The 280585-nt window shown below is 53.3% G+C and overlaps 7 protein-coding genes and 2 non-coding genes across 12 annotated transcripts; 5 read left to right on the forward strand and 4 right to left on the reverse strand.

The window, feature by feature from the left end:
* Positions 1 to 4690: 4690 nt before the first annotated feature.
* On the reverse strand, positions 4691 to 5639 carry ZFP36L2 (ZFP36 ring finger protein like 2). Its single transcript, XM_049784708.1, has 2 exons — positions 5586 to 5639; positions 4691 to 5449 (listed from the first exon to the last, which is right to left on the reverse strand). Exons 1-2 carry the CDS (start codon positions 5637 to 5639, stop codon positions 4691 to 4693), a joined length of 813 nt encoding a protein of 270 aa, XP_049640665.1.
* Positions 5640 to 7396: 1757 nt separating this feature from the next.
* On the reverse strand, positions 7397 to 52454 carry THADA (THADA armadillo repeat containing). The gene is made up of 37 exons (XM_049784292.1): positions 52204 to 52454; positions 50723 to 50817; positions 49234 to 49364; positions 46285 to 46433; positions 46174 to 46206; positions 46040 to 46088; positions 45107 to 45294; positions 44447 to 44541; positions 43849 to 44069; positions 40444 to 41135; positions 39237 to 39388; positions 38829 to 38984; positions 38126 to 38239; positions 36810 to 36927; positions 34301 to 34452; positions 33256 to 33451; positions 32800 to 32935; positions 32556 to 32692; positions 32243 to 32401; positions 30930 to 31117; positions 28912 to 29021; positions 23715 to 23847; positions 22296 to 22409; positions 20029 to 20151; positions 19557 to 19648; positions 17130 to 17219; positions 16575 to 16706; positions 15960 to 16128; positions 13106 to 13221; positions 12636 to 12739; positions 10609 to 10940; positions 10395 to 10513; positions 10195 to 10264; positions 9198 to 9345; positions 8614 to 8745; positions 7992 to 8158; positions 7397 to 7895 (listed from the first exon to the last, which is right to left on the reverse strand). Exons 1-37 carry the CDS (start codon positions 52277 to 52279, stop codon positions 7536 to 7538), a joined length of 5748 nt encoding a protein of 1915 aa, XP_049640249.1. The 5' UTR covers positions 52280 to 52454; the 3' UTR covers positions 7397 to 7535.
* A 12113-nt stretch (positions 52455 to 64567) lies between these two features.
* Positions 64568 to 133605, forward strand: PLEKHH2 (pleckstrin homology, MyTH4 and FERM domain containing H2). The gene is made up of 30 exons (XM_049784709.1): positions 64568 to 64636; positions 65038 to 65160; positions 72803 to 72865; positions 80573 to 80722; positions 82182 to 82265; positions 82887 to 82968; positions 84609 to 84794; positions 85935 to 86857; positions 88415 to 88490; positions 89150 to 89244; positions 89839 to 89983; positions 92634 to 92770; positions 92870 to 92980; positions 93068 to 93154; positions 96380 to 96538; positions 101589 to 101669; positions 106407 to 106586; positions 114247 to 114355; positions 115402 to 115514; positions 116728 to 116907; positions 117530 to 117627; positions 119905 to 120082; positions 120721 to 120876; positions 123186 to 123283; positions 124511 to 124652; positions 126355 to 126500; positions 128479 to 128608; positions 130014 to 130100; positions 132278 to 132415; positions 133027 to 133605. Exons 1-30 carry the CDS (start codon positions 64568 to 64570, stop codon positions 133210 to 133212), a joined length of 4512 nt encoding a protein of 1503 aa, XP_049640666.1. The 3' UTR covers positions 133213 to 133605.
* Positions 69064 to 69170, forward strand: LOC126025053 (U6 spliceosomal RNA). The gene has a single exon (XR_007501102.1). It is a non-coding gene; the product is annotated as a U6 spliceosomal RNA (small nuclear RNA).
* Positions 133606 to 135221: 1616 nt separating the features above from the next.
* On the forward strand, positions 135222 to 148656 carry DYNC2LI1 (dynein cytoplasmic 2 light intermediate chain 1). Of its 4 annotated transcripts, none has more exons than XM_049784266.1 (13): positions 135222 to 135254; positions 137178 to 137289; positions 139011 to 139045; positions 140960 to 141029; positions 141456 to 141544; positions 142169 to 142355; positions 143829 to 143897; positions 144611 to 144688; positions 145700 to 145776; positions 146065 to 146135; positions 147802 to 147899; positions 147995 to 148087; positions 148503 to 148656. In XM_049784266.1, the coding sequence occupies exons 1-13, from the start codon at positions 135226 to 135228 to the stop codon at positions 148563 to 148565; spliced, it is 1071 nt and encodes a 356-aa protein (XP_049640223.1). In that variant the 5' UTR covers positions 135222 to 135225; the 3' UTR covers positions 148566 to 148656. The 4 variants fall into 4 exon arrangements, 2 of the variants coding, with proteins under 2 accessions (XP_049640223.1, XP_049640224.1); XR_007500857.1 differs by having other exon boundaries at positions 135223 to 135254; positions 146065 to 146139; positions 148503 to 148550; XR_007500858.1 differs by lacking the exon at positions 145700 to 145776 and having other exon boundaries at positions 135223 to 135254; positions 146065 to 146139.
* A 2427-nt stretch (positions 148657 to 151083) lies between these two features.
* ABCG5 (ATP binding cassette subfamily G member 5) lies at positions 151084 to 159407 on the reverse strand. The gene is made up of 13 exons (XM_049784710.1): positions 159328 to 159407; positions 159049 to 159158; positions 157083 to 157219; positions 156815 to 156913; positions 156046 to 156178; positions 155740 to 155879; positions 154219 to 154348; positions 153833 to 154046; positions 153550 to 153755; positions 152796 to 152934; positions 151994 to 152179; positions 151535 to 151647; positions 151084 to 151280 (listed from the first exon to the last, which is right to left on the reverse strand). The coding sequence occupies exons 1-13, from the start codon at positions 159405 to 159407 to the stop codon at positions 151084 to 151086; spliced, it is 1884 nt and encodes a 627-aa protein (XP_049640667.1).
* Positions 159408 to 159548: 141 nt separating this feature from the next.
* On the forward strand, positions 159549 to 166272 carry ABCG8 (ATP binding cassette subfamily G member 8). Its single transcript, XM_049784711.1, has 13 exons — positions 159549 to 159611; positions 160599 to 160691; positions 161337 to 161487; positions 163026 to 163264; positions 163458 to 163590; positions 163665 to 163934; positions 164534 to 164681; positions 164753 to 164836; positions 164974 to 165173; positions 165283 to 165359; positions 165563 to 165830; positions 165911 to 166038; positions 166135 to 166272. The coding sequence occupies exons 1-13, from the start codon at positions 159549 to 159551 to the stop codon at positions 166270 to 166272; spliced, it is 1992 nt and encodes a 663-aa protein (XP_049640668.1).
* A 2709-nt stretch (positions 166273 to 168981) lies between these two features.
* On the reverse strand, positions 168982 to 226281 carry LRPPRC (leucine rich pentatricopeptide repeat containing). Its single transcript, XM_049784712.1, is given in 40 exon segments — positions 168982 to 169077; positions 169285 to 169427; positions 169736 to 169820; positions 170765 to 170839; positions 172270 to 172385; positions 172478 to 172617; positions 173884 to 174088; positions 176525 to 176555; positions 176557 to 176607; positions 178273 to 178279; positions 179162 to 179291; positions 181596 to 181698; positions 181899 to 182041; positions 184417 to 184507; positions 184835 to 184903; positions 188899 to 189005; positions 189441 to 189565; positions 197434 to 197641; positions 199295 to 199380; positions 200468 to 200598; positions 201567 to 201683; positions 201979 to 202023; positions 202290 to 202367; positions 202588 to 202694; positions 203575 to 203632; positions 206605 to 206632; positions 210155 to 210221; positions 211554 to 211647; positions 214747 to 214865; positions 217160 to 217267; positions 217358 to 217463; positions 217791 to 217936; positions 218457 to 218601; positions 220619 to 220745; positions 221592 to 221678; positions 222893 to 222951; positions 223085 to 223206; positions 224782 to 224904; positions 225947 to 226143; positions 226202 to 226281. Coding segments are annotated over 40 exon segments (4113 nt in total). The 3' UTR covers positions 168982 to 169023.
* LOC126025383 (small nucleolar RNA SNORA20) lies at positions 219222 to 219353 on the forward strand. Its single transcript, XR_007501390.1, has one exon. It is a non-coding gene; the product is annotated as a small nucleolar RNA SNORA20 (small nucleolar RNA).
* Positions 226282 to 280585: the final 54304 nt, after the last annotated feature.

A 280585-nucleotide genomic window follows, 5' to 3' on the forward strand; every position in this document is an offset into this window, starting at 1 on the left:
CTGGGGTCCGAGAGGACAGGCCTTCCTCTCCTGAAGTCAGCAGGGCAGGGACCAGTTGGGCCACCTGGTGCGAGAGGGACATCGGGCCCCAGCCTGACATCCAGAGATCGCGGATGTCAAGGCTGAGGGGGCGCAGGCCTCCCTGGGGGCCCACCCTGTGCCCCCTCCCCGTGGACATCGCCCGCTGCAGTTACTCATTTGCCAGCAGGGCTGCAGCGCGCAGTTACTGATTAAGACAAGGCCAGATCAAACATTAGCTAGGAGATGGGCACTGGGGCACTGTCTGCACTGCGCCCCTCAACACGGGCCACCGCCCCGCCTGGGCCCAGCCTCAGTATCCTCCGACCCCTTCACTCCTCACAGCACAGACCCCACATTTCTGAGTCAGGCTGTGGCAAGCACTCCTGGAGAACTTTCTGGAGGCGCTGTTCCGGGTCTGTGGGTCACCTTTCCAGGTGAGAGGGCTCTAGCAGGCCCTCATCTCCTCCCCAAGGCCGTCCTGCCCCAGAGACCTAGTGAAGGACCCGACTAAAGAGCCTGACTGAGGCCCCCCAGCCCCTCAGCCATGTAGCCCCGGGTCGGGGCGAGGGCAGGGCGGGGCAGTGCCTGTCTGGGTCTGCTTGACAAGAAGCCAGACTGCCCGCTGAGCACTGAACATCCGTCACGGAGCACTTGGCACTAAGCACCACTAAGCACTGGGGCCTGAATACTGAGCACAGGACATGGAGCATTTGATACTGATTACCAAGCCCCAGGCAACACATGCCGAGAGCACTGGGTACTAAATACTCAGTACTGACAACCAAACACTGAGCACTTGACAGTGAGCAGTGAGCACTGGATACGGGATGGGAAGGGAAGGCAGGTGTGGCCAACACAGGCAGGGGCCTCAGCTCCCAGGGCCGGGTCTGCACCCCTGCACTGGAGCACCCCAGTCTCTGCTCTGGGGTCTCAGGACAGGTTGGGGCCTTGCTCGGGACGGGGCATCAGGCTATGCCCCCCAAAAGGTGCTCGGGCCAGACCTGGCATCCTGGACTTGCTGGGGGACCCCACCCACACCCCCGATACCTTGTACTCCCCAAACCCCTGACCCTCAACCCCCAACAGCCCAGCACTCCCTGTACTTTGCACCCCCCACCCTGGCCCTGGTTCAGCTGCAGCAACGGTGGCAACGGCTGTGGAGCAAACAGGAAGGGGAGCAGCCCAGGCCTTCGGAAGGGGGCCCCCTCTGAAGCCTCGAGCCTCGGTGCCCCTCTGCTCCTTCTCCAGGGCTGTGCCCGTGCCTTCCTCGTGACCTTGAGGTCCCACGGGCTCAAACCCACACCATGGCCTCGGGGCCTTGCTCCAGGCAGGTGTCCTGGCGCCTTGGGGCTCACTTCCAGCAGCAGCCCTGATCTGTGACTCTGGTGCCGGGCCACTCCCCACCAAGAGGGGTTCGAGGATGTCCAGGATGAGCACGTGGCCGGGGGGGGGGGGGGGGGCTCAGTGGACAGAGTTGGAACCCAAACCTCAAGAGACAAGGCGGGTCTGTGGGCTGGGCCCAGCTGCTGTTGGGGTTATGACAGCAGCACCTGGTCCCCTCGGCTGGCTCCTCCTGCTTCAGCCAGGCCCAGCCCAAGGGTTGGGCCCTCCTCAGGGTGCAGACAAGTGTGTGCCCTGTAGGGTCTGTCACCCAAACCCTGCAGTGGGTCATGGGTGCAGAATTGTCACCTCAGATGTCCTCTGAGACAGCACGTAGGCCCTGTGGTGGTCCTGGGGGCCCCAGGCAGAACCTGACAGCTTGTCAGAGGAAAGCACCTGATGAAGTGCAGGGATATGGACATGTGGGGGTACAGGGTTGTGTGTGTGTGAGGAGTGCAGGTGTGTGGTACAGACATGCGACGTTCAAACGTGGGTACCTGCATATGGGGTACAGGGACTGTGTGCAGGGCTGGGAGAGGGTAAGTCTGCCCAGCCCCGTGGGGTACAGCGGTGAGTTTTCCCATCAGGCCCTGCCCGCTGCGTCTGCCCAGGTGGCCCATCTAGTTACTGCCAGCCTGGTAGCCCCCAGCACCCCGAGACCCAGCCAGGCTCTGCGGGGTGCCCTAGACTGGGGACCCAAGAGTGAGGGGGGACCCTGGCCCAGGGCTGGTCTAAGCAAGTCAAGGTTTGGGAAGGGCAGGTCTGGGGGCACCCTGAGATCTGAGAGCCAGAACAATCTCAGGGGTCATGAACGTGGGGCCAGCAGGGTCCCCTGGCTTCCTGCAGGGTGAACCCTGGAAGTTCTCAGGCAAGAGGGCGGCTGTGGGACTCTGTGGGAGCAGGCCTGGAAGGGCCCTTCCATCCCCTTGTAGCCTGTGCTGGGCATCTCCAGCTGCACCCCAGCTGGGGGTTTCTGCTACTCCAGAAACTGTTGGTGGTTCGTTCTTTTGGGGCCTCCCAGGAAAGAAAAACTGTCCCTGTGACCCCTCTGCCAAGGGCAGGGACATGGGGGAGGGGCTTTGTGGGGCCTCACCTGTGGGGCATCCTGGGGTTCCTACAGGGGTGCAGCATCCTAGCAGGATGCCCTGCAGGATGTGAGTGTGGGAAAACAAGCCAGGGCACTACCAGGTCAGCCGCATCAGGCAGAGGGGTGCCAGGAGCTCAGGACTGGGGACCCATCTGTGGGAGCTGACTGACTGGGGTCAGCGGACAGAAGGTCAAGGCCTGGCCCGGGCAATGCCACTTCTGGGTGTTGGAGGCTATGTGCCCACCTTTCCCCAGTCAAGCCCAGACTCGCCCTCATGGGCCTGCGGCCACCCACACCTGTTCAAATCGGGGGGACCAGAGAGGAGAGGAACACCGTAGGGTGCAGGCCTGGACTGGGCCTTCCAGAGTGTCCCCCACTCCACCCCATCAGCCCTGGCAGATGGCAGAAGCGGAACTGCCCTGGGTGGTCCTGTGGCCATGAGAGCAGCACTTCCACTTTCACCCTCAACTCTGCTCTGCAGGCAGAGGGGGGAGCCCTGCAGTGGGGCCGGGACTGGAACCTCGAGACTGGGCCCTCCGCAGAAATCCTCCTCCTTGTAGGGTCTGGCCTAGCCTTTCAGAGTGAAGGCAGGTGGGGCTGCAGAGGCTGGAGGGTGCCAGGTCCTGCTGGGCGCCCCATTTGCAACTGGCACTCCCACTTCCCCCCTGGGGCCCTGCAGGGCTGTGTGTGACCCCCACCCCCAGCTTCCTTGGGCTTGCAGTCAGGCCCCAAGCAAGGAGTGAAGAGGAAGGCTGCCTGGCCTGCAGCAGGCATGCCTTGAAGACCACAGCCTTGGGTTCCTCGTGTCTGGCCCAGCTGCAGGCACTAAGGGAAGAGTAATTGGCACATCTGAGCCGAGTGAGTTCCTGCGGACGCTGCGCTAGGCTGCAGGCTGCCTTCCTGTCCTTCCTTCCTTCCTTCCTCCAAGGCCCAGGTGGACAGGCTCAGCCGGCTCTTAACACTTAGCCCAAAGGCTCCGACAGCCGTCCTCCCCGCTCTGGTGAGGCAGGGACCCAGTGGGCCCGCCGCAGAGCAGAGTCCATCTAGCTGGCCTCTGCACGACCCTCCTCTTGTCTCCAGCGTCCTGCGAATGGGCTTTCAGCTGCCACCCAGTGGCCATGTGACCCGTTGTGACTCACTGGGGAAACGCAACCCTACACGCTGCTTCCCAGCCAAGCAGCAGGAACATAGCCCGCGGCCCTGCACAGGGTGTTGGGGGAAGCTCCTGCGCTGATTCAGAAGAAAGGCGCCTCCCGCTCGGAGTCTTTCCCCCCACTTTATTTCCTGGGATACACACACCACGTACATTCAGGCGGCCCGGCCGCGGTGGCGGGCTCGTTTGTGGTACATTCAAAGCCTCCTTCCGGCGAGGCAGGCGAGTCCACACACGTGGGGCTCCAGGTGTTCCTTGTGAAGCCCCCAATGCTCGGGCAAAACACATTCCGGCTCCTGCCCGGGGAAATGGGGCGTGCGTGTTTTCTGAAAAATCCACAAGTTGCCTTGGGGTATAACATACATTTAGATCAGCACGGAGATGGCCCGCCCTTTCTCTTTCTTTCTCCGCATAAAAAAGTGGTAAAATAACAACACCGGAACGACAACAACCTGTGCGGTGAAAGCCACCTGCATTCAAGTTCTCCAAGGTCGAGCAGACAGAAACACTGGGTGGCGGGCGGGTGGAGGGTTAAGGCAAGTGGCTTGGGCCTGAGGCCTGGCCGAGGCACCGAGTCTGTCTCTTATTGCTCCATGTTCTCTATCGATTAGGTCACAGTGGACGGCGGGGCTAACAAACATTCCGTGGAAACGCGAAGGCGGAAGGTGGGCATGGTTGAGACGTCCAGTCTCCCGAAGCCCCTGCAGGAACCCCACCCCAAATCCATCTCTCAATAAGGACACAAACAAGAAAGTCACCGAAATAAATAGGACATACCGTGTCTTAAATTAAGATTCTTCCTCATTTACAATAAAAAAAACCCGCCAGGTGAGATCTGGAAAGGCAACTGACCCCGAGGAGGAGGTGTGCCCGGCCTGCCCTGAGCATCCTCCAAGGCCTGGGGTGGTGGCGTGGGTGCGCTCGGGCCTCGGGGAGAGGGACAGAACCCACTCCCGCGTCGGCCGGCGCTTGGCACGAAGGCAATAAATAAGTGAGAGTTTCTCCGAGTGGGCAAGGCAGGCAGGCAGGCAGGGAGCGGAGCCGCTCCGTCAGTCGTCGGACACCGAGAGGCGGCTGAAGATGGGCAGGCGGCGCGCCGGGTCCGGGCCGGGCGAGTCGGAACCGCTGAGGCTGCTGCTGCCGGGACTCAGGGAGCCGCTCCGGGGGCGGCTGTGGCGGTCCGACCGCGAGTCCGGGGGGCTGGGGGGCGCGGCCAGGGCCCGGAGGTCTCGGCGCTCGGGCCCGGGGGCGAAGACGGCGCCGGGCGGCTCGGGCGAGCGGCAGGACGGGGCGCACGGAGGCGAGCGGGAAGGGAAGCCCGCGAAGCTCAGGCTGTGCTGCAGGCGCGGCCGGGCGGGGGGCGCGGGCCGGCGCTCGTCGGCGTTGTGCACGAAGTGGCAGCGCGGCCCGTAGGGGCAGAAGCCGCTCGAGTGGAAGGTGCGGCACAGCTCGGTCTTGTACTTGGGGTGGCGCGCCAGGCTGCGCAGCTCGTGGCCGCCGTGCGCGAACTGGCACTTGTCGCCGTACTTGCAGGCGCCGCTCTCGGCGAAGGGCCGGCACAGCTCCGTCTTGTAGCGCGCCGAGGGGCCCCGGGGCAGGGGCAGGGGCTGGGGCTGGGGCTGCAGCGGCTGGAGATGGAGCTGCAGCTGGGGCCGGAGCTCGGCTAGGCTGCCGCTGCCGTCGCCGTCGCTGCGCGCGCGGTCCCGGCCCCGCACCTCGGGCTCGAGTCGTCGGGCCAAGGGCGCACCCACCGCCTTGGCGTCCGGCGCGCCCGTGCCCAGGCTCAGGCTGGCCAGCGACTTCTCCGTCTGCAGGAGGGAAGGAAGGAAGAAGGAAGGAGAGAGGGTGAGCGGGGAGAAAGAGGAGGCGGCACGCACGCACGCACGCACCCGACCCGACCCGACCCGACCCAGGCCCGGCCCGGCCCGGCCCCGCGCCACTCACCCGGCGCCGCAAGAAGTCCAGGTCGTAGAAGGCGGACAGCAGCGCGGCGGACATGGCTCCGGCCGGCCGCACAGGCAGGCAGGCAGGCGGACAGACGGACGGACGGACGGACGGACGGACGGAGAGACGCCCCTCCGCCCGCCGCCCCGCGCGCACCGACCGTCGGGCCGCCCGCGCGCCGGCAGCTGCCCCTCGAGTGGGCCGGGCGGGCCCGCCAGCCGCGCGCGCCTCGGCCTATGAGCGGGCCGGCCCGCCCGGCGTCTCCCGGCAACGCGCCCGGCCCGACGTCAGCGCCGCCCGCCCGCCCGCCCGGCCCGGACTCCCGTTGGCCGCGCCGATGCCGATGCCGAGGGCGGGGCGCGGCGCGGGGCGGGGCGGGGGCTGGGGCGCGGGAAACCCCCGCGCGCGCTCGCGGGCCGCCCGGGCCGCAGCCGCCGGGACCTGCTGGGCCACCCGGGGAGGGCGCGCGCGGGCGGGCGGACGGCCGGTCGGTCGGTCGGTCGGAGCAAAGCCGGCCCGGGCTCCCCGCTTGCCCGCCCGCCCGCCAGGCGCCCCGAGGGCCGGAGCCTCCCGGGGAACTGGGGGCTGCCGGGCGGGTCGACCCGGCTGGGGGCGGCCTGCACGTGGCCCCGAGCGCGGGGTCCCCGCCCAGCGTCGCAGTCAACAGCGCGCGCGAGCCCGCGGGGATGGGCAGGGCCGGGCCGGGCCGAGCCGAGCCGAGCCGAGCCGAGCCAAGCGCATCACAAGACCTTGAGCCGCGGCCAGAGGCGCTGGCCCGGAGGCCGCTTCCCGCCAACCGCGGCCTGCACCCGCGACCTCTAGCCCAGGCACCGGGGCACTTGAGCGGCTCCCGCACTGAGCCAACGTGAAGCCCCCCCGGCCTCGCCCCAGAGGGCCCGGTGACCGCCCCGTTTGCAAAAGGGAACGAACGCGACACGGAGGGTTAGGGGCAGCGGGCCGGGGTCAAGGCTGGATGGTGCGTCGGATTGGGGCTCACTTTGGAGTCCCTCCCGGCAGCCAGGCAGCGACCCCCCCAGCCCGCTGACCCTCCCATGCAGGTCCGAAGCTGAGCTCCAGGGCCTGAGACTGGCCTTAAGAGCCTTTCCCAGTGTCCACGTCTGGAAGGGGGGACGCCAGACTTCCCCCGCTGTGGCCGGACCAAGTGACTCTCGAGACACACGTGTGCTGCTGCAGTTTATTGGCAGGACAGAGCCAGAGCTGGGTCTCACCTGCTGACCCCTCGACGATTGGCACCCTCCCCAGGGGACCCCCTCAGTCCTGGTGCTAGCTACCCCTCTGAGCTGTCTGGGCCGTCGTGGACCACAAGTCACAGGGGGAATCTGGGCACTTGAACCGTCTTCACCTGCCTCCCAGGGGGAGCCAAGTGTCCACAGACCAGAGGGTGGGCGGGACACGGTGGTCCCAGCAAGGCCTGTCCACCCTCAGTCCTGGGGCCACACCCAGGCCCCAGTAGGGCCTTGCCTGCTGCTACAGCAGCACCTGCTGGGTGTCTGAGGGAAGGGCCCCAGGACTCCCAGGGTGGCAGCAGCACCCATTCCTCATCCGACCAGGATAGCACCCTTCTCGCCTTTGGGCCACACCCAGTGGTATTTAGGGGTTACCCTGGCTCTGCACTCAGAATCAATCCTGGCAGTGCTCAGGGGGCCTTTAAGATGCCGGGGATGGAACCTAGGTCAGTCAGATGCGAGGCCAGTGCCCTCCACGCAGTGCTCTGACTGGCCTAGGGCAGCATCTTCGGAGGAGGAGGGTCCAGAGCTGCCCAGCAGCTCCACTCGGACCCCATTCACCTTCAACTGAGTCCGGTTGCTCAGAAATGAGGACATAGTGGTATGGTGGGAACAAGGGTCTCACTGTCCCCTGTAACAGCTGCAGCCTCTTCCTCCAGGAAGGCAGAACAGAGTGGGGCCGCCCAGAGACTTGCCTTCTTTCTCAGGCTTCTGCTTCTGATGGGAAGCTGGGGCCCAAGGCCCAGGGCGTGCTGGGCACCTTCCCCTGTGGAGGGCCCAGCAGCTGCAGACAGGCCTGGGCACTCTCCTCCTGCACGCGCAGCTGAATCCACTGGGCTGTGTGCAGGAAGGCGGCAGCGGGCGGGAGTGCGCATAGCTGCTGGGACACACGGCTGAGCTGCTCGGTGGCCATCCTGTGCAGGTGGCTGAGCTGCGTGGTGTCACGGGGGATGCCGGGCTGTGCCAGGAGCTGAGAGACGGGCCCGCAGAGGTGCCGCACAAAACGCAGTGGCTCGGCCCACAGGCTCACGGCATCCTTGTCGAACAGGCCATCCCCCTCCTCCTGTGGCCAAGGTGGGGGAGTGTGTCAGACAGGCAACCCACCCTGGCAACCCCAAGTCCTGGGACACCCCACCGGCCAGCGCCCCAGCCTAGTCACCTGCGTGCCCTCCAGCAGGTGTGATATGTCAGGGCTGTCCTCCAGCAGCCAGCCCAGCACCACAGGCAGGCCGGGGTCCAGCTGGTCCCACTGTCGCAGCAGGTGGCAGAGCACAGTTACAGCCAGGGGCAGGGCCACAGCGGCGTCCACAGGGCAGAAGGCAAAGTCTAGAAAGGCAGGAGGGCAGGGTCAACTGTACTGGTACTGTGGGGGTGGCCTGGACAGCCCCCATCCTGGCGTTGCCCGCCCAGCGCAATGTGGGGAGCAGTCAGGAAAGTGGGACCGCCCTCCCCCACACCCTGCTCCTGTCTTGGCTCTGATCCTTGAGTCCCCATAGCCACGGACACCCCTCATATCGGCCCCCGGAACCCACCCCATCTCTCTCCTCTTCACAGAGTCCTTCTAACTTCAGACACTCTCCCTCCCCCTCGCCAGCCCCAGAGCAGCCCTGCGGTGCCCAGTCTCCTTACGGTAGGCCCCCGATGCAGCCCAATTGTGGGAGCAGATCATGGGCGCAGAGGCCAATGCTGCCCAAACGGTCTGCCTGCCCCACCCATCATCTATATCCTGCAGAGACCCGCCTCCTCGGCCCACGGGCCAGCTGGGGCGGGCATGGGGGCACCTGTCGCCTGGTGGGTGTTCTCCTGCGACAGGGCAGCCATCACTGTCTCGGAGGCCATGTCCCGCACGGCCTGGTCCTCGCTCTGCAGCAGTGTGAGGACGCCCCTCCAGAGGGCCAGGATGTGTGGAAGCCCTGCAAGGGACACAGGTGTGAGGGGGGTTCATGGTGTACGTAAGACTGGAGGCTGGATGTTCCCCTCAAGGCTCTGCCTGCCTGTCTGCCCAGTTCCCTCCCTACAGAGCCTGGAGGGCAGAACAAGCAGGGGGTGGGGTGGGGTAGGGTTTGAAGACATGTCCTCCCCAATGGAGGGACCAACATGATGGGCCTGAAAGGAAGGAAAAGGGGATGGGGCAGCAGGCGGCCTCCTCACCCCTGCTCCTCCCTCACATCTACACCCCTCCTCACCTAGTCCTTTCCTAGCTCCCGCCCTCTTCTTCTCCCTGCCAGGCTCCACAATGGCCTCTGCCCATCCTGGAAGTGAGGCCATGCCTGGTAGTGTGTGCAGGGGAGGCTGTGGAGGTGGCCCAGGGTTGAAAGAGCTGAGTGAGGGTAGAGGCGCTGGAAAAGGAGGCTCCCTCACTCACCTAGCACGGGCTGGGGGCTGGCGAGCACTGTGGCTGCAGTGCTAGAGAGGGCTGTGGCAGCGGACAGCTGGGCCTCTGGGGGCTGGTGCTCCGCACAAGCCGCTGTGACCAGCTCGGCCCAGCGTTCTAGCTCCGTGGCCCCCAGCTCCTGTACCTGGAAGCAAGGATGGAGGCTGTAAATCAGGGGCTTCCAAAATGGTCTGCCACACTCCCCTGCAGGGAGGCAAGTGGGCCCCAGGGAGGGGGGAGCACAGGGGAGAGCCCATAGGCATCTGTTGATCTGGCCCTCTGAGTGTGACTGGGTCCCAGACCAGCCAAGAGGCTCAGCACGGCAGAAGATCCAGCAGGGAGGCCCAGAGCAAACTTGGAGTTGGTGGTCCTGACCCGCCAGCTCAACAGTCAGGCTGGGCTGAGCTCCAGAAGACACTATGTGCCCCTCTGGCCCACCCAAAGCCCAGGAGCCCATGGCGCCACCACATGGCCACACCCAGAAGCAATCGCTCCCTGGGACTAGCATCTGCCCGGCAGGAAGGGTCTGCTGACCTGTGGGTGCTCTGGGAACGCTTGCACCCCACAGATGTACACGCAGGAACACTGGCTTGTCTCTAGGGAGCAGAATGTGTGAGTGTGAGAATGTGAACGCGTGTCTGAGCATGTGTGAAGACAGGAGAATGTGTGGACGTGTGTGTGAGCAGAGATGAACGTAAGCATGTGTCTGCTTGTCTGGGTGTGAGCAGGTGTGAGTGTATGGGGCTCGCACGACAATCAGCGCCTCTTCAGAGGGTCCCCCAGCCCGAGCTGCCACGATGGGCTCTGGAGCAAGTGGTACAGCTCCCGCAGCAGAGCCGAATCCAAGTGTCCTCAGGGAATCATCGGGCCCCTCACAACTCTGCCTTCCCCGGAGAATGGACCTCACTCTGGCCAGCAGTGAAGCTGCTGGCCAGTCCCCAGGATACATGTCCTGCCGAATGGCCAGGGGCAGCTGACCCAGCCTCACCTTGCTGGTTCGCAGGTGGCCGGCAATCACCTTGGAGGCGAGTCTCAGCGCGACGCTCGGTGTCTCCGGCCTGGGAAGCAGACAGCTCATGAGAGGCGGCTGGCGGTGGTGGGAGCCAGGGCTTAGCCTAGCCACCTTCACTGCAGATGTGGAGACCCAGAGGACAGGCAGGTGGTCCCAGTGCCTTGCAAGGGCCGTACCTATCACGGGAAGCGAGGTCGAGGGTCCAGCTCAGGAACGCCTTCGGGCTCAGCCGGGCACGAGCATCTACCTGGGGAAGCCACTCAGCAGGGTCCACGTGGTCGAGGATCCGCAGCATCTGCCATAGGACGCAGAAGGGAGAAAACTCAGCCTGGAAGCTCTCGGGAGATGCAGCTCATCCTGGCCTGGCCTGCCCCAGGGCTTTTGCCTTACCTTGCAGAGACACCCAGCATGGCTCTCCGTCACAGCCAGCCCCAGGACGGTGGTCCCCAGGTCAGAGGGCAGGGCTGGCCTGCCCGGAGCCGACAGCCTTTCCCACAGAGCATCCAGTGCCAGCAGGCGCAGCTCCGGGAGAGATGTGCCCAGGAGGGTGGAGAGAGGGATTGGGAAGTCCTGGCCCCACGCTGCAGCCAGGGCCAGCCGGGTGAGGCTCCCCAGGTACTGCGGCAGGCCCGGGGCTGAGGAGCCTGGGTGTAAGCTGGTCCTCAGCTCCGAGGCCACAAGGATCCTTCTGACGTTGGCCCAGAAGCCAGGAGGCTGCAGTGCTGAAAGCAGAAGTAAAGGGGCTGCTGGAAGGGCTGCACTGTGTGGATTGTGACAGAGTCACCCCAAGTCCCAACCAGGCGTGTGAAACACAACCAGAGTGTGACAGACACTCGGGCGTGAGATGCTTCACACCAAGTATGTGGCACCAAGTTACCCCAGCCAAACTAGGGCCGTACCCCAACAGTGGTTTCTCGGCCTCGGGAGCCCTCGTGAGGCAAGAGGCACAGGGATGGTTGGGTTGCACAGGTGGATGAAGGCCACCAGGGTCCCAGGTCCCCAGGTGTCTCTGCCAGCTCCCAATCAGAAAAAGCACCACATAAGAGACCCTAGTCTGCCTTCCCTGTCCTATATGTAACCCCCAAAAATTTTCCCTCAAACTAGCCACAAACCAGAAAGGGGGACCCTATATGGAGGATATTGGGGACAAACCAAGACCCAGGTCCAGGTTTGCTTCACTTGGAAATACAAAACAGAATCTCAGGTAAGGACCTGGACCAATAGCACAGTAGTAGGGCATTTGCCTTGCACATGGCCCACCTGGGTGGACCCACGTTCAATCCCTGGCATCCCATGTGGTCCCCCGAGCCTGCCAGGAACGATTTCTTTCTTTTTTCTTTTTTTTGGTTTTGGTTTTTGGGTCCCACCCGGCAGCACGCGGGCTACTCCTGGCTCTACGCTCAGAAATTGCCCCTGGCAGGCTCGGGGGATCATATGGGATGCCGGGATTTGAACCACTGCCCTTCTGCATGAAAGGCAAACGCCTTACCTCCCTGCTATCTCTCTGGCCCCCAGGAACGATTTCTAAGCATAGAGCCAGGAGTAACCCCTGAGCACCTCTGGGTATGGCCCAAAAACCAAAATCCCCCCCCCCCAAAAAGAACCTAAGGTGAAAATCCAAATCCAACGACAACAGAGTAGATACCTAATCTACAACAAGCTAGACACAGAGGGGACCACTTATACTAGCAGCCCAGGGGGTACAGGAGGGAGATATGAAATGCATGCCGGGAGCAGGGGTAGAGGGAGGACAACATTGGTGGTGGGAATGCCCCTGTTTCAATATCACTATGTGCCTAAAATATTACTGTGAAAGATTTGTAATCCACTTTGGTCAAAATAAAAATTATTATTTAAAAAAAGAGAAATAAAAAACTTAAAAAAATAAAAAGAACCTCAGGTGAGTATTGTGGGCAGACCAGTCACTGTAGAGAGAAGGCAGACCTGGGACAAAGGGCTCGTGGCTGATACCAGCACCATGTCAACACTCCAGTGTATGGAGGACGCAGGCCCACTGGGCCCAATCTGAACCAGTCAGTACCAGCCAGACTCAGTCAAGGACCTCCACTGTGGCAAACGCCGCCTCCTTTCAGCTTCTTCAGATGCCCCATAACCAGGCGCTGGGCCATTTCCTGAGGCAGGGGTCCTCAAACTTTTTAAACAGGGGGTCAGTTCACTGTCCTTCAGACTGCTGGAGGGCCAGATTATAGTAAAAACAAAAATTATGAACAAATTTCTATGCACACTGCATATATCTTATTTAGAAGTGAAGAAACAAAATGGGAATAAATACAATATGTGGCCCGCGGGCCGTAGTTTGAAGACCCCTGTCTGAGGGCTAGGGGGTGGGAACAGGCCTAGCTGGAGCTGAGGGTCCCCAAATAGTCTGCATGGGGGCTCGTGGCTGGGCAGCGCACCTGGACTTTCTGCAGAGGGACATCCCGTGGACCCATCGAGGCAGCGTGTGAGCAAGAAGAGCAGGTCCAGGTACACAGCTCGGGTCACCAGACATGGGTTCTGCCTGCACAGGGAGGGAGTGGAGGTGAAATCAGATGGACATTGGATGGACATGCCCGCTCAGGCCCCAGGACAAGAGCCTGCAATGTGTGTGGAGGAGCACAGGGGGCAACTGCCTGCAACCTGGCACTGAGGAGGAAGGACAGGCACCGGGAGAGGAGGGTACGGGGAGGATGGCACTCAGGCACTCAGGCAGTACATTCAGCTGTGCACCCATCAGGTAAGATCAAGCACCAAGTCCCTTCCTCAGCACAGCTCAGCTCAGGAGCTGGCGAGGCCCATGCTGGGAAGACCGGGAAAGGGGTGACACTGAATCTGTCCCCAGCTCCTCCTGAGCAACAGCACCTGGGCACATCTCAGGCGCACGCACCTCCCAGCCAGCCAGTCTTTAGCACAGGCCTGTGCAACCACGGCGCTCAGGTCCTGCTGCCAGTGTGGGTGTGTCCTGTGTGTGGTGTCCACGAAGGCCCTGAGCAGGTGGGAGGCCTAGGGAGAGGGGAGAGAGAGCACATGGCGGGGATGTGGCTCCAGCCCTTGGCATCCCCCCCACAGGGTTCATGGCAGGCGTCCACTCGGCACAGACATGCTGGTACCCAGGACCACAGGCCAAGCTCAGCGCTGGCTCTAAAGGTTCTGTAGAGTTAAATAATTAATTATGGGGCTGGATAGTGAAGGATGGAGGCCTTTGTCCTTAGGCCCCGGCCACGTGGCTTCATCCCCCATCAACCGGCGGGTCTGGGGTCCAGGAAAGCGAGGGGTATTAAACTCACTCACAGGCAGGCATCAGGAAGCACCAACTTTATTCATGCCCTATTTACCACATGTGTGTGGTCTATATCATAACCTTTCAAGCATTCAGCCATTCTTAGCTAGCCCTGCCTCTTAACTCCTTTCAGCTATCTTCCCTTTGGGCTCCATGCTGACCAAAGACCAAAAGGGCAGAGACTCAAAAAGCCACGAAACCCCTGGGTCAAAGGCTTTATCTACCTTTTCCAAGACCCCTCCCAGGAATGGGGGGGGGGTCTTGCAGGTAAGGTCAAGTTACCTAAGGGAGAAAGGGTGGAGGATGAGGCTTCAGTAGATAAGGTATGGACCAGAGGGGATTAGGGCCTTTGGGCTGGCTCTCACAGGCTTCTGGTCTTTGGCCAGCATGGAGCCCTAAGGGAAGATGGCTGAAAGGAGTTAAGAGGCAGGGCTAGCTAATGTTGCAAGTCAGCAAACAACTCTTTTCGGATGCACTGAACCCAAAACCCTGGGCCACGTGCCACAATTTTCAAAGATGGCCGACACCCCATCTGGGGGCTCAAAGGCCATTGAAACAAAGGTGATGGAAGCTTGTATCACCTCCATCCCAGGCCCAGGCCCAGGCCCAGGACAGAAACTTTGTTACAAGAAAAAAAAACCTAGGCCTCCTCAAAGACTGATTAAAAGCCTAGATTGGAAATGGAGGAGAAAAAAGACTGTATTTAAAGTGGACTGATTTTCTGAGAACAACCTTCAGCTTGAATTTGCATTTCGACTTTGGAAATTTCGGACTGGACTTTTAGTTTGAACTCAACATCCAGACATGCCCTGTGGGGGAAAAAAAAAGCTGCAAATAAGTTGTGTAGCGGCAGCTTGCAAAGTGCCGCCTGGAGGGGAAAAGCGGTGAAAAGTGCCTAATCCGCTTCGGACCTGGAACCACATGGTCAACAACAGCGCGAGCAAACCATCTGCTGGGCCTGGAACTATGGAAGTAAACCACGTGGTGAGATCAGCGTGGGACAAACCAGCATCTGGACTTATGGTTTTAGGTGTAGGGACTAAGCGGGTAGTCATATATTTTACTCATAGTTGGTGATGGGATAAGTTTTAGTTAGCTAGTGGTTAAAAAATAAAAATAAAAAAGGAGCTATAACAGTTTAGCCCATTTAAAGATCTGATTTCTAACCGCCTGCATCTTTGTCTTTTTTTTTTTTTTTTTGTGGTTTTTGGGTCACACCGGCAGTGCTCAGGGGTTACTCCTGGCTTCATGCTCAGAAATTGCTCCTGGCAGGCAAGGGGGACCATATGGGACGCCGGGATTCAAACCGATGACCTTCTGCATAAAAGGCAAATGTCTTACCTCCATGCTATCTCTCCGGCCCCACATCTTTGTCTTAATTAAGTCATTTTCTTTATAATTTAACTGTGTTTTGTTTTCCATAGCTAGTATTTTCAGTTGCAAAATGTTTTACTGTGTGTATTTTAATGTACTTAGCCTGTTTTTAAAATGTATGTTATGCATTTATGCTGTACTACTTGTGTGTAGGGAAGGTTAATAGGAACAGAAAGTTCCCCCAATATAGTTTAAAAGTATAGGAACATGAAAGTTCCGGAATAGTACGTGGTAGAAAAGCATTAAGAGAATTTTAGTTACAGGCATATGGTATATTTTGCAGAAATGTTATGTTTTTGAAAAGGGCTGGTATGTTAATTTTCACTTTATTACATTGCTGCATGAAAATATTAACCCACCTTTGGCTAAAGGTGGAGTTAGGATTACAAAAGGTTCATTTATATTTCAGAGAAGGGGGAGATGAAGCCTCATCCCCCACCCTTTCTCCCTAGGTAACTTGACCTTACCTGCAAGACCCCACCCATTCCTGGGAGGGGTCTTGGAAAAGGTAGATAAGCCTTTGACCCAGGGGATTCAGGGCTTTTGACTTTTGGCTGGCTCTCTCAGGCTTCTGGTCTTGGGCTAGCATGGAGCCCAAAGGGAAGATGGCTGAAAGGAGTTAAGAGGCAGGGCTAGCTAAGAATGGCTGAATGCTTGAAAGGTTATGATATAGGCCACACATGTGGTGGATAGGGCATGAATAAAGCGGATGCTTCCTGAAGCCTGCCTGTGAGTGAGTTCAATACCCGTCGCTTTCCTGGACCCCAGACCCGCCTGTTGATGGGGGATGAAGCCACGTGGCCGGGGCCTAAGGACAAAGGCCTCCATCCTTCTCCATCCAGATCCATCGTTAATTATCTAACGCAACAAGGTTCTACTGAGACAGGCAGGCAGGTGCTTCTGACTGTCTAAAAGGAATACTGGGCCAAAAGCAAGACTTTGGGGTTTTCTTCAGCACAGATAAAATGGGGGCAGAGCGTAGAAGGGAAGAGAGAGCAAAGAGCGAGTGAGAGAGACAGACAGACCAGGACACAGGCCTGATGGTCCCTGTGTACAGTGGTGAGCGTCCCCTGCCTCGACTGTGCACCTGGAGCAGTGTCCCATGGATGTGGTTCTGCCGCCAGCTGCGGTCCTTGGGGCCGGGGAGTTTGGCCAGCAGAGCCTGGACAGTGCAGGGCACCTCGTCAGCGGGGACCAATGGGACCAGGGCCCGAGCTGCCATCTCCCGGCAGCGGTAGACAGGGGAGCGGCCGCATCTGGGGAGAGAAAACGCGCCTTCCCTGAGCTTCGGCACGGCCGCTGCGAGGCTGTGGCCAGAGTGGTCATGCCTGGTGGTCACCCTGCTGAGATGTGACGCCACAGCTGCGTGTGTGGTTGCCTCTGCCATCAGACATGATGCTGTGGCCACTGTGGTGACCTCGTCCAGCCAGTGGGGTCTGTTGGGCAATGCGCAGGGCCTGACTCCACCCCTGCCCTCAGTCATGGGCACAGGGGGCAGCAGTGGAAGCAGTGGGCAGTCACTGTGTCTGAGCATCAGGCTGGGTATGGGGAAGAGGCAGTGCGAGACGGGGAGCCCCGGATTCATCTGGCATGATCTGACTTACAACCCCCTTCCCTAATGCTCTCAGCAATACAATGGCCAGGGTTCACACACACATATACACACACACTCCACTCTCTCACAACCAAACACCCCCATTACCTGGTGATTAGGGGTAGGAAGGGCGCCAGACTGAGTGCGGAGTGGGCGCCGTCCATTGGGGAGGGGTACAGCCTCTCCAGCACCAGCAGCAGCAGGAACAGGTTGGGCCGCTCAGCCAGTGCTCCAGGCTCACTGCAAAGCAACACGCAGGTCACCGTGGGGTCCTTAGACCTCCTTCCTGTGAGGAAGCACCTCTGCACCTTTGGGCTCTGTGCCCGCATTGCTCCCCTGCTGCAGCTGCCAGAGCCTGGCCAAGGTGGGTGGGTGCTGGGCACCTCCACCAGCACTGCTGGGCAAGGGCTGATATGAGCGGGTGTGGGAGGAGGTCTGGGGATCTAATTGGATGAGCCGCTGTTATAAACTCGGCCTGTCAGCAGAGCAGGTGGAAGTGGGGTTAAACCGGTCAGGACGATCTTGGAATTATGAGACATCAGGAACGAACGGACCTTCCCGGGTACCACCCTACAGCACAGGCTGTGGGGACAGAGCGGAGACTGGGGAACCGTGTGTGGGGAGGAGAGGGTTTGGACGGCCCATGGAAGGGTCTCAGCTCACCTGTCTACATGGTCAGCGACAGCCTCCAGCTGCTGGAGGAGGAAGGGATAGAGTTCGGGGAAGCGGGAGAAGAACTCGCTCCCTGTCATCCTGTGGGGAGAGACGCCCGTCAGCTTCTGGGTCTGGAAAGGTATCTCGGAACGTGGACCTCATTTTGATTTTGATTTCTTTGCTTCTCTTCACTTTTGTTTGTTTGTTTGTTTTTGGACTACACCTGGCGGCTCTCGGGGGATTACTCCTGGCTCTGCACTCAGAAGTTGCTCCTGGCTTGGGGGACCATATGGGATGCTGGGGATCAAACCTGCGTCTGTCTTGGGTCAGCTGTGTTTAAGGCAAATGCCCTACTGCTGTACTACCATACCGTTCTGGCCTCTTCATTTTGTTTTGGGATCACATCCGGCAACCCTCAGGAGCTACTACTGGTTATGCTTTGTGTTCAAGAGTCACTCCTGGCAGCACAGGGGACCATACAGGATGCTATGGCTGGCAAGGCAAATGCCCTACCCACTATGCTATTGCTCTGCCCCTGTTCATTTTTTTTTTTTTTTTCGGTTTTTGGGCCACACCCGGCGATGCTCAGAGGTTACTTCCTGGCTGTCTGCCCAGAAATAGCTCCTGGCAGGCACAGGGGGGACCATATGGGACACCGAGATTCGAACCAACCACCTTTGGTCCTGGATCGGCTGCTTGCAAGGCTAACGCCGCTGTGCTATCTCCCCGGGTCCCTCATTTTATTCTTTTAAAAAGAAGGAACATAGCTTTTCTGTTGAAATACTTTTTGGGTCTTTTTTTGTTTTTTTTTTTGTTTTTGGGCCACACCCGGCAACGCTCAGGTGTTACTCCTGGCTCTACACTCAGAAATCGCTCCTGGCAGGCTCGCTTGGGGGACCTTATGGGGTGCCGGGATTCGAACTACCGTCCTTCTGCATGCAAGGCAAACACCCTGCCTCCATGCTATCTCTCCCGCCCCTCTGTTGAAATACTTAAATGGAGAACCAAGCCTGCATTTGAAGAACTGGCCTGGCAGCAGAAACAACATGCTTTACACTGACTCGGGAAATGCTCTCAGCCCCTGGCTCCATCACATGTTTGTGCAAATGCCTGGTTTGGGTCTATGTGAGGGAAATTCTGCCACAGAGAAATGCTGCCCAAGGGTAGGCAGGCTCTGGGCTGCCCAAGGGTAGGCAGGCTCTGGGCCTTCATGGAACCAACCAACGTCACGTCCTGGCTCTGAGTGACGTCTCCACCAGAGACCCTGTAAGGGGCGGGAGACTGATAAAACAGCTCCTTCTTCTCAAGACAGATTTCAAACTACTGACATGAGACACTTTTCAAAAATAAGCTAAACTGGGGCCAGAGCATTTGCCTTGCACACGCTGACCTAGGATGGACCAGGATGGACTGTGGTTCGATCCCCAGCATCTCATTTCTGATTTCTGAACACAGAGCCAGGAGTAACCCACGAGTGTCACTGGGTATGGCCCAAAAACAAACAAAAAGGCTAAACTGTGGAGATTCAAGGGCTTCCGAGGGAACCAAGTTACCACTTAAAACTAGAAATGGGCAAGGCCGCCTCTAGCCATCCTGCATCTCTGGAGCGGCTCTTTGAAGGGTGTAGAAAACCTTTTTCAGGGCCCCCAGAGATAGCACAGTGGTAGGGCATTTGCGTTGCAAGCAGCCAATCCAGGATGGACAGTGGTTTGAATTCCGGCATCCCATATGATCCCCTTGAGCCTGCCAGGGGCTATTTCTGAGTGCAGAGACAGGTGAGCACCTGAGCACTGGCAGGTGTGGCCCAAAAAACAAACAAAAAACAAAAAAACAAAAATCTTTTTTTTTTTTTTTTGGGTTTTTGGGTCACACTGGGGACCATATGGGATGCTAGGATTTGAACCACCGTCCTTCTGCATGGAAGGCAAATGCCTTACCTCCATGCTATCTCACTGGCCCTAACAAAAACCTTTTCATGCCTCCCGTGACCAGTCGCACCACAGCGCACTCCCTTCTGCCCTACCCTGAGTCTGGTGCCAGAAAACACACTTTAGCAAACACCAGATATTGAGAGGGACTGGTAGCCCTGCCAATCAGCCCAGAAAGGACCCCCAGATGTGACCTCAAGCCCCGTTATAGCTTGTGAGGGTCTGCTGGACATGGGCTGGGGGCAGAAAGTGAGGGAAGGAGATATGGGAGTGATACAGGCCCCTGCAGCTGGGGCAGAGGACGGGGTTCCCCTGGCCAGGGCTGCTGTTCTGAGAGAGCATTAACAGCAAACACTCTGCCAAATGCTCACAGTGCACAGTGCAGGCCAGTACCACGGGGTCCCTACAGGGTCGGGCTCCCAGCAGGGCTACAGGAGGAAACTTCCAGATTATCTTTGGCCAGGACATTGTTTCATGAAAGATAAGGTGAGCATTAGATGGAACTCACCTGTTTTTCTTGGAAAGTTCATCCCTGTCTCTTTTAACTCCAAAGATTCTCGTGATCAATGTGCTGAAGAGAAGTGTGGATGAATTGCGAACCTTGGAGTAAAGGTGGTTGGGGTCATGGGCAGTCGGACCACTCATGCTCCCACCCCATTCTCAGTCTGTCCGTTCTTTCTCTCTGGCCTGCCCACTCTCCTGTCTCTATCTGTCTGTCCTCTCAGGCTGGCCCAGTCTCCTGTCCCTGTCTCCGTCCATCCGTCCCCTCTGGCTGACCCACTTTCTCGTCTCTATCCATCCCAGAGTGCGGCTCCCAGCCGAAGGACAGCAGCACAGACCAGGGGGAGAGGAGACCCCGCTTGGGTGGTGACCTTGTGATCAGACCCGAGTCAAAACCAGAGCAGCAGTCAAACAAGTCGGGGGCATAGAGGCCGCTGGGAGCAGAAGCAGGTCAGCGAGAGCAAGGCGGCAGCACTCACTGCCCAGACTGGGGAGGTGAAGCCCAGGACAGCAGCCTTCATGCCATCGGCGACGTAGGGGATGATGTTCTCTCCCAGACGCGTGTCTCTGAACAAGGCTCGGAGAATGTTTAAGGCATGAACCTGCAACAGAAGGTCAAAGCCATGTGCAGCTGTAGCCTCAGAGCACAGTAAGAAACCTTTCAGCAGGAAGGACTTGAATGACCCAATGAAAATGTCAATCCAGCACCACGCGGTGGCTTCAGGGGCAGAGGTGAGACCCCCCCAATACTCTGTTGCCCACCTAAGCACCGACGCACCGGCCTCCACAACTAAAGCCAACAAGACAGATCGACAGTATCAGAATAAACGAAGTACCCACAGGACTGTCCACAGAAGTGAATGTCTATGTTGGGCACAATAGGGTAAGACGGAGAGGAACTGAGAACAACGTAAGAAACAGACAGTCTGGTGCCGGAGTGACAGCACTGCGGGGTGGGCATCTGCCTTGCACGGCTGATCCGGGTTTGATCCCTAGCACCCCATTGGGTCTCAGAGCCTGCCAGGAGAAATTCCTGAACACAGAGCCAGGAGTAACCCCTGAGCATGTCCACTAGATGTGGCCCCAAACAAAAGAAAGAGGCACTCATGTACACGGAGCAGCAACAAGATCATTCACCTCAACAATCACAACACGGGGCCGGAGAGATAGCATGGAGGTAAGGCGTTTGCCTTGCATGCAGAAGGATGGTGGTTCAAATCCCGGCATCCCTTATGGTCCCCTGTGCCTGCCAGGGGCGATTTCTGAGCGTAGAGCCAGGAGGAACCCTGAGTGCTGCCGGGTGTGACCCAAAAACAGAAAAAAAAAAAAACAAAAAAAAAACCCAATCGCAACAGGTTCAACCCAATCCCCACCCCACCAATACACTTTAAAGAAACCGCTCAAAGAAACCTACAACTTGTGTGGAACCCTCGACCTCACATAGCCAAACTGATACTCAGGGTAAGAACAAGAGTCCACTATCCCCCGACCCCAGTCACCCCACACAGCCACAGTAACCCCGTGTGGCTGGAATGGAGCAGACGCTGGAGGGCAAAGGGCCCAGAACACACACTGCCTCTGAGCAGGCTGGACGGGCCATGGGAGTGCGTTGAAGTGGCCCCTTCTCACAGCACACATGGAAATTCCTTCCAAACCCTTTGAATAAGCAAGCGCAAGACAGGGGGCCAGGAAATGGCGCTCAGGGAGGGCACAGGCTCTGACGCAGGAGTCCCAGGTGTGACCCAGAAACCCCTGGTGCCCGAGCACTGCTAGATGTGGCACTGCGACCCCCGAAGTCCCTCCCAGTAAAGCCTCAATAAAGTCAAGCAATAAAGGGCTGCTGAGGGCAGAGAAAAGGAACCAGCTCCCTGCTGGCAGGAAGGGGGTCTGGTGCCTCAGAAACAAGCTGGCATCTCCTTGGGGGAAAAAAAGGGGCGTGTGCGCCAGGGTGCTCTTCTGGGCACTCCCTGAAGGGTGTGGGAACACCGACCTGGAAAGACACCAAATCTACCATGCAACTGTCTCGCCAGATTTGATGCCAAATGTTTTCCAAGGAAAAAAAAAAGTGGGTATGTGAGCCCTGCCAGGAGTGATCCCTGGGCACAGAGCCAGGAGTAAGGCCTGAGCACCACCAGGTGTGGCCAAAAACAGATTTAAAAATGGGGTGTGACCAATCTGTGGAGCCTGTTTAAAAACTGTGCCCATGAAAATGTGTGCAGGACGATACTGTGGTGGACTGCAGACCCTGTACCTCTGCGGGCTAGTGCGGACAGTAGGGAGGCGGGCAGGAGGTGCAGCATAGGCACTTCGTGGCTCTGCATCCTCTGCAGCAACAAGATAAGCCTAGGCCGCAGTGGTCGGCAACAGGTGGCTCTTTACACTTTTAATTTGGCTCTTCTGTGTGCCAGGCAGCTGCTCCAGGAGTCAGGACTCTGCTCCTAGCCTCTGTCAGTGCGCGCCCTGTGTGGCTCCCCAAATAAATTTCAATCGTGGTTTTGGCGAGATTTGGCTCAGTTGAAAAAAAAGGTTGCTGACCACTGGCCTAGGGCGAACTCACTCCATCGTTACAGAGTGAGGGGAGGAGAAGGGAGAGCAGAAGCGCACCAAAGTACCCGCTGTCGTCCAGGGAGGAGCCCACGTCTCCTGCTGCCAAGACTGCTCGGCCTGGCTGGTTCGCCCCGTGCCCAGTGTTGTGAGTGGGGTGCAGTCTGGTCTGGCCCACTGTGGCGTCACTCGGGGCTCTCACCTGGGGAATGGTGCTCTGTGAGCTGCCTGCAGACCCGGCCAAGGACAGTAACTCTTTCATCGTCACCCTCAACAACTTCATTTTGCCTTTCTTAGGTTCCGATGCCAACAGCGCCTTTGGAGAGATGAGTGGGAACAGACTGTTGGGACTGAATGGGCTGAGCACCCTACTGGGACTCCCCCCATGCTATGTTTTTAGGACCCTCATTAAAGGGGAGAGACAATGAACAAGGCAGTTCAACAACAAACGTAGCCAACAGGAAGATTCTCTTTTCTTGGAAACCAAATCCCTGGCTTTGGCAATCCCTGCTGAGGGTTTTGAAACTCCCTGGGGCTGATCTCTGCAGAGCAGAGCAATCTCCTTGGACTCTACGGGGCAGTAAACACAGAGCTCTCGCCAGCGTGAGGGCCTGCCTGAACTGGGCACTGCCCCTGGGCCCTGGGTGGCCTCATTCCTCGGCAGGGGCTCTCTTTCAGCCCTCTCCAGGCAGAAAAAATGGCTAGTGCGAACATGTCCCCCACGATCAGGATACCCCTGTGGTTCACAGCCCCGGAGGTGAGGCATCCTAAACAGGTGGAAGGGCCAGCCCTGGTGGTCTAGGCAGTTACTGGGTCCTGAGAGTGAGGAGGTCAAGCTTGGTGGCATCTGTAGAAAAGTGCTCACCGGCCAGCAGAGGAGCACACGCCAGCTGTTGGTAGGGAAACAAGAGCTCTAACGCCTGCTCAGGCGTGTGTGTGGCCTGTTCCCTCGTGTTGACACATGCCCGCAGGCCCGGCTGCCCACTGCAGAAATGACTGAAAGGCTAAGCCAGGTGACTGCGCTAGTGTCGAGCTGTCAATGAAACTGGTCGTCCAGGGCCCAACAGTCCTGAGGGTATGGACGGGAAATACAGACCAGACCAGTTACTTCAAATTGGGAAACAACAAGAGGGTCACCATATGCACCTCCTGTGTGGGCTCATGTACATTTTGAGTGGGGGCACATGTGCATTTCTAGGGGAGAGGGACATGTGTACTTCCTGTGCGAGCCTACATCCACTTCCTGTGATAGCTCGTGTCCACTTCCTGTGGGGGCACTGGGGAGGAGGAATATGTGCACTTCCTATGGGGCTCATGTGCACTGCAGGGGGAGGCGCACGTGCATTTCCTTCCTGGGGAAAGCACAGGTACTTTCTGTAGGGACGCCATGTGCCCATCCTTGCAGGGACTTGTGGGAGATGAAATGTGCCACAGTGGGGTCTGCTACTTCGTTTCAGATGGAACCTGACCCCCACACGCACACTCCTAGTGGGCCTCCCCCCACGTCTGTTCCAAGAACACGCTTTGGACATGCCTCACAGGCTGACAGGTGGTCACACCTCCCACCGCATGTCACCCTTCCGTTGTGGGGATGAGGGAGCACAGAGCGATGCAGGCATACCTGAATGTAGAACGGGATGCCTGCGCTGCGCCTGGTAGCACAGAGTTTAGACGAGGGGTCACTGCTCTTGATTTCCTCCAAGACATTCCATAGCCACTGTTCCGGGAGCTTCTGAAGATTCACGTTAGGACATCTGAAAGGCATCAGGGGCAAACACTTGGGGTCATCAGCACTGGCACATGCCCGGGCATCAGGAGGGAGAGCAGGGAACAGCATTTTATTTATTTTGCATGTGGAGTCGAAGAGTTTGAAGTTCTTAGAAAATGCCCTTTTCCCAGAAGCCAGTGTCTTTTTTGCAGAAAACAAACCCTGAAGATTTTTTTCTTTGTGGTTTTTGGGTCACACCCGGCTGTGCTCGGGGTTATTCCTGGCTCCAGGCTCAGAAATTGCTCCTGGCAGGCACGGGGGACCATATGGGACCCCAGGATTCGAACCAATGACCTCCTGCATGAAAGGCAAACGCCTTACCTCCATGCTATCTCTCCGGCCCCTCAAACCCTGAAGATTAATCAAGCTCTAAACAACATCATTTCCTGATGCATGGTTGCTATTTGGAGACATTTTTGGGTCACACCCGGCGGCGCTCAGGAGTTACTCCTGGCAGGCTCGGGGGACCATATGAAATGCCAGGAATTGGATTGGGGTCCATCCTAGGTTGGCTATGTGCAAGGCAAACGTCCTACTACTGTATTACTGGTCCTTCCCCCCCCATTTTTTTTGTTTTTTTTTGTTTGGGGGGGCCACATCCGGTGGTGTTCATGAATTACTCTATGCTCAGAAATCATCCTGGCAGGCTTTGGGGACCACATGGATGCCGGGGATTGAATCCGGGTCAGCCGCGTGCAAGACAAATGCCTTCCCCATTATGCTATTTCTCCAGCCAATCTGTGTACTTATTGATTGATTGATTGATTGTGGTTTTTGGGTCACACCCAGCAGTGCTCAGGGGTTATTCCTGGCTCTACACTCAGAAATCGCCCCTGGCAGGCACAGGGGACCATATGGGATGCCGGGATTTGAACCACCATCCTTCTGCATGCAAGGCAAACGCCTTACCTCCATGCTATCTCTCTGCCCCCTTGTGTACTTATTTTTGACAAAGCCATTCTCAAGTTAGTTTTCTTATGTGGGTAGATGATTATTACAGTTATATAGTTTGAAATTACATATAATTTATTGTTTTTTTTTTTTTTTTTTTTTGGGCCACACCCGGTAATGCTCAGGGGTTACTCCTGGCTATGTGCTCAGAAGTTGCTCCTGGCTTGGGGGACCATATGGGACACCGGGGGATAGAACCGCGGTCCGTCCAAGGCTAGCGCAGGCAAGGCAGGCACCTTACCTTTAGCGCCACCGCCCGGCCCCAATTTATTGTTGCTAGTCAACTGCATACTAAAATAACAATGAAAATTGTGTTTTAAGGTCAGAGAGATCAAACAAGTAGGGCGCTTGTCTTGCATGCAGCTGACCCGGGTTCAATCCCTGGCATTCCATATGGTCCCCCAAACACTGCTAGGTGTGGTTTCTGAGTGTAGGTAAAGCCAGGTAAATCCTAAATATCGCTGGGTGTGAAGAAAAAAATTTTTTTTTTTTTTTTGGTTTTTGGGTCTCACCCGGCAGTGCTCAGGGGTTACTCCTGGCTCCAGGCTCAGAAGTCGCTCCTGGCAAGCATGGGGGACCATATGGGACGCCGGGATTCGAACCGATGACCTTCTGCATGAGAGGCAAACGCCTTACCTCCATGCTATCTCTCCGGCCCAGAAAAAAATTTTTTAAAGAGAAAGAAAACTAGGGGCTGGAGTAATAACACAGCAGATAGAGTATTTTCCTTGCATGCTATTGACCTAGGCTCAATCCCCAGCATCCCATATGATCCCCTGAGCCTGCCAGGAATAATTTCTGAGCATTGCTGGGTGTGGCCCAGAAGCCAAAAAAGAAAAAGAAAGAAAATTGCTTTAAAATATAGGTCTGGGGGCCGGGCGGTGGCGCTAAAGGTAAGGTGCCTGCCTTGCCTGCGCTAGCCTTGGATGGACCTCGGTTCGATCCCCGGTGTCCCATATGGTCCCCCAAGCCAGGAGCAACTTCTGAGCACATAGCCAGGAGTAACCCCTGAGCATTACCGGGTGTGGCCCAAAAATCAAAAAAAAAAACAAAAACAAAAAAAAAAAAACAAAGGGCCGAACTGGTTGGATCTGCAGCATCCCACTGTCAGGAGTGAATTCCTGAATCCCTGAATAACCCAGGAATAACTCCGGAGCATCACAGGATGTGGTTCCCAAACCCCCCCCCCCCAAAAAAAATAAATAAAATAAAATAAAATAAATAAATAAATAAAATATAGGTCTATGGGCCGGGAGAGATAGCACAGCGGCGTTTGCCTTGCAAGCAGCCGATCCAGGACCAAAGGTGGTTGGTTCGAATCCCGGTGTCCCATATGGTCACCCGTGCCTGCCAGGAGCTATTTCTGAGCAGACAGCCAGGAGTAACCCCTGAGCATCGCCGGGTGTGACCCCCCCCCAAAAAAAAAAAAACAACCAGAAGGGGATGTACAAAGGCACCAGATTCCGAGATCCCACGGAATGTTTCACAGATGGTGCCAATGGCACTGGCTTTAAGACAGAGGATGATTTTCTGGGACCAACAAACTGTGCGAAGCGACAGGGACCGGACAGTGTGTCCTGGAGCTTTCTGCATGGGGTAAGAGAAAAGTGCAGGAACAAAAACGATGTCATCAGGCACGGAGGCTCCATATTTTTTCTGCCCTACTGCTTGGCAAGTGGGTGGGAATTCCCACGTGTTCATGTGGACTCGCACACTTTCATGTGTCAGACACTGGTGTGTCATGTTGTCATAGTGAGACACAGAGTTGTTGAATTTGTTCATAATAAAAATGACCCACATGGGGGTTGGAGAGATGGCATGGAGGTAGGGCCTTTGCCTTTCATGCAGAAGGACGGTGGTTCAAGTCCTGGCATCCCATATAGTCCCCCGAGCCTGCCAGGAACGATTTCTGAGTGCAGAGCCAGGAGTAACCCGAGTGACGCTGGGTGTGACCACCCCCTCAAAAAAAAAAAAAAAAAAAAAAAAAAGACCCTACATGTCTACACTGAAAAGGCTGGTTCTGCCCCTTGCTTATACAGTCCTGCCAGCTATTCTGTGCTATTCTGGAGCAGAGACCCGAATTCCACAGAGCAGCTTGGAGCTCGTGACTTGGGGATTGGCCTTTGCTCAGGGGTTCATCGATTCCACTGAGGGAGCAGGAAAGTCACTCAGCTGATTCTGGAACAGTGCTCCACAGAAGAAAGGAAATGCATCGGTGGAGTGTTTTGAGGTGTGGCCCCTACGGGGCTGTGCCAGCAGAGAACACAATTAGGGGACAGTCCCTGGCTCCTTCTGGCCCTGTGAAGCCCATCAGGCCTGCCCACTCTCCTCGGTGGTCAGTGATGGGGTCCTGGTGCTGCTGCCCACCCTCTGTTCTAAACAGGAACATGCTTGACTGAGAAACGAAATCTCTGAGTATCTCATTTAGACCCAACTGGAATCATCCTGCAGGTCAGACCCACCACAGCACCGGGTGCTCAAAGGCGACAGCCAAGTTCCCGGGGTCATCTCCTCACAATCACATGGAAGGGCCTCCACTGCTGGCATTGAGAGCCTCTTCTTTAGAGGGACAGTCTGGGGAAATGCTCCAGGGAAGTGCTCAATCATGTCTTAGTAAGTTAATAGATAACATGTCCCCAAAGTGAGAATATTCACTCAAACACACGAGCTGGCACCTCATACGAAGACTTTATATTCTTTTTTTTTTTTTTTTGTTTTTGGGTCACACCCACCAGCTCTCAGGTTACTCCTGGCAGGCTTGAGGGACCATATGGGATGCCGGGATTTGAACCAACCACCTTAGGTCCTGGATCGGCTGCTTGCAAGGCAAATACCGCTGTGCTATCTCTATGGCCCAAGTTCTCTAGATTCTTAAATCTAAACAGTAAGTTCTATTTGCCCGTTAAAATTCAAAGATAAAAAGATGGGGCTGAGGAGGTGAATTAAGCCAGAGTACATGCCTGGTACAAGCAAGACCCTGGGTTTGACTCCACACCACGTGGTGGCCCAACAGCACTGAGTGTGGTCCTGGCAGAACAGAATAAGGCTGGGCATAGTCCTGAACAACAAAAGACATTTTGAAAATTTTTTATGTCTTATGGGAAAACCAAGCATAAGGGTTTCAATCCTGCTAGAGATTAATAGTCTATTTGACACCCCTTATAATAACATATATTATTAAGATCCAAACTACATCCTGAAACCTCAAAGCCAGCTGAACTCCAAAGGAGCTCAAGGCACAGGATGGGTCCTCTGCCAAGTGCTGGAAACTGCAGATTTACCAGGAGTCCATTCCAACAGGGCCCTCTTCACACCCAAAGCCGTTCCTGAGACCCTCTACCCAAGCAGTCTTCCAGGAATGGGGAAAACATCTGAGACTTTCCTTTCTTTCCTTTTTTTTTTTGGGGGGGGGGGGGAGGAGGTCACACCTGGCAGTGCTCAGACTCCATGCTTTTATTCCTGGCTCTGTGTTCAGAAATCACTCTTAGCAGGCTCAGGGGACCAAATGGGATGCCAAGGATTGAACCCAAGTTGGCTGTGTGCAAGGCAAGAGCCCTGCCTGCTGTGCCCCAACAAGTTATTCTTCTTTATTGGCTTTTTGGGCCACACTGGGCAGCACTCAGGTGTTACTCCTGGCTCTGCGCTCAGAAATCGCTTCTGGCAGGTTCGGGAAACGGTATGGAATACAAGAAATCAAACCCAGGTCTGTCCCAGGTTCGGCCCAAAAACCCAAAAAAAAAGAGAGAGAGAGAAATACATTCAATGGGCCACTTGCATTTACTACAGTGCACATCTGCTAATGACAGGTCCAAAGCAAAGGAGAAGATTCCCGTCAACGATGTCAAGTCCAAATGTCCTGTTTGGCCTTCCCTTTTTTTTTTTTTTTTGGTTTTCGGATCACACCCGACAGCGCCAGGGTTACTCCTGGATCTATGCTCAGAAATCGCTTCTGGCAGGTTTGGGGGGACCATGTGGGATGCCGGGATTTGAACCACAGTCCTTCTGCATGCAAGGCAAACACCCTACCTCCATGCTATCTCTCCTGCCCCCCATTTGGCCTTCTTGCCGACCACCCTCTGCACCAGTATTCCAGCTTTACCTGCCCAGGATCTCCGTGAGTTTGACGAAGCCAGTGTAAGCCAGTTCAAAGGCTCCTCTGTGTCTGGACTGCAGAAGACGCTGCTTAAAGTACTCCCCAATTTCCTTGACCTGGAAACACAAAGAGAAGAAATGCTCAAGGGAGGCTCCTTCCCTTCGAACCTGAGACCACACGTTCATCCACATAGAATCCACATGGAACAGGGCAAGTCTTCCTACTACTATAAAAGCATTCAGGAGCCAAACAATAGTTCAGCCTTGCACACGGCCGACCCTGGCTCCCTCACTGGCACCCAACAAGGGGCCAAGCACACCTCAGGAGACGCTCTAGGAAAATGCCTGGTATTTGGTGAGGACAGCTGTGTGACAGTGGGGTTGGACAGAGACGGGGAAAGTTGGCCACACCCAGTGGTGCTCAGGGCTGGCCTTGGCTTAGGGATCACTCCTGGCCCAGATGACCCTGTCTCTGGGGTGCCGTTTGCAAGATGCCTCCCAACCAACATTCTTTTTTTTTTTTTTTTTTTTGGTTTTTGGTTTTTGGGCTACACCCGGCGGTGCTCAGGGGTCACTCCTGGCTGTCTGCTCAGAAATAGCTCCTGGCAGGCACGGGGGACCATATGGGACACCGGGATTTGAACCAACCACCTTAGGTCCTGGATTAGCTGCTTGCAAGGCAAACGCCGCTGTGCTATCTCTCCGGGCCCCCAACCAACATTCTTTTTCTTTCTTTCTTTTTTTTTTTTTTTTTAGTGTTTGGGTCACACCTGGTGGCAATTAGGGGTTACTCCTGGTTCTGTGCTAAGAAATCGCTCCTGGCAGGCTCAAAGGACCATATGAGATGCCGGGGATGGAATCCGCATGTCCTGGGTCAACTGCATGCAAGCCGAACACCCTACTGCTGTGCTATCACTCCAGTCTTCCCACCAACATTCTAACACTTTGGGGTTGTGGCGGTGTTGTCAGAGTCAAAGGGGTTTCCAGAGGAAGCTTCCAGCTCTCTTTCAGCAATAGTCACACAGAACAGGTTCAGTGAATGTCTTAAAACACCGTCGAACATGCTACAAACACAAGGCGTCTGAACTTGTCCTTGAGAGAAACAGTCAGGTTCGGGGACTGGGCATGTTTACTGGGAGCACGGTGGGGAAGCTGCTGGCCACAAGGAGGTGACAGGATGGATCTGGGGACATGAGGACATGAGGCCAGGCAACACTCCCTCAGGTAGGCCAGGCCTGAATGGGAGAGAAAGAGCAACATCTTGTGGCCATGGCCTTGTCACTCACACCCCAGATCCAGTCAGCATGAACAGGGCTAGGATGTGCGGTTCCGACATGCAAGGACACTAGGGGCGATTGACCTTTGTCGGCAAAAGGCGGAAGATAAAAGTAGAGGGGCCAGAGGCATAGTACAACAGGGAGGACCTTCGCCTTGCATGAACCGGCCCAGGTTCAGTCTCTGGCATCTCATATGGTACCAGAACACTCCAGAGTAACCCCTGAATGCAGAGCCAGGAGTGACTCCTGAAACTGCCGGGTATGGCCCAAACCAAACCAAACCAAACCAAATCGACCAGAAAGTAGAAGGCTTGGAGCCACAGTCCAGCAGAGAGTGCCTTTCCCTTGAACGTGGTCGACCCGGGGTTTATCCCCAAGCACTGTCAGGAATGATTTCTGAACAGAGCCACAAGTAACCTCTGAGGCCTACCAGGTGTGTTACCAAAAACAAACAAATAAACAAACAATAAAAATGGAAGTTTTCCATGTTCTGTAAAATCTGGGGAGTGGTCTCACGGGAGCATGGAAAGGAAAAGGAGCTGGAGGGATCCCCGGTGAAATGCTCGGGACAAACCAACGCCTGCTGTACCCTGAGTCTCCAAGTCCCTGCGGCTGTGATGGTGGCCCCGGTGTTAAGAGTCACCGACCTAATCACAGCCCTGACTAGGTCCTGTGCGTGCCAGGCTGACATCCATCAAGTGACCACAACGAGCAAGCCAGATGGGGGTCCCTGGCCTGGGCATCCTACCTGCTCCTCTGTCAGCAGCCCGTCAGGAGCCTCTGGCCGAGGTGGCGCTGTCAGGAGCTGGCACAGGGTGCCCAGCAGCAGGGCCACCTCCTTCATACTCCTCCAGCAGCAGACCAGCACCATCTGCGCCGTCACATCGCACGCGCGCCCGGCCCTGTCCTCATCCTCACCCCCGTTTTCACCCTCGCCTGCAAAGAGACAGCTTTGTGGCTGGGCTGCCTCGGCCTGCGCCCTCCAGGACTTCCCTTCCCAGGAACCTGCGTCAGTTCTCAGCTACCAACACTGGGCCTGCTCAAAGCAAGGCACTGGGAGCAGCCTCGAACACAGCACCGACTCCTACTCAGGCCTGGCCCTTTAGACAGGTGGTGCAGCTGTCAGGCTGCCCCACCAAGCCTCCACCGTGCCGTCCACTGTCCCTTGGAAAAGGCCAGGAAAAGGGCCCCAAGGGCTGAGAAAGGCCAAGAAAATGCGTGCTCCTGCACATGAATAGACCCCCACAGCTGACAAGCCGGGGCATTTGGACTTTCAGGAGTTTTTTGGGGGGTATTTTCAGGCCTCACCTGGCAGTGCTCAGGACTCACTCTGGCTCTGTGCTAAGAGATCACTCCTTATGGGGCTCAGGGGACCATGTGGGGGTGGGTACCAAGGATTGAACCTAGGTTGGCCAAGTACAAAGGCCAGCACTCTGATGTATTAGCCTTCCAGCCCCACTAGTTTTAGGGCCATTCTAGCACTTTTTTTTTTATCTCCATGCAGGACAAGCTGTTGAGTTCATTAGGAAAACAGTTATCACAGTCATCCTGTTTACGTTTCCAGACCTTCGATCAGTGCTTCTACACATAAACCCAGAACAGGTCGAACTGGGAGGGTGGGGGACTGCGGGAACTGGCTGTAGGAGTTGTCTGTTTGTAGTTCGTATTATCTCTGGACCCTCTGAAAGTAACACCAGTAAGTACATTTTTAAAATCCGGAATTTTCAGTGACTCAAAATCGCCACCTAGTGTATGATGTCACCAACTGCTTCTGAGGTCTGAGCAGAGGTAAGAGGAAGAAGCTCAACTCACTGAATAGAGTGAGTGGGTGGTTCCTTCCTGGGCTGACCAGGGAGGAGACAAGAGCCCAGGCGGGGGAGAGGCAACGGGGAATAGATCCAGACCTCAGGCCCAGTGTGGCTGGCAGCCCTCTGCTGAGTGTTTCAAACTAGCTCCACTTTGTTCTTTCTAGAATGTGCCACTCCCCTCCGCAGCCCAGAATCACAGCAAAGTTTGGTAGCTCTGACCACGAGCTGCCTGAGGGTTCCTCGACGCTGCTACCTTTGCCTCCCGCAGGAACCTCGGGGCTCGGCAGGTTGGTGCCCAGGGACCCCAGATCCAAGGCACTGGGGCCCTGCAGGATTCTGGCTTCCTTGAAGTACAAGTTAGTGTCTCGGGGCTGAATCTCATCCAGAATCACCTGCAAGCGGCTGGCGGACTCTGTGGAGAGACCGGTGCACCCAGGTCAGGTGACAGCTCAGAGGCAGTGGGACAGACCTGCTTGGGGAGGGCGGAGGCAAGCAGGGGTGCCTCCCCAGATGGGTCAAGGGTCATGGGGGTTGGGTTGAGGAGGTAAAGACTGGAGGGCACTGACCTGGGTCCGTATCCATGGGGATAAGGCCTTCTGGGGAGGAGCTCTGCACCACGGGGGCCACCACAGCGGACAGCCTGTAGGCAGTGGCAAGGAGCCTGCGCACCATAGTTCTCCACTTGCTCACGAGCTGCAGCTCCCTGCACCGGACATGGGAGGGGAGTCAGGATGGAGCCCAGCTAGATGCTCGTGGGTAGCCCTCGGGGGGCTGCCGGGACTGAGGGGGCAAGACGGACACGGTACTCACCGCAGCGGCAGTGCTCTGAGGATGGCGGTGAGGCAGTGCACACGGCCGTACAGCGGGCTCGAAGCGGCTGCCTGCAGCAGGGAGTGCTCGGCTGGGCCTAGGTCCTCCTCCAGGAGTTGCAGCAGGCACTGGAGCACTAGGGAGCAGAGCAGCGAGGCAGCATGAACTCCAGGGAGGGCCCAGCTCCCACAGCCCTGCGCACTCCTGCCTTTGTTCCTTGGGGGTCCCAGAGCTCAGGGAGCCACAGGCCGGTCCTGGCAACACTCCATTGGCTGGGCCAACTGTTACGTGCACACACAGCTGTGGGCCTGGCAGGATCGGGATCCACACGGAGTCTTCCAGGACACAGCCCCGGGGGCCCATGTGGACCCTCTGCTGGAGACAAGGTCTCCTGAGCACACCTCCTGCCCCTCCCCACCTGGACTGTCCCGGCTATCTGGGGGAGCAGATACAAACCCCGCAGGGAGTTCCACTCCAGCAGAGCTTCGGGGGCAGCTGGTGGGGTATCAGTGCAGGAAGGCAGATGGGGTGGTAGAAGGTCACGTCCGATGAGGAAGTGCAGCATGTAGGCGGCCGTGACGCAGTCGTAGGGTTTGGTGCTGGTGCTGAGTTCCATGGCTGCCTGGAACAAGACTGGCGGCTGCTCTGGGCCCTAGAAGAGACAAATGCAGAGCTGGGCGGGGGCACCGCCATCGGAGCACCACCGTGACAAGGGGATGACACGGAATACACGATCTTCTGTCCTTCCTCCCTGGAGCCTGGGAAATCGAGAGCTGTCAGAGGCCCTTGTGTTCTACAGCCAGCTCCTCTGAGCACCAAAGACCAGGAACCCCTCCCCCAGGCCCGACACCTCCTCTGTCCTGCCCTGATGCAGGGAACAAGGATGGTCATCCCACAGAAGTCCCGACCCGGGGCCATTCTCAAGCAGCTGTGCATGCGCACCCTCGTGAGGGAAGATCAAGCACAGCACCTGTACAACACGTGTAATGTGTGTCTGCTGTCTCCATCTGAGTCCGGGTGACCCCTGGTGGTCCTCAGGTACTATTACCAACTTGGGCCTCAGGTCGCTCCCTGCGGGCACTGCAGGTGCCAGGGATGAGCCCAAGCCTGCACTCCGCTGGGTTCAAAGCTTCGGGGTTCCCTGACATGTCCACAGCTCTGAACATGGGGACTCAGTGACAGAATTCGAGTAGGGTTGAGGCAGCGATGCGTCCAAGGAGAACCCAACATTCCTGCACACACATGCCGACAGGTATGCACACACATGCATATGCGTGCTCACATACACACAGGCCCATGTTCTGCAGCTGACACCCCAGCAGATCCAGATCTCAGGAGACCGAGGCTCTGGCCAGGACAGTGAATGACACTGATATCTGTCAACTGAGCACCCTGCATCTAGGCCACTGTGAGGACACTGCAGAGCAGAGAGAGGGGGCCGTGGGCACGGGGGCTGCTGAGACAACTCCTGCACACATGGGGGGGGACGAGCAGGAGATACCTGGAATCGCAGGACGGAGCTCGGCAGCAGCATCAGCAGGTCACAGGCCGCCGCTTTCACCTCCTCAAAGGTGCTGCTGAGGCAGTGCAGCAGGGTCTGGACACGGGCGCCGTCCATGCTGTCACTCAGCCGGTACACGGTCTGGGCTGCCCCTGAGACAAGCAAGACTGCGGGTGAACCCAGCGTCGAGGAAAAGGAAGCAACAGCTTGAGGCTCTTTGCTCACATTCACCTTCCAGAACAAGGCCCACTCACACTTCGTTCTGGGCTGCAGGAGCTTGAAACAAACCACCTCCAGGGGCTCGCTTCCTGGCCTCACAGAGAAGGCCTCTGTGAAAAGAACCTTTCTCACAGGCTTAAGACCCTTCATACTCTTGGGCTGGAGAGACAGCACCGAGGGGAGAGCATTTGCCTTGCATGTAGATAACCTGGGCTCGATCCCCCGAATTCCATGGGACCCTCCCACAAGCCTGCCAGGAGTGACTTCTGAGCGCAGTGCTGGGAGTAGGCCCTGAGCACTGCAGGATGTGGTCCAAAACCCAAACCCAAAACCTTTCATACTCTTTCAATGGTTACATATTATACAAACCCAAAACCTTTCATACTCTTTCAATGGTTACATATTATACAAGATGACTAAGTTGTTGAAAAAATAAACACGGGCCCGGAGAGATAGCACAGTGGCGTTTGCCTTGTAAGCAGCCGATCCAGAACCAAAGGTGGTTGGTTGGAATCCCGGTGTTCCATATGGTCCCCCGTGCCTGCCAGGAGCTATTTCTGAGCAGACAGCCAGGAGTAACCCCTGAGCATCACCGGGTGTGGCCCAAAAACCAAAAAAAAAGAAAAGAAAAGAAAATAAACACAGGGACCAAAGCAGTGGCATGAGTGGTAAAGGCGTCTGCCTTGCCCGCGCTAGCCTAGGACGGACCGTTGTTTGATCCTCTGACATCCCATATGGTCCCCAAGCCAAGAGCGATTTCTGAGCGCATAGCCAGTAGTAACCCCCAAGCGTCACTGAGTGTGACCCAAAAACCAATAAATAAATAAGTAAATGAATAAATAAATAAATAAACACAGTGGTAGGGCATTTGCCTTGTACGTGATCAACCCAGATGGATCCAAGTTTGATTCCTGGCATCCCATAAGGTCCCCCAACCTGCCAGAAGCAATTTCTGAGCACATCAGAACGCTACCCCACCAGGTGTGGCCCAAAACCCAAAAAGAATACCCAACAACAACAAACCTTTATGTGGCATCTGACTACAGGGTGTGTGTGGGGGGTCACATGCCCACCACCCCTACAGGAGCAAGCTGTTCAGATGTGGCTCACAGCCTGAGGCTCAGGCCGGATGCCTGGAGACAGCACTGTATCCCCATGCACCACAAGGACCCAGCACACAAAGACAGGCTCTCACCCCAGGGCCTCTGTCCAGGAACACAAGCCCGGTCCGGCAGGGAAACACTTAAAGGCCACTCACTGGGACAAATGGTCACTCCTGTGTGAGGGGTGTTTATCGGATTCTACCATTTCCCTGACAGGGCTGCCCGAGGCTGACACTGTGTCAGCCATGAATGATGGAACAAGGCAAAGCAAAGACAGCCATGGACCGAGAGAGGCCAAGGGAGCAAACACTGGCCCCTTGACTCTTCCTGGCACATGGCTACTGGTTTCCTTTCTCTAAGGCTGGAGATGCAAATCCTAAACCCCAAAGGCTCTCAACTCCCTTCCAAACATTGTAGCCTTTGCTGAAAAACAAAACAGGAAACAAGGGAAAGTCTAGTCTCAGGGGGTCCCTGGGCATGAGGCTTGAGGAGCAGCTCCAGGGAGCAAAAGCTCTTCCTGTTCAGCTCAGGAGAGTGGGCAGGACGCAGGTTCCACCAGGGGCGCTGCTATTCCCACACCCTCAATCCAAACACCATCCATCTCTGCTGGGGGAAGGGCTTCCCTTCGACAAGTGTGCAGCTTCGAAAGAGAGCACTTGGAGCAGGAGGAAGAAAGGGGACACCCGCCAAGTCAACCAGGCCAGCCAAGTTAACCCTGCAATTCGTGGGTGACACACTGCAGCCAGACACCCCACACACACCCACACAGCCATGAGTGGGACTCGGAAGGAAACAATCCATCGTCCTCTGGGGCTTCGTTCAGGGGACCACAAAGGTCCTATCCATTCCGGACAGAACAGTGTTACACTGGACACACGGTCTCTTTCACAGAGGGCACACAGCCCCGCCAGGGATGGACAAAGGCCTCACCCAGGACGGAGAGAAGGCCTTGCCCAAAAGGTCCCTCCCAGTGTAGATATAGCCCGCCCTGGGCAGACATGCTGGCCTCACGCAAGAGGATGTGGCCAGAGGCAGGTCCATGCAAATCCTCTGGTCACAGACCCACACATTTTTCTGTACCCCATGTCTGACCAAGCCCCCTACGGCCCCACTCAGCACCGCAGAGCCAGGAAAATGCTTTGGGACAATTCAGGAGCTGCTTTCCCCGCAGGCCACACCTCACTCACCTTCGGGGAACACTTCGGCGATGGAGCCCAGAAGGGTCAAGGCTGAGAACTTCGAGGCGTAGGACGAGCCCGGGCCCAGCGCCTGGAAGAGCGTGTCGCACACGGCTGCCAGGAAGCACTGTAGGGACATGTGGGCCCTCAGCGGGGAACAGCCCCCACACAGACCCCAGCCCCAGTGACCCATCCCCACACCCTGCGGGGCTGGGAACCACAAGGTCCAGGAGAAGCTTCTCGTATGGCAAAGCCCCTCCCTTGAATGCAGCCGAGCTGTTGCCTTGACCACAGGAGGTCCTGGTGGCACTGCCATCTTGGCCCAGTGCCCCTTGCCACTTACTGGTGCTCAGTGATTCAAGTGGCTCGAGGCTGAGGCCTAGACTTGTCCTGCAGCATCCAGGTGGTAAGTTCCTGCCCTGGGTCACTGACTCTCCCTCCCCCGGCCAGTGTCGGCCACAAGCTCAGCCTGGGCACAAGTACTAGGTAACAGGGTGCTGCACACCCAGAGCTGGTCAGGCCCCACCCAGCCTACCGAGTGGAGACGGGCTGGCCTAGGACAGGCGCTCGAATACTACACATCCCCTTCAGAGCTCGGGGACAGCCTCCTGTTGCTTCTCCTCGAAGGAAGAAGTGGGTGGGAGTGTGGGGCCCCTCGCCATGCCCTGTACCCGCTGCCACCTGCACCTTTGCACCCAAGAAGGGCTCAGCCCACAAGGCATCTCGATCCAGAGCAGGGCCCCGATGCCCAACACACACACCCCAATAACCATGCTGGACACATCCACCTGTGGCAGCTTCTGTTCCTCAGGTCCAGTTGCCTCCCCCTGGCAGGCAGCACTGAGCCCTGGCCCTGCCCAGGAGGCCTGACACTCGCTGCTCCCACACAGTGCTCACTGATACTGCTCTGAGCGAAGACATCAGCCACCCTTCCCCAAAGTCCTCAGTGGGGTCACACAGAGGGACTGTCTTTCGGGCCTCATGAGCCCCTCCCACCACAGGAAGCCAGGCGTGGGGTGAGGGTCGCGGTGGTGTGTGTGGTATGTGGCGGGCACAGGACACGGTGGTGGTGGACATGGGGCCCAGTGTGTAGGTGTTGGCCATACTATGGCCCCAGGACCTGTAGCCCTGCATGCTCGCTCCTGAGGCAGTGAAGGGCCACCCATCCACTCCCTGGGCCTAGGAGGAAACAAGGGTGTTTGGAGAGGCTTGGTCTGACCTGAGGGAGTGCCCAGAGCCAGTAGCACAGGGCAGGCAGGGACAGGCAGGCAGCCCCCTGGAAAGCTCCGCCCAGTAGCCCCATTCCTGCTCCCGACATCGCCCACCTGGTACTGCTGTACAGAGACAGGGGGTCTCTGTGTGCCGAGAGCCCCCTCGAGCTCTGCCTTCTGCTCCAGTTTATAAAGAGCCTGCGAGCTCTCCCGGATCCTAAAGAACAGCTTGAGAGAGAGAGAGAGAGAGAGAGAGAGAGAGAGAGAGAGAGAGAGAGAGAGAGAGAGAGAGAGAGAGAGAGAGAGAGAGAGAGAGAGGGAAATAGGCATGAGCCAAGGGACTGACGAGCCTTCAACGCTGGCCCGACCTGGGCTCCTGTCTGGGGTCACCCCTGGCAACTCCTGTGTTCAAGTTCAGAGTTCGAGGGTTGCCCCCGGCCTGCAGTGCCTGAGGGACTGTCTGGTGCTGGGGGTGACCTGGGGCTCCCACACACAGGGCCTGCGACCTCTCAGCCGCCCACGGACCCAGTCCAGCTTCCTCAGAGATGGCAGGTAAGCCTCTACTCTCCCAACGCTTCTTTTCTGGAAGGAAATATGATGGCTCGCAAAAGGCTATTCCTGGGGGTTCTCAAGGGGGTCATGGCCACCCCCACACACGTGCCTGCTTCCTGCAGCACTGTGGGACTATGGGACCAGGAGTCCTCCCCATACTTGGGTCTCCCTGTAACTTATGGGCTGTGGCTTCTGCTCTGGGGTCTGATGTGGGGCGGGAGACCTTGAACCCGCTCCTAGCCCAGATTCAGGGTGCAAGCGGTACCTTCCGGAGGAGTGCACAGCTGAGCTGCCGCACGCCGGGGGCCGGGCTGTTGAGGTTATAGGCGAGGAAGAAGAGCGCCCCACGGATCTCCTCGGCTGAGGCGGGTGCTGAGGTGCGCTGGCTTTCACACAGCAGCCCCAGGGAATCCATGCGTACCTGGAGAGGGCGACAAAGACTCAGCATCAGCCTGATGCCCGCATGGCGCCAACCAGGGCCGCAAGCATCGGGAGCTGGTACTGACCAGATTCCTACTGTAAGGCCCTCGCTCCTCCGTATTCACCCCGTGATGCCTTCTCACCCCTCACCCAACCATCTATACTGTCCCTCACCTGGCCATCTATACTGTCCCTTCACCTGACCGTAGACACTGTGCCCCTCCCTCACCCCAAGTCTGCACTCTGCCCTCACCTGGCTGTGCCGGTGGACCAGGCCCTGCTGCATCCTGGCACCGCTCACCAGGACCCGCCAGGCGTCGGAGGCTGAGTGCAGGTAACCGTGGGCGCGGGCCACGCGCAGACACGCCATCAGTGCCCCCAGCGTCCCTGCATGCTTTCCTGCCCCTGTGGACAGAGACGGTAGTGATGACTATGGCCGCACACAAGTGGGCACTCGAGGACCAGCCACGACCTCGGCGAGACGAATCCAATTGGGAAAGGGGATCTCAGGATCCTGAGTGGAGGGGCGGATGCGGGAAAGACAGCTTGTCACCACAGAAACTTAAGAACGTCCGTCTGAGCTCAGAACTAATTTAAAGCATGGACATTGCAGGGAATGCAGAAAAGAGTTGGCTCGAGGCTGCCAAGTCTCCAGAGATGCCACCCAAGCGATGTGCTCAAGGCAAGCTTCCCTGATCCAGGCTGAGCAAAGGCGGGTTTGGGGAAGCTCCCTGAGCCATACTGGTAAGATGTCATGATGAGCACGTGCCCCTGCGATGCTCAAGAGGAAAACAAAGTCACAATAAGTTGACAGGACTGTCCTATAAAAATGTACTCTCGGTGGGCCCGGAGAGATAGCACAGCGGCGTTTGCCTTACAAGCAGCCGATCCAGGACCAAAGGTGGTTGGTTCCAATTCCGGTGTCCCATATGGTCCCCCGTGCCTGCCAGGAGCTATTTCTGAGCAGCCAGCCAGGAGTAATCCCTGAGCACCGCCGGGTGTGGCCCCAAAACCGAAAAAAAAAACAAAAACAAAAACAAAAACAAAATGTGCTCTCGGAGGGCCAGAGTGATAGCACAGTGTAGGGAGTGTTTGCTTTTATTGAGGCTGACCTGGGATCGATCCCCACATCCCAAAGGGTCCCCCAAGCCTGCCAGGAGTGATTCCTGAGCACCATTGGGTGCAGCATCCCTCCAAAAAAGGGGGGACTCCTTTTGGACCCCTAAATCTAAGATCTCCGGTGTCACCTCGTCTAGACTCCCGGTGTGACCCAGGACTCCGTGCTCTCTCGCTGTTGACTGTCTTTTGTGTTGTGCTCGGTTAAGCCAACACCATTACAACCAGCTCAACGCTCCTCTGCTTTTATCATTGTTCATCCGGACCTTCACGCTGAAATAAATACACCGACTCCCGAGTGCCTCGCGGCTCCATAACGGAGGATAACAGGCGCCGTTTCTTACCCGTGTCGGCCTCAGCGGTAGCCTGCAAACTCTCCACCATGTAGGCCAGGCTGTCGGGGCTACAGCAGAGCAGCCTGGGCAGGCAGTACTCGATCACGTGGCCTTTCTGCGCCTGGCTCCCCGAGCACAGGACGGCAAGCAGCGGCGCGACCCAGGTCTCATGCCACCTGTCGATCCACGGGCCACTCCCGGCCTGGGCCTGCAGGTGGCGCTTGTGGCTGGTGAACATGGTTTCCAAGAGGTCGCTGGCGTGTGGCACCAGAGTCTGGTCCCCCATCACCTCTAAGACCTGGGACGGGAGTGTGGGGGCCGCCGCCAGCACCCGCTCCACCCCGACGCTGTCCACCAGGCAGGCCAGGCAGGCGTACTTCCCGCGGACGTGCCAGTCCAGCCGCAGCAGGCGCTCGCTCAACTTGGAGACAAAGCTGCCGCAGGCCTGGGCAGCCGGCCCCACCGTGAGCTGGTGCATCCGTAGCAGGTTGCGGAAGATGACCTGGGTCTGGTGGCGCAGGGCGTCCAAGGGGTGCTCCCAGTGCGTGGAGATGTAGTCCAGGAGCTGCCCCACAATGGGCGAGTCCCCTTGCAGACTGTCCCCCAGGCCCAGGGAGCCACCCTCGAGGACCAGGATGGCAGCATGAGTCCAAGAAGCCAGAATTCGGGACAGAAACGTTTCCAGTGCAGCCTCCTTAATCCTGAGCAGAAAAGAGCCTTGTTACTGCGACAGTGAATAGTGAAAGGCGATTTGTTCCACGACTCTTTTAAAGACATAAAACACAAAGAATGATCCTAAATCTAATCATTAGTTGACCAAAAAAAGAACAAATTGGGGCCGGAGAGATAGCATAGAGGTAAGGCATTTGCCTTTCATGCAGAAGGTCATTGGTTCAAATCCCGGCATCCCATATGGTCTTCCGGGCCTGCCAGGAGCAATTTCTGAGCGTGGAGCCAGGAGTAACCCCTGAGCACTGCCAGGTGTGACCCACCCCCCCAAAAAAAAGAACAAATTTGACAGACCTCAAACTTGCAGCCAACCTCGAAGCTTGTCAGAGGGAGCCAGGACTGAGAGAGAAAAGGTTCTGATGTGGGCAGGGAGGCTGGGAAGGGAATGGTTTCTTCTTTTGGGTGATGAGAACATTCTGTGACTGACTCAAGTACTCAATTGTACTGCTTTGTGAATTTTGAACTGCACCTTTAGGGGGGTGGGTTGGGGGTGTGAAGGCGGTTTTGGGTCCATGGCAGGTCCTGGCTATTCCCAGCCAGTGGGCTGGACAGCTATGAGGGCCAGAGGGTGCAGTGGGGCTCAGGTCCTTCAGTCACCCCAGCAGTGTTCAGGTGTCACCAGGGCCACACTGGGGAAGTGACATACAGACCACAGCCAACAAGCACCCTTACCTTGTGTGACCTCTCAGGCCCTAAAGTACATGAGGGACTTGGTACATGGGTCATTTGTATGGCCTGTGAGCCTTATCTCAATAAAGCAGCTATAAAACAGCATAAGTAATGTTTCAATTCTTTTTTTTTCTTTTTATTCTTTTTATTCTTAATGGGTGCAAGAGAGAAAGAGGGAGAGGGGGGAGAGAGAGAAGAGAGAGAGGAGAGGAGAGAGAGAGGAGAGAGAGGAGAGAGAGGAGAAGAGAGAGAGGAGAGGAGAGAGAAGAGAGAGAGGGGGGAGAGAGAGGAGAGAGGAAAGAGAGGGGAGAGAGAAGAGAGAGAAGAGAGAGGAGAGACAGGAGAGAGGACATAGAGGAGAGAGGAGAGAGAGGAGAGAGGAGAGAGAGAGAGAGAAGATGATGTTTCAATTCTTTTCAAACAGATGTGAAGGAACAGAAACCATGTGCCATGATTCCAGTACAGGCCCAGTTGTGCCCTAAGCTACGTGTCTATCTGTCATACTGTCTCTGGCTTGTGAGCAGAGCAGAGCTTGTGACCTTACGAGCAGGCAATGGCACTCCATCAGGCCAATGATACATAGACTGGCTGTCACACTGTCTTGAGTTGTCGCACTATCACAAATTACCACACTGTCTCAGGCTGCCATGTTGCTCAGGCTTTTGGATTGTATCCGGCAGTTACACAACATGAAGCTGTTGCACGGTAATAGGCCAACACATTCTATCGAACTGTTGCATATTAGGTAGTCCCACTGTATCGAGCTGTTGCACTGTACTGCAGTTATGCTGTGTCTGACTATCATCAGTCACATGTGCTGTATCAGGTTGCTACACTTTAGAGGGCTGTAGCACCAGGTCAGGCCATGACATTGTATCGGGCTGTGGCAGTGTTTCAGGCTATCACACTGTATCATCAGGCTGTCATGGTGTGTCAGGTTGTCATGTATGGGGTTGTCACATGGACACAAGCTCTCACACTGTATGTGTTGGTCACTGTAGCAGGCTCCAGTGCTGTGCCAAACTGCTGGACTGTATCTGGCTCTCCCGCTGTATCAGTCTGTTTCACTGTATCAGACTGCAGAGCTGTGTTGGACTGTTGCATTGTATCTAGCTGTTGCACTGTATGTCACATTATTATTAGGCTGTAGCTGTGCTGGACTGGTTTTTCTTTTTGGTTTTTGGGCCACACCCGGTGACGCTCAGGGGTTACTCCTGGCTACGCGCTCAGAAATCGGGGACCATATGGGATGCCAGGGGATCGAACCGTGGTCCATCCTAGGCTAGTGAGTGCAAGGCTGACATCTTACACCCTGCACTACTGCTCAGGCCCCTGGACTATTGATTGTATTTGGCTGTTATGTTACACTCTGAGGCTGTACCACTATATGGAAATGTCTCACTCTATCAGGCTGTCTCAACAGTTTGTATTTTTGATACATGATCATTTCTGGGCATTAGAAACCCTAAAAACACACCAGTTCCCGCTGGTCAAGGCTAGCAGCGTGCTAATCACATCTGTCCTTAGTAGACAGGATCTCGGGGCTGGCGAGGTGGCGCTAGAGGTAAGGTGTTTGCCTTGTAAGCGCTAGCCAAGGAAAGGACCATGGTTTGATCCCCCGGCGTCCCAAACGGTCCCCCAAGCCAGGGGCAATTTCTGAGCGCGTAGCCAGGAATAACCCCTGAGCATCAAACAGGTGTGGTCCAAAAAACCAAAAAAAAAAAAAAAAAAAAGAAGGCAGGATCTCTGCCAGTCCCATTGCCCGTCACAAAGACCCAGGCCCTGCAGAGGACAGAAGGGACTGGCACCACCATCCACTGATCATCGCAGCTGCCTGAAACGTCTGACCTAGGGAGTGCTACTGAGAGAAGAGCTATGGCAGCCCCCACTAGCCTTGCTGTGTGTCCTCAGCACCCTGTTCACTCCCCACAAAGGTGCCCGCAACCCAGGATGTTTTCATCGGGGTTCCGCAGTGAGGACACTGGTAGCCAAGCCCAGGTAGAGAGCGGGACTCACTGTGGGTCCAGGGCGAAGAGCTCACGCGCCGTGTCCAGGAGCAGGGCCTCGCCTCTCGCACCCATGTGCCCAGCCCTCCAGTCCAGCATGCTGAGTGCCCCCTGGCACAGGAACAGGCGGGCCGCCGGGGATACACAGGCCCCACAGAGCCTCCCACAGCAACTCTGTAGCCACTCGGGGGCTGAGGCGTCAAACTCAGAGCCCAGAAGAAGCACTCGGATCTGAAAGACAGCCGCCTCTAGAAAGCCTCTGAGGATCTCCCCATCGCTCCCCTCCCACCCCCCCAATCACGGAGAAAAGGGACAGACCCTGAGGAGAGCTCTGCCAAGGAGCAGAGCTAGAGAACAACCGAGGAGGCGCAGTCACTCTGCACTAAGTGCAGGAAAGTGTGACATCGCCCGGCTGCAGTCAGGCTCGCCTGCACATGCAGTCTCACACATACGTGTGCATTCGTGTGGACTCACACACACTCAATCCCACACATACTCTTACACATGTGCACTTCCACGCACTCTTATTCTCACATGTACATGCACTCTCACACGCGTACACTCTCTCTACACACACTTGATGTTTCAAGGGAATGAATGGTCTGTACCACGTTGGGCATCTCCTCAGGAGACTGGAGCATCGTCTTGACAAAGAGGACAACAGCGAGACCGCACGTGCTCTGGATTGTCCGCAGCAGGTCATCTGTGGGCAGAGGCAACGCGATGTCCACAACGGCCCGGGTTCGAGAGGCTGCACTGTGCCACGTGGTAGCCCTTCAGACACTCCCCACCCACTCTGCAACCTCAGGGCAGCACAGTCCTGGGACCGTATCCCTGGGACCCTCCATCTGAGCCTCAAACCCAGGCTTGAGAGTTGGATAAAGAGGCTTTTCTGGATGCTCTTGCATCTGCTCCGTGGCCAGACTTGACCATCTCATGAAAAAGATCATACTCGTGGCATTGCTTATTTACAAATCTACCGGTGACCTACAGTTAAAAGCATTTCTTGGACTCCACTGAAAACATCAGAAATTTCCCAACCTTGGCAAACCCCCTTGGTCTGCCCTAGCTCAAGTGCTTGTTTCTGAACTAAAATGTACAAGAAATTAAAACACGACTCCTGTGGGTGAGAATTTGTCTAGCCTGGGAGAGTTGTTGGGACGCCAGAGATGGCCCAGGACCACCCTCCTGCTGCTCACGAGACGTGACGGGCTACACTGGCCTTTACACACCTGCGGCACCCAAGTGTCGGGCCTGGCTCTACTCACCATCGACGAGAAACATGGAGAAGAGGTCCAGCAGCCCACACAAACTCTGCCAAGTGGGGGAATGGCAAGCCTCTGGGCTGATGTCCCGGAGCTCCTGAACTTTCTGCACTAACAGCATGGAAACTCGAACACCTGCCAACAGGTCACTCATCAGCTTCGTCTGCACAATCTGATTCCCGGCACATCTTCTACAGGCGAGAAAAGAGCGTCACGGAGGAAAGCTGATAAAAAGCCATGGTTTCTGCCCCCCTCCTAGACACAGCCTTCAGAGGCCAAACGGATCTTAGCTTCCCAGAGAACAGACCTGCCATCCCTTCCCCAAACACCTGAAGACACAGTCTACCAACTTCAACACAGCCAATCACTAAACTACCTTCTCCTTCCTGAGGAAAATCACCCAGTCAAGGACACAGCATATAAGGACACACCTTCAGCCTTGGCCCTTTCCTCCCTCAGAGGCCTAAGAGTGGCGTTGTAGCCTTTCCGAGAGGGTCGCCTGCTCCCATCTCCTGTCAGCCCGTTCCACCCCGAGAGCAGATACAGTCACCGAAACCAGAGGGAGCAGAGCAAAGAAAAGCAAAACAGGGGCCCGGAGAGATAGCAAAAACAGTGTTTGCCTTGCAAGCAGCCGATCCAGGACCAAAGGTGGTTGGTTCGAATCCCGGTGTCCCATATGGTCTCCCGTGCCTGCCAGGAGCTATTTCTGAGCAGACAGCCAGGAGTAACCCCTGAGCACCGCCGGGTGTGGCCCAAAAACCAAAACAAAAAAAAAAACAGAGCTGGCCTGGCCACAGGGCAGGTAGTGTGTGTCCCACCATCTGTGTGGGCATACAGCGTTCCCCCAGCCTCCCGTCACCAGCTAGTGGATCCTTTGGCAAGGCTGGCATATCTAGGCACAGCCCCAGTGTGGCATCGCCCCACAAGCAAACGTGCCTGTTTTCTTCTGAGATATCCCGGAGATTCCGCAGCAGGAAGTTCAGCACTGGAACAGAAGGACAGGGCAGGGAGTCAGACAAGAGGTTTGGAGGCCCCAGGAAGCCCACTGGGCCAGCAGGGGTGTCCCTTACCCTCGTCAAGCAGGCTCTGAATGCTGGCACCACCTGTGGGGGTACATGGAGCAGGTCAGGCCCTGCTTGGGGCAGCAGAGTCAGGAAAGAGGAGATAGGAGAGCAGCTTACCTAGGCAGAAGTTGTCCAGGCAGGAGGCGAGGTTGTCCAGGACCCCTCGGGGGGATCCCACGGCTGGCACTCTCAGCTCCTCCTGCAGACGAGAGCAGAGGCCCTGCTCTGCGGCCGTCACAAGAGCCCCAGGAAGACTGTCCAGGACGCTGGGGTAAGAGATCGGGGTGAGGCCCGAAGCCTAAGTTGCCCCCAAGCTGCCCCGACCCTCCCACCCAGGTTCCTTGGTATTAATCAGCCACCATGGACCTCCCAGGACTGTTCTGCCCAAAGCAGCCAGTGTCCCTTTCAGTCCCACGTACCCCAGGGCAGGCGGCATCAGACTCTCCATGTCTGCCCCATCTCCCTCATCAGAGCCACCAGGGCCAGCCTCCTCTTCCCTTCTGTGTTTGTGGGGGAGATTGGGTATACCCTGTGACTTGGCCTCCCCCAACAGACCCATCTTCCCCAGAGCCTGTGAGCCACAGCTCTCCTCCTTCTGAGCACTCTCCAATGAGTTCTGCTTATTGTGCCTACAGAATTTCTTTCTCTTATTCTTGGGTGCTGATGACAGAGGGGACTTGCAAACTTGCAAGACATGGGCTCTACCTCTGGGCACCTCTGCTCCCATGTCTCCTGTATGTTAGACCATAGTGTCCATGCACCCCAGGGCCCCACGAACACTGCACAGTATGTGTGGCCCAAAACAGTGACTGAAAGGGCAAACTAAATATCACTGTAGGCTACAATGAACCCAGCGGAAGTTTTTTAAGTTACCGAATAGCTCAAAGGCTTTTCTTAAAGAAAAAAAAAAAACCTTTAAAACTAGACACATTATGCTCTGCAGTTGCAGGAACAATGGCATCACACCATTTGCTTCCAGTGGAACTGGAAGATTTCATGTTGAGTCTAGTGAGGCAGAAGAAAGACATGGGACCGGAGCAATAGCACATCAGTAAGGCATTTGCCTTGCACGCAGCCAACACAGGACAGACGGTGGTTCGAATCGCGGCAGCCCTCAGGAGCCTGCCAGGAGTAACACCCTGAGCACCACTGGGTGTGACCCCCCCAAAAAAAAACAAAAAACAAAACAAAGGAGCCGGAGAGATAGCATGGAGGTAAGGCATTTGCCTTTCATGCAGAAGGTCATTGGTTCGAATCCCGGCATCCCATATGGTCCCCCGTGCCTGCCAGGAGTGATTTCTGAGCGTGGAGCCAGGAGTAACCCTTGAGCGCTGTCGGGTGTGACCCAAAAACCAAAAACCAAAAAAAAAAAAGACAGGACCCAGCATGATAGTGCAGCAGTAGTAGGGCATTTGCCCTGCATGCAGCTGAGCCAGGATGGACTGTGGTTCGATCCCCATGTCCCAAATGGTCTCCCAAGACAGGAGCGACTTCTGAGTGCAGATTCTAGAGCAACCCCTGAGATGTAATGTAGTAAAGGGGACGACTAGACCACACTTGACCCCAGAGTTTAGGGAAGAGCAGGATAGAGCAGGAAAGAAATCACAGCAGAAAGGAAGGTGAGAAAGGGAAGTACCTGAGAACAGGGGTCCAGGCTCCAGCACACTGGCAATGAGGGAGGGTGGCCAGGCTCTACACCCAAAACACTCAACTGCATAGAAATATGGATCTAGGGGCTGGAGCGATAGCACAGCGATAAGGTGTTTGCCTCGCACACAACCAACACAGGACGGATGGCAGTTCAAATCCCGGCATCCCATATGGTCCCGCGAGCTTGCCAGGAGCGATTTCTGAGCACAGAGCCAGGAGTAACCCCTGAGCTGAGCACCGCCAGGTGTGACCCAAAAACAAAAACAACAACAACAAAAAAAAATGAATCTAAGCTGCAACCACAGACAGCTCCGCCCAAATGACAGCATCACACAGCATTGTGGGAATATGGAAATCGGGACAGAGAGCGAGTAGGAAGGGTCAGGAGCGAATGGTGGGTGCCCTGAGGTCTGGGGACAACCTAGAAGATTCCAGCCTCCCTGTGGCTCTTAAGAAGCAGCAGGATGTTGGAGGGAATGTAGAACGGCACAGCCATGATGAGGAGTAGGAAGAGGTGGCCTCTGATGACCCCGTGGCCCCACTTCCAGGCACTGATGGTGAAGACCTGAGAGCAGAGCAGCCTGGGGCTGTCAGCACTGAACAAAGTGGCCTGGGCAGCGGGACCCCTGCAGGGCAGCTGAGGGCAGGGCGGCCTCCACCTCAGGCCAGCAGGGAGGCAGCCAGACATGCGAAACAAACATACAGAAGTCCTGGAGACCTTGACACAGCCCAGGGCAAGAAAGAGGTTCAGTGGGGGGCTACAGGGTGGGGCGGGGCCCCAGGAGCGGGGTGGGGTTTCAAAGGTGAGGCGCTTTGAGAAGCTGAGTGCTGGCAGTACCCACACGGGCTAGGCCCCTGGAGTCTCACTGACAAAGATAACTAGAGAAGCCACAGATTCCGTGGCTGGGCATGATTCTACTTCCGTGTCACAACGAGTGCCAACCCCGACTGAAAGCAGTGCACAGGCAGAACCAGCTGGTATGTGACAATTCCCAGGGCAGTGCCGCAGGCAGCATCAGTGCCCAGGCTGAACTCACTCGGGTACAACAACAATGCTCACGTTCTCACTACAAGCATTTACTCCTGTGTAAGCTGTGCTTGAGAAGACGTTTACAACAAAACCAGCTGGATGGACAGAAAAACAAGTGCAAGATGAGCGATTTACGGGTGATGGGTAGAATACTTAGCCGTGCCCCAGCCCCGTTGTTCAAAGTCTGAGAGCCAGGAAGGTGTCCGTCATGCAGAAAGGGGTGGTCGTGAAGAAACAAAGCAAAGAGAACCCTGAAGAAACCCTGAGTAAAATCCCTAACCAAGTTTCAGTCCATTTTGAATGAGCCAAGAAAGCAGTTTTACGAGGGTTGGGCATAGTCCTGGGTGGAGTTGGTGTCCATAGACCCACCTTTCATGCTTCCTTACCTAGCCACGACTTTCTTCAAAGGATTCTTTAGGCCCAGAGAAAAATAAATGCCGGCCAAAATGTCCAAACAGCTTCGAACGGTGGGGTCGCATGTGCCATTTTGACCAGCCTTCTCCAGGAAGGGGACAATCTACAACCCAAACATTCAGAGCACAGTGATTCACAGTCTCAAGTATTTTCAATGTCTCGACCACGGAGTCCGCCCCACAGCCCACCAGCAGGGAAGCGAGTTCAAACCAGTCCGGTGCCCGATTTGCCCTCGGGCACACCTTGACAGACAAGCACAGATCCGGAACTGATGTCATAAACAGAAAAGATACACATGACTCTTCCCCAAAACACCGAAAGCTCTGGGTTGGGACGATGGTCCAGTGGGAGGACGCAGGCCTTGAATGTGGCTGACTCAGGCTCAATTCCTAACACAACACATCTCGTCCCCCAGGATGTGCCACGAGTGATCCCTGAACACAGAACTAGGCGCACAGCAGGTGTGGCCCAAAACCAAAAAGCAGAAGTTCAAATGGTAAAACCTTACAATCAAAACTAAGATACAATTTAGACCTCAAACCAACATAAAAGCTTTTCTGAGGGCCTGTTAACGAGCTCTAGGACTTTGATGCACAGAAATGACAGGTTCTGGGTTGGAGCTCCCAGGCCACGAGCAGGCGTGTTCACTGTAGACCATGCTGTGCTGACACCAGGGATTCCAAGTGGCGGTGGGCAGAAAGTGAGGTCAGCAGGGACCAAACTTTTGGCCTCGATCCCAAACAAAAACTATTCGTTCTTGGAGCTGGAGCGGTGGCACGGGGAGTGGTAAAGGTGTCTGCCTTGCTGGGCTCTAGCCTAGGATGAACCGCGGTTCGATCCCCCAGTGTCCCATATGGTCCCCCAAGTCAGGAGCAACTTCTGAGCGCATAGCCAGTAGTAACCCCTAAGCGTCACTGGGTGTGGCCCAAAAATCCCCCCCCCCAAAAAAAAACCAACTATCTGTTCTCCAGTTCCTTGGGCAGTGAGGGCAGCATAGTGCCCTTCCCTGCAGGAGGCAGGCGGCCTGGGTTCAGTCCTTGAGGACCTCCAAGAGTGATCCCTGACACGGCCAAGTTTTGGCCCCCAAATAACAAAACAACAGTAATAATAAGAACATAAAATCATAGCTTTTTTTTTTTTTTTTTTTGGTTTTTTGGGCAACACCCGTTTGATGCTCAGGGGTTACTCCTGGCTATGCGCTCAGAAAATCGCCCCTGGCTTGGGGGACCATGTGGGACGCCGGGGGATCGAACCTCGGTCCTGTCCTATGCTAGCGCTTGCAAGGCAGACACCTACCTCTAGCGCCACCTTCCGGCCCCCCAAATCATAGCTCTTAGCGATCATGTTAAGATCAGACTGGCCGGGCCAGACTGACCATGACATCTATATTCTCTCCTGGACAAGTAGCCATGAGACTCCAGAGTCATACCAGGAACTCAGCCTGCACTGGGCCCAGCTCACCTGCTTGATCCGCTGGATCTGAGAGACGCCGTCGGTGAGCTCCACGCAGTGCAGCAGCACAGATGCAAACGAGTCTGGGGTCCCCTCAGCCAGAGCTGCAGGAAAGAAAAACAAGCCCTCAGAGATACAATAATATCCCAGGAGCCTTTGCTACATGTTTTACACAAATCACACATAAACTAAAGATAAAAAAGATCAAGTCAGCCGGAGAGATAGCACAGCGGCGTTTGCCTTGCAAGCAGCCAATCCAGGACCTAAGGTGGTTGATTCAAATCCCGGTGTCCCATATGGTCCGCCGTGCCTGCCAGGAGCTATTTCTGAGCGGATAGCCAGGAGTAACCCCTGAGCGCCGCTGGGTGTGGCCCAACCCCCCCCCCCCCCAAAAAAAAAGATCGAGCCAAATTGAATCTCCACGACAGAATTTAAAAAAAATCTTATTTTAGGGCCTGGAGAGATAAGCACAGCGGCGTTTTGCCTTGCAAGCAGCCGATCCAGGACCCAAGGTGGTTGGTTCGAATCCCGGTGTCCCATATGGTCCCCCCGTGCCTGCCAGGAGCTAATTTCTGAGCAGGACAGCCAGGAGTAGTCCCTGAGCAACCGCCGGGTGTGACCCAAAAACCAAAAAAAAAAAAAAAAAGAGATCTTATTTTAGGCAAAACTGAATGTAGGGCAAGAGAGAACACAGGGTCGGGGATAGCACAGCAGGGAGGGTGCTTGCCTTGCACATGGCTGTCCCGGGTTCAATCCCCAGCATCCCATATGGTCTCCAAGCACCACCACGAGCGATCCCTGCAGCACAGAGCCAGGAGTAAGCTCTGAGCAATACCAGGTGTGGTCCCAAAATAAAGAAAGTAAGGAGAAATCAGGCAAAGAAAGGGCTGAGAAAAAGCTTTTCAAACAACAGGCCTAGGTTCAGTCCATGGTTTTAACCTGGTTTCCTGGACACCTTCTAAAAAGCTTTTCAAACAACAGGCCTAGGTTCAATCCATGGTTTTAACCTGGTTTCTTGGACACCTTCTGGACTGAAGCCCTGAACCCAGAGCCAGGAGCAGTCCCCAGCACCACTGGCCATAAACACCAGAACCTTAAGGATTTGGGACCAAGGATGTGGCCCAATAGTAAAGCCCAGCCCCGCATCCTGACACCCAGTTTCCATCCCAAAGAAAACTGGAGTGAGAGTTTAAGAGGCTGATACTCTGGGGTGTGGTCCTTGAAACCCGACACGGAAATAGGGGGGGGGGGGGCAGGGAGCTGGCTCACCTTTCTTTTTTTTTTTTTTTTTTTTTTTTTTTTTTTTTTTTGGTTTTTGGGCCACACCCGGTAACGCTCAGGGGTTACTCCTGGCTATGCGCTCAGAAGTCGCTCCTGGCTTGGGGGACCATATGGGACGCCGGGGGATCGAACCGCGGTCCGTCTCCTTAGGCTAGCGCAGGTAAGGCAGGCACCTTACCTCCAGCGCCACCGCCCGGCCCCTGGCTCACCTTTCAAGGTGCTGAGGTCTTGGTGACACACAGACAGTGCGATGACCTGACTCTCTTTCTTCTTCTTCACCCCCATCTGTGTGGGTGACAGACAGCAGCTGCCAGAAGCGTGGAGGCCGGTTTCAAAGACTCCGTGGAGAACGTTTTCTGAGACTCAGCAGAGCTCTGGGTCCAGCCCTAGGGCTGCAGTGCCGTGTGGGGTCTTACGGGCTGTTAACGCAGTACTGGTCACAATGCTCGGCCGAGCTAGAGTCCTGAAAGATGCCTCTTTTCAGACAGGCCCTGGCAGCAAGGCTGCCCTGGCTGAGAGCCTCTGGTTGTAGTTCTGCTTTGAAAAATGCCAATGGTAGTTATTGCCTGCTGTTACTTTTACATACACAATGCAGCCTTTGACACAGCCTTGTATTTCAAAGTACAAGCAAGCACTCATCAGAGGAATGCAAAAAACAAGCACTTATTTCCACATTCATTCAAGTGGGGCCATACTTAACACAAAGTGGTTTCTTAGCCTTGACAGATGAGAACCCTAACATGCAGGATCTTGGTTTCCACAGCATTTGCAAAAGGAAGCGTTCAGATTATTCAGGGGGACTGTGCTGCTGTCACAGAGTCCAAGGGTCTGAGTGGACTACACAAATACCCAGATGCCGGCAGGGTTCTCTGCTTAGTGGCCATAGGCATTTCCAGAGTGTTCAGAAAGTGGATGGCTGGGAGAGCTGGGGAATGACACATGGCAGCAAGGAATGAGCTAGTTGGTGAGCAAGGCTGAAAACCATCCCCCAAACCAGAATAAGCTTATCAAGGGGGTAGCAGAAAATAATAGTAAATAATAGTAAAATGGGGGACAGAAGAATATGGGGAGAAGATGATGGAGAGCAGGAGATGAATGAAAATGTCATTTAAGATAGAGCTTGGGCACGTGAGATAACAAACCACAGTGCAGACAAGCACATGTGAGCACCAAGTCCCTCTCAGAAATGACAGGAGACAGAGAGCACAGAGAGCCAGGGCTGGTGACAGGGGTGACAGGATCAGAGAAGCAGATTCCTGATGGGCAGGCAACGGCCCCTGCAGAGGGAAGCTTGCCAGCCTAGGTGGGTCTGGTCTGGCAGAAGGAGACAACAGGAACTGTAAAATAGTGTTGTGGGGCCAAGAGCTCAGTACCACCGCTGAACGGGGCCAGCTCAGGGCAGATCCTGGCTATAAAGGAGGGCCAGCACCACAAGGTCTCCTGAGCACTGCTTGGAGATCCCCAAAGCCCCATGCCAGGCAGTCACCCTGAGCAGCTGTCGGACACGGCGGCTACATGGCCACAGTTAAAAATCTTGTTGACTGCTTTGGAGAGAAGAGGAGGCATCTTTTGTTTTTATGCAGCTTTTGGAAAGTTAGAATGAGCTCATGAAAGGGCCGATTCCAGCTCAGTTACAAGGAAAAAAACAAAAGAAACAAAAGCTCAGTGGTGCAATGGGCCCACTGTGGACAGGAAGATTTTCCAATAGGGGGACTGTCCCAGCTGAAACTGGACCGAACCCCTTCTACACACACCCTTGAAAACTACAGCCCAAGGGCCTCCTCACCCTAACACACAACCAGGCTTCTGGAGACTCCATCCTCTATGTGATCAATCATCAAAGTCATCTTTCAATAACAGGAAACCTTGAGCCAGAGCAATAGCACAGCAGTAGGGCACTTGCTTTGCATGCAGTCAACCCTGGACGGACCCGGGTTCGATCCCTGGCATCCCATATGGTCCCCTAAGCCTGCCAGGAGCAATTTCTGAGTGCAGAGCCAGGAGTAACTCCTGAATACCACCAGGTTTGACAAAAAAACAATCAATCAAACAAACAAAACACAAGAAACCTCATGATTCTCTTGCCAGAGCTTCTACGCATACTCACAATAAAAGCCAGTTTTGAGGCCAAGAGATATCACAGCTCGTCGGGTGCCTGCTTTGCACCCAGTCAACCAGGATTCCATCCCAGCACCTGATATGGTCCTCTGAGCCTGCCAAGAAGTGATTCCTGAGTGCAGGAGTCAGCCCTGACCACCACCAGGTATGGTCTCCAAACCCCCCAAATAAGTCTTTAAAATAAAAGCTAATCTTTAAAATGTTTGGGTCTTCAAGACGAAATAATATGCTGCTACTTGCTCTGCATTTCCTCCAATCAGTCTTCTCTTGGTTTCTCTGGGGGATTTGCAATTCCAAATGTTCTACTTCCAAGGCAGGCATTTCTCTACTTTCCTCTACCCTGCCTGCTGGTGCATGGGTTCCACCAGATCTCTGAGACAGCCTCCTAACCTGCAAGTTTCTGGAGTGGCCTTTCCTGACCATTTCATGGCTGCTGCATGCAAGACATATGCCCACTCACCCATGACTCTCTCTTCTCAGCACTCACTGCTGCCCACAAAGGTACTGGCCTCAGGGCTCGCCTGTTCACACACTGTCTCTAGGGCCTTAAGATAGCGAACTCCACCACAGTGGCAGTGTTCATCTCTCTGTCCCATAGTTTTTAAATCGCCAGTAAGCAATTGGCACTTAACAGAGGAATCAGCCAACAAACTGCAGTTAGGGATGAACAGCAGACAGGGACATCTAAGCGAGGAGTCCTGGGCTCTGAAAACACTTTGGATCCACTTGCCAAAAACCTCAATCCGTAATGGGCGAGGAAAACACCCACTGAATAGGAGTGGGGGAGCTGAAGCAGACTGCTGCTGGAAGGGCAAGGGCTAAGGAGGGAATAGAAACAGGTCTCAGTGGGATGACCAATGAGCCCACCTTGGGAAGCTGAAGGAGTGACAGTGGCATGTTTGGAGCCGGTAAACATCTTGCACATCACCCAGTGTGGTGCTGAGCCCTGAGACTACGGCAGGGAATCTGTCCCTGCTGCCCTTCTCCCCAGCAACCCCTTTTTCTCATGCACTCCACTCCTGCACCCCCTCTCCTCTGCACCCCTGAACTCCTGCACCCCCTTCTCCCCTGCACCCCTTTAACTCCTGTCCCTCCTTCTCCTGACATCCCTTCACCTGCTCTCCTTGTCTCCTGCGCCCCATCTCCTGACACCCATTACTACTCCGGCACTCCCTTCTCCAGGCACCCTGTAAGTCCAGCCTCACCCCATCTCCCAGCACCCCTTAGCTCCTGCACCCCTTCTCCGGGCCACAGCGCGGCCACGGCGGTGTCCGGGGCGGGGGGACCCGATGACAGCGTCTCCATAGAGACGGGCGCAGGGAGCTCGGGTTTCCCGCCGGGCGCTAGCTCGATTACCCTGCGCCCTTCCCCTTCCCGTTCCCCTTCCCCGCCGAGCGAGCCGAGCGACGTCGCGATGCGCAGTCACAGACCTGCCGGCGGGACCCGGGACTCACACTCGACCCGGAGCCACGGGGACGGACGAAACCCGGAAGCGGCAGGGACCCGCGCGTCGCAGGCGCGTGAGCGGCTCGCGATCGGATTGGCTGGAGCGGCGGGGCTGAAATCTCGCGAGAGCGGGGGCGGCGCTCGTCCAATCGCGAGACGGCGCGGCCGTGACGTATTTCTCGCGCGCCGCCGCCGAGCCGGCGTGTCGCTGTCATGGCTCCCGGCTGGCTGGCTGTCCGGCGAGGTGTCCGGCGGCCGGGAGGTGCCGGGCCGGACGACCAGCCTGCGTCCGCGTGCAGCGCACCCCGCTCCCGACTGCACTGCTTTGGGGTTGTTCGGGGCCACACCCAGCGCTGCGCAGGGTCGCTCCTGGCAGGACCCGCGCTCCGGCCCAACCGCGCTGCTGTCTAAGTCGTTGTTTTGAACGACCATCCGCTGTCCTCCGTCCCCGGCGCTCGGGGCCGGGCTCGTGTGCGCTTCTTCCCAGCACGGGGAGGGCCGGGCGCGGGGCAGGCGGGCAGTGGCGAGGTGGTGGCCTCGAGAATAAGCCAGGGCTGGACCCGGAGAGATAGCACAGCGGCGTTTGCCCTGCAAGCAGCCGATCCTGGACCAAAGGTGGTTGGTTCGAATCCCTGTGTCCCATAGGGTCCCCCCGTGCCTGCCAGGAGCTATTTCTGAGCAGACAGCCAGGAGTAACCCTGAGCACCGCTGGGTGTGGCCCAAAAACTGGAAAAAAAAGAAAGAAGAAAGAAAGGAAGGAAGGAAGAAAAAAGAAAGAAAGAAGAAAGAAAGAAAGAAAGAAAGAAAGAAAGAAAGAAAGAAGAAAAAAAAGAAAGAAAGAAAGAAAGAAAAAAAGAAAAGAAAGAAAGAAAGAAAAGAAAAGAAAAGAAAAGAAAGAAAGAGAATAAGCCAGGGCAACGGACTTGGTGCTCATTAGACGCAAGTGGCGGGGCCAGAGCGATGGCGCAGCAGCAGGGCGCTTGCCGTCCACGCAGCGGCCCAGGACACGACGCGGTTTGACCCCCGAAGTCCCAGAGGGGCCCCGGAGCCAGCCAGGAGCAATTTCGGAGCGACTGGCCCTCGGGAGTACAGGGCGGAGGCTGTGGGCATAGGGACGGAGCCCACACATGGTTGAGAGCTCAGGTTGTGCCTGTGTGGAGCACTGGGCTTCATCTGCACTTCAGGAAAAAAAAAGTGGAGGGACCGGAGAGATAGCTGGATTGTAAAGCGATTGCCTTTCATGCAGAAGGACGGTGGTCGAATCCCGGCATCCCTTAGGGTCCCCTGAGCGCGGCCGGGTGTGACCCTCCAAAAATAATAATAATAATAAAGTGGAAAGGTGACATGGGGGTTGTAGGATTAAGGCAGGGGATTCACATTCACTCAATGAAATGGGATCCGTTTTGTCTTATTTTAGTTTTTAAGTCACCACAGGGTGACTCAGGGGTCAGTTACTCCAGGAGGTGCTCAGAGACCATATGGGAGTGGTGGGGACCCAGCCTAGGTTCAGCTCATACCTGGAAGTGAAAGGGTGCTGCCATCAGTGATCTGTCCCCTTTCCTGGCCAGACTCCCCCCTGGTGTGTGGGATATTCCACTCAGGCATGGCCTCCTGTTTGAAACTTGGGCTGGGCCTGGGGAAGGGTTCCTTGAGCCCTACCAACTGCCCCAGCTGTGGGAAAATCAGATACTCTGGAGCACCCCTAGGGGGGGCCCCTATGCAGATCTTTGTTCCAGCCCACAGAGCCTTCTGGTACAAAGGAAGTATCCTCCAAACTTGAATTTTCTTTTCCTTTTTTATTCCTTTCTTTTTTTCGTTTTTTTTTTTTTTTCAGCCACACCCAGTGGTGCTCAGAAATCGCTCCTGACTTGGGAGACCATATGGGACGCCGGGGGATCAAACTGCAGTCCATCCTAGGTTAGCACGTGCAAGGCAAACACCCTACCATTTGTGCCACCTCTCCAGTCCCGCAAACTTGAATTTTCAAATGCTCCTTGGTTTCCAGCCCCTTTCCTGGCATCTGGCCAGCAGGACACCCCTGAGGGGGCCTTGGAACCCACAGCTGTTCACTGTTGGGATGGTGCTGTCCTGCTAGGTGGCACTAGTGATCCTCAGTGGGGACAGTAGACTAGATGGCCAGGCTTGCAGGGTAGACAGTGCTGCTCTCATGCCCTGGCAGTGCTGGATGAGGAAGAAGGGAAGAGAGACTGGCAGAAGCCAACCTGGACCCCTGCAGTTTCTCCACAACAAACATCAAGGCCCACCTGGTGTCAGATTCCTCTACACGCCTAGCCACGAGTGGGACCTGTGTGAGGCCGTTCTGATGTGAGACCACATTTGCCGGTCTGATCTGAGTCCCAGAGCCCAACTCCCACCTCTTACATGCCTACTTGCAGCTCCAGTTCTGCCAGTTATTTGATAGATCATGGTCTCTCAGCAGTGCTCAGGACGTGACCACTGAGGAAAGTGGTCCCAAGGCCTGTTAAAATGTGATCACACACAAATGCACAGCCCAATTCCATTTTATGTGATTACAAAAAACATAATCACATGTAAACAGGGCCTAATCCCCAGGCCTTCTAGAATGTAGCCACATTTTCGAAGCCCAGTGCCCCAGTATCACGGATTAAAGGGTTGAAATGCCCACCAGAAGGGTTTGGTGCATGGGACCACTCTAGGAATTTAGGAAAGGAAAAGACTTGTTCAAAATAGGCAGGCGTCACTCCATTTCATTCAATATTGCCAATTCCACCATGTACCCCAGGGCCTCCTCCAGGATCCAGGTCATTCTGCACACCCATGAGGCCTTTCACTCAGGAAGAGATTCAGTACCTATTGGGAAGAGAGCCCCACTCTCTCCTGCACTCCTGCTCCAGAAGGACAAGTGACCCTCCCTGCTTGCTTATAGACCCTCAGGACTCTATGACTACTCTGGGGCCCAGACAGATCACCAACACCACGCAGCCTTGTACTCCCCAGCAAACCTTGCCCCAGGGAACCCACAGTCAGGCTCAAACCCCAGGAGCATCCTAGAGGCTGGGGCAGAGGTGCCACTCAGATATGCCCAAAGCTGCTGCTGAGAAAGGCTCCCCTCAGCCCCTCCTTGGCATCATTGAACTCATGTCAGGATATGGGACATTGTTGTATATGTAAACATTTTAATGGGATTATTATGTTACTGACCCTACCCTGAGGTGATTGTGCCCTACCCTAGGGTGTGACCTGGCATTCTGCTCCCACCCTAGGATGGTACCTGATTCTGCTCCCACCATTGAGTGGTACCTGATCCCACCATTGGGTGGTGCCTGATTCTGGGAGATAAAAGCAAGGGTCTGTGGAAGGCTAGGGGCTTTTTAGGCTGGAAAGGATGCTGAGGCTTTGGGCTTCAGTCTTGTCCTCCGAATAAAGCTAATATTTTAACAAGCCTGACTGCCTGTTGGCTTTCTTCCCACTGCTTCACCTCAGAAACACTGGCTGAACAGGGTGGCAGATGCGTGCTCCGAGCTGGAGGGGAAAGACCTCATCCTCCATCCCTCCATCAGTCAATCCCATCTAGGCCTGACTTGCAACAGGACATGTGTAGCTGGCCCCACACTCGTGCAGTGTTCTAAGCTCCAGCAACCACATTCTCCTGCACCCTGCACTCCCATAGCCGCCTCTGTGCCCTTAGATTAGCTCCTTTGGACCTTTGGTGCCATGGGAAGGTGTGTGGGCAGGCCTGATTGATGCTTGTTGGGCCGGGGCTGGGTTAGAGGGAGAGTGGCTCCAAACTCCGAGGTTACTCAGCCTGTGCTGGGGGTGTTAACCCTGGTCGGGGGTTATTTCTGCCTTGCTCAAGCCACAGGGCTGTCCACCCACCCTGCACTTTTTTCCTCACAGCCAGTGCCAAGGTGGCCGCTCCAGGGCTCTTCCACAGCCCGCACAGACTGAGCCCTGAGCCCTGTGTTTGCAGAGGCGAGGCGGGTCTGTAAGTCAGTGTTGACCGGGCCCCTGTGGGCTTAGAAAGCGCTTTTTTCATGAGTGACTCGATTGATTCACCATTTAGGGCCGACGAAGGGACGGGGATTCGCTGCGGGCCTTTCCCCCCCTCTCCAGCCCTTTTGGCTCTGGGGTCTGTGCTGACTCGCGGGGCCGGTTGTGCAAAAACTCCAACTGTTTATTTAAACTCCAGCCTGGGCTGGAAAAGGAGCCCTGTCCGGCCTGGCCTGGCCTGCCCGCCCAGGCTGTTTGCAGACGCTTCTTCCTGGGCAGCGGCTGGCTCAGCCCCGCAGAAGGCGGAGGAATTCGGTGTGGGGGAGTCTGGGCCCGGGCCCAAGTCGGGCTCATCTGGAAGAAATATGGGAGGCGGAGACTCGGGCGGCCTCTGCCTGTGCCTCTGCCTCTGCCTCTGCACACGGACAGGAGTCCCGGCTCGGACCGGCGGGCGCCCCGGCTCCGGCTCCTGCTCCTGCTCCAGGTGAGATGGGGGGGCCCTGCTAGAGGCCTGGGGGCCCGCGGGGGAACGCCCACGGGGGGCTCGGTCTCCCTGGGACCTCGGCTCCACCCGACCCTCCAGACGCCCACCCCCGCCGGGGCAGCAGCACCCCGAGATTCGGGCCGGGCCTGCAGGAGGCAGGGCAGGCGCCAGGGCAGGGCAGCGGCCCCAGGGCGGTAGGCCGGGAGGGCCAAGGGGCGCCCCTGAGCGGCGTGGGGGGGACCCCAGCGGGGCGACCCCAGCACTGTCCCAGCTCGCGGGAGGAGCACGCAGAGCACAACTCGAGGAAGGCGCCCCCGAACAGACAGGCCAGGCCAGGCCAGGGCGCCGGGACTGGACGCCAGGCCAGGCCGGGGATGGGGATGGGATGGGGATAGGGATGGGGATGGGGATGCGGAGCGAGGCGGGGATGGGACCTGGGTACCAGTAAGACACCTGGATGGGATGCAGGCGCGATGGGGAGGGGCGTGGCTATAGGAGGTGGGGCCAGGAACGGGGCGTGGCCGGTGTTGGAATGAGGCGTGGTCGGGGCGTGATGGCGAATGGGCTGGCCGGAGGGCGTGGTCAGGAAAGGGGCGTGACCGTGGTTGGAATGAGGCGTGGTCATGGCGCGAAAGAGGGCGGGGCGTGGACGAGGGGCGTGGCCAACAACGGGGCGTGGTCGTTGCTGGAATGGGGCGTGGCTAGGGTGAGGCGGAGAGCGGGGTGGCTGTGGGTGGAATGGGGGCGTGGTCACGGCGCGACATAGAACTGGGCTGAGCGGCGGGCGGGGTCAGGAAAGGGGCGTGGTTATGGTTGGAATGGGGCGTGGCCACGGCGGGGTGAAGCGGGGCGCCCTGGGCGTGTTCGGCAGGGGCGGGGCCAGGCTGGAAGGGGGCGGGAAACGAGAGCCCGAGCAGAGCTGAGCCAAGACACGAACGGGGGCGTGGCCTAGGAAGGGCGTGGCCAGGAGGCGGCAAGAGGGCGGTGGACCTGTGAACCCAAACGGGGCGCGACCTAGTGGTGACTGCGATTGGGGGCGTGTCCGGGGCGGGGGATAAGGGCGGGGCAGGAGAGGTCTGGGAGAGAGGGGCGTGGCTATGGAATCGAGAGATGGGTGTGACCGGGATGTAAATCAGACCGGGGCGTGGCTAAGGGAGGGACGAGACGGGGCTGAGGAAGAGGGGCGTGGCCAGGGACCCAGGAGTGGGCGTGGTCGGGGTGTAAACGAGACGGGAGGGGCCTGGCTGAGGGGAAGAGGGCGTGGCCTGGGAAACCAAGGGTGGGCGTGGCCGGAATATAAATGAGTCCGGGGGTAAGGACGGGGCAGGGCCAGTCTGGTAACAGAGTGGGCGTGTCCTGTATGTAAATGAGGCCGGGCTGTCGCGGGCGGGGCAGAGGGCTGGGGAGTGGGCGTGGTCAGGACATGAATGGACGGCCATCACCGGAATGTGAACGAGGTTGGGCGTGTCGTGGGCGGGGCTTGGGCGGGCGGGGCGGGGCCGGGCAGGACCCGGCGGCGCGGGGAGCGGAAGCCCCGGAGCCGGTGGCCTGACTGTTGGCTCGGGTCCGTCAACTCGGCGAGACTCCGGCCCGGCGCGCGTCGCCTCCCGGATTGCAAAGGATTTGCAAACTTTAGAGCTTTGCAAACGACTTGCAACCAAAGCATTTGCAAAGGACCCGGACCGTCCCTCCCGGGGTGAGCTGCACCCCAGAACCTCTGGGAATGTATTGGACCGGGCGGAGGGAGCTCCGAGGGAGACCCCAGAACTTTCCTTGTTGGTCTGTTCGTGTGGGGGGCCACACCCGGCGGTGCTCAGGGTCCCGCCTGGCTCTGTGCTCCAGGACTCCCTGCTTTCCATCTTGGGGTGCCTGATGAGGCTTGGGGGGGCCGCACGCAAGGCGAGAAGCCCACCCCGCTGCTGCCCATCGCTCTGGCCCCTGCAGGCCGTCAGGGAACTCCCAGCCTGCTTCTTTTCTTTTTTCCCTAGCCTGGGCTCCAGCTAAGCCCTTTGGGGGTGGGCATTGCTGCCCAGTTATTTGGCTTGGGGAGTTCCGGGCAGGGCTGTCACCAACATTAGAGCAAGACTCTTGGAAGTGTTGGCCCGCTGAAGTCACTGCCTTTGTCTTGGCTGTTGGGCGCCCAGAACGACTGACCTTGGGTCATGGTCACTCTCGCTGCTGCTGGGGGGACCAGGGGAGCAGGGTTGGAGCCACTAGGCTCTGGGCCATGAGCCTTTAAGTCCTCTGAGCTCTCCCCCCCCCCCCAACCCATTCCCTGCTTCCCTTTCCTTACTTACTTGTGAATGCAAGCTCTTTAAGCGGAGTTGTGATTCGCAAACTGTCACAGTTTGCCCCGTAAAAGCACAGTTCAGTGGTTATCTGTAGGGTGACTATCACAACCTAATTGTAGAATATTTACCCAGATCCCATGGACCTCTCCTTGTTTGTTTATTTGGTTTTTGAGCCATACCTGGCTGTGTTCAGGGGTTACTTCTGGCTCTGTGCCCAGAAATCACCCCTTTCGAGTTCAGAGGACCATATGGGATGCCAGGGATTGAACCCGGGTCATCTGTGTGCAAGGCAAACGCTGTGCTCTCGCTCTGGCCCCGGTTGCCCTCTCCAGAGTCCTCAGTGATCTAGGTCCTGTTTTCCATCTGCTGATTGTTTCCCACGGTATGACTGTGTAACCCTGTCCGTTTGCATATCTCTCCCCCTCACCCCGTCCTTCTGTGTGTGTGTGTGTGTGTGTGTGTGTGTGTGTGTGTGTGTGTGTATGTCTCTCACAGAAGGAATGGTCCCAGATCTGCACACTCCCTGGGAGGCCATACTTTCTTTCTTTTTTCTTTCTTTCTTTTTTTTTTTTTTTTTTGTTTTTTGGGCCACACTCGGGGATACTCAGGGGTTTCTCCTGACTCTGGGGTCAGAAATTGCTCCTGGCAGGCTCAGGGGACCATCTGAAATGCCTGGGATCAAACCCAGGTCAACTGTGAGCAAGGCAAATGCCCTCCCCACTCACCATTTCTTCGTATCTGTTCCTTTGACCCTGTGCTGCTTCACGGTTTTTGGCTACTTGCACTCCCAAACAAGTTTCACTGTGAATTCGTCTCCAGTTCTCTTGGCTATGTTCCAGGCATCAGGGTTGCTGGGGCCAACTCTTCCTTTGTTTGTTTTGGGGCCACACCCAACTGTGCTTAGGAATTTCTCTTGGCTCTGTGTTCAAGGGTTACTCCTAGTGGGGCTCTGGGCACCATATGGGGTGCCAGGGTAGAACTTGGGACAGCTCCAGCAAGGCCAGTGCTCCCTCTGCTGCACTCTCCAGACTGACCATAGCACCATTTGTTAGTAACACTCTTCATAACCCACTGTATGGTTTGGTCGATCATTAGTGTGAGGACTTAACTGGATTCCTCTTTTGATTCATTGCTCTCCTGTTATTTTTTATTTTACTTTATTTTGGGTGGGCACACCCAGCAGTGCTCAGGGGTTACTCCTGGCTCTGCACTCAGAAATTGCTCTTGGCAGGCTTGGGGGACCATATGGGATGCTAGGGAATCGAACCCACGTCCTTCCTTCCTGGGTTGGCCGTATGCAAGGCAAATGCCCTACCTATGTGCTATTGCTCTGGCCTAAGATTTTGACCTAGCTAGCATCAGTAGTTCCAATAAAGCGAGAGATATAGCACTTGCTCTGCATGCAGCCAGCCTGGATTTTATCCCTAGCATCAGGAGCGCTCCCTGAGCTGAACCAGAAGTAAAATCTTAATCTAAAAAAATTAAAACAGGCCAGAGAGATAGTACAATGGGTAGGGCACTTGCCTTGCATGTAGCCAACCCAGTTTTAATCCTTGGCATCCCATCTGGTCCCCAGCAGGAGTGATCCCTGAATACAGAGTCAGGAGTAACCTTAGAACATTTTTGGTTGTGACCCAAACAATAAATAACAAAACAAAACAAAAACAAACAAATATCAAAGCCTTTCTATTTCTTGGGGATGGAGAACAGTACAGAGGTTGGACATTTGTCTTGCTTGTGGCCAATCCCTGTTTGATTCCTGGCCCCCTTGCACTGCCAAAAATGATCTCTGTGCACAGAGCCAGGAGTAAGCCCTGTATGCCGATGGGTATGTGGCTCTCCAGCACAGTAGATGTGGCTTTGAAGCCCCAGTCAGCTCTGGGATGGCTTGGGTGGTCCCCAGCACCGCGTGCTCAGGCTGTTATACTCAGGAGTCCATCTGGCTGAGAATTTCAGAAGTGACCCCTGGACTCCTGAGCACTGGTCGAGAGGAATGCCCCAAATTTTTTTTTTTTTTTGGGCCACACCCGGCAGTGCTCAGGGGTTACTCCTGGCTGTCTGCTCAGAAATAGCTCCTGGCAGGCACGGGGGACCATATGGGACACCGGGATTCGAACCAACCACCTTTGGTCCTGGATCGGCTGCTTGCAAGGCAAACGCCGCTGTGCTATCTCTCCGGGCCCGGAATGCCCCAAATTTATTCAAAATGAACCTTATGATTGTGAGGTACGTGTGGCAGGGTGCAGCTGGCATGGAGTTGGCATGCCTGAGTGGCTCATGTTTGCTACTGTGGAGCAGGATTGTGTGGTTCTGCAGGTCGGGGAGCTCCAGGTTGGCAGAGCTCAAACACCCGTGACACAGGGGCTGGAGAGATAGCATGGAGGCAAGGTGTTTGCTTTGCATGCAGAAGGACAGTGGTTCGAATCCCGGCATCCCATATGGTCCCCCATGCCTGCTGGGAGCGATTTCTGAGCGTAGAGCCAGGAGGAAGCTCTGAGCGCTGCCGGGTGTGACCCAAAAACCAAACCAAAACAAAACAAAACAAAAAAGACAAAAAAACACCCGTGACACAGGAAGGAGAGTGGCCCGCAGCTGGCACTGCCCCCTTCTTCTAGATAGAGTAAACTGAGTCACCAACTCTAACGAACCCCAGTGGCTGGCCGCCACACCCATACCTGTGCCCTGCCCTCCGCTCTGGAATTCCTTCACGGAGACCCTGATTCTGGCCGGTTCTTCTGTTCCAGGAGGAGATGGAGCCGCCTGTGGACTGGCGGCAGCGCTGCCTGGACCTGGAGATGCAGCTCCTGCACTTCCGCGCGCAAGCAGGCAAGATCCGCCAGCTCCTGGCCGACAAGGTGAGCAGCAGACCCCAGGCCCCAGGCCCGAGGTGCCCAGGTGCAGCCCATGCTTCAGTGTCTTCAGTGTTGGGGCAGTGAGAGTGGTTTGCAGGAACAAAGGAGCCTAAGGCTTGCCAGCCGTAGGTGTCAGGGTGTAGTGCGTGAAGCTAAAACAGATTTTTGGAGACAGTAGTGGTAGCATAGTGGTAGGGCGTTTGCCTTGCACTGGCTGACCCAGGATGGACCCAAGTTCAATCCCTGGCATCCCTCAATCCCTGGCATCCCATATGGTCCCCCGAGCCTGGAGTGATTTCTGAGCACAGAGCCAGGAGTAACCTCTGAGCATCACTGGGTGTGGCCAAAACAAAACAAAACAAAAACAAACAAACAAACCAAAAAACAACCCCAAAACAAAAAATAGACTTTTGCTTATCCTGGTATTCACCCAGAGAAAGGCATCAGTTGTGGGTCTTACCTGGAGGGGGCACACAGGATTCTCACCTCCTGAATGTTTACCTAAAAATCACATTAAAATGGTCATGTTGGGGTCCGAGCAATAGCACAGCTGGGTAGGCGCTTGCCTTGCACGTGGCTGACCCAGATATTTTTTTTGTTTTTGTTTTTTTTGTTTTTGGGTCACACCCGGCAGCGCTCAGAGGCTACTCCTGGCTCTGTGTTCAGAAATCACCCCGGCAGGCTCGAGGGACCATATGAGATGATGGGATTCAAACCACCGTCCTTCTGCATACAATGCAAACGCCTTACTGCTGTGCTATCTCTCCGGCCAGGCTGACCGAGATTTGAACACTGAATCCCATATGGTTCCCCAAGCACCACCAGGGTTGACCCCTGAGCCCTGAATGTAGAGCCCAGGAGTGACCCATGAGATGACCAGGTATGACCCATAAAAACTAAAAAAAGAAAAAAAAGAAAAAAGAGAGATCATGTTAGACCAGTTCTATAACACAGCAGGGCATGTGCTTGCTCTGCATACAGATGACCCGGGTTCAATCACTGCATTTCACAGGGTCCTCTGAGTACTGCCAGGAGTAGTTTCTGAGTGCAGAGCCAAGAGGAACCCCTGAACACCGCTAGGTGTGGCACAAACAAACTCCCAAAATAAATAGGGGCAGAATGATAGCACAGCAGTAGGGCACTTGCCTTGCACGTTGTGGACCTGGGACAGACCTGGGTTTGATCCCTGGCATCTCATATGGTCCTCCAAGCCTGCCAGGAGCTATTTCTGAGTGCAGAGCCAGGAGTAACCCCTAAGCACTGCCAGGCGTGGCCCCAAAACCAAAATTAAATAAAATGCTTTATTTAATAATAAATAACAAATAAGTAATATGTTATATATAATAAACATTATATATTAAGTATATAATGGATCTGTTATAAGTGACATTAATAAATGAGTAATAACAATTATATGACTAACTAAATAAAGTGATGTTCCGGGGGTAGAAAACACCTATTTTTTTTGGTGCTCAGGGGTTACTTTTGGCTCTATGCTCAGAGATTGCTCCTGGCAGGCTCGGGGGCCATGTGGCATGCCAGAGATTGAACCAGGTTTCATCCTGGGTCAGCCACACTCGAGGCAAACGCCCTACTGCTACGCTATCGCTCCGGCCCTGGAAAACACCCTTGCAGGCCTGTGATGCTCTTTGTCACTGAACTCTCACCGAGGCCTGAGGAGTTCAAGATCCTTCTTTTTTTTTTTTTTTTGGTTTTTGGGCCACACCCGTTTGACGCTCAGGGGTTACTCCTGGCTATGTGCTCAGAAATCGCCCCTGGCTTGGGGGGACCATATGGGACGCCGGGGGATCGAACCGCGGTCCTTCCTTGGCTAGCGCTTGCAAGGCAGACACCTTACCTCCAGCGCCACCTACCCGGCCCCTCAAGATCCTTCTTGACTCCTAATAGTCCTCATCATGCAAGAAGAGCTCATTTATGTCACAAGGATTGTGCATATGTAATAAATATGGAATTACGTATTTGCCCATTCGTTCACTCAGCCAAATAGTTACTGAAGACTGGTTTGTGCAAGATCCTATAATGTGGCTGAGGTAATGTCTGAGGTGAATATCAAGGGAAGTTTGAGTTTCACCTCCCAGAGTTGAGCTCCTGGGGGGGGGGAGGGAGAGAGAGAGAAAGAGAGAGAGAGAGAGAGAGAGAGAGAGAGAGAGAGAGAGAGAGAGAGAGAGAGAGAGAGAGAGAGAGGAGGGCCTTGAAAGACAGAAGAGAGAGAGACGAGAGAGAGAGAGAGAGAGAGAGAGAGAGAGAGAGAGAGAGAGAGGAGGGCCTTGAAAGACAGAAGAGAGAGAGAAGTGAGAAGTTCCTGGGGGTGATAGAGAGAGAGAAGTGAGGAGGGTCTTGAGAAAGAGAGGGAAGAGAGAGAGAGAAGTAAAGAGTTCCTGGGGTGAGAAAGAGAGAAAAGGGAGAGAGAGAGAGAGAGAGAGAGAGAGAGAGAGAGAGAGAGAGAGAGAGAGAGAGAGAGAGAGAAGTGAGGAGTTCCTGGGGTGAAAGAGAGAGAAGTGAGGAGTTCCTGGGGTGAAAGAGAGAGAAGTGAGGAGTTCCTGGGGTGAAAGAGAGAGAAGTGAGGAGTTCCTGGGGTGAAAGAGAGAAGTGAGGAGGGCCTTGAGAGAGAAGAGAGAGAAGTGAGGAGTTTTCCTGGGGTGAGAGAGAGAGGAAGAGAGAGAGAAGAGGGCCTTGCCTCATACCCTGACACCCCAGAATGGTCCCCAAAGTTCCCTCAGGAATGGCCCTGAGTGCAGAACCAGGAGTAACCCCTGAGCATGGTTAGGAGAGAAGCAACTGGGCCAGCAGTTCTGTGTAAAGACCCCAGAATGAGGAGCTTCTTGGGGCCTCCAGGGCTGCAGCAGCGATGCTCCAGAAACCGTGAGGAGCCGGGAATGGACCGTGGGCTGGACGCATGCTGAGCATGTGCCCTCCTGGTGCCATTTTCCAGGCTCTTGAGCACCTTTTAAGTGTCTGAGGACATGCAGCTGGCGAAGAGAAGCCCGGCTGGCTCGGGGAAGGCTCAGGAATGCGAGGAATGTGCTGGAAAAATCTCCAGTATGCCAAGAGCAACTCTTCAGGGGGTGCAGTGGAGTCTCCCCATCCTGGCCATCCGGGGGAGGTAGAAGGAGCCTGACGTCAGCTGGCAGGGCTGTATCCTGGGGCTCCACCGGAAAGGATGGGGGGCAGGGAAGGTTCCCCTCCGAGGGTTAGAGCTCCTGCCGGGCCCTCAGGTTGGCTGGACTGGCCTCATGTGGCCGCTCCCCACTCCTGCTCTGGGAGTGTAGCTCAGTGGGGCTCCTGGTCACAGGGCAGGACTGGGCAGAGCCCAGTAGGCACAGAACCGGGACTTCCTGCACTGAATGGCTTTGCAGGGGGCATGCAGGATACCCTGAAAGAGAACAGCTGTGAGGCGAGGACCAGGGGGCCCTTCCCAGGGCCAGGGGAGTCAGAGAGAAGCCCAGCATTTTGCTGTCCACACCAGGAGGAAGGTTCCAGAGCCTTTTGCTCGGGCAGATGTGCAAACTCATTGGGACATGCCCTCCTCCTATTCAGAGAGAGAACCATGGGCTCAGTGAGTGCCTATCCAGGAAATCCACCTTTTTTTTTTGGGGGGGGGCCACACCCAGCGGTGCTCAGGGGTTACTCCTGGCTGTCTGCTCAGAAATAGCTCCTGGCAGGCACGGGGGACCATATGGGACACTGGAATTCGAACCAACCACCTTTGGTCCTGGATTGGCTGCTTGCAAGGCAAACACTGCTGTGCTATCTCTCCGGGCCCACCTTTTTTTTTTTAAGTCCCCGCCCACCCCCCCTTTTTTTTTTTTAATAATATCTTTATTTAAGCACCATGATTACAAACATGTTTGTAGTTGGGTTTCAGTCATAAAAAGAACACCCCTTGTGCTCGCTTCGGCAGCACATATACTAAAATTGGAACGATACAGAGAAGATTAGCATGGCCCCTGCGCAAGGATGACGCGCAAATTCGTGAAGCGTTCCATATTTAAAAAAAAAAAAAAAAAAGAACACCCCTCTTCACCACTGCAACCTTCCCAACACCAGTGCCATCTTCCTCCTCCTCCACCCCTGCCTGTCTTCGAGACAGACATTCTCTTTCTCTCACTCACTTCCATTGTCATGATAGTTGCATTTCAGCACTATTTACAATAGCTAGAATTCTGTAAACAACCCAGATGCCCGACAACAGATGAATGGCTAAAGAAACTGTGGTACATTTACACACTGGAATACTATAAAGCCATCAGGAAAAAATGAAGTCATGAAATTTCCCTAGACATGGATGAACATGGAAACTATTATGCTGAGTGAATGAGACAAAGGGAGATAGGCACAGGGTAGCCACACTCATCTGTGGGATGTAAGAAAAATAAAAGACAGCATTGGGGCTAGAGCGATAGCACAGTGGTAACGCGTTTGCCTTGCACAAGGCTGACCCAGAATGGACCTTGGTTCGATCCCCGATGCCCCATATGGTCCCCTGAACCTGCCAGGAGCAATTTCTGAGCACAGAGCCAGGAGTAACCCCTGAGCACTGCCAGGTGTGACCTACCCCCTCCACCAAAAAAGAAGAGGCGTCTTTAGGGGACCTGTGAGATGGATGGAGGGAAGCCAGGTGGCTCCAAGTGAGGCCCAGTTGGGTCAGTAGTACCGGTGGAGGGGACCAAGGTGATGCCTGCAGGAGCAGCCCGGAGCAGCGCCCTGATGAAGTTGGGAAAAACCAGAGGTGGATGGACAACACAGGACATGGCTGAGTGGATGGATTATTCCAGCCCCTTGACAATCTTTTGAGTTGGCTTGTTTTGTTTTTATATTTAGGGAAGCCACACCCAGTAGTGATTAGGGCTGACTCCTGGCTCTGCTCTCAGGGATCACTCATGGCAGATTTGGGGACCAGGTGTAGTGTTAAGGGTGGTATCCAGCTGACCAATTACAAGAGCCCCCCTACTATCTCTCTAGCCCCCCCCAGATTGATCTTTTTTTTTAGTTTTTTTTGGGGGGGGGCCCACACCCAGCGGTGCTCAGGGGTTACTCCTGGCTGTCTGCTCAGAAATAGCTCCTGGCAGGCACGGGGGACCATATGGGACACCGGGATTCGAACCAACCACCTTAGGTCCTGGATCGGCTGCTTGCAAGGCAAAGGCCGCTGTGCTATCTCTCCGGGCCCAGATTGATCTTTTTTTATGAAGAAAATGGTTCAGCATTGTCAGCTGGAATCTGTTCAAATGGCACCAATTTGTTGGCATCGTCCATAAAAGGAACCGGAGGAACAGAACTCCTGTCTGTCCATCAGGATGTTGCCTTGCCTATGATGTCAGTGTCATCCAGCTCCTGCACCTTTAAATTGATGATATGATGGTAGCCTGATCTCCAAGGTGGTGCACCTTGAGGTAGTGTCCAAGTTGGACAATGGCACCATTATCAGGTTCATTCTAGAGGGTGTCAGCTGCCCTCCAACTGGCTTGGTCATGGGAAGGGCTAGGTGATGGGATGGTCTGAGGGGATAAGCAGGGCTGAGTGAAACGTTGGACTGTGGTGATGGGAGGGACCGAGGTGATGGGGTAGGGCTGTAGTGATGGTGGGTCTGGAGTGATGGGCAGGTGTGAGGTGATGAAAGGGTCTGATGTGATGGGTGGGTATCACCACCTAGTTTAAGGGAAGCTAAAATTGGTAGGCCCCCTGTGGAGTGGCCCCAGCTCAGATACCTGAGACCAGATCTCAAAGAGAGATCGCTACCTGATAAGTGAGGGTGGTATTTCTTAATCTTAGCTTATTGATAGTTGCAAACATTTATTTGGCCTAACTATGAATCTCCCTTCTGCCGCACTACGTATGTATATATTTGAGCATTTACTTCCGGATGAAAGAGTTAGTACAGGCAATCACAACTGCCTGGATTAAATAGCCCTTTACCTGGAAAAATCAATATTAAGAGAAACATAAAAATAACTTTGTAATATTCAAAGTGAAATTAGTCTTCGAAAAGATGCCTGTATCTTTAAGCTGTCTGCTGGCTCAGATGAAAGGAGCCCTTCATTGGAGCATCTTGCTAATCTTTTAATTTGCATAAATTGGACCAACCCAGGGTCTGGCCTGAGAGGAAAACTTTGAGATGTTAAAATTTGCCCTCTTTGATCCCAGGGAAGCCTCTGGGCTCTTTTATTAAAGTCCTATCTTTTTAGATGCCAGTAACCCACCTTAGAGACATGTGAATTATCTTAAAGATCAAACGGTGCTACTGATAAAGCTTTTCGTTAACAAGAAGGATATGTTTGATTCTGCAAAGAAATACATGTGAGCTTTATTTCCCACAAAAGGTTATGACTTGCAAAAAATTTGCTTTAATAGCCCTTGCTTTCAATCAAGCAGGATGCAGGCTCTCCCACACAGCTGAGTGTGGCTGTTATTTTCCACCGACCCTGTCACCTACCGAGAATTCCCTGAAGTGTCTGGACCAAGATGCCCCTGGCAGGGGGTCTGAGGCCCTGGGGCGGGTCTGAGGTGATGGGCCGGGCTATAGTGCTGGCTGGTGGGAGACGGAGGGTGGGTCTGAGGAGATGAGCAGGTCTGAGGTGATGGGTGGTGTTGGCGGAGGCCTTTGGATCGGTCCTCATATTGCCTTCTAATTAGATGTCTCCGTTGGTTCCTTTGGTTTTCCCGTTAAAAAGATGTTTCCCTGTTGCCTCCTTCTCTGGCTTTTCCTCTCCCCTTGGAGGGTGGACTTTGTTTATCCCAATAAAGGGTGCTCAGGCAGCCTGGAGGAGCGGCTGCCATCTTGGCTCGTCGTTCCACATGTGGAGTGATTGGCTTGGTAGTGAACAGCTTGCGGTGTTGGTTTCTTCCTGCTATAGCTTCCCAACTGTGTGTGGATTATTTCCTGCATCGGAGTTGCTGTTGGACCTGTGTCTCTTGTCGTGCCCAGACAAGGGGTATGGGACTTCCTCTCCCTTTCTGGGAATTGAGGAATGCACAATCCAACATTCAACAGGGTGGGTGTGAGGAGGTGGGCAGGTCTGAAGCTCTGGGGCAGATGTGAGGTGCTGGGTGGGGCTGTGGTGCTGGTGTTGTGAGGTGATGAGTGGATGTGAGGTGATGGGCAGGTGTGAGGTGATGGGTGGGTCTCAGGCCAGGCGATGGGGCTGTGTGCCAGGGGTCAGCTGTGATGAAGGCACTGTAGTTGAAGTTGTAGCTGTAGATGAAGGTGCAGTGCTCAATGCGCTCCAGGTGCCCCCTGTGGGACCTCACAACTGGGCCTTCGGGGCTTTTTCTGGGAGCAGACTGAATGGAGCCTGGTGGGGTTCCTCCAGGCTGTATGGAGCCTGCCTGGGCTGCTGTCCTCTGCACTGCCTTCAGGCCACCTGCTCCCTTGTGAAGCTCTAGGAGTTGCTGACGACTCTATTCTTTTTTTTTTTTTTTTTTTTTTTGGTTTTTGGGTCACACCCGGTGATGCTCAGGAGTTACTCCTGGCTATGCACTCAGAAGTCACTCCTGGCTTGGGGGACCATATGGGACGCCGGGGATCGAACCATGGTCCATCATAGGCTAGCATTGGCAAGGCAGACACCTTACCTCTAGCGCCACCACCCGGCCCCTGACGACTCTATTCTACTTCTCTCCACAGATGCAGCAGCTCGAGAGGCAGGTGGTGGACGCGGAGCGGCGGGCAGAGAAGGCATGTCAGCAGGTCAGGCCCTTTTCTTCCCTGGCTTCTAGGAACCTCGCCTAAGCAGGCTTAGTCCTCACACCCGCCGGGAGAAGGTGGAGCATCTGTCTCGTCCCTGGGATCCAAAGGGACAATGAGGAGGACGGTGGATGGTGGAGCACTATGACCGCATCCAAGCACCTGCTGCACACACATGCACTAACTCACGCGTGCATATGGGCACACATGAGCAGGTGCATGTGGTGATCAAAGCACAGCAGAGGTGGAGAAACAGGTGCCCTGTGGGCCTCAAGCAGCCCCTGTAGGGGCATCATTTGCCAGGGCCTGTGCCCTGTGGCTTTTGTTGGTTTGGCTTGGGGCTACACCCGCCAACGTGCCGGGGTCTTTCTTGGTGGGCTCAGGGGAGCATATGAGGTCCTGGGGATCAAACTCGAATCAGTCATGCGAGGCAAACATGCTCTGCATTGTACTGTTGCCCACTCGAGCTGTGTGGTTTGAGGAAACATTTGCACGAATGCATGGTCAGGACTGTTCTCTGAGAAGGTGCAGGTGTTAGGTTGGGGTTCTCTGGGGTGGCTCTTTATGTAAAGTTGGCACCTTGTTTGAGGTTGGGGTTTCACCGTGGGTGAGTTTGGGGTTCTCTGAGAAGACTCTTTGGGTGAGGTTGGGGTTCTCTGAGGAGGCACTTTGTGTGAGGTTGGGATTTCCTTTTCTTTTTTTTTTTTGGGAGAGGAGTCACACCTGGCAGTGCTCAGGGGTCACTTCTGGCTTCTATGCCCAGAAATCGCTCCTGGCAGGCTCGGGGGACCTTATGGGATGCTGGGATTCAAACCACCGTCCTTCTGCGTGCAAGGCAAATGTCCTACCTCCATGCTATCTCTCCAGCTCCAAGGTTGGGGTTCTCTGAGGAGGCTTCATGTGTGAGGTTGGGCTTCTGTGAGGAGGCACCTCATGTGCCAGCTATCCTCTGGGTGTGTAGTGGCTCCACTGACTGTGAGCAAAGACCCTCCCTGCTGTACTATGACTCTGGCCCCATGTTCAGTACTGTTTTTTGTTTTGTTTGGGGGCCACACCCAGCAGTGCTCAGGCCTTACTCTTGTCTTTGCACTCAGGGATCACTCCTGGCAGGCTCAGGGGACTGTGGGGTGCCGGAAACCAACCCCGGGTCAATCATGTGCAAGGTAAACGCCCTCTCCACTGTATGATCAATCCGGCCCCATGCTCAGTTCTAAGTCAGAAGAGACTTTTCCCCGAACTGTGTCATAATATTCATTGACGCTAACAGGCAATGACACAGGCATGTGGGTTCTCGCACACCGATGACGTCACCTTTCTTTGGCCTTTGCCGACAAGCCGGTGTCGCTGGTGGTGGCCCAGCTGCTGTTTCTGTTGCTGAAACTCAGCTTCCCCCTTGTTATCGGGCCATATCCTGAGACTTAAAGTGGCGTTAGATCAGCCAAAAAGGAATGCTTTTCCTCTCGAGCAGCAGTCAGCTGACAGCCTGCACTGGTGATTTCCACATTTTCCCTTGTTTATATTAACGAGCGGCAGGATGATTAAACAGGGCATCTGAGGGAAAAAAGCCACACGTTTCCCAGAGAAAGTTTGGCAGTCCCTACGTATACTGCCGCAGCACATTTTTACAATGGTCGATCACAGCTTTGCTCATTCTGTGTGCACACGGCCCGGAGCCTGCACGCAGCCTGGTGCCATCAGGAGATCTTTCAGGTGCGGAGCACGCAGTGGGAGTCTTGTGACAGGCCTCGTTTGGCTCACTCTGGCCAGCCACTGTGCTCTATGCCAGCCCTGGAGGGGAAGTTTCTGGCATTTCCCCCTGCCCTGGGCTCTGTCTCACCTCCCCTTGATGCAGCATCCTCTGGCTGACCTGCCTTTCTGAGAAGGGCCTTTCTCCATTCTGGTTCACAAAAGATCCGGATCTCAAAGGTGGTTTCTTCTTTGTCCGTCAGAGGTGGAGGACCCTGTAGTCACTGGCGTCGCTGCCCAGGGACTGGATGGGTCCTGCTGTGCCTCCTCTCAGCAGGGACGGCACTGGCTTCTCTGCAGAGCTGCCGTGGCTCTGTGCCATGTGCCTGGCAAGTCTCTCACAGGAAGGATTAATTGTTGATAATTGGGAAAGAGGCTGCGGCTCAGAATACCCCTCGCCATGGCTTTCCTCTTTCTGCTTCAGAACTGTCAGGACTGGGACCGGAGCGATTGCACAGCAGTAGGGCGCTTGCCTTGCAAGCAGCCAATCTGGGACAGACCCTAGTTTGGTTCCCGGCATCCCATATGGTCCCCCAGCTTGCCAGGAGCGAATTCTGAGTGCAGAGCCAGGGGTAATCACTGAGCACCACCGGGAATGAGCCAACACCCCCTCCCCCCAAAAAAACCTGTCAGGACTCAGTCAGTCAATGTGGCAAACACATGTGAAACAGAAACTCTCCTCCTGCTCAAAATGCAGCCTCCAGCGGTGGGATAGGGCGAGGGGTTGAGGCTGGAGACCAGGAGGAGGAAGTGCCACGTGGGCAGGGAAATGGAAGTAGGCCCCGAGAGTCTGCACCACACAATTCTCTCCACATGCATGTCTGCAACATGTGGGCTCAAGCTGCTGGGATAAAGATCAGAATTTTGGGTGCCATTGGGGGGTTGCCGGGAGAAGACGGAAGGGAAATTTCTATAGTGTAATTATCTCTGTTTTGTCTGACGTATAGACACATGTAGAATGTCATTGAAATACGCACATATTACTTGCGCACTTTTTTTTTTTTTTTGGTTTTTGGGCCACACCCGGTGGTGCTCAGGGGTTACTCCTGGCTGTCTGCTCAGAAATAGCTCCTGGCAGGCACGGGGGACCATATGGGACATCGGGATTCGAACCAACCACCTTAGGTCCTGGATCAGCTGCTTGCAAGGCAAATGCCGCTGTGCTATCTCTCCAGGCCCACTTGTGCACTTTTTTACTACTGTAACATCTACCTTGATTTAAAACTCAAAAAGAGGGGCTGGAGCGATAGCACAGCTGTAGGGCATTTACCTTGCATGCATCTGACCCAGGATGGACTCCTGGCATTCCATATGGTCCCTCCCCAGCCTGCCAGGAGCGATTTCTGAACGCAGAGCTAGAAGTAACCCCTGAGCACTACCGGGCGTGGCCCAAAAACCAATAAAAATAAATAAAACTCAAGAAGATGGGGCTGGAGAGATAGCCTGGAGGTAAGGCATTTGCCGTGCATGCAGAAGGTCAGTGGTTCGAATCCCGGCATACCCGAGCCTTCCAGGAGCGATTTCTGAGCACAGAGCCAGGAGGAACCCTTGAGTGCTGCCGGATGTGACCCTCCCCCCAAAAAAAGAAACTCAGAAAGAGGGGCTGCAGTGATAGCTCAGGGGGAGTTGACCAGACTCCAATCTCCAGCATCTCATAGGGTCTGCCAGGAGTAATTTCCGAGCACAGGGCCAGGAGTAACACTTAAACACTGGTGGGCCTGAGCACCACCATGTGTGCCCCCCCCAAAAAAAAAACTCTCAAAAATATATCCCACGGAATATTTCCATAGGAAAGAACTAGACTGGGGCACGGTGAGCTTTCCAAATGTTTCTGGAAGGGGTCACAGCCCCAGGGTGTTGCTGTCGCTGGCTAAGAGTGGGCTGATGGTTTAGGGCTAGGATGTGGAGCTTTGGGCTAGGTGGGCACCAGTCACAGCCAAGTACAGGGAAACTTTTTTGTCTTTTGTTTGTTTGGTTTTGGGCCGTACCCAGCTATATACAGGGCAACTCTTGGCTCTGCACTCAGGAATCACTCCTGGCATGTTCAGGGCACTATATGGGATGCTGGGGATTGAACTCAGGTTGGTTGCGTGCAAAGCAAATTCCCTTTCTTGCTGTGCTGTCACTCTGGCCCCAAATCAGGAAAACTTCAAACTCCCACCTGCATAGTAGCATGTATGTTTTCCTCCTGCTTCTGAGAATCTCTGAGGATTTTTGTTTGTTCATTTGTTTTTGGGCCACAGGAGTTACTCAGGGCTCTGAGCTCAGAAATTGCTTCTGACAAGCTCAGGGGACTATATGGGATGCTGGGAATTGAACCCAGGTCTGTCCAGGGTCTGCTGTTTGCAAGGCAAATGCCCTACTGCTGTACTATTTCTCCAGCCCAGAACCTCTGAGTTTTGCTGTTCCAGCCTGGTGGTCGGAGTGAAGCAGGCCTCATGACACAGCAAGCCATGGCTGTGACCTTATTCCTAGCTGGTAAACAAACCAAACTCATGGGACACCCCCCTTCTGCAAACCCTCACTTGTTCCGTATGTTTGAACTTGAACCAACAGTGTGCTGTGATTGTTCCAAGGCATTCTTTTTTGTTTGTTTGTTTTGTTTTTGGGCCACACCCGATGTTGCTCAGGGGTTACTCCTGGCTGTCTGCTCAGAAATAGCTCCTGGCAGGCATGGGGGACCACATGGGACACCGGGATTCGAACCAACCACCTTTGGTCCTGGATCGGCTGCTTGCAAGGCAAACACCGCTGTGCTATCTCTCTGGCCCTGTTCCAAAGCATTCCTTTTTTTTGGGGGGCCACATCCGTTTGATGCTCAATGGTTACTCCTGGCTAAGCGCTCAGAAATTGCCCCTGGCTTGTGGGGATTGAACCGCAGTCCTTTCCTTGGCTAGTGCTTGCTAGGCGCCACCTTGCCGGCCCCTCCAAGGCATTCTTTGTTGTTGGTTTTTTTTTTGGTTTTTGGGCCACACCCGGTAATGCTCAGGGGCTACTCCTGGCTATGCGCTCAGAAGTTGCTCCTGGCTTGGGGGACCATATGGGTCACCAGGGGATCGAACCGCGGTCCGTCCAAGGCTAGGGCAGGCAAGGCAGGCACCTTACCTCTTGCGCCACCGCCCGGCCCCCCAAGGCATTCTTAATAGTTCAAGGGTTTCAGTCACAACTGTCTTCTTTTTTTGTTGATTTTTTAAAAAATGAGCCTAATCGGGCCGGGAAGGTGGCGCTAGAGGTAAGGTGTCTGCCTTACAAGCACTAGCCAAGGAACGGACCTCGGTTCGATCCCCCGGCATCCCATATGGTCCCCCCAAGCCAGGGGCGATTTCTGAGCACATAGCCAGGAGTAATCCCTGAGCGTCAAACGGGTGTGGCCCAAAAAAACAAAACAAAAAAAAAAAATGAGCCTAATCGATTCTTATTAGGTCACTCAAATTTCAATAATTTCTTGAGCATTTGGCTAAGATCAAATGTGATAGACTCTGCTGATAGTCACTGGTGGTATTTACAGGTTTTAAGTAAAAAAAGTATGTGTGTGTGTGTGTGTGGCAAAAGCTCTCATACACTTAAGATTATACATTATTAAGTGGTAGCAGCTAGTCAGTTCCTTTCTCTTTGAGAGAGAATGTTAGGATCTTCTGGGGAGCTGCCTGACAACTGCAGACAGTTTCCATGACCCCGTGACATTCTACCCTGCTCTGTTCTGTGGAGTCACTGTCAGTTTACTAAACAGTGTTCCTGTCATTCACTGCAGGGACACTGGGATAACTCTCTGCTGTGGGAACCGTGCTCTGTGGCGGGCTGTGTGGCACACCCATCTTCCACTCCCTTGGTGCCAAGGGCCAATGGCACACTGTCCCCAATTGTGGTATCCAGAAAACACCTGAATTTACCAGCTGTCCTGGGGGTAGACAGGGGGCAGAGACAAGCCAGGATCTTGCTTCTTTTGCTCCATCTGTCCCTGAGCCCTACAGAATCTTCAGATAGTGCTCAGTAATGATCGTTCAGTCCTTTTCTCGGCACCCAACAACACCTAGAACATAGCTAGAACCCAGGTTCACACTGAATGGATTGTGCACCCGCCCTCCCCACCGTGATACGCCATCTTGCATTTCCCATCTTCTTGGCTTGGGCACAGACCTGGTACCAGCTGCTGTCAATGGCTGTGGGACCAGCATCTGTGACATACACCCAAGCCCAGCTAGTGCCATCCCTCTCGTCTTCCTCTTTCCTCCCACACTTCTCACCCCTAAGACGTGTCCTGTTGTATTTTCTCTCTTTCTTAGGTTTGTGCTTTTCTTCCCCTACTCGAGCCTAATTCCTCAATGGGCAGAAGTGGAATGAACCTTACAGGGCCTCCCCAGCTGCTGGCTCTATCCTAGACCATGACAGAAATCCTGGAATGTGCGTTGACATGAAGGAGCCTTGACGTGCTCTTGAGTGCTTCCTGTGAAACTTGGCTCTGGCTCTTTTTCTTTTTCTTTTCTTTTTTTTTTTTTTTTTTTTGCTTTTTGGGCCACACCCGGTGTTGCTCAGGGGTTACTCCTAGCTGTCGGCTCAGAAATAGCTCCTGGCAGGCACGGGGGACCATATGGGACACCGGAATTCAAACCAACCACCTTTGGTCCTGGATCGGCTGCTTGCAAGGCAAACGCCGCTGTGCTATCTCTCCCGGCCCGGCTCTGGCTCTTGTGTTTCTCTTGTGGTACTTCCATCATGTGTGGATCCAAGGCTGTCTTTGGCCGTCCGTGTTCACCCACCGCTGTTGTCTGTGAATCCCCCTCTGAGCTTACATTCTATTTTTCTCAAGTGTGTTCTCGTACCAGGTCATGTCATCGAGGTCTCATTCACCACTGACCTTTTGCTTTTTTGTTTTTGTTTTTGTGCCCCATCTGGCCGTGCTCAGGGGTTACTCCTGGCTCTGTGCTCAGAAATTGATCCTGGCAGGCTCAGGGGACCATATGGGGTGCTGGGGATCAAACTTGGGTTCATTCCCAGTTGGTCACGTGCAAGGCAAATGCCCCACTGCTGTACTCCGGCCCAACCACTAACCTTTTCTCTCTCCCTCCTTTGTTTAAACTGTGGGAACAGGAGACTGGACCATGGAGTGTGTCTCCTGGACCACTGTTGTCAGTCCCCACATGTGTTTCTTCCCAGGGTAATGCTGTCCTGAGTCTGTTAGGCACCCGTGTGCCGCCAGTGTCTTGAAATCTGACAGAGATTAGGCACATTAGAACTTGCCAACCAGGGGGCCAGAGAGATACACAATGGTGGGCTGTTTGCCTTGCATTCAGCCAATCCAGGACAGACTGTGGTTCGAATCCTGGCATCCCATATGGTCCCCCGAGCCTACCAGGAGCAATTTCTTTTTTTTTTTTTTTTTTTTTTTGGTTTTTGGGCCACACCCGGCGGTGCTCAGGGGTTACTCCTGGCTGTCTGCTCAGAAATAGCTCCTGGCAGGCATGGGGGACCCTATGGGACACCGGAATTCGAACCAACCACCTTTGGTCCTGGATCGGCTGCTTGCAAGGCAAACGCCGCTATGCTATCTCTCCGGGCCCTGGGAGCAATTTCTGATGCAGAGCTAGGATTAACTTCTGAGCGCCAACTGGTGTGACAAAAAAGAACTTGCCGGCCAATATTGTCCTCTGATAAAACTGACTTTTAGAAAGTTTTTTTCAATTTTCTAAGATATATTATTATTTTTTATTTATCATTTTTTAATTTTTAATTGCTTTATTTGAGTGCTGTGGTTACAAAATTGTTCATTGCAGTACAGTCATACAATGTACACCATTCTTCACCAGTGCAGCCTTCTTCTCACCCATGTCTCCCGTTTCCCTCCCACCCCTGCCTTGCTCTAGAGCAGGCAAATGTCTTAGGAACTGATTTCATATTAAAGTCAACTTGACTTCTCTGATCCATTCGAGCATGCGTCATTTTGAAGAGTTTCTCCATTGCCTGCAGGTACAAGCTATGGAAGAGAAGTTAAAGGCAGCTAATATTCAAACCAGTGAGTCAGAGATGAAGCTATGCAAAAAGTGTCAAGATCTGGAGGCCCTGATACAGGAGAAGGATGATGCCATCCAGAGCTTGGAGCTGCAGCTGGAGGAGCAGGTCAGGAAGGAGGCAGCTCTGCTGAGTGGCTTTCAGTCTGGGCAGGACTGGGGTGGTGGGGAGGGATACACATGTAAAAGTTCTCCCATGGTGATGTGAATTCTGCTAAACCACTTCATTGAGATCAACTATAATCAAATTTACTATAGGAGCTCATTGGGGAAGCGCTTGCCTTGCACATACCCAACCCACATATGATCCCCAGCTTCCCATATGGTCCCTGAGCACCACCAGGAGTGATTCCTGAGTGAGTGCAGAGGCAGGAGTAAGCCTTAACCACTGCTGGGTGCACTCTCCCTCCCCCCAAAAAGTGGAGCCGTTTACTTAAGTGCCTATTTAGCATTGTTTAGATATGACAGCTTTGGGGACCCAGGAGAAAGTTTAAGGCCTCACACATCCTGAGCACTCTGGGGCCTGTGCCTGGCATTGGGCCGACACCATCCAGCCCTGTTGAACCTGGGAGCCCCCCTCAAAAGACCACCATGAAATTGTTCGTGTTTATTTTCAGCATGTTTTTGTTTTTGTTTTGTTTTGTGTGTGTGTGTGTGTGTGTGTGTGTGTGTGCGTGTGTGTGCGCGCGCGTGTGCGCGGGTGCGCGCGTACCAGTAGTTTTGGGATTTTTACCACCCTCTGTCTTCCTATTTTCTGATTTATATGATAGTCACATTCTTAATAGCTTTGTGACCATAACCATATTTTAAGGTCTGGAAATACAAGCTAGAGTTTCTTAGTTCTGTTTTTCCTGGATTTTTAACTGGTGTTTGAGGGGAAACATGCCATTGTGGGGGGAGTCTGGCTGTTACCTCATTCACCACCTCTCTCTTACTGTGGCTCCGAAGCCCTGATCATTTTCAGAGATGGTTTGTTTTGTGGATAAACTCAGTGGATTCATGTCTGAGAGGGAAAATGAAGCTCAGTTTTCACTCTCTTTGCATGTGTGCCTATGTCATTTGTGGTGACTTCTGCCAGATCATCGTTCTCATTTTGCGGGGCGGAGAGATAGTCCAGTGGTTGGGGATAGGAGGGCCATGTGTCAGCCCTGAGCACTGCCAGGTGTGGCCCAAACATCAAAATTAAAAAAAGTTATTTTCAAATAAAAAGTCATTTTCATATTTCAGTTTGATCATTCAAAGATGGGGGATTAACCCAGGACAGGTTTTAAGCGCACCTTGTAAAATGGGATGTAGCATTTCTAAAGCATTGAGCTTATCTTTGTTGGTTTTATTTATTTTTTTTAACTTGATTGATTGGTTTTTGGGCCATCCAACGACGCTCAGGGGTTACTTGTGGCTCTACACTCAGAAATCTCCCCTGGCAGGCTCGGGGGACCATATGGGATGCCGGGAATTGAACGACCATCCATCGCCGCATGCAAGGCAAAGGCTCCACCACTGTTCTATGTCCCCGCCCCCCCAGCTTATCTTTGAACTCAACAAAGTGCTAATGTGATTTATTTCAGAAGCAAATAAGGATACAAGAAGCTAAAATAATAGAAGAGAAAGCAGCTAAGATCAAAGAATGGGTAACAGTGAAGTTAAGTGAGGTATTCACCGCTTTTTTTCTTTTGCCTTTCACTTCTTTCTGAGAGATACTATTCATTGGGAGTGAAGCAAGATTCTGGTCAGTTGGTGGAGCTGCTGCCTCGCGGGAGACATGCGAGCGAGCGAGCAAGACAGCTTCTCCAGCCCTGCCTGATGTTTTTCCCAGATTAGAAAGATTGATGGAAGCTTGGCCCCCAGCGGACGTAGCATCCCTCTAGCTGAATTTGGCTCAAACCAATTTATTTAAAGTAACTGTAGAATCTAGGTGTGTGTCATCCACTCAGTGTGCTCGACAGCTGGGAAGTTTAAGTTCTTTAGCTTACACGGGGATTTGACGCTGAGATCATTGACATTAAAATAAATTTTAGTAACTGAAAAAAGGGTGGAGAGATTTTAAAATCTTAACCCCCACCAAAAAAAACCCCATCAACGTAAATATATGAATTTTGAGAAAACTATCAATATTGAGAATACAATTAACTAGGTTGATAATTTGATACTTGTGATTTATTTTTACTTAATTTGTGAATAATTAGGGATTAGCATTTTCTAAATATTGTAATTTGCTTGTACATTTTAGAAATGTGATTCTCATTGCAAAAATTTTTTTTTGATTCTTTCAGCTGGAATTAGAGAACCAGAATCTTCGCCTGATCAACCAGAACCAAGCTGAAGAGATCAGAACAATCCAGTCCAAACTACAAGGTATGAGCACAGCCTGGCGGGCAAAACTTGCTTGGATTCATTTAGCCACATAGAATTTTTTGGGCCACACCCGGAGGTGCTCAGGGGTTACTCCTGGCTGTCTGCTCAGAAATAGCTCCTGGCAGGCACGGGGGACCATATGGGACACCGGGATTCGAACCAACCACCTTAGGTCCTGGATTGGCTGCTTGCAAGGCAAACGCCGCTGTGCTATCTCTCTGGCCCCAGACACATAGAATTTTAGGGGCCGGAGAGAATAGCACAGTGATAGGGCATTTACCTTGCACATGACTGACCTGATGGACCCAGGTTCAATTCCCAGCATCCCATATGGTCCCCCGAGCCTGCCAGAGGAGATTTCTGAGCACAGAGCCAGGAGTAACCCGTGAGCATTGCTGAGTGTGACCCAAAAATCAAAACAAAAAAAATAGAATTTTACCACTGCCCTGGGAAAATGATTCGCACGACTATAGAGCTGAACTTTATCCTTTATTTAATTGAATTTATTTGAAGTTAAATAGCCTGGACAGTAGCATAGGCCAGAGTGGGCAGACCGTCCTGACACTGGATTTTGGATTTTTTGCCTCGTGTTTTAGGCCTGCTCGCTTCTGTTTCCACTCGGTCTGTCTGTGGTAACTGCACAGAGGGATTCGGTGCTCTCTAAGTCATGCACTCCATTTCTTTGGAAACATTCTCCGGGGGTTTGATCTTCCTAGCAGCCATGTTAGATTTCTCAGGGGTGTTGGGCCAGAGAGATAGCTTAGCGGGAGGGTGTTTGCATTGCACGTGGTGACCCGGGACAGACCCAGGTTCAATCTTCGACATCCCATATGATCCCCCGAGCTTTCCAGGAGTGATTTCTGAGCACAGAACCAGGAGTCACCTCTGAGCGCCGACGGATGTGGCCCAAAAACCAAAATAAAGATGTCTCAGGGGTGGCTGAAATGAAGGCGTGAAGGAACATGTTAGTATGTGTGAGGTCTGGCATCCCACCCCCAAGGAGCCCCCAATAGTCCTGCACCCCAGCACCTCTGGGCATGGCCCTCAGGACCATGCAGAGTTGCTCACCCCGTTTCAGTTCTTTCTATAATCACTGTACCAGCTCCAAGGGCTTCTCCCCCCTTTCCCCTCAGCGGCACGGGCCCGGAGACAGCTCCGCCATCTGTTTTCTCAGGAGAAGATACTGAAAACTTAAGATAAGCGAGACTTATTACAGTGATAATGTGATCTGGGCCCCACTGACCCTAGAAATTGCCTTTGGTTGTCTTGGCAACCGGGACCTCGGGCCACGCATCAGCAGTATTCCCGCCAGTCGACTTCTAGCCGCGCTTGACTGGCATTTACCTATCCTTGACTTGACAAGAACAGAGCTTCCCGGCTCTCAGAGTCTCGTGTTTCGCTTGAGACATTTTTATAGAGGTTCAGTATTTTTCTCTCTGCTGTCTAAAGAGATTTTGAACATTTGAAATCTGTAAACAGATAGTCCCCCTGGCATGTAAGGTCCCCAATTGAGTCACCAGCAGAGGGCAGCTCAGGCCTCTCGCAGGAACCAGGCCTGGGGTGTCCTGTGCTCTGTGCTTGATGCCCTGTAAAATGAATTGGGAAACTCCCGGTCTGGATTTTCACCAACGGTCTTGCAGAGGCAGAAGGGAAGAAGCCCCCTACGGCTTGCATGCAGGTGGTCTCAGAAGGCCGGCGCCTCAGCGGTCTGACCTTCGGGTGCTTCCCGGCCCGGGCAAGGAGCCCCCCTCCAGCAGAGACAGCTGAGCATGGGAGCAGAATGTCCTCCACAGAATTCGAGTCCTCGGAAGCAAGAGACATGGAAGGTACGAACACACCGACAGACCGAATTGAGGGCTTCTAAGGGAAGCCACTTGCGGTTTCCCTCTCCTTTGTTTTCTGGATGTCTTCACGTCTCTGGGACTCTTTGCTTGGTGGCCCAGTGGGCTCCATGCTCATGGTCTCCCAAGCCCTACCAGCATTGATCCCTGAGTGCAGAGCCAGGAGTAAGCCCTGAGCACCACTAGTGTGGTCTGCCCCAGAAAATAGTGGTTTTGCCTGAATCCTAGTCTATGCGAGTGTCAGTGGCTCATATAGATCCTAGTCTATGTGTCTTGGATTCCTATGGATCCTAGTCTATGGGGTGTCAGTAGGTTCCTGTGGATCCTAGACTACGTCTCAGTAGGTTTCTGCGAGTCCCAGTCTATGTGTCTGTGGGTCTTTGTTTATGGAGTGTCAACGGACGCCTGTGGATCTGTATCTATGGGGTGTCAGTGGATTTCTGTGGATCCAGGCCTATGGGAATGTGTGTGCTTCATGTTTTTATGAAACATCAACTTCTCAGACACCACTTGCTCAAATTTGAAAACCACTTATCTTAAATGTGGGGCTCAGTCCTGGGTTCAATCCCTACCACCACCAGAATAGAACAACAATGTGGTTTTCAAATACGGGTCTAAACCAATAACTGTAGGGTTGGGGGCATCCTTCAAAAAGCTGGAGTGCGGTTTTATATGCAGGAGGCGAGGCCTGTGGTTGGTCCTCGGCACCTCATGGTCAGTTCACTGGGCACTGAACTGGGAGCAGTCCCAGAGCGCCACCAGGTGTGACCCCAGACAAACAAGGACAAGAAATGCCTGTTTTTAAAGATTCATAATTCAATTTTGAGCGTAAGAACCTCAGTTGGGGCCAGAGAGATAGCATGGAGGTAAAGCGTTTGCCTTTCATGCAGAAGGTCATTGGTTTGAATCCCAGCATCCCATATGGTCCCCTGTGCCTGCCAGGAGCAATTTCTGAGCATGGAGCCAGGAGTAGCCCTTGAGCGCTGCCGGGTGTGACCCCAAAACCACACACACACACACACACACACACACACACACACACACACACACACACACACACACAAGAATCTCAGTTGTTCTACCATTTCCATCACACCAAGTGTTTTGAGGTTACCTTGTTTTCAGAGATGGAAATTCCAGAAAAGCCTGCTGGTAACCATGGGCATGGAGATGGGCGGAGCCCCAAAGTGTTGTCTGCAGCCTCCCCAGCATCTGAGGAGAGTCAGAGTCCAAGCATAGCCTCCCTGGGCCGTGGCACCGCGCTCGCACCTGACTCCGGGGCTGCCAACAGCGAGTGGAGTTCAGATGAGGACGAAGAGACCGGGGTGCAGTGCCAGTCCAGGTACATGCCCACGGAGGGCCCCCGGGGTGGCCGGCTGGGCAGTGAGCCCTACTGGACGGCGTCGGATGACAGCAGCTCCGTGTTTGAGGAGGAGACTGTGGGACCTCCCAGGCCTGGGCACCGGAAGCTGTTCTCCTGGCAGCAAGAGGCCCAGTGGCATGCCCAGAACAGCGCCACGGGCAGGGGCCCTGCAGCAGCGGCCAGGAAGGAGCGCGGCAGCTCCTCCGAGGAGCTGGACAAAAGGTTCCGGTCTCACAGGCTGGACTTCTCCTCCTCATCCAGCGAGGCCAACACGCCTAGCCCCATCCTCACCCCGGCCCTGAACCCCAGGCACCCTGCCAGGGCCCCTGGGAAGGGAGCCGCAGCTGTGCCCTGCTCCAGCCTGCCGCCCCCGAAGCTGCGGCCCCCCGCCCTGGCCAGTTTGAGTGTGGCGCTGGCCAGGAGGCACCTGAGTCAGCCGCAGCTAAGCTCCGACAGAGTGTTCGGCACCAACAGAAACGCCATCAGCATGGTCCGGCCGCCCAGACCACAGGAGACGGACCTGGACCTCCTTGATGGCCCCGCGACGGACGTCTCAGACTCCAGGGACTCGAGCTGTGACCAGACCTCCTTCTGTGGCTCCCGGGAGTCCCCGGGCTCGGAGGAGCAGGAAACCTGGGATATGGGGCCACCCCCCACCCCTCCACTCCACCGCTTCCCCTCCTGGGTGAGTGCTCGCATGTTGGCTGTCATACACCTGGCACAGAGACACACACATGGGCAGACACGCATTCAAAGCATGCACACACACGAACAACACAAGACATTCATAGGGTGTGCGCACATATGTGAGATAACATGTGTACATGCATGCGCACATGTATGCACACCTGCAGCTATGCAGGCACATGCACACAGACATACCAATATATGGACACACAGACATGCCCACATATATAGGCACGCGTGTGTGCGCGCGCACACACACACACACACACACACACACACACACACACACACACACACACACACACCTTTCGCACTCTCTTCTCCAGGCTGGGCTGTGCCGACCTCGCACGTACCCAGGCACAGTTCCTCTCCCCTTCTCCTTCCTTCTGCATCAGTCGAGAGCGAGGCCAGGGCAGCAGCAGAAGGTGGAAAACCTCCTTTATTGCTGATCACCCTGATTGGAAAAACCAGTGGGCGGTGGTGTCGCCCCAGTCACGGAGGATTCGGTGGGCCCGTGGGCTGCACAGGCTCGGCGCAAGCCCCTGGGTGCCGCTCTCCCTGATGCCCCCCAGGCCCCAGCAGAGAGAGGAGAGGACCCTATAGGCTTCCTCTACTGAGCTGAACCATCACAGCAGAGAAGAGATGAGGGGGCGGGAGATCAGGTATAGGTCTGGGAACTCCCACGAAGCAGGGCCTCCGCACAGGGACTGGGTGTCTTCCTCCTAACATGACATCTCACAGGGTGACTTGGATCAGGACAGCCATAGACCATCAGAGATGTGGAAGTTTTGTATTTGGGGTTTTGTGTTTTTTTCCCAGGAGAACCTCCTAAACAGTGCTTGGGAGGTCCCACACTTCCTCCTGCCACCCACCCAGCCCACATAATACTCAGGCCCTGCAGATTGGGGATGCCAAACTCATGGTGCTGGGGCCTTACCTGGAGGGGTGCAGGGGTTGGGTACGCATCCAGACTGGCTGTCCCAGAGCTCATGGCTGGGAGATCTCTGCCTCACGAGCCTTCCTCAGTGGGTGAGGCTGGCGGCCTTATGGAGGGAAGCAAACCTGGATGACTTATGGCTGACCTACAATTCCACTGTAGGTCTCAGGTTCATTATTGTTTAAGTGAAATGGATTTTGATGGGCCCCGACTTCAGGGTCTTCCTTGCCCTTAGCCGTATTCCTGAACATGGGGTGTCTCAGGAACAGCCACACAACTTGAGCAGATGCCATGATATCTGCCTGTGTGTATTCCTGACGTACCGAGTTTCTCTGTTTTTCCAGAACCGTGCTGTGCATCCGTCTGGGCTGGGTCTGTCTGGAGAGTTGACGGGGAGCAATGGCTTCCCCGTGACTGTTTCCTCCTTTCTCTTCCAAAAATGCTGAAAACCAAGCAGAACTCGGGAAGCTAGAGACGAATACCAGTCTGAGCCAGCTTCATAGCACTAGCATGGTGCTCTGGAGTGGTGCGGACAGAGAACAGCCACCAGGTGTCTGCCTTGGGAGGCCGTTCCCTGTACCTTCAAGCACTAGAGTTGGCATTTCTCTTTTCCATTAGGAAAGCAGGATCTATGCTGTGGCCAAGTCCGGCATTCGGATGTCTGAGGCCTTCAGTCCGGAGACCGTTTGTCAAAGTGAGTGAGTCTGGGAGCCCGAGTGATAACAACGGTAGGATGTTTGCCTTGCATGCTGCCAACCCAAGTCGGACCCAGGTTCAATCCCTGGCATCCCATAGAGTCCCCCGAGCCTGCCAGGAGGGATTTCTGAGTGCAAAGCCAGGAGTAACCCTGAGCACTACCAGGTGTGGCCCTAAAACAAAAACAACAGAAATAAAACAAAGGAAGTTCCAGAAGTGACTCTATGGTGGTGGGTAGTGCTGCTTGTGATGGTTTTTAGCCAAGAGCTCCCTGCATGGCTCTGGAATCCATGGTGCTTAGTGAGTTCACAGGAGACGAAGTTTTTACTATAAGCTCAGAAAGGGAGCATGCCCTGCTCCCCGTTCTAAGGCAGAGAGCCCTGTTAAAGCAGGTATGGGGTGCAGCTGAGGTCACCCAGCCATAACCGGTACTCATTCAGGATGGGTCAGTCATTCCCTGGGGTCATATGTCCATATTGTGTCCGGCCACTCTGCAGGGCAGGGAATGACGAGGGTCAGAGGAGGCCTCTGCTCTGGGCTTCCAGTCAGCCTGGCTGGGCTGTCCTGCCCCACTGTAGTGCATGTGGGAGCCTTGTTTTTGGTTCACTCATCAGAAATAGGCCCAAGGTACCTGAGAAAACCCTTTCTCTGTTTCAGATGGCACCGTGCCTCCGTCCTGCAGCCCCTCCGGTCTTTACATGGGTCTGATCTACAAGAACATGACGACGCCCGTGTACACCACCTTGAAAGGGGTAACACATCTGCTCCCTGGGACTGTGGGGTCCCTTTAGGCTCTTTATCAGGAGGGTCAGCTTCGCCAATGGGTCCCCAGAGGACTGGAAAGTTCTGGAGGAGAGACCGGCTTCTGTCCAAGTCGCAAGAAGTCATATCTGCTCTGGCTACAGGCCATGTGGTTCAGGGCCAGACAGATATGACAGCAGAGAGGGCCTTTGCCTTGCAGATGGCTGACCCTGGGCTTATCCCCAACACCAAGTACAGTCAGTCCCCCAAGCCTGTGAGGAGTGATCCTGGGTGCGGCAGTAAGGCCTGAGCACTGTCGGTGTGTTCCCCAAAGCAATACAAAACATCTGGGTCATTGTCAGGCCTGCTGGTTGTCCACAGAGCATGAATGTGCTGCAAAGGAGCTTCCTGGCCGCCATGGTCTCTCCCGGCCTTGTACTTCCTTAGCTGAGGAAACTTTCCCTGCCAAGGCTTTACAGAGGATTAGGGTTCTGGCTCCATGTGACCCATTTCCCTGCACCCTCAGAACTCTGACTCCCTGGTCCTGGTGAGGAGAGGAGCCAGGGCCCTGGGTGGCACTGAGGGGGCTTTGTGCTTCTCCCCAGAAGGCAACTCAAATTAGCAGCGGCCCGTTCCGGGAAGACTCCTCGGGGTCTGAGGAGGACGACAGCTCGCAGTGCAGCTCCCGCACCTCGGAGTCGGCCATGCAGGGCTGCGCTGGGCCTGGCAGTCCCAGGGCCATGAAGAGAGGTGAGGTGCTGCACACCACCAGAATGTTCCCCAGAGGGGTTAGAGAGATAGCACAGCAGTAGGGCTTTTGCTTTGCACACGGCCATCTTGGGACCTGGGTTCGATTCCCGGCATCCCATATGGTCCCCCGAGCCTGCCAGGAGCAATTTCTGAGCACAGAGTCAAGAGTAACCCCTGCTGTTGGCTTTGGCCCCAAAATAAAACAAATAAAAAAAAGTGCTCTGAGGGACAAATCTCCCTCACAGGGCTCAGCCTGGTCTCGAATATGTCTTTGTGGCTGTCATGGCACAGCCCAGCCCTCCCAGGCCATTCCTAAGCAGGGACAGGACTCGCTGAGCACTGTCGGGCAAGGCCCTAAACCCACCACCGTCCTCCCCGCATCTAAGTTTTTGCTTCTGAGGGCAAAGACATTTATATTCTAGGACAAGTTCCCTTTTGAAGTCTTGTTTTTATTTATTTGTTTGTTGTTTTGATTTTTGGGGCTACACTTGGTGATGTTCAGGCTTTACTCCTGGCTATGTACTCAGGAGTCACTCCTGGTGGGATCGGAAACCACGTGGGATGCCTTGAATTGAATCCAGGTCATTCGCCTGCAAGGCAAGTGCAATTTCTCCAGGCCCTCCTCTGAATTCTTTACCTGATTCCAGACAAGTCAGAGCAGCTTTTCAACAAACTTTACCTTGTCTAGGACAGACAACTAACACTTTATTGGGCATCCATGGTTCAATGATGCTCCTCTCTTCTTTTTTTTTTTTTTTTTTTTTTTGGTTTTTGGGCCACACCCTGTGACGCTCAGGGGTTACTCAGAAGTTGCTCCTGGCTTCTTGGGGGACCATATGGGACGCCGGAGGATCGAACCGCGGTCCGTCCTAGGCTAGCGCAGGCAAGGCAGGCACCTTACCTCCAGCGCCACCACCCGGCCCCGCTCCTCTCTTCTTATTACTGTGAGCCATGGGATCATTTGCAGGTTGAACTCATCTCAGCGAAACAGAAGCTCTGCTAAGCAGGAGAAAGTGCACATTCATGTGGCAGTTGCCATGCTCTTGGCCTGGACATTGGCTGTATCTTGTGTGGTGGGAGCGAGTGGATTTGGGAGACTTCTTGGGCCTAACCGGGGAGGCACCGAGAAGCTGGGCATGAAACAACATCTGTGCATGACAGGAGTCTTTGCCGAGGCTGATGGTGGATTTTTTCATTGTTTACCTGAGCTCCGAGAGCATTATCTGAGGGTCAGTATTTGACCCTCCATGACGGCTCTGTCTCAGCCCCATGACTGACAGACCACAGTGCACCCTGCCCTCTGGCGGGTTCCAAGGCCTTTGGTGCTGTCCAGTCCTTTGGTCTCATTCCTCTCCCAGTACCCCCTGGACAGATGTGTCCTGCACAGTGCCAGCGACTAGAATGGTCTGTTCACATCATTGAGTCTCCCTGATGCCTCTTGGAGAACACTTTTTCTTGGTTTTGTTTTGGGCCCACATCCGATGATGCTCAAGGGTTCCTCCTAGCTCTGTGCTTAGAAATTACTCCTGGGGGCCTGGAGAGATAGCACAGCGGCGTTTGCCTTGCAAGCAGCCGATCCAGGACCAAAGGTGGTTGGTTCGAATCCCGGTGTCCCATATGGGCCCCCGTGCCTGCCAGGAGCTATTTCTGAGCAGACAGCCAGGAGTAACCTCTGAGCAACGCTGGGTGTGGCCCAAAAACAAAAACAAAAACAAAACAAAAAAAAGAAATCACTCCTGGCATGCTTGGGGGATCACATGGGATGCTGGGGATCAAATCTGGGTTGCCTGCATGCAAGGCGAATGCCCTCCTCACTGTGCTCTCGCACAAGTGTTTGGGGAACACTTCTAACACATGTGAACCAGTAGTATGGGGTTTATGTGCAAAATACGGCTCAAATGATGCATCTTTGGAACATTTCTACCAAATCACTATTAATGTGAGGCCCAAAACTCGGTCATTCCTTTTTTTTTTTCTTCTAAAATTCAGTGATTCCAATGCAACAGTGCATTGAGTAAGTAAGCACAAAGTAAGCATAAAGAAGACATTGGCCTGGAAAAGTGTCAACATGCCTGTATTGAAAATTCTCAGTTGGGTCGGAGCAATAGCACAGCGGCAGGGTGTTTGCCTTGCATACAGCCAACCCGGGAAGGACCTGGGTTCAATCCCTGACATCACATATGTTTCACCGAGCCTGCCAGGAGCAATTTTTTGTTTGTTTGTTGTTTTGGATCACACCTGGCAGTGCTCAGGGGTTCCTCCTGGCTCTATGCTCAGAAATCGCTCCAGGCAGGCTCAGGGGACCATATGGGATGCCGGGATTCGAACCACCGTCCTTCTGCATGCATGCCCTACCTCCATGCTATCTCTCTGGCCCCCAGGAGCAATTTTTGAGCACAGAGCAACCCCTGAGTGCTGCTGGGTGTGGCCCAAAACATCATACACACACACACACAAAATCCTCAGTGAATGAGATATGAGCAGCCTTCTACTGTATTTCCCGAGCTTCCCGTCACAGCAGCCGCCGGTCAGGTGTCTTTCCACCCTTCCCAGCCTTGCCCCATCATTCTGACTCTGGCTGAGTTCTCAGGGCCCAAATCGAGAACGTGGTGCAGAAGACACAGCCCCTCATGAGGCCTCTCTCTTCTAGGCGTGTCCCTGTCATCCGTGGCTTCTGACAGCGACTACGCCATCCCCCCAGATGCCTATTCCACGGAGCCTGAGTGCTCCCAGCCTGAGCACAAGCTCCTGAGGACCTGCTTATCTGCCGGTGATGCTGGAAAAAATGTAAACTCAGATATGATTTCCCCCGCTGAGAACCCTTCAGTGGTGCGCTGGGGCCCTCGACAGGAAACTCATCTCTCCCTTGACCCCCTTTCCACGCAGGAGCCACTGGAGAAGTCTGGTTACCTGCTCAAGCTCAGCGGCCGGCTGAAGGCTTGGCGGCGCCGCTGGTTTGTGCTCAGGGGCGGAGAGCTGCTGTACTACAAGTCTCCGGTGAGGGGTGCCCCTGCTTGCCTGCTCCTCCTTCACCCTGTGAGGCTCTTCCTTTATGTGGCCTTCCTCCTCCTCCTCCTCTGACAGAGCGATGTCATCCGGAGACCCCAGGGCCACATCGAGCTGGGCGCCTCGTGCAGCATTGTGAGAGGAGATAACAAGCAAACCGTCCAGGTAGGGCTTCACCCCAACTTTGTATCCCTGAAACCCGCCCGATCAATGTCCAAGTGCCCGGGAGGAGATGGGCACGCTTCCTGTCTCTTCGTTCCCTTGAGGGCCTGTGCTGTTGCCTCCTAAGTGTTCGGAACCCCAGGACTTTCAGGCTCCACGGCTTACTCAGCTGAGCTCTGGCTGGCTAATTCTGTAGTTCATGACCCACAGTCCTTTGTATCTCCCCAAGTCTTTTTTTTTTTTTTTGAGGGGGGGCACACTGGGTTCTGGCATTACTCCTGGCTCTGCACTCAGAAGTTATTTCGTAGCAACTATTGAAGAGAAAAATTGTAAAATGGAAAGTATAAAGCAATCTTGTGATACACTGGATGAAAACAGTTCTTAGGTGTGGTGAATGCTTATATTCGGTGTATAGAAATGATAAATGATAATAAGAAAAAAAGAAATTACTCCTGGCAGGCTTGGGAACTTTCTGAGTTGCTGGGGATTGAAAGCGGGTTGACTGCATGCTGTGCTATTGCTCCGGATCCCATCTCCAGGCCTTTTTGTTTTTGTGGCTTTTTGTTTTTGTTTTGGCTTGGTTTTTGGGACACACCCGGAGATGCTCAGGAGTTAATCCTGGCTCTGCATTCAGAAATCAGGCCTGGCAGGCTCAGGGGACCATATAGGATGCCGGGAATCGAACCGGGGTCCATCAGGTGTTGGCCACATGCAAGGCAAACGTCCTACCACTGTGCTATTGCTCCGGCCCCACCCCCAGGCCTTTTAAGGTGGGTTTCCTGATCAGTTTATCCCCAAGATGTCAGAAATCAGATGCATATTAAATCCAGAAGTGTTTGCCTTTCCACAGAGTCTCCCGTACACATCCTGCTGGCCCCTGAGGGGGTTCTGTGGGTGAGCGAGGGGCAAACTGCTTACCTGCCCCCCTCCCCTGACCCTGGCTGCCCATTTTAGTTCAGATAAAGCTGCTCTGCCAGAAACCTGCTCAGTTTACCACAGCCTGTTGAGATAGTGTGGCAGATAAAATTCAGCCACTTTATTTCTGAAATGCCTTCCACAGTCATTACTTTCTTATCTTGCTCCCTTGGAGGGTGGAATACAACATTTATCAGAAAGTCCATCTCCAATGCTTTCAGCAGCCAATGCCCAGGGAATGCCCCTCAATGCAGAGAGGGGAGCTGGGCCAGCTTTGTCTTGAGCAGATAAGAGTTACTTGGTGGAGGCTTCTGGAATATTGGGAACACTGGACTGTAATTAATTGGAGATTGAAATACGGTACGTTCGTAATTCCTAAGTACATCTTGGTGGCCAGGGTTTCTCGTCTCAGGTTGAGTGCTCATGCCTGCAAGCCTCATTGTGCTTTCTCAGAGTATTTTTCCTTTTTCTTTTGTTGTGAAAACAAAAAAAGTGTTTTGGTGAGCGTGGAGGCAAGCTACGATGCATCAGACGGCACAGATGGATAATGAGCACTGCCCTGTTGGGTGTGGCCAACATGCCCTGATCGCCATGGCTGTTGTTTCATAGCACAGTGGTAAAGCGTTTGCCTTGCATGAGGCAGGCTGACCCGGGAGGGACCTGGTTTGATTCTCTGCATCCCATATGGTGCCCCAGCCTGCCAGGGGTGATTTCTGAGTGCAGAGCTAGGAGTAATCCCTGAGTGCTGCTGGATGTGGCCCAGAAATCAACCAATCAATAAAATTAAAAACAAAAACAAAAACAAAAACCAAACAGGAGGTAGGGGCTGGGCCCACAGCACAATTGGGAAGTGTAGCATCAAAGCCCTTTGGATGGGCTTGGATGGTGCTGGATGGAGCTGGATGGATGGAGGTCTTTCTCCTTCAGCCCAAGACCACGTGGCTCTGCAACCTCCTTCAGCTGTCGAGGTGGCAGCAAGGAGAAAATCCACTCACAAACAGGCTTCAGGAAATATCAGCTTTATTCATCCTTGGCCACCAGTGTAGCCTATAATCTTAAACCTATTTAAGCATGGTCTTGTGAACTTGCCCTAGGTCTAGCTTCTTTCAACCATCTTTTCTCCTCCTACTTCTCCATCCAGGTAAATCCCCCTTTTGCCCCTCAGGCAAAACCTTTTATAACCTCCCCAAGACCCCTCCCAGAAATGGGAGGGTCTTTCTTGTAGGTAAGGTTACACAAAGAATAGGTGTAGGGTTACAGGGAGGGTGTTTGCTTTGCATGAGGCTGACCCCAGTTCAATCTCTGGCACCACCAGAAATGGCCCCTGAGTGCACAGCCAGGGGTAGTCCAGATCAATGCCAGGTGTGTCCCAAAAACAAACAAGCAAACGAAAAAGAGGAGGCAGTAGCTTGGATATAGTTTTATTTAACATAATGAATCATAGGCGGAGAGATGGCATGGAGGTAAGGTGTTTTTGCCTTGCATGCAGAAGGACGGTGGCTCGAATCCCGGCATCCCATAAGGTCCCCTGAGCCTGCCAGGAGCAATTTTTTTTTCAGGAGCAATTTCTGAGCATAGTGCCAGGAGCAACTCCTGAGTGCTGCCAGGTGTGACCCAAAAACCAAAAAAAAAAAACCCCAAAAACCCCAAAAAACAACCCACCATAATGCATCAGTACGCAGTTTTCTTCAGAAGACTTTTCTTTTTTTTTGTTTTGTTTTGTTTTGCTTTGTTTTTGGGCCACACCCGGCGATGCTCAGGGGTTACTCCTGGCTGTCTGCTCAGAAATAGCTCCTGGCAGGCACGGGGGACCATATGGGACACGGGGATTCGAACCAACCACCTTTGGTCCTGGATTGGCTGCTTGCAAGGCAAACGCCGCTGTGCTATCTCTCCGGGCCCCAGAAGACTTATTTTCTTATCATACAGATCTTTCTTATTTTGTTGCCTCCTTCACTTCCATAACAAATGGCTTTTTTTCCTCTGTTGGATGTGGGTTGCTTCCTGGGTCTCTCTTGCTCCTCCTTTCAACAGTCAGCTCATTTAGGGGAGAAATGAGGCCCCTTGAGGGGGAAGAAGTGCAAGTAGAGCCTGAGTGTGTCCAACCAGACGGTTCTGAGGAGCCCAAGGGAAAATCTTTCCGTCTCACAGCTGATCACGGTGTTTCTTCCTCGGGCATGTCTGAAGTACCAGGTGCTGCTCACAATGAGTTTGGGGTTGGGGGGGGCTCTTGGCAGTGTAGGAGGCGCACAGGGGCTTCCTCATGCAGTCGTCCTTCTCTTCCCTTCCCTCACCTCTGTCCGTTTTCCACAGCTGGTCACAGAAAAGCACACGTACTACCTGACAGCAGACTCGCCCAATCTCCTGGAGGAGTGGCTCAAGGTGCTGCAGGCCGCTGTGCGTGTGCAGGCCGCCAACCCGATCCTGATGCAGCCCGATGGCAAGCCCACGCTCAGGGGTCTGCTTACCAAGGTAGGGAGGTAGGGGGCAGGGAGGGGTACTCACCAAGGTGGGGAGGGTGTTCACCAAGAGAGGGGGAAGGAGGAGGGTGCTCAACAAGTAGGCCACAGGGTAGGCAGGGGGTACCCAGGGTAGGCAGGGGGTACCCAAGGTAGGCCTGTGTATTAAATATTAATTACTAAGGTCCTTGGTGTTGCATGATGTCGGCCTGGCGCCTGATGCCTCTTTAGGCAAGCGGGTCTGAGGGTATCAGGGTGATGGCGAGGAAATGATCCACAGCAGTCAGATTCCAGGAGACATGAAGCTTTATTAATAAGGCCCTATGGCTTCTAAGCAGCCTCTTTCCTGCTCCTGCATCTATCCTGTCTCCCATCTCTCTATGCGCATCTTTCTTGCTGAGCCTCTCCCTCTCCCTCAAGCAACTCCCCCCCCCTTTTTTTTTTCCAACCGTAGACCCCTCCCAGATGTGGGCTGGTCTGACCACCAGGTAAGATTAGCATTTGGGGTAGGGGGTGGAGAGATAGCATAGAGGTAAGGCATTTGCCTTGCATGCAGAAGGATAGTGGTTCGAATCCGGCATCCCATATGGTCCCTAAGCTTGCCAGGAGCGATTTCTGAGCAAAGAGCCAGGAATAACCCCTGAGCGCTGCTGGGTGTGACCCAAAAACCCAATAGAGGGCCCGGAGAGATAGCACAGCGGCATTTGCCTTGCAAGCAGCCGATCCAGGACCAAAGGTGGTTGGTTCGAATCCCGGTGTCCCATATGGTCCCCTGTGCCTGCCAGGAGCTATTTCTGAGCAGACAGCCAGGAGTAACCCCTGAGCAATGCCGGGTGTGGCCCAAAAACCAAAAAAAAAAAAAAAAAAAAAAAAAAAAAAAAAAAAAACCAATAGAAAAAAAACCCAAAAGATTAGCATTTGGCTTTGTAAGGGGTAACAGGCCTGAGGGGGAAGGTTCAGCCAGAGAGAAACTGCCTGTTCTGGGGGCATCTTCTCTTCATCAAGGGGCATGTTGGCATCAGCTGTGAGAGTTTAACTCCAGAAAGCAGCAGGCAATGGCTTGGCCAAATTTTAACTCGATAAATCACTTTTACATGAAGGAGGGAATGTTCAAGAACACAGATACACCTTTGATTCAATTATTTCTGTAGGGCGTTTTTGCCTTAAACTCAGCTGACTTGGCTTCGATCCCTGGCATCCTATATGGTCCCCTGAGCCTGCCAGGGGTGAATTCCTGAGCGTAGAATGTGGAGTAGGCTCTGAACATCACCAAGTGTGACACTAAAACTACACTATACTAAAGGAAAATAGCAAGGAGATAGGACACAGTCAGGCCATGAACCACCAAGGTGGATCCGGTTCATCTTCATGGCAGGCAAGTGTCTCATCTTCCCTCACGGACCCAGAACTGTCCTCCTGAAAGTGGGAGCTCAGCCTTCCCCAGCAGACTGAGTAGCAGGAGCCGCCATCCCTGCTGGATCCTTCACAGAGGTCCTCAAGGAGACATAATAGGGGACTGTGCAGAGATGAAGGCTCTGGCCTTGTGTCCAAATGTGGCTGCAACAATGGGCCCTAAGCACAGAGCCAGGAGTGGGTCCTGAGCACAGAAGCAGGAATGGCCCCTGAGCACTGCCAGTGTGTTCCCCTCCCAAAATAAGACCAATCTCTACATCAAAACACAGAACTCAGCAGAACATTTGATGGGCCTTGAGAGTCAGTCTTGTCTTCCCAGACAGGGAACAGTGACACAGGCCCCGAAAGATGGCCTGCCAGGTCTGCAGGATTTGATGGAGAAGAATTGGTTCTGCTTAGCTGTGGAGTAGGGGGTCGCTTAAATAAATATTTCTGTGACCAGATAATACTTTGCCGTGCAGCCATTTCAAGTATTATAAAAGAATAATGTTATGGAAATGTGTTCGCATGTGTTGTTAGTATTATCTCGCCTTTGTCATACATAGTCGCAGAAAGTGCATTATACATATTTATGGAGGGATGCCTGAATAGGAGCTACACCAAGGCACAGCAGTTATCTCTATGTGATTTTAGCTTAATTCTACTTAATTCTGTTTTCGAGCATTTTTAGGATAGGTTTTGATGTGTGCTAAGATACATTATTTTAAGGTTTTCGAAGCCCTATTTGACACTTTTGGAAAAGCACAGAAAATACTTGCATACAAAAAAAATTGCCACAAAAATAATGCGTGTGTTTTCACGCCGGAAGTACAGCGTTAGATGTAGGTTTAGGATGCTGCTGGGTACCTCGTTCCAGTGGCGGGTGTCAGTGGTGGCCCTCGGAAGTATCTGTGGAGAGTGACCAGCGCTGCTGAAGGGCAGAGCAGGCCAGAGCACTAGCAGAGGATCCATCCAGTGCCCCCATGCTGCCTGGCGGGGGAGGAGGGCTTTCCAGTGCTGAGGGGCTGGCTTGGGCTCTCTGCTGTCCCTCCTTCCCCTGGTCATTCAACCTGGCCCAGGATGTGTGTGTGCGTCACGCTCTGGAGTTGGGTGTGACCCTCTCTCTGGCCAGCTCTGTCTCCAACTTCGTGTTCATCAGCTGCTGCTGGTGCTCCGTCCCTCGTGCTCAGAGCCGCCTTCCCGAGGGAGCGTTTTCTATGATGACTAACCAGAAGGCTTGCAGAAAGGGTTCTAATTAGGCTTTCTTCCTGCCGTTCCTGAAGGCTTGTCCACCCCCGTAGTTCCACCCTTGGAGCCTCATTAGAGGAAAAACTTCCTTCAGTTACTCTGAGTTCTGAGCACCCATCCGGCTGTCCCCCCCTCCCGAGACGCTCTGAGGAACATTTGAATCCTGGGGGGCTCCGGTGGGGGGAAGCTCTTCATGTTGTCACCTTGTTATTATGAAGTACAGAAATATGTGGGTAGGTATTAAGAACTTGGCTAATTTGATTCTGGATAGTCACTCTCGACTTTGATTTGAATGCTTAGGAAGGACGTTTTCTCGATAGGCTTGTTTATTAAAAAAAATCTTTATTGAGAAGCACCTGGCAGGACTGGGGCATCAGCCACTGCCCTGGACTTGCACAGTGTGTTGGGCAGAGGGGATGAGTGACATGTGAAGGCCATTGGCCGGCTGGTTAGGGATGAAGCCCGCCTCAGTTCCTCGTTTCGGGTGTTTCCAAAATAGCTGCCACGAAATAGGAGCAGAGACACTCGAGCCATACAACAACAGTGATATTTTCCCAACTTTTCTCATGGAAATTAATTTTGGGGCCACACTTGGCAGTGTTCAGGGGTTACTCCTGGCTCTGTGCTCAGGCGTCATTCCTAGCAGGGCTCGGTGACCCTATAGAATGCTGAAGATTGAGCCTGGGTCAGCTAGCTGTGTGCAAGGTAAATATCCTACCTGCTGTTCTATTGCTCTGAGCCCTCTCACGAACATTTTTACATATGCAGACAAGTTAGGAGATTTTATAGACAATGACGTGTTTCTGCCAGGGGAAACATGAGATGTTGGGGATGGAACCAGGTTTGACAACGTGCAAGGCAAACACCCTCCCCACTGTGCTATCGCTCTGGCCCACTAACTAAATTCTTATTAGGGTCATTTTTAAATACCGTGAAAGTTAAGGGAAGATTAGAAGGAACCCTCAGATCAGTATCGTCTGGTTTTGACTGTTACTGGCTCTGCTTACTATTCTGTCATGGGACAGTGAGAATAAACCAGGGCAGCATTTGAACCTGAATTACGGCTGGTCCTGGCTCTGCCCCTGGTGTGACCTGCTGAGCCGGGGTTGGCAGTGGCAGCTGGGCAGGCTGATAGCAATCTCAGGGGCTGTGACTGTGCCCTTGAGCAGGCCTGGCATGTCACTGACCCCCAAACAGTGCAGCCTGCCTGGGGAAGTGGGTCAGGAGGTGCGGTGGCAGCCTGGAGACCAGTTCTGGCCAGTTCTGGCTGGAAGAAGGTGGAGCCCAGCAGAGACACAAAAGGCTCTTTCCAGAGTCTTGGGGTTACAGCTTCACATGGGGTATGGGGGCTGCTCTCAGTGGGATTCTGGACCCCAGGAGCCCCTCGAACCAAGACTGAAAGCCACATTCAGACTGTCCCCAAACACGACTGCTCCGGCGGACAGGAAGGCTGAATGTGGCACTAAAGTCCTCTTGACTTCCTGCCCACGTCCTCCTGGGACAGTGCTCTGAACCCACTAACTGACCATCACCTTTGGACAATGACTCGGATTTGAAGGCTTGCCCTGCTTTTCCTTTTTTTATTATTTTATTTTAGTTTAGTTTAGTTTAGTTTAGTTTAGTTTTTGGGTCACACTCGACAGTGCTCAGGGGTTATTCCTGGCTCTATGCTCAGAAATCACCCCTGGCAGGCACAGGGGACCATATGGGATGCCAGGATTCGAACTACTGACCTTCTGCATGAAAGGCAAATGCCTTACCTCCATGCTATCACTCCGGCCCCCTTTTTTATTTTTTTATTTTATTTATTTATTTTTTTTTTTTTGTGGTTTTTGGGTTACACCCGGCAGTGCTCAGGGGTTACTCCTGGCTCCATGCTCAGAAATTGCTCCTGGCAGGCACGGGGGACCATATGGGACGCTGGGATTCGAACCGATGACCTCTTGCATGAAAGGCAAACACTTTACCTCCATGCTATCTCTCCAGCCCCCCCCTTTTTTATTTTTTATTATTTATGTACTTTTTGGTTTCATTTTGGTTTTGGGGTCACACCGGTGGGGTCGCTCAGGAGTTCCTCCTGGCTCTTTGCTCAGAAATTGCTCCTGGTAGGCACAGGGGACCATATGGGATGCCAGGGATCAAACCACCGTCTGTCCTGGGTCAGCCGTGAGCAAGGCAAACGCCCCACCACTGTGCTATCTCTCCGGCCCCTTTCCCTGCCTTTCTAAAGGAGATCCTCCCAGAGTACATGGTGCTGGCACCGTAGACAGATGGAGCACGGGAACCAGAGAAGATCCTGCCTCAGGCTGGCACCCTCTCCTCTCTGCCTGCCCTCCCGCCCGGCACAGGACGCCCACATAGGCCGGGACCATGCTGGAAGCAGGAGCATTTTCCATCTGAGACTCTTTGCGTTGTGATTGCAGGTCAAACACGGATACTCCAAGAGAGTGTGGTGCACGCTTGTGGGGAAGACGCTCTATTATTTCCGCAGCCAGGAAGAGAAGGTACATGTGTGTCTGGCGTGTCCCTCTGGGGTGGGAGGAGCAGGGGCCCACATTCATTAATCTTTGCCAGAGCTCCCCTTGGACTCCCCCGGGCACACCCGGGCTGAGACTGGGAGATTGGGTCTAGGGGCCCCCTTGGGCAGTGCTGCCAGCTGGGCTGTGTGTCTTTCCTGCAGGCAGGAGGGCCCAGGGGAGTGACAGGGGCAGGAGGTTCTGGTGTGGAGGTGTGAGGGCTGGCTATTTGTATCCTATTGGGGACAAACGGGGACACCACAGGATAACAGAATAGGGACCTCCAGAGGAAGCTCATGGCCTTCCCACCAACCTTCCTGACAGAGCTCCAGAGGAACTCTGTAGGGAGGGGGTTCTGTCAAATGGAGGTGGTCTGGGCAGCTGGGACTTGTGGGGGGGGGCAGGACCTGCTGGGGTCTCAAAGAAGTGCAGGAATCCAGTCCTGAGAAGTGCTGAGGTGGGGGAGAGAGGGAGGAAGGGAGGGGGAGAGAGAGGGGGAGAGAGAGGGAGGAAGAGAGAGAGAAAGAGAGAGGGAGGGAGAGAGAGAAAGAGAGAGAGGGAGGGAGAGGGAGAGGAGAGAGAGGGAGGGAGAGAAAGGGAGGGAGAGAGAAAGAGAGAGGGAGAGAGAGAAAGATAGAGAAGGAGAGAGGGAGGGAGAGAGAGAAAGAGAGAGGGAGAGAAGGAGAGAGGGAGATATATATATATAATATATATATATATACACACAGAGAGAGAGAGAGAGAGAGAGAGAGAGAGAGAGAGAGAGAGAGAGAGAGAGAGATTGCCTGTAAGGGCGCTCGAGACTCAGCTGAGACCGGGTTTGTGGGGAAGGGGAGAGCAGAGATGGAGCTGGCTGGAGGAATGAGCCAGGGGTGGGTAGGGCTGAGGAGCAGGCTGGCTGCAATTGTGAGAGGGGACATAAGGAAACAGTCACTCGCACATTCTGGGTGCAGAGGCCTCAGGAACTGAGGTTCAGTCAGGACCAGAGTCTTCCCGGCCAGCAGAGCATTTACCAGAACAAGCACCATTTGTTTTGTGGGGCGGGAGCTCTGGTTAACTGCCTGGCTGGGGCTGGGCAAGGGGAGTCCTGCTTAACTGTGTGGCCGTGGGGAGCGTGGGGAGCCTGGCATGAACCCTGTCAGCCCCACCTCGGGTTTTCTTGATCCTTTGGTGAAACCTGCTCTTTGTTTTCCATTGTGACGTTTGGGCCTCATTGCTCTGTTTTCCGCATTTTCAGAAATAACAATTATCTACACATAACATTTTCCTTCCAAAGTACGTTTTTCTCTGTTCTGTGACAAGGATGGTGCTTTGCACACAGTAACGGTGCAGGAAAGACTCACCACTGATTTCATGGGTAACTCTGTGTTTCTCTGAGCGGTGACTCGGCTGGTGACGTGTGTTAATTGTTGCTGCTAATCAGCTATTAGGCACATGGCGCTGTGTCTTTGAGAAACCCGTCCTGGGGAGCTCAATCGGAAACCGGGCACTTTGAGTGGCTCATTAGACAGTCGAGGAGCAGCAGGTGGATAGTCACAGTGAGTCTTGCAGGCAGGAAATGGTGGGCTGGGGCCAGGGGAGGAGCAGACGCACACAGAAATTGGGAGGGGACAGAGCAGAAAGGAGGCTGTGGGGGGAGGTGTGCAGGGAGGGGTTGACGGGGCAGATGTGCTGGATGGGGAGACAGGCAGATGTGCAAGGAGGAGGAAATGGGCCAAATGTGTAGGGAGGAATGGCAGCTGCCAGATGTTAGAACTGGCACTCAACCTTGTCCTGGAGCAAGTACGAGGCATTGGGGGAGGGGGAACAGGACCTAGTCACGTGCCTTCTCCTGAGCAGAGCCCACTGCGTCCAGGGCCACCTGTGGTTGCCTTGAGCATCGTGGTTGTGAGGCCGGAGGCCCCGCCCACTGAGTGTGCCACCTGGGACTGCACTGAGGCAGAAGTAAAGTCCCTGTTTCTGCATCAGCTGAGGGTCAGTGGCACCTCTGAGTTCATCACCTGAGGATGCCTGTGCTGTTGGGGTGACTCAGGAATAGGGTGCAGAGGAAGGCAAGTCTGTGCAGTGAGATCAAAATGCCCTGGGTCTGGGAGCACTAGCAGGGGGTGACAGTTGTCCTGAGAATCAGAACATGGGATCATGTCCTGGGAGTTGGGGCCAAAGTGATAGCACAGCAGTAGGGTATTTGCCATGCACACGGCCAACCCTGAACAGACAGACTCTGGTGCAAATCCCCAGCATCCCATATGGTCCCCCAAGCCTGCCAGGAGTGATTTCTGAGCCTAGAGCCAGTAGGAACCCCTGAGCACTGCCGGGTATGACCCAAAAAACAACAACAAAAAAATGTCTTGGAAATTACAACAGGCAAAGGAGCATTGGATGGAATCTTGGGTCTACACCAACAGCAGCAGGAGGGCACTTGCCTTGCACACAGCTGTCCTGGGTTCCATATCTGGCACTCCATAGGATCCCCTAATCCCTGACAGGAATGCTCCCTGAGCATGGAGATAGGACTATGCCCTGAGTTCCATTGGGTGTGGTCCAATAAAACGGAACCAAAAAGGGAAAGATGAAACCTGGTAGTTTGCTGCAAGTTGGAATGGAAGAAATGAACAGAAAAGGAAATGTACCAGCAGATAATCTCACTCATGTGCAGAGTGAAAGGAAAAGGGATCAGCCAATCCCTTTACAAATAACCCGAGGCCCCTTGACCTGAGGGGCCAGGGGCCTGGAGGCCTAGGAAGGGTGCAGGCAGTCTGGAGGCACCAAGGGGCTGGGCAGCAGGTCCAGGAGGATAAGGCGATGATGCTATTTTACTTTACTGTTGTAAAGAATTAAAGTTAAGGGCTGCCAGGTGTGGCCAAAAAAACAACAAAAAGTCTCCTCAAGATACATCATCAGGGCCTGGAGAGAGCACAGCGCAGTGGTGTTTGCCTTGCAAGCAGCCGATCCAAGACCAAAGGTGGTTGGTTCAAATCCCAGCGTCTCATATGGTCCCCCGTGCCTGCCAGAAGCTATTTCTGAGCAGACAGCCAGGAGTAACCCCTGATTACCGCCGGGTGTGACCCAAAAACAACAAAAAAAAAAAAGAATTAAAGTTAAGATAAGGAGAATCAGAGAAAGTGTTCTGAGATACTGACCCTGAGCTTGGGGCCCACTCAACTGCAAATGGCTTAGAGTCCAGCTGCCTAAGGGGAAGGAGCTGGGTTGTGGAGAAAAGTTCTTGGTCCATGCTAGAAGACAAAGAGCCAGGAGGGCAGCTTTCCTATGTCAGTGAGGAACCGAGTTCCTTGGCGAGAGTGTTGTTGGGACGTTTTCTCAGCCTTCGGGCGGGGAGGAGGAAGAGCCTGGCAGGAGGGCCCAGATGGCATGTACGGTCAGTCTCCCAGTGAAGTTCATGGGTGGGGCTGTCACGCTTCTCTCCAGCTGCTTCACTTTGTCCTACATCTCATAGTACTGGCTTGGCAGCCGCCCCCGTCCTCTGGACCCAAAAGCTAAACTGAGACAGTTTTGAGCCTTTTTGATGTGCTGCCTTGCTTTTTGGCCTGGTCAGTTCATACAGAGGGAATGAACATCAGAACCAGCTGGCAGGTTGCCCCGTTTCAACACAGGTGGGAGGGATGTGGGTGACTTGTCTCTGGCCACAATGTCCCTGTGGCTGTGGCCATGTCATGGGGGAAGATGTAGATGCAATTGTTTTTTGGGTTCCTGTTGGAAACTGGGTACAAATGAAGTGACTGAAATGGGGCTGGTGGGAAAGTGGGGACGTTGGTGGAGGGAAGTGGACACTGGTAAATGGACAGGTATTGGTAGGTAGGGCTGACACGCTGTAACTGTGAGTCTCACAGTGAATCAGTTTTCAATAAATGAAGCAACTTAGGGGGCCGGAGAGATAGCATGGAGGTAGGGCGTTTGCCTTGCATGCAGAAGGACGGTGGTTCTAATCCTGGCATCCCATATGGTCCCCCGAGCCTACCAGGAGTGATTTCTGAGCATAGAGCCAGGAGTAACCCCTGAGCGTTGCCGGTGTGACCCAAAAACAAAAAAAAAAGTTAATTTGGGGGTCTGGAGGGATATCACAACAGGGAGGGCATTTGCCTTGCATGCAGCCAACCGGGGTTCCATCCCTGGCATCCCATATGGTCCCTGAGCACTACCAGGAGTAATTCCTGAATGCAGAGCTGGAAATAGCCCCTGAACATCGCCAGTTGTGGCTCCCAAACAAAAAAAGACTAGTTGATTTTTTTTTGGGGGGGGGGTGTTTGGGCCACATCCGACATTGCTCAGGGGTTACTCCTGGCTATCTGCTCGAAAATGGCTCCTGGCAGGCAAAGTAGACCATATGGGATGCTGGGATTCGAACCACCTTTGGTCCAGGGTCGGCTGCTTGCAAGGCAAACACCCTACTGCTGTGCTATTTCTCCGGCCCCAATTTATTTATTTATTTTTTTGGTTTTTCGGGCCATATCATTTGATGCTCAGGGGTTACTCCTGGTTACGCGCTCAGAAATTGCCCCTGGCTTGGGGGACCATATGGGACGTTGGGGGATCGCACCGCGGTCCTTCCTTGACTAGTGCTTGCAAGGCAGACACCTTACCTCTAGCGCCACCTCGCTGGCCCCTCTGGTCCCAATTTTTAATAATTAGTAATAAATAATAGATTTTTAATAAAGTAGTTGATTACGTTAAAGTGACCTTCCTCCATCTGCCAACGCCTCCTTTCAGTTTCCTCTCGGTCAGATCAAGCTCTGGGAGGCCAAAGTGGACGAGGTGGACAGGTCCTGTGACTCGGACGAAGACTATGAGGCCAGCGGGCGGAGTGTGCTCTCCACGCACTTTACCATCGTCATCCACCCCAGAGACCAGGGCCCCACGTACCTCTTGATCGGATCCAAGCACGAGAAGGTACCCACACCTCGGGGCAGGCGGGGATTCAGAAACAGGCGGACACTCAGACAGGAGGCGGGTTCCCATCACTTCCTCAGAAGGGGATATGGTGGTGATAGTTTCTGTGGTCCCAGGGATGCACCCGGGGGGGGGGGGGCACACAGATGCCTCCTCACTCCATACAAGCACTGCCTTTTCTTCTGCTTCACTGTAAAATCCACGAGATGGGTGAAGCCACCCAAGCGCCATGTTTTTTTTGTTTGTTTGTTTGTTTGTTTTTGGGCCAAAGCTGGTGACGCTCAGGGGTTATTCCTGGCTATGCACTCAGAAATTGCTCCTGGCTTGAGGACCATATGGGACGCTGGGAATCTAACGGAGGTCCATCCTGAATCAGCCCTGTGCCAGGCAAATGCCCTACCGCTGCGCTATCGCACCAGGGCCCCAAGGCACCATGTTTCTAAGCCCTTAGGCCGACGGTCTGACGAAGCAGGGTGATGGCGGAAAAATAATACACCAAGCAGTGAGGAAAAGATTAACCAGAGTCAGCCTGCTTTTCCCTCATGGCCTCTCTCTGCCATGTGCTTTCTCTCTCCAGCCCAAAGCTGGGCTCCTTTCTTTATTATCCAGAACCCCACCCACCAGGGTGGGGAAGGCCCTGTTATCCAAGTGGGCTTTTACATACCAAAAGAAAAGGTTAGGGAAAAGGGCCCAGAGATGATAGCACAGTGGTGTTTGCCTTGCAAGCAGCCGATCCAGGACCAAAGGCGGTTGGTTCGAATCCTGGTGTCCCATAGGGTCCCCCGTGCCTGCCAGGAGCTATTTCTGAGCAGACAGCCAGGAGTAACCCCTGAGCAACACCGGGTGTGGCCCAAAAACCAAAAAAAAAAAAAAAAGGTTAGGGAAAAAAGAAGTTGTGGGAAGGGTTCACCTACACTTCAAAGCAGAATAATATTCCTTGTGTGTGAACCTCATTATCTTTATTCCTTCACCCATCAGGGGGGGCCAGGCTGCTGCCATTTGCTGACTGTGTGACCAGGGTGCCTGTAATGAATCTGAGCTGTTAAATCCTTTGTTGGGTGTTTGTGAATCCACGAACAGTCCCCAGAATCAGAAATTACTTCCCATCCCCTTGTCCCCTTTCGGGGGAGACCTTGGTAATATTTATCCGCAGCAAATAATAATCCACACAGACAAGAAGGTTGAGAGAGAGAGAGAGAGAGAGAGAGAGAGAGAGAGAGAGAGAGAGAGAGAGAGAGAGAGAGAGAGTCCTCTTGCAGCCCGCAAACAGCTTTTGCAAAAGGACCCCTCTTCCCTGTCCATCAAGCTATTTATTGCCAACTCCACAGCGCCCCCACCTGGAAGGTCTAGGTGGGGCAATAGTCACAGAACAATCCTAAGGAATTATTTTTATAGACAACAATTCCAAGACTAATCTTATGGGAACTTTTTCATATACTACAGGTGCCCACATGAGAGTCAGTGCAGTGAGCTGGTTGCCCACATGCGTGATGTGAGCTGGGTACCCACAGAGTCCTCAGCTCCTGACTGGATCTCATGGGGAGATGCAGTGGGACCCCCAGGTCACAGGCTGTCATTTCCATCCTCAATGTCCTTCTGTGCTGTTCCCGTGGCGCTTGCACCCCTTCCCATTCTCTCCAACCGTGCACAAGGGTTTTCTTCCCACATCCTTCTCAGCATCGAGCACATTGGAGTGATCCAAGCCTTTCTAATAGATGTGAGCTGATACTGTGGCTTTCATTTTAATGTTCTGAGAATTAGTCTTAAAACACTTTAACTCTGTTCATTTGAATCATTTTTTTCTTTTCTTTTCTTTTTCTTTCTATTTACTTTTTTGGGGGGGCCACATCTGGTGATGCTCACGGGTTACTCCTGGCTATGCATTCAGAAATTGCTTCTGGCTTGGGGGACCATATAGGATGCTGGGGGATCGAACCGTGATCCGTCCTAGGTCAGCCATGTGCAAGGCAAGTGTCCTACCACCACGCCACCACTCCAGCACCCATTTGAATTATTTTAAGGAATGCCTTTTATGCTTCTTTACTTCTTAAAAATGGCCTTTACTGGGGCTGGAGAGATAGCACCACAGTAGGGCATTTACCTTGCATGCAGCCTATCCAGGACAGACAGTGGTTCAAATCCCGGCATCCCATATGGTCCCCTGAGCCTGCCAGGAGCGATTTCTGAGCACAGAGTCAGGAGGAACCCCTGAACGCTGCTGGGTGTGACCCCAAAAAACAAACAAACGAACAAACATAAAGGGCCTTTACTATTAATTTATTCCTATTTTTATAGTTTCTTCTATATATCTTTTAAAATATGTCATTCATAAATATTTCTCTCTGGTTTTTTGTTTTCTTGGTTTGGTTTTGTTTTGCGCAAGGCGCATTCCTGGCTGTGTGCTCAGGACTCACTCTCTACTCTTTGCTCAAGGCTAACTCCTGGGTCTGTGCCCAGGGCTCACTCCTGGCTCTGTACTCAGGGATCACCCCTTGAAGGATTTGAGGTAGGGACTGACCTAGGTTGGCCATATGCACCTTAAACACTCTACCCGCTGTACTAGTGCTCCAGCCCACATTTCTCTCTGTGATCGTTGTCTTTTTTATTGTTTCTTTTTGCTGTGGCTAGCTATCACTTTGCTGATCTCTTTTTGCTTTTAGTTGGCAAGAAATGAGTGCCAGGGTCAATGTCCAGAGGTTTATCATTCTGTTTACTCGTAGTTTTAGGGTTGGGATCTTTCATCTAAGCCTTAATTCCATTTTGAATGGACTTTCGTAAATGGTAGAAGATAAGGGCTGGAGTTCTTTTGGTTGCATGTGGATTTCTCATTTTTCAGCGTAGCTGTCGGAAGGCCACTTCCAGTCCCACCAGGCATTCCAAGTGCCTGCCAGAGATCTGTGACTGTCCGGCATGACTTTAATTCTAGGCTTTCATTTCTGAACCCTTGGCCTGGGTTTACGCTATTTTAATTACTACAGATTTGTAGTGTATTTTGAGTCAGAAAGCAATGCCTCCGATTGTATTATCGATCAGAATTACTTTGATTATTGACTAGTCTAGTGTGGTTCCATGAGAATTGTAGGATTGTGTTGTATCAAATAATTAACGATGGGGCTGGATGGCGATGGATGGTGAAGGATTTCTTTCTCTGCCATCCCAGGCCACGTGGCTTCGCAACCCCATGCAGCCGGTGGGTCCCAGGCCCAGGTGAAAGGCGAAATCACTCACTCACAGGCAGTCTTCAGGAAGCATCAGCTTTATTCATGCCCTATCCACCACATGTGTGTGGCCTATCTCATAACCTTTCAAGCACAGCCATACTTTGCTAGCCCTGCGTCTTAACTCTTTCAGCCATCTTCCCTTTGGCCTCCATCCTGGTCCAAGACCAGAAACAGAGACCCCAAAGCCATTGAACTCAGCAGGGCCGAAAGGTCCGAATCCCCTCCGTCCAAGGCTTATCTCACTTTTCCCAAGACCCCTCCCAGGAATGGGCCGGGTCTTGCAGGTAAGGTTACACCTAATATCCGGTTCCCAAGACCCCTCCCAGAAATGGGTGGGTCTTAGGTATCTACGCCCAAATTCAGGGTCTCAGCTAGGTACACCAACATTTTTTACTATTCCTGGGGAAAAAAAAAAACCCGGCACCTGGGGCTGGAGAGATAGCATAGCGGTAGGGCCATTGCCTTGCATTCAGACAACCCAGGACGGACCTGGGTTCGATCCCCAGCATCCCATATGGTCCCCTGAGCCGGCCAGGAGTGATTTCTGAGGACAGAGCCAGGAGTAACCCCTGAGCACAGTCAGGTGTGACCCCCCCCCCCAAATAAGTTTGGGATTTTGATTGGTATTGTATTGAGATCTGTAGATCTCTCTAACTAATATGTATATTTTAACATTGATTATTATAATCAATGAAAACTGGGGGGCAGAACATTTGCCTTGCATGCTGCTGACCCTGGACAGACCCAGGTTCGATCTCCAGCATCCCATAGGGTCCCCTGAACCTACCTGTCAGGAGTGATTTATGAGTTCAGAGCCAGTAGTAACCCCTGAGCACTGCTGAGTGTGGCCCAAAAAACAAAACAAAAGAAAAATCAATGAACACTGGATATCTTTCCATTTACTGTGTCAGCTCTAAGCTCTTATATTAGTAATTTTCAATGTACAAATCTTTCACCAATTTGGTTACTCTGTTCCTAAGTTGTTCTAATCTTTTTCTTTTTTTGGGGGGGGGGGTCACACCTGGCAGCACTGAGGGGTTTCTCCTGGCTCTACACTCAGAAATCGCTCCCGGCAGGCTCGGGGACCATATGGGATGCCAGGATTCGAACCACCGTCCTGCATGCAAGGCAAAAGCCTTACCTCCATGCTATCTCTCCGGCCCCTGGAATTGTTTTCTTAATTCCTTTAGGAACAATTCATTGTTAGTGTATAGAAAAAGGACTGATCATTATTACCTTTTTTTTTTTTGTCTGCAGCTGGATTTGTTCATTAATCCTAGCAGTATTTTTTTTTTTTTTTTTTTTGGATTTTGGATCACACTCGGCAGCGCTCAGGGGTCACTCCTGGCTCTATGCTCTGGAATCGCCCCTGGCAGGCACGGGGAACCATATGGGATGCCGGGATTCGAGCCACTGTCCTTCTGGATGCAAGGCAAATGCTTTACCTCCATGCTATCTCTCTGGCCCCAATAGAGTAAATTGTTTTCTTTTTTTTAATTTTTTTTTTTAATCCTAGCAGTATTTTTGTAAAATCCTTGGGGAATTTTATTTATTTACTTTGGTTTTTTGGTCACACCTGGCAGTGCTCAGGGGTTTCTCCTGGCTCTCCACTCAGAAATCGCTCCTGGTAGGCTCGGGGGACAATATGGGGTGCCGGGATTTGAACCAATGTCCTTCTGCATGCTAGGCAAATGCTCTATCTCCATGCTATCTCTCCGGCCCCCATTTTTAATTTTTTTGGGGGGCCACACCCGGCGTTGCTCAGGGGTTACTCCTGGCTGTCTGCTCAGAAATAGCTCCTGGCAGGCACGGGGGACCATATGGGACACCGGGATTGGAACCAACCACCTTTGGTCCTGGATCGGCTGCTTGCAAGGCAAACGCCGCTGTGCTATCTCTCCGGGCCCCCCATTTTTAATTTTTAATTGAGTTTTAGTCACACAGTCTTCCAACACCCATCCCTTCCTTTCATAGTGTTCATTTCCCACTACCAATTTCCCCAGTTACTTCCCACTCTTTGCCTCCCAGCCTGCCTCTATATGAGTCTCTCTCTCTCTCTCTCTCTCTCTCTCTCTCTCTCTCTCTCTCTCTCTCTCTCTTCCTCCCTCTCTCTCTTCTCTCTCTCTATCTCTCTCTCTTTTTCTCCACTCTCTCCTCCCTCCCTTTTTTCCTTTTAGCCACTATGGTTTGTAATATTACTACTGAAAGGGCATTGTGTCTATCATTTTCCCTCCTTTATCACCCAGTCCTTGTCCAGCGTGATTATTCCCGACTCTCATTGTCACAGTGCCCCTTCTCTGCCCTAACCACTCCCCACTCTTTGTGACAAGCTTCCTATCATGTACTGGTTCTCCTGGCCCTCATTTCCATTGTCTTTGGCCATTTCAGAAATATCGCTGTTTTGTTTTTTTTTTTATTCTCGTACTTTAGAAGTAAAATCTCTTCGGGGGTTTTCGATGTTAGCTCGTGTCATCTGTAAGCTGAAATTTTTCTTCTTCCTTTCCAATTTGGAGGCTCTTCCCTCTTTTTTTTGCCCTGTTGCTCTGACTGGGCCTCTGTGACATGCTGCGTCACAGTGAGTAAGTGGGCAGCCAGGCCTTGTTCCGTGCTTTTCCTTGCTGAGAGGAAAAGCTTTCTATTCTTCACTCTCAAGTGTGGTATTAGCTGGGCTTTTTCTCAAATGGCCTTTAATATGTTGCGTTCTTACTGGGCATTTATTTTCTTTAAATCGTGTGCATTTACTAAATATTTTGTGCAAATTGTACGTAATATCAGGAGTCAGATTTTAACTTTGCCAGTTTTTTTATCTTCCTTTTATTTATTTTATTTTATTTTATTTTTTTGGTTTTGGGTCACATCTGGTGGCATTCAGAAGTTACTCCTGTCTCTGCGCTCAAAAATAGCTCCTGGCAGGCTCGGGGGAACCATATGGGATGCCAGAGTCAGAACCCGGTCTGTCCTGGGTCGGCCACTTGCAAAACAAATGCCCTACCATTGTGCTATTGCTCCAGCCCCATTGTCTTTCTTTTAAAATATGAACAACTAGGTATATTGTTTTGTTTTGGTTTTGGTTCACACCCAGCGGCACTTGGGTTACTCCTAGCTCTGTGTTCAGAAATCACTCTGGCAGGCTCAGGGGACCAAATGGGATGCTGGGATCAAACTCGAGTCTGTCCCAGGTTGGCCACATTCAAAGCAAACAAATACCCTACCACTGTTCTATCACTTTGGCCCCTGAGCTAGACATATTCTTTTTTTTTTTTTTTTATTTAAACACCTTAATTACATACATGATTGGGTTTGGGTTTCAGTCATGTAAAGAACACCACCCATCACCAGTGCAACATTCCCATCACCAATGTCCCAAGTCTCCCTTCTCCCCACCCAACCCCCGCCTGTACTCTAGACAGGCTCTCCATTTTCCTCATACATTCTCGTTATTAGGACAGTAGTTATTTCCCTAACTAAACTCATCACTCTTTGTGGTGAGCTTCCTGAGGTGAGCTGGAACTTCCAGCTCTTTTCTCTTTTGTGTCTGAAAATTATTATTACAAGGGTGTCTTTCATTTTTCTTAAAACCCATAGATGAGTGAGACCATTCTGCGTTTTTCTCTCTCTCTCTGACTTATTTCACTCAGCATAATAGATTCCGTGTACATCCATGTATAGGAAAATTTCATGACTTCATCTCTCCTGACAGATGCATAATATTCCATTGTGTATATGTACCACAGTTTCTTTAGCCATTCGTCTGTTGAAGGGCATCTTGGTTGTTTCCAGAGTCTTGCTATGGTAAATAGTGCTGCAATGAATATAGGTGTAAGGAAGGGGTTTTTGTATTGTATTTTTGTGTTCCTAGGGTATATCCCTAGGAGTGGTATAGCTGGATCGTATGGGAGCTCGATTTCCAGTTTTTGGAGGAATCTCCATATCGCTTTCCATAAAGGTTGAACTAGACGGCATTCCCACCAGCAGTGGATAAGAGTTCCTTTCTCTCCACATCCCCGCCAACACTGTTTATTCTCATTCTTTGTGATGTGTGCCATTCTCTGGGGTGTGAGGTGGTATCTCATCGTTGTTTTGATTTGCATCTCCCTGATGATTAGTGATGTGGAACATTTTTTCATGTGTCTTTTGGCCATGTGTATTTCTTCTTTGTCAAAGTGTCTGTTCATTTCTTCTCTCCATTTTTTGATGGGGTTAGATGTTTTTTTCTTGTAAAGTTCTGTCAGTGCCTTGTATATTTTGGAGATTAGCCCCTTACTATGCATATTCTTATATATCAATATCATATTGTTTTTCTGAACGTCACTGTGCCTGTCTAAGAACCATCTCTGAACATTGGGGCATGTGCTCTGAGCGCCATCCCACGTACACACATGAACTTCAGAACTGTTCAGGAGTGGTTGGGGTTCAGCTGTGATGTGCTTGGTCCCCAGGACACCTGGCTCTACCACTTGACAGTGGCTGCCGGCAGCAACAATGTCAACGTTGGCTCCGAATTCGAACAGCTCGTCTGCAAACTGCTCAATATTGAAGGGGAACCTGGTAGGTTTAGAGTCTAGCAGACATGTGGCCTATTAAAGGGACCTGCCCCCCCCCCATTGCTACCTCTCAATGTACCCGCTTCTCAGGGTTCCTTTGTCCTGGACCCCAACTCTCGATCAGCTCCCTGTCTCCCCAGTACCAGGGGGAGGAATCCTCTGTCCAGGCTGCGGTTCTCCTGGTTCCAGTCCACTGCCCCTGCCTGAAAGGCTCCCCCGTCCTCTCCACAGCACCCCAACAGAAACTCACCCAGCTCAACATCAATACTGGAAGGTGCCCCCCAAAATGCAGAGTCAGTACTGAAGCCCCTTGCCCCCTCTCTCTTGTCTGGCTCCTGCTGCTTTGTATTGAAATAGTTCTTTTTTTATTTTTAAACTTGATTGACTGATTGATTGATTGGTTTCTGGGCCATACCCAGTAGTGCTTAGGGTTACTCTTGGCTCTGAACTCAGAAATTGCCCCTGGCAGGCTAGGAGGACCGGGATGCCGGGAATCGAACCAGGTCCTTCCCCAGTTGGCCGCATGCAAGGCAAACACCCGGTGTTATCTCTCTGGCCCCCGAAATCATTTTTTCGACTGAGGTGACGCCACTGAGAATTCAGAGTCTGTTGTGTGTGATGCAATTACACAAATCCCATTTATTTGCAATATGCAAATAATGCCTAGAATTTTAGTCACTGTTGATTTTGGGGTGACTGCAAGCTTCTTTCCATGTCTTTCTCCTTTCTCCCGTTCTGTATCATATCATTCGTGGCTCATTGTTTCCCAATAAGGCCACTGATCTACAGCATGTGGGGTGAAGCAATCATGCCTCTCTCGGTCAATGTTTCACCGAGATCATGAGGCCCAAATCTCTCCCAGATTGGTGCCTCTGAGAACAAAGCGTGAGGTGCTTCAGCCTGAAATAGAATGAAGGGAAATTTCGGGATCTTCCAGGACATTCGTGACTTAAAGTTAGGAGCCAGACTGAGGGAACTAATATCTGTAGGACTTATGTAATGAGCCAGAATTAGGGGCTCATTTCCCGCCTCTGCTCACTCCGTTTCCAGCCTCTCAGATTTGGAGACACCCGAGTTTGTGCCACAGCAAAGAAGGAATCGTGTCCCCTCTGACAACACTGCCCTCAGAAGCTCTGCAGACAGAAGCCATTAAGTTGTTTAAGGTAAACTTTCTCTGCAGTTTTTGGTTGTTTAAAAAGTTGACTGGGGGGCCGGGCGGTGGCGCTAAAGGTAAGGTGCCTGCCTTGCCTGCGCTAGCCTTGGACGGACCGCGGTTCGATCCCCCGGTGTCCCATATGGTCCCCCAAGCCAGGAGCAACTTCTGAGCACATAGCCAGGAGTAACCCCTGAGCGTTACTGGGTGTGGCCCAAAAACCAAAAAAAAAAAAAAAAAAAAAAAAAAAAAAAAAAAAGTTGACTGGAAGGCCGGAGTGATAGCACAGTGGTGCTTGCCTTGCACACGGCCAACAAGATTCCATCCTCAGCATCCCATCTGGTCCCCTGAGCACTACCAGAAGTGATTCCTTCGTGCAGAGCCAGGAGTAACCCCAGAGCATTATCATTTTGGGTGTGACCCAACAACAAAACAAAACAAAACAAAAATGTTGACTGGAAAAAGAAATGATTCTGATTATAAAATGTTCCTCTCTTAGAAAATTCATGCTTGGAGGCCGGAGAGATAGCACAGCTGTAGGGCATCTGCCTTGCATGTAGCAGACCCAGGACAGATGGTGGTTGGAATTCCGGCATCCCAAATGGTCCCCTAATCTTGCCGAGGGCGATTTCTGAGCACAGAGCCAGGAGTACTTCTTGAACGCTGCTGGGTATGGCCCAAAAGCAAAAAAAAAAAAATTCATGCTTGGTTGTTGTGGGGTTTTTGTTTGTTTATTTGTTTTGGGGCCACCCCCAGAGGCACTCAGGGTTACTCCTGGCAGGCTCGGGGGATCAAATGGATGCTGAGAATCAAACCCTGATCCATCCTGGGTCAGCTGTGTGCAAGGCAAACTCCCTACTACTGTGCTATCGCTCCAACTCACTCTGGCATTCTTTAGATAAGTGCTACGAGGCTAGACCTTCTCCCATGCTTCAGGGGAAAACAATTGTCAGCTGAAGAAGCAATGACTGTCTCATAATTTGGGCAGAATAAATGTTAGGGCCATTGGGTCAAGCTGGGGCAGGCACTTGCCTTCAGCCAGCCTTGTTCTCTGCTCAGCACCAAGCAGTCCCTTGAGCTCTCGTGAGTGGCCCAGGTCACTCCCAGCACCCCAGCCTCACAGCCCATTTGGCCGAGTGTTGGCAGGGGAGCTCCGGGGACCCCACTGAGGCAGGTCCAGAAGACACGGGTCCTGCTGAGTGCGTTCCTTCTTCCTCCCTCAGACCTGCCAGCTCTTCATCAGCGCAGCCGTGGACTCTCCGGCCATCGACTACCATGTGTCCCTGGCCCAGAGCGCCCTGCAGGTGTGCCTCACGCACCCAGAGCTGCAGGACGAGCTCTGCTGCCAGCTCATCAAGCAGACGAGGCGCCGGCAGCCGCAGAGCCCGCCTGGGCCCTTGCAGGTACCGCCCAGCCCCATGTCACAAGCAGTGGCATTTGTGTGTCTGGATTTTCTCGACTGGGTTTCAGAGTGTGCCTGGTGGAACCTAGGGGACCGTACAGAGCCAGGACTCCGAGCTGGTTTCCCCCAGACATACCCTTTGGCACTTGGAGCTTCTCTGTCTTCACTCTTGAGAAGTGTCTTCTCGAGTGTCTTCACTCCTGTGTCCTTGACGCAGTTCAAAACAAGTGATTGTGTTTGTTAGGAGACACTGAAGGGTTTCTGGTTCTTTCTGTAATAAATACCATCAAGTTGACAACTCAGAATCGTCCTCGTTCAAACAAAAGATTCAACCTGGGGTACACTAGCTAAGCAAGGGGGGACCCCTGGCCCTGAGTATGCCTGCTAGACTCAGGGGTCCTCCTTCCTGCAGGCTTTTCAGCCCTCACTCCCATGTGGTGTCAGTGACAAGGCAGAGCGTGTCCCCCTGTGAAGGAATGTAGGAAGGTATGACATGGGGCATGTCCCCTGTAATGGAGCATCAGGAAGCTGATGACTCCAGACAGAGCATGTCCTTGTGAGGGAACTTCAGCATAGTGGTGCCACCCCGACCTCACCTGATGCTGACTCTCATCTCTCCTCAGGGCTGGCAGCTGTTGGCACTCTGTGTCGGCCTCTTCCTGCCACACCACCCTTTCCTGTGGCTGCTGCAGCTGCACCTCAAGAGGAATGCAGACCCCAGGTGCGTGGGTGCCAGGTGTGAGGGGCCCAGATGTGTGGGTGCCAGGAGTGCAGGCCCAGGCATGTGAGGTCCCAGGGGCACAGGCCCACATACCTGGTGCCTCACACCTCGGGGACCTCTCGGACTGCATCTGGTAATGACCAGGCAGCCATGGCTGCAGGGCTTGGAACTAGGCATTTCCTAAGCACACTGAGCCCTTTCCTGGGAGATCCGGGAGGGCTCCCTCCTGTGCAAACATGGTCAGTGGGCTCCAGGTCCCGCTGGAGCAGAGCATCCTCTGTCACAGCAGCTCCTGACGAGGGACTCAGCATGTAGCAAGAACATCAGGATTTGAGCTGGAACAGGGAGGGCACTTGCCTTTCATGCAGACAACCCCAGTTTTACTCCGGCACACTGGATGGTCCCCTGAGCCTTTACAGGAATGATCCCTGAGCACAGAGATGACATAAATCTTGAGTACTGTGGGTGTGGCTCAAAAAGCAGAAAATAGGGCCCAGAGAGATAGCACAGTGGCGTTTGCCTTGCAAGCAGCCGATCCAGGACCTAAGGTGGTTGGTTCGAATCCCGGTGTCCCATATGGTCCCCTGTGCCTGCCAGGAGCTATTTCTGAGCAGACAGCCAGGAGTAACCCCTGAGCACCGCCAGTGTGGCCCAAAAAGAAAAGGCAGAAAATAGGGTCAGAGTGATGGCACAGCAGTAGGACATTTACCTTGCATGCAGTTGACCCAGGACAGACCGCAGTACAATCCCCCAGCGTTTTATATGGTCCCTCAAGCCAGGAGCAACTTCTGAGTGCATAGCTTGAACGTCACCAGGTGTGGCCCAAAATCCAAAAAAAGGGGGGGGGTGTTGCAAATCGATAGCACAGCAGTAGGACATTTATGCCTTTACACACGGCTGGGCCAACCCTGGACAGACCCTGGTTCTATCCCTAGAATCCCATATGGTCCCCTGAGCCTGCCAGGAGTGATTTCTGAGCACAGAGTCAGGAGTTACCCCTGAGTGCCACTGGGTGTGGCCCCCAAACAAACAAACAAAAAAAGAATCATGCTTGGTGGTTCTGAGGGAGACATATAGGATGCCAGGATTGAACCTGGGTCAGCTGCATGCAAGGCAAATTCCTCCCCCAGTGTGTTATCATCTGGCCCCTAGACGTGCATATACACCAGTGCTTCTCAGTTATTTTCTGTCATGCCTCCTAGGAAGAAGAAAACATTTTCGTGCCCCCCGCACAACTGTAAATAAAATCTTTATTAAAAAAAAAAACTTTAACCTGCAAAACAAAAATAGATAAAATAATATGAGCTGATTTTTTTTGTTTTTTTTTTGGGGGGGTGGGTCACACCCGGCAGCTCAGGGGTTACTCCTGGCTCCACGCTCAGAAATTGTTCCTGGCAGGCTAGGGGGACCATATGGAATGCCGGGAACCGTCTACATGAAAGGCAAATGCCTTACCTCCATGCTCTCTGATTTTTGAATCAGAGGTGATGTCTGGATTAATGCACGTTTTGCAACACATAGCTTTTCGAAGCAGGGTTTGAAGCGGGACACAGCAACTCAGCTCCAGAGACATACAGAGACATAAACACAGGGCTTAGCTTGTTATGACAGTGTTTGCTGAGGTCAAACACGCCCCCTGTTTATGGAGCCTCTCACCCCCTCTGGGGAGCGCGCCCCACTATTTGAGAAGCACTGATGTACACAGACGTAAAATGTGCTTCTGTTTGAAGGAATCTTGTTTGCTGCAGGCACCGACATCTCTTCTTCCAAGGTGAACTCACCCACTGGGTGACGCCTCTCGAGCTTCTCTCTATATTTTTGGTGGTCATTCTAAGTGGCCATCAGGGCCAATGATTATCTTTTTTTTTTTTTTTTTGGCTTGTTTTTGGTTTTTGGAGCATTCAGGGGTTGCTCCAGTCCTCTCTACTCATAACTGTGAAGTTTGATTCTAGTGTCAGGAGCTAGAATTTGAGAAAAGGTGGTGGGACAGATTCAGCTGTCAGGCCAGCGTCACTGATGGGCTTGTTGGACTTGCAGGCTGCTTTATGAAAGTGGGCACAGGGCTGGAGAGATAGCACAGCACTAGGGTGTTGGCCTTGCACGCAGCTGACCCTACAGACCTGGGTTCAATTCTTAGCATCTGAGCCTGCCAGGGGTGATTTCTGAGCACAGAGCCAGGAGTAACCCCTGAGTGCCGCCGGCTGTGACCCCAAAGCCAAACACCAAAAAAAAAAAAAAAAGTTGGGCCCAGATGTTGTCCTCTATTTCCCATCACAGGACAGAATTTGGGAAGTATGCCATTTATTGCCAGCGCTGTGTGGAGAGGACGCAGCAAAACGGGGACCGCGAGGCTAGGCCATCACGCATGGAGATCCTGTCCACACTCCTGCGGAACCCGTACCACCACTCGCTGCCCTTCAGCATCCCTGTGCACTTCCTGAACGGCACCTACCAGGTGGGCCACGGGAGACCACCTGAGGGGGGAGGCCTGAGACCGCCCACCGCTGAGGGAAGCTGTGTTGGTGAGCGGCCTACAGGCCGGAGGGCAGAGATGGGGGACATTTCTCAGGGCAGATCAATTCTCACTCCCCAGAGCAGCTCAGTTGCCCAGGTCAACATCTCTTGTTGTTTGTTTGGTTTTCTTTTTTCTTTCTCTCAGTGCTCAGGGGTTACTTCTGGCTCTGCACTCAGAAATCACTCCTGGCAGGCTCGGGAGACCATCTAGGATGCCAGGGATCAAACCTGGGTCCATCCCAGATCAGCAGCGTGCAAGACAAATGCCCTACCACTGTGCTATTGCTCTGGCCCGTTAGTTTGGTTTTCATTTGCTCCCCCTGCTCTGGACCCTTGCTCAGCCCTTCACTCTGCCCCATTTAGAGAAGCCGACTGACCTCTTGCCTTCAGAGTCGTGTCTGGGCTGAAGGAGCATTTTCTGAATCCTCTCTGCACTAACGACTCAGACAACATGGATTTTCTCTGGTAGTGCTTTCAGGGACAGACACAAAAGCACCAAACTAAATGTGTGTCACTGCTGCCTAGAACCTGAGCTTGTACGGTCAGACCCCATGAGAAATTCTCTACACTTCTCTGCAGGTTGTCGGGTTTGATGCGTCCACCACGGTGGAGGAATTCCTGAATACTCTGAACCAAGACATGGGCATGAGGAAGCCTGGACAGTCGGGCTTTGCCCTGTTCACGGACGACCCTTCAGGCCGGGACATCGAGCACTGTCTGCAGGGGACCATCAAGGTAGGCAGGAACTGTGCCACACAGCTCAGTGCTCGAGTCTTCACAGCTAAGGCCAAATGCAGGCCTTTGTGGAAGTCCCAGAATTCTTTGTGGTCTTGTTTTTGTTGATTTTGTTTTTTGTTTGTTTTTGTTTTGGGCCCATACCTGTGGCACTTAGGGCTTACTCTTGGCTCTGTGCTCAGAAATCGCTCCTGGCAGGCTCAGGAGACCTAGGTTGAACCTAGGTCCATTCTGAGTTGGCTGTGTGCAAAGCAAGTGCCCTACTGCTGTGCTATCTCATCTGCCCCGTTATTATTGTTGTTTTTGGTTTTGGTTTTTGGGCCATACCCAGCATTGCTCAGGGTTATACCTGACTCTGTGCTCAGAAATTAATCCTAGCAGTGCTCAGGGGACCCTATGGGATGCCGGGGATGGAACCTGGGTTGGCTGTGTGCAAGGCACACACCCTCCCTGCTGTGCTGCTGCTTAAGCCCTGCGCCTGGGATATTTCTGATGTTCCTGGAACTCTGCTGCTAGGGGATGTGGGCATGGGGCAAGACGCCCTATGATGGTCTTATGCACCGTGAGTGCCCGCCCACTTGCCCACCTTCCTAGCTCACTGATCTCAGAGACTCTAGGCTGGAGCGGTGGCGCTAGAAGTAAGGCATCTGCCTTGCAAGCGCTAGCCTAGGATGGACCACGGTTTGATCCCCCAGGGTTCCATATGGTCCCTCAAGCCAGGAGCGATTTCTGAGCGAATAGCCAGGAATAACCCCTGAGCGTCAACGGGTGTGGCCCCAAAACAAAAACAAAACAAAAAACAAATAAAGATGGCCCAGCTTCCTGTCTGCTCTGTCCCTGTGCCTGCTGCTTCCCAGGGAGCTCACAGCTGGTAAGAGCCACATCTCCCCCTGGAGCAGGGGCATCTCCTTCTGCAGAGCATAGGTCTGCGGCTGGAGCACCTGGGTCTGGCCAGGGTCTGGCCACTCTGGGGAGGTGGTGAACACATCCAGAATGTTCCGGACCTTGTACAAGATGTGTCCGAGAAGCTGTTTGCTGGCCCTGATAAATCCACCTCTGCACAGGGTTGCAGGCTGAGTCCAGAGAATTCAAGAACTGGGCTGGATCGATAGATATAGGAAGGGTGTGGGACCCAGGTTGGATCCCCGGCAGCTCATAGAGTCTCCCGAGACTGAGACTGCCAGGAGTGACCACTGAGCACTGCTGGGTATGGCCCCAAACCCAAACAAACAAATAACCTGGTGTCTGCAAATGAGCAAGCAGATGGAGGCCTGAGGGGGTGGCCCTCCTGCTGGGCGGGGTCTTGGTCCTGAGCATCCCTGCAGTGTTGGGGCCCTGAGCTCAGCGCACACCACTGGTTCGTTCTGTGGCACTTGCCAAACCAGCGCAGTCTCAGTGAGTTGCCCCTGGAGCACGGACTCCCACACCCTAGTTAGCTCCCCAAGCCTGGCCCAACTCTGCGGCTGCAAACTGAGAAATGGAGGCAGGGATGCTAGTTTCTCCTCAACTCCAGGGTTGCCCCGCTCCTCAAGATGAGCCTTTCTACCCACCTCCGCCGAAGCCACTTCCTTGGTCGAAAAACTGAAACTCGGGGGAGGGGGAAAAAAAAGAGAGAGAAACTGAAACTCATGCCTGTTTCTGAAAACATTTGTGAAACGTTTGTTCATTTGTGATTGTGCATCAGACCAGCCCTTTGGGAAGGGTGTGTTTTTCCAGCCCAGAATCCTCACATCATGTCTCAGTTTCTTAGGGTCTACATGCAATTTTTCTCATCTTTTTTTTTCCCTAAAGATTGTTTTATTTTTATTTATCTATTTATTTTGATTCTGGGCCACACCTGGCAGCACTCAGGGGTTATTCCTGGCTCTGCGCTCAGAAATCACTCTGGCAGGGTTGGGGACCATATGGGATGCGGGAGGGATAGAACCCGGGTCCGCCCTGGGTTGGCAGCATGCAAGGCAAACACCTTACCACTGTGCTGTTTCCTCAGCCCTTCTCTCATCTTTGTAAGCTCACAGGTGAAGGACATCACTTCTTGAGTCACACTACATTATGGACAAATACCTGAAATTTCTCCTTTCCAGGCCCCAGGCGGCCCCTGTACTAATCGAGGCCACAGTCCACCCACCATTGAGTGTTCAGAAGGATCTGTGGGTCCCCAGAGTCGGGACTGACTCTCATCTGGCTGCACTGCCTACAACGGTCTTTCAAAGGCTCTTAGATCCCATAGGAGAAGTTTCCATCCAGACCTGCGAGTCTCCAGAACGTGCTGCTTTGAGAAAGTCATGATTATTTCCCTTTTCCTCTAGATCTGTGACATCATCTCCAAATGGGAGCAGTCTCCTAGAGATCACCAGCCTGGGAAGTGGGAAGGAACAAGGACCGTGCGCCTGACCTACAAGAACAGGTGAGTACACGTGTGTCCACCGGGGTCATGCCCATGAGGGGCCCAGGGTGCAGGGCTCAGTCAGAGGACGGCCTAAGGAATGAAGCTGTGAGCATCTGTGACAGCCATGTTGCGGCAGGGGAAGCTGCTCCCAGTCCATGTCCAGTTCGGGTCCCTGCGTCCTCAACAGTTGAATCTTGTTGCTGTTTGATTTTGGATAAAGAGCTGCTCTCCGACTGGGTTCAAATCCCAGCATCTCATGTGGTCCCCCGAGCCTACCAGGAGCGATGTCTGAGTACAGAGCCAGGAGTAACCCCTGAACACAGCAGGATATGCCCTCCCCCCAAAAAAAGAGCTGCTCTCCGAGGTGAAGTGCTAGGGCAGGCCCCACACTTTAACCCTGTTCCATTCTTCCTAAAGCCTCATGTCTGTGGCCCTTGAGAGAGCTCAAGGGACTGAAGTCCAGTTTTGCACACAGGAGCCCTGAGCTCAGGACCTAGCACTGCATGGCCCTGGGCACTGTGTCAGGAGTATCTCCTGAGCACTACTACTAGGTGTGACCCTCCTCCAGACCTGCCAAAGAAGCTGACCTGCCTGGCCTCTGCTGACCAGCTGGGTTTATTCACAACCATGACCTGCTCACTCAGTCCCTGCAGCTAAGTGGAGGGCCAGACTCATTTTGATGAGTTGGACAGGGGGCGTCTGAGGAAGCTGCCAGAGGTTAGGAATGTGCCAGAAAGACCAGCACCTGGGACAGCCCCTCTAATAAAAGAAACAGTGGAGGGCCAGAGAGAGAGCACAGCGGTAGGATGTTTGCCTTGTATGCAGCCGACCCAGGATGTGGGTCAGACATCCCATATGGCCCCCAGAGCCTCCCAGGAGCAATTTCTGAGTGCAGAGCCAGGAATAACCCCTGAGAGCTGCTGGGTGTGATCCAAAAACCAAAAACCAAAAAAAAAAAAGGACTAGTGGAGGGACAGAAGTAAACAAAGAGGCCAGAAATAGCACAGCAGGCAGGCGCTGGCCTTGCACGTATCAGACCCAGGTTCGATCCCCCAGCATCCCATAGAGTCCCCTGAGCACCTCAGGAGTCACCACTGAGCACAGAGCCAGGAGTCATCCCTGAGCACTGCAGGATGTGGCCCAGAACCGAGACCAGGGCAGGGTCCTGGATGGGGTTCAGGGCTGTGTGGGCCTCTCCCCTGCACCCCCATGAGCATCTCTGGGTGACTTTGTTCTTCATTTCAGACTCTACTTCTCCGCGCAAGCCCGAGGGGAGACCGAGAGGGAGAAGCTGCTGCTGACGTACCAGACCAACGAGCAGGTCACCAGCGGGCTCTTCCCCCTGAGCAAGGACCTGGCGCTGGAGATGGCCGCTCTCCTGGCACAGGTGAGCAGGGCTGCCTGGTGACCCTGGACTTCAGCCACAGTGCTCCAGCAATCCTTTCCGAGCACTTTGCAACAGCACTATCAGCACCTTCAGCGTAGGCTGCCGAGCTGCGTGTGACCCCAGATGGTGTGAAGGCAGCGGGGAGATACCTGGCTTGGCACTCAGTCAGACAGTGGGCGGAGAGTAGGGATGAGGATGCCCTCCCCAGCAGTCTGGGGCTCCCTCGGACCCTGCGTCGGTGACAGAGCTAAACTCTTTGCATGAGCCTGGACACACATGAGTGTGTATGTTCAGCCACATGCAAGGCCTGGTCTCTCCTGTGGCACCTGGTGTCTCCTGCTCCCCATGCCCTGGTGCATCCAATGTGCCACCTGCTTGTCCCAGCCACAGTGACCACAGCATTGCAGGCCTCAGAGGGGAGGTGCAGACTGCAGGGAGCATTCTCTCACCCAGGGTACTGCCTTTGGTGTACTTAGATGTCTCAGACCCAGGGCGACACGGCCGATGGTGGTTACTTGGAGAGACAGGACAGGGGCTGTGGGAATCTTATGGGGTTCCAGGGTTAGAGCTGAATTGTAGATTAAAATATAAAAATATAAAGTTCACATGTTGGATGAGGCCCCCTCAGCACAGCGCCTCTAGCCCCTTCGGCCAGCGGTTCTGAAGATGAAGGATAACGGCAGAGAAATAATTCACAAGCAGTCAAAGTTTCATGGGATTCAGCTCGCTTTTATTCCAAGGCCCTGTCCGCCATATGTAGCCTCTGTGCCATGTTTGCCTAACTCATGTCTTTCTCTCAGGAGCTCTGTCTATCTCCCTTCCTGCTGCTCTCCATGCTTCCTTGCTGCTTCCTCCCTACCTTCCCTCAACCAGCACCTTTTATTCTTTATTCAAAATCACCCGCCCATCCCATGGGTGGGTCTCATCATCTGGGTGGGATTAACATCTCAAAAGGAAGCTTAGGTAAGGGCCATGGCAGAAGGGATACCTGAGATACCTTATACCTGAGAGCAGTCTGTTGCTTTATCGGCCCCCTGACCCCAGATATGTCCTAGGTATAAGCAATAGAAAAGAAAACTATGGGGCCGGAGCTGTAGCACAAGTGGTAGTACGTCTGCCTTGCACAGGCGAACCTAGGATGGATTGTGGTTGGATTCCCCTGGTGTTCTATATGGTCCCCCAAGCCAGGAGTAATTTCTGAGTGCGTAGCCAGGAGAAACCCCTGAGCGTCTACCAAGTGTGGCCCCAAAATAAAAAATAAAATTGGGGCCAGCATGGTGGCGCTAGAGGTAAGGTGTCTGTCTTGCCAGCGCTAGCCTAGGACGGACCATGGTTCGATCCCCCGGCGTCCCATATGGTCCCCCAAGCCAGGAGTGACTTCTGAGTGCATAGCCAGGAGTAACCCCTGAGTGTTACTGGGTGTGGCCCAAAAACAAAAACAAAAAAAAAATTAAGAAAACTATGGTTTTCTTGTAATCAGAGTGATAGCACAGCGATGCGGGAGTGTGTGTAGGGAGCTTGCCTTATCCACAGCCAGCCCAGGTTCGACCTCTGACATCCCATCAGGTCTCCTGAGCACAACAGTGACAAGAGTGACCCCTGAGCATCAGTGGGTGTGGCCCCCAAACAAACAAACAAATGAAAATGAAAGAAAGACTAACATTCCTCCTTCCATCTCCTTCTTTCCTCTGGTTCCAAACAGGCAGAGCTTGGAGACTTCGAGCGGCCTTTATCCTCCCTCACAGGGCCAGCTCCCAACCACGGCAAAGCTAATCAGACCCTGAGGCAGGCGCTGGAGAAGTTTTACCCTCTGAGATATCGAGAAGGTGCCTCTGAGGATCAGCTGCGGTGAGACCTGCTGAGGCTCGTGGGAGGGACAGTCGCGCTAGACAGTCAAACACGTTCATAGTCTGATCCCAGATGTGAGCAAAAGTGGTGCCAGATCATTTCCTCAAGATTTTCTAGAGGGCCAGAGCAATAGCAAGGCAGTAGGGGGGTTGCCTTGCATGCAGCCGACCCAGGACAGACCCCGGTTCAATCCCTGGCATCCCATATGGTCCCCTGAGCCTGCTAGGAGCAATTTCTGAGCACAGAACCAAGAGTAACGCTGGATGTGGCCAAAAGCAAACAAAATTTTTTTTCTAGAGACGGTGAACCCCAAGCTATAGATTTTAGATCTTTCGTGGTTCAGATGAACCATGGGATTTCAGTATCAAAGCAAAACATTTTTGTGAAAAAAGAAACAAACTTCAGAGTATCTCCTTTTGTTTGTCGTGGGGGTTCTAGTGGGGTGTTCTGAGGACCAGGGACTCATTCCAGGGGTGCTCAGGGGCCTGTGCTCACAAAGACTGGTCCCAGGCTCCTGGCCACTCTTGGGGCCTCCTCGTTACCCTCTAGTTGGTTCTCAGCAAATTAATTCTACCAATCAGTGAAAGTGGGGAATTGGCAGGGATGGAAGATCGTGGAGGGCTGCCCTGGCGATTCTCAGATGTTACTCTCAGCTCTGTGCTCTGGTTGCCCTTAGCAGTGCTCAGAGGACCCCACAGTGCCTGGGGCTCAAACCAGGCTTCCAGCCTCAGCTTTTGGAGCTGCCTCTCTGGCCCTCACCGAGACATTGTTTGTTTTGTTTTAAGGTATCCTGTTAGAAATAAACTTGAGTGAAAGTAAACTACCTTTTTCTTAAGATTGTTTTATATGGGGCCAGAGTGATAGCAGAGCAGTAGGACGTTTGCCTTGTACGTGGTTGACCTGGGATGAAGTCAAGTTCAGTCTCCAGCATCCTATGTGGTCCCCCGAGCGTTCCAGGAGTGATTTCTGGGTGCAGAGCCAGGAGTAACTCCTGAGTGCTGCCAGGGGTGGCCCAAAAAAACAAGGAAAAAAGATTGTTTTATATGACTTTTTTTTTTTTTTTTTTGGTTTTTGGTTTTTGGGTCACACCCAGCAGTGCTCAGGGGTTACTCCTGGCTGTCTGCTCAGAAATAGCTCCTGGCAGGCACGGGGGACCCTATGGGACACCGGGATTTGAACCAACCACCTTTGGTCCTGGATCTGCTGTTTGCAAGGCAAACACCGCTGTGCTATCTCTCCGGGCCCTTATATGACTTTTGTGGGCCACACCCAGAGATGCTCAGGGCTTACTCCTGCCTCTGCTATCAGGAGACACTCTTGACTGCTTGAGGGATCATATTGGGTGCCAAGGGGTTGAACTCAGTTTAGCCATGCTTAAGGCAGGTGTCCGGTTTGCTGTACTGTCACTCCAACGGGAGTGACAACTGTTTTTTGTTTGTTTGTTTTGCTTTTGGGCCAAGCCAACCATGTTCAGGGGTTACTCCTGGCTCTGCACTCAGGGGTCATTTCTGCTGGTGCTTGAGGGACCACATGAGACGCTGGAGATCCAACCTGGGTTGACTGCATGCAAAGCAAATGCTCCACCCACTGTGATATTGCCCCCCAATATTTTTAGTTGAATTTAGCTTGTGGAGATCAGATTTTAGAGAACATGGAAAGTAAAGTTGTAAACAATAGAGGTGATGAATGTGGTCCAAGGTGGAACATGAGATCAGTCTTCATGGATGGGAAGTGAGTGGTGGGCATGGAGAAGGGGTGGGGGGGTTAGTGTAGAGAGTTAAATAGAAGGTGGGTTTGTGGTGGGTGGGGCTTGGTGGCAGGGCTAGTGGTGGGTTGGAGCGGTGGGGGAGGGGTAACTGGTGGGTGGAAGTGGGCGAGGTTAGTGGTGGGTGAAAGGTTCATGGCAGGCGAGGTCAGTGGTGTGTGAGGTCAGAGGTGGCTGAGGGTAATGGTGCTGTCTCTCTTTCCTCTCTCTCAGGCAGCTGTGTCAGCGACTGTCCAGCCGCTGGATGGCCCTCCGGGGACACAGTGCCGCCGAGTGTGTGCGCATTTACCTGACAGTAGCCAGGAAGTGGCCCTTCTTTGGTGCTAAGCTCTTCCTGGCAAAGGTAAAGACAGTCTGAAGGGCCGGGCCAGCTCTACCTGTGTGTCCAGCTGTTCTGTCCAGCATGTTGTGTCGTCAGGAGCCCCAGGCCTAGTTTGTGGACATCAGGAAGAAATTAGGAGAATCTTAGGTGCACCAAAGGGCACAACAGAAAAGCAGGGTGGCCCCTGCCTCCTCCCTGCACCTCGCCTGCCTCCTGGAGCTCCTTTTTCTCCTCCTGCCCTACCTTCCTACCTTCCTCTCTTCTCATGGGCCTCTGATTTCCTGCCACATTTCTAAGCTTCAGCAATACATGTGCCCTCCAGTGGCAGCTGGCAGTGCTGAGAGCTCCCCGAGATACTGTCATGGAGTGACCATGAGAACCTGGTTCCATGAAGAATGACCCATGTGAAACCCTGTCCCATAAGGAGTGACCCATGAAAAACCTGGTTCCATGAAGAGGGACCCATAAGAAACCCGGTCCCTCGCCCTGAGAGATAGCATGGAGGTAAGGTGTTTGCCTTACATGCAGAAGACGGTGGTTTGAATCCCGGCATCCCATATGGTCCCCCGTGCCTGCCAGGGGCGATTTCTGAGCATAGAGCCAAGAGGAATCCCTGAGCACTGCCGGGTGTGACCGAAAAAAAAAAAAAAAAAAAAGAAACCCGATCCCATGAGGAGTCGCCCATGAGGAGTCACCCATGTGAGACCCAGTCTCATGAGGAGTGACCCATGTAAAACCCTGTCCCATGGAGGAATGACCCATGAGAAACCTGGTCTCATGAGGAATGACCCATGTGAAACCTGTTCCCATTCGGAGAGACCCATGTGAAACTCAGTCCCATGAGGAATGATCCAGGTGAAACCTGATTCTATGAGGAATGACCCATGAGGAGAGACCCATGTGAAATCCAATCTCTTGAGGAGTGACCCATGAGAAACCTGGTTCCATGAAAAGTAACCCATGTGAAACCTGGTCCCATGGAGTGACCCAGGTGAAACCCGGTCCCATCTAGGAGTGACCCATGAGAAACCGGTCACCACAGCTTGCTTCTGCTCAGTTGCTCTCTGGAAGTTGGGCCTTTTCTCTTGTGCCTCTCTCTCTCTGCTCCTTCCATTTTGGGTTGTGTTTGGGTCTTTGCACCACTCGGGCAGTGATCAAGGCTGGCCCCTGGCTTTGTGCTCGGGCATCAGCCCTGCCCCGCCTCGGCCTGCCCACTGGCGGACAGGACTGAGAGGGGCGCCAAGGATGGAACAGCCAAGTCAAACACAGTGACAAGGACACCCAGCACCATGTGGCATGTATGACGGCCACAAAACAGGCCTCAGTCTTGCTCCATCCTCCCCACCTCCTCCCCACACCGGAGCTGGCCACTGTTCTCCGGGACAGCCTGGCTGTGACACACCTGTCCCCCACTTCATCCCTCCAGCCTGCAGCTGTCTCGTCGCTGGGAAGTGCCTGCATGTGGCTGGCTGTCCACGAGGATGGGGTGAGCGTCTTGGAGCACAGCTCCATGGTAAGCAGAGCCCGGCCTTCCTTCCCAGGACCCCACTGCACACCCCACAGGAAACGCTGCCCACCCCACACCTCACGCACCATTGCAGGCAAACACAGCACTGATGGCAACTCAGGCTTGTAAAGTAACATCTGAGGGGCCCAAGTGACAGGACAGTGAGGATGGCACTTGCCTTGCATGTGGTCACCCAGTTTGAGCTCCAGAATCCTACAGGGTCCCCTGAGGCCGCCAGGTGTGATTCCTGAGCACAAAGCCAGGGATAAGCCCTGAGTATCATGGGTGTGACATAAAAACAAACAAAAAAACAAAACAAAAAATAACAGCAAGATTTGACTGTGCTGCAACGGGTGAGAAGGCTGTTGGGATGCCGTGACTGACCTGTGATCCTGGCCACCTTGTTCATAGCCTCGGGCGGCTGCTTCCCCTTGCCCTGAAGGAGAGCCTTCCATGGACAGGCTTCACACTCAGTCCCACTGTCCCTTCTGTCTGGCTTCTGTCATTTCTAGGTCACGTGCGGTGTATGGTTCCGTGCGGTCTTCCCCTGTGCCTTAGAAAGCCGTACAGGTTTCCTCTGCGATGAGTCTCTCTGGGATTTAGCCCATCTCTGAGGTGTGACACTACTTGGGGAAACTGTTTTTCTTTTTTTTTTTTTCTCCCGGGAATTGCTCCGTTCAGTAAGTGGGACAGTCAGACTTCCTCATGCGGAGTGGTAGGGCTTCTTGGCAGCTAAGAAGGGCCATTGTGGGGCCAGAGCGATAGCATAGTGGGGAGGACACTCATGCCCACCCGGTTCAGTCCCCAGCAGCCCACATGGTCTCCGGAGCACAGCCATGAGTGATTCCTGAGAGCAGACTCAGGAGTAAACCCTGAGCGCCACTAGGTCTGGCCCCAAACCACAAAACAGAATAAAATAAAAGTGTCATTATTTTTCTCCTCAAAAATAAAGGGGGTGTTGAGTAATAGCACAGTGGACACACAGCAGGCTTTGCATATGGCTGACCCAGCCATGGTCTATGGTATCCCATATGGTTCCCCGAGTCCCACCAGGGGCTGAGTGCAGAGCCAGGAGTAACATCTGAGCACAGCTGAGTGTGGCCCCCCCCAAAAAAATATAAAACAAAAAAGCAAAGGAAGCTTTGGCAACAATGCCCATTGCGCCTCTGAGCTCATTCAGGCAGGTGACTTTCTGCCATGGCCATAAGAATTGAATCTCAGGGCCAGAGCGTTGGTGCAAGGGGTAAGGCGTCTGTCTGCCTTGCCCGCACTAACCCAGGACGGTTCTATCCCCCGGCATCCAATATGGTCCCCCAAGCCAGGAGCGATTTCTGAGCGCATGGCCAGGAGTAACCCCTGAGCGTCACTGGATCTGGCCCAAAAACAGACAAACAAACAAAAAAAATTGAATCTCACGTGGTCTTGGCCTGAGTCACGTGACAATACTTTTCACTGAAATTTTATGCCTTTCTGTCAATCCTGGAGCCTTGCCCTGGGACCCAACATTTGCCCAAGCTCTCAGGGAATAGTAAAAAAAAACAGGGGCTGGAGAGATAGCATGGAGGTAAGGCATTTGCCTTGCATGCAGAAGGATAGTGATTCGAATCTGGCATCCCATAGGGTCCCCCGAGCCTGCCAGGAGCGATTTCTGAGCATAGAGCCAGGAGTAACTCCTGAGCGCTGCCGGGTGTGACCCAAAAACAAAAACAAACAAAAACAGCTGGTGTTCTCCATAGAAACTTGTAAATCCCAGTGTGAAGACCCTAGAGAAGGTGCTAGAAACATGTTGTCGAGAGATCCGGAAGCTGGTACCAGTCAGAGCAAGGGTTCACTGCCCTTCTGCAGTTTTAGGGCTCCCTCGATCAGGGATCAGGGCTCTGCGATAGTGGGGCAAACCTAGGGACGTGAGGCCCCTGCATCCATCTAAGCTCAGGAAAAAAGAATCAGCCTCCAGCCGTAGCATCTCTGGCCAGGCCTTGAGAAGCACCAAGAAGCCCCTCTGTTTAACGGCTGGATTTGATCAATGGGGAACCAGAAAAAGAAAAAATTGGGGGGGTCACCGGAGTGTGAGTGTCAATCCAGTGCCTGGTGCATGTCATGCTGGCGTCCCTGGCATACACCCTGCATTGGCCGTCTTTTCTGGAAGAAGCGGGTGGTGAACTCACTCCCTCTTCTCTCTGGAGAGGTTGGTCGTCAGCTACCCGTACCGGAACCTGATGACCTTCGGAGGGTACCAGGATGACTTCATGGTGGTCATTAGCAACTCGCACTCCAGGGACAAGCCCACAGAGACGCTCCTCTTCGCCATGGCCAAACCCAAGGTGAGAGGTCCTCCCGCCAGTGGGCTCCAAGTTGAGGGGGGCTCCCGCTCAGCGGCCTCTCGCCCCCACGCTGAGACATTCTGTCTGAAACTGAGTATGTCAGGGTCCCAGTCTTGCTCACCTCAGCTGCTTTTTCTTGGCCATGATGCTCTCTCTCTTTTCTCTCTCTCTCTTTTCTCTCTCTCTCTCTCTCTCCCCTCTCTTCTTTCTCTTTCTCTCTCTTTTTTGTTTGTTTTTGAGGCACACCTGGCAGTGCTCAGAGGTTACTCCTAGCTTTATGCTCAGAAAACTCTCCTGGCAGACTTGGGACCATATGGGGTGCCAACATTCAAACCTGATCCCATCCCTGTTTGCCATGTGCAGAGCAACTGCCCTACTGATGTGCTGTCACTCCAGCCCCTCTCTCTTTCTCTCTTTCTCTCTCTTCTCCCCTTCTCTCACTCTCTCTGTGCCATGCTTCTTCCTCTTTCATACACGTGGCTCCACTTTCTCTTCTCATGGCTCTGAGCAAGTTCTTGTTGGGTAGGTCATGGTGAGCCGAGGGGATCCTGAGTGTGGACCCATCGGGCATTCAGCTCCTCTCTGGAATGTGACACTTCCACTCCTTCCAGATTCTTGAGATCACGCTCCTGATGGCCAGTTACATAAACCACTTCCAGCAGCACAAGGCTGTGCTTCACCACCTATCGGCGCCAGCGCTGCTCTCAGCCTCCAGTCGGAGCCCCCAGACTCAGGCCGTGGGGAACCAGCCCCTCCTGGCCAACCGCAGACCCTCCAAAGGCCCCACTTTGCTCTGAAGCTCGAAGTCAGACATCTTTTCAGCGTGTCCTGGACAGGCTGCAGGAGCTGGGGGGAGGCGAGGTGCACTCACAGCCTGGCTGTGGGGACCTGCACCCCCAGACCAGGCCTAAGGGGGCCTCAGAGCAGGGTGCAGATGCAACTCTGCTCTGGCTTCCAGCCCTGCTTCTTCTCTTTCTCCCCTCGGCCTATACCAGCACAGTCTGGAGAAGGGAGATGCCAGCCCCACCCTGCACAGCAGCTGGTTGTCTGGAAACCTGTGGCTGAGCCTTTGATTAGGGGTGCAGGGTCTGGAGACCCGCCCTGTGCAAGAAGTTGGGAAGCTACTGACCTGCAGACTGTCCTGGGCAGGCACGTAGGATGTAGATGCCAGATGTGCCTTAAAAGAAAGAGCAAGTCGGGCCCGGAGAGATAGCACAGCGGCGAGATGCGGCGTTTGCCTTGCAAGCAGCCGATCCAGGACCAAAGGTGGTTGGTTCGAATCCCGGTGTCCCATATGGTCCCCCGTGCCTGCCAGGAGCTATTTCTGAGCAGACAGCCAGGAGTAACCCCTGAGCACTGCCGGGTGTGACCCAAAAACTAAAAAAAAAAAAAAAAAGAAAGAGCAAGTGAAAGAAAAAGAAAGAGCAAGTTCCTCCCAATGAAGAGGAACATTTAGGAGAAGAGTCTCGAGAGGTGTGTTTTCCTGAACCTCAGTGGACAGACATTCCTGTAGGAGCCCAAGCAAAGCCATTACTGCTCTGAGAAATTGATACTGTGATGGGACAGGAAACCCGTACTGTGAAATGTTTCCTTCCTGTGTCTTCAGGAGTAGAGTTTTATTTATGTGTCAATATTTGTATTTATTTTTGGCATATTGATCACGTTGTGTACGTTTATTTTAAACCAAGTGAGAGAAATACAAGCTGCTGTGTGGACTGTTCTGTGCTGCCCCTGCCTGTCAGTCTGGGCTGCTCTTCCTGTGGCACTAAGGACTTCCTTCAGATCTTTCTGGAAAGTCCAGGCCTGTGCTGGGAACCCTGGGAGAACCAAGCCCGAACACAACCCAGGTGGACTTAGCTTTACTAGTGACCCGAAGTGGCCCCAATTCCTAGAAACAGACTCTGTTCACTGCCCTGGATGCCTCAGAGCCTCGGCATCCGCCAAGGATCATGTGGGTTTGGAGAAGTTGCTCACTAGTTTAGGGGTCCATGGAGAGATCGATATTCCTTTAATCATTATTCAGTGAATTTGAGGCTTGTCCGAGTCATTCTTTCCTGTGTATAAGTGTGTGTGTGTGTGTGTGTGTGTGTGTGTGTGTGTGTGTGTGTGTGTGTGTGTGTCTGTGTGAGAGTTAGTGAATGTGAGTCTGAGGGAGTGTATGGGAGTTTGTCTTTGCATGTGGACTTGCGTCTGTTGTCTGTAAGTGAGTGTGTGTACAAGTGGGAGGGAATATGTATGTTATGTGTATGCCATCGATGATATGGAATCTTTATTTCCTATGAAAGTACGTCTCTTCCCTCTTAGTCACAATTAAGGCCTGCAGAGCCCATCTGAAACAGGTCACCTTTTCGGTGACCCTCAGTACAGGGTGGGATGGCGGGCACAAGCTCAGATCGCCAGCCGTGCCCTGGAGAGCCGCCCGCAGGCTGCGTCTGCCCGTCCCCAACTCCCCATCTGGAGAGGAACGTGGCCCTTTGAAAGGGGCCGAGATAGAGCACAGTGGGGGGGGCCTGCGTACAGAACTACAAGTCCCACGATGCCCCGGGCCTACCGCTGCCCAAAGCCACGAGAGCGCATGCGCTAGTGAGACTTGAGAACTACACTTCCCATAACACCTCGCGGCCACCCCGGCGCGCCGTTCGACGTCGCCTCCACGGCCACGAGGCGCATGCGCCGGGGAGGCGTGTCCGGGCGCAGAACTACACTTCCCATGCTAACCCGCGGCCGCCCAGGCGCGCCGTTTGAGGTTGTCTCCATGGCAACGAGGGCGCATGCGCCGGGGACCGTGGATCCCGTGTAGCGGAGCCGTGATGCCCGGGTACGACTGTGCCGCCCCGAGGTGCCAGCTGCGGCCTGGGCGCCGCTGCAGGGGCGCGGGGTGCGGGGACCGGCCGAGGGAGGCCCTCCCTGGGGGAGTGGAAGGCGGCACGGGCTCCCCGGCACGTCGGGCACGCCCCGCCAGGCCCTCCCGCCCTGGGGGTCCAGCCCGGGCCTCGCGCTTGCTGGCCACTGGGAAAACTCGGGGGTCTCAGCCCGGCTGTGCTGCAGGCTAGGGACTGGGGGAGTCGTGCTGAGGAGGAAGGACTAGGACTCGCAGCCCCCTTTGGGCTGGGTGCTGCCCTGCTTTATTGAAAGCGCCTCTCTTTTCCTTCCTTCCTTCCTTCCTTCCTTCCTTCCTTCCTTCCTTCCTTCCTTCCTTCCTTCCTTCCTTCCTTCCTTCCTTCCCTCCCTCCCTCCCTCCCTCCCTCCCTCCCTCCCTTCCTTTTTCCTTCCTTCCTTCCTTTTTCCTTCCTTCCTTCCTTCCTTCCTTCCTTCCTTCCTTCCTTCCTTCCTTCCTTCCTTCCTTCCTTCCTTCCTTCCCTCCCTCCCTCCCTCCCTCCCTCCCTCCCTCCCTTCCTTTTTCCTTCCTTCCTTCCTTTTTCCTTCCTTCCTTCCTTCCTTCCTTCCTTCCTTCCTTCCTTCCTTCCTTCCTTCCTTCCTTCCTTCCTTCCTTCCTTCTTCCTTCCTTCCTTCCTTCCTTCTTCCTCCCTCCCTCTCTCCCTCCCTCTCTCCCTTCCTTCCTTCCTTCCTTCCTTCCTTCCTTCCTTCCTTCCTTCCTTCCTTCCTTCCTTCCTTCCTTCCTTTTCCTCTTGATTTTTGGGTCACACTGGGCAGCACTCAGGGGTGCACTCAGAAATCGCTCCTGGCAGGTTCAGGGGACCCTATGGGATGCTGGGATTCGAACCACCGTCCTTCTGCACACAAGGCAAACGCCTTACCTCCATGCTGTCTAGCTCTGGCCCCATTTCAAGAGCCTTTACATTGATCCGTCCGCAGACTTCGTGAGAAAGGGAAGAAAGAACATTTTTGAGTGTTTTTGTTGAGATTCTGTGTGTTGAAAGGGACTCTCAGTGGGTCAGGGGTGTGACTGTTCGTAGGCCTCCCAGAGGTGGAGCAAAGAGAGTGACCCTTAGGCCAGTGTGTGTATTTTGGGCCATAGGGGCCACTGCAGTTTGGATGGATTTGGGGCGCTGCGTGGTCTCAAGGACGGAACTTGGAGCCTTGCTCATTCACACTAGCTCTTGAGGGGCTGGAGCGCTGCACAACCGTAGGGTCCTTTCCTGGGACATGGCCAACCTGGGTTTGATCCCTGGCATCCGCATAGGGTCCCCTGAGCACCGCCAGGAGTGATTCCTGAGCTCAGAGCAAGGAGTAACCACTGAGCTCTGTGGGTGTCAAAATAAAAACAACCTCCTCCTTGGGGCCCGGAGTGATAGCACAGCAGTAGGGCGTTTGCCCTGCCCGAGGCCAACCGGGATGGATTTGGGTTTGATTCCCAGCATCCCATATGGTCCCCCGAGCCTGCCAGGAGCCATTTCTGAGTGCAGAGCCAGGAGTGACCTCCCCCCAAAAGAACTAGCCTTTGGGTCATTTTCCCTTATTTTAAAAGAGAGAAGCGCTTGGGGGGGCCTCTAAATGCCATTTTATATATTCCCCCCTTTCGGGATGTTTCCCTTCAAGTTCTGGGTCTCCAGGAGAGGTTATAAGGTTGTAGAGTCACATGCTCCAGCCTGTCACACCGTATTCAGAAGGCCCAGAATAAGCAGCCTCAGCCCATAGCCACAGAGCCGCAGCTCCTGAGACCAGCCAGCTGGGCCAGCCTGGGCCTCTCCTTGCTTGAGGCCCCGGGAACAGTGGCATTTGTCTGGGTGGGCTAGGGAGAGCTCTCGGAGCCTCAGGAGGCTGGCAGGCTTCTGATTTAAGTCTGTCCTTCTGCCCACAGGGAGACACTCTGGGAGATCGCCCGGGCCCAGGTGGAGAAGCGAGGGGCAGGCGAAGGCGACAGCCTGGACGGCGGGGAGAAGTCCGTGTTCTTCCTCGGCAGTAAGAGTGGGGTGAGGTGCCGTAGCTCGTAGACTGGCTTCGTGGCCCTGGGCAGCTGGAGCCAGAACTGGGACTGAGTGGTAGGACCCCGGGAACCCAGAGGCCAGATCCACAGACCCCAGGCATGGCAGCTGCTCCAGGGACCCTGGCCTGCAGTCTGGAGGCTGAGTCCCAGCTGGGAATCCCTGTTCCGACCAAGCGGGACTGTGAGCATGGGTGATCGTGGGTGAAGTGCCTGTGAAGCTGTGCGTGGACAGCTCCGTGGGCTGCTGATCAAACTTGGCCCTTCCAGGCATGGACACCTTCCCCGCCCTCTGACAAGGACGCTGTAGAGACAATCAGTGTGACCTTCCCCAGCACAGGGACCTGCCCTCTAGCTCTTGTTTCTCTTGGAGAAAACCCTCATTTCTCTCCTCCTCAGTAGAAAGACTCCTAGGCTCACAGCGCCCCATATCCTGACTGTGCTTGGAAGGGTGACGCCCATCCAGATGGTACCTGGGAGAGGGAGGTCCGACCCGACATGACACCTGCCTTCCGTACCCAGGAGGGGCATGCCCATCCCGACTGGGCCCCCGGACAGTGACACTCATCCCTATTATACCCGGGACAGTGACAACTGTCCCCATGGTACCCGGGAGATTGATGCCCTTCCCGATGGAACAAGGGACAGTGGCATCCCAGATGTCTCGGATCCTCTGTCACTCAGGTACAGGCCTGAGAAGAGGGTCAGGAGAGTGAGGTCAGCCCAGCTGTGCTCTGCAGAGGTCAGGCTGTGGGAGGGGAACTGTGAGTGTGGTAGCTGCTACGTGTGGTGGAGGGGAGGTGGGAATCCCGGGAGCAGGGGGCCGACCCTTAATGATGGGGGGAATGAGCTGAGTCCTTCGCATCTTCACATGACCCTCACATAGTAAGGATAGTGATATTGTGAAGACAGTGAAACAGCAACGTAAAATTCTTTTTTTTTTTCTTTTGGTTTTTGGGCCACACCCGGCAGCGCTTAAGGGTTACTCCTGATTCTGAGCTCAGAAATGGCTCCTGCAGACTCAGGGGACCATACGGGATGCCAGGAATAAAACCCAGGTCCATCCCATGTCAGCCCAAACACCCTACCGCTGTGCTCTCTCTCTGACCCCTAGAAAACCCTGCTTTTTGATATGTGATATTTGCCCCAGCTCATTGGCGGGAAATGAGAGTCCACAAGGCCTGGTCATGCTCAGTGTACACGGCCTGCACGTGCTCAGAGACCTCATGGCCTGGATATGTCCAGTCTACATGGCCTGGACACACTCAGGGTCCAGACATGCTCAGTGCCCGCAGCAGCTCCCGCCCACCCACCCTGGCGCACTGGGGCGAGCTGGCCACCCCCTGCGTGCGTGTCATCTCCCCTGTAATTCCACCCCTGCTGGGACCGAGGCATCAGAAGACCGATCATCTCGAGACTCACCCGGCAATTAGCGCCAGGCAGCTGCCCAATGTCCACTGAACCGGGTCCTGACTCTGGTGCCGGCGGTCGCTGAGCTTGGCCTGACAGTGACAGCATGTGGGTTCGCTCTGACAAGTTGGCTGACAAGTTCTCCCACTTAGCAAACTTGGGGAAGATTCTGAAAGTTTCTAGGTTTCAGTTTCCAGGTAATTTATCACTCAAGTGATGAGAAGCTATTTTAGGCCACAGTTAAAATAATCCGACCTCGAGTGTGTCTGGCCTTAGCTCAGCAGCTTTCTCAATTTGCAGGGAAAGACGACCATCATCCTCAGATGCCTTGACAGGTAATGTCTGTCTTTCACTTAATCTGCCGTATAGTGTATGTTAGAATCCCAGAGACTCTAGGAAGGGGCGCAGTTCTGAGCCTGAAACGGAAGCACTTAATTCTCAGAGGTGGGGTGCTTGGGCCCCCTCAGACACGATCAGCCAGGAGCCAATGCTTTTGTCCACGTGTCCTGTATGTGCCCCTGGGGACCACTTGCTGAACATCCCTGCCAAGGCCACTGGTGTTGGTAGCTTAGAGCCCCCCAGAAGCACTGGACCCCAAGTCTCCTCAGTGGGGTTAGGTTAGGGACTGAGGAGTTGGCTGGACCGAGGCAGGTCTTCAAACCATGAGCAGTCTCTCTCTCTCTCTCTCTCTCTCTCTCTTTCTCTCTCTCCCTCTTCTCTTTCTCTCTCTCTCTCTCTCTCTCTCTCTCTCTCTCTCTCTCTCTCTCTCCCCCCTCTCCTCTCTCTCCTCTCTTCTCTCTCTCCTCTCTCCTCTCTCTTCACTTAGTGGTATTCTGTGATAAAGTGTTTTACACCTGGGTCTGTGCTCAGAAATAACTTCAGAAGGACTTGGGGGACCCTTGCAGTGCCCAGTGTCAATTTGAGGTTGATTGCATGCAAGGCAAGTGCCCTACCCATTGTGCTATCTCTCTGGCCTTCCAGTGCCTATTTGCTTGTTGTTGGGGTGACCCAAGACTGCCAGGGCCTGGTGCTGCAAGGCTCGAATGGGCCCAGATGCCAGGTGGGTCCTTGAACCCACCCAGGGATGCCACCATGTTGCAACTGCCCACCTGGGACTAAGAGAGATCGAAGAAAAAAACTAAGTATATGGGGCCAGAGGGATAGCACAGTGGTAAGGCATTTGCCTTGTACGGGCCAACACAGTACGGACCCTGGTTCAAATCCCGGCATCCCATATGGTCCCCCGAGCCTGCCAGGAGCAATTTCTGAGCACACAGCCAGGAGTAACCCCTGAGTGTCACCTGGTGTGACCCAAAAACCAACAAAAAAACATAAGTATACATTTTATTCCTCCTGTTGTCTCAGGCCTGCTCTTGCCACCCTGGAAGTTTCAGAGAGAGGGAAAGAAAGTTAGATGGAAATCCACTGGCCAGAGGTGATGCGTTGGGGGAAGCCTGGGTTCAAAGAAGAAAGAAAAGAATAGATATAGAACAGGCAGCATTTCTAACTCTCGTCCCCCGAGGACCAGCAGGCCTGCTCTGGTTACTATCCTAGGCAACCCCCAAAGGGCCAAGTTCTTCCTTTTATACCCTCATGATGAGGGTCCATTCCAAGAGGTGTGTTCGGGGTATATCCAGCTTCAACAGTTATTGCGGTGGGGGTACCCAGTGGGCGTGTCCAAATTCAACTGCATTAAGGTGGCAACCCTGTAATGCTCAGGGGTTACTCCTGGTTCTGCACTCAGGAAGTACTCCTGGTGGTGCTCAGGGGACCATTCAATATGTGGGGAGCTGGGGATTGAAGCTGGCAAGCACCCTCCCCACGGTGCTCCCTCTCCCTTTCTCTTTCTCTCATCCTCCAACTCCCTGCCTGTTTCTTAGAACTTCTCCTAAACTGCAGAGCCACGTCATTTGGCCATTAGGTCCTTCCAAGAAATAGATTTGAGGGGCCAGAGAGGCAACTCCACATGTAGCTGGACTACATGTTTCTGTACAACAGAGGCCGGGGTTCCATCCCCAGCATCCCTGGGTGTCGATCAGCCCTCTCCCCCAGAAAAACACGGTTCTTGTAGAAACTGAAGATGGAAAGAGCAGAGACTTGTACGATGAGTCACCCTGTGTCCCTCACACGCTCTGGGCCCTTTTGCTCCTTCACTGCCACTGCACCGGTGTGCCCTGGGTAGCACGCAGGTGGCATCTGGGGAGGAAGAAGCTCTGGTGCCTCCCCAACACTGTCTTGTCTCGTTGCAGGGATGAGCCCCCGAAACCCACCCTGGCCTTGGAATACACGTATGGGAGGAGAGCCAAGGGCCACAGCATCGTGAGCATCGTCCTTCCCCTTTCCTATTCTGGTTTTTTTTGGGGGGGCACACCCATTGACGCTCAGGGGTTACTCTGGCTATATGCTCAGAAATCACTCCTGGCTTAGGGGAACCATATGGGACACCAGGGGATCGAACTGCAGTCCATCCTAGGTCAGCCGCGTGTAAGGCAAATGCCCTACCTCTGAACCATTGCTCCGGCACCCCCATCTCATTTTTTGATGGGTTCTCGGTTCCTTTGTTCTTGCTCCTCTGGGTGCTCCAAGATAGCTGGGCCTCTGCCGCTGTCATCAGAGGGTGGATGAGGACGGCCGCATTTTACCCAAAGCCATCACTGGCTGGCCCCAACGCGCTCACAAGACAAATCTAGAATGTCCAAACAGAACAGGTTTCTCTCCCGGAAAACACTGTCCGTTTGCTTTCAGCCCAAGGATCTGGCTCATTTCTGGGAGCTCGGGGGCGGCACGTCCTTGATGGACCTCATTAGCGTCGCCATCACCAGCGAGTCTGTGCGGTACGTGGGGCATGTGTGTTTGTCTGTGTGTGTGTGCTCCTGGCCAAAGCTGTGCTCCCTGCAAGATGGGTCCTGTGGGCCTCATCAGTGCCTGCTAGTAGCCATCAGAGCAGCTCCTGGGAAGGGCCCTCATGAAGACAAAGCCAGGGGCCCCAGGACTGAGCTACTCTGCACCCCACAGAAGCACATCCCTGGCTGCTGGGTGGTCCTAGACTCAGGTCTCTGCGGGTTCTTTGTGCGTCTCTGAGGGTCACTGCCAACACGGATCATTGCTGGCATAGACCCAAGCCCCAGGTCTTGTGTCAACAAGCCCTCAAAGGCTGCGACCCATCTGTCCCTTGTCTTAAGCGCTTCTTGGTTCTCTTAACCCAGTGTCATTCTTTTTAAAAAAAAATTATTTGTTGATTCATTGATTGATTAGATTTCTGGGCACACCCAGTGGTGCTCAGGAGCTTCTCCTGGCTCTGTCCTCAGAAATCGCCCCGCCAGGCTCACGGGACCCTCTGGGGTACTGAGGATGGAGCTCGGCCGGCCATATGCAAAGCAAGTGCCCTCCCTGCCATGCGTCGCTCCTTGGAAGACCATTTCTTCCCAGCATCCGTGATGGGTGTTTTCTCTCTCTAGAACCTTCTCTGTTGTGCTGGTTCTGGATCTTTCAAAGCCCAATGACCTTTGGCCCACCATGGAGAGCCTGCTGCAGGCCACACGGAGCCACATAGACAGAGTGAAACTCAAGCTAGGGAAGACAGACTGCAGGGCTGCAGCCGACATGCGACCGAAGGTGTGGGACTACATGCAGAAGGACCATCCCGTGAGTGGCAGGAGGGTGGGGTGAAGGGGAGGGTCCTGGCGCTGTGCCCTGCCCCCCACCTCTTCCCCACAGCAGGACATGCATTCGCTGCTGCTGCAAGTACTCCCTGGAAATGGTGGCGAGTGACCTCGGAGAGCAGGGCAGGGCAGGACTCTGGGCTGTGTCCTTGTCTTGCTGGCTTGGCTTCTGCGGTGGTGTTGGAGTATCTGCCCTGCTGTGCCTGCCCCGTGCCTACCTTCCTGTGCCCACTGGACTCTCCACGTCCATCCTCATTCACTAGCCCTGGCTCTGTGTCTGTCCCACCCCTCGGAGTGAAATTGTGGGGTGCTCTGATGTCTCTCCGTGTCTTGTTTCTCTTAGCATGGCACCCCCGTGGCATCTTGGCCTCTTCTCCAATGTCTGTCCTTTTCCATTTCTTTTTCCTGCTTAGTTGCTGGGTCAGGAACGTCCCTAAGTAGGTCCCTTTGGACAGACGCTGTGATCATTCCAGCTCTTGCTCCAGCCGCGGGCAGCGGGTTCAAAAGCGGGAGCATGACGTGGTCTGCAGTTTCTACTGACCAGGGACTCAGGCAGGCGTTGTGGGGGTGAGAGAAGGCCCTTGGCCAGGCAGAGGGTCGCCAGGGACTCATCCCCCTGCAGCTGACGATGATGCCCACACTGTGTAGACCTAGTGCCCATGTCTGAAGGACAAGGCACACTAGCTAGAAACTGAAGCAAACAGTGGGACGTTTTCTGGTCACCGACACACAGGCACTAGGCCGGGGCCACGCCCAGCATGGCTGTGACCACCTCCTTTACTTTGCAGGGAGAGTTTTACGCACACAACCAAACATGGGCTCAGACAGACACACTCATACAAACATACTCAGATAGGCACAGACACACGCAAATACTTAGACACACATACAGACATACTCAGGCACAGACACACTCACATAGATATACACAATTACATGCAGATACACTCACAGACACCTAGATACAGACACACTCAAAAGTTACATACATTGGGGCCAGAGAACAAGTGACCCCTGCCCCCCCTTAGCCCCCTCCAAGCTCCCTTTTTGCCCTTCACCCTCTGCTGTGGCAGAAGCGGCGTCTTTGCGGGAAACAGCACAGCATAGAGCCCTGAGCACCAGTAGCAGTTGGGAAGGGGCAGAGCTGAGGGTTAAGGGCCGCAGATAAGGCGGTGCAGACAGGCCCTGCAGTGTGAAGGTAGAACCCCTGCCGTGCAAGGACATGGCTGGAGGAACGGCGAGAACTGGGAGATGAGCTTGCATCCCTCATCCCCTTTGTCCCTGTGTCTCTGCGTCCCCATGTCTCCAAATCCCACATCGCCACGTCCCCTTGTCCCCGCGTCCCTATGTCCCAGCACAGCCTCAGGACAGCGTCAGCAGCCAGATAGAGGCTCAGGGCCAAGGAGCTTAGCCAAGCCCCATACTGCATGTCCTACAATGAGACATCTGTCCCCAGGACCTCGAGCTGATCGACCCCTTCCCGATCCCTCTGGTCATCATCGGGAGCAAGTATGATATTTTCCAGGTGAGCGCATCAGGGAAGGGCAGGCCCGGGCCACAGGCTTCAGGGAGGCGCTCGCCTTGTACACGGCCAGCTCAGGTTCAGTCCCTGGCATCCCAGAGGGTCTCCTGAGCTGGCCAGAAGTGATCCCAGAGCATAGAGCTGAGAGTCAGCCCTGAGTGTCACTGAGTATGGCCAAAAAAGAAAAAGTAAAGGCCCGGAGAGATAGCGGCGTTTGCCTTGCAAGCAGCCAATCCAGGACCAAAGGTGGTTGGTTCGAATCCCGGTGTCCCATATGGTCCCCCGTGCCTGCCAGGAGCTATTTCTGAGCAGACAGCCAGGAGTAACCCCTGAGCACCGCCGGGTGTGGCCCAAAAACCATTAAAAAAAAAAAAAGAAAAGAAAAGAAACATTCCAAGTGTCTCAGGGAGGAAGGGGGAGATTTTGGAAAAGGGTCATTGAGGGAAAAGCAGGCAGGGAGGCCCCAGGACAGGGACCAAGTGGCCCCATGAGCAAGCGGGAGGTGAAGACACGCCTTGGAACAAGAAGAGGTGGAGTCTCTCTCCTTCCCCTCCTGCTCACAGACGTGCTGTTCCCGTGTGTTCTAATGTCCACACACGGGAAGCGGCATGGATCCCCGCGAGCTGGGCATGGCTGGGAGATGGCCCCCGGGAGGGTCCGGCTGGCCTGTTCCCACTGACAGCACTGGGTTCCCCTGCAAACTGTCCCTCCCTCAGGACATGGACTCGGAGAAGAGGAAGGTGATCTGTAAGACGCTGCGCTTCTTGGCACACTACCACGGTGCTTCCCTGATGGTGAGTCCGGGTGCCACTAGGGGATCACGGTCACTCCCGGCGGGGTTTGGGGTCCAGCACCTTCCCCCACGCTCTCCTTCCAGCCTTGCTCAAACACCCTGCCCAGAGATGTCTCACCAGCCGCTGCTCTGCCCCTGCCGAGCCCTGCCCACTGTCCCCGGATCTGACCGTGCCTGGCGAGCGATGCTTAGTGCCCTATGCCACGTCCCTCAACTGCAGGCAGCCTGCCGAGGAGAGATTGGTCTTGACTGGGTTTTGGGTTTTTGGTTTTTGGGCCACGCCCAGCGGTGCTCAGAAGTTACTCCAGGCTCTGTACTCAGAAATCACTCCTGACAAGCTCGGGGGACCATATGAGGTGCTGGGAATCAAACCCGGGTTCATCCCTGGTTGGCAGCGTGTGAGGCAAATGCCCTACTGTTGTGCTATCTCTCCAGCTCCCTCTAGACACACACACACACACACACACATATATATATATATATATATATGTATATGTATATGTATGTATATATATATGTGTGTATATATATATATGTGTGTGTGTATATATATGTGTGTGTGTGTATATATATATATATATATATATATATATTGGTTTTTGGGCCACACCCAGCGGTGTTCAGGGGTTACTCCTGGCTGTCTGCTCAGAAATAGCTCCTGGCAGGCGCGGGGGACCATATGGGACACCGGGATTTGAACCAACCACCTTAGGTCCTGGATCAGCTGCTTGCAAGGCAAACACCGCTGTGCTATCTCTCCGGGCCCTCTAGACCTATATTTTATTTTATTTATTTATTTTGGTTTTTGGGTCACACCAGCAGCGCTCAGGAGTTACTCCTGGCTTTCACTCAGAAATCACTCTTGACAGGCTCGGGATAAGGTATAAGGCATAAGGATAAGGCATAAGGGATGTCAGTATTCGAACTGGGGTGTCTGTCCTGTGTTGGCCACATGCAAGGCAAATGCCCTACCGCTGTGCTATAGCTCTGGCCCCTGCTTCTCTCTCCTCAGTTCACCAGCAAATCCGAGGGCCTGTTGCTGAAAACCCGCAGTGTCATCAACCAGCTGGCCTTCGGTATTGACAAGAGGTGCCGCCCCCATTCCCATGGCCGCTGTCCCCCACACCCCTGGCTCACTGGGCCAGTAACTGAGCTGAGGCAGGAGAGCGCTACGAGCACTGCCAGAGGCGACAGAGGCAAAGGACAGGCTCGGTCCTGTGGGTGTGGGTCTTTCTGGACTCGGCTGCTTCTGGGGTCTTAGGGCAGCTCCAACGTGCTCCAAACACCCCATCTTTGTACCTGGAACGACGCTCACCCATGACGGGACGCGTAGCGGGAATTTTGCTCGCTGGGCTGAATGTGTTTCTCCCTGTGCAGCAGATCCATGTGCGTGGACCAGAACAAACCCCTGTTCATCGTGGCCGGGCTGGACTCGCTGAGTCAGATTGGTGGGTGAACTCGGCCCTCAGTGTTCTTCCTCCTCCCCCTCAGACAGATAGCGGGGGGAGCTCGATCTTCAGTGCTCATTCTTCTTGAGTTAGATTGGTGGGTGAACTCAGCCCTCAGCGTTCATTCCCCCTCCTCTTGACGGGCTGGGCTGGGTCCTGCACTGGCGGCATGTCCTTCTCAGACTGCCCTCTGCCTCCTGCCCCCTGAGAGTGCTCATGGGTTTCCATCCTCTCCCCTGCAGGCCTGTGCAGTCTCAGGCCTCTGCTTCCTGGTCTGTGTGGGGCAGACAGACAGCTGCCAGCCACTCGCCTCGCTCAGGCCAGAGCCGCCCCCAGGGCCTATTCTTTCTGGTTCTCCAGGGCTCCAAGAGGGACCCCGGCCTGGCAGTGCCTTTTCACTTGTTTTTTGGTTGTTGTTTGTTTTGGGGCCACACCTGGTGGCACTCGGGTTGCTCCTGGCCCCGTACTCAGATCACTCCTGCCAGGCTTGGGGACCCCATGGGGTGCCGGGATTCGAACCACCGCCCATCCTAGGTTGGCTGCGTGCGAGGCAAATGCCTTATTGCTGTGCTCTCCGGCTCTACAATGCCTTTTTATTAAATTCCCCGTCCCCACCCCGCACCTACACGCTGCTGTTGGCACTGAGACCCTGGTCAGAGAGAAGAGGACGGAGCAGAGGTCCCAGGCTGAGCCATTCTACAGAGGGGGAGCACTTTCCTAGGTCTGAGGAGTCACCTCTCGGGTGGGCGATGAGCTTCCAACCCCTGATTTAAGGGGACTGAGCTATAGGACAGCAGACAGGATGCCTGTCTGCACACAACAAACCTGTGCCCAACACCCGTGCCCCTGGTGGTCCCCAAGCACCGCTAGGTATGAACCCTGCCCCTGACCACAGAGCCAGGAGTAAGTCCCAGGCTCCGCTGGGTGTGATCTAAAACAAAAGCAAATAAAAAGTAAAAAGTAAATAAAAGAGTGAAGGAAAAAAATGAAGGAAAAAGCAGGAATCGGGCCCGGAGAGATAGCACAGCGGTGTTTGCCTTGCAAGCAGCCGATCCAGGACCAAAAGGTGGTTGGTTCGAATCCCGGTGTCCCATAGGGTCCCCTGTGCCTGCCAGGAGCTGTTTCTCAGCAGACAGCCAGGAGTGACCCCTGAGCACCGCCGGGTGTGCCCCCCCCCCCAAAAAAAAAAAGAAAAGAAAAAGCAGGAATCCAGAGACCGGAACAGTAGTGCAGTGGTAGGGTGTTTGCTTTGAGCACAGCTGACCCAGGACAGACCTCTGTTCCATCTCCAGCGTTTCATATGGTCCCCCATATGGCCCCACCAGGAGTAACCCCTGAGCGTCACTGGATGTGGCCCCCCAAAAAAGTACAAAAAAAAGGTAGAAATCCAGTCAAGAGATCAGGACAGGAGGGCAGGTAGCTAGTGCCTGGGGCAGCCCACCCTCACCCCCTCCCCACAGGATAGTGCTGCCTCAGTGGCATCATGGGTGTGTGGCGGCAGACGCCACCCCTGGCCCCACCATGGGTGGGATTTGTCTCGGCATCGCTGGCATTTGTCTGGGCTCACTGCCCAGTGCTCCTCAGCCTCACCCTGGGGTCAGGGGAGGGCGGGGCCACAGATGTGGCCCCCATGAGCCATGGGGGTGACTGACCCATCCGCCCGCAGGCCCACCCCCGATTCCCGCCGCCGACCTCGGGAAGCTCCGCGCCCAGACACCCTTGGAGCTGTGGAAGAAGGCCTATGAGAGCGTCTTTCCGCCCACGGTGGGTGCCCTGCCCTGCCCTGCCCACTGACTGCCCATTCGGGCCTGGAGCACCCGGTGACGGTAACACCGTGATGGAGCCAACTGTGATTTCAGAGCAACAGCACACTGAGGGATGTCAAGGACCCAGCCCGGGACCCGCAGTACGCTGAGGCGGATGTGGACGAGATGCGGGCCCAGAAGGACCAGGTTGGTTGGTGCCTCAGAGGCCACTGCGGCTTCTCAGAGTCCTAGCTGACCCGCCCCATCTGTGTCTGCTCTGACTCGCCAATAACCCCTGCTCTGACCCTCCATATCACCCTTCACTGTCCGTCCATACTCACCCCTGCCCTGCCATGCTCACCCCTGCTGACCCTCCACACTCACCCCTACTTACCCTAGTCCTCTCCTGTTCCCAGTACTGTTGCTCTCCTGTGGGGACCTCCCGCCCCACCCATCCCCACTGGCTCCCTGTGCTTTGCGTGTCAGGGATGAGGACACTCTGGGGGCCTTCCTGTGGCCCCGAAATACCCGCAGAGTTGTGTGGCTGTGTCTAAAGACGGCACAGTTTGTGGGGCCGAGTGTTGGGGCTCATCCCACGGCCATCCCATCTCGTTTCTGCCAGGAGCTGGAGCAGTACAAGAACAGCTCCTCCAAGTCCTGGAAGAGCCTCAACCTGGACCCGTGAGCGAGGCCCGCCTCACCCAGCGCGATAGGCCCCACATGAAGGTCCGAAGGCAGCGTGGAGCTCGAGGGAGTCTGTGGATCACACAGCCACAGGGGAGCTATAAAGAATCTCAGCACTTGTGTACAGCATCTGTCCTCTCCTTTCCTGAGTCCCGTCCCCGAGTGAGCAACAGCCCGTGGATCTGCCGAGGGCAGGCAAGCCATGGGCCAGCACGCACTCTCCTGAGCCCCACATAGGCCGGGGGGTGCAGGTGGGGTCTCGGGGCTGCCAGCACGTTCCCAACTCCTGCAGCCTCTGCCACGGTCACCACCAGCCTACACGGCCTGGGGAGGCCAAGCTGAAAGATGCTGGAACCCTCACAGTTGGCCCCATCCCCCAGCACTGCAGCAGCCTTCGAGCACAGCCAGGAGCACCCCAATGTCCTGCGGTGTGACCCCAAACGCAAGCAGGCGAGAGTCAATCCTTTGGGCCTGAGTCTTGACTCAGGAGTGGGACGAGTGCTCAGGCCTGGGGCTGTTTCCATGAAAAGGGCTGCTACTTCCCTGGTGCAGAGACACCACAGAGCGTGTGTGTGTGTGAGAGAGAGACTGGCAGCACCAGTGGGAAGACATGCAAAGCACGGGGCTATTGTCTGAGCACTGGTGTAGGGCCGTGCTGTGCATGGGGCCATGAGCACTGATTTGTGTGCACTAATATAGATACGTCGGTGCATGTGATACGCAGGACTGAGGATGAGCACTGATGTCTGAGCAGTCTGAGATAAAGGAACATGGTACATGGGGCTGTGAGCACTGGTGTGTGAGTACTCGTGTAGGGACATGATAACCAGGACCGTAAGCACTGATGTGTGCGCACCAGTCCAGTACCATGGTGCTCAGGGCTGTGAGCACTGGGGAGGCTCGGCCCTTCTGCCGGTCTGGGCCCTTGGGTGGTTTAACTCAGTTCCCGCAGGCCCATCTCCTGAGCAGCCTGCTTCCTCCCTGCGTGTGGGCCTCACTGCCCCATGACTCGGCCTTGCGCCCTGTCGCTTGGGCTGGGCTGAGCCCCCTTGACTGACTGCCGAGCTTCCAGGTCCATAAATGTTGGAATCGGGCCCGGAGAGATAGCACAGTGGTGTTTGCCTTGCAAGCAGCCGACCCAGGACCTAAGGTGGTTGGTTCGAATCCCGGTGTCCCAGATGGTCCCCCGTGCCTGCCAGGAGCTATTTCTGAGCAGACAGCCAGGAGTAGCCCCTGAGCACCGCCGGGTGTGGCCCAAAAACCAAAAAAAAAAAACCAAAAAAAAAAAAAAACCAGAGTTCAGGTCCCTGGTCAGGATCGCTGTAGCTGCTGTGATGAGTGGCCTTTGTGCCCCGTGACCGTAATTGACTGTCCTGCTGTGATGGGTGTAGTGTACCTGAGACCCACCCATTTCTGGGAGGGGTCTTGGGAACCGGATAATAGGTGTGACCTTACCTGCAAGACCTCCCATTCCTGGGAGGGGTCTTGAAAAAGGTAGATAAGGCTGGAACCTAGGGAATTCGGGCCTTTTGGCCGTTTCCTTTGGCCCTGAAGATGGCTGAAGTGAGTTAAGACGCAGGGCTAGCCAAGAATGGCTGAATGCTTAAAAGGTTATGACATAGGCCACACACATGTGGTGGCTAGGGCCTAAATAAAAATGATTCTTCCTGAAGCCTGCCTGTAAGTGAGTGATTTCGCGTTTCACCTGGGCCTGGAACTCGCCGGCTGCATGGGGGATGAAGCCACGTGGTTGGGGCCTAAGCACAAAGGCCTCCATCCATCCCCATCCAGCTCCATCCTTAATTATGTAATGCAAGAATGGGCATATCAAAGCCCCTTAAGATGACAGTTTTCCGGCCACTCACAGTGTCTCCACGTCCCCAAAGCCTATTCTCACAGAATGTCCCCACATACACATGCAGACACTGTCATCAGTCGCCCTTTCCAGCACAGGTCACTGAGTGGAGCCCCCAAGTGCTCCCTGAGAACCTATTCTCGGGTCACCAATCTCCTGGGATCTGAGGGCCTGCAGCTCTGAGACCCCAGTGAGCCTCTTTCCAGACCCTATCCCTGCCCCTCAGCCTGTCCCTGGTGGTGTCTGGTTCCCTGTCAAACCCAACCCCCTAAGAGCCCGTCCCCTTGGCCTTTCCACACAGACTCGGGAGCAACCCTCGCTGCTTCTCGGCAGCACCCCGCTACCTGGCCCCTGGACTCTCGGCTCAGCAGAGAACCAGGTCCTCAGCCCCAGAGACCCACTGGGGCCTGTCCTGGAGACGGACTGAACATGGGTTGGACACGCCAGGCCGGGCTCCCCTCCCTCCTTGTGTGCCTCGGCGCTGGTCGGAGCTGGCCCGAGTTTCGGTAACCCCTTCTCTGTGGCTAGAGCACGCGGGTCTCCACACTTGTCACTGATGTTATTCACACAGACCATCCCCGCAGTGGGGGGAGCAGAGGAATCGGGTCTGGGAGGGGACAAGGCCCCGTGTCCCGGGCAGGGTTGAGGCCCAGTGCTGGCGGCTCTACCTCCCCAGGCATCGTTCCCTCAGTGCGTACACGGCCATGCCCAGCAGCAGCAGGCCAGGCAGGAAGGCGTAGAGCACCAGGAAGTTGGCCGTGAAACGGTTCTCGGCACCAGGGGAGATGCTGGCCAGGAACTGGGCGCCCTCGGTAAAGACGCACATGGGGTTGTTGACTGGCCCGGAGCTGTTGGAGTCACCTGTGGGGAGAGACGGCGTCAGGCCTGGCCCCTCACGTGTGGGATAACCCCGGGAGGGTCGGCCATGCTGTGGTCCAGCCCTCACCTGCCCAGCCCCACAGCCCTTGTTCTGGCCACCGACTGACACCCAGGAGTGGGCAGCTGCGGCTCAGACCCTGCTCCCTTGGGCCAGGCTTGGTCAGGCGGTGCCCTGGGCTCCCCAGAGTGGGCCCCGCACCCAAGAGAAGCTCCCTCGAGTAGGCCCCAGCCCTCACCGCACGTGAAATTGTGGTCGTAGAACTCGTTCACCAACAGGATCTCGCAGCTGTACTTGTGGAAGGTGACGTAGGTGAAGGCCTTTAAGGGCGCTGGCATGTCCGCTATGCTCCTGAGGAGAGCAGGGCCATGGGCGACAGGGCTCACCACCAGGGCCCTGTCTGTTAGCACCACAGAGACGCACCACAGTGTGGACGGCCCGGGTGACCGGAATTCGCTTCTGCGGGCTCAGGATCCCCGGCCCGATCCTCCCCCATGTGGCCATCTCTCCCGCATGTCCATGACCCTGCGGCCATCTCGGACATACCTTCCCTTGTGTCCACTGTAGGGCCCCGGGAGCAGTGCGCCCTCCAGGACCTGGGCAATGCCCCACAATGCCCGGCTCTGCCATCCTGCCACGGCCTCTATCAACATGTCCTGCTTTGGGAAAGCTCAGGCCTCCTTTGCTCCATCCTCACCTCACGAGCCCTGAGCCCACCAGCGCGCCTGCGACGCAGAGCAGGGTCACGATACTGTTGACCAGTGTCGGGCTGTGTATCAGGCCCAGCAGCACGAGTGTCAGCAGCTCCCCTTCGACGTGAAGAGCCAGAAGCACCACCGTGAAGATGCTGAACCGAGCCATGTCAGGGAACAGGCCCAGTGTCCTGCACACAGGGCCACCATGAACCCTCAGTGTCTGCAGCCGCACTGCTAGCCCGTGGACGTGTCAGGGCGCCCCCTGGCTAGGGCTCCTCCAAGCCACCAGGCCGTGCGATTGGAGGAGCAGGGAACCAACCCCTCAGCAGGCTGCGACTCTCAGGCTTCTGCAGATCAGAACTCGGCTGGGCCGGCTTCTCCACTGATGGTTCTGGCCTTGCTGCCCTGCCCAGCCTGTCAGCAGGAGCCTGTGCACAGGCAGCTGGGGGCTCCGGGCCAGGCTTCACCTCCCACCCGGGAACTCTGAACACCCTGAGCTAGTCCCATGGAAGGTTCTGGCATCTAGGACAGGGCCATCACCCCTGAGTGGTGGGAGTTGGAGCAGATCTTTTGACTGCCCGAGTCCCGGGGCCCCTCTGACCACCTGCTCCATCCTGGTCCCTTCGCCGCCGCACCCTTGGGGCCACCCCAGTCTCACTCCCACGACACCGGTCTGTGAGGACCAGGATGTTCAGGCCCAAGAGTGGCAAGGGGCCATGAACGGGCAGACGGAGCCGCACTGCCACGTCCGCAAGCCTCAGCTGAGCGTCCATCCCGGCTCTGACCCCCCAGCCCAGTGCTCACCAGTAGCTCACACCAGAGAAGAGGAAGACCCCAACCAGGCTGAAGGGCAGCACATGGAGCACGTACGCCAGGAGCAGCTGCCACTGCGCATAGAGCCCATCCTGGCTCTCCTGGTCCCCGACTGCACGCAGCATGGGGACTGGGAGACAGTGGGGATGGTGGTCAGTGGGGGCCAGTGAGACAGAGGCAGGGGCCAGGTGTGGGAGGTTATAGGGTGGGAGATCAGGGACCAGGAAAGTCAGGACCTCTCTTCTGGTGGGAGGTCAGGGGCCAGAGGGTGGAAGGTTAGGGAGTGGGAGGTCAAGAACCAAAGGGTCAGGGGTCAGAGGTAGAAGGTCAAGGGTCAGATGGTGGAGGTCAGGGGCCAAAGGGTGGGAGGTTAGAGGGTTGTGCAAGCATGGGCGGCTGTAGCTAACAGGCCCCGGAGGCCTTACACCCTGTACCTGAGGTGTCAGGAAGGCCCAATAGGTTCAGCTAGGGTGTGGGGTTCACCTGCCCCCACAGACCCTCCCCTTCCGCCCTCAGGAACCCCCCCCCCCCGTTCACCACATGGCTTACTGCATGGGGCCTGGACCTGCAGGCCCAAGCCTAATGCCTGGTGGACTGTGGCTTTCGGCACATCAAGCCTGCCCTGAGGGAGCCCAGCAGGTGTGGCCCCCTTTCCCCGTGGAGAACTCCACAGTCCAACTGGCCTGGCCCAGCCCAGAGTTCCCCAATTCCAAATTCCCACCGGCAGGCAACAGCGGGCACTCACACTGCGTCACAGCGTTGAGCATGCCCGTGTAGGGCATGCCGCCCGCCAGCTGGTACAGCAGACCCACGCGGTCCTGCAGGGCCCCTCGGAGCAGGTCCCCACTGAGGCGCAGGAGGAAGAGGGCAACAATGAGGCCCATGAACAGGTTCTGCAACAGCCGCATGAGCAGAGCCAGCCGGTTCCGAACCAGGTTCTTCGTCATCCTCCTGGGGGCCATTGGGCGTCAGTTCATCCTGTACCGCCTGCACCCCGCTCCCACTTCACCCTCCACACCCTGGCTCACCGCAGGAGGATACAGAGCCTGGCGAGTGTGCCCGGGGCGTCCCTGGTCTTGAAGGGGATGTCCGGGCGCGTGTCCTGGGCCTGCGCGCCCTCAATGCTCGCCAGGACCTGCCGGTACACAGTCGAAGCCTTGTAGGCCGCCTCGATGGCCTTCACCCTCTTGTAGGTGTCCAGCTCCCGCTCCTGGCTCTGGGTGTCCACCGACGTCAGGTCCACTGCGAGGTGCCCAGGAAGTGATCACGAGTAGATCAAGGGCACTCAAGGGTGCTCAGTTTCCGTCACTCTGACCCCCACCCACCCACATACACACATCTGGGTGCCCCTAGGTCTTCCAGGGCAGAAAGGCCGGAGCTGCCCAGAGCACGCTTGGGGAGGACGAAGACTGACCGTAGAAGTCGAAGGGGTTCGAATGCTCAGGGCAGGGGTAGCCGCAGGAGCTGAAGAAACTCAGCAGCTCCCCAGGGCTCCCGCAGAAGACCAGCTCGCCCTGGCTCAGGATGATGATCTTGTCAAAGACCTGAGGGGGCAGGGAACATGGGGTCACCAGACACGCCACAGTAACTGTCAGTGAGACGGAGCCCCTGGACCAGTGGTCCTCAAACTATGGCCCGCGGGCCACATATTGTATTTGTATCTGTTTTGCTTCTTCATTGCAAAATAAGATATATGCAGTGTGCATAAGAATTCATTCATAAGTTTTGTTTTTACTATAGTCAGACCCTCCAATGGTCTGAGGGACAGTGAACTGGCCCCCTGTTTAAAAAGTTTGAGGATGGTCCTCGTGGACTGCAATGCACAGACCAGCAACCACACAGAGACCTGCTCAGGGCTCTGTGCTCTGGGGTTGCTCTTGGGGGATTCCCAGGGGGCCCTGCAGGACCGAGACAAAACCGTCTTCTGTGTGAAAAATTGCCCCAGCCTATTGATTCTTTTCAGCTCCAACTTTTTTGTTTGTTTTGTTTTTGGGTCACACCTGGCAGTGGCACTCAGGGGTGACTCCTGGCTCTGCCTCTGTGCTCAGAAATCCCTCCTGGCAGGCTCAGGGGACCATATGGGATTCGAGAATCGAACCACCGTCCATCCTGGGTTGGCCACATGCAAGGCAGACTGTACTATCGCTCAGGACCAACTTTTATTTATTTATTTATTTCTGTTTTTTGTTGCTCAGGGGTCATTTCTGGCTCTGCACTCAGAAATCGCTTCTGCCAGGCACGGGGGACCGTATGGGATGCTGGGATTCGAACCACCATCTGTCCTGGGTGGGCTGCTTGCAAGGCAAATGCTCTACTGCTGTGCTATCTCTTTGGCCCCTTAAATGTATATTTAGAAGCATCCCATGTCTCCGTCTTGCACCAGAAACACTTCAGAAATAAATGATTCTAAGCAACTCTGTGTAATTTAAAGGCTTTACAGGGCAGTAACTGCACTTTGTTTGCAAGAAAAAATGGAATTGGAATAAAAGTTGCGAGCTTCAGTGATTAAGGGCGGCGGAAGCCCAGGGAAGCCCCTGACCACTCTGCGGCCCTCGGCCAAGGGGGAGCTGCCCGCAAGGGGCACTGCTGTGAGGAAGGAGCCCCTCAACGGTCCCTGTGCTTGCTGCCTTCCATTACATATGCACACACATTGCAAATACACATGTGTGTAATGACACACGCATGGACACATGCACACAATAGGGGAAACAGGCAGTGTGATCACACACACACACAGGTTGCACACATACGCGTACAAGTGCATACATGCACAGTTCTCACCTGTGTGGACACGTGGGTCTTAACCACTCACGTGCGCACAGGCATGTAGTCACACACGTGGTCTTTAAACACACGCACACATACACAGAGACATGTGGGTTCGTGTGCTTTGATGCACACGCACAAACTTGCACCCTTGCCCGGAGACCCCCACCTGGAAGAGCTCGGAGCGGGGCTGGTGGATGGTGACGACCACGATACGGCCCTTGCGCGCCAGCTCGGCCAGGAGGGAGACGATATGGTTGGACGTGGTGCAGTCCAGGCCCGTGGTCGGCTCGTCCAGCAGCAAGATCTCTGCAGGGGGGTGGCACCATCACCAGCGGCCAGGATTGCGGCCCCGGATGGGTGTGCCCTGGGGTGCCGGGACACCCAGGGCCCCGAGACACCACAGCCGAGGTGCTGAGGGAGGGTGGGTGGGCGGGTGGGTGGGGGAGGCCCTGGGCTGCCCTGTGGCACTCACTGGGGTCCTGCAGCAGCTGGGCAGCGATGGACACCCGACGCCGCTCACCCTTGGTGATGCCACCTGCACTGTTGGTGCCCACCAGGCTGTCCGCCACGTGGCCCAGACTCAGCTCGGCCAGCACCGCCTCCACCTGGGGACAGGCCAAATGCGGGGCCAAGCTAGGAGGGGTCAAAGCAGCTTCCACAGGGGACTGCTGCCTCCTGCACCAACCCAGCAGGGCCCCTCCTCCAGGCATGGCACGGCACGCGCATGACGAGGTCCGGGAGAGCTGGCATGGCACGTGGGCGGTCACAGTCCCACATCCACACAGCGCTGGGTTCCCTGAGCACCCCCAGAGCCAGGACTCAGCCCTGAATACCATTGGGTGTGGCCCCCAAAGAAACGAGAACAAACCAGCCAAGGGGCCACGAGTCAGAATGGGAAAGTTCATGTCCCAGCATGGGGACCCTCCCTACAGGTGCTTTTGGAACTCGGGGCTCCCATGCCCCTGCTGCATGGCCTCTAGTGCCCACCCTGGTACTACCTAACCCACTGCCCAGCTCCTCCTGCAAGCAAAGGCCGGGCTGGGGGCATGAGTTGGGACCGAGTCACTGGGTCCCATCACTGGGCTGCAGTAAAGAGAAGCTTGAGATAGATGGAAGCTAGAGACAGTGGGGGCACTGGGACAGAGGGGACAGGAATCAGTTACAGCTTCCTGGACTCACAAACCTTCCCCGTGTCCCTGGGCTCTGGGTTCCACTGGGCCAAGGGGACAGGGGTCACCCACCTTCTTATGCATGGGCCAGGCAGAGCTCTCCCGGGTAGCCAGCAGCGCTGTGAAGGTCAGACTCTCCCGCACTGTCAGGCCACTCAGTAGCGTGTCATTCTGGGGGATGGGACGGGGCCCAGAGTCAAGAACATGCAGAGTTTGAGGGGGGCGGTCCTTGATCCATGAAAAGTCCCTGGTCTGTGTGTGTCTGGGGCCCATGTGCATCTGGGGTCATGTGGCCTGGGGTCCGTGTGGGGTCCCAAGGTTTGGGTCCAGGCCAGCTCACCTGGAGCACGTAGGAGCAGCAGTCCCGCACCTGAGATCTCTGCAGGGCCCAGCCGCTGACCCGCACCTGCCCGGCCCAGGAGCCTGAGTGCCGCAACCGCCCGGACACAGCGTCCAGCAGGGTGGTCTTGCCTGAGCCTGCGGAGACACTGGCATGGCTGCCCCAGCACCTGGGCTGCACTTGGAGCAGGGGTGGGGACGGCCAGGATCCCTGGGGCTCAGGGACGAGGCCTCTGTGCTCTGTGCCATGAAGTAGGCTAGGGCAGTCTTGTCCTCAGCGCTAGGTCATCTCTCTGCAGAGATTCTGACCCCTCCTCCCAGGTGCCCCTCATGGCTACGCCCGCCATATCTGAGCACCTCTGCTTGACTCAGTGCCTGCCCGATGGGTCCTGATAAGCTGGGGGCACTGCAGGGAGCCATGGACCCCAACTCTATCCCAGCGGTACCTGGGGAAGCTGCCCTGGTGGATGAAGGACCCGCAGAGAGTGACAGATGGGTCCCAAATCTTTGGACACTGTGGGAGAAAGACTAAACGGTGACGAGTGGCTGGGAGGCCTGATCTGACCCCGGACAGAAAGGAAGTGAATTACTGTATTTTCCGTATCATAAGACACATTTTTCTCTCCAAAAGAGATGGAGGGAAATGTCTGTGCATCTAATGGAGCAAATGCTGCCTGGAGCTGTAGCCTGAATGTTGGGGAGGAGAGCAGATATTAAGCACTTGACACCCACAGTGTGATCCCCCTTTGTTGTGCAGACAGACCCAGAGGACAAGGAATCAGGTTAACATACTTTCACTGTCACATAGAGAGCTTTTCTTTAAAACTATTTGATTGGGGCCGGAGAGATAGCATGGAGGTAAGGCGTTTGTTTGCTTTTCATGCAGAAGGACGGTGGTTCGAATCCCGGCATCTCATATGGTCGGTCCCCTGTGCCTGCCAGGGGTGATTTCTGAGCATGGAGCCAGGAGTAATCCCTGAGTAGTGAGTAGTGCCAGGTGTGACCCCAAAACCAAAAAAGATAAAAAAAAATAAAACTTTGATCGCTGCTGAGACTTTTTTTTTTTTTTTTTGGTTTTTTTTTGGGCCACACCCTGTGAGGCTCAGGGGTTACTCCTGGCTATGCGCTCAGAAGTTGCTCCTGGCTTCTTGGGGGACCATATGGGATGCCGGGGGATCGAACCGCGGTCCGTCCTAGGCTAGCGCAGGCAAGGCAGGCACCTTACCTCCAGCGCCACCGCCCGGCCCCAGAGACTTTTTTATAATAACAAAAAATATTAAAAAAAATTTTTTTTCCAATGTACAAAGTAAAGTTAGGTGAATGTATTTAACCAGCTGTAGACTGCATATTGTAATATACTTCAGCCTCATAGGCGGTTGTTCCCAGCCAGCATCTCCTGATGGTGTCTCTTGTTGCACAATTCGCTTTAGAATATATATATATATATATGTATATGTATTTTTCCCCTAGTTTTCCTCTTCTAAACACTATGTCTGGGCTGGTGTGACCCCCCAAAAAAAGTATGTGTGTCTATGGTCAGGTGCATCTTTTTTTTTTTTTTGGTTTTTGGGTCACACCCGGCCACATTCAGGGGTTCCTCCTGGCTCTACATTCAGAAATCGCTCCTGGCAGGCTTGGGGGACCCTATGGAATGCCGGGATTCAAACCACCAACCTTCTGCATGCGAGGCAAATACCTTACCTCCATGCTATCTCTCCGGCCCAAGGTGCATCTTACAGAGCAAAAAAAACCAAATTTGTTTTTGGGTCACACCTGGCAGCACTCAGAGGTTCCTCCTGGCTCTAGGCTCAGAAATCGATAGAACAAAAATTTTAGTAACTGGGGCTGAGAGCTGAAACCAGGGTGAGCCCCTTACCTGAGACCCCCCCCAAAATGAACCTGAGCCCCTCCCTCACTTGGATGCCAGACTCACCTGAGTGCCCCGAGTTCACCTGAGCCCCACTCACCTGAGCCCCCCAAGACACATGTGAGCTGACCGCTCTCCACATACAGGGAGACATCCTTGAGGATCTGGCGTTTGCAGGTGGACAGATGCCACCAGGGCCCCACTCGGTGCCTGCGGGAGACCCAGCAGAGGCTCAGTCCCCCTTCAGGTCTGTGGTGGCCACGAGACACCCAACCCCAGGCCTGGGGCCCTGGGAGAGTTTGGGGGCAGGTCCTGGGTCAGGCGAGGGCTCACCCGGGCACCTCCGACCCTCGGAGTTCTGAGCCAGGCGGGGCCTTACCTGACGCTGTAGGACACGTGCAGGGCGCTCAGGCTGTGGGGGGCCACCTGCCGGGGACCCAGGCCGGGTAGGTCCCCCATGGCAGCCGGCTCAAAGCGCAGTGGACACTTGGGTAGGGGAGGCCTGGCTTCGCACTTATCTGATGGACCTTTAGCCAGATCTGAGGGCACCGGAGCCAAGGGAGGGGCCTGGCAGAGCCGGGCACGTACAGGGCACGGGAGATGGCCGGGCAGGACCCCCAGCCGCAGGCGCCAGGCGACATGGCCAGCCCCCAGAACTTCACAGTGAGTGGGTGCAGGGCGGTGGGCAGGGGCTGGCGATGGTAATGTCACTTCCTGTCTGAAGTGCACCCAGGGAACCGCTCCTTCAGCTGCAGCCAGACCTCCTCAAAAGGAAGCCTCAGATCAAGCCCATGCATGGGGTTGGGTCCACTATGGGACTGTTGGGGCTGTTTGGTTGTGGGACAGTGGGATTGTGGGGCTGTGGACAGTGGAAATGTTGCCTGTGAGACTATGGAACTGTGGGATTGTGAGACTGTGGTCTATTGGATTGTTTGGTTGTGGGACAGTGGGATTGTGGGGCTGTGGACAGTGCAACTGTTGCCTGAGAGACTATGGAACTGTGGGACTGTGGGATTGTGAGACTGGACTATGGGACTGGTTGTGGGACTGTGGGATTGTGGGTCTGTGGAACTGTGGGGCTGTGAGATTGTTGGACTGTGGACAGTGGAACTGTGGGATTGTGGAGCTGTGCACTATGTGACTGGTTGTAGAGCTGTGCATCTGTGGGATTGTGAGACTGGACGATGCAATTGTTTGTGGGGTTATGGGACTGTGGACAGTGGAGCTGTTGCCTGTGAGACTATGGAACTGTGGGACTGTAAAACGGTGGGATTGTGAGACTGTGGATTATGGGAATGTTTGGTTGTGGGACTGTGGACAGTAGAATTGTTGCCTGTGAGACTGTGGGATTGTAGGACTGGACCATGGGAATGTTTGGTTGTGGGACTGTGGGACTGTGCAACTGTTGGGTTGTGGGGCTGTGGAGCTGTGGGACTATGGGACTGTGAGGATGGAGGGCTCTGCTCCAGGGGCTAGGTCATGACCCAGCCCTAGGTCATCACTAAGGGAGACCCCCAACCCTGAAGCGATAGAGCCTCTGCTCCTCCTCTAAGTCCCTCTCCCCAGAGCTGCCCTCGGCTCTCAGCCCCCATCCTCTCAGCCCAACTCAGAGTCTCCCTGTGCTGAGTCCCACCCTGGCCTGTCCCCCAGGAGAGCGTCTTCTCCCCGGAGAGCGACCACAGCCTCTATTTCCCCTACAGTGGCCCCCCCAACACCCTGGAAGTCCGGGACCTCAGCTACCAGGTACCTTGATGGGGGTACACCAGGGGGCTGCCCTGGGGCTCCCACACATCAGCATGAATTCCCTTGAGCAAGGAGTGAGACCCCATAATGCCCTTCCCTCCAAGAGAGACCGAGAGGAGAGGATAGCACTCATCCCCAAGCAGGCAATTCTCCCTCCTCCCCGAACCTCCTCCTCATTCCCTACTTCCCGCCCGCCCCCTCCTTGAGCTCCCTCCTACTTGGTCCTTCCTCTCTGATCCTTCCTCTTGGCTCCCTCCTCCTACATCTTCCTTCCTATTCCATTCCCTGTTCCTCCACCCTCATCCGCCCCACTCCCTCCTCCCTCACATCCCCCAGACACCTCTGCCCCTTCCCATCGAGCACATCCCACAGCCAAGCGTGCTCCCCCTCTCCCCGGGCTCTCTTCTGATGCCCACCGGTATTACTCTTCACCTCCAGGACAGAGCCCGGGTTGATTCTGTACCACCTGAAGGAGCCTCTGCACCCCAAGTCGGAATGAGGGGTTCAGGCCCTGGGACCCTGAGAGCAGCCGCAGAGTCCACCTTCGCCCCCACCCTGCCCAGCCCCTGCTCAGGGTCCGTAGCCCCTTCGCTATGGGCTGTGAGGTGCTAGGTGCCCCCAGAGTGCCTCCTTGCTCTCCCCCAGGTGGACCCCGACTCACAGGCCCCCTGGTTCGAGCAGCTGGCTCAGCTCAAGCTGCCCTGCAGACGCACCAGAAAGACGGGCACCCCCAGCCTGGAGAAACTCAATTTCCGGGTGCACAGCGGGCAGATGCTGGCGGTCATCGGGGACACGGGTACGAGGGGCGACTCCTGGGGCAAGGGCTGTGTTCGAGGGGCAGCACTAGGGGCTCTATGGTTTTGGGGTCACGTACTGGGGCCGTCCCCCGCTGCCACGGCTCAGAGGCTCAGGAAGACTTTGCTGGCAGAAGGTTGGGCCAGAGCCAGTCATAGAGTCCTCCTCACCCCTTGGCATTGCTCACCCTGGGACAGCCCCGGTCTCCTCTCCAGTCACCTGTCCCTGAGGCGTGTCCTCACATGCCCCACACCTGCCAGGGACGAAGCCCGCGTTGGTGACAGAACTTTGCTCTTGCCACCTTGAAACCAGCCCAGCCCGCATTAATCATTGCCAGGGCCTCAGGAACCCACGGGCAGGCGCCTGTCGGCTGGATTTTTTGTTTTTGTTTTGGTCTGTTTGTTTTTTGGGTCACATCTGGTGAGCGCAGGAATCATTCCTGGCAGGCTGGGGATTGAAATCGGGTCAACCACATGCCCTTCCCTTCCCGTTGTACTCTCACTCTCGCTTCGGCCCTATCTGCCTGGGACTGGGGCCCAGTGTCCAAGGGGCTTTCTTAGGGGGAAATTTCTAGGTGCAGATCGAAGACATGGGCCAAGAACTGGAATAGAGATGTCAGAGAGTGGGGGTTCTGTGGTAGAGGAGGCCTCCAGTGCAAGAAATGGGGGACAGAGACAGAGAGATAGAGACAGCAATGGAATCAGAGACACAGGAGACAGGGAGAGAGAAGACAGGTCAAGAAAAAAACAGGGAGTACGGGCCCAGAGAGATAGCACAGCGGCCTTTGCCTTGCAAGCAGCCGATCCAGGACCAAAGGTGGTTGGTTCGAATACCGGTGTCCCATAGGGTCCCCCGTGCCTGCCAGGAGCTATTTCTGAGCAGACAGCCAGGAGGAACCCCTGAGCACCGCTGGGTGTGGTCCAAAAACAAAAACAAAAACAAAAACAAAAAACAGGGAGTAGGGAGAGAAAGAGATAAAGGAGAGGAGAGGGAGGGAGGGAGGGAGTGAGAGAGGGGAGGGGAGAAAAGGGACTGGGGGAGGGGGAAGGAAAAATGGGGGAGGGAACAGGAAGTGGGGTGGCAGGTGTGTTGGGGACCCCTAACACAAGGAGGGATTGCAGCTTTGAAACAACACCCTCTTCTGTCATTTCTGGTTTGGGTTTTTCTTTTGGAGGGTCAGATTTGGGCCTGAACACCTGGTGGTGCTCAGGGGTCACTCGTGGGGGTGCCAGGGAGCCTACGCAGGTTTGGGGATCACACCCGTGCTGCCTCTGCTCTGTTGCTCCTCCTACACCCCCATGGGGGTGCTGGGATTAGGGTACAGGAATTGGGGTACAAGGATTAAGGTGCAGGGATTAGGGTATAGGAATTGGGGTACAAGGATTAAGGTGCAGGGATTAGGGCACAGGAATTGGGGTACAAGGATTAAGGTGCAGGGATTAGGGTACAGGAATTGGGGTACACAGATTGAGGTGCAGGGATTGCGTGTGGGCAGCCCCTTGAGCCCGGTGAGGAGTGAGCGTGGGTTCTCCTTGGCAGACTGCGGCCGGGCCTCCCTGCTGGATGTGATATTGGGGCGCGTTCCTGGCTCCCAGGCCCCGACAGGCCAGGTGTGGATCAACGGTCGTCCCAGCACCCCCCAGCTGGTGCGGAAGAACGTGGCCCATGTGCGACGGCACGAACAGCTGCTCCCCAACCTCACTGTCCGTGAGACCCTGACCTTCACGGCCCAGCTGCGTCTGCCCAGCACCTTCTCCAAGGCCCAGCGGGACAAGAGGGTAAAGGACCCCAGAACCCAGAACCCGGTGGCCAGCGGGGTCCCTCGAGACCCCGCAGTCGCAGGGGCTGATCCTGGGGTCACCGCCCACACTGGGCCCCTGACCCCTCCTGGGGGCTCCACCCCACCTGGGGCACCTTCCAGCCGTGGGGCTGAGCCCGGGCCTTCGGGTGAGACTGACGCGGGTCCCCCAGGTGGACGCGGTCATCGCCGAGATGCGGCTGCGGCAATGCGCCGACACCCGCGTGGGAAATGCCTACGTGCGTGGGGTGTCGGGGGGCGAGCGCCGCCGGGTCAGCATCGGGGTGCAGCTGCTGTGGAACCCAGGTGAGGGGTCAGGGCCGCAGGGGTGGCCGCGCTCCGTCGCTGCAGGCGGGGCAGCCTCACAGGTCCCTCCGCAGGCATCCTGGTTCTGGACGAGCCCACGTCGGGGCTGGACAGCTTCACGGCCCACAACCTGGTGTGCTCACTGGCCCGGCTGACGCGGGGCAACCGGCTGGTGCTCACGGCCCTGCACCAGCCGCGCTCGGACATCTTCCGGCTCTTCGACCTGGTGCTGCTGCTGGCGGGCGGCACCACCGCCTACCTGGGCCCGGCCCAGCACATGATCCGGTTCTTCACGGCTGTGGGACACCCGTGTCCACGCTACTGCAACCCCGCGGACTTCTATGGTCAGTGAGTGGGCCCAGGGGAATGATCTCGGGGCTTGATGGGCCTCGGGATCACATGTGGACTGTGACAGCTACAAGGTGGAGAGGGGTGCAGGGCATGGCCCCGGAGGGGAGCTCTGGGCCCTGGGACCTCAGGCCCACCTTTGTCACCCCCATCCATTCTGGACCTGAGCCCCACAATACCCAGCCTCACCCTGCCCTGCCTGCACCTGGTGCCTGGGGTAAACCTGGGGCTTGCCAGCCAGGGTCAAAGGGCCCTGGCCAAGCTGGCTCCAGCGACCTGCAGTGACCCCGGCTGGTCAAGCTACTCCAGGGCAGGCCGCACCCACTCAAGTTCATCTTCGTTCAGGTTTTATCTGCGGGGGTGGGGCCATCTCCAATGTAGATGCAAACTCTCGGGGCTCCAGGGCTCCTGGCCCAACAGGCTGGGGGGGGGCAGCTCTTAGGGGGCTTTCACAGCATTTGGGGACCCCGAGACAAGGCTGTGACCTGGGGCCCCAAGAGTCTGGGTTTTAGGGTGGCCAGAGCCCTCTAGCTCCTCTTCGGCCCGTGCTCCCGAGGGTCCCACTGACTGTGCGGGTGACGTGTCTCTGCCGCAGTGGACCTGACGGCCATCGACCGGCGGAGCCCTGAGCAGGAGGCGGCTAGCCGGGAGCGGGCCAGGGTGCTGGGGGCCCAGTTCCGGGACAGCGTGTGCAGCTCCGAGGACTCGTGCTGGGAGCCAGGCATGACCCTGGGCGCAGCCAGGTGAGATAAGGTGGCAGAAACAGAGGGGGGGCGGCACCTCAGGAACACCCTTGATGTCCATCTTCCCACAGCCCAGATCCCCCGAGGAACTACAGCCAGCTGGCAGAGCCCCCCTCACTGCCTGGCTGCGTGCGCCAGTTCAGCATATTGATTCGGTAATGGGGTATAGGCCGGGAGGGGGATGCAGGAAGGCAGGGACAGAGGGACAGACGGACAGAGATAGAGAGACAGAGGCATGCAGGGCTGCAGAGAAGGTCCTGCGACTGCCCTACCCGGTCCTGCCCGCCCTCAGCCGCCAGATCTCCAATGACTTCCGAGACCTGCCCAGCCTCCTGGTCTTGGGGGCTGGGGCCTTGCTCATGTCCCTCATCACCGGCTTCCTGTACTACGGCCACGGACCCCGCCCGCTGTCCTTCTCCGACATGGTCGCGCTGCTCTTCATGGTGGGCGCACTGGTACCCTTCAACATCGTCCTGGGCATCATTGCCAAGTGTGAGGCCCGGGGAGAGGGGCAGGGGATAGGCATGGAGGTGATGGGACGAAGAGCGGACAGGGTGCAGGGTGGCAGTCTCGCCCTCACCCCCTCACTCTGTTCCCCCAGACCACGCTGAGCGGGCCATGCTGTCCTCGGAGCTGGAGGACGGGCTGTACACCGTAGGCCCCTACTTCCTTGCTAAGGTGACAACCCATTTCCTTGGGGGGATGGCAGGGAGACGTGGGGCACCCAGAGGAGACCCCAGGGGGTATCTGCTGAGCCTCCTGGGAAGCACAGACTCCCTCTTAAGTGCTCCCAGGGGCCAGCTATGCCCCGGACAGGAAGGGGGCGAGACCTCTACCTGCTGCCTCATTTCCATGTCCAGCCCACACGCTGCCCCTCGCAGGTCCTGGGCGAGATGCCCCTGTACAGCATATATGTGCTTATCTACGGGCCGCCCACCTATTGGCTGGCGCAGCTGCGCCCGGCACCCCAGCCCTTCTTCCTGCACCTGCTGTTCGTCTGGCTCGTGATGCTGAGCTGCCGGGCTATGGGGCTCATGGTGGCGGCGCTGCTACCCACGCTGCACATGTCGTCGTTCTGCGGCAACGCGCTGTACAGCATCTTCTACCTCACGGGTGGCTTCATGGTCCAGCTCGGCAACCTCTGGACAGGTGGGCCCGGCTGGGTCCCCTCCTGGGCAGCTGGGCCCGGCTGAGCGGGCACGTCCCTCAGGTACCTCCTGCCTCCGCAGTGCCCTCGTGGATCTCAGAGGTGTCCTTCCTGCGCTGGAGCTTCCAAGGCCTGATGCAGATCCACCTTAGGAACCAGACCTTCCCCCTGCACGTGGGGGTTGGCACAGTGCCCATCCCGGGGAACTGGGTGAGTCGCGGTGCTGGTCCCAGGGGCGCTGGTGGGTCCCTGCCCACCCACCACCTCTCCCAGAGCCAGGCCGACAATCCGCCGTGCCACCCACAGGTCTTGAGCTCTATGGGCCTGGACTCGCACCCACTCTCCACGGCCGTCTTGGTGCTGCTGGCCATTAGTGCCTGCTTCCTGGGCTTCTTCTACCTGGTCCTGCGCTGTGTCAAGCAGACGCCCGTCCAGGAGTGGTGACGTGGGGCCAGCTGCTTGGGGGTCCCCAACCCAGGGAAACCACAGCCACACAAGGCCCTGCAGCTCAAAAACTGCCTCCCTGCTTTCTGGGGGCCTTGAACTGGACCTGCACTCAGACCCCATCAGACCGGCCAGGGAGGCCCCAGGAGGGAGAAGAGTTAGGTGGTCAGCCCACCACCTTCCTCCACCCCATAGAAGACATGTGACGGGAGCTGGTGAGGGGCCAGTGTCTGGAGAGGAACAGACTGGTCCCCAGGGTGGGGTTCCTATGGGTGACCCACTTTCTTTGGGCCTCCAGTCAGGGCCTGTCCAAGCTGCCCCCAGACTCGGGCACTTTCCTCACTGGGTGCTGCTGCTCCCCCAAACCTCCCCAGGGCAGGGCGGGGCTGGCTCTGGGACACCCCCCTGGCTGGGGCACTGTCTGAGCAGATCAAGGGGTGGGCGGACTCCCTGCCATCATGTGAACCTTGGACTCTGCTCAACCTTCCAGTTGGGCTAGTCCAGTGGCAGCGTGTTTGGCCTTCCAAGTGGCTGACCTGGGTTCAGTCCTTGGCACCCATATGGTCCCCTAAGCATTACCAGGAGTAACCCCTGAGCACCGGTGGAGTAACTCCTAGCTCAAAAACAAAAAATTGGATGAGATACAAATTTTGGGGGCCACACCCGGCGGCAACCAGAAATTACTTGGGGACCTTATGGGATGCTGGGGTTCGGACCTGGGCAACTGCATGCCAAGCAAATGCCCTCCCTGCTGTATTGCTCCGACCCTCAATCAAAGTAATTTTTAAAAAAAGTATTTGTGTTTCCCCAAGCCAAAATAAGCTTAATAAAGAGGCAGATGAGAACGTGACTCCAGTCATCTATTCTGCTCTTGGCCCTGCCAGGGCGGTGGGGCCATCATGCTGCTCAGCACCAGGTCATGGTCCTCTGGACAGTCACAGCCTTGTCTGGGGCCTCCCCACCCCTAACCCCTAACCCCGGGATCAGACGTTTCTCGAAAGCTCGTCCTCCAGCACTCACAGGTGGAGCCAGGCCACATGGCTCAGGAGCCAGCACAGGGTGCCTCAGCACGTGGAGAGACCCCAGAATGCCAAGCTGTCACCCCCACAGCCACTTGTGAAGCCCGCCCTCTCCCCAGTCCCAGATTCCTGTGGGAAACAGCTCTTAGAAGCCAGACCTGGGGCTGGAGAGATAGCATGGAGGTAGGGTATTTGCCTTGTATGCAGAAGGACGGTGGTTCGAATCCTGGCATCCCAGATGATCCCCCTGAGCCTGCCAGGAGCAATTTCTTTTTTTTTTTTTTTTTTTTTGTGGTTTTTGGGTCACACCCGGCAGTGCTCAGGGGTTATTCCTGGCTCCATGCTCAGAAATTGCTCCTGGCAGGCACAGGGGACCATATGGGACGACGGGATTCGAACCGATGACCTCCTGCATGAAAGGCAAACGCCTTACCTCCATGCTATCTCTCCGGCCCCCAGGAGCAATTTCTGAGTGTAGAGCCAGGAGTAACCCCTGAGCGCTGCCGGGTGTCACCCAAAAACCAAAAACCAAAAAAAAAAAAAAAAAAAAAAAGCCAGATCCGAGGCTGAGTTTGCACACTGCTCCCAACCCAACCAGGAAGCATCAAGTGTGTCTTGTCATGTGCAGAACACACAGATCTATCACGTAAAACACACAGGCACGTGCTTATATGTACGTAGCTCTGGATCTGTAGAGGTATGCACGAGGAACACGCTCAGTTGTGCTTGGCCCTTGCCCGGCCCTCACAGGCTCTTTTCTGGGGGGAGGTCAAGGCCAGTGGAGGCTCAGGTCTGGGGACCCAGTAGCACTTTAGCCGGTCACTGAACCAGGCAGAACAGTGGCCCACCAGGCTTGCAGGGACTCCAGAGCAGCCGTCCCTCCTGTCCAGCCTTGTTCCTAGTGTGGCGCAGGTCAAACACCTCCAGTTTGCAGGGCCGAGGTCCAATGGGGTAGGCGGCTCTGCACCCTCACCACCCCAGGAACCGTTACCCCAACACTTGCTCCCAAATGCCGCAGACCCAAGGCCCCTTGTCTGGTGGAGCGAGGGACCCCATGAGGTGATGGGTTCTGGGCTGTCTTTCTCCCTGCTCTGGACACATGGGAGAGTGGACAGGTGCCGACGCTCAGGAACCTGCTAGACAGGCTACTGCCTGTGTGGGGGGGGGGCCAGGAAGGCCTGAGCAGCAGGACAGGGCAGAGGAAGGGGCCTCACTAATGGCAAAGCAGGGTTGAGTCAGGGGCCATGACAGGGACCAGGGCCTCAAGGACAGGCTGGGACTTGCCTTTCCCACAGCTGATCCTGCCTGGAAATGAGGGAAACATGCCCTAAAACCTGGCACCACAGTCTCTGTGGCCAGAAAGTATCTCCCCTGGGGAAGTCTCTGGCAGTCCAGCTGGGGTGAGAACACAGGGAGGCGACGAAGCAGGTGAACCCCTGACACGACACCTCAAGGTGGGGACCTGGCCAGCTATCTAGCAGCCCCCAGTCAGCCAGGCTCAGCCAACTTTGACCCGAACAGGAGCATCTGCCATCACCTCAAGCACACCCGATTGGCTCCTCTGTCCATCACCTCGAGTGTCAGGGACGGCTGTGGCAAAGTGACCCTGATAGCGATGTGGGTGGGGACAGTAGGGGTGGGGTGGGTACTGTCCAACAAGTGCCCTGCCAGTAAGGACAAACCACATACATCCCGCTAAAGGTTTATTCTCGCTCTACGTAGGCAGCTGCGCTTACAGGGTTTCCTTCGATTCACGAAGCTGCTTGGCGTAGAACTCGAAGCTCTCCTATGGATAGAGGGAGGGTCCCTGTCAGCAGTGTCACCCACCCAGACTCTGCAGCAAGGGCCCAGGGTCAGGACAGTCAGTGCTGTGTGCACTGGGGCGCAGGACTGAGTTCAGAGACCCTCAGAGGGGCCGAGGACTAGGGTGTCACCTAGTGTGGCTAGCACAGCCCTCCTCCCCGACAAGACCAGGCAGGGTGGCCACACTCACAGGGGGCTCTGGGAAGGGCACGGGCTCTCCTTGGCTCTTCAGCAGGGCAGCGTAGCGTTTCAGAAACAACTGGTTCAGGGGCCGCTGATGGGTCGTCAGGTGCTCGTAGAGGGACTTCGCAGATGCCACGTCACCATCCAGGGCTGAGGGAAGGAAGGAGAGACCTCAGGGGGCGAAGGAACCCCCAGATGAGCCGAGGTGACAGCAATGTGGGGGACCACCCCTCCCTGTCCTGGCTTCAGGAGCCGCTGGGAAAGGGGGTTCTAGCCACCACCTGAGATGCGCCTGTGGCCATGGGCCCAGCCTGGCTGAGGCACAAATAGGGGGCTGGGGAGAGAGGGCCATAGTGGAGCCCCCAAGCCTGGACATGGTTTTGTCTCTGGGCCCTGATCCCACTTCCTGCTCTGTGAGGTGGCGTCTCCCTCCCCTTGGCCTGGCAGTGCCGACCCACCGTAGCTCTTCATCAAGCAGCTGTAGGCTTCCTCCGTGTCCATCAGCTCAGGCAACAGCTCTGCCAGCAGCTTCAGGGTTGGCGCCTGGGAGAGAGAGTGAGAGTGTGAGAGAGAGAGAAGGAGAGAAGGAGGGGGGGAGAGAGAGAGGGATGGAGAGGGATAGACAGAAAGGGTGTGGGCAGCAGAGCCAGAGCGTGATGTCAAGAGGATCCTGTTGTCACAGTCAGTCACTACCCAGACATGGTGTCCATGTCAGTCGCCCCTTGACACCCGCCGCCCAATGTCAGTCACTGCCTCACACCTGACTCCGCAGGTAAGTGGCAGGTCTGTCACGGGGGCACGCCTGGGAGTGATAAGCCCGAGCTTTCCTAGCACTGTGCAGGGCCTCCTGGTGGTGAGTCCAACCTCCCGAGGCAAGAACCACTGTCCTGTTCTGCCATCTCACAGCTGGGTACCACGAGACCTCGGGATGCTGCATGGCAGCTCCTGTCTGAGCCCTTCTCGGCACCTCGTATCTCATCTAATAGGCAGGAGCGGAGGGCAGTGCCCCATGTACCCTGGTCCCTTCCCCACCACAAAGGCAGCAGCTGCAGGAGGAGGTGATGGGTAACGCCTTCTTGTCTGGGAGCCGTGAACAAGGACAAGTACCAGGAGCAAAGCTGGCTGGTCTGTACGTGGGGACCCGAGATGGGACAGTGCATGTGAGAAGATGCGGGATCTGGGGGACAGACTGAGCATGACGGGTATGGGGATTTGGGGTGACAGTCTGCGTGGAGAGTGTGGAATTTGGGCAACTGTGTGTAGAGGGTGGGGATCAGGGGCTGAGGCTCCTGTGGTCCGTGGCGCCCAGTTCTCTGCTGGCCCAGGCCGGCTCCTGGGCGCAGGGCAGACAGATGTTCCTTGAGAGCAGGTCTCTCACCCGAAGCCCCACCATTTCTTCAGAGGCTGACCTGGGCGGCGCTCCAGGACCCCAGGGGCCTCACCCAGCAGGGTGCAGCCTTCTCTGCCCCTCACCCCCCTGTACCCACCTTTCCTCGCTTCTGTGACGTCCTCACACAGAACACGGAGAAGATGGGTGTCTGCTCTGCGATCCCACCGCACCTCTGCAAGGGAGCCAAGGACAGCCAGTTGGGCATGGGCGAGGAGCCACAGCCCGACCGACTGGGCCTCAGTGGAGGCGCATATCTCTGGGTATGTTGGCACCCCAGCCCCAGGCCTGCCTGGGAGGAAAGAAAGGGCGGAAACAGCCCCAGCCTCCCAGTGCAGGAGCGTGCTGGGGGTGGGGGGGTGACACGGTTCCCCCAATTACACTGCCAAGTGTTCACAAGTGAGCTTGGGATCATAAGGTTAATTATACATTTAATAAGATGTCAGGGAGATAACCGTGCGTTTCTTTATAAAAATTAAAATGTACAAAGCGAGTTCTCTTTAAAGTGTAATTACCACACGCGTGCATACAAAGGACTGATTTCTATCTCTCTATTTTATAAAGGGCTTTCACTGCGCAAGACAGCGGCGTTTGAGGAAGAGACAAAAGTTACACTTGGGAAGAGGGGAAGAAAAGTTTCCGTGACAGACCCGATGGATTGAGTTGTGCTCAATCCCAGACGCCCCAGCTAGTCGAACCCAGGGCGGCAAGACAGTGTTTTCCTCCCCCTCATCAGGGGTATCACTTCCTGAAGTTCCTGAAAACACGAGGCCCCCCGAGAGCTTCGACGCTGTCAGCACCGAAAGGAATTGTGCAAAGCAACTTTGGGGATACACGGAATGTCTGTGCATCCGCGGAAGTTTCTTTTTTTCCCCCTGCGGAAGTTTCTGACGGCTGCAAATCAAGTGCTCTCTGCTGCGCGAGCTCAAGCCCTCGGGGAACAAGGACATGGAATGTGACTGCACAATGAGTGGTGCCTGTCCCGTGCCACCCTGCTTGCCTGCCAGCAGAGGCTCAGACTCCGGGCACTGCCTCCCCCGTTGGGAAACGGGCACCCACGGCCCAGCTAGGGAGAAAATCAGGATCCCCAACACAGCTTAGCACAGAGCCAAGGCCTGGTGGGCGTCTCCTCCACCTCCCCTCCCCGTGGCGAAGCCAGGGGAGAGCAAGCACTGTTGACACTCCGAGAACTCAGGCTCAGCAGGACGCCTGGCGACACAAACAGGTGGCATTGGGCGCCTGCTGGGAACCCTGTGGTGCCGTGTGTGTGCACACCAGCCTCAGTCGCTCGGCTGAGAGGTGATACAACACGCTGGCTTGTGCCCCCTTCCAGCAAGGGCACGACCTGCCATCACCACGGCGTCAGGGGCAAATAGTGACTGGAAGCGGAGTCAGCACCTCAGAACGCCCAAGTCACTGGAGCAGCCGGTGGGAGGTTAGGTTGCAAGAGCCACCATCCCTATCACGGTTCTGTGTTTGCAAACCATCACCATGGCGATGCGCCAGGAGCGGGGGAGCCCGGCTGGCTCCTGCACCGCCAAGTGTAGAGATGTCTGCGTACACGCTCATCCTGTAGACCCAACCACCGGGGCTCCAGCCTCTTACCTGGAGCAGTGCCCGGGCATCATCCGCCCTTCCCGACTCCAAGAGCTGAAGGAAAAGGTCAGTGGCCGGCTTGTAGACCGAGAACTGATTGGCCAGTCTCTCAGCCATGACGCTCACTGGAAAGGAACAGGCAGGAAATGTCTCTGGGACGTCCCTGCGGCCCACGGGGACAGTGCCCGCCTCCTTGGACCCAGGATAGAGCACTTACAGCGCTCCAAGGCAGGTTCCAGCCGCTCCTCCATCACTTTCCTGTACAAGTAGGAGAGGCCGAAGTACTGGGGATCCAAGGCCGAGTCCCCCGAAGTGAGCAAGCTCTCGATGTCCTCCACAGCAGCATCGACGGCGTTGCTGTGAGGAAAGGAGGCGACGACCCATGGGGTTCAGAGTAAGGACTTAAGTCTGAGCTTCGAAGGGACACACAAGTACTTTGGGGAAAGGACAAATGCTCGGCACTGCCAACGATGGAGCACAGGCCCAGCAACCCGGGAGACCCAGGACACCTCCGACAGCTTTTCTTAAGTCCTGATGCTTGTTTCTGGGGTTCAGGGCCACACCGGCCGTGCTCAGGGCTGACTCCTGGGAGCACGTGGAGAAGCATGTGCGGGGGATTTACTATGTGCAATGATCTCCCCATTCTGCTGCAACCTCTACGTGATAAGCTCAACCTACAGTCACAACGGGGGAAAAACCAACTTATGCAAAAACAGAACAAAACAAAACCTCAAAAACAAACAAACAAAATCCACACGACTGAAAAAAAAATACCACACTGAAAAACAATATAGTTTCGCTTCTACTTAACCCATCCTGGTAAAACCCTCTGTCCCAGGGGGATTCCTCCCTTAGTTGTGTTCCAGTCAAGAGGCCACTAACACCAGGCCAGGCGGGCATGTCCCACCAAACTCCCACGCGCAGTTTCCTATGAAGTTACTACCAGAAACAAAGGAATTCCGTGGCTGGACGCGGAGCACTCAAATCACATCCTCACGCTGCTAGTTCTTACACCCTGTCCTGCTCTCAATGGGTGCCGGCCCTTCGGTGTGAAGGGCATGCTCGGCTACAAAAGGGGCAGCTCATGAGTCATGTGGGGAAACAGAGGCACCATTTTTGTCTTGGTTTTGAACCACCTGGCCGTGTTCGGGGGACCGGCAGTGACGGGAACAAAGCCAACGTCGGGCTGTCAGCACCGTCCTCCTCACCAGATATTTTGGTTAAACGTCTGTTCTGGGGCTACACCCAGACCCTCACACACCTCCTCAGTGCATCTGTTGAGGAGCACAATCGGGGAGCACGGGCTGAGGGCCCGCCAGGCAGCCATGTGTGTGGTGTAGTGCGGCCTCTGCCTCCTCCCAGCACCGAACAGGACAGAGTCCACGTCTCCCGCTGCAGGAGGAGGTACCTGAACAGAGGCCTGCAGAGCCAGACCACGCTGCTCAGAACCCCATACGTCTAGAGTGGGGCCTCACCAAGCCGAATGCCGGCGAGTCGGAAGCCCTGAGAGCTGAGAAGGGGCTGTTCCGCAGTGGCCGCGGGGCCACGACAGTCTCATGGTGTCCCTGAGCCCTGTGTCCGAGGGCCCCTCACAGGAGCAGAGCGAGAAGCAGGGAGACTCACTTCTTGATCTGCGCCAGAGCGACGTTGTTGATGAAGACCATGCGCGAGAGGCCGAGGGAGGCCTCCAGCCCCGTGACCATCTTCTGGATCTCACGGACGCTGTCCAGGTCCCCCTTCAAGGCGCAGGCCTGGATCAGCCGCGTCAGGGACAGGCGTGTGGGTACCTGCTGTAGGCTGAAGGCTGCCTTCAGTGTCGCCAGGGCGTCTAGGAGACACAGCACGGAACAAGGAACAAGGTGAGCACCGATGCTCACCAGGGTCCTCTGAACCTGATTTACCAGCCCTTCCTCCGCCCCCAAGACCACTATCAGTGGCTCAGAGCCCAAGGCTGAGATTTAGTGATTTCTTCAGGCCAGAGAGAAACAAGGAGGATGCCAGCAGAACCATATTTCAGTGACTGATATGAAGGACGTTGACAACTTCAGAGAAATACGAAAGAATTTTTTTTTTAAATTAAAGCATTTAAGGGCAAGAGTGATAATACAGCAGGAAGGGTGCTTGCCTTGCATGTGGCAGACCGCCTGGGTTCAATCCCCAGCAACCCAGATGGTCCCAGAGCACCGCTGCCAAGAGTAATTCCTGAGTGCAGTCAGGAACAAGCTCTGAGCACTGCTGGGTGTGGCCCATAAACAAAACAAAAATACCACAACAAACAAACAGCAGAAGGGGACTAGAGGACTGTTTTACACAGGGTCTTGAACCAGTGAGGGCCAGTCCAGAGGGTGCTTGGCGCCCCCTGCTGACAAGGTGGGGTCGGGGCACGACCTCAGTGGGGCAGCGAAGAGGAAACTCCCAACTCCTGGCTGGGAGTTTCCACAGGACACCTGAGGAACAGGTGCAGATGGAAAATCAGAAATCAGACTGCCCACATCTGGCTCAAACTCCAACTCCTTGAAATGAAAAACAAAACGAAAAACTGAGACTCGGGGCTGGAGAGATAGAACAGCGGCATTTGCCTTGCAGCAGCCGACACAGGACCTAAGGTGGTTTGTTCGAATCCCAGCATCCCATATGGTCCCCCGTGCCTGCCAGGAGCTATTTCTGAGCAGAGAGCCAGGAGTAACCCCTGAGCATAGCCAGGTGTGACCCAAAAACCAAAAAAAAAAAAAAAAAAAAAAAACCAAAAAAACAAACCTGAGACTCTGTTTCGGATCTCACATCCACAACAGGTGTTCATGGACCCACAAGAGGCTTTCCCTGGTTTCAGGGCTATGCTGGCTGAACTCAGGGATCACTCCTGGAGGGGGCGTGAGGACTGACTACTCTTGGGTTGTCCACCTGCAAGGTGAGAGCCTTCACCTCATGCAGCTAGACAGGGGAGGGCTAAACAGCGGCTTCTGCATCAGAGTCTGTCACTGAGAGCTCAGTGGGAACTTCGTCACATCCTAGGGTCACCCAGGACGGCCCAGAGAACCTGGCCCCGCTTTGCCAGCAGGACACAGAGTCCACAGTCGGCACTGTGTGGACAGTGAGTCAACCTCTCTGGGACATGGGGCATGGGAGAGGAGTGAACTTTTTCAGCGTCCAGAGCTGTGAGTGTGTGTGTGTGTGTGTGTGTGTGGGGGGGGGGGTCGTGGTCCAGCTATGGCAACTGGGATCCCAATGCAATGTGGAGGCAGGGAGAGGCGCTGGCTGCAATACAGGTGCGTGAAGGTCATTCCTGGGGGCTGGGGGGGGTTCTTCTGTGAGGTCCACCCAAGGTCCACCCGCAGATGGCGTCTCTCTCTCTCTCTCTCTCTCTCTCTCTCTCGGCTGGGGGTTCTTCTGTGAGGTCCACCCGAGGTCCACCCGCAGATGGCGTCTCTCTCTCTCTCTCTCTCTCTCTCTGGGGGTTCTTCTGTGAGGTCCACCCGAGGTCCACCCGCAGATGGCGTCTCTCTCTCTCTCTCTCTCTCTGGGGGTTCTTCTGTGAGGTCCACCCGAGGTCCACCCGCAGATGGCGTCTCTCTCTCTCTCTCTCTCTCTCTCTCTCTCTCTCTCTCTCTCTCTCTCAACAGCTCCAGTCACCCCCACAAGGTCCCCCTCATCCTTCCGCTGCGAGGCCCTTAATACCATTAATGTAGAAACTCTAAACTCCAAAACAAACACGGCGTTTGATTACCCTTGGTATTATGAACTATTAAAAAGTATTAGATTAGGTCCAAAAATCAATATTATAATCATTCGGTGCACAGTCTCACACATTTAACACCCAATTTAACTCATCTGGCTGTCTCACATGCGGGCAACACAACACTCGAGTCAACAGCGCAGGCTCGGAGCGCGAGGAAGTATGTTAATTTCCCCACCGCCAAGCGACTTGTGCTGTGCATTTTAACGCCCTTGAAAGCCTGTACTTTCTCCCTCGTTCTAGAGCACGAATTTTGCATGTCTGAAGAGCCGCGATTCATCCGAAGAAAAACCCATCTTGTGGTTAAATGGAAACGGAAACTGGACTAAGTGGTCAGGTGACAAGCACATTCATATTCAAGCTGTATTATAAATGCATGTACAGTAATTTGCGTCTCTCAGCTCCCACAAAAGGCTCTTGATAAGCAGGTAATTTGCTAAATGGACTCCTTTATCCAAGTATTCGAAGGGCGTTACAAGAAAGATCTGCAGAGGCATTAATGTGACGTAAAGGTCAAGCATTGTGACATACCTTTCAAATAATCCCGCCTAACTTGCGCAGTGGATGAGGAGGCTGCTGCAGCCGACGTTCAGTGTGAAGCCCTTGATGTGGGTCTCGGGCGCTGAAAAGAAGCAGACATTTAGAAAGGAATTACTGACATGCTTCTGATATGATAATAAACGGTTGAGCGCCAAGGTGAAATTATAAAAACGACTGTTCGTATGTTAAAAATATTGCTGCAAAATATCGACCTGGAGACAGCTTTTGTGTTATCCTGTCAATGGTTATAGAAGGATAATTTTTTTCTGCATTCTGACAGATGACAAAGTTGGAAACGAGCAACAAAAGAAACAAAGTACCAGATTTTTTTTAAACATCGGTTCAGATTCTGAACGCTGACATGGTGCTGACTGCGGGAAACTGTGTGCCCCGCATTGTTTGGCTGGAGCGAAGCCGGAGACTTTTTCCCTCTTTTTTCCCCCCTGCACTCACCGTAATTATAAAATGTAAAACGTTCTTTCCGCAACAGAAATGAAGGTGTATTTTCAGCACTGCTATATTTTAAATATAAACTAAAGCATATTACTAACACCGTATCATTTGGTTGATTAATTTCCAGATTTTTGTCACCTGGTTCCACAGTTTTTAAAGCTGACACCTACTGGCAAATGAAAACGTCATCGTTACATTAAATAAAAAAATTCTGCCTGATGGTCTTGTCCCAACAGTAAGTCGAAACAAAACCCCTAACTTTATAAAATGCAACAGTTAAAAAGAAAAAAATTCACTTAAAACTATTAAAACTCAACAGTTTAAAAAAAATAAAGTTGTTACTTTATTTTTAAAATAAAAATCCTACTGGTTGGACCCTCCCGGCACACACACTACATCACGCGCGCACACACACATTCCACACATGTGCTCACACATTAATCCACACACATACATGCGGGCACACACACAGCCCTGACTGAAAGTAGAGGGGCCAGCCAAAATGCGGCCTCAGGCACAGCCTGCTCTGAGCCATCTTCAGGCTGCAGGAAAGCCGGTTCACGAGAGCCTAAATCCTGTTAAACCCCAAGAAAACACCCAGAGACGACCGTGAGTAACGTCAGAGACACCGAGGCCAATCCACTCCCTTATTCCTCCCTCCGCTGTCCGAGTCTCCTCGGCCCGACGCTAGGCCCTCTACAAGAACAAGGTTCAATGTTCCTCCTCTCTCGCCCTGTTGGGGCCGTAGGCCTTGAGCCAGAATCATGCAGAGCCCACGACCAAACTCCCTGGGGACATGAGGCCATGGGTGTCTGCGAGAATGGCCGGGAGCTAGACACACAATGTGGTGGCCGTCACTGCCTATGGGGCACGTGGGCCCCGGCAATGACCGAACTGATGTCCCCATGGATAGGTGGGCCTATCATAACAGACACCGGTCATCAACTCTGCCTCATTCTGAGAAATGATTAATGGCAAGACACGAAGGGACCTGCCTTAACCGCATGGTCAGGACCAAAACCCACAGGTCCACATTTGGGCTTCACACAGCACCTGCCTTCCAGGCACGCTGCCCCTGACACAAGAGTGCGGCCAAAAGCAACACCCTGGGTCACTCCTGCAAGGCCACCAGCACCAAGGGGTCACAGAGTGCATGGCTCCTCCCCTCTGGCCTTGCCCGAGGTCTACTGTGATTCTTCCAAGGCTGCCAGGCGTGGCCCGAAAGCAACTAAAGCAAAAGGAAAAAGAGAAAGAGAGAAAAAGATGATGCCAGCTCAAAGCCGGACTTCTGAGCTAGCCGAGGAGGCGCCCAAGAGCCGGAGAGGCAATTCTTCAGCGACCCAGTCACGGAGGCAGCACGTGATGGAGTTGCTCGGGCTCCAGGCCAGGGGTCGTTTCTCATAGGGCTCAAGAGGCTGAGCGGGTTGCTGGGAATTCATCAGGGAAAGGCCCGACTTTTGAAGGGGATTCCTCGGGATCAGAACGACAAGAGACTCCGTGAGAAAATACTGTTTACAGGGTGGGAGTGACAGTGACAGCGGGGAAGGTGTTGACCTGGCATCCCGTAGGGTTCCCTATGCCCCACCAGGAGAGACCCGAGTGCAGAGCCAGGACTAACCCCGAGCACTGCCGAGGGTGACCCAAAAGCAAAAAGAAAAGGAAGCTACTTTTATGTTCAGATTTACGATTTTTCTCAATTGAGGGAACTCCCTCCCCCGAAAAAAAAACAAAAACAAAAACTATCATGTCAAAACCCAAACACTGATCAAACTCAACAGCAAGGGGAAGAGAAAAGCCATTAAAATAGTCTTTTCCACCTAGTTCTCTCCTTCAATACTGTAAGAAATTGTCACAAGAGACAAACGAAAGCCTCAAGATGGACAGTAACTCGAGAGGCAGAGTCTGAAGCAGGGACCTCAGTGCTCAGGACTCAGTGTTTGGAGCTCAGAGCACTCTGCTGTTTCCACTGCTTGGCAAGAAGAGTGTGGCAAGTCGTGTCTGTGGGCACGGACATGCCTGAGGACGGGTCTGACCAGACCAGGAGTTGTGCAGCCAACGGCAGTCTTTCTGCAGAGGTCTGCTGCCCCAGCCCCCAAACCCACAAAGCGGCGTCTGGGGTGCGTGTGAGTGCCTGAGGTTGGCAGCATTTGGCGCGGGGATGATATGGCCGCTTACGCTTGCTTCACCAGCAGGGCCCTCTCGAGGTCGCTGTCCCTGGCCAGCAGCTGCGTCAGGAGGCGTCTGTAGGCGTCGCTGCTCAGCACAATGTTCTGCTTCTCGGCTCTCAGGAAGACGTCAAAGGCCTCTGCAGAGAGAAGGGAGATGGCGCCCCCGCGGGCCTGATGAGCCCCCACAGCCGCAGGCCAGAGGCCAGAGGCAGAGCCACAGACAGCAAAGGGCCGCTTCGACGAGACCCGGGCCTTCGCTGAGCTGACCCTTCCGGTTCCTCTCCCAAAGTCAACCATTTTCACACGCTGAACAGCGCTCCTGAATTATTTATCACAAGACGATGCCGGTTTCAAAATAAATGGGAAAAATGTACGTTAAGGTCCAAGTAAGGCAGAGGTATAATTTAGATTGAGGGAGCAAAGATTTACTCTGAAGCAATCTTTAATCTATAAGTGGGTGGTGCTGGCGGGTAACATTTCAGCACAATAGCGTTAAGGGAATATAGCCTATAATTCTAAAATTAGGAGATCAAATTATTTGGCTACGACAGGACTTATACAAAAAAACATACAATTTTCAAATATACAGTATCTAACAGGTAAACTAAGCAACATTTGTCTGGCTGATTAACAGTTTTATTTCACTTGTTCACAATGACTGTCAGTGAATGAAAAGATGTCAGCAACTTTGCAGTCACTCACTTTTCTGAAACGGGACTGCCGGGCGCCCAGCACCTCACAGGTACCAGGACCCAGCCCGGCGTCGGTGGACAGTCACTGAGGGGGAGGGCGCACAGACGGGCCACGAGCCTGTGCCCTGGAGGACAGGCGGGATGCTTTCGCCCCAACCCCAAAACCGAGAAAGGCGTCAGTGTTCATCTCTGTTGACACAGGATGGGGCTCAAGGAAGCCCGAGCATTCCGTCTACTGCCGCATGGAGGGACGAACCCGCTTGCCCCTCAGCTGGGTGGGGACAGCCCTGGGCCCTGAGGTTTCTGTTACATCTAAGGGAAACCACAGGCGGCCAGCGTCGCTCTGGGACCTGGACAAGGCCCGCATCTGGCTCTGCTCTGTCCATTCATGGGACTTCATTGTTGTGTGGGAACAGAGAACAGCACCAGCTGAATTCAGGAGCTCACAGTGTGAAGACATTGTGAGGGTCAGGGAGTCCCCAGAGCTCAGTCATGGGTTAGGGAAGCCGTGGGTGCCTTGAGCGCTGGGTCCGAAACCTAAAGAGCAGCTGACAGATGGGTGTGGAGAAAGCAGGGGTGGTGCCAATGGGTTTTGTTTGTTTGCTTCGAGGCCACACCCGGCAGTGCTCAGGGGTTACTCCTGGCTCTGTGCTAATAAATCGCTCCTGGCAGGCTCAGGGATCCTATGGGATGCCGGCATTGAACCTGGGTCAGCCACGTGCAAGGTAAACACCCTCCCCACTGTGCTATAGTCCAGCCACCATGTCCATGTGTCATCTAACTAATGCAAGAGAATGTCTTTACTTAAAAGCAATACAATCTACATACGAAGGAGTTTTTACATAAAAATATTCTACTTGGGGCCGGAGAGATAGCATGGAGGTAAGGCGTTTGCCTTTCATGCAGGAGGTCATCAGTTCGAATCCCAGCGTCCCATATGGTCCCCCGTGCCTGCCAGGAGCAATTTCTGAGCATGGAGCCAGGAATAACCCCTGAGCACTGCCGGGTGTGACCCAAAAACCACACACACACACAAAAAAAATTCTACTCATCTAACTAAAATCAAAATTCTACATGGCACAGACCTGGCAGGAGGGGAACAAGGGAAGGGGAGGCCTAGGGGGGCAGGCGAGGGGGAAAGTGAGAGAAGGGGGGATGAGGAAGGAGGGGCGGAAGGTGAAGAGGGTCTGGAAGAGGAGGACGGTGCCAGCAGCGCCACCTGCCCCTTCCATGGACACCCAAGTCAGGGCCACTCCGAACGTCTCCACTAACCAGGACAAACGGCAACTCTATGACGGCCAAGCCAGGTTGTCTCACTGACAGATTCACTTTAAAATGCAGGAGTAGCAGGGAGGTGGGGAGGGGTGGCAGGGCCCTGAGACAGCAGAGCATGGAGCAGAGCGCAAGGCCACTGCAGTGGGGAGCCCTTATTCTGGGCTTGGCAGACCAGAATAAGCATGGAGACTGGAGACAGGGAGAGGCTAGAGTATGGCCCTGGGACTGCTGGACCAGCAAGGAGGCCCAGGTACTGTCGGGACAAAGGGTCCAACAAAGTTCCCAGGATTCACCCAGACCCCGCCCCCCACCACTGCAAATTCATCAGGACTAAAGTGAAAAAAAATCGACCTAGATGACAGAAATGTTGACAACCCTGCCTGACTTCATGACAGACCTAAACACGTCAGGAGGTTTCCTTGCCCGACAGTTGCCAGAGCTAACAGGCAGACCCCAGAGCTGCCCCAGGCTGACCTTGGCTCTTCTTCTGCCGGCAGGCCTTCAGCAGGGCGTCTTGAAGTTCCGTCTGCACAGATGGTGAGGAGGCCTGCGCGTCTTTCTCTTTCTCGTACCACAGCTAGAACACAGCAGAGAGCGAATCAGACGACACTCAGACCCGCTCGGCCTCCTGCAACGCCGCATTCCTGCCAGGACTGCCGCCAGATCCACGCAGGCCCCCTCTGGTCACGGCCTCCAGCTGACCGTGGCCAGGTTTCTGGCGCCCACATGCAGTTGCCCACCTGAGCACGGCCCCAGGACTTGGGCCGTACACGGTACCTCAGGCACATCGAATGGGACCTCCTGCTGGCCGCTCCTCAGGATTTCTGCCAACAGCTGCAACGTCTTGGCCCGAGGCACCACGTTCTCCTCCTGCATCTTGTTCCACACAGAGTCCGCCTTCCGCCAGTCGCCGTTCACTTCTGTGAAGTTGGGGGGCGGAGACAAAGGCCTTGCTCAGCAGAGCACTTCCACATAAGCCCCACAGGGAGAGTCCTGGCTGGGTTCAGGGTGAGCCCAATGATGGCAGTCGTCTCTGCACTTTGGGTGTTAACAGTGGAAGAGTGTCAGTAAAATCATCACCACCCTCGGCTCAAGCCATCAACAATCTACCCACGGATAAAAAGCTTGTTTTTAGGAGACCTAGAAATAAAACTGTCTAATGCTAAAACCAAGATTAAGAAGGGCAATAGGGGCCAGAGAGCTAGCACAGCAGTAGGGCATTTACCTTGCACGCAGTCAAACTGGGATCCAATATGGTTCCCCCGTGCCTGCCAGGAGCAATTTCTGAGTGCAGAGCCAAGAGTAACTCCTGAGTGCTGCCGGGTGTGACCCAAAAACCAAAACAAAACCAAAACAAAAAAGACAGGCAACAATTCAATCCTGTGCTTTCATCTTTGAAAAGATGAGGACAGGGGCCGGGCGGTGGCGCTCGAGGTAAGGTGCCTGCCTTACCTGCGCTAGCCTAGGAGACGGACCGCGGTTCGATCCCCCGGCGTCCCATATGGTCCCCCAAGCCAGGAGCGACTTCTGAGCGCATAGCCAGGAGTAACCCCTGAGCGTCACCGGGTGTGGCCCAAAAACCAAAAAAAAAAAAAAAAAAAAAAAAAGAAAAGATGAGGACAGAAGCAGACCCCAGGTGAGGCCAGTGTGTGCATGTGAGCATATTCCACTCAGATCATCGGGGTCCACGGTGCTGTCTACACCACCCAGGGAGGTGTCTATACAGAGTCTGCATCCAGGAGAGAATTGGCACATCCTGCGAACAAGATGGCAAATTCTAGGGCCACGATGGCGAACCAATGGCAAGCGAAGGCCCTGCCGCTGGCATGCAGGAAGGTCCGCAATTAAGATATGTGGCACGTGCATATCTCAAAAAGGTTAGCTATCACTGTTCTAGGGACTGTTTTCCAGGTGCAGCGGCAGTGAGGGTGGGGTCCTCACCCCACTGGTGTTGCCCATGGCACTGAGCTCCCGGATCACAGAGCCGGAGTCTGGGAAAAGCTCAAAGCAAGTGCATAAGGGGCTGATGGGAAAGGAAACAGCAAAGATGCTCGGGACGAAGGGAAAGGAGAGGATGAACTGCAGAGGCTCTTCGCTTTCTTTAAAAGACAAAAATCTAGCCCCAGAATACTGAGAAAAAGGAAAGAAACTGAGTGGAGAAGGACGAATGTAAAATAATGGGCCAAACGACCACAAGGACTTGGGTGCATTGTTGAGATAAACAAAGGACAGGGGGCCGGGAAGGTGGCGCTAGAGGTAAGGTGTCTGCCTTACAAGCGCTAGCGTAGGATGGACCGAGGTTCGATCCCCCGGCGTCCCATATGGTCTCCCCAAGCCAGGGGCGATTTCTGAGCTCATAGCCAGGAGTAACCCCTGAGCGTCAAACGGGTGTGGCCCAAAAACCAAAAAAAAAAAAAGGACAGAACCAAATATCCACTCCTCAGAGTCAGCAACATTGAAGAGATCCAAATACCAGAGATCCAAACTGAACAACCAAATTAAAAATTATGCTGGCAGGGGGCCGGAGAGATGGCATGGAGGCAGAGCGTTTGCCTGGCATGCAGAAGGATGGTGGTTCGAATCCCGGCATCCCATATGGTCCCCCAAGCCTGCCTGGAGCGATTTCTGAGCGCAGAGCCAGGAGGAACCCCTGAGCGCTGCCGGGTGTGGCCCAAAAACAAAAACAAAAATTTATGCTGGCAGAAGTCAAGTGTGAGGACAGTTGTAGAACAAGCTGAGTCTATCTGGTCAGTGTCTTCTGGAAAGAACAGGCTGGTGATTTATAGAAGTGGCTGGGGGCCCGGAGAGATAGTACAGCGGCATTTGCCTTGCAGGACCAAAGGTGGTTGGTTCGAATCCCGGTGTCCCATAGGGTCCCCCGTGCCTGCCAGGAGCTATTTCTGAGCAGACAGCCAGGAGTAACCCCTGAGCAACGCTGGGTGTGGCCCAAAAACCAAAAAAAAAAAAAAAAAAAAAAAAAAAAAGAAGTAGTAGCTGGGAAGAGCAACTGAAAAAGGCCCCAGTGTTCTGTCTCCAAAAAGTTCTGCTCCCGTGGGTCCACAGATGGGTCAGCAAGGAGGGCACTGGCACGTGGCCAACCGGGTTCAATCCCTGGTACCAATATGGTATCCTGATCCCGCCAGGAGTCAGCCCTGAGCACATATGGATGACGCCCCCAAACAAAACACACACAGCTTCGGTGACCCCTCAGTGCTCGGAAGCTGCACCCAACTGCCCTCTGCCCTCACGCCCCAACACCAGTGTCCTAGCAGAGACAGGACAGTCAACCACTCACTGTACAGCTTCAGCAGGTTGAAGTACATCTCATCTCGGTCGCACTCAAACAGCTTCTGCGTCAGTTCCACTAATTTTTCTAGAGTTTCAACCTTAAAAACGAGATGGACCAAGAGATTGTGGGTGATGGGCAGAAAGTCCCTCTATGCTGGGAAACTGTGTCTGAGATGGCATCACCAGCAGTATGAGTCACATGTTTTTCCCATGTACTCTAAAGCTCAGTAAATGCCACACAAGTCAGTACATAAAGGTACTGAGCTGAGGAACCCCAAGTGGGAGTACCGGACCCCAATTCTGGTGAAGGGCCCCTGAACAGAAGTACTCGGGACATTCCTGGAGCAAGACCCCCAACCCTGTGGTCGCTGGAGAGCCACAGCTCTGCCACCAGCACTCGAGTGCAGCAGGCGTGAAGCACTGACCTGATTGCTGGCGATGCATCGCTCACAGAACCACTGAAGCCTCGTGGGACGTGCACGAATGCCTGGGGTCTGAGGAAGGATGGTACAGTCAGGCTCTCCCCAAAACAAGCCCACGGCCCCTTTACCAACTCTGCTGCTCCACCCAGCCAAGCTCACAGCTCAACCCTCACCATCACACTTTTCAGTTCCGAACAAAAACTCCCGATGATGAACCAAACCAACTCCCAAATACCTCTCTCTCTCTCACCCCCCACATCTATCTCCTTCCTTCCTTCCTTTCCTTCCTTCCTTCCTTCCTTCCTTCCTTCCTTCCTTCCTTCCTTCCTTCCTTCCTTCCTTCCTTCCGTCCTTCCTTCCCTCCCTCCCTCCCTCCCTCCTTCCCTCCCTCCTTTCTTTCTCCTTCCTTCCTTCCCTCCCTCCTTCCTTCCTTCCCTCCCTCCTTTCTCCTTCCTTCCTTCCTTCCTTCCTTCCTTCCTTCCTTCCTTCCTTCCTTCCTTCCTTCCTTCCCTCCTTTCTTTCTCCTTCCTTTCCTCCCTCCCTCCTTTTTCTCCTTCCTTCCTTCCTTCCTTCCTTCCTTCCTTCCTTCCTTCCTTCCTTCCTTCCCTCCTTTCTTTCTCCTTCCTTCCTTCCTTCCTTCCTTCCTTCCTTCCTTCCCTCCCTCCTTTTTCTCCTTCCTTCCTTCCTTCCTTCCTTCTTTCCCTCCCTCCCTCCCTCCCTCCCTCCCTCCTTCCTTCCTTCCTTCCTTCCTTCCTTCCTTCCTTCCTTCCTTCCTTCCTTCCTTCCTTCCTTCCTTCCTTCCTTCCCTCCCTCCCTCCTTTTTCTCCTTCCTTCCTTCCTTCCTTCCTTCCTTCCTTCCTTCCTTCCTTCCTTCCTTCCTTCCTTCCTTCCTTCCTCTTTTTGGTTTTTGGGCCACACCCAGCATTGCTCAGGGGTTACTCCTGGCTGTCTGCTCAGAAATAGCTCCTGGCAGGCACGGGGGACCATATGGGACACCGGGATTTGAACCAACCAACTTTGGTCCTGGATCATCGGCTGCTTGCAAGGCAAACACCGCTGTGCTATCTCTCTGCCCCCCCCCCATCTTTCTATCTCTCAAACACACTCTCTCTCTCTCTCTCTCTTTCTCTCTCTCTCTCCTCTCTCCCCACCTTTCTCAATAGATTCAGGAAGCAAAAACCATTCATGTGATATGTTCCAAAGAATGTTTAACTGTCACAATAAACCCGTGTTGATCATTTTTTCCTTTTACAGGAAAGGAAATAAGTTTGTAAAATTCAGTGATAAAAGCATTCTAACTAACACAAATGCCGCTCAGTACTCGATCTAACATTTAACTACAAGCAAAGTCCTCACGTCACTCTGGCTTGGCTGACTTGAATATCCGAGACAAGCTAGGCCAGAGGTTCCCAAACCGACCTAGCTGAATGCTCAGGATACCCAAGAAATGACCTTCTCCTGGGAGGTGTCAGTGCCAGCTTTTCTTGCAGGTGGCTGACCTGGGTTCGATCCCCAGCACTGCCTAAGGTCCAAGCCCCACTAAAAGTGAGCCCTGAGCACAGAGTTGGGAGTAAGCCTTGAGCAGAGCAGGGGCTGAGCCCTCACAACAGCAGAATAGCAGAAAACAACAGCAAGTGCCCAAGTTCCCTGAAGCCAACAAAGCACCCAATGTGCACTGACCACCGTGTCCCCATTGGGTCCAGTCGGGAGAGTATCACCCACTCTGGAAACACTGTGTGAGCTTCTCACTCAGAGGGAAGTTGCTGGAGACAGGTCAGTGCCCTGGGGCCGAGGTCTGGCCACGCCTGTCCCTGAGCAGTCAGGGATGCGGAGATTAGGGCCGTGAAAGGGCCACATCCCAGCAGGTGCTCTGCGACTCAGAGTTCAAGAGCTTGTCCTCTCAGCCCTGCCAACATCTCACAGAGGCACTGGCTGTGACTTCCCAGCAGCTCTACGCTGCTAGGCACTCTTTTTTTTTTTTTTTTTTTGGTTTTTGGGCCACACCTGGCGTTGCTCAGGGGTTACTCCAGGCTGTCTGCTCAGAAATAGCTCCTGGCAGGCACGGGGGACCATATGGGACACTGGGATTCGAACAAACCACCTTTGGTCCTGGATCGGCTGCTTGCAAGGCAAATGCCGCTGTGCTATCTCTCCAGGCCCGCTGCTAGGCACTCTTCAAAGTGACGGGCCTACTCTTTCAAGAGCGCTCAGACCATCTGTTCTGGCAGGCTGCGACTCATGCCCATCTCTTGGGCCTTGTGGGCTCTATTTCATGTATCTTAAGTGGGGTCTACATCAGCCTGTGCGAAAGAGCCCTTGGAAAAACACGGTAATCCTCTTTAGGGTGAGACCCGTGGAGCTGCCAGAGCACGGCTGTGCCCACGGTGCCCACAGCAGCAGACTCGGGGACAGAGGGGCACTCGGCTTCGCTTTGGCTGCGTGTCCGCCTCGCCCCTGATCCATTTTAAAGTCGAGGCGGTTTCCTCACAGAAACTTCAATCATCAAAAGAGCATCGAGGTCCGATTAACTAAATCTCTTTGGCTCTGGCACAGCGTCTGCCACCGGCTTATCGCCAAGTAAAAGGAGGAAATGTAATGAAATCGGGGAGGAGGGTTCTAATCCGGTTGTTGACAGTGACGGAGGTAACGGGACAACGGCTGAAGCTTCACTGCAGGTGAACCTGCCTCTCCCTTCCCTGTACCTGCTGCACAGGCTCTGCCTAACGAACAGCAAGGGCACAATGGTTGTGATGAGAGCAGACCCCGAAACCAGCATTGGGGGCACGGCCCATGGGACGGGGTATGAATTCTGGGAGCAGAGAATGTCCTGTCCATGAGAGCTGCTGCGGCTTCCCAAGGTGGCACCCGAGGGCAAAGCCCAGGGCTTGGGCATAAGCCTTCCTCTGGCTCCCAGCAGCTCACCTGCCTCCAGACAGACAAGGTGCCCAGGCCACAACTGTGTCCTGGCCCAGAGCCATGGCCAAGCAAGGTCAGAAACAGGGGTGACTCTGATGGGCTCAACATGGCTTTGTTTTTTTGGGCCATATCCAGCCCCAAAACCCTCGGCACTCGAGAGTTACTCCTGGCAGTCTTGAGAGACCCTATGGGGTTCTGGGTATCAAACCCAGTTGGCCACGTACAAGGCAAAGGCCCTCCCTACTGTGCTCTGGTCCCTAAACATGATTTGTTTGTTTGTTTGTTTTTGGGCCACACCCAGCGTTGCTCAGGGGTTACTCCTGGCTGTCTGCTCAGAAATAGCTCCTGGCAGGCACGGGGGACCCTATTGGACACCGGGATTCGAACCAACCACCTTTGGTCCTGGATCGGCTGCTTGCAAGGCAAATGCCGCTGTGCTATCTCTCCGGGCCCTAAACATGGTTTTTTAACCCCCACGAGAAACTTTTACTTAGGGCCGCAGAAACAAATGCTCCTCCTTACACGACTCCGGTCGTTCATTGAACGTTGAACAGTGAAATTGGTCATGACTGGACAGACTTTGTCGTTACCCTTCCGATCACCCATTTCACTCAGCAAAATTTCAATCAAGTCCAGATAAAATAAACTAATCCCCCACAGGCCAGGCTTCTCACCTACCATTCCCCATAAGCTGCTTACCATAGTAAAGAGAGAAAGAAAGAAAATTTAAATTAAATGCCGAACAGTTGCAGACAGCATTTGTTTGACTGATTAACTTGTAGACAAGCATTACCAATAAATCTGCGCAAATTAAATTCGACTGCTTTTAAGAACAAAGAATCCCCTGGCAAAGAGGATTAGCAACTTTACACCCAAGAATGCCGGTTTAATTTAATTGTTCCGCAATCCAAGATTTAATATGCAAATATCATTTTGATATGGAACAGGGAATTGAACAAAGGGAGGAAACCAATGCGATGTGCACCAGGCTGCCTTTTCTGAATTGTCATCGGTACACACCGAAGCTGGCCAGGCCCCTTTCACATCCCCAAGGCCCCATGACTCCAACGGAAGAGAGTGAGCAGTAATCTGATGTGTGTGATCAAAGGTGGGATCCTGAGAGCACAGCCTGGCCCAGGGTCCGTTAATACCTCAATAATCTTCTTGGCCTCCTTGTCATTCCCAGTCTGCAGGAAGGCGAAGAAGAGGTCGTAGAGCATCGTCATCTCCCCCTGCTCTTGGCTCACGAAGTCCATGGCTGGGGAGGAAGGAGAAAGCCAGGTTTGTAGCGGAGGAGCAGACTTGCACACGCAGCCTCACATATGATCTGGGTCCATGCCAGGAAACCCCCTTTTGAGCTGACGCTCACATACTTGGCACAGGAAGGCCACATAGAAGCCGCCTTCAATGGAACCCCGTGACCCTGTGCCAGTGAAGATTGGGGCAGAGCTATCCTGGAAGGGGGCCACTCTGGGCGGGCCTATGTTACCAGGAGATGGAATCCAAGTCCTTCCTGCAGTAGTCTGTCTGTCCCCCCAAGTGATGGACTTCCAAAGTGCCCTTTTTAAGGGTTTTCTTTTTGTGCTCACACAGCTGTGCTTGGGGGACCATGCAGTGGCAGGAAGTGAACCCATCCCCTTGGGCTCCGGTCCTTCATGCACACCCACAGGGCAGATGGCATGAGCAGACCCACCTTTCTGGATGAGGTCTGTCTCGCCCTTCTCGATGAGTCTGCACAAGACATCGTGGATCCTGGGCAGGGTTTTGTACTTCTGGTGGCAGTCGATGACCATGTCCAGGGCAGCCGGCAGGTCATCCCTGGGGACGGGGACACACAGAAGGGTTCAGAGGCTTGCGAGGACCAATGGCACAGACATGCCTCACATGACAGTGAATAAGCCCCAGAGCCACGGTGGAAGAGACGCCGACTGCCACCCGCCTCCTTCACCCACAAACATCTGCGGCTCCTGCCCCACTCTCCGGATCCCAAAGGATCCGGGATCAGCTTAACAGTACCAGAAGGAATTTGCTAAGACTGAGAATCAACATGCTTCCATAGAATAAACTGTGACACACAGACATGTTTCTCCCTGTTAAGACAATCGCCACTGTACCAACACAAGCAAGACATCGGCCCTCACATCCTAATGGCAAGCACACTTGAGTCTGCGGCACCCTGTCAGCGAGCACCGAGTCCACAGCACCTAATCATTGAGCACTGATCCCATGGAACCCAGTCAGCAAGCACTGAGCCTACAGCACTAGTCCTTGGGTCCTGTGGTTCTCAAGAACCCAGATCCAAAAACTCAGGATCCTTCAAGCAGTTTCTGCTGCAGTCACTAAGGTCGCCGGGGATGAAACAGTGGTCTGAGAAGCGAGCGGGGTGAGGCTCTGATGGGAGCCAGTCGGGGTCTGAGCTTCGGGAGGCACCATCATCCTCCACAATGCTCCAACAGCAAAGGGACCTGGCTGGGGACACCCGGGGAAGGCGACCACCCTGCCAGACTCCAGACACACGGTCTCAGAGCACCATTTCCTCTCTCACTGTCTCGGGGCACCCGCCCCCTCACAGCCTCCCCAGCGGGGAGTAGTCCCATTTGGACCATCACTTAAACGGAGGCTGCTGGGTCCCAACTCGAATCAGGATCAGGCTGTGTACAAAGCAAGCACGGAGCGGGTGGCCCTGGCATGGCCCAGAGGCCCCGTGGAGAAGCGCCCGCTGGGCCCTCCGGAGCCTGTTTACAGAGCAGCCCGTGACACCCCACAGAGCCTTTGAGTTTTTGTCATGTGGGGTGAAGACTAAATTGCAGGTTAATTTCAAATGGCAAGTTGAAGCTACGGGCTAGATTACTGTCACTGCGGAGCAATACCACGGGGGACCACGATGACGCTTGGCCCCAGAGCGCTCAGCCCGCCCCTCTCCCCAGCCACCAGCACCTCTGGTCCCGTCCGATCCAGAGCACCGCACCCGCTCGGGTCCCAAAGGGGACCCGAACTTCCTGCATGAGCTCCCCGGCATTAGTTCAACACCATCAGGGAGGGAGTCGTTGTCCTGCTAGTCAGAGACACGTCAGCAGCCTTCAGTCTCCGAAAAGACGCTCCTGGAGATGAGCATGATCAGAACAACAGGCAAGGCAGTGCAGAATGGGACTGACCCAGAAATAGCTGTAAGGTGTTTCAAGGACGAGGCTCCAGCCCTCAGCTGCAGAGAAGGAAGCGCAAAACCCGAAATGAAACTACTGCCCAGGTCGGCCAAGGTCACAGGAGCTGAATCAACGACCACGTCTCTGTGAAGGGACCAAGTGGGGTTTGATCCTCAGCACCCCACAGGGTCCCCTGAGCCCTGCCGGGAGTGATCGAAAAGCACAGAGCTTGGAGTCAGCCCTGAGCACTGTCAGGTGTGGTCGAACCTCCCCAGCTGAAAGGACCCTCGAAGAGCTTGTTGTGACATAGATTCTGAATGGAAAACATTATTCCTGCCTGGCTGCAGTACACGCGCGCGATTCCCCAAACTTCACATAAAAGTGGGTCACAAGTTTTAAGAAGTCCACGAGAAAACGTAATCACTGTTTTTTCGAAAACTTCATGAACTGGCAAAATAAAAATCAACTCTAGAGGGGCTGGAGAGATAGCATGGAGGTAAGGTGTTTGCCTTGCATGCAGAAGGACTGTGGTTCGAGCATCCCATATGGTCCCCCGAGCCTGCCAGGAGCGATATCTGAGCGTAGAGCCAGGAGTGGCCCCTGAGCACTGCCGGGTGTGACCCAAAAACCAAACCCCCCCCCCCCAAAAAAAAATCAACCCTAGAACACTAAAAAACAAACTAACTAAAACCCAACAACTCCCCCTCCCCCCATATTATCTTCAATGACAAACACCTCCTTTTTAACTTTTTCCATAAAGTGGGTGATTTTGGGGGTCGGAGTGATAGCACAGCAGTAGGGCTTTTGTCTTGCACACGACTGACCTGGGATGACCCTGGGTTCAATCCTCAGCGTCCCATATAGTCCCCCAAGCCAGCCAGGAGCAATTTCTGAGTGCAAAGCCAAGAGTAACCCCTGGGTTACTGGGCCCAAAAGCCAAAAAAAAAAAAAAGGTAATTTTCATAAAGTGTATTAAACAAAAGCAAACAGAGGAAAGTACTGATGGCGGCAAACTACCTCAACAAGGTAGAATCGAGGAAAGACAGATAAAGTTCTAGGGTTCAACTCAAAGCACTGAAGCAGGAGACGGATTTCACACAGCAGAGCCTCATGCTGAGTCCTGGGCAGCAGCAGCACATGCCAACCCTCAGAGATCAAGATCCCCTAAATTCGAAGGTGGAAGACAGATCGGCAGTGTCCTGGTGAGTCACTTGAGCGTTTATCGAGCAGTTAGTTTACTTGGGTCCTGGCTGGGGAGCAAATCCGGGCCCCAAATGCAAAAGACATGCTCAGCCTTCTACGGCATCTTCTGGGCCTCCCCATCCACTTCTGAGGGACACGTGGGAGTGGACAGAAATCTAGGACCCAAGCCTGACTCCGACTGAGCGCAGACACACTCAGGAGGTTCCACCAGCTCTGACAAAGCAGGAAGCAGCCCCCTGACCTCATCCCACATACTGAACCCCACAGGATGGGCTCAAGGCTGTGAGTCCAGAGAACCAGGATGAAGCCTGACCCAGAGCAAAGGGCTCTCCAGTCCGGGGAGAGACGCAGGTGACATCTGTGCAACTTCTGGAGGGACAGAGTGTGTCACCAGCGCCACGGGCCTTTCCCTGAAGGATACACAGATAGCAGAGGCGCCTGCAAACAACCGACACAAAAGGTGGGGGGGACCCTAACACTCAACAATAAACTTGTCTATAAACCTAAGAGACACTCAGTGTGGAGAAATCAATTCAGAGGAAACGATAACTTCAAAAAATTATCCTGCGAGAGGAGCAGCTTTTGGAAGAGCTAAAATGTTGTGTTGCCTTTTTTTCTGTACATCATCTATAAATGAGGGATCTTCAAGGAGACTGGTGTTGCAATTACAACTAATCCTCCCCAAAAAATTAACTGTGTTGAAGGCTTTGTAATTTCCCTAGGTACAATTTAGCTGTCACTTACTTTAAAATTTACTCAAACATGCGTTCCGAACAGCACTGACTTCACATGTCAAGTGCTTTCCAGCCAATTGAGTCTAAACGGGAAGTCGGTGTTAAACAACTGAATGATTAGACAAGATAGCTCATTTCCCTGCTCTTTTGTTCAGAATAAAATGCCACATTTCCATGATCGGCTCAACAGGACTCAGCAAGGAGGGAGGGCAAGGCGAGCCTGGGCTCCGTCCACAGTGCCCAGCTCGGGGAGTCTGTCATTTACCAATCACCCTTCAGAGCAGGAGCCATGGAAGGGACTTAATTATGGACGGAAACCGGCTTATCACTGTCCTGTCCCCCGGGGCACGTGAGCCACTTTTGTCCTTTGGCACTGACGAGGCTCTGTCTTAATTGCACTGAATCTCCGTGGAGAAGCAGGCAGGCACCGAGTCTTGCCCTCGAAAGCGGGCGCACTCTCGACTAATCCAGGCATCGGCACGAGTGAAGCCGTGGGACCGAGAGGGGAGCGTGTGGGCCCATCGGGAGCATCTTCAAAGGTGCGGCTCCCACTCTCCAAGAGACGAAGTGAACCGCCCGCCCGGTCTCGGTTGTGCCTGTTACGAAGGAGCCAAGATTAACCGGCCAGAGTTGAGGGAGGATTAGCCGCACCAGGTCGTCACCGGCCTCACCCAAGGGCGCTGGGCAGATTTGTACCACAACACGTGTCGGCCGTGAGAGAAACCGCAACAGAAAGGAGAAAATGAGTTTCTTTGATAATCTGCTCTAAATAATTCCGTTAAATCACTTCAGAGATTCCTCACGTGCACTGAAACCAAAACAGAGCAGCTGCCGATCGACTGGAGCCCAAACTTCCTCTTGCATCTGTGCTGGACCCCAACAGCTCATAGGCCAAATCCCGAAGGCCCTCACCCAATCCAGCCTCAAGCATGGGTCAATGTCATCTCCCATTGGGCAGGAAGATGAAGAACTCAGGGGGGGGGGACTTGAGTTCAAGCCCTGGCAACACACATGCCCTCAGTAGGGACGAAAGCCAACATCTACCCTCTGCAGGACTCACTACTCAGAGAGGTGGGGGTGGGAGTTACAGAACAACCTGGTGTGAAAGAAACACACACAAAAAAAATTGCTCTGCACTGTTCTTCTATTTTGTTTATGGGCCACAACTGGTGGCGCTCAGGGGCTACTCCTGGATCAGAAATCACCCCTGGCAGGCTCAGGGAACCATATAGGATGCCGGGATTTGAACCAGTCAGTCCTGTAAATGCTGCATGCAAGGCAAATGCCCTAATGCTGTGCTATCTCCCCAACCTCGCCTTTTCTTTTTTAAGTTTGATTTGTTTTTTGGGCCACACTCATGGTGTTCAGGGTTACTCCAGACTCTACGCTCAGAAATCACTCCTGGCAGGCTCAAGGGACCCTATGGAATGCTGGGAACTGGACCCAAGTCGGCCTCATGCAAGGAAAACGTCTTCCCCACTGTGCTATCACTCTGGCTCCTGATTACTTTCCTAGATAAGGCAAGTGTTCGTTTACCAACTCTATTATTTTGAAATCCTGCTACAATTTTTCATTTTCCTTGGCAAATAATACCCAGATTAAAAAGAAAAATATTAAATTTCTATTGTGTTTTTCTTTATTTTTTATTTAAATTTTTGGGGGGTCACACCCAGCAGCGCTCAAGGGGTTACTCCTGGTTCTACGCTCAGAAATCGCTCCTGGCGGGCTCGGGGGACCATATAGGATGCCGGGATTCAAACCACCTTCCTTCCACATGCAAGGCAAACACTTTACCTCCATCCTATCTCTCTGGCCCCTCTATTGTGTTTTTCATCTCGTGCAAAAAAAAAAAAAAAAAAAAAAAAAGATCACTGCCAGTGGAAAGCCATCTCAATCTTAAGGTCAGTTTTCCAAGGCTCTCAGGAAGCCAGCGCAGCTTCACAGACAGTCACAGCCTCTTCATAATCTGAGAGATGCTGCAGAAAGATGCCGCTCTGCTTGCAGGAGGCCCTGAAATGTTTTTCCATCTTTATCTCAAGTTTGGATAAGGACGACTCACTCCCCAGCTGGGCTCCTACCTGCTGAGGTCAATTACACGACACGACTGAAGATTAAACACATTTAATCAAATCAAATCCATGTGGACTTTTTGGCAGGCGAGGATGGTTAATCCCAGTAATGCACTTGTCACGGTTCTGAAGTAATTAGCTATCTTTTCTATCGGTTGGGGAAACAAAAACAAGGAAAGATTCCAGTCAACTTTTCCTTTCCAACGGATCACTAGCTAGGAGCATTACCACTGTCTTTTGTAAAAACACAAATCTCCTTTGTATCATTAAGAATAATGAAACAATCAGTAAAACGTCCTATGAAGCCAGATGAAACAAGGAGCTCTTCTCTGACTCTGTAAAGCGAGGATAGGAGGGGAAAAAAAGAACACCCCCGCCCCCACAAGCCTACACAGGTGAACATCGAAGGGTGCACTTCTCTCAGACTGAGCGTCCCTAGGGAGTGAGGGAGCCAGCCGCCCGTGAGCCCCCGGCTGCGTGGGTCAGGGGCCCCATCACATCTTCTCCTGCAGTCTCTTTCTCCCCTGCCTCATTTTCCTACTTGGTGATTCTGTCTTTGCACAGGAGGAGTACAGTTGGGCCTGATTCTGGGCATGGGGCCCATTTCTTTCAAACCTCCAAGCGGAGTTCCTCATGCAATTTGCAGAGACGAGTCTTTGAAACAATCAGAATTTCCTAGCAAGAAGCTACTAATTATAGGATTTCTCTGAAAAGTTGGCGGTGAAGCATCAGAACTCAGGAACAAAGTAATTGTTTGACGCCCGTGTTTCTAGAGGGCTGGAGTGCCGAGACGGTGGCAGTGAAGACCCTGCCGTCAGCCAGGGAGGGCAGGAGCTGCTTCCGAAAGCACATCTGCACAGCTCCCAGCTTCTTGACAATCTAAAGAGCTGTTTTTAAGTCCGCACTTTAAATGCAACACCACATCAGTCATTATAATCAATTAATTTCTCCACTAATAAACACAGAAAAACAATGTGAAGACGAGGAAAATTATTCTGCTCCATTTTTTACTTCTGGTACTGACAGTAAATCAGAAAATGCTAATCGCTAAACAGATTAAAATCTGCACTGAACCATAGGAGAGATGACAGAAATAAAATACAAGGAGGTCTGTTTAAAAGGAAATCAGCAGGGGCCAGAGCGATAGCACAGCGGTACTGCGTTTACCTTGCACACAACAACCCGGGACAGACCTGGGTTTGATTCCTTGCATCCCATATGGTCCCCCCAAGCCTGCCAGGAGCGATTTCTGAGTGCAGAGCCAGGAGTAAGTAACCTAAGCGCCGCTAGGTGTGGCCCCAGAATCAAAATAAATAAACAAACAAGCAAGCAAGCAAATAAATAAATAAAAGGAAAACAGCAAAGACTGTCCAAGGAGGAGAGGCTGGGTTCTTTTTTTTGGGTTACTCCTGGCTGTCTGCTCAGAAATAGCTCCTGGCAGGTACGGGGGACCATATGGGACACCGGGATTTGAACCAACCACCTTTGGTCCTGGATTGGCTGCTTGCAAGGCAAACGCCGCTGTGCTCTCTCTCCAGGCCCGAGGCTGGGTTCTGACTAGAATGTAACCCCAAGTTCTGACCATCTAACTAGAATCTCTCCCTCACAGTTCTGTCTCTAGAATGTCTCCTCCTGACTTCTGACCTCTGACTAAAATGTCTCAATCTGATCATCTAAATAGAATGTCTCCCCTTCAGTTCTCACCATCTGACTGGAATGTCTCTACCTGTTCTAACCATCTGACTAGAATCTTCCTCCCTCAGTTCTGACCATCTGACTGACTAGGATGTCTTCTGTGTTCTTATCATCTTATTTCTTTTTTTTTGGTTTTTGGGTCACACCTGAAGTACTCAGGGGTTCCTCCTGGCTCTACGCTCAGAAATCGCCCCCGGTAGGCTCGGGGGACCCTACAGGATGCCGGGATTCGAACCAGTACTTCTGCATGCAAGGCAAACACCTTACCTCCATGCTATCTCTCCAGCCCCTATTCTTATCATCTTGACTAGAATGTCTCCCCCTAAATCCTGACCATAATTAGAATGTCCCCTCCAGTGTTCTGACTATGAACCAGAATGTCTCTTCCTGTGACCATCTGACTAAAATGTCTCCTCTTGAGTTCTGACCAGAATATCTCCTGCTGAGTTGACTGTCTGACTAGAATGTCTTCCCCTGATTTCTGATTGTCTGACTGAAACGTCTCCCGAGTTCTGACCACTGACTCGAATGTCTCATCCTGGTTCTGCTCACCTGACTAGAAGGTCTTCTTCCTGATTTCTGACGATCTTATGAGAATATCCTCCTGAGCTCTGAGTGTCTAACTAGGATTCTAGCCGCCTGTGGGCATTAGTACCTGCCCAAACACTCCAAACACTCCCAAAACGCGCCCAAGGAGGGAGGGATCCAGTGGGCAGCACTCCTGGTTTGGGCTGAGGATCCCTCGGCCACAGTGGATCTGGGGTGCGATATGAGCCCAAGACTTCTGTGACTCTGGAGCCCCTTGCGTGCTGGTTCTCAATGCCAGCGGACGCCTCACTTACTTCTGCAGGTAGAGCGTGACCAGAGGGGAGGTGAGGGAAGTGGTCGGCTTGGTCAGCCCCAGGGTCACGATGGCCTCCAGCAACTGCTTCACGGTTTCCGCCTCGCCTCTCAGGGCCGCGCCATTGAGGATGTGGAAGAAGGACAACACGGAGGCCTCTTTGAGGGGAACATCTTTCTCTTTCATCTCCCTCAGAATGTTAATAGCATCTACAACGAAGTCACACAAAAGACCCTTAGGTAATTTCATGTGGGGAAAACAAACTGCTATTAAAACAGCATTTCGGGCCCAGCGGGAATGTAAATCCCGGCGTATAATGCCGATTTCAAGTTAATTACTACTTGCATTTCTAAACGAGACTACAATTATAAATCCACAATAGTGTGGCTTTTTTTTTTTTAAATCATCTCCATGCAACGGTGACGACAAATCACAGACAGGGACTGGGTGCCCACTCGGCACGAAGGGCCCTGCCCGCCTGCCCTGCGGCGGCAAGATCCTCCTAAATGGATGCTTTTACCGCTCCGAGCTCACATCTGCTAAATCACGCCATTGTTTCTTCAGCAGATGGCTTGTCAGGAGGCCAGATAATAAAGATGTGTTTACACTGTATGTACAGCCAGACTAATGGTCTGATACCGATAGGGCCTGTTTGCTCTGTCGATACTAATTAGCCGAGCAGAGCCAATGAAAGCTTTCCAAGAGGCGAGCGCATGTTAATACGCTACTTTCATTAGGCTGCATTAGGGAGGCAGAAACAAACATTTTGGGATATGGAATAAGTGCATTTTTATAATGTTGCTCTTAATTATCACAGGCAAAATGTTTTGACCGCTCTGCGAATGTGATTTTTCTTTTTTTTAAAGAAAGGCAGGCTAATCCTTAGTTTTCTATGTATGAAAGAGTCCTGGGGAAAAATTTCATGCTCAAATCAAGCATTCCCCCTGTGGTTTTCACCGCGGCAAAATGTAAAGTCTTCGCTAGGAATGAAAGGAAGGGAAACCCGGAAAGGAAATCTCAAAACAGAGCCAAATGGGGAAGTTAAGAAACAAGCAAATAGTAAGAACATATTATCAAGTGTAATTGACTGTATTAGGCTCATTAGCATTCTCTCAACAATGAGAAAATTAGAGTATGTAAGTCAGCTGTATAAGAAGCTAGACTTCTCTTGAGAAGTTACAAATAAAAAATTGTCAAAGTACTTTTTCACCAATGTTATTTATTATGAGTTTGACTATGGTAAAATTCATGCCCTGAAATATGAGGGCAAGTCTCTCTTTTTTTGGTCTGTTTTTGGGCCACACCCACAGCGCTCAGTGGTTCTTATTCCTGTCTCTGAGCTCAGAAGTCACTCCTGGTAGACTCAGGGGATGCCGGGGATTGAACCCAGCCAGGTCAGTTGCGTGCAAGGCAAACACCCTCCCCTCGTGCTATGGCTCCAGCCCATGTGAAGGCATGTTCATGAGCCACATCCTTAAATGTGAGGACATGTTTATGATCCACATCCTGAGATGTGAGGGCATGTTCTTGGGCCTTTTGCTCAGCCTGCCAACATTCCTGAGCCAAAGCAAAGCCATTAGCGAGGCACAGGAGCAGATTGTGCGGTGAGTCATGATCTTCCAACTCAACCTAAATAGCAGCGCTAACAAACCCTCGATGCAGACACGCAGAGGCACTGAGCTGTGGAGATAGAAGTGACAAGTCGGCCACCCCACTAAAACTAATGGCCACAGCGTCCGTGCAGCTCTGCGGGGACTCACATGCAAATGTGTGCACAGGGCCACGCTCCTCGCAGGCCAGAGAGATCGTTGGCACCACCTGCCAGGCTGACCCCACGACATGGCTCATCGGCACAAGCTTACCTGAGAGCTTGCCATGCTTCCCCAAGACTCTCACGAGAGACACATACTTGCTGGTGTCAAGGACCACGGAGGAATCGAAGCGGTCCCTAAAATCAAGACACCAAACATCTGTCAGACGCCGAAGAGCTGAGGGATCCCAACCTTCTTCCTGTTCCTCCGTACACACCCAGCAGTGGTCTGAAGTGCTTTGAAGACTGGCCTCATGGGAAAAAAAAATTGAATTTTCTGTTGTTGTTTTGGTTTGTGGTTCATACCTGGCAGTGTTCAGGGGCTACCCCTGGCTCTGCGTTCAGAAATCACTCCTGGCAGACTCAGGGGGTCCTATGGGATGCTGGGATCAAACCTAGACCTGCTGTATGCAAGGCAAACACCCTCCCACTGTGCTATTGCTCTGGCCCCTAAAAATCTATTTTTTTTTTTTTTTTTTGGTTTTTGGGCCACACCCAGCAGTGCTCAGGGGTTACTCCTGGCTGTCTGCTCAGAAATAGCTCCTGGCAGGCACGGGGGACCATATGGGACACCGGGATTCGAACCAACCACCTTTGGTCCTGGATCGGCTGCTTGCAAGGCAAACACCGCTGTGCTATCTCTCCAGGCCCTAAAAATCTATTTTTGATGAGGTTTACTTTTTCGAGTCAAAGCACCAATGAGGACGAAATCTGTCACCCACAAACACAGTGTCAGTCCACCTACAAGTGATACTTAGGATTGAGCCGTGTGCCATGTCATAGTGCTTGGACACCAACACTCACACACCAGGAGGACACTGACATGCTTGATGTATCTGGACGGGAACTCGAGGACAGCAGAGAAACTGCCTGTTCCGTTCCTACCGCCTTTGAGAAAAGGGATATTTAACACAAGTCTTCAAAAACTGTAGCCAGGCCATGTAGATGACTCAAGGGGAGGTGGGGAGAGTAGAGCAGAACATGTGCCCAGCATGCACCAGGCCCGAGCGGGGCGTGACCTGGTGCTCCCTGACAAGACACAGGCTGAGCGCCAAGGCTGTGGCTTCAGGGGCTCAGCTGTCCCTCTGTGGAACAAGTCGGGATTCATACAAGCAGCTTCTCCTGACACAAACACACTCTGCAGCCCCTGAGAAAGAGCGACCCGAACTGTGCGCAGGGCAGGGCAGGACAGCTGGGCAGGGTCCCTGGCACCACTGGCACTCACAGCTCGTGCTTCAGGTTCAGTGCCTCCTCCGCGTTATCGTGCCGACAGCACAGACCGATGAGAGCTGCGTAGCCACTGACGGTCATGTCCGACTCATACTTGGCTTTCAGCTCGAGAGCTTTCTGCATATTCTAATGAGACAGGCGAGAAGCACAAGTAAGATGAAACGGTAAAAAGTGAAACTGCCACTGCTCAGAGCTTAGCAAGGCCGGGTGACGACCAGTCCTTGTACAATCCACTGGACCCATGCCACTGAGTTCCTCCTGGTCCGTGGTCATTTTCTTTACCCGTCCACAGGCAGGCAAACAGGTAAGGGGCCCTTGAAGGACATGTCATTGTCCCGCAAAGTGGGCGGCTACTGACGAGAAACAGGATGTTTTCACTTTGGCGGCCGTTTCCAGCCCCTACTTAGCCTTACTCCCATCACTGCCAGTTCCTCGCAGTTTCATTCAGCACCAAGGAATGTGCAGAAATGTCATTTAAGAGAACCATATTAGAATCTTAAACTCAGCTGCATTTCCGTGCGCTGAAAGCAGAGGCATCAGACCAAAGCGAATGCAACTATGAACTGATGGAGCCGAACAGCAGACCCCAAACTGCAGGCACGCAGGAGGACGAGTCCTGAGTGCAGCTGGCGCCCTCGGGAGAAAGGCGAGAGACCCTTTATCTCAGAAAGAGCCTCTTTTTTTTCTCCTTCCTCTCCCAAGCAGGAAAATGGAATTTCAATCCCTGCATTAACAACCTAGTAATATTTGACTTGCAAATGACGCGGCATGTATCATTTGCTGACAATCTGGATAGGAGAGACCGGAGCCTTGGCTTGAAAGGACACTTGGCATGTATGCGAAACCCATCACAGCTGTTGCCATCCTTCACTCCGCAGATTATCGTAAACAAACTTCAGCAACCCGAAAACATGCCATTCAAGGTGTAGCTGAAATTCGTTAACCTTTCATTTAATTGACTTCTTTACGGGTGTGGCCCGCAGGATCAACTGTGAAAAAGGCAGATGCCCTGCCTGGTCTGTGCAGGAGGACCCGGCAAGAACTGCGCCCTGAAGAAGCACACTTGGAATTCGGGGACCAGCGAGCATAATTACCTCCTCAGAACAAAGCGTCAGGATGAGCTGCCTCAGGGTCTCTCCCAGGGGCTGGTTTTCTGCTTTCATCTTCTCGAGTGTCTCCTCCAAAGCGGAAGATGAGACAACCTGCACTGTCTGGAGAAACGAAAGGGGACCCGGACTCACGGAAATGCATGACTCTCACTATGCTCTGTTCCCAGATGGAACAAATCCTGCCTGTCTGTCGGGGACAACCGACAGAGGGTGTGTGGGGGGATGCTGCCCCGAAAGGCACCTTCCCGGGGTCCTGTGGACACTCCGGACTTGGGTCAACTTGGCTGGGGTGTAGAGAGGACAGAACAAGAAGAATCGCTGTTGGGTTCAGAGTGGAGAATTCTCGGTGGACGTGCCAATGCAACACCAAGCAGCTTCAATACCAAAACCAACTTACTTTTCGAGAGTCAATCTTCTCTCGGTCAACCAGCGCAATGACGTCCTAAAATCGGGATTTGAAGGAGAATGGAATGAGAAAACCAGAAGAGAGAATATTCTGCAACAGTGGAAAGCAAATTCTCACCTCACTGATCCATCTATCCCCAATTTTAATAGAAATCCTACATAAACTTTCAAAGAGTCTCTACCAACCATCAAAAGTCTTGTTTTTAGCGGTTTCCGGCCAATAAACATTTGCTGGCCAGAGCATCGCCTTCCTAGGAGGGACCCTGCTTTCCCAGGCGAGGGCTGGGCCTTGTCATCACGCACCTTGGCTAGCTCAGGAGTGTGGTGGCCGTCCAGCACATTGCGGATGCCTCTGTAGATATTCTCGGGAATTTTTACATTCTGTGGAGGGAGGAGGGGGGATTAAAAAAAAAAAAAAAAAGAGTTTTTAGGCAACCAAACTGAAATCTGTCTAACAGAAATTATCTCAGACATAATTTACGTCTCCAACTCCTGTATGTCATTGAGAAGTGGTCTGGTTGTACTTAAAAGCAGCAATTTCGAACCTAATAGGTACATGTCAGGCAGGACAGGCATTATAGAGCGAAAAATGAAGCGGTACCATCTCCCTCAGCTGATGGAAGTATTGTCTCAAACGCTCCTCCTCGGCCTGCACCTCGGAGTCACTCATGCTGTCAATCAAGCTATAAAGGAAGTAGCCAACAGCTTCTGTGGAGAACAACAAGAGAGCGCGTTCCGCGGAAATTACCCCGGCTGTCATGTTATCAAGATTAATTTATAAGAAATCATTTTGGTGTGAGATGTCACCCTGATGAGAGGCTCTGAAGTGGCAACAATGATCACTGAGGCATAGAGATTATGTGCTTGGGGAGAACACAGCTAACTGGGGAGTGAAAGGAATATTAATTATTTTCAGGCCGAGTGACAGCTTCTCAGGACTGAGTCTTACTTCAATCTATTTTTCCCCCTCCACCATTCTGTGACAGAAAAGGCCCTGCCCAAGGCCATACCCTCTTCCTGTCCATACCACAAGGAGGGGGAATAAAGAGATGAAATCTCTGAGCCGACTTTTTTTTGGGTACACAATACTTAAGGAACTACGTAAAATAAGAAAGCGCTGTTAAAATGTTGAGCATAGAAAGTTAAATAATTTTAATAAGCAGATACGATAATCCTGTGGAGAGCTGCCTATTAGCCAATGAAAAACCAAGATTAACAAAGATGTTTCGTACCAACAGTAATTTTCCCAGGCATTCAAGCATGAACCGTATAGGGCCATGTGTTAATAACAAGGACAGAAACCGCGAACATTCGAGAAGCGTAGGCACAGAGGCATATTCCCCAGGCTTTATTATATCAAGGAAAACAGTAGCTGTTGAAAAAGCCTCTGGTACCAGAAGTTGGACAGAATCGGGAGCCCCTCAGAACCCTTTGGCTGTGTTCACAGTCGCCGCTGCCCATGCAGCAACTCACCAACACTAAAGACTGGTCGGATCCATGTCCTACAAAGCCTTCCCCCAGGGGACAGTAGGCTGCCTGCCCTCCTGCCCACCCGCACCCTAGGCAGGACAGGGAGATGCTACCCTACCAGCTGGTCCCTGTGGTTCCTGGCAGTAACGAGGGTCATGGTACAGCAGCTTCGTGATCTGGAAAACACAAGGGCAGCCAGCACTGAGCACATGGGCCAGGGGGGCCCAGCTGGCCTTCCCCATCCCCAGGAGACCAGACTTTGCCTTTCAACAGTAGTTTGTCTTTTCAGCAGAAGCGAGCCAGCACACGCTGGAGACGCGTGTTTCAGCCTCCAGTTCTGCCCTGTACGTGCCTTACACAGAGTGTTGGAGAAAGCAGCTTTGGGAATATTCTTCCTGGTCCCGGCCCTATTCCCTCTTAAACTGCCCCTACTCCTGCTGAAACTGCATCCTGTCTAGAACTGATATTCTGAAAACACCTATTAAATAAGTAGCTGAATAATATTTCTAGCCATTCTTTGTTCATTTCTGGAGCCATTTTAATGACATCAAAACCAGGAGTCTGGGGCCAGAGAGATAGATGGAGGTAAGGCATTTGCCTTGCATGCAGAGGGACTGTGGTTCAAATCCCGGCATCCCATGTGGTCCCCCGAGCCTGCCAGGAACGATTTCTAAGCGTGGAGCCAGACATAATCCCTGAACACTGCTGGGTGTGACCAAAAAACCAAACAACAACAACAACAACAACAAAAACCAGGAGTCTATAAAGTTCTAATGGGTTGTTCTCATGTCTTGTTTGTTCTTGCTTAGTTTATACCAGTTCAATAAAAACATGAAAGAGGGGCCAGAGATAGCATGGAAGTAAGGTGTTTGCCTTGCATGCAGAAAGATGGTGGTTTGAATCCCGGCATCCCATATGATCCCCCAAGCCTGCCAGGAGTGACTTCTGAGCGTAGAGCCAGGAGCAACCCCTGAGCAATGCTGGGTGTGACCCCTCCCCAAAAATGAAAGACATTTAATACCATTTAATACATATTTCCAACAATGAATCTCCCAGCAAAAATTTAACCTAAAAAAAATCATTATACCCACTCTGATGAAAATGACTATAAAATATGTGATACAGGGCTGGAGAGATAGCATGGAGGTAAGGCGTTTGCCTTTCATGCAGGAGGTCATCGGTTCGAATCCCGGCGCCCCATATGGTCCCCTATGCCTGCCAGGAGCAATTTCTGAGCCTGGAGCCAGAAATAACCCGAGCACTGCCGGGTGTGACCCAAAAATCACAAAAAAAAAAAAAAAAAAAAAAAAAAATGTGTGATACAAATTTGGTTATATACAGTATCAATGTGAATTGTAAAAACAGGAATGGAAACAGCTGTTTTCTGAAGTGGTGTGGGTCAGGAAGCCTGAACAACTCAAGTCTACTGTGAATGAATTTGTTTCCTCTTCAAGTAGCACCTACACAGATGTGTCTGTGTTGTAAACTGCATGCCATCGCTACTATTCGCTTAGAAGCAGAATCTGGAAAAAATGAACACAGCTCCCCTCACTCCACCAGACAGCTCAGATAATGCCACGCTCTCAACAAAAAATCAAATGAAAAATCCCTTCCAGGGGCCGGGACGTGATGCGAGTGGCAGTGCACTTGACCCCCAATGCCCCAGGCTCCTGTAGCTTCCACGGTCTCCCCAAAAACCATCGGACAGGAGAGGGCAAGGAATCAGAAATAGCAGTACAGTGGGCCCTGGTCTCACACACAGCTGACCCAGGTTCAGTTCCCAGTATTACACCAGAGCCATCCCTGAAGGCAAAGCCAGGAGCAAGCCCTGAGCACAACAAGGTGTGTCCCCCACAAAAAAGGAATGAAAGGGTATTTTAAATATTTCTTCTTAGATTTGTCTCTCCAAAACTCCCGCAGTAACGTGCAATGCTAAAGATAGAGATAGATTAATTTTTTGGTTTTGTTTTGGGGCCACACCTCACACTGCTCAGGCTCACTCGTGGCTCCACATTCAGGGAGCAGAGGTGGTGACAGGGTAGAACACAGGCCAGTCACATTGAAGGCAAGCAACCTTTCTGCTGCACAACTACTATGGCCCAAATGAAAATTTAAAGCAATCATTTAAGAGGATGGAGTGGTAGCACAGTGGTAGGGTGTTTGCCTTGCGGCTAACCCAGGACGGGAATGGGTTCAATGCCTGGCATCCCATATGGTCCCCCGAGCCAGCCAGGAGCGATTTCTGAGCACAGAGCCAGGAGTAACATGAGTGTCACCAGGTAAGGCCGCAAATTTTTTATTTAAGTTCAGAGCTCCTTTTTACTAACACATACTTTCTTTTTGTGTGTGTGTGTGGGGGGGGCCACACCTGGTAACACTCAGGGATTACTCCTGGCTATGCACTCAGAAATCGCTCCTGGCTTGGGGGATGCCGGGGGATTGAACCACTCTGGCCCACTAACACATACTTTTTCCAATCTAGCCCAAGGACAATTATTTTCTTCCTTCCTTCCTTCCTTCCTTCCTTCCTTCCTTCCTTCCTTCCTTCCTTCCTTCCTTCCTTCCTTCCTTCCTCCCTCCCTCCCTCCCTCCCTCCCTCCCTCTCTCTCTCTCTCTCTCTTTCTTTCTTTCTTTCTTTCTTTCTTTCTTTCTTTTTCTTTCTTTTTCTTTCTTTCTCTCTCTTTTTGGTTTTTGGGTCACACCAGGCAGCGCTCAAGGGTTACTCCTGGCTCTACGCTCAGAAATTGGCCCCAGCAGGCTCGAGGGACCATATGGGATGCTGGGATTTGAACCACCATCCTTCTGCATGCAAGAAAAATGCCTTACTGCTGTGCTATCTCTCCAGCCCCACAATTATTTCTAATAAAAAAACTGTCGCCTTCTTTAAGAAGGCACCGATTTAAAGCTGATTTTCATGTGGGGTGCCTAAGGCACACATGTGCACACAATTAAAAATCAGCCAATGCAAAGGTTATTTATTCTGCTTAGGCTGTGATTGCTTCGAAAAAGGGGAAAACGGGCTCTAGTGGCTGAGCCAGGAGAGCCGCTCAGGGCTCCAGGGAGGCCATCGGGAGCTGCCACAAGGCTGGGCTTGAGCAGTCTCCAAAGCCCTGAAGAGGAGCCTCCGAGCTCAGCCCCAGGTACTCACCTCGCTCCAAAGCGCTACATCCACGCACCTGTAGGGGGCAGCAAAGGACCAAAAATAAGTCCAGAGGTTTCAAAGGCATTTTCAGCATAAATACACTTGAATTACGCCCTAACCCAGACAGATCAAAACCGTAAATAGGCAAGTGACTGTTTCCCAAATCAAGTCAAAATTTCAGGATAGGGCAATTTAGAAAGGTTTTGAGGGGCTGGAATGATAGCAAAGTGGAGAAGGTGTTGGCCTTGCACGCACTGCCATTTCATAGGGTCCTGCGAGCACTGCCAGGAATGATTCCTGAGCTCAGAGTCAGGAGGAAGTCCTGAGCACCACCAGGTGTGGCCCAGAACAAAAACCGATAAAAAAAAAAAAAAAAACAAAACCAAAAAAAAAAGTTCCTTTCGCTTCCTCTGAACCATTAAAATAAAATTAGTTTGCTAGGTTTTCTTCCTTTTTTTTTTTTTAAAGTTAATTTAGGCCTTAGGCAAAACTAAGCAGCAGCAAAAAAAAAAAAAAAAAAAAAAGCAGCAGCTAGCAGGTTTGGGCCTGGCCCCATTCCCTGGTCAAAAACTAAGCAGTGAAGTCAGCACAGCAGCTCATGGAAGGCCAGACCAGAAGCTCCATGACACTGCAGGCCACGGTGCTTTGGGGTGATTCCCCAAGAAAGCACCTTGTCCTGGAGGGTCCCGGGCGGTCAGAGCCCAAAGACAATCGGGGCCCATCCCAGAATGGCCAACACTGACTGACTCAGGTGACCGGGACTTTAATGCAGTGGCCTGTCCCTGAAGGAAGCAGCTCTCCTGGAGAAGGCAAAGCAAGGGCTGGAGACAGAGCAGCAGGGAGCGCGCTCACCTTGCATGCTGTCGACCTAAGTTCTGTTCACAGCTCCCCACACGGCCCCCAAGTCCACTAGGAGAGAGCCGGAGCAGAGCCAGGAGTCAGCCCTGTACACCACTGGGTGTGGCACCAATACAAAACCAAAAAGCAAAGAAAAACAATCACCAGACTCGCACACGAGCTGCACCAACCTTGGTACCTGCAGCCACCGCATCTATCAGGGTCTAGCCTCGCCCTGCACGGGCAGCAAAGATGGCAAAGTGCTGCAGGTTAGCAGAGGGGGTTCGAGAAGGGCCAAGCTGCTTGAGACCCCGCATGTGAGGTGATGACCTCAAAGACCAAAGAACGCGGCCATGTCGTAGGCCTAGGTGAAAACCCATTTACAAAACTGGACAACCCAGTAAACACTGGGTGTCCTCAGATTTTTAAACTAAATAAAACAAGTCTCCCTTTTTTTCTAAGAAATTTTAAAAATGCCGAAGATCAATTCAAACATACATTATTAATTACTGTTAATCTATCTTGAGCATAATAGATTTTGTTCTTCAAAATACAAATTCCTGGGAATTATGAGTGTAATATTTCTTTTTTTTTGGTTTTTCGGGCCACACCGTTTGATGCTCAGGGGTTACTCCTGGCTAAGCGCTCAGAAATTGTCCCTGGTTTGGGGGGAACCTATGGTACGCCAGGGGATCGAACCGAGGTCTCGATCTTTCCTTGACTAGCGCTTGCAAGGCAGACACCTTACCTCTAGCGCCACCTCGCTGTCCCCGAGTGTCATTTTGTTTTTAATATTTAATTTTGGTTGTTTCCTTCTGAAAACTGAAACTAGTTTTTCCTGTCTAGGAAAAGTAATTTTAATTCACTTTCACCTACTTTAAACTTTTGTTTTGCTGAAGAAAACACTGGATTCTAACAGTTCTAATGGTTAGAAAACACAGGATTCTGGGCCCGGAGAAATAGCACAGCGGTGTTTGCCTTGCAAGCAGCCGATCCAGGACTAAAGGTGGTTGGTTCGAATCCCAGTGTCCCGTATGGTCCCCCGTGCCTGCCAGGAGCTATTTCTGAGCAGACAGCCAGGAGTAACCCCTGAGCACCGCCAGGTGTGGCCCAAAACCAAAAAAGAAAAAAAAAGAAAGAAAGAAAACACAGGATTCTAACTAATAATTCTTTTTTTTTTTTTTTTTTGGGTCATACCCGGCAGCACACAGGGGTTACCTCTGGCTCCATGCTCAGAAATCATCGCCCCTGGCAGGCATCGGGGACCCTACGAGATGTCGGGATTCGAACAACTGTCCTTCTGCATGAAAGGCAAACGCCTTACCTCCATGCTATCTCTCCGGCCCCAAGGGATCCTAATAATTCTAACAGAATTTAACACTGGATTTTAACAGTTTATAGCATCAGCTATGGTTGAATTTTGGGATAGTGCGTGCATGTATTTATTTCCCTTTGAAAATATTCAGAATGAACTGAAAACAACCTAGCTAGATTTCAGAAGCTAAATCATCATGCTAAATCCCTACCCTGCTCCCTGTGAACCCAGCAGCAGGTGACGACTCCGCAGGGCTGGAACCCAGGAGAGATGCAGGGAGGACGGGGGAGGCAGAGCCGCAGCTGAGATGCAGCCACCACAGCCCCCTCACACCACGACAGGACCAAGGACCACATGACTCTGCTGTGTGCCCTGCAGTGTAGTCTGGCTTGAGGGAGAAAGTGGAATCGAGACTCAGGGCGACACTAATGACCAGGATGCAGAGGGCTCAGGAGGTGGCACTGGGATGCGGGACAGCCCTTCCTAAGGACCAACGTCACCCGGGGATAGAAAGAAACATGCGTCAGTGCCTATGTGTACATGTGAACATGGACAGCCAATTGCTCGATCAACATGAGAGATGTGTGTGTGAGAGAGAGCAAAGAGAGCGAGAGTGAAAGCGAGTGAGAGAGAGAGACAGAGAGAGAGAATGAACACTCAACTGCTTGATGCACATGAGGGGTCTATGGGTCTGACTCTCTCCTGGTATACCAGGCAGAGCTCTGGGATCACTGCCGGTGGTGGTGGGGTGGGGAATAATCTGGGTGGACCCTGGCAGGGCCTTAGTTCCGGGAGTCTCGCTCCAGCCCTGTCTTGACTCCTTTCTGAGAAAAGCACCATCAAAGCATTCTCAGAGCAATAAAGTAAATCAAGTCCCCAGGAGACTACATGGCCCAGGTGGAGTCCGACACAAAGACAGACAGACAGACACACACACACACACATGTATGTCCGAGACCCACCGGCTGTTTCAAATAGTGCTTTTCGAAACAAGGCTTCTCCCAGTTGCATGGGAGAGACTTAGCTGGTTACTCGATTCCATCCCAGACTCACAGGGGGAATAAACCACAGTTTCCCTGGGCAAACAGTGGAGAAGACAGGAATAGCAGCGGGACCTGAGAGCAGGTCCTTTAAGGCGGTGGGCAGACCTCGATTTCAGCTGACCAGACAGGCACCAAGTGCGAAGACACGGAACCACCTCGTCTAATGTTAACTAGTGAGGTCACAGCACAGGTTTCTGGCTTGCTTTTGGGTCCCGCCCAGCAGGGCTCAGGGGACCATGTGAGATGCTGGCTGGTTGTGTGCAAGGCAAACACCCTCTCCTCGGTGCCACTGCCCCACCCTGACAGAAACTCTCCTATGTCTCCCAAAGGACAGTGAGAAGGGAGCCAGGGCCCCCCTTACCTCCGGAAGCCCAGGACTAGGCTGCCTCTCAGGGCGGTGAGGGAGATGGGTTGCGGGCTGGACGTCACTGCGAGAGAGGAGGGTGAGCAGTAAGCACAGAGGGACACCGATGCCTGAAGTCCCCACGATAACACATCCCAACAGCTCTTCCCGCCCATCTTGGTGCCGTCACCAGCCATGCAAGATTGTCTCTCCAGGAGGCCAACACAGCCACTGAACTTGCAATGTAGTACTCCCCCTCCCCTGTACTCCACCCTTGCTTCATAAACAGACTTGTGGGGTCAGACTGCTTCATGCTGGGATCCCTCTCCCTCCCCCACCCCATGTCCAGCCTGCAGGAGGCCAGAAGCCGGAGCCTGGCCCGTGACTCCTGTGTGACTCCTCACAGCTCTGGCACAAGGCCAAGCACCAGCTCCCCATGAGCCAAGCTGAGAAGAGGTCCAAGGGAAAAGCCCCAAATTCTGCTCCCAGTGGAGATCCAGGCCATGTGCCTGATTCAGTCTGTCTGTCCAGCGACCACGGACAAGTGTGACTTAGTGTGGACAGACTCAGAGGAACCAGGGGAGGCTCGTTTATAACTGACATACATTGTTTAGGCAAAACCTGACATAGGCCTATTCATGGTCCCCCCAAACCTGCCAGGAGTGATTCCTGAGTGCAGAGCAAGGAGTAATGTCTGCACACCACCAGGTGTGGTCCCAAAACCAAAAAATCTAAAATAAAAATAAACGGGGCCTGAGAGATAGCACGAAGGTAAGGCGTTTGCCTTTCATGCAGAAGGTCGGTGGTTCAGATCCCGGCATCCCATAGGGTCCCCCGAGCCTGCCAGGAGCGATTTCTGAGCGTAGAGCCAGGAGTAACCCCTGAGCGCTGCCGGGTGTGACCAAAAATCAAAAATAAAATAAAATAACTTTGCCTTGGCAAAGTCAGCAATATGGGGTTGTTCTGCCCATTTCTGTAAATTCAAATCAGAATTAACCATATTGAGAATTGTCTTACACCGTCTCCTCCCCTCTGCGTCACAGACACTCGCTCTAAGGGCGCATGTGGTGTGATCCAGTCAGCCCTGTGGCCTGGTCTAGTGCCAGGCACTGCTTTCTCCCACCCCTCCCCGGGGCCAGCAGGAGGGACCCCGACTCCTCTCTACAGGAACCCCAATTTCTGTCTCCCAGAGACCCCGACTTCTCTCCCCAGGGACCCCCACCTCCAGTCTCCTTCCCAAGCTCCAGCATTTCCATTTTTGGTCTGATGCACCTTGGCAAAGTGTCAGACTCTGCAGTGCTCAAAGGAACACAGTGTCAGTGAGATTTCAGTTCCAAAAGCAACAGTTGAACACGTCCTCGAGAGGCTTGGGGGTGCCTGGGAAGGGCCAGGCACTCAGGGGATACCATATACTCACAGAACGACAGGACAGAGTCCAGCTTCCCAGCGGCAGCATCAGTGCGCAGCTCGGCCAGAGAGAAGACACCAGGGTCGGACAGGCAGCGACTCTCCTGAGAAAAAAGGGCCTGGCGGTGAGGGGGGGCACACACTTCTGGGACTGTGTGCAGGTCTCGTGTCCCCCACACCTACTGCCTTGGGTGCCCACCACTCTGGTCCTGGTATCCCGCAGGACACCTCCCCAGCCCTCAGCCATTTTCCAGGACAGCACAGACACTGAAGAGCTCAAAGGTGCTAGGAACACCACCAATGAACTGTCTGGGCCGGGCCAGGACCTTGCCAGTTCCAGGCTCTTTGTAGACACAAGTCCAAGCCCGTTTGGAGACCACAGAGGGATCCTCACTCACAACCAACCCTGAACCCCGCACCCACCTAAGTCATATCAACTGTACCGTTTGGTGACTGCCTGCTGGCCCAAGGTTGGGACTGGCCGACTTGGGGCCTCACCCAGAGAGCCCGAAGACCAGGGACTACTGGGGCTCTAGCCCATGGGGCTAACTCCTGGCTCTGTTGCCAGTTAAGAGTTTTTCAGGCAATTTTTTTTGTTTGTTTGTTTGTTTGTTTTCGGGGCACACCCGTTTGATGCTCAGGGGTTACTACTGGCTAAGTACTCAGAAATTGCCCCTGGCTTGGGGGGACCATATGGGACGCCGGGGGGATCGAACCGCGGTCCTTCCTTGGCTAGCGCTTGCAAGGCAGACACCTTACCTCTAGCGCCACCTCACCGGCCCCGCCAGTTAAGAGTTTTAAAAGTATTGTGGGCTAGAGTTATAGCACAGTGGGGAGGGCATCTGCCTTGCACACGGCCAACCTGGGTTCAATCCCCGGCATCTGAGGGCCCCCACCCCCCGCCAGAGCACCACCAAGAGTACCGTATTTTCCGGCGTATAAGACAATTTTTTTTTTTTTGGCTTTTGGGTCACACCTGGTGGTGCTCAGGGGTTACTCCTGGCTGTCTGCTCAGAAATAGCTCCTGGCAGGCACAAGGGACCATATGGGACACCGGGATTCGAACCAACCACCTTTGGTCCTGGATCGGCTGCTTGCCAGGCAAATGCTGCTGTGCTATCTCTCCAGGCCCATAAGACAACTTTTGAAACAATATGCCGCTAAATGAAAACTGTCTGAATACTGCCACAAAACGAATTTTCCAACTCTATCCTGCACCAATCACTGCCAGGCTGCTCAAACCGCCTAACTCAGCCAATCCAAGCAGGCTTTTTATGCATGCAAATTATTGTTGCAAGTCAGCCCTGAAGAGGTTGACTTATGGAGGGATGGAGGATGAGGTCTTTCCCCTCCAGCTCAGAGCACGCATCTGCCACCCTGTTCAGCTGGCGGTTCTGAGGTGAAGCGGCAGGTAAACAGCTCGCAGACAGTCAGGCTTGTGGAAATATTAGCTTTATTCGGTGGACAAGACTGAAGTCCAAAGCCTCAGCATCCGTTCCAGTCAAAAAGCCCCTCGCCTTCCACAGTCCCTTGTTTTTATCCCCCAGAATCAGGTACCACCCAATGATGGAAGCAGAATCAGGTACTACCCTAGGGTGGGGGCAGAATGCCAGGTCACACCCTAGGGTAGGGTCAGTAACATAATAATCCCATAAAATGTTTACATACACAACAATTATACAGTGTTCTGTACCCGAATCTACACTGTCAAAAGCCTGCTCAGATTGGCCAGTCAGAGAGGACGTTTATTGCAGTATAACCTTTGGACCTTTGCTTGTTGTGATTGGCTCACTGTGGTACATACAGTTGCAGCACAGGAACATTCTGTCTTATACAGCAAATATAGGCCTAAACCTATGTTCTAACTGTAAAATTAGGGGGTCGTCTTATACGCTGGAAAATACAGTAATTCCTGAGTGCAGAACCAGGAGTAACCTCTGAGCACCACTGAGTATGGCCATAAGCCAAAATAATAAAAATAAAAGAGTTTAAGGGAGAGTTTAAGAGTTTAAGCAAACGCTGGCTCTAAAGTACTTTCTAAACCATCGCATGGAACCGTGACAGATGCTAAGCAGTGAGGAATGAAGAATCAGGGTTCCCTACACGAAAGCAACTGTGGGATGAGTCGTCAGACGCTGAGACACGGGACAGGACATCAGGGGAAAGTGACTTGCATGAGGACAGAGTCTCACATGCTTGAGGGCAAACAGTCACTGCAGCTCCAACATCAACAACCCATGCTGATGACAGTCCAGCCTCATTTGAAATCTTAGTCCCGTACCAGGGATGGTCCCTGACCCCAGATGCCGGGTTTGGCCCCAAAACACAACCTCCAACAGGGATCATGGAATACTGGCTCCAAACACAGCCCAGTGCTCAGAGACGCGCATACGTGAGGTTGCGAATGCCCTGAAAGGTCCAGATTGCGTGGACGTGTGAGCTGAGAGCTTGTGAGCACGGCCAGCGTGAGGAGAGAGCCCCCAAGGGCATGTGGGACACCATCAGCAGGCACCCCAGGGTGGGGAGAATGTGCAGGAAGACAGTGCTTCTGGGAGCAGATAAAGATCACTTTTCAAAAAAAACAATGTGTGGAGAAAATCACCAGAGAAGTAGAAAGCGGAGCCAGAAAGAGCAGGGAAACAGGGAAGGGTTTGTTTCACCTGGTGGACATGCAGCAGCCCGGGGTTCCACCTTCCACACCACATGTGGACCCTGAGCACTGTTAGGAGTCAGAAGCAAAGGCTGAGCACAGTTGGCTGTGACCCAAATAAGAAGTGCGCCAGGGCATGAATCTATGGACATGCTGAATATTCTCTTTTCTAACCCAAGAAAAGGGCTGCTCTGCTTTTCTGGCTTTTCCTGTTGTTGCAAGGCCAACCTGGCAGCAGTCAGGGCCGACTCCTGGCTCTGTGCTCAGAAATCACTCCTGGCAGGCTCAGGGGACAGTCTGATATGCTGGGGATCAAACCCAGTCGGCCACGTGTATGGCAAACACCCTCCCCACTGTGCCCAGCCAGGAGGTGGCCTCTGGCCCCACCCACGTGCAGAAAGGCCCCCGGGCCCTGCTCTCTCCTTCCAGCTCTGATTCAACAGTCAGGCCAACCCAAAAGTCTCATGCTGCTGTCTCTGTGAACGACACAGGAGAAGGGGGCGGGTGGTCCTGCTTAGCAGGAGGGAGGAGACGCCCACATATCCCCACACACCTGCAGGGCTTCTCGGGCTGCTGTCACACTCCCGAAGGCTGGAAACACGTAAGTGATGTAGGTCTCCTGGTCAGGGGTCACCCCCATCTCCTGCATCACCTGGAGGACCTCGACTATACCTGGAAATAGGAAAACGAGAAACTTGGCACATGGTGGAAAGGTCAGAAAAGCTGTGGGTTCTGAGACACACCTGGCGGTGCTCAGAGCTCAGGTGAGCACTTGGGCTACCGCCGCCTGCAGGGTGTGGGCTCTGCCCACCAGCCCTCATAGCCCCATTTTCCTGTTCTGAGAGGGGCCAGAGGATGCTGAGTCCTCGAGGATCCATTGGGGCCATTCCTGTCCCCGAGACTGAGGTAGAGACTTAGCTCCACCAGCCCCTTAGGAAGGAAGTCAGGACCAGACCGCTGGGTGCTGGACCCTGCCTGCCCTCCAAGCTCCCAGCTGCCCCAAGACCCTCCCTCACTGCTCCATGACAGTGCTCCAACCAGTGTGACGAACCCGGATGCTGCGCTCTGGCCTGACATATTGCACGGGTCCCAGAGAGGCACCACGCAGGCTCAGCACATCCACAGCTTCTGCACCCCACACCATCCCCAAGCACCCTTCGGAACACAGAGCAGGATGAGCTGTGCTCCAAGAGTTAGACAGACTCACTTTCCTGCTACCCAATTTCCCTTCCTTCGCAGACAAACTATTTAGAAATAATCTACTTTTTTCCCAGAAGAAAGCTCCATGATAGTAATAATTGGAGCCACTTCTTTTGGATATGTCCTTCATGCAAAAAGAACATTGAGTAGCAGCTCCTATGTTTAATGAACTGACTACAAGACGGCAGCATAACCGACACAGGCTGGGTTTTAAGAGTATCTGAAACAGGCGCAGCCAGAAGACAAGGTTCTTGTGGGTTCCAGCTGGGCCCAAGCCCAGCACAGCCGGGCCCATGAGCCTCATCTGAGCCTGGCCTGGATTAAAATAAAGGAGGAGGCAAAGACCAGGAACATAATCACAAGGGAAGCCATGTGCCTTGCCTGATGTGGGATCCAAACCCGAAGAAAGGAGAAGGGGAAGGAAACTGCCTATGGTCGAGCCCTACCAGTCTACACAGCTCAGCACACATCGAGTGCAGGGCTCGATGCAGAGGTGAGCAGGCCAGTGGGTGACTCTGCACACCCGGTTCCACACTGTTCCAACAAGATGCCTCTGGAGTCAGATCCAAGGTGCTCAGGAAGGTGGATCGGGACGGAGCCTCTTTTTTTCTACACTTGACACGACAGTCACAGAGACGCCGATTCTCCGACCCAGAGAGCAAGTGCCCCTGATTAGTAAACGCTTGGGCAGAGTCTAGAGTGTTCCCTGGTCTGTGGGAGAACAGTCCTGACCCCTGAGTATTTCCTGAGGGGAAGTTCACGCCGTGTGTCAAACCACCAGACTCCCTGTGGCTTCCAAGCTGAGGGAATGGAAGAGTTAATCAACTAGCATATTGTTTGCACAGAGAATTCTCTAAAAAGGATTGAGACTTTTATAGCCAGAAACAATTAGGGAATACTTGTTTCACTATTTCCTTTAAACCAGAAGATGGCTACATATTTAAAATAAAATTGCAATATGAAGTCTGCTAAAAGCACTTTTTTTGTTGTTTGTGCATTTTGTTTGTCACCCAGTGTCACACTAACAACTCTGCATCTCATTCTAAAGCACATTATACTGTGAAATAAAGTGAAAAAGACCATTTTTTGTTTCCCCCAGGGGGAAGTACTTCTGTTAAAAGCATCTTTTTACGAGACTGCTCTTCCTGAATTACCAATAATGCAAACCAAAGAATTAGATACCGCACTCTAAAATTTAATATTTGCTCAATTCCTTTTCATCTCCTATAGACCTCCCCTGTGTATGAGGGAAAAGCCTGCTAAATGCTTCGACGTACTACTTAAGGCCCTTAAAGTGTGCAGTCTCCCTCCCTCTGGTTGTCCCTCCCTCCCTCGGCGCAGTGGCTGTGGGCTGGGCACTCGCCCACCAAGGCTCTGGCACCCAAGGGAGCAACCAAGGCTCTGGGCTTCCATGGACCTACTGTGTCTTCCGCGCGGAACACGGCAGATGTGCCTCCCACACCAGGACACAGGCACCTGTGGAGTTTTTCCACTTACAGACAGTAAGTTGGTCAACACTGTGTTCACTGCTTGAACACCAAAGGAGAGAGGACGGAGGCGCTGCCACAAAGAAGGGTAGCAGAACACTTCCCACATCTGCAGGGCAGGGGCAGCCCAGTGCTTCCCGCACGCAGGCAGCATCCGACCCCGTCTGCTGCCTCAGAGCCTCAGCGCCCCACGCTCTGCTGCCTGAGACCACTCAGGCACGCTTGCTCACGCTCACCACTAAGCCAGCGCCCCCCACCTCGACCTCCTCCGAGCCTCACCTGGCACGTTTTTCTCCTTCTGATGGGCAGCGAGTAAGGGCCAGAAGTAGTGGGTCCGGATGGGAAAGCCTTCTTCCTGCAGGGCCTTCATCAGTGTTTTTGCCAGCCCTGAGGAGTGAAGGACATGAGGCACTGCCCTCGCTCGATCCCTCCCTCGTTCACTCCTTCCCTCTCTCTCACTTGTTCCCAGCCACATACCGAGTTTTTTGGACCCGAGCGCGCAGTAGAGCGAGAACTGCAGGGCGGACGAGTGCATCTGGGCCTCCTTCAGCTGCCGGCAGTACTCCCGCAGCTTTTCTGCGGGCTGCAACACAAAGATCCCAGTCACCACAGCGGCAGACACAGACCCACTTGGGCGTTGGAAATTGAACTTTTCTTTCACCCTCTTTCCGCCCAATAGTCTTACAACACGAACGGGAAGTGCTGCCCAGTGTCAGACTGACCAGACCATGGAATGATCCCCCTTATCTGACTGAGGTTTGGTCCCAACTCCTAACTCGGCTCCCAAGGTCTAAGGGAGGGGGGCAGGACACAGGATACTATGACCATAGCCTTCATGGTTCCCAAGGGCTCAGGGGGCAGGATACATGCCCACAGTCATGATGGCTTGCTAGGTCTAGGGACAAGATACCGTGTCCATGGCCACACAGTGGCGCAGAAAGAAGCTGCCAAAGTCGCTCCTGGTGTGCTCCTTGGAGACAGGACAAGCCAGCAGCACCTGCAGGGCCGTGTCCTCCAGTTTCTCAGTGACCAGAAGCAGAATGAGGTTCATCGCATCTGGTGAGAGAAGAGACAGGCCCAGGGCTGAATTCAATGGGAAGATTTTCCAACACGCACACACGCAAGGCAAACCCTGAGCCACCAAGGCCGACGGATCTATGTCAGTTCAGCACCTCTGACCCAGATGGCCCTGCAGAACACAAGGTTTCAGTGAACTGACTTCCCAGGGCCGAGAGAAAGGAGCAGTTAGAGCTCAAGACTCAGGAGACAGTGTCACTGCCCTGCTCCGAGGGGCTCAGGCCTGCACCTCACGCCAGCATTGCCTCACACAGCCCTGGGGGTCCTGGTCACCCGGGGACCACAGTCCGTCTGGTGGAGTCACAGGGAGGGTTCAGGTTCCTCAGCACCAAGGAGATGCCTCGATGCAGCGACCCACATACAGACCACAGCCCACAACAACCCATCTCCTATAGTCTTCTACCCCCTTCCCCCACTTCACTCCATCCCCCACAACCACACCCCCACGGCCACCCTTCGTCCCCATTTCTGGGCATAAGGAAGCTGAGTGTGCGGCTACCTGGAATGTATCTTCTCTCATATGTCATCTTGCCCAGAATCTCCGGGACGTGCTGCGAGTGACCAGCTTTACTGAAACTGAAGATGAGCTGCAGCAAGTCGCGGTCCATGAGGTAAAGGTCGGCTTTCTCCACGTTCTCTAGGGTCTACGAGGAGATCAAGAACAAATCAGAAGTGGAGCATCTGGGGCCACAGAGATAGCACAGCGGTAGGGCATTTGCCTTGCACGCAGCCGACCTGAGATGGTCCCGGGTTCAATTCCCCGGACTCCATATTTTCCCCTGAGCCTGCCAGGAGTAATTTCTGAGCACAGAGCCAGGAGTAATCTGAGTGCCACCGGGTGTGGCCCAAAGACCAAAAATAAAAATAAAAGAAGTGCAGTATCGGGCCCAGAGAGATAGCACAGCCTTGCAAGCAGCCGGTCCAGGACCAAAGGTGGTTGGTTCAAATCCCGGTGTCCCATATGGTCCCCTGTGCCTGCCAGGAGCTATTTCTGAGCAGACAGCCAGGAGTAACCCCTGAGCACCGCCGGGTGTGGCCCAAAAACAAAACAAAAAGTGCAGTATCTTCGCTGACGTGAAATACATCAGAATACCAAGGTTTTCACAATGTCAAAAAAGGGGGAAGTGGAAGAATGGGAGAGAAGGTGAGGGGGAGAAGGGGAAGGGGGGGAGAGAGAGAGAACTCCAGAGGCAGGTGGGAGAGGGTGAGTGGGTGGGTAGGTGGGAAGGAAGAGGGCACCAGGGAGGGTAAGAGGAAAACTGGTCTTCCCATTAATTTACTGCTCAGTCTGGCGGTGATTTGAGTAGTTATACGCGTGGGATACAGTGACATTTAGGGCCTTTGTAAATGGGGGTGAAGTGGCTGTTTTCATCCCCTCTGCATGGGCTCCACATCACGGCCTGTCCAAAAGAAGTGGGGGTTTCTGTGGCGGTTTAGTTTGGTACAGGGACTGACTGCAGAACTTGCCCTTTTCTGCAGCACTAAAGCTTGCTCATCTGCATCCATTACCTTACGTGGGGCAAATGATTTCCTGTGTGATGAGATGGAGCACTCTTTACATGATGCCCTATATGTGGCGAGGAGAGTGCTGGAGTCCAAATCTGTGGTTCCTGGTGGGGGTGCAGTGGAGGCAGCCCTTTCCATCAACCTGGAGAACTATGCCACAAGCATAGGCTCTTGGGAACAACTAGCTATTGCAGAATTTGCCAGATCTCTTCTGGTTATTCCAAACACTTGAGCGATCAATGCAGCTCAAGATTCCACAAACCTAGTTGCAACACTGAGAGCTTTCCATAATGAGGCCCAGGTCAAACCAGAGCGCAAAAATCTGTAATGGATTGGTCTTGATTTGGTCAATGGCAAGCCTCGTGACAAGCAAGCAGGTGTGTTTGAACCTACCATAGTTAAGAGAAAGAGTTTGAAGTTTGCAACTGAGGCCGCCATTACCATTCTTCGAATTGATGACCTGATTAAATTACACCCAGAGAGCAAAGAGGATAAGCACGGGGCTTACGAAGATGCTGTCCACTCAGGAGCCCCTCATGACTGAGCCCAATTACCTTTATTTATAACCATGTTAGAGCCCATCACCCCGGACATTGTGTGTTACACATTAAAAGAACAAAAACTGAAAGGAAAAAAAAGAGGAAAATTGGTGGTGGTGGTGGCAGGAAATGCACACTGCTGAATGTTGTCATACAATGTATGACTGTAACCCAGTCATGAACAAATTTATCTGTAGGGAAAAAAAAATTAAACACTGTCGTATAAACAACCTTGTAACATGGTGTTGAAACAAAAAAAGAACCTAAAAAAGTCAAAAAAATAAATTAAATATTTTATGTTGAACTGTTTTCTAAGTTTAAAAGATTTTGCTAACTGATTTAAATCCAAGGTTGCTGTGTGAATTAATCTATCCCCAAATGTCGCTATGTATAGACTAGAAAAAACGTAAAAGAAAAAAAGGAATGCCAAGGTTTTAAAATGAGGAACAGAAAGCACCTGAAGACCGAAGACTTCTTTTATAAAACATATAAGTGCCAACAATTAGCTGCTCCCTCAACACCGAAGTCAAACCTGATCTCCCCCCAATCGTCACTGCCACAGAAACCTGTTGTCAGGAGCTGACACTTGCACTTGTGGGCCAAAGTCGCACCGCACCTGCTTAACCCGGTCGATGTCACCCTTCTCAGCGTAGGCGCTCAAGAGCGCGAGGTATGTGTCTGGCCCAGGCTCAATCCCTGCACCCCGCATCACAGAGAGGATGTTTTCCGCATTTTCCATGTCCCTGTAAATTAATTCAGAGAAAACATGACACACAGCTGTGAGACAGCCAAATGCAATCGTTTTTTCAATCTTGTTCCCTGAGCTCAAGTTGTTTTATCGTTTTTTTTTTAATTTCTGAACTTAAGTTCTTTAATGACACCATTCATTCAGTCACAATATTAGAAAAAGACAATTATGTATTAAAATTGATGACAGATTCTTGATATATTGTCCACATTTTAAGCTTTTTACAAGCAGCTTCTGAACAAAAGAATACAAACTGGGGCCGGAGAGATAGCATGGAAGTAAGGCATTTGCCTTGCATGCAGAAGAACAGTGGTTCAAATCCTGGCATCCCATATGGTCTCCCGAGCCTGCCAGGAGTAATTTCTGAGCGTAGAGCCAGGAGGAACCCCCCCCCCAAAAAAAAAAAAAAAAAAAAGAATACAAACAAACTGTGTCCACTAAATAATATGCCTTTTCCCACTCAGAAAGTTTAGGGCCCGGAGAGATAGCACAGAGGGTTTGCCTTGCAAGCAGCCGGTCCAGGACCAAAGGTGGTTGGTTCCAATTCCGGTGTCCCATATGGTCCCCTGTGCCTGCCAGGAGCTATTTCTGAGCAGACAGCCAAGAGTAACCCCTGAGCACCGTTGGGTGTGGCCCAAAAGCAAAAAAAAAAAAAAAAAAAAAGTTTAGTAAATTCTTCCCCAACTATATCAGTTCTGCCTAAGCCCCTTCTAGGAATCTAAGAAAGCCTGTTTGTTCTCCCTTGGCCACTAAAGAAAGTGTCGAGGGGCAAGAGCTGATTCCAGGCCTTCAACTGTCACGACTGTGAAGTCCCCAAGCGCAGCTCCCTGACCCGGCTTACCCAGCTCTGGCGTGGCCCATCACGAGGGCGCTGAACACCGCCTCTGTGACGGGAAGGTCCTTGGTCTTCATAAACCCCAGGATTGTGCTGCAAATGAAGAAATACTTCTGTGTCATGTTCATCAAAAACAGAATCCCACAGCCTAAACTGTCCTGAGACTATCGGACTTTTCTCTTGCACCACTGAGCTCTGGAGGCATCAAGGTTTGAGTCTGAGCGACCAACAGATCAAAAAGTCAAGCAAAGACCTTCCTGGCCTGCAGGAGGTCCCGGGGGCCCCCAACACCACCAGGGTGCACACAAACCACCAACCTCCAAAAGTTAGTAAGAAGCATCAAATTCACCAACATTAATCTGGGGAAAGTATCCCTTACTGCCTAAACCCTCCACTCAAAAATGAATTTCGCACAAGTAGAGAAATGTAACTGATCTCATACAAACTAGTGTGACGGGAAAAAATCAGTATCAAAAATACTGTAATTTGAATTACTATGAATTATAATTATTATTATGAATCATTCCTTTGAGAGATATTTAGTACAGAAGCTCATTTCTTATTTGTACTTTTTTTTTTTTTTTTTTTTTTTTTGGTTTTTGAGTCACACCCGGTGGTGCTCAGGGGTTACTTTTGGCTGTCTGCTCAGAAATAGCTCCTGGCAGGCACGGGGGACCATATGGGACACCGGGATTCGAACCAACCACCTTTGGTCCTGGATCGGCTGCTTGCAAGGCAAATGCCGCTGTGCTATCTCTCCGGGCCCTTATTTGTACTTTTGTTTTGGGGGTCACACCTGGAGGAACGCAGTGCTTATTCCTGGCTCTGCACTCAGGAATCACTCCCAGCATTGTTCCAGGAATCCCCATGGGATGCTGAGAATCGACCCCAGCTCTGCGGTGTGTAAGGCAAACACCATCCCCACTGCACAATCATTCCGGCCGCTACATAGTAAGGAAGCTTTAGATCTCAATTTTAATAAAATCCTCTCGAGTTTGAAACCTCTACTCCAGGGGGCCGGGAAGGTGGCGCTGGAGGTAAAGTGTCTGCCTTGTAAGCACTAGTGTAGGATGGACCTCAGTTCGATTCCCCGGCATCCCATATGGTCCCCCCAAGCCAGGGGTGATTTCTGAGTACATAGCCAGGAGTAACCCCTGAGCATCAAATGGGTGTGGCCCAAAAACCAAAAAAAAAAAAGAAACCTCTACTCCAGGAAATCAGAATCTTAATTTCAGTAGCACCATTCCCCTTTCCCAATGCCTGGTGTTCCTCAGTTCACCTGGCATGGGGCCCCTAACGCAGCATACCTGGCCCCTTGGATGTCCCCGGTGTGGCAGTAGGCGGCAATTAGCCTCTGGTACGTTACCTGTCAGGGAAGGGGTGAGACCCGCATGAGCAGTTCCTCCAGGCACAGTGCTGCCCAGAAACAGCACACACACACACACACACACACACACACACACACACACACACACACACACACACACACGCCTGCCTACCCGGTTTGGCTGCACACCAGCACTCTCCATCTGCGCCAGGAAGTCGGTGGGCGAGAAGACGTGTTGGTTCTGGAGATAGACCTTCAGCAAGGCGTTGTAATGGCTCACATCATACACAGTACCTAGAGCGACATCAGATGGGACACTGCAGCCCTTAGACATGCACACACACGCGCGCACACACACACACACGCACACGCACACACACACACACACGCACACGCCCTCATGGCCACCCAAAGCCGTGGGTGGTCAGAGGCAAGCTGCCCCTGTGAGCCTTGGAGCCAGGCCCGGGCTGTACTGCAGGGTCTCACAGGGCCTCCTGGCCTCCTGCCAGCCTCCTTTCCGGGATCTGCCAAGAGGAGCAGCGTGTGGCTGGCACTGGGAGACCCAGTGCTAGGAGGGCAGGTGTGTGGGACACTGGGAGCTGGGCCTGCCTCTGCTGTGCTCTGTCATCACCTGCCTGGTGCCTCAGACCACGTCGATGCCAGGTCTCGCCCCACTCACCACGCAGAGCTAGCATGTAAGCCAACACTTACATCCAGTTTGCACCTTATTTTTTTGGTTTTTGGGCCACACATAGCAACACTCAGAGGTTACTTCTGACGCAGGAGTCCTCAAACTTTTCACTGTCCCTCAGACCATTGGAGGGTCTGACTATAGTAAAAACAAAACTTAGGAACTAATTCTTATGCACACTGCATATATCTTATTTTGCAATGAAGAAACAAAAAAGATACAAATACAATATGTGGCCCGCGGGCCATAGTTTGGGGACCACTGGTTAGGGGACCATATGGGATGCCAGAGATTGAACCTGGTAGGCCACCTGCCTCCCGGCAACCATCCTACCCACTGTACTATTGCTCCAGCCCCCTAAAAGCTGACTTTTAAAATCAACCTTAGAGGCCAGAGTGATAGCACAGCAAGTAGGGCATTTGCCTTGCATGCAGCCAATCTGGATTTGATCCCAAGCATCCGATATGGTCCTCCAAACCTGCCAGGAATAACTTGAGTGCTAAACCAAGAGCAAACCCTGAATGCACCAAGTATGGCATAAAAACCTAAATAAATAAAATCAAGCATCAACACTGGATGTTATTGAGTTTTAAGTCACTTAATCTTTTAGGAAAAGCACCATGCTCTTAGCTCAACACAAAGAAAACACAAGGATGTCAGTAACACTCAAGCCTGGTATCTGCCATTCCCCAGATGGTTCACGCCGCTGCACACACAGATGCATGCTCACACATGGATACACACATACATGCATGGGTGTCTGCAAACATTCTGTAAAGTCAAACCCCAGTCCCTCCCTCTAGGCATTCCCTTCTGTTCTCATGGCATGAGGAGCACAGGGTCTGCAGCTGCACATCTTCCTTATCATCAGCGTGTAGTTTTATCTACCCACCCAGTCCCCAAGAAAGAGGATCATGCTGGTCCCAATCTGTAGGGACGCAATGAAGTCACCTGCGTCAAAGTGTAACAAACAGAGCACTTGTACACGGCTCCTTTTAACTTCACGCTCGAGAAAGACTACAGGAGCCTTTTTATCCTTCTTACCCCTAGATGTCACTGTGATTCTCCAAATCAACCATACCACAAAGATGACAAACAGCCCACCGGCCCTTCCCCAAACGGAAGGACTTCACTCACTCCATCCGGGAAAAGGCCTTCCCATCCTGCCCCACACATACCCAGTTTCTGGAGCTTGTCCCAGATCTTGTGGACGAGCTCAGTCCTCTCTGACTGCTGCAGTTCTGGCAGGAGCGAGCCACAGCTACGCAGGAGCAGCAGTGCCTGGTTGCCACTGGGGGTGCCTTGAAGGAAGGGAACAGGGAGCTCTTAACCCTGAGTCAGGAACGGAAGCACATGGAGCGCAGACTCAGGCAGACCCCGAGCAGAGCTGAAGCCCAGGTGAGGCCCAGGGCTTGGTCGCCAGCCCCACAGAAAGAAGGAAACTGCAAGAAAATCATGCACAGCCAGAAATGCTCAAACAAGAAACCTCATCCAGGTCTGCATGAATCACAGAGATGGGACCAATGGCTCTCGGTTTCAGTTTACTCTCCCTTAATGTAAAACACAAAGAACCGAATTTATAAATAAGCAGGACGCACCACTGAGTGCCTCGCTCCCATCTAATGACACAGCAGAAAAGGTCATGATCCACCACTGTGCCTCCTCACCCCCAGATTTATCACAAAAAACGCCTGGTCCTGAGGATGGAGAACATCAGTCAGGGGCTACTTCGGGCTGCAGGAGACACAGTTCAGGGGACTCTGCAGGGTGGGGGTTTCGTTCTGGGTAATAAAAATTGTGGTGCCAGTCATGGGACTCCTGAAAGAGTGAAAGGAACAGCCGGTTTTCACCGCACACACTTCTCTGAAAGTCCTCATGGATGGCCTAACTCTGAGCTGCCCGCACCCCACTTCAGGGAGCTGGAGGGCTGAGGCCCAAGTCAGCCTCCATCAGTACAGCCTGAGGGAAAGGGTTTCAGAAGCAGTGGAAACAAAATGTGTCATTTAAAATTGTCACAGCAAAAAAAATTAAAAAGGGGGAGGGCCCAGAGCCAAAGTACAGTGGGCAGGGAGCCATGTTCAATTCCCGGCAACCCCTCTGGTTCCCTGAGCAACACCAAGGAAATGATTGAAGCTTGAAGCTTGAGCAGGGTTAGGAGTGAGCCCTGAGCACAGGTGAGCCTGGCCCAAAGCAAGGACAAACTGCAGTGCTAATGGATCCCAGTCCTAAGAGAAAACCATGAAGATCAAGGACTGAAAGAGCCCCACCCAGATCCCCGATCCGATCCCAGCCTAGCCCCGGGAAGAAAGTTGAGCTCTGTCCCCTGGGCCAGGCCGGCCATACCAGAGCTGCAGGTTTGGCTGAAGACCTTCTGCAGGAGCGACTTGGGGATGCGGCCTGTCCTGCGCACCGAGCTGTCCAGTCTCGTCAGCGCCCAGTCAAACTGGCTGCCAGGCCTCCGGGGCGGGCCGGTCGGCTCCTCCATCGGGCGCTTGTGCTGGGCGGCGAGGGCACCCAGGCGGGCATGGCTGTGCAGCGCCCTGGAGAAGGAGATACCATGAGCCAGTCGTGAACCACCACTGGTCTTCCCTGTGCGACTTAACGGCTTTCACAGTGGCTGGGTGACATTTAACCTCACGGCAAAGCCAGGTCTGGACTGGTCGGCAAGTTGGAACCATCGCTTCAGGGCCACACACCACACAGTGGGTATCTAGCTGATGAGTGCGCACACACGCGCGTGCACATGAACACACGTACACACATACCTGCAGAGCTGCCAATGAGAGACCTTACCACCCATTTCAAATGAGGCCCCATGGGAGGCATCCTGAGGCTCCAAACCTCCCCAGAGGCAAAACTTTATACCACTTCGGGCCTGGCGGTGGCGCTGGAGGTAAGGTGCCTGCCTTGCCTGCGCTGGCCTAGGACGGACCGCGGTTCGATCCCCCGGCATCCCATATGGTCCCCCAAGCCAGGAGCGACTTCTGAGCGCATAGCCAGGAGTAACCCCTGAGCATCACCGGGTGTGGCCCAAAAAAAACCAAAAAAAAAAAAAAAAAAACCAAAAAAAAAAAACTTTATACCACTTCCCTGTTCTCAAACATCCCAAACTCAGAGCTGCCTGCAAATGTTTGTAGGAGAACAAGGTCCACGTTCAAATGAGTTTTGACTTTTTGCTTTTTAGGAATCATTTGGCACAAAAGACTTTCCAGGGTCAGAGCGATAGTCTTGTGAGGTCCAGGTCTTGTACACGCCCAACCTGGGTTTGATCCCCATCACCCAAGAGGGTCTCCTGAACACTGCCAGGAGGGATTCCAGAGTGCAGAGCCAGGAGTAAGCCCTGAACACTGCCAGGTGTGGCCCCAAAACCAGGGAAAAAAAAAAAAAAAAAACGAAACGTTTCTATAGTAGGCAAGGTTAGACAAACAATGGTGTTTGCACTGCAGGCCCTCTAAGCCTTCCCTTCCAGGGCCTGGACCACCCAGACCAGCTCCACAGCTGGGACAGAGGGGCAGAGGGGCCGGGCACCAGGGCAGCACTGATGAGCACCGAGACTCTAGAGCCAGAACAAAGAGATGTCACCTGCTAGAGACGTCTAAGAAGGGGTCTAAAAGGGAACACGGAAAGCAAACCCAATCCACTGGACAGATGCAGACCCGCGCCCTAAGGCCTGGGGGCAGGACAGGGAGACAGCAGATGCCTTGCAGGAGGTGCTATGGAGCCCACAGTGACTAGCGTCCTCACTGCTGCACCCAACTCCACAAATCTCAATTCCTCTGGCACCCACCCCACATGCAGGATGCACTTCAGCAGAGGGCGCTGGGCCTGGGGTGCAACCTGGGCCGAGAGTCCCCCAAACAGGCAGCAGCCCGTGAGGGGACAGGGGAGCAGTCAGGCCTCTGTCCCACCCCAAAGCAGCGTGAAGGCCCTTCTCACCCACTTTCCCACTGACTCTAGCCTCCGCCAGCACAGAACACCCATACCTCAACACTGTGCCCCGACAAAGTCAGTCATTCACAAAACTACTTCTCTAGCATTTTCCCAAAGCCCCAGAGCCATTTCACAGGCACTTCAGAACAGACACACAATGCCTTCCCTCTCCCCACTCCCGCCCATTGCCGCTGTCAAGAGTACTGCACAGAACAGGAACAGGTGCCAACACGGTGGCAACTCAGTGGGCACTCCCAGCTCGCTTCAGGCCTGCACCTTGTCCTTCCTAAGACTCCTTTGTGTGCAATCTTGTTTTGGGGCCACTCCAAAAGTGCTCATTCCTATCTTTATGCTTAGAGATCACTCTGATAGGATTTGGAGAGACATTGTGGGGTACCGAGGATGGAACCCAGATGGGGTATGTGCAAGGCAAGTGCAGAGCAAGCCCTGCCTGTTGTACTGACACTCTGCCCTGCGTTCCGATTTGAAAGCAGCAGCCAGAATCACCCACAGTACCTCCCTACAGCACTGCTCGCAGTGCTCGTTTTTCCCATCAGCCAGGCCACACTCCCACTCGTCCCAAACATGCACGTAGACTCAGCGCTGTTCTCTCTCCACATCTGACCTCAAAGGCGGGAATGGAAGACACGGGGAAGATTCTCATCCCATCGTAGGTAAGGAGAGGGGGCACTGTACAGAGAGACAGGCTAGGCATCTGTGCCAGGCTAGCAGAGCCACGGTCTGGCAGCATGTTCTGAAGGGCTCTGACTGGCTCTGGTTCTTCCCTCTGGAAGGAGAGCAAAGATCCCAGGCTGTCCCAGCAGCTAGGGGTATGGGTCTCACTCCCAAGCGCTCTCCTGCAGCAGCCTACCCTCGCTCCCACAGGCCAGTCTTACCAACAGTGCCACAGAATTGCTCCTGAACTAACTCACCTGAACCACACACAGCACAGCCCTCTCCCCTCTGCCCACACTGACACCGAGATAGATCCCTTCATCTTTTTTTTTTTTGGGTCACACCCGGCAGTGCTCAGGGGTTACTCCTGGCTCCATGCTCAGAAATTGCTCCTGGCAGGCACGGGGGACCATATGGGACGCCGGGATTTGAACCGATGACCTTCTGCATGAAAGGCAAACGCCTTACCTCCATGCTATCTCTCCGGCCCCCCCTTCATCTTTTTACCCATCAAAAGCCTGCAAGGACGCTGGCCTTACACGCAATGCAGCCAACCAGGGTTTGATTCCCAGCATCCCATGTGATTTCCCAGTACAGACCAGGAGTAACCCCTCAGCACCACTAAGTGTGGTTCCCCCCCAAAAAAAATAAACAAAGTAACCAAAACCCAACTCCAATCACTTCTCAGACTTCAGCTTTGTTCTAGAGCCTCCTGCTAAGTCAGGCCCAGAGCTTTGTCTAAAAGTCTAAGACACTTGAAGTAACCAGGTAAGACAAGGCCACAGCTCTGGGCACTTTCCCAGGATCAGACACTGACTAGGCTCTGCTGTCAGGCAAGGGAGGACAGTAAGGATGCAGCCAGAGCTGCCTGAGGACGCGGTGGACAAAGAACAGAGGGCAACTGCCATGGGAGCCTCAGGGAGTGACAGCCCAAGTAAGATGAGGCAAGGCCTGGCCAGCCCTAAGTCCGAGCCAGGCAGCTCCAGGAATTAGGCGACGGAGCCTACCATGAGCCACAAAGCAGGGGAGCAGGGTCCAGGTGGTGGACATCTGCAGTGACAGCAGGACCCTCAGACCCCCACAGCCCCGACTCAATCTACTCCTAGCGATGAGTGAACCAGCTGCCCAGACCCACTGGCCAGTCCTATCACAGGATGCGGTACAGGAAGAGACTGGGCAGTCCCTTACCCTCCCACACCACAGTAGCCTCTGTGCAGTGTCCCACCCACATTCCCTGGGGGGAAGGGGCGTCCCCTTCATCTCAGCCAGAACAGGGAGCACTAAAGGCTCAGTGAAGCAGAGACTCCTCAAGGGGCGGGGGAGTCAAGTGCTTAGAGCCTCCAAGTGCTCCCAGCAGACTCCGGAGCACCAAACCACACACCAGAGCCAACAAGGCTGAACCAGACACCCGGGAATGGTGTGCAGGTACCAGTGGGTTCTCCAGGATAGTTCCTGGGGAGGGACAGCAGGGGTGACAACACTCTGTTGGCTCAGAGGGCAATCAGGGGGTGTGTCTAACCTACTGGAAAGTGACAGTGGCAGTTCAGCTCAGCGAGTCTTTCCTGCAGCAGGCAAGGTGGCGCTGAGCCAGGCCCAGTTCCTTCCTAGCACATGGGGGACAGCCAGGGTCCCAGAGCTCTTCCGGAGCTGACCCTAAGCACAGAGCCTGCAGGCACCTGCAAGCACTACCAAGTATCAGCCTCCAAAATGTGGAAAGTAAAACTATCCTTTGGAAGCAGGAATTCTACTGCTCCCCAGGATCTTGATCCTACCTAGGAGAACCTGGAGAGCCAAGCAGAGCCTCAGAAAATCAGCTGACATGCCAACAGGGGAAACAAAGAGGAAAACAAGACACAGATGCAGAAGCAGAAAGAAAAGCTGCACAGAAATGACAGAAGTATCAGTGTGAGGGGGAGCCCAGGGCACTTGGTGGGGGCCCCCTGTCAGATCCGACATTCCCTTAGCAGCTGCTAAGTTGGGACGGCTTCTACCTCAGTGCCCACAGAACCAGGAACCAGAGCTGGAAACCAAGAAAGCAGAGAGAGGGTTCTGTGAGCCTGGGGTCTTCTCAATCTCCAAGATGGCACTCCAGCAGCCTATGCCCTGGGGGGGGGGGGAAACGATGACAGTAACCCAGCACCCTGCACCCCCAGGAACTGTGTTCCAGCACCCACCCGCAAACCTACAGGCCACAGAGAACAGGAGGCAAACAAGGCCCTTAACTTGAGCTCAGGCTCGAAGCCCTAGGGTCTCTAGGAGCCGAAGTTGCTGCCCTAGTCTTGGACTTCGAGGGGTGCTCGGGAATCGCCCCTGGGGGTGTCATGAGAATGCTGCAGGGTGTGCAGCGGCGTCAGAGCCCTGCCCTGCGTCCCTTCGAATCTGAAGAAAGCAGCTCCTGAAGCCAGTCAGGAGAGCACGCGGTGGTGAGTCGCAGACTCGACTCGGAGGGGCTCTTCTGCCACCTCCACCGGGGAGCGGAGGCCTGGATAGTGAGAAGCTTCGGGGGGGGACAAGAAGAGACACCGAGACAGAGGGCGAGCACAGGGGCCCCGGGATGAGGACAGCTGGGCGCGTGGACAGTCAGAGGCCTGTGGTGGGGGGGGGGGGAAGCAAGAGGATGGGCTGGAGAGAGCGTGGAGGCAGGGCGTCTGCCCCGCATGCAGAGGGATGGCGGTTCCCCCCTAGAGCCTGCCGGGTGTGACCCCGAAACCAAACAGAGGCCGGCGAGGTGGCGCTCGAGGTAAGGCGCCTGCCTAGCAAGCGCTAGCCAAGGAAGGAGCGCGGTTCGCTGCCCCGGCGTCCGGCCCCGCGCTCACTCACCCCGGCGTCGCGGGCGCGGGCCGGGCCGAGGCGCAGGGCGAGCGGCAGGCGCGGCGCGGCGGGGGCGGCGGGGCCGGCGCGGAGGAGGCGGCGCGCGGGGCGCAGCAGGGCGGCCATGCTGTCCGCAGGGTGGGCGGCAAGGACGGCGCGCACGTGACGCGCGGACCACGTGACCGCGCGCCGGCCAATCGCGCGCCAGCACGGCCGGGCCGCGGGGGCTGCCGGGAGCGGCGCCGCACGCCGGAAGCCGCCCGGGGGCACGTTGGGACGGGGTTTCCCCACCCCCGCAGGAGGCTCCGCCTTCTCAGGCCACGCCCGGTGAGGGTCCGCCTCGCCATTGGCTTCGCCCCGTCAAAGACCCGCCCCTCCGGGGGCTGTCCCTTCACTGGCCCCGCCCCTCAAGACTAGGCCCCCGCCCCTATCGGAGCCCCTCCAATCACAGGCCCCGCCAACCATCCACAGACCACGCCCCTCCCCGTCAGAGTCCCGCCCCCCCGGAGGTCCTGTCCTTTTGTCAGCCCCGCTCCTCAAAGTTACGCCCCGACGCGGCCCCGCCTCGTAGGATCTCCTCCAATCCTGGGCCCCACCAGCCATAGACCACGCCCCTCTGAGGCCCCGCCTGATAAGATCCAGCCTCGTCATTGGCTCCGCCCCATCCTAGCCTCGCCCCTCCAGAAGTTCTGCCCGTCGTTGGCCCCGCCTCTCGAAACTCGGCCACGCCCCAATCCGATCCACTCCGATTATAGGCCCCGCCAACCATAGGCCATGCCCCCGCTATGACCCCGCCCACACGGAGGTCATGACCCGCAGTCGGCCCCGCCCTTCCAATCCTAGGCCCGTCTGTCACAGACCACGCCCCCTCTCGGCCACGCCCCTGGACCTGGGCTTTCCCGGGCCCGGGGAGCGGTGCGGACCCTGCCTCGTAGCTGGGCCTCGTTCCCGGCCCGTGGGTCCCCACGGGCAGACTCAGCGGACGTGGCCCCAGATTCCCGGGCTCAGTCTGGAAGAGGAGAGGGAGCATCATTCATGCGCTCGCCCTTGGCTGCCCACAGAGGTGCTGGCCGTGCAGCGGTGCAGAGCCTGGCAGGTGTGGGAGGACACTGGGGATCCTTGCCGCGTGCATGCGGCGATTCAAGGGGGCGCTGAGGGCTGAAAGGCCAGACCAGGCCATTTACTTGCCTGCGTGCACCTGACCCGGGTTCTATTCTGTCCCCGGCATCTCAGGCATCCCTGAGCACCTCCAGGGTCACCCCTGCGTGTAGGGCGAGGAGTCAGCCCTGAGCACTGCAGAGTGTGGCCCCCAAACAAACAAACAAACAAACACACAAAGTTTATTTTAAAGAACAGTGAAACCAGAGTACTGAGGCTGAGGGCTGCCCTACAGACACCCAGCTTGGGGGTGGCGTAGGAGCAGGCCGGAGTGGACATCCAGCAGGCTTCTAAAGACCCAGCTGGGGTGTGGGTGCTGGGAGGGGGCATCTGCCTTCAGACTGTGCTTGACCGTGCCTTGGAGGTGGGTGTGAAAGAGAGGAGAGGAAGGGGAGAATGAGAGAAAGGGATGAGGGACAAAGAGTAAAGAAAGAGTAAGGAGGAAAGAGAAAGGGGAATGAAGGAGGAAAGAGTTAAAGGGGTAGAGGAAAAGAGGAGGGGAGAGAATGATAAAGTATGAGAGAAAGAGGAAGAAGAGAGGAAGATGGGGAAGGTTTGAGGAGAGAGGCTCTAGAGGGGGAGAGAGAAAGAGGGATAAAGGGGGTAGAGGAGGGAGAGGAAGGGAGAGACACCGGAAGCTTCGGTGCTTTGCTCTTCCTTGCAGAGCCCCGATTTGGAGGCCCCAACTCGGGCTCCTGACTCAGGGGCACAGGGCTGCTTTGGTACTGGAGCTGGCCTAGCTGGAGCCAGTGGTTTGGGTTACAGCTGCTAAAGGTGGAGGTGCTGGGCCTCAGACCCGGTCTCTGGGCTAGTTGGACCTTCCGGCCCTGGGGGACTGCTCGTGCCCTTGACCCCCTACTTGGGGACATCAGGCATTGATTTCTGGAGGCAGAACCTGCTGGTCTTACACAATGTCCTGGGGTTTTATTGACAAACTCTGCACAGGGAGAGCTCAGACACCTTTGACCCCTGGCTCTGATCTGGGGTTCCTTCAAGCAAACCCCATTTCCTGCTGGGCGTGACAACTGAAGGTGCCAGGAGCTCTGTGGCCATGTTCTTCATTCTTCAGACTGGTCTCTCCGATCTGCTGTCATCCTGTCACACACACTGGTGCCTCTGGACACAGCCCCACCTGAAGAACTGTTAATGGTACAGATGGCTAGAGTGATAGCACAGTGGATAGGACATTTGCCTTGCATGTGGTCAACCTGGGACCAACCAGGTTTTGATCCTCAGCATCCCATTTGGTCCCCCAAGCCTGCCAGGAGCAATTTCTGAGCACAGAGCCAGGAGCAATCCCTGATCCTAAAGCGCTGCCAGATGTGGCCAAAAAAAAAAAAAAAAAAAAAAAAAAACAACCAGAAAAGGTGCCAGCAGGGGTAGAGCACAGCACGGAGGACATTTGCCATTTGCTGCAGGTTGCTGCTTTTCGTCTTCCACCCTCCCCAGATGCTGGGTCATGCTTACTGCAGCCAGTCAGATGCCGCAGGACAGTGACTGTATTTTATTTTGTGTGTATTTTTTCTTCAAAAGTAGTGTAGGAGCCAGAGTGATGGCACAGCAGTAGAGCATTAGCCTTGCATGCAGACAAACCAGGACAAACCCAGGTTCAATTCCTGGCATCCCATATGGTCCCCTGAGCCTGGCAAAAAAAAAAAAAAAAAATCAAAAAACACTCTCTCTCTCTCTCTCTCCTCTCCCCTCTTCCCTCTCCCCTCTCTTTTCCTCTACTTCCCAAAAGAGAAAAAAATAAAAGAAAAAAACAAAAGTGAGTGTATTTTTTTTTTTTTTTTGGTTTTTGGGCCACACCCGGCATTGCTCAGGGGTTACTCCTGGCTGTCTGCTCAGAAATAGCTCCTGGCAGGCACAGGGGACCATATGGGACACCGGGATTCGAACCAACCACCTTTGGTCCTGGATCGGCTGCTTGCAAGGCAAACACCGCTGTGCTATTTCTCCGGGCCCATGAGTGTATTTTTTTTTTTTTATTTTTGGGCCACACCCGGTGACGCTCAGGGGTTACTCCTGGCTATGCGCTCAGAAGTCGCTCCTGGCTTGGGGAACCATATGGGACGCCGGGGGATCGAACCACGGGTCCGTCCAAGGCTAGCACAGGCAAGGGAGGCACCTTACCTCTAGCACCACCGCCCGGCCCCGTATTTTTTAAATGTTCTTTGAAACAGGAGCTAGAGAAATAACACAGTGGGGGAGGGCATTTACTTTGCACACAGCCAACCCGGATTTGAACCCTGGCATCCTCTTTGGTCCCAAGCCTTCCAGGAGCAATTTCTGAGCACAGAGCCAGGAGTAATCCCTGAGTACAACCAGTTGTGGCCCCAAAACCAAAACAAAATACAGTTTTTTAGATAATACCTGCTAGCCTCATGACTGCATGTTCGCTGTGTTTGTTTCGGTTTCTGGACCACACCAACAGCACTCAGGGGTTACTCCTGGCTCTGCACTCAGAAACACTCTTAGCAGGCTTGGGGGACCTTAAGGGATGCCAGCCATCGAACCAGGTTCCTGGTGGGCATCCTGCAAGGCAAACGCCCTATGGCTATCGCTCGGCCCCATTTTGTTTGTTTTGTTTTTGAACTTGTGACTTCATGTTTGGAATACGAGGTTCCGTCCCTCACATCGAGGACAGATGCCGTGAACCTCCCTGGCCCAGCCTCCCTGACCACGCCGCTCCACCTGCGCCCCTGAGCCTGGATGCTGCCTCTCCGGGCGGGCAGGCTTTGTGCCAGCCTGTTGTGTTCTTCCGAAGAAACGTTTTTCTTTAGACTTGCCAGTGGAAGTGGGGCTCCTTGCCCTAGTGGTGGGTTAGCCAGCAGCCACACTAATCTTGTTTCATTTGGGCCAATTAACCTTTCCTTGGCCTCGTAACCGTTTGTGCTGAAATCACAGAGAACCAGAGAAGAGCACTGATCAGCCTCATTGTTTGTTGGCCTCGGGCGCCTTGCCCACCTTCCCTGTGTGAGCAGACTGTCAGATGGTCGAGTGGCCACCCAGAGTGGCCTGCACTCTATTTTTATTTTATTTTATTTTATTTCTTGCTTTCTGGGCCACACCTGGCAGTTCCCAGAGCTGATTCTTGGCTCTGTTCTCAGGGGACTGAACCTGGATCAGTCTTGTGCAAGACAAACGACTTACCTGCTGTACTATCACACCAGTCCCACAGGGCCACATTTTTCTTACCCAGGACTGAAGCAATAGCACAGTGGGGAGGGCATCTGCCTTGTATGACCCAGGTTCCATCCCCAGCACCCAAATGATCCTTTGAGCCTGCTAAGAATAATTCCTGAGTGCAGAGCCAGGAGGAACCCCTGAGCCCCACCAGTGTGTTCTAAAAACAAAAATAAAAAGAGGAGAGCATCCTGGTACTGAAGGCCACATGGATCCTCTGGGCTGAGGCCCTGCCTGAGCCCTGGGAAGGAGAGTTGGGCCAGTCCCGGCTGCTCTGTCTGTCCAGCTCCGGGCCTGGGTGCAGATGACTCCCCAGCACCCACACAGGTCCTGTGCAGCACATGGACCTCATGTGTCCAGCCTCCCTTTCTATGTGGAGACCCATAGAGGACAGGAGAGCTGGTCCTGGTGTCCAGCCTAGCCTGGGCACGGAGGTCTGGAAGTGTCTATGCTCTGGTGTCCAGGGCTTGGCAAAAAAATGGAAGCTGTGGCTGGGGGTGCCGTATCAAGGCTGGGAAGGTGGGGGATGGAGTGTGGATTGGGGGGGTGGAATGGATGTGGGCGGGGGAGATACAGAAAGGCAGCTTTTGTCTGCTGTGCTAACAGCGGCCTATTCCAAGCCTTTTCTCTCCTTGACTGGACCCACAGACGATAAAACAAAAACTTACAGCATATAATTTGGCGTTTTGCGGGTACAGTAGGCGCACAAAACTGTTCTCCCTGACAAGGCTCAGATAATTCTATCAAAATAAATCTTCGAAATGGGGGAGAAGGGAATAAAAAGCTTTCTTTTAAGTCTATGAGAAGCCTTTACAAGAATAAAAATAACATTTAAAACCGATATGCTTTCTTCTCTTTTCAGAAGAAATTCTGCGCTTTCTGATAATAGAAAGTAAAAAAATGTCAGGAGAAGAAACGTCAGAATTTGGCGTGATGGAGACAGGGAAGAATCCCTGTAATCCAAGTATAGTGGGAGTACGGCTGCACACACACACACACACACACACACTCACACACCTCTATACACATACCTGCACACACACATGCACAACACATGCACCTGACATGTGTGACACATGTACGCACATACATGACACGCTGTGAACAGGACATGTATTGCATGATACACATGCACAGATGTGTGAACATAACCCCACACAACAGTTGTGTCCTGGGAGAGCACAGATGGTCTTACGAGAGCAGAGCAGGCCCTCAGGGAGACGCTGCAGAGCAGAGGGACATAGGGAGCTCTCAGGCCTGGCGTCCTGCCTGCCTGGTCATTGAGGGGAGAAGCTGCCACCATGTTACTGAAAGTCAGGGCCCTGAATTTGAGCCAGTGCTTGCCAACGGTGCCAAGATGAAGCACCGCTTATGTATTTGTTTGTTTGTTTTGGGGCCACACCCAGCAATTCTCAGAGGTTCCTCCTGGTGGTGCTTGGGGAACCCTAAGGGATGCTGGCGATTGAATCCGGGTCGACAGTGTGCAAGGTACTCTCGCTCAGACCCACAAAAGTGCCCATTTTGTCCAAGGAACAGGAATAAATTCTAAAGAACTATGAAGAGGATGGAGTGAGAGACTTCAAGTGAGGTGGGAGGTGGAAGATGAGGAGGCTGGGGAAGGCGCTGGGGTGAGAACTGTGACCTTACAGGGCAGATCTGGGTGGTAGGTGCAGTTCCTGGTGCCTCTGAGACTGCGCAGGTTCCCATGGCACCGTGGGTGGAGATGCAGGTGGGGGCAGCACCCTGGGCCTCTATGGGGGACATGGTTAGCTGAGACGTGGGGTCTTCTGCTGAGTCTGGGAGTCACCAAAGCAAACACCTGGACTGTGACAGCACCAGGACTTGCAGAGGCGGGAGAAGCAGCCCCGGGCAGACAGCAGCTGTCAGCACCTCGGACAGCTGCTGGGCCTAGAAGCACTCCAGGCCTAGGCATGGGGGAGGACACCCTCAGGTCAGGTACCAGCTCCAAGCTCTGCTGAGAAGTCTTTTTGAGGGGCCTGAGCCATACACAGCGCAGTGAAGAGGGTGCTTGCCTTGCATGTGGCTGACCCGGGATTTGCTCTTCATCTGTGGTCCTATGAGTCCACCAGGAGGTACTCCTGATTATTTATTTATTTTTGGTTTTTGGGTCACACCCAGCAATGTTCAGGGGTTACTCCTAGCTCTGCGCTCAGAAATCTGCACAAACACCCTACCCATATTGCTTTTGCTCCAGCCGCTAAAGTTTTTTTGGGTTTTTTTGTTTTTTGTTTTTGTTTTTTGGATCATACCCAGCAGTGCTCAGGGGTTACTCCTGAATCTATGCTCAGAAATCGCCCCTGGCAGGCATGGGGACCATAGGAGATGTCGGGATTTGAACCACTATACTTTTGGATGTAAGGCAAATGCTCTACCTCCACGCTATCTTTCCGGCCCCGGTACTCCTGATTAGAGTCAGGAGGAAGCCCTGAGCACTGCCCTGTGTGGCCCCAAAACAAACTAAATCAAAAGCAAACATAAAGAAATTACTTTAGGGGCCAGAGAGATAGCATAGAGGTAAGTCATTTACCTCGCATGCAGAAGGATGGTGGTTCGAATGTCAGCATCCCATATGGTCCCTCAAGCCTGCCAGGAGTGGTTTCTGAGCATAGATTCAGGAGTAACCCCTGAGCACTGCTGGGTATGATCCAAAAACCAAAAACAAAAAACCAAAAAAAACTTTAGAGGCTGGAGCAAAAGCAATATGGGTAGGGTGTTTGCCTTGCACATGACTGATCCAGGTTTGATCCCCAGCAACCCACGGGGTCTCCTGGATTTGCCAGAAGTCATTTCTGAGCACAGAGCCAGGAGTGACTCCTGATCAAGAAGTTGAGACTGAGGGTTGCGATACTGCTCAGGTCCTGCTTTAAGGGGACTATCGAGACCAGCCCCTAGAGATGGGTGGATACCAGGCTACATCCAGTAATGTTCAGGGATCCCTGAGAAGAGGTCAGGCATGCGCCTCACTAACCCTGGGGCATCTCCCCAGTCCTCTCTGCTCTGGCTTTGAAATCCCACCTACCTGGATGCCTCTGGCTGGGATATGCTGATCTAGGACACGAAAGAGCCTCAGGCACTGGGCCAAATAAGGGACCCTCCCGGAACCCCTTCCTTTGCTCAGGCTCCTCCACCCAAGGCCCCTGTAAAATCACCCCAAGCACCGTATCTCCAAGCCCAGGCAAATGAGTCTGAATCAGGGGCACACAGAAATAATCCAGACCAGGCTGAGGGTGAAACATGTGGAGTCTGGCAGTCTTTGACCCACTGGAGCCCACTACCTGCCAGAACTGCCATTATTTTTTTTTTTTTTTTTTTTTTTTTTTTTGGTTTTTGGGTCACACCCGGCATTGCTCAGGGGTTACTCCTGGCTGTCTGCTCAGAAATAGCTCCTGGCAGGCACGGGGGACCATATGGGACACCGGGATTCGAACCAACCACCTTTGGTCCTGGATCTGCCGTTTGCAAGGCAAACGCCGCTGTGCTATCTCTCCGGGCCCCAGAACTGCCATTTTTATTGAGTCCAGAGATCACCCTTGGGTGGGGCATAAAACCACCCATGTTTACAAGGAAGACAATCTTTGTTTGGTGTGAAACCAAGTTGTAAACAAGCAGATGCAAAGAAACCAGGGATAGACTTTATTTTCAGTAAAATAAGGTGGAACCCAACAAGCCCCCAGCCTACATGCGTGCGTGTGTGTGTGTGTGTGGGGGTGTGGGTGTAGGTGCCGGGTGCACCTGCCTTTCCTCTGAGCAGAACCTGGGGTTTGGCAGGTTCCTTTCCCAGCAACATGTGGCGCCTAACTCCAGGCCCTGCTGAGCTGCTCTTGCACCAGGACTAACCTGCTCCTGGGAGCCCTGGCACCTTGCTCGTCCGGGGAAGTGGCCCTTCCAGCTGGACCCCAGGGCCCCATCACCTGCGCCCCAACCCTCTTTCCTAAATAGCCAGAAAGAGCCCCAACCCTCCAAGGCCCCGCCCACTAGGCCCCGCCCTCCAAGACCACGCCCCATCAAGGTTTCAGGCCACGCCCACGCCCGCCCCGCTCACAGAGACCACGCCCACGGTTTTGAGCCCAGCCATTACAAGTTTTCCCTCTCAGGCCACGCCCATTACAGAACAGGTCCTGAGCCTCTAGGCTCCGCCCACCACAAGTCTCCCTTCCCGACCACGCCCCCTTCTAGGTCAGCCTATCACCACGCGCCTTTCTAGCCACGCCCCATCACACCAAGCCCCTTCCCGGGCCCGCCCTCTTCCCCATGCCTTGCCCCACTGTGAGGCCACGCCCACTCCCAGCCACGCCTCCTTCTAGCCACGCCCCTCGGCATGCCTAGGAAGGGTCTTCTGGGTGCAGCCAGGACAGGCGCTCGGGCCGGGCTAGGGACCTGGTCGCGTCCAGGCTCTTGCGCATCCATCCCGGGACAGTTTTTAGCTGTCCATGTGCATCTTCTTTCTGAAGTGGGGGCTTGGGACACCCCCAGGCGGTGCCCAGTGATCTCTCCGGCCCGGAGATGCTCAGGTGTCCCTCCCGGCTCCGCATTCGGCATCACCGCAGGACGCTGAGCCTCGCCCCAGGGCACCACGGGCAGGTCCGCGGCTGCGCTGCCCCGGGAGGCCAGCAGGTGGCAGGCTTGCCCTCCGGATGAGGGACCGCGGCGGCAGGCTCGCCTACGGGGTGGGGGCCGCAGGAGACTCGAGGGGCGGCCTCGCCACCTCTGTCTGTCTGCACCTCGGTGTCCCCCCAAACATGGGCCTTAGAAGGCCAGAGCCCGGGATCCCCGAAGGCCATGGCAGCAGGGCAGCTTCCCTCCCACCTGTCATGGGTGGACCCCCCTTGGTTCCAGAAAAGCCCCCTTGGGGGACTGCGGGGCTCCTGGGGTTCTCCGTCCTCCCTCCCTCCCTCCTCCCACCCCAGCATCTCCGGGCAGCTCGGGCTCCCTAACACTGATTGCAGGCCTTCGTGGGGCCCTGTGCGGCCTTCTTGGTGAAGACCCACAGCCTTGCCCAGGGGTCAGTTCCTGGGACTCCCGGACACAAAGCTTGGAGCAGTGAGCTCCTTTCTTGGGTTGTTGGTTTTTGGGCCACACCCGGCGGTGCTCAGGGGCTACTCCTGGCTATCTGTCTGCTCAGAAATAGCTCCTGGCTGGGGACACCAAGGACTGAACCCAGGTTCGTCCTGGGTCAGTAGCGTTCGAGGCAAACTTCCTACCACTGTGCTATCTATCACCCCAGCCCCTGGACCCCGCATCCTTGCAGAGGAGCTCTGGCCCCTTGTTCCATCCCAAAGCCTCTCAGCCTCACTCCAGTCACCGGGCTCTGCCAGCCCCTTCCTGATGCCCACCAGAGAGACAAGTCCTTCCTGCAGGCTAGGCATAATGAGAGGGAGAAAGTAGTGATTTGGACCCCCCCCCCCCCAACAAGAGGCATCTTCCTTTTCAGAGGGTGCCGTTTGTAGGAAGAGCTGAGAGCAACATCCTGCCCTGAGGATGCTCAGTAAGCCAGTCACAGTCACAGATGCCCCAGACTTTGGGCTTCAGTTCACTGAGCCGCTACGGGGAGAGGCGATTCGCACAGAGCCGGAAGGGTGAGCACCAGAGGGTGAGCAGGAGGAGCAAAAGGGCTGGGAGAGGGGCTGCAGGTGAAGATGAGACCCACCATCAACAGGCTTCCCGGGCTCCACCCTGTGGAGGTGACCAGGATGGTGCAAGGCTGACGTGAGGCTCCGTGGACACTCCCTGGCGTCCAAGCAAACTGGCTGGGCGGTGAAGTCAGGGTTCTCGCAGCCTCTGCCTTCCCCTGGGCCAGATTCCATCCATGGCAAGAGCTGCTTCCTGGGGCAGGAGAAGGGGATGAGACAGGTTCCGCCCTCGGGGTGGGGGGTGCTGTGGGGACACATAGCTGGTGCCCAGGTGTGAGTGTGAACCGTTTCTGAGTGTCCTCTCCCCAGATCCAACCCCTCCCTCCACCAAGCCAGTAGCAGCAGATGACCGCAAAGAGGGTGGGCATGCAGGGGGGCTTCTCTGGCCGGACTTCTTAGCAGGATTGCAGGGCAGCAGGCAGGCGGGCACACCTGGGACCCCTGTTCCTCTGCCCAGGTTCTCAATGAGCAGACAAGGCTGCGTGTGGAGCGAGGCCAGGCTGGGGGACACCGATGTGACCCCTGGAAACCAGGGCAGGGAGAAGGCAAGTGGGGAAGCGAGTCTTGTTCCCAGAGACGCCTCCGTGCTCCACAGCAGCGCCCCTGCCCCCTCCCAGGGTGAGACCCTGGTGATTGCTGCTGATTGCCCATTGTTGCAGGCCCACAGCGCTTTCCCAGGAGCAGCCTGGACACCACCGTGGCCTTTCCGCTCCTCCCCTGGCCTTTCCCGAGCCGAGCTCACCCTGGTGCCCCAAGAGACCCACATACTGGCACTTACTTCTCCCCGTTAATGAAGATCTGCGCAGCCCATCACAATGTGCATTAAAACAGTCACCTCAAAAGGCTGCCAGATACCTCGTGGGGGTACATCATACGTTACCAACCAACCTTCACTGGTTCATTAAATTTTCTGATTTTTTTTCTTTACGGGCCACACCAGGTGGTACTCCAGCCCCCTAGATTTCCTTTTTGTTTGTTTTTTTTTGTTTTGTTTTTGGGCCACACCCTGTGACGCTCAGGGGTTACTCCTGGCTATGCGCTCAGAAGTTGCTCCTGGCTTCTTGGGGGACCATATGGGATGCCGGGGGATCGAACCGCGGTCCGTCCTAGGCTAGCGCAGGCAAGGCAGGCACCTTACCTCCAGCGCCACCGCCCGGCCCCTTTCCTTTTTATTTTATTGAAACAATTGTGATCTACAGAGTCCCTCATAGTTGAATTGGAGATATACAATGAGTCAGGGGCCTTCCCATCAACAGTGTCAAACTCCCTCCACCAATGGACCCAGACTGCATCCTATACCACCACCCTTTGCCCCCTGGCCTGCCAGTAGAACAGGCCCCTTTGAGTTTAGAATGTCAAAATTTAGGTTCCTGGATTCTATAGTCATTGACTTCGGCTTGGATATTTAGTTTGTCCTTATTTATTTCCCCATCAAATAGATTTCTCTTTCTTCTTTTTCTCTTTTTCTCTTTTTCTCTTTCTTTCTTTCTTTCTTTCTTTCTTTCTTTCTTACTTTCTTTCTTTCTTTCTTACTTTCTTTCTTTCTTTCTTTCTTTCTTTCTTTCTTCCTTTCTTCCTTCCTTTCTTTCTCTTTCTTTCCCTTCCTTCCTTCTTTCTTTCTCTTTCTTTCCCTTCCTTCCTTCCTTCCTTCCTTCCTTCCTTCCTTCCTTCCTTCCTTCCTTCCTTCCTTCCTTCCTTCCTTCCTTCCTTCCTTCCTTCCTTCCTTCCTTCTTTCTTTCTTTCTTTCTTTCTTTCTTTCTTGATGGCCAGAATTTTAGGCTTAAATTCATACTCATTTGTGGGATTTTTGCTTTTTGGGGACCCACACTCAGGTGTTACTCCTGACTATGCTTAGGAAGTACTCCCGGTGGACTAAGGGGAACCATGTGGGATGGTGGGGATTGAATTCAGGCTGGCTGTGTGTGAGGCAAATGCTCTAGTTGCTGTGCTATTTCTCTGACTCATGGATTTATTTACCTTTATAAATATATATATATAGATAGGTAGATAGATAGATAGATAGATAGATAGATAGATAGATAGATAGATAGATAGATAGATAACCTGGAGGTTATCTCGAGTTACTCCTGGCTCTGTGCCCAAAAATTACTCCTGATAGGCTCGGGGGACCATAATGAATGCTGGGAATTGAACCTAGGTCGGCTGCATGCTAGGCAAATGCCCTCCTTGCTGTGCCATCACTCTCCACACACACACCCACACACCAGTGAGTGTATTTTTACAAGGTCTGTCTGGATCCAGGAGTCTGACTCCAGAGCAGGGGACATGCTTGGGTGACACAAAGTTCTGGGCTCTGTCCCCAGTACACGCAAGCACTTTAGAGGTGTTGGTGGCACATGACATTACTAGAGGAGCTCCTCAGGTGAGCACTTCCAGGCCTGTCACTGATGGGGGACTCCTATGGACGGCTGATGAGAAGTGGCTGGGAGAAAGAACAGAAGCTGATGCTTGGGGGCGCAAGAGGGAGGCTGGAGAATGGGGTGAAGGAGTGAAGGGGCATCTCTCTCTAAATGGACAAGGTGAAGGATGGGGTGTCTCTGGGTGAACAGAACAGACAGGGTGAAGGGGCACCTCTCCCTTATTCTGGCTGGAGAATGGGGTGAAGGAGTGAAGGGGCATCTCTCTCTAAATGGACAAGGTGAAGGATGGGGTGTCTCTGGGTGAACAGAACAGACAGGCTGAAGGGGCACCTCTCCCTTATTCTGGCCATGGAGGCTGCGGTAACCTGGGTCTGGATGTCAGTGCTCCCAGACCAGTACATCCTAGTGGACTGCTGGACCTGCTTGTTCCTGCCTAAGGAGAGGGCTCAGCACCAAGAATTGTAGTGCAAGTCCCAGCCTCTTTGCTCTGAGGCAGTGGTCCTCAAACGATGGCCCGCGGGCCACATATTGTATTTGTATCTGTTTTGTTTCTTCATTGCAAAATAAGATCTATGCAGTGTGCATAAGAATTCGTTCATAAGTTTTGTTTTTACTAGAGTCAGACCCTCCAATGGTCTGAGGGACAGTGAACTGGCCCCCTGTTTAAAAAGTTTGAGGACCCCTGCTGAGTCTGAGGTATCCCTCGAAGACCTAAAGAATCACTTCGTCAGGGGGCCGAAGACATAGCATGGAGGTAAGGTGTTTGCCTTGCATGCAGAAGGTCGGTGGTTTGAATCCCGGCATCCCAGATAGTCCCCTGAGCCTGCCAGGAGTGATTTCTGAGCATAGAGCCAGGAGGAACCCCTGAGCGCAGCTTGGTGTGACCCCAAACAAAACAAAACAAAACAAAAATCACTCCTTCAGAACCATTTGCTCTTGTCAACCCAACTTGCTCTGAGGGGTTGGTGTCCATCCAGTTTCTCACAGTGTCAGGGAAGCAGGCCAGGATGATGCTGCACCAAGTATGGAAGGGACTAAGGGTGCCCCCACTGAGTACCCTATCCAGAGTCATCATTGGGGAGTCACCAGGGACACAGCTCACTCCTGAGGGACACTGACAAAGTAGACAGGGGACATGTCGCTCTGGGTTGTCACATGCTATACTCAAAGCTTCATGTGACCTCTGTGTACAAATAGGGTCGTGCAGTGGATGGGAACATTCCTCGAGGAATTTACCTCAGACTGCACAAGCTAAGAGGATGCTGTTGATCCTAGAAGTCAGGTGATAATCACGGGAGGGAACTGCCTCTCAGCATGGGGAGAAAATAGTTCGGCTTTTTGGGGGTAGGATTTAGGTCAGTGGTGATCTGAGGAGAAGCTAATTTTGTTAGTTTTGAGTCACAACTGGCAGTGATTGTGGGTTCATATGTTGTGCCAGAGATACAACCATGGCACATCACATGCAACAAACCCCTTGACTCCTGAACTATCTCTTCAATCCTGGAGACCAAGGGGATTGAGGGGGGAGGCCCATGCGGGTCTGAAGGGGATCTAAGGAGAAACCTGTGGGGATCTGAGGAGAGGCCTGAGGGAGCCGTTGGGAGGCCTAAGGGAATCTGAGAGGATGCCCATGTAGATCTGAGGGGATCTGAGGGGAAATCTGTGGGAATCTCAGGAGAAGTCTGAGAGGATCTGAGAGAAAGACTGAGGAAATCTGAGGGGAAACCCAAGGAGATCTAAGGGGAGTCCTGAGGGGATATAAGGGGAAATCTGAGGGGATCTGAGGGAAAGCCCAAAGGGATCTAAAGGAAGGTCTACTATGGAGATCTGAAGGGACAAAAAGAGCATGAGCCAAATGTGGACAATGAGGAACTTGGTCAATGATGTGTCTTTCTTTATTTCCCTTCTTGAAGAACAGAAGGCTCCTTTCCTCCAAGCCCAGGAGGGTCCTTCAGAGGGGCCTCAGGTCTACTCCAGGGGACTGAACTCCATGCCTTTGCATCTTCAACTCGTTCAGCTGATGGAAACATGGTGCGATCCTCATTGCATGCAAACTCTTTTCATCTGGGTCTGTGTGCATTGAATAGAACCAGGTAAGTTGGGACCAGAAATCTAACAGGGGAGCCAGGCTCCCCGAGATGAGAACTGCTCTGCAGCTGTGGTGAGTTGGCAGGAAGACCAGAGTCAGAAACAAACAGTACAGGTTTCTGAGGGTGTGTGCATATAGGTGTGGGCAGGACCTGGTGTAGACCGTGGAAGGGGAATGCTGGTGTTCTTCAGGATGGTCTGAGGACAGGAGAGGAGCAACCAGGAGCTGTGGGGATAGTCATGGAAGGTCCATGAGGTCATTCTGTTTGGTCATCGTAGGGCTGGGCTGATGGGGTGCTCAGGGTCCAGTGAGATGACCAGGGAGTAGCAGCTGCACCCAAGGATCATCCTTTCAGTCACTTTCATTTGTGCTATCTTGTCCCATTGTGAAAGGGTGAACGTTCATGGTCAGGAGCCACAAGGCACATGGCACACATGGACACTGGAGTTACTATCTCAAAACCCGTCTGTGCTTAGGGCTGATTCCTGGCTCTGTGCTCAGGGATCACTCCTGGAAGGGCTCAGGGACTGTATAGTATCTAGATGGAACCCAGGTAGCCAACACCCTCCCCACTGCTGTCTCTCTGCATTTAAAATTCTGCACTTGGAATTTTAAGTCTTAGCATAAGAAAGATATGAAAAATCCCCTGGGCCCAGAGAGATAGCACAGCGGTGTTTGCCTTGCAAGCAACCGATCCAGGACCTAAGGTGGTTGGTTTGAATCTAGGTGTCCCATATATGGTCCCCTATGCCTGCCAGGAGCTATTTCAGAGCAGACAGCCAGGAGTAACCCCTGAGCAACGCCGGGTATGCCCCCCCCCAAAAAAAAAAAAAGAAAAAAAGAAGAAAAATCTCCTGACTTCTTTCTGCATTTCTGAATATTAATATTAAAGGGGTAGTTCTATGTAGTGGGTTAAAGTCTCATTGTCACAATGAATGGCATTGGTTTCTTGTTACCTTTCAGAGTAGTTACCAGAATAGTTGATGTTCTCTGCAGCTCACTTCCTGTCTGTGTTGAGCTGCATCATAGAGGGAGGAGGAGGAGGCGGAGGAGGAGAAGGAGGGAGAGGAAAGGAAGAGAGGGGGGAGGGAGAGAGAGAGAGAGAGAGAGAGAGAGAGAGAGAGAGAGAGAGAGAGAGAGAGAGAGAGAGAGAGAGGGGAGGGAGAGAGAGAGAGAGAGAGAGAGAGAGAGAGAGAGAGAGAGAGGGAGGGAGGGAGGTAGGGAGGGAGAGAGAGAGAGAGAGAGAGAGAGAGAGAGAGAGAGAGAGAGAGAGAGAGAGAGAGAGAGAGAGAGAGGTTTAGGAGAGAGACTTAGGAGAGATTTGGAATTTGGAATCAGGCTCTCAGTTTCAGTTTGCTCAGTGGGTGACCTTGAGAGAGTCCAAGGAAGGTGCAGGCAGTGTGTGGTGGGTTTCCGTTTCCACAAGGAGGTGCTGGTGCCTTGCTGGGATGGTTGAGAAGAGTTGGGCGACGCCCAGAGGGTAGGCTCCCTTAGATCTTGCAGAACCAGTAGGCAGGCTTAGTTCTACAGCTTCTCCTGAGGGTGTGAAGGTGTCGGGAGGCAAAAATGGCAAAGGATGTTCGGTGGCAGAACCCAACTTTGCTGCTGGAAGCCCTGGACCTGACAGGACAGAGCTCTTGGCTTTATAGCAAAAGCATAAACATTACAGAAAACAAACGTTACACTATTGGGACCGAAGTGATAGCACAGTGGGTAGAGTGTTTGCCTTGCACATAGCTGACAGAATTTGATACTTGGCATCCTATATGGTCCCTCGAGCCTGCCTAGAGTGATTTCTTTTGTTTGTTTGTTTGTTTTGGTTTTTGGGTCACACCCAGCAGTGCTCAGGGGTTACTCCTGGCTCTGTGCTCAGAAATTGTTCCTGGCAGGCTCGTGGGACCATACGGGATGCTGGGGATCAAACCGCCATCCATCCTGGGTCGTCCACATGCAAGGCAAATGCCCTACCACTGTGCTATGGCTCAGCCCTCCAAGAGTGATTTCTGAGCTCAAGCCAGGAGTGATCCTTGAGCACCACCAGGTGTGGCCCCAAAACCAAACCAACCATCCCAACAAACATTAACACTATTGTGGACAAATTATGACAACCAAACTGAACTTCACAGCAATGCTCTTGAGCCCTGGTTAAGACTCTGTGGGGCAGGAGAGATAGCACAGTAGTAAGGCGTTTGCCTTATGCAAACATGCAGAAGGAAGTTGGTTCGAATCCCAGCATTTTATATTGTCTCCCAAGCCTGCCGTGGGCGATTTCTGAGCATAGAGCCAGGAGGAACCCCTGAGCGCTGCCGGATGTGACCCAAAAACCAAAAAAAAAAAAAAAAAAAAAAGACTCTGATTATGGGGTGTTGGAGCAATAGCACAGCAGTAGGACATTTGCCTTGCATGCGGAAGACCCAGGATGGACCCGGGTTCAATACCCAGCATCCCATAGGATCCCCTGAGCCTGCCAGAGCAATTTCTGAGCACAGAGGCAGGAGTAACCCCTGAACGGCGTCAGGTGTGGCCCCCAAACCAAAAAATAAACAAACATAAAAAGACTCCAAGTCTGTTGCAGGGGTCCTTAAACTTTTTAAACAGGGGGCCAGTTCACAGTCCTTCAGACTGTTGGAGGGCCAGATTATAGTATGAAGCCTTATCCCTCCTTTCTCCCTAGGTAACTTGACCTTACCTGCAAGACCCCGCCCATTCCAGGGAGGGGTCTTGGAAAAGGTAGATAAGGCCTTTGACCCAGGGGATTAGGGTCTCGCCCTTTTGCCCTTTTGGTCTTTGACCAGCGTGGAGGTCAAAGGGAAGATGGCTGAAAGGAGTTAAGACGCAGGGCTAGATAAGAATGGCTGAGTGCTTGAAAGGTTAGGATAGAGGCCACACATGTGGTGGATAGGGCATGAATAAAGCTGATGCTTCCTGATGCCTGTCTCTGGATGAGTGATTGAACCCTTCACCTAAACCTGGGACCCACCAGCTGAATGGGGATTGCAGAGCCACGTGTGGCCTGGGATGGCAGAGAAAAATCCCTCCATCCTTCTCTATCCACCACCATCCTTAATTATTTAATGCAACAATAGTAAAAACAAAAATTATGAACAAATTTCTATGCACACTGCATATATCTTATTTAGAAGTGAAGAAACAAAATGGGGGTTGGGGCCGGGAAGGTGGCGCTAGAGGTAAGGTGTATGCCTCGAAAGCGCTAGTGTAGGACGGATCGCGGTTCGAACCCCCGGCGTCCCATATGGTCCCCCCAAGCCAGGAGCGACTTCTGAGCATATAGTCAGGAGTAACCCCTGAGCGTCAAATGGGTGTGGCCCAAAAACCAAAAAAAAAAAGAAAAAAAAAAAAGAAAAAAAATGGGAATAAATACAATATGTGGCCCGCGGGCTGTAGTTTGAAGACCCCTGTGGGCAGTAATGTGTGCTTTATCACGCTTGTGTGTACATGCATGTTCACATGTGTGTTTGTGCATTAGTGTGTATGCGTGTGCGTGTGCACAAGAGCAGACTGTGGGCATGATGCTCTGGGCACATTACAAGTGGCCATTCTTAGGTCCCTCCTTCCGGCCCTCCCCTCCCGGAGGCGGTGATAGCACCACGCAGCCCTGGCACACTCCGCACACCAAATGCTCCCTATATTTAGCTGCCATGATGTCTCTGACACCCGATGGCCACCAGAAGCAATCGGAGCTTTGTTCCTCGTCGCCCACAGGCCCAGGCCCGGCCGCTCTCCCAGTTGGCTCCTGAGAGGGTCTGAAGGATTGAAGCCTTTGTTGCTGGAAAGTGCTAGGGAGGAGGAGTTGGGCGGCCTGCAGGTGGACACTGACGTCCCCGTGGAGTGGGGGACCTCAGCCATCTCCCCTTGGCGGGATGGGGGAACAGGATGGAGTGAAGGTGGAGGGGCCGAGAAAGGCAGCACTTGGGGGCCGAGGCTCCAGAACAGGGCCCTCACTCTGCCTCCGCAGTCTCCTCAACTCTGGGAGGAAAATGAAGACTAGCTCCCGGGGCTGACCACCCACAGGGCGTGGGGGGCGCTGTCACCCTCTCTGCTTCATACCCTGGGCTTCCCTGGGTTTGAGTGTGAGCCTGAGGGCATGTATGTGAGCGTGTGCTCCCGTGTGAGAGCAGTGGGTCAGTGTGTGGGTGTGGGTGTGGTGCAGTATGATGGGCTGAGCCGCTGCATTTGAATGGCCACGGGCGGTTCACAGAGGAGCCACAGGACACATGTGTGAGCGTGCGAGCACATGAGAGCGTGTGAGTCCATGAGTGGGTGTGAGGACAGAAGTGAGTGTGAGTGTGAGGACAGGAGTTAGGGTCACGTTAGGGTCAGATCAGGGTCAGGGTTGGTATCTGGGTCAAGGTCAGGGCCAGGGGGAGGCACAGGGCCAGGGCCAGGGAGCGGAGAAGGCGGTGCCACTCTGTGTGGAGGTGTGTACAGGCTCCCTGCACCCCCCAGAACTGCTCCTTGAGCTGGAATCCCAGGAGTCTTTTTCCTGGAGACTCAGGCGCTGCGCCCCCTCCCCAACATGTTGCTCTACCCCGAGGGAGGCACCATGATCCAAGAGGCCAGAGCTGAACGATAGGGGGTCGTGTCCCTCCCAGAACCAGGCTGGACATCTGCCGGGTGGTTCCTCTGCCCACACTGCTGCCTCCTCCCTCCTCCACACGGGGAAGCTGCAGGGTTGGGAGCTGGCTCTGGGGGGCTGGTGCCAGCGAGTCTTGACAGGTGGGCTTGTTCTCAGAGACACGCTGAGTGCTACAGTGCTGCCCTTTCTCTCCCTGTCCCCTGGACCGCCCCTGTCAGCACTCCCACAGGGCAGCCATTGTCCTCCTCGCCCACACCAGGAGTTCCCAAGGCCTCACTCAAGGGGGCCTCCACCTGGGGGTGCAGCCCCAATCCCATCAACTTGGACGGGGGAGCCAGGCCGCCTCTGGTCCTGCATCAACCCAACCTCACATTTCCTGAGGAACCTCCAGATGACCCCGTGTTTGGTGCCACCAGGTCTGCTTTGGAGGCAGGGTCAGAGCTCTAGGAGGCGTGAGCAGTGTTTGGGCAATGCCAGAGCCATGGCTGTGGGCCCTCGGCCCATCCTCAGGCTCACGGTCGGCCCAGGGTGGTCTTGGTCAGAGCTCAGAGAACTGCCACTCTTGCAGCTGGCACTTGGGGCCCAATTAGGGGTCCAGAATGATGTGCTTTGATTCTGTGAGAAAGGAGCACAACAGAGGCGAGCCCGGGAATTACGTCGTGACTCATGGCACTAATGATAGCCCCGTCACGGAACTCTCCACAATGGGCCTGCCTGCTCCTGAGATGCGGCTCTGGGCACAGGCTTTGATGCCACAGCAGCTGTTTCTGTCCCAGTAGCCTCGCTCGCCAAGGATCCTCGCTGGGGCCTGGAGCCCTTCACCCCAACTCTGGAGCCCTCCTGTGCAGTCCGTCTTGTTCTTGGTTTTATTCTGTGTAAAACACTCGGGGGATGTCTCAGCGCTGTCTCCCTTCACTGTCTGGGGATCAGATACAGAGAGGGCGACAGTGCCAATGCCTTGAGGTGCCCTTGGCTGAGGCGTTAATAACAGGCTGAGCTTGTGTCTTTGATGAGCCACTACAGACAGTCAGCTTGGGGGGGGGGCAGGAGCCTTCCCATCCCAGGGTAGCCTGTGGCTGGACTCCCAACATGGCCCCCACTGAGCTCAGCATGTCCTGGCGATGGGGCCGGAGCAGTTCACATTAGTAGGGCCTTTGCCTTGCCTGCTGCTGATCTGGGTCAGACCCGGGTTTGAACCCGGCATCCCTTATGCCCCCCAAACTTGCCAGGAGCGATTTTTGAGCACAGAGCCAGAGGTAACCCCTGAGTGCCGCTGGGTGTGGAGTCAAAAAAAGAGGAAAAATGTTCTGGCATATCCTGGCAAGAGGCAGGTGAGAGATGACACCTTCACAGTGCTGACAAGCTTCTGGTGCAGACAGAAGTGTGGATAGAGTGTCTGCTGCTCTGAACCTGCCTGTCCCCTGCCTATTCATAACCTTACCGTAATGAACTTAGAGCCATTCTCCTCTGATCCAGTCAGATGCACTCTCCTCAGAACTTGAGGTAAGAAACCCACCTTCGAGCCCGGAGATATAGCACAGCGGCGTTTGCCTTGCAAGCAGCCGATCCAAGACCAAAAGTGGTTGGTTCGAATCCCGGTGTCCTATATGGTCCCCCGTGCCTGCCAGCAGCTATTTCTGAGCAGACAGCCAGGAGTAACCCCTGAGCACCGCCGGGTGTGGCCCAAAAACAAAAAGAAAAAAAAAAAAAAAAGAAACTCACCTTCTGGGGCCGGAGAGGTGGCACTAGAGGTAAGGTGTCTGCCTTGCAAGCACTAGCCAAGGAAGGACCTTGGTTCAATCCCCTGGCATCCCATATGGTCCCCCCAAGCCAGGAGTAACCCCTGAGCATCAAACGGGTGTGGCCCGGAAAAAAAAAAAAAAAAAGAAACCCACCTTCTCAGTCCTTCTGGAGCTGCAATCAATTCGCCTTTTCACCTCCAAATCCTCAGTTCCTTCCTTCCTGACTGGCGACGTGTGTTGATAAGCACAGAACATTTGAGTTCCACAAGTGAAGTCGAGCCCTGGGTGTGGCTCAGGGACAGAATTTCTGTCTGGTCTGTCTGTGGTTCCTGCCCACCAAGTAGGGTCTGGGGCTCCCACAAACAGACCCTGACACCATGACATGGGTGAGACCTCTATTACTGCAACAGCAGAGGGCAAGAAGGGGCCAAATAAGTAAAAACTAAAATAACACAGAATCGGGATTCCAGAGCACTCACTTGTCAGCAGCACCCCAGCCCAATCAGAACAAGTATCCTGGTATCGCAGTGTGGGTCCAGAGCAAGAAAGTTAATCGCTGGCTGGAACAGTAGCACACAACAGATAGGGTGCTTGCTTTGCACATGGTTGACCTAGGTTTCATCCCCATTCTCCCACATGATCCCCTGAACCCTCCAGGAGTGATTTCTGAACACAGAGACAGAATTATCTCTTGAGCACCATCAGGGGTGGTCAAAAAACAAAGAAAAAAAAAAGAAAAAAAGGAAGTTGAGTGGTATGATAAGACACCTAGCTCCTTCCTCTGCCCTGGCACTGGCACTTTGCCCCTGGTACTCTGTGGGGGTCACAAAACTCTTCCCACTGTGGCAAATGAGGGTGGAGAATCTTCCAGAACTCTCCCCTGCTCGGCCTCTGCCCTCCCTATAGAAGTCTCCACTTCTTGGTCGAGACTGCGGCTGGCACTGTGCCGGGCATGGGGGAACTAGCCTGCTTCGCATGGCACCTTCTCTTTTCCTTCCCTCCAGCCTGTGTAGTTCTGGTGACCAGCTTCAGCCCACAATGGCCCAGGTTTCCCTTACCGAACTTCTGTTCCCACAAGGGTCACCGGGGAGGGAAGGTCTGTTGAAGCTGTTTTGTGTCGTCTCTGGGAGGGTGATTGGAGCCTGCAAACTGCACAACCCTGCTGCACCTCCCCAGCTTTCCTGGACTGAGCTGCCCGCACCTTACCCTGCGGTAGCCACTTCTGGAAAGGCTAGCAGGGTCTCAAGAACCATCTCTGGCCCCATAGTATTCTTAGGTCAAGCTGTTGCCTTTTTTTTCTTTTTTCTTTTTAGTTTTTGGGGTCACACCCATAGGTGCTCAAGAGTTACTCCTGGCTCTGTGCTCAGAAATTGCCCCTGGCAGGCTCAGGGGATCATATGGAATGCTGGGATTCGAGCCACCGTCTGTCTTGGATCGGCTGTGTGCAAGGCAAATGCCCTACCGCTGTGCTATCTCTCGGGCCCAAGTCGTTGCCTTTCTTGGGAGCTAGTCTTTGGCTGTGCTTGGGTCCTCGCTGATCCCACGTATGCTCACTGTGGCCGGTCTGACACCTGCAACCTCTGAGGCTTTGCAGGAAGGTGGGCAGGACGGGTGTGGAGATGGAACTGTTCGAAGTTCAAGTCGCAGCTTAGCCCAGGACCAGTAGGTAGGTAGTTCCGTTTCTTGCCTGTCTCCTACTACCTTACAGGGGCCAGGAGATTCCCCCAGGTGCACAGGGTGCTTGTGCCTTTGTGGGGAGAAGGATGGAATGAAATGAAGCAGAGCCATAGCAGTTATGAAAAAATGGGCTTATTTTCTCTCCTGCAGTGAGAAAGGCACTCTGCTCATTATTGAGCCTATCATAGGCTGAGTATTTCATTGCCTATTAGAGATAAAAGAAAAATGCAAAAAGATCTAACTCAGCAGTGTTAAGGGAGCTTACGATGTATTGAAAAGTAGACTCACACACACACACACACACACACACACACACACACAATGTTTTATATTGAGGGTCGGAGAAATAACACAGCTGTAGGGCGTTTGCCTTGCACACGGCCTACCCAGGACGAATGGTGATTCCATTCCTGGCATCCATATGGTCCCCTGAGTCTGCCAGGGACAATTTCTGAGTGCAGAGCCAGGAGTAACCCCTGAGCACTGCCGGGTGTGACCGAAACACCCCCCCCCCACCAAATTATTGCCTTTTCTACTGAGTAGTCTCTATTCCACATCGAACAAAGACATTTTTCATTGTTGACTATGCACCTGAGTTCTGGCTAGTGGGCTAAGTACAGAGAGAACATTCCAGAAGCAAGAAAAGGGAGGTGCCCATCTACTTTCTTCAGAGAAACTGATTATCTGATTGTGGTGATGGTGAGCTCTTCCAGGCCAGGTGTGGAACTGTGCTTGAGGAGGGAGAAGCCTGTTCTCTAGGAAGAGCCTGGAGCATTGCAGGGCATCCCTAAAGTCTGTGAGAATGGATCACACACGTCTGAGTTATGCCTTCATGCACCATACAACTCATCTTAACAGGAAATTCTTTTTTTTTTTTCATGGTTTTTGGGTCACATCTTGTGGCACTCAGAAGTTACTCCTGGCTCTGTGCTCATAAATCACGCCTGGCAGGCTTGGGGGACCATATGGGATGCCGGGGATGGAACCACCTTCGGGCCTAGGTTGTCCGCGTGCAAGGCAAACACCTGACCATTGTGCTCTCTCTGCAGCCCCATAAGTGAAATTTCTTTTTTTTTGGGGGGGGGGAAGGGTCACACCTGGCAGCGCTCAGGGGTTACTCCTGGCTCCACACTCAGAAATAGCCCCTGGCAGGCTCAGGGGACCATATAGGATACCAGGATTTGAACCACCATCCTTCTGCATGAAAGACAAACACCCTGCCTCCATGCTATCTCTCTGGCCCCATAAAGTGAAACTTCTAAATGAGAACCAATAAGGAATTCATTTAAAAGAAGTGTCTACTTGGAAAATGATAGATCACTCTAGACCAAAAAAATCTACAATTCCTACTATTTCTGATCAAACTTTTTAAACAGGGGGCCAGTTCACTGTCCCTCAGACCATTGGAGGGTCTGACTATAGTAAAAACAAAACTTATGAACGAATTCTTATGCACACTGCATATATCTTATTTTGCAATGAAGAAACAAAACAGATACAAATACAGTATGTGGCCCGCGGGCCATAGTTTGAGGACCACTGGTCTAGAGCTAAGAGAAACCAATACAGGAAGCAAAGCTGTCAGCATAAATTCATGGAAGAATAGCTGGAGAAAAAGAATATAGCACCTTACTGTAGCCCTGGGACATGGGGTCGGTGTCATGGGGACATCTCCCCGTTTCATAGCTTTCTGCACCTTTTCATCATTTTGAATGAATATTTGAGCTCAACTGGCAGCCAGCTCTGCAGACACTCAGGTTATCACCTTGTCTGTAAGAGTGTTCACTATTTCTTAGGTCTGGGAGAGAAAGACTTGCAGTTGAATCCTTCTGGCCTGTGCTCAGCAAATGTTTGAGCAAAGCCGCTCTCTTTCTTTGTTCATTGTGCATGATTTTACCTATTTCATAGGTCTATGGCCTATTTAAACAAGGCAGTGGCTATGAATTCACATAGCACCATGCACACAATAAGCAGTCCCAGTATTATCCTCAAGTAACACATAATAATAACAGACTATAATAATAACATACCATATGCAAGGTTTTAATGATCAAGGTTAGTAAGGTCCACTTGCCTACGATCTGAGTAGCCACCCACTCTCAGCTTTTGAGCTAACCTACTAAGGCTGCCTTTGGGTCAGAAATGCATCTGTCTTTAAGTTTCCATTAGCAGTTAAGGTAGACACACGTCACCAAGAGGGCAGGCTTAGCTGGGCAAGAGGGTCTGCTGTGTTCTGACGCTAAAAAAAAAACAAAAACCGAGAATTAAAAATCTGGATTGTTTCAGAGGCCCGGATATTATTCTAGCTGTCAGGGAATCGGGTGGTTAAAGATGACAGCTGTGTTCCCAAACCGTAGTTTTTCATTTTCAAATGAAACCAGATATGAGGGCAGCAGAGAAACCTGTTTTCCAGAGGCTGAAGAAGTGTGTGCAGACGTGTTGGATCACTATGTGATGGCCCCAGGGCTGGCGTCTCAAGAGTTGGAAGTTGGCTGTTCTTCAAGCCCAGGTTCTCCCCAGAACACGTGTTTCTATTGCTTGTCTCTGTTTCTTTACTTGCCTATTTCCACTATGGAGAAACCTATTTCTCTCTCTCTCTGTCTCTCTGTCTCTCTCTCTCTCTGTCTCTCTCTCTCTCTCATGCTCTCTCTCTCCCTCTCTCCCCTCTCTCTTTCACTTTTTATAATGTCTTTATTTGAGCACATAATTACAAACATGTTTGTAGTTGGGTTTCAGTCATAGAAAAGAGCACCTCCCTTCACCAGTGCAACCTTCCCACTATCAATGCCCCCCATCTCCCTCCTCCCCAATCCCCTGCCTGTCTTCAAAACAAACATTCTATATCTCTCCTTCTCTCACTCATTAACATTGTCATAATAGTTGTTAGTGTAGTTATTTCTCTAACTGCACTCACCACTCTTTGTAGTAAGCTTCATATTGTGGGCAGGTCCTTCCAGCCCTCATCTCTATTGTCTCGGTATTATTAACATACTGTCTTTGATTTTTCTTAAATCTCACAGATGAGTGAGACTATTCTGTGTCCATTTCTCTCCCTCTGACTCATTTCACTCAGCATAATAGTTTCCATGTCCATCCATGTATAAGAAAATTTTATGACTTCATTTTTCCTGAAGGCTGCATAGTATTTCATTGTATATTTGAACCATAGTTTCTTTAGCCACTCATCTGTTGTCGGGCATCTGAGTTGTTTGCAGATTCTAACTATGTAAATAGAACTGCAATGAACATAGGCGTGCAGAGGGCATTTTTGTACTGTGTTTTTGTGCTCCTGGGGTATATCTATAGGAGTGGTATAGCTGGATCATATGGGAGCTCAATTTCTAGTTTTTTGAGGAATCTCCATATTGTTTTCCATAAAGGCTAGAGTAGATGGCATTCCCACCAGCAGTGAATGAGATTTCCTTTCTCCCCACATCCCACCAGCACAGGTTGTTCTTGTTCTTCATGCCAGTCTCTGTGGAGTGAGATGGTACATCATTGTTATTTTGATTTGCATCTCCCTGATGATTAGTTATGTGGAGTATTTTTTCACATGCCTTTTGGCTATTTGATTTCTTCTTTGAGGAAGTGTCTGTCCTCTTTCTTTTTTTTTTTTTTGGTTTTTGGGCCACACCCAGTAACGCTCAGGGGTTACTCCTGGCTATGCGCTCAGAAGTTGCTCCTGGCTTGGGGGACCATATGGGACACCGGGGGATCGAACCGCGGTCCGTCCAAGGCTAGCGCTGGCAAGGCAGGCACCTTACCTTTAGCGCCACCGCCCGGCCCCTGTCCTCTTTCTTTTAAGCTTTTGGGGCAAGCCTGGATGTGCTCAGAATTGCTACTGGCTCTATGCTCAGGCATCACTCCTTGTGGACTTGGGTGACCATATGGGATGCCGGGGACTGAACCGAGGTCAGCCATATGCAAGAAAGTGGCCACTCCACTCTGACCCATTTTTCTCTTTTAAACACATTTCTTTTTCTCTCCCCTCATAGCTTTCTAAATAACTTTCAATAAAAAACTTGGGGCTGGAGTGGTGGCACAAGCAGTAAGGCATTTTCCTTGCACGTGCTAACCTAGGATGGACCTCAGTTCAATCCCCTGGTGTCCCATATAGTCCTCCAAGCCAGGAGCAATTTCTGAGCGCATAGCCAGGAGTAACCCCTGAGTGTCACCAGGTGTAGCTCCCCTCCAAAAAACAAAAACAAACAAAAAAACTATCTTGTTTCACACACATGCAAAAGAGCTTGAATTTGGGGCTTGAGTGATAGCACAGAGATAAGGCATTTGCCTTGCACTAGGCCAACAGAGGATGGACCCCCAGTGAGCTCTTGGATTCTTATAGCATGTTTCTGGGATGGGATTAGCCTCCTTATTACATGGTATAATCACACAGGTTAAAGAAGTAGTTTCTGGGCTGGAGAAACACAGCAGTAGGGCGTTTGCCTTGCAGGTGGCCGACCCGGGAAACTAGATTTTAGCAGAAGTGTAGAGTCCTTCATGCTCAAGGATGAGAGCAAGCTGGAGTAGAAATCTCATAGACTGCGTGCCTTGTGCCTTTATGCCTTGTGCCCATGTTCGTGTGTACACATACAAATGTCTGAGCACCCTCTGGGCTAGAACCCAAGTCTTGCACATGGCTCCCGCTCACTGCTGAGCTCCACCAGAGCAGCTCGTGCCCCTGGTTTGTCATTAAAGATGGCAGATTCCCTGCTCCTCAAAGGTGCCACAGGCTGTTACCACCCTTGCTAAAAGCTGGGTGGTCCAGGGGAGTTGCTGCTGCTGCTAAACCAGGTTCTCTCTGGGGAGCCGAGCATACACCACCTGGGTTTCTGGCCTCTGTGCTTCAGAAGGCTGCTGCTTCCAAGAAAAAACGAGCAGAAGGGCATACCCCTTCCGTGGTTGGACTGAAGGCATGAGAGTCACGTCATGGCAGATGGGAAAACCTGGATTCCTACGCTGGGGGGGTAAGGGTGGGGGGTAGAGGGGTCCACAGGCCTTTGTACTCTGAACCAGAAGCCAGCATGTGGGGTAAGCAGTGGCACTTTCCTCCCCTTGGGCTCAAAGGGCGAAGGTCTGAGCATGTGTCTGCCCCCTGAAGTTGACCGGCAGTGATGTCTCTGAATGTCTGGAAGATCGGCTTGCACCTGATTGTCTCCTCATGGCCATAGTTACCTCATAAGTTCATGATTATCTCCTCAGACTCCTTAAGTTTGTTGTCCTATGCCTCTTCCTCACAGTCAGAAGTTACGTCAGCATAGAACTTCTCAGGATGGGAAGTTACGTTTAGCATGTGCCTGATCCGGAAGATACACCAGCCTGGGGTTGTCACCCCCATCAGTCACCTCACATTCTGGAGGTGACAAGAGCTTGAGCATTCCTCAACACAAGACTATGATATGCTATTAGAAGCTGAGGCTCCTAGGGCTTCCCAGGCTGGGCACATGCAGGAAAGGGCCCGGGCTGGGGCTGGGTGCCCAGCTGGGTTCCAAGGGAGTCCCATGAGTGGGTGCCTGCCCACGGTCTTCTGTCCCTCTGAGGATCCCTACGGGGCATCCTGTAGCACAGGGAAGGAGCAAGGTGCCCCCATACATAGGGCACAGGGCAGTTTGCTCCCTACACTGACAGGGTGTGGTATTTAGGTAGGTCTGAGACTTGTTTCCAGAACTTTTCCTGCTGAGGGAAATTTGCTGAGAAACTCGTGCCCTGGTGCTGCCCTGTCTGTTGTTGTCACTAAAATGCCCACTGAGCTCAGGGGTAACCCAGAAGCGCTAACCCAATTCAAACTGTTGTAAGCCGAAGCGCTAACGGAGAGGCACAGCCCACCCCTTCGCATCTAAGAGACTCCTGGGGCTACAGCGAGCTTGTGTGACAGGACCCACCACTTCTCTGGTAGGCCTCTCAGAGTATGCCCTGCTAATTCCCAGCTCACCCTGGGAAGTCTCTCAAGAAGCAAGAGCCCTCGGCATGGTCCATGTTGATGTCCCTACTCTACAGATGATGAGACGGAGGTGGCGTTAGTCTTGCAGGGCTGCTCAGGCCCTGATGGGGGTGGCCTGGGTTAGAACCAAGAAAGTCTGATGCAGTGGAATGTCAGAAGTCAAAGGTTGAGGAACATTGGGAAGCTGTCAGGCAGTCCTCAAACAATGAGACACAGAAGTGTTTGACCTTAGGCCCTTGCTTCAGCATATTCTCAAGAGAAATGAAAACACATTCCGACGGCAGGAACAGAACCTGAGAGTTCGTTACAGCCAAAATGTGGAAACGAGGCTTTTGAACTTTGAAACCATACCCCTGGAGGTAGCTTATCACCAAGGCCCTATTGTATAACTCCTTGTTTTTGGGGGGGTGGGTCACACCCAGCAGCGTCTACCTCAACGACAAGAAACGCTCTTGCAGGATCAGGGGACCATATGGGATGCTGGGATTTCAAACCACCCCACCGACCTCTGCATGAAAAGGCAAACGGGCCTTATCTACAAGGTTTACCTTCCTGGCTCTATTGTCTAAATCTTTTTTTTTTTTAATATAATTCATACTCTTGTTTTTTTTTTTTGGGCCACACCCAGTTGCCGCTCAGGGGTTTACTCCTGGCTATGCGCTCAGGAATGTCCGCTCCTGGCTTGGGGGACATATGGGACCGCCGGGGGATCCGAACCTCGGTCGTCCTAGGCTAGCGCAAGGTAAGGCAGGCACTCATACCCTTTTGCGCCACCGCCAGGCCCCCATAAATCATACTCTTACTGAGTACTTTTTTTTTTTTTTTGGTTTTTTTTTTGGGCCACACCTGGCGGTACTCAGGGGTTACTCCTGGCTGTCTGCTCAGAAATAGCTCCTGGCAGGCACGGGGGACCCTATGGGACTCCGGGATTCGAACCAACCACCTTTGGTCCTGGATCGGCTGCTTGCAAGGCAAACACCGCTGTGCTATCTCTCCGGGCCCTATTGTCTAACTCTTGAGGATACAAAATTGGGAGCTCTACCCAGACAGTCTGGACAGTACATTAATCTGTGAAGGGTGAAGAGCAGCAAAGGAAGGGAAGGGAAGGGAAGAAAAGAGGGATTAGCTTCCTGTAACTCCACCCTGGATTTAGGTGTACCTATCTGAGACCCGCCCATTTCTGGGAGGGGTCTTGGGAACTGAATATCAGGTGTAACCTTACCTGCAAGACCCCGCCCATTCCTGGGAGGGGTCTTGGAATAGATAGATAAACCTTTGAGCCAGGGGATTAGGGCTCTGCCCTGCTGCGCTCTCTTGCTTTTGGGTAGTTGCCTCTTTTGGTCTTTGACCAGGATGGAGGTCAAAGGAAAATGGCTGAAAGGAATTAAGATGCAGGGTAGCCTAGAATGGCTGAATGCTTAATTGGTTATGATATTGGCCACGCTTGTGGTGGATAGGGATGAATAAAGCTGATGCTTCCTGATGCCTGTGTCTGGATGAGTCTGATTCCGCCGTTCACCTGGGCCTGGGACCTGCCGGCTGGATGGGGGTTGTGGAACCACGTGGCCTGGGATGGCAGAGAAGAATCTCTCCATCCATCGCCATCCAGCCCCATCCTTAATTATTTGATACAACAGCTTCCCACTGGACGATGGAAATGGGTTGAGATGAGTCCAAGACAGGGTATAGGGTTAAGGTGCTTGCCTTGAATACAGGAATGACCTCTGAGCACTGCTGGAGTGGAGGCACAGGGCTTAAGGTGTTTGCCTTTGCGAGCTAGCCTAGGATGGATCTCGGTTTGATCCCTGGGATCCCTTATGGTACCCCAAGCCAGGAGCGATTTTTTTTAACTTTTTTTTTTTTTCGGTTTTTCAGGCCACACCCGTTTGATGCTCAGGGGCTACTCCTGGGTAAGTGCTCAGAAATTGCCCCTGGCTTGAGGGGACCATAGGGGATGCCGGGGGATCGAACCTCGGTCCTTCCTTGGCTAGCACTTGCAAGGCAGACACCTTACCTCTAGTGCCACCTCACCAGCCCCGCCAGGAGCGATTTCTGAAAGCATAGTCAGGAGTAACTCCTGGACGTCACCAGTTGTGGCCAAAAAACAGACAAACAAAAAGAGAAAAAATAATTTATTTTCTAAGATAGACTGGATAATGGTTACACACATCTGTAAACACACTTTAGAAAAGTAGAATTTGTATAGGGTGACTTTTTTTTGTAGTGCTGGGGATTGAACCCAGGGTCTCCCATGTAAGACAGATGATTTATTATTGAGCCACACCTCTGAACCCAGTGTGAATTACATCTTCATAGAGAAATTAATCCCAAATTAAGTATTTTTAATATAATTTTTTAAAATCATAGTGGCTTACATATCGTTCACAGTAATATTCCAGGTACATATTAACATTGAATCGGGAGAATTCCCATCACCAAATTGTCCTCCCTCCACATCTGTTCCCATCCTGCCTCCCATATCCTCCACCCTCACCCCAGGGGCTGCTAGAATGAGTGGTCCCCTCTGTGTCTAGTTTATTACTTAGTGATCTTATAACTTTTTGGTCTTGGTACCTCCATTACTTCCCCCTCTAATTGGGAGGCAGGACTAGATAGTTCAAGTTATGTGGTTTTGTTTGAGAAAGAGAAAAGTAATAAAATGGTTTAAAAATCAACTACGCTGACAATGGGCAGAGTCCTACTAGAGGCTCTCATCCTCGGTTTGAGAGACGAAGGGGAAAAAAGAAGGTGAAACACCACAACAGTTCAAAAGAAGTATCAAATAAGATATCCAGTGAGCACTGCAGCAATAAAGATATGCACCACATAATTGCCATGGTCTTGAGATAAAAAACATGACAGAGCGCAAAAAGGAAGAAGAGAAGAGAAGAAAGAAAGAGTAAATATAGGGGCCGGAGAGATAGCATGGAGGAAAGGCATTTGCCTTGCATGTGGAAGGACGGTGGTTTGAATCCTGGTATCCCATATGGTCCCCCAAGCCTGCTGGGGGCGATTTCTGAGTGTAAAGCCAGGAGTGGCCCCTGAGCGCTGCCGGGTGTGACCTAAAACCCAAAACTCCCCCCCCAAAAAAAAAAAGAAAAGAAAAAGAAAAAGTAAATATATAAATAAAAAAGTGGACAACTACTTCAAAATCCACCCCAAAACAAAGAAATCGACAAAAATAGATAAAAGAAAAAAAGAAGATTATTTTGTGCTTTTTGTCTCTTTCTTTTCTTTTTTTCCCCCTCCTGCATAAGCACAGTAAATATTGGGGTCAATCGAAAAGGGAATCCCCTTGGCCTAAGAGATACAGGGTTTCTCCACCCTTGGAATATATTGTCATGGGATTAACTATAGATTCCTTTCAAGTTCATTTACTCTCCCCTTGGTGCTTTTGTGGTGTATGGAAGACTTCTGCTCTGATCTGGATGATAAAATCAGACCCCTAAGTATTTATGGAAACCACTTAGAGAAAAAAATTAAAGAGAGAATTTGGAGATGAGGAGCCCAGAAAAAAAGATGATAGACCTAGAGTTGTCGCCATGCAGGAACACATCTCCTGAGAGTGAAATCAGGCTCTTCCTTTGCTCCGCAGAGGAAAATCAAAACACTGACTAGAGTCAGTCAACTGGAGTCATCTACAGGTTATGTTATGTCTAAAATGATGGGCTGTGTGTTCCACAATCCCCAGAGAGGGAGAGGGATCCCCATTCCCCCTGTTCGAGTAGGACAAGAGATGCGGGTCCGGCAGCAGTTCTGACACAGGAAATAATCCACACACATTTGGGAAGGTCTAGCAGGCCAGAAACTTACACCGAAAGCTGTTCGCCCACAAGTTGGTGGCTCCACCAAGTGGAACCAAGACCCAAGACTGCTTCTCTAGGTCTCTTGAGTAGCCTTTATTGGGAGAAACAAAGCCCACCCTCAAGGGAGTGGTAAGAGCCAGATGAGGAGGAAATGGGAAAACATCTTTTTTTTTTTTTTTTTTTTGGTTTTTGGTTTTTGGTTTTTGGGTCACACCCAGCAGTGCTCAGGGATTACTCCTGGCTTTATGTTCAGAAATCGCCACTGGCAGGCACAGGGGACTATATGGGACGCCGGGATTCGAACCACCGACCTTTTGCATGAAAGGCAAACGCCTTACCTCCATGCTATCTCTCCGGCTCCGGGAAAACATCTTTTTTGTTTGTTTGTTTGTTTTGTTTTTGGGTCACACCTGGCGGTGCTCAGGGGTTACTCCTGGCTGTCTGCTCAGAAATAGCACCCGGCAGGCACGGGGGACCCTATGGGACTCTGGGATTCGAACCAACCACCTTTGGTCCTGGATCGGCTGCTTGCAAGGCAAATGCCGCTGTGCTATCTCTCCGGGCCAGAAAACATCTTTTTAACAGGAAAACCAAAGGAGCCAATCAACACACATCTAACTAGAAGGCAATATGAGAACGGATCCAAAGGCCTCTACCAACAGTTATGGACAAGTAATGACATGGAAGAACCGTCCACAATTCACTCTAAGCAAAGTCCCCATAAAAGGGAAAGAATCTCTAGGACCTGGACTATCCACAGTGGTTTTGAGCACAATCCCCTTCACAGAAGGGGCCAGAAACTTCAGGAAGGAAAGAGAAGGGAGTTTGCATAACCGTGTGCAGGGGACTCTCAGGCACACACATTTTCTAACTCCCAGGCAAATAGCTCTCCCAAGAACCAGTCATCTGAGATGAGTTCAGAGGTGTGGCAGTCAGGTCACACGCTGCAGCCTCAAGGTCCCTTCACAGCCAGTGTCCTGCTGTCTGGTGTGTTGGTTTGAAGGCTTTGATTCCATGCTGGTTGGCCTGCATGGCTGGAGGGAGGCCGCTGACCTCTGCTCTACATTTAATTCAAACCTGATGTCACGTAGTATCACGTCTGGGCCTCAGAATGCCCCAGAGGAATCAGTAGGTTGGCCCCATTTTGTAAATCGGCACCTATTTCTAGGAAGTAGGACAAGATTTTTTTTATCACCCCCCCATTTTATGAGTGGGGGGTCTTGTTTTATACAAGCAGCAGATTATAAATAGCAGAGAGAGGACTCAAATTGGGGATTGGGACTTGGGAGCTGGGTGAGCATGAAACTGGGGTGATGCAGGGAACGTGTCGGGGGAAGCAGAGCGTCCTTGTTTGTGCACTCCATTTTCTGGCTTTCCCCTAGGAGGACTCTGTTTGCCCTGTGGGGGCACTTGGACTCCCTGCGTGTTGTCTCTCCTCTCTGCAGCTTTAAGAGGTGTAGTGACCGCCCTCCAAAACAACAGCAGATTCTTGGCCCTGAGCAGAGCTGCACCAGAGACATTGGTCTAGCACTAAACTCATGGAATCTTCCTCTAATTTCTGCCAGAGTGTCCACTGGTACCTCTTGTGTCTTGGTATTTAAAATTACATTTTATCTTTATTGTGTTGTTCTCCTAGGTTTCCTTTGAGGGTAATAATTATTTTATTTTTAGGTGATGGGGAGGGGCACACATGGTAGTTCTTAAAACTTTCTTCTGCTGTGTGCTCAGGGGGTCACTCCTGGTGGGATCAGGGGATTAAACATGGTCCTGTTAGAGTCCAGAATCAAAGGACAAGACCACACTACTGGAATAAAGTTTAATAATACTTGAATCCATCTGCCAACAAGACCCTCACACTGGCCAGCCAGAGCCACCTCCTGAAGGAGATGAGCCCCACCGAAGGTCATGAGAAAGATTATATAGGGAAAGAACATAGGAGGTTCCAGCTTTAGGATGATCTTTAAAATGATTGGCTACTGTGTAGGGGTATCTTCCTACTGCTCCTTCGTCCTTCCCTGATAGGCTACCTGGCATGGCCCTGTCTATGGAAATAGGCTTGTGAAGACCTACACCTTGTGGTTTTACAAAATGGCATCTCCCCTTGCTCAGAAACTGAGAAGCCTGCCATGTGGTCTTTACAAAATGGCATCCCGGGGCCCGGAGAGATAGCACAGCGGCGTTTGCCTTGCAAGCAGCCGATCCAGGACCAAAGGTGGTTGGTTCGAATCCCGGTGTCCCATATGGTCCCCCGTGCCTGCCAGGAGCTATTTCTGAGCAGACAGCCAGGAGTAACCCCTGAGCACTGCTGGGTGTGACCCAAAAACTAAAAAAAAAAAAAGGCATCCCTCCTTGTTCAGAACCCAGGTCACATCTGGGTCAGCTGCATTCGAGGCCTGCGCTCTGCACAGTGTCCTACAGTATGGTGCTTATTTAAAGGCCTTGACACACACATATTGTGACTCCAGCCTCATTTTCTATTTTAATGCCCGAGCCTTTATAATACGTAGTGACAGGTAAACTAGTCAATAATTGTAGTGAGTGGGTAATTTGTCTTTCTTTTTTGGGGGGAGGGGGGAACCACCCCGGTGATGCTCAGGGGTTACTCCTGGCTATGTGCTCAAAAATCGTTCCTAGCTTGGGGACCATATGGGACACCAGGGGATCAAACTGTGGTTCATCCTAGGTCTGCGTGTGCAAAGCAAATGCCCTATGGCTTGCGCCACTGCTCTGGCCCCTGGTAATTTGTCTTTCAAACCGTAAGTTATTTGCTACTTTCAGTGTATTGAATCTAGAAATCTATCAATTATTCCATCAATAATAAATAATTTCCCTATTGGCAAATTTATGTCATTTAAACATGTTGGGACTGTTACCTTCAGTTCTGGTTTCTAGTGAATCACATGCACAAACTTGAATTCTGTTTATCAATAATATTAAAGTTTAATAGTCAGCTACTGGTAGAACAAACATCTAGTCATTCAAACTCATGGAAGATAACTGAAGTTTCTTACAATTATTGATTTGCAGTGCCAAGGATTGCACCAGGCCTGGTGTAGCTAAACATGCATGCTCCCATTGATCCAAATCCACAGCTCAATTAATAATATTTTTTGTTTGTTTGTGGGTTTTTTATTTTCGGTTTTTGGGCCACACCTGGCGGCGCTCAGGGGTTACTCCTGGCTACCTGCTCAGAAATAGCCCCTGGCAGGCACGGGGGACCATATAGGACGTGGAACCAGCCACCTTAGGGTCTGAGTCGGCAAACACCGCTGTGTTATCTCTCCGGCCCATTTGTTTTTATTTGTTTTGACTTGGGGCCACATTTGGAGGTGCTCAGTGGTCACTCCTGGCTCTGAACTCAGAACTCACTCTGACAGGCTCAGGTGCCAGGGATCAAACCCGGGTTGGCTGCATGCCAGGCAAATCACTTCAGCCACTCTACTAGTAACTATTTGAAAGCATTTATTTGAAGGATGTGGAGCAGTGGGAGCATTTACCTTGCAAGTTGTGAGGCCTAGATTCAGTCCCGAGTAATGCAAAATAAAAGAGGATTTGAGAAAAAAAATCTATTGGAACCAGAGCATGCTAAACTGGAAAGTTGTGGGGGAGATAGTGCAGAGGCTGAAACTCTAGCCTTGCATATGAGTGCCCCGCTTGGTCCCTGTTCAGAGACCAGAAGTAGACCCGGAGCACTGTTGTTTTGGCCCCAAACCCCAAAGAAACTAGCTGGAAAGACGTTCCAGGGAAGAGAGATGTAAGAGTGTTGTTTGGCTGGAGCTTTGTTTGCTTCGTGTGGTTCAAGCACAGTGGGTGTCCTGAGGTGTGCTTGCTGTCCTGAGTGAGCTCATTGACAAGGAGGATCTGCCTCTTGTCTTGGCCTTACATTAGAACTGTTCACGCTCAGGCCCTCCAGGTGCACTGATTAGCAATCGCTCTCTGTGGGCTGTATTTTCTGAGGAAGAAAGTAGTTTGTAAACCATAATTCTAGATAAAGGTTAGGACTCTAAATTCATCGAAAACAATTATTTTTGTGGTGCCAGAGTGATAGCAGGTAGGACATTTGCCTTGCACGTGGCCGACCCAGGTTCGATCCCTGGCAGCCCTTGGGGTCCCCCGTGCTTGGCAGGAGTGATTTCTGAGCGCAGAGTCAGGAGTAAATCCTGAGCCTCACCAGGTGTGGCCCAAAAATAAACAAACAAAAAGTCCCCCCCAAACAAAAAACCCACACAATTAATTTTTGGATTTTGATATGCTCAGGACTTACTCCTGTCTCTGCACTTAGGCTTTTATCTGGCTCTGCACTCAGGGCTGCTCACTCCTGCTTTGTGCTCAGTGGCTCATTGCTGGCTTCACAAACAGAAATCACTCTTGGCAGGGTATTGGGACCTGAATTCCGAATCCTCAGAATGCTGAGAATTGAACCTGGGTTGGCCCCAAGTTAAGCAAGTGCTTACTCATTAGACTACCTCTCTAGTCATCAAGCTTTTGTGTTTTAGGGTTTCACTTAGGGTTGGCTTCAGCTTGTGATGAAAAATTGGCTGCAAAAGAAGTTTGATTAAATAGGTTTTTAACTTTTTTTACATTTATAGCGGTAGGGCATTTTCCTTGCACGCAGCCAATCTAGGACGGAAGGTGGATTGAATCCCGGCATCCCCTATGGTCCCCCTAGCCTGCCAGGAGCAATTTCTGAGCACAGAGCCAGGAGTACCCTGAGCACCGCCGGGTGTGATCCAAACACCTCCCCCACCAAAAAAAATAAAAATAAAAATAAAAAAAGAAATCACTCCTGGCAGACTCAGGGGACCATATGGGATGCCTGGGTTCGAACCCTGTCTGTCCCTGGTCGTCTGCATGCAAGGCAAATGCTCTACCACTCTGTTATCACTTTGGCCCCTATTTCTTTATCTTTTTTTCCCTAAAGTTTCTTTATATCCCACATAAGAGAAATCGTTCTATGTGGGTCTCTCTCCCTCGACTGATTCCACTCAGTGTGATATTCTCCAGGCTCCTCCATGTAGCAGTAAATTGTATGACTTTATCTTTTCTGATGACGGAGTGATATTGTACTGTGCATGCGTACCACAGTTGTCCAACCATCTAGTCTTAGACATTTGGGTCATTTCCAGATTTGGGCTATTGCAAAGCACGTTGGGGAGCAAATCTATTTTCCAAGTCTCAGAAAGCAGTATCTTGTGTCACCCTAAAATGCAGGCATTCCTGGTAATTCACAGTATAAAAACAAGTTCTTAGAAAAAAAAATAGAAGTTTAAGTTTTACTAAACTTCTTTTTTGTTTTGTTTTGTTTTGTTTTTGGGTTACACCTGGTGATGCTCAGGTTCCTAGTTATAGGCTCAGAAATTGCTCCTGGCTTTGGGGAACATATGGGATGCCGGGGATTGAAACTAGGTCAGGGGGCTGGAGAGATAGCATGGATTTGCCTTGCCTGCAGAAGGACAGTGGTTGGAATCCTGGCATCTCATATGATCCCCCAAGCCTGCCAGGAGTGATTTCTGAGCATAGAGCCAGGAGTAGCCCCTGAGTGCTGCCGGGTGTGACCCAGAAACAAAAACAAAGAAAAAAGAAAGAAAGAAAGAAAGGAAGGAAGGAAGGAAGGAAGGAAGGAAGAAAGGAAGGAAGGAAGGAAGAAAGAAAGAAAGAAAGAAAGAAAGAAGAAAGAGAAGAAAGAAGAAAGAAAAAAGAAAAAGAAAGAAAGAAAGAAAGAAAGAAAGAAAGAAGAAAGAAAGAAAGAAAAAGAAAAGAAAAAGAAAGAAAGAAAGAAAGAAAGAAAGAAAGAAAGAAAGAAAGAAAGAAAGAAAGAAAGAAATTAGGTCTGTCCTGGGTCAGCTGCATGCAAGGCAAATGCCCTACCACTGTGCTATTGCTCTGGCCCCTTTACTAAACTTTTCTTATTATATCTTTCTATAATGTGGCTGTTGTCTGTCTTGATTAAGGTAATTTATCATTGATTTCTAGTTCACCTGAAAGATTGTCCTGTGAAGAAACAGGAGAGTGACTTGTCAGTGAATAATGAAAGCGGTGATATTTTTTTGAGCTCTATAGATGGTATCTATAGAAGGTCACAGTGAATAGAAGTTTGGCTCATTGGATTAAAAATAGATGAGCTTAGTGACTCAGCGGGTAGCTTATGACGGGTGCTCGGGTGCTCGCTAAGAACATCCTAATTCTCTCTTGTACAACATCACAGCAAAATCCTCATGTGGCTTTCTGAGGATTAGCATGTTCCGCTGTTAGAAACAAGATCACAGCATCTCTAGGACCTCTTGGCGATCCCACGGCTCTGAGAGCACAGTGGGCCAGATCCTGCTTCGACTCAGGTAAGCACGTCTTAACTCAATGATTCTACTTCCTTTGGCTGAGTGTGCCATGGGTCCAACTCAAAGGTAACTCTCAGGGAGGCCGTATTCAAAGATTGGAGCCCTTGGGGCCGGCGAGGTGGCGCTAGAGGTAAGGTGTTTGCCTTGCAAGCGCTAGCCAAGGAAAGGACTGCGATCCCTGACCTCCCATATGGTCCTCCCAAGCCAGGGGCAATTTCTGAGCGCTTAGCCAGGAGGAACCCCTGAGCATCAAATGGGTGTGGCCTGAAAAAAAAAAAAGATTGGAGCCCTTTAGGATGCCTTTGAGGAGTCTCTGGCTGATTGGAAACAAGGCAGAGTGTTCCTGAGGACTTGAGCTGGGATGCTGACTGGAAGGGGAAGGCCATCCACCCGCCTCTCCTCTCTGGGCACACTGGGTGGGTGGGTGGGGGGGGGAACTTTGTGCCTTTCTCTTCTCACAGTGACCAGAACAGTTAGGGAAGGCTTGTCAGATGGTTTAGGCATCTCTGAAAGGAGATGGGAGGGAGGAGAAGGTCCTCCTTAGTCTCCCACCTCTAGACAGGCAGCCAGAACCTCTGGTAGCCCTTGAGTGAACACAGAATCCCCTGCCTCCTGGTCTCCCCTGGTCCTGTTCTACTTCCCAAAGATATGCATTAGAGCCTGTTTCCTACCAGAGCCCCTAAGAGGGTTTGTTTGTGCTTTATGACAGAAAGTGGAAACTCATAAGAGAGTCAGCTGGGGGCTAGGGATAGGATAGCAGGAAGGGCATTTATCTTGCACGTAGACAACCTGGGTTCAATCCTCAACTTTCCATAGGGGTCCTCCAAGCCCACCAGGAGTAATTCCTGAGTGCAGAGTCAGAAGCAACCTCGGAGCTCACTGGGTGTGGCCTAAAAACAAACAAAATAGGGTCAGCCTTGGTTGGCGACTGTGCCAGAGGCAGAGAGGCACCCCAGGGCCCTCTTGTTTCATCCTAGATTGTGTAGATCCTAGTACTCCCACTAATACTGTTAATTGTGTGTGTACTACAGCATTCTTGCCTGTACTTGTGTCGATTGTGTATAGATCAAGTACTTGTGTCAATTGGATCAGTTCCCCAAATTCCAGATATCAAATTCCTCTAGTTCAACGTTTTCTCCAACAGGACTCCACAGACAGGGTTTGAGACTCCCCTTCTTGTTCCGTGCCTGTCCTTGACCTCTGAGTTGTCTGAAATGGTCTTTATGACCACTCTCTGCTGAATTGGGAAACATGGAGTCTGAGCATATCCACCCAGTGACTCTTTATCTCTGTGGAGAACCAAAGAGCCAGTGTGTCCACCTTTATGTTGCCTGATGAGCCACATACAACGTTGCCTTTTTGTTTGTTTGTTTGTTTGTTTTTGGGTCACACTCGGCAGCGCTCAGGGATTCCTCCTGTCTCTACGCTCAGAAATCGCTCCTAGCAGGCTCGGGAAACCATATGGGATGCCGGGATTTGAAGCATCATCCTTCTACATGAAAGGCCCTACCTCCATGCCATCTCTTCGGTCCCGCCTTTTTTTTTTAACTTTATTGATTGATTGATTGGTTTTAGGGCCACACCCAGCGGTGCTCTACACTTAGAAATCCTCCCTTACAGGCTGGGGACCATATGGGATGTTGGGAATTGAATCGGGTCCCTCCCAGGTCACCCACATGCAAGGCAAATGCCCTACCGCTGTGCTCTCTCTCTAGCCCCAACACTGGACTTCTATTTCCTGGGATGACAGCTTTTTTTTTTTTTTTTTTTTTTTTTGGTTTTTCAGGCCACACCCGTTTGATGCTCAGGGGTTACTCCTGGCTAAGTGCTCAGAAATTGCCCCTGGCTTGGGGGGACCATATGAGACGCCGGGGGATCGAACCCTGGTCCTTCCTTGGCTAGGGCTTGCAAGGCAGACACCTTACCTCTAGCGCCACCTCGCCGGCCCTGGGGATGACAGCTTTTTGATGCCTTGTACCACACATCTGAATTGCACAAGGCATTTTGTGGAGAACACCCGAAGGATGTTTCATAACAGTGGTTGCCCCCAACCCGGTTCATTCCCTTCAGAGAGCGAGTCGGCTGGCCACGTGCTACTTCTGCCAGGGCTTCTGCTTTACAAAATTCCAACACGGTGCCCAGATTGGCATGGAATCGTGAACTCCGAACCCCTTCTTTGTGCCTCTTTAATCTGTCCAGGTGCTTCCCTGCCTAGGTATCTATCCTGCTAAGTCCCTGGAAATTGCTTCGCAGCTCTCAGGAACATGGATCCCAAATGTTCAGCACTTGACTGTGAAGAGGACCATCACCGAGTGAGGCCCTGGAGAAGAACTCTGAGTGGCTGCAGGACTTATTCTTAGGCTCAAGGAGGAGGCAGAGTGACAGCTGTGCTGGCAGCAGCATGTAACTGTGTGTCCTCAGTATAATAAGGAGCCGGGGCAGCGGGACCATGCACTGGCTGACACGTCTCCCTCACGGTTCAACCTGGAGACTGTGTGCCAGACCATGAATGCTAGAAGCGAAACTAAACAGTTTTCCAGCCCTGCCCAGGTCCAAACCATTGTCAAAAATTATGTAGTGAGATTTAGGCCATTCTAGTTACCTGTGCTTTCTTGAGTTCCGTGGCTCAGCCCTGGGACTTCACAAACTCTAGGCTCTGGCATCCCATGTAGTAGTCTTGGACTTTGTGGGGTCCCGGCTTTGACTACACATCCATCTCTAGTTTGAGAGAAATCTCTAGCTTCAGTGTGGGCTGCTGTAGCCCGTAGGTCTGAGGTGGGGATTCTGGCTTTGCTGGGTCTGAGGGGAGGCAGCTCCTCCCGTCTTGACTGCCAATCTCTCATCTTGATGTCAGGGCCAACCAGGTCCCAGAAGCAGGGTGGCAGTCAGGAATTTCTTTGGGGCCCCCCCTCATTTGGGGAGGGGAGAATCCATGTCTTCCTGAGAAAATTCATCTCTTCTTGACCCCACTAAAGGTAACAGTGTGGAGCATTTCACTGTCTTTTCTCTCCCAGCTTCTGTTCCTTCAAGGTTCAGGACAAGTTAGGGAGCTGGGAGTGTTGACACTGTTAGTGAGTCTGGAGTGGTGGAGGCTGTGGCACAAGCCGCCCACTGCTAAGTCTGCTTCAGTCACTGGGGTCTGATGAAGACCAGGGGAGAAGTGCCATCTGTGTGTCAGCTTTATGGAATTATGCAGGGCCTTGTAGGTCCTGGAGACCACCTCCAGTAACCCGTGGCCTATCCGGCCAGACGGCTCAATGTTTGCTTCTCAGGATAGGGCACCAGGGACCACCAGGGTGATCCTAGCGGCAGCTCGGGATACCAAAGTAGAACTGATGGACTGCATGTATGAAGTATGTGCCCCTGCTCACTGCCATCTCCTGCCTGACCCCTTGGGTTTTTTTGTTTGTTTGTTTTTGGTTTTTGATCCATACCCAGCGATGCTCAGGGGTTATTCCTGGGTCTGAGCTTTGAAATTGCTCCTGGCAGGCTCTGGGAACCATATGGGATGCAGGGAATCAAACCTTGGTCAGCTGCGTGCAACGCCCTACCACTGTGCTATCATTCCAGGCCCTCTGACCTCTTGTTTTATTGCATTTCATCTAACAGCTGAGATAATTTGCAATCATTAGATTTTTACATGAAGCAGCTATGCAAAGATGACGTTTAATCTCGTGGGTGTCAGAAAATCAGTGCAGTCTATGCAGGCGCCAGAAGGGAGTCGTTGCAGTGCTGGTACGGAGAGCGGTATCGTTCTCAGAATTCCAACTGTTCTGATTAACCAGAAAATTCATGTGGGAATGTGAACAGGCCCCATCAGGAGCGGACCCCGAAGTGCCTGTGAGTGTATGCCTTAGTGTTGGACTGGGGCATTGAGCCAGCACTCCAGATGCAAGAGATAAAACCTGGAAAAATCGAGCCTGGTTGAGAACACGGTTCTGCAGGGGTGCCTGTCCTGAAGTCGAAAACACAGTGTCACATGGGGGCTGTCATTCAGGGAATCCCACGAACTCGGGAGCTCACAGGAGCTCAGAACAGAGCCCTCCATAGTTCCACAGCAGACAGCCGCTCTGAGGGAATGGACTAGTCGACAAGGAACTGACATGAAGAAGTGACTATTCCACAAAGAGAAGAGGGAGCATTTTCTTCAGAAACATGAACCCCAAATCTCTGTCCTGCAGGTCCCATCAGCAAGACTTGCTAAGTGAATCCGTGGTGCTGAGGTGGGAGACAGATTCCTCGGCCAGGAAGGCCGTGGGTGAGGTGGACATAGAGTCAGGCAGCTTCCTGTATGTCCTATGGGGACACTATATCAGCCTGAGCTGTGCTCATGGTAGTGGGGGTTCCTGGGTGTACTTGTGTCTGCCCCCACTTTGTACTAGAGAAGGGAGGTTTTTAAGAAGACGACGAAGACTGATTGTGGGTGAGAAACACAGGAAAAGAGCTCAGGTTTGGAGTTCCAGCAAATCATCTGCCTTCTCTGGGCCTTGGTTGCTTCACTTCTGAAACAACGCAATAGCGCTTTCTCGAAGGATTGTTCTGAGTGTGTCAGTGTGGTGGGAGGCATTCGTTAAGATGACACATGGCTTCAACGACCAACGTGTCAGGCAGCGTTTCCTTCCTGAACTATTACTCCCTTTCCAGAAAGAAGCCTTGGAACACACCCCACACTGAGAATCAGGTAGCGGAGCCGCCCTGCTCTGGATTTAATCCTTGTGAGTCACCAGCAGATGTACAGGATAGCCACAGAGATATGAGTCTCCGAGATAAATTTAGATCTTCATGGCAACCAAATATTGGGATCCTAACACAACTGTCTCGGGGACAAGTGGGCTTTAGTTGCAAATAAAGCAACTAACTCAAGCTGACGTAGACACCCAGGGCTGGGCCTCCGCTCCCTGACCTGGGGGTAGAGCAGGGTCTTCAGCCAACCAGAGCCAACCAGAGCCTTCACCGGGCCCACCACCTCTGCAAGAGTGCTCTGTGTTGCTGCCCGGGCCCTCCCAGCTCTCTCCTGACCTACGCACCAGTGGGGAGGCCGCCTAGACTGAGCAGCCAACTGATCCCGTGGTAGATTCTGGGCCTCATGACATTTCCCAAGAGCAAAGCAACTGGCCTGGCTAGGGTGACTGACTGCCGGCTTGGTCGGCTGCCAGAGCTCAGTACTGTTCAGTACACACGTTTCACTTGGGGGGTTCTTTCCACTGAGTAAGGGCACATTCACAGACGCAGGGCTGATAAGCCAGGGAAGACATTTGCGAAAGGTCTCATTGCAGCTTCCACCAAAGCCCATCTGAGTCGCAGTTGTCAGCTGCCTGCTTGTCCTTCTTGCTTTGGGCGTTCCTCATTCTCTGCTCAGCAGAGCGGGCATCCTCAGGCTGCAGGCACAGCCTGTCTTGGTCGAAGCCTTTCTGCTGGACTCGTTGGCTGTAAGCCGTGTCTGGAGGACCTGAAAATGGCCACCGGAGTCCCACAAGTGGAGTCAGAGCTCAGCACGGACCTCTGCGTGTCTCAGAGGTGGACAACACTGACAGAGTTCAGGACAGGCCTGTGTGTCCAAGGGGCAGGATGACACTGCCTGGGGACTGACACGTTCACAGTTCTGTGTGCTCGGAGCCACACCCAGCGATGCTCAAGCATAACTCCTGGCCCTGGGCACAGGAATCGCTCCTGGTGGGGCTTCACACAGAGCCTTTCCCACCTCTCGCTGTCTTCTCCCGGTTGAACATTCTGCTTCTCCATAGGTCTTTCCCACCCCTTGCCCTGTGTCCTCCAGCCCACAGAGGGCTTGTTTCCATCGACTCTGTGTGTGTGTGTGTGTGTGTGTGTGTGTGTGTGTGTGTGTGTGTGACTGTACAAACAACTGGTGGTACTTAGTAGCCGCAAGGGTCACACCCAGTGGTTTTGATGTTGGGGAGCCTTGTGGGACCTCCCACATGCAAGGCTTGTTCCCCTGCTTGAGCTCCAGCTCCAAATCTCCAGTCCTGTGTGGACTGTTTTTTTTTTTTTTTTCTTTTCCGGTCACATCTGATGGTACTCAGGCTTTGTTCCTGGCTCTATGTTCAGAGATCACTCCTAGGGGCTCAGGGCTCCATCTGGGATTCCGGCCAGCAGTGTGAAAGGGAAGTGTTTTACCCACTATACTACTCTGCCAGCCCCTGCATTCTTTTTCTTTTCTTTTCTTTTCTTTATTTCTTTTTTGTTGTTGTTGTTGTTGTTGTTGTTGTTGTTGTTTTTAGGTTTTTGGGTCACACTCGGCGGCGCTCAGGAGTTACTCCTGGCAGGCTTGGGGGACCATATGAAATGCCAGGGATTGGATTGGGGTCCATCCTAGGTTGGCTATGTGCAAGGCAAACGTCCTACTACTGTATTACTGGTCCTTCCCCCCCCCCTTTTTTTTGGGGGGGCCACATCCGGTGGTGTTCATGAATTACTCTATGCTCAGAAATCATCCTGGCAGGCTTTGGGGACCATATGGATGCCGGGGATTGAATCCAGGTCAGCCGCGTGCAAGACAAATGCCTTCCCCACTATGCTATTTCTCCAGCCAGTCTGTGTACTTATTTATTTATTGTGGTTTTTGGGTCACACCCGGCAGTGCTCAGGGGTTATTCCTGGCTCCAGGCTCAGAAATTGCTCCTGGAAGGCATGGGGGACCATATGGGATGCCGGGATTCGAACCGCTGACCTCCTGCATGAAAGGCAACCGCCTTACCTCCATGCTATCTCTCTGCCCCCCTGTGTACTTATTTTTAACAAAGCCATCTCAAGTTAGTTATCTTATGTGGGTAGATGATTACAGTTATATAGTTTGAAATTACATATAATTTATTGTTGCTAGTCAACTGCATACTAAAATAACAATGAAAATTGTGCTTTAGGGTCAGAGAGATCGAACAAGTAGGGTGCTTGTCTTGCATGCAGCTGACCCAGGCTCAATCCCTGGCATTCCATATGGTCCCCCAAACACTGCTAGGTGTGGTTTCTGAGTGTAGGTAAAGCCAGGTAAATCCTAAGCATCGCTGGGTGTGAAGAAAAAAATTTTTAAAGAGAAAGAAAACTAGGGGCTGGAGTAATAACACAGCAGATAGAGTATTTTCGTTGCATGCTATTGACCCAGGCTCAATCTCCAGCATCCCATATGGTCCCCTGAGCCTGCCAGGAATAATTTCTGAGCATTGCTGGGTGTGGCCCAGAAGCCAAAAAAGAAAAAGAAAGAAAATTGCTTTAAAATATAGGTCTATGGGCCTGGAGAGATAGCACAGCGGTGTTTGCCTTGCAAGCAGCCGATCCAGGACCAAAGGTGGTTGGTTCGAATCCCGGTGTCCCATATGGTCCCCCGTGCCTGCCAGTAGCTATTTCTGAGCAGACAGCCAGGAGTAACCCTGAGCAACACTGGGTGTGGCCCAAAAAAACAAAACAAAACAAATATATATAGGTCTATGGGGCCAGAGAGATAGCATGGAGGTAGTGCATTTGCCTTGCATGCAGAAGGTCGGTGGTTCGAATCCCAGCATCCCATATGGTCCCCCGAGCCTGCCAGGAGCAATTTCTGAGCATAGAGCCATGAGTAACCCCTGAGCGATGCCGGGTGTGTCCCAAAAACATATATATATATATATATATATATATATATATAGGTCTAGGGGCTGGAGTGATAGAACAACAGTAAGGCATTTTTGTCTTGCATGTGGTCAACACAGGACAGACCCCGTTCAATTCCTGGCATCCCATATGGTCTTCCGAGCCTGCCAGGAGCGACTTCTGAGTGTGACCCAAAAACCAAAATAAAATAAAATAAAATAAAATAAAACATAGATCTAGAGGGAGCTGAAGAGATAGCACAGCAAGAGGGCATTTGCCTTGCATGTGGCTGACCTGGGACAGACCCAAGGTTTGATTCCCAGCATCCCATATGATTCCCTGAGCCTGCCAGGAGTGATTTCTGAGCGAAGAGCCAGGAGGAACCTCTGAGTGCCACCGGGTGTGGCCCAAAAAACAAACAAAATAAAATAAAATATCGGTCTTTGAGAAGAGAGAGAGCCAATGAACTGGGATAAATGCTTTGCTTGCAGGAAGCTCAGGTTAGATCCCCAGTAGCTCATAGACCTGTGAGCACTTACTAACACAGATCCAGGAGTAGCCCCTGAGCACCACTGGGTATGAGCCCAAACTAAAACTCTACGAAGATGCCTCGAACCAGGAGTCCAGATGTGCCCTGCATGTGCCTGACCTGATTTACTCCCTGGTACTACACGCTCCCCACCCCAGGACCATAGTGTAGTTCTGGTGGCTTCTGAGAACTTTTGGTGGTATCTGGACTGTTTTAGATGAATAGGAGGCCAAGAGGGGCCAGAGAGACAGGACATGTGGCTGACCCTGGTTCTATTCTTGTGGGACCTGAGGCAAGGGATCACCAGGAGTGATCCTTGAACAAAAAGAGGAGAGTAATCACTGAGCACACCTGAGTGAAGAAGTAAATGATGTGGGTGAAGTCAGATTATAAGATGTAAAAGTCACTGGTGAGATCAGAGCTCTGGTTAGTGGAGCACTCACTCACTCACAAAGAAGCACCCATCAGCCACTTCAGAAAAGTAACTGTTTATGTTAGATGGGAAAGAGATATTTATGTTAGGGGAGAGCAAGGTGGAGAGTAATGCTCTCTATCTATTCTTTCTTGAGCTAGAGGCTAGCTCTAGCCGGGCATGGGGTTTGGGGAGACCCCATGTGGAAGGCCTTCTCCCTAACTTGGGTGCACTGGGAGCCTTGATAGGCCCCCAGCCGTCCCCTCTTCTGCCCCCGGCCTTCAGGCCTTCTGGGGTGGTAGCCCAGGCGGCCAGAAATGGTGGGTCTTTTTTTTTTTTTTTTTTTTTTTTTTTGGTTTTTGGGCCACACCCTGTGATGCTCAGTGGTTACTCCTGGCTATGCGCTCAGAAGTTGCTCCTGGCTTCTTGGGGGACCATATGGGACGCCGGGGGATCGAACCGTGATCCGTCCTAGGCTAGCGCAGGCACCTTACCTCCAGCGCCACCGCCCGGCCCCATGTGGGTCTTAACTTGGGGTGTGCTGAGATTTGCTCGGTTGCACTGTTTGTCACTGGCAATTTCTGACCAGTCTACATGTTGAAAACCGTGCGAGGGCTAGTGCCCCCATGCGCACTGCATGTATTAAGAGTATTCCCTATCCTTATGTTATGTTTTGCGTATCCAGAATGTCCATTTTGTATTCTGCCCTTTCCCACACCCCTACAAAGCTCATTTTTACTCCTTAACTCTCTCACCCTCCCAAACATCACTAACCCATATAACTCTTTAACTTCAGTACTGCACAATCCTAATCACAGACCAAAAGTGTGCATTGTGGGCCCAGAGGGATCCAGGACCAAAGGTGGTTGGTTCGAATCCCGGTGTCCCATAGGGTCCCCCGTGCCTGCCAGGAGCTATTTCTGAGCAGACAGCCAGGAGTAACCCCTGAGCACCGCCGGGTGTGGCCCCCCCAAAAAAAGTGTGCATTATGTGTAACAACCTCCAACTATTTCAAATGACATAAAATGGGCATGTATTTCTTTTGAATATTTTATGTGTTTTTCTCTGACAGCTATAAGTCTTACTAAATATTCTCTTATACAGTGACGATTCTAACCACTTTTTTATCTTCTCTTTATGAGCATTCAATAAGGAATTTTAGTGAAAGAGTCCCCCAATTTAATGCTTTTGAATGAACCAAGTCATGGGGATTGTTGGACTTGTTCTTATGGCCCCCATATGCGCCAATAACGCCATGTGGCATTGTTCCTTTTTTGCATAGCCACATTAAAATGGAAAAATACTATACATACAAAGCAGATCTTATCTAATAGAGATTGGAACACACAAATCTTGTAGTGCAAAGGGACCTTACACCCTGAACATTGACATAACGACCTGGCACAGGCCTCAGAAGAATGGGCATTTTCCATTCACCCCTGAACCAGGGAAGCCATCCACGAAACATCCAAGTTTGTCTATAACATCACCTGGAAGCAATCCTCTACCATGGAAGACTCTACCACTGCTCAGACATCAACCTGCTTAAAAGAGACTTCCCTTAACACTGAGAAGACTTAACAACAACGACCTGCTTACAGGACAGGGCTCTCTGCATTGCCCTTTAATTGTGAGGTGAAACGAGAGGATGCTCCACATCCTGAGTTCATTGTAGGATATGCAGATTCCAGTATCTTTAATACAGAAACATGATACCAGGGGCTGGAGAGATAGCATGTAGGTAAAGCGTTTGCCTTTCATGCAAGAGGTCATCGGTTCGAATCCCAGCATCCCATATGGTCCCCTGTGCCTGCCAGGAGCAATTTCTGAGCGTGGAGCCAGGAGTAACCCCTGAGCACTGCCGGGTGTGACCCAAAAACCACAAAAAAAATAATAATAATAAAAAAGAAACATGATACCAACAACAGAGACTGTGAAAAATAAAAGTGTGTTGGCACTACAGAGAATGTCTTGGATTGGACGATCTAGCTTGCCTGGAGCCTAGAGTTGGTCTTATGCCAGGAAACTTCAGGGGTAGGGTCTCTTTGTATTTAGGCCAAGGTTATTCCTTTCCATGCCCCTCATATTTTGGTGGGCCTATGCAAACAACAATTGCCACTCTAACATCTTTTTACTGTGCTCCTTTGACTTTAATCCTTAAAAAAAAAACCCCACTTAAACTTTTGAGGTTAACTTAAACTAATATGCATGTACATGGAAATGTAAAAAAAAATACTATGCCTCTGGGGTGAGAAAAAAAATACTATGCCTCTAATGTTTAAGGAGTTACCTAAGTTTTATGGTTTTAGATTGCCTTGTGTGCTGCTAAGAAATACTATAATGTATTACAATCTGGGGACTTGAGGGACAAAGTAATTGTACATGGATTCTGTTTTATTTATCTTAATGTTCTTTGGCTGAAAGTTTAAAATTAAGATATTAGCAAGGGGACTTCTGAGAATTATATTATGGGTGATT

The sequence above is a fragment of the Suncus etruscus genome, chromosome 12 (assembly GCF_024139225.1).
Source record: "Suncus etruscus isolate mSunEtr1 chromosome 12, mSunEtr1.pri.cur, whole genome shotgun sequence".
NCBI lineage: Eukaryota > Metazoa > Chordata > Mammalia > Eulipotyphla > Soricidae > Suncus > Suncus etruscus.

Bases quoted from the DNA above. Each gene is read 5' to 3' on its own strand.
- PLEKHH2 (XM_049784709.1), top strand. From the start codon at position 64,568: ATGCCTGAGTGGCTCATGTTTGCTACTGTGGAGCAGGATTGTGTGGTT. The intron at 72,866-80,572 runs GTCAGGCCCTTT...CATTGCCTGCAG, and splicing joins CAGAGAAGGCATGTCAGCAG to GTACAAGCTATGGAAGAGAA. The intron at 101,670-106,406 runs GTACATGTGTGT...GCCTCCTTTCAG, and splicing joins TCCGCAGCCAGGAAGAGAAG to TTTCCTCTCGGTCAGATCAA.
- ZFP36L2 (XM_049784708.1), bottom strand. From the start codon at position 5,639: ATGTCCGCCGCGCTGCTGTCCGCCTTCTACGACCTGGACTTCTTGCGG. The intron at 5,450-5,585 runs GTGAGTGGCGCG...TCCCTCCTGCAG, and splicing joins TGGACTTCTTGCGGCGCCGG to ACGGAGAAGTCGCTGGCCAG.
- THADA (XM_049784292.1), bottom strand. From the start codon at position 52,279: ATGGGGGTGAAGAAGAAGAAAGAGAGTCAGGTCATCGCACTGTCTGTG. The intron at 44,542-45,106 runs GTGAGTAGAGCC...CTCTGCCCACAG, and splicing joins CTCCATGTTTCTCGTCGATG to ATGACCTGCTGCGGACAATC. The intron at 20,152-22,295 runs GTGAGAGCCCCG...CTTCTGTTGCAG, and splicing joins CACAGAGCACCATTCCCCAG to GTTCATGCCTTAAACATTCT.
- ABCG5 (XM_049784710.1), bottom strand. From the start codon at position 159,407: ATGGGGGACCTACCCGGCCTGGGTCCCCGGCAGGTGGCCCCCCACAGC. The intron at 159,159-159,327 runs GTAAGGCCCCGC...GGTCTCCCGCAG, and splicing joins CACGTGTCCTACAGCGTCAG to GCACCGAGTGGGGCCCTGGT. The intron at 151,648-151,993 runs GTGAGGATGGAG...TGCTCTCCTCAG, and splicing joins GTGGGCTCAGGGCTCGTGAG to GAGCATAGCGGACATGCCAG.
- ABCG8 (XM_049784711.1), top strand. From the start codon at position 159,549: ATGGCCGGGCAGGACCCCCAGCCGCAGGCGCCAGGCGACATGGCCAGC. The intron at 163,935-164,533 runs GTCAGTGAGTGG...TCTCTGCCGCAG, and splicing joins CAACCCCGCGGACTTCTATG to TGGACCTGACGGCCATCGAC. The intron at 165,831-165,910 runs GTGGGCCCGGCT...CTGCCTCCGCAG, and splicing joins GCTCGGCAACCTCTGGACAG to TGCCCTCGTGGATCTCAGAG.
- DYNC2LI1 (XM_049784266.1), top strand. From the start codon at position 135,226: ATGCCCGGGTACGACTGTGCCGCCCCGAG. The intron at 141,030-141,455 runs GTGAGCATCGTC...GTTTGCTTTCAG, and splicing joins GAGCCAAGGGCCACAGCATC to CCCAAGGATCTGGCTCATTT. The intron at 145,777-146,064 runs GTGCCGCCCCCA...CTCCCTGTGCAG, and splicing joins GCCTTCGGTATTGACAAGAG to CAGATCCATGTGCGTGGACC.